The sequence below is a fragment of the Myotis nattereri genome (assembly GCF_964212035.1).
Source record: "Myotis nattereri genome assembly, chromosome: 3".
Lineage (NCBI taxonomy): Eukaryota > Metazoa > Chordata > Mammalia > Chiroptera > Vespertilionidae > Myotis > Myotis nattereri.
In genome coordinates, this window is record NC_138077.1 from 21,552,008 (window position 1) to 21,840,365 (window position 288,358).

The 288,358-nt window shown below is 42.8% G+C and overlaps 1 protein-coding gene across 1 annotated transcript; it reads left to right on the forward strand.

Moving 5' to 3' along the window:
• Positions 1-78,336: 78,336 nt before the first annotated feature.
• Positions 78,337-194,440, forward strand: LEKR1 (leucine, glutamate and lysine rich 1). Its single transcript, XM_081086396.1, has 13 exons — positions 78,337-78,389; positions 81,903-81,991; positions 95,872-96,086; positions 123,951-124,070; positions 131,371-131,546; positions 136,371-136,556; positions 151,493-151,574; positions 160,923-161,000; positions 161,339-161,542; positions 171,308-171,401; positions 176,200-176,364; positions 179,888-180,187; positions 192,777-194,440. Exons 2-13 carry the CDS (start codon positions 81,944-81,946, stop codon positions 193,179-193,181), a joined length of 2,073 nt encoding a protein of 690 aa, XP_080942522.1. The 5' UTR covers positions 78,337-78,389; positions 81,903-81,943; the 3' UTR covers positions 193,182-194,440.
• Positions 194,441-288,358: the final 93,918 nt, after the last annotated feature.

The window sequence follows — 288,358 nt, forward strand, 5'->3', positions numbered from 1 at the left end:
CCAGCAGTCTTCTATTAAGCCAGATGTTAAAATGATTTGCAAAAATGTAAAACAATGTCACTCTTCTCACTATTTTGTTTTGCTTTGGAAAATATAGTAATTTTTCATGCAAATATGTTACTTTCATTAGCATTGTATGGGTTAATGCTATTTTTTAAAATAAATTAAATTTCTTAGTTTTAATGTGTTAAACATCAGTAGATAAAACCTAAATAAATGAAAACACGTTTCTCTTTCTTTAGAATGCAAAATACATTTCTTTTTCATTTTATTTTTTTCACTTATAGTTTACTAGAGGCCCGGTGCACGACATTCGTGCACTGAGGGGCTAGGGGGGTTCCCTCAGCCCGAACATCCCCTGAGGGATCCTTAGTGCTGCCATAGAGGCAGGAGAGGCTCCCACCACCGCCGCTGTGATCGCCAGCTGTGAGCCAGGCTTCTGGCTGAGCGGTGTTCCCCCTGTGGGAGCACACTCCTGCATTGGGCATCTGCCCCCTGGTGGTCAGTGCACATCATAGTGATTGGTTGTTCCACTGGTCGATTTGCATATTAGCCTTTTATTATATTGGATAGTCAATGTTATAAATAAAAGCCCCTCAATCCTAAATAAGTCTTAAGAATGTAGAGGAGTCCTGAGTCTATAAAGTTGAGAGCTCGATCTATTGAAGTCTCGTGTAATAACACTATCCAAACTAGGAAGCAAAGTAGAGTGGAAAAAACATGTGCGTTGGAGTCACACAGGCCTGGTTCAAATTCTGGCTTTACCATGTACCAACTCTTTTACTAAATAATTCACTTAGTTGCTCTAAGTTTTTGTTTATTTATAAATGAGAATAATAATACTGAACTTATAGATTGCTTGAGGGTTTGAAATAATATGTATAAGGACCTTAGCATAGTGCCTCATAAAAGGTACTAAATATTTATTAACTTAACAAACAGTAAGACTAGAGGCCCATTGCATGAAGAGAGCCCTGGCTGCCGGCACCGGTTTTCCTCCGGCACCTGGGACCCAGGCCTTCGCTCTGACCGCAGCAGAGAAGCCAAGCCTCTTCAGTCTTCAGTTGTCTTCAGTCTTCAGTCATCTTCAGTCTTCAGTCGTCTTCAGTCTTCACTCCATGCCTACATATGCAAATTAACCGCCATATTTGTTGGGTTAATTTGCATACCATCCTGATTGGCTGGTGGATGTAGTGGAGTGACACCAATTTGCATGTTTCTCTTTTATTAGTGTAGACTAGAGGCCCAGTGCACCAAAATTTGTGCACTGGTGGGGGGGTTATCCCTCAGTCCCACTTGTGCCCTCTCACAGTCTGGGACCCCTTGGGAGATAACGACCTGCTGGCTTAGGCCCACCGTGTGGCAGAGGGCAGGCCCAATCCCTAGGTGCCTGCCCCGCAGTCCCTGGTCGGGCTCAGAGCAGGGCCGATTGGGGAGTTGGGGCACCACCCCTGTCATGCACAGAGCAGGGCGGATCAGGAGGTTGCGATTCCACCATCAGTCACACACAGAGCAGGGTCGATCAAGGGGTTGGGGAGCTCCCCCCTGTCACCCACAGAGCAGGGCCGATCAGAGGGTTGGGGAGATCCCCCCTGCCATGCACAGAGCAGGGCGGATCAGGAAGTTGTGATGCCACCCTAAGTCACGCTCAGGGTAGGGCCGATTCGGGGGTTGGGGCGCCACCCCCTGTCACACTCAAGGCAGGGCTGATGGGGAGGTTGCGGATCCACCCCGTCACACACAGAGCAGGGCCCATGGGGGGGTTGGGGAGCTCCCCCCTATCAGGCACAGAGCAGGGCCCACCAGGGGGTTGGGGTGCCTTCCCCTGTCACGAACAGAGCAGGGCGGATAGGGAGGTTTTGACCCTGCTCTCTGTCACACAGAGAGCCGCAGGGCAATCAGGGGGTTTGGACGCTGCCCCCTGTTACGCTACTCCAGGGGCCAGGAGGCCTTGTGGCTCCGCTGATCCCAGTGCTGGGAGGCCTTGCAGCTCCACTGATCCCGGTGCCGGGAGGCCTCGCGGCTCCGCTGATCCCGGGTTCGGGAGGCCTTGCGGCTCTGCTGATCCCAGTGCTGAGAGGCATATTACCCTTTTACTATATAGGATAGAGGCCTGGTGCACAGGTGGGGGCCAGCTGGTTTACCCTGTAGGGTGTCCTGGATCATGGTGGGGGTCCCGCTTGGGTGCCTGGCCAGCCTAAATGAGGGGATGATGGCTGTTTGCATCTGGTCACACCCCCTTCAGGGTGGGGGTCCCCACTGGGGTGCCTGGCCAGTCTGGGTGAGGGGCTGAGGGCCATTTTCAGGCTGGTGGGTGACTGAAGCTCCCAACCTCTCTTTTATTTCTTTTTTCTTTTTTTTCTGGGATTTATTTACCTTCTATGGCTGTCACTGGAGCTGAGAGGCGTCTTTAGCTCTGAGGCTCGGCTCCACCTCTGAGACCTGGGCTACTGAAAGCAGGTTTCTGGGCTTTATTTACCTTCTGTATTTGAAACTTTGTTGCAACTCCAGCTCTGATATCCCGGCTGACTGAAAGCAGGTTTCTGGGGATTGTTTAGCTTCTATATTTGCAACATTGTTTCTTAGAGAGCAGCTGAGAGGCCAGCAGCGGCAGGCGGGGAACCTGGCTTCCTCCGTCACTGGAGCAAGCAAGCCTCCCTGTTCGCTTCAGCTGCCTGGCAGTTAATTTGCATATCTCGCTGATTAGCCAATGGGCAGGGTAGCAAAGTTATGGTTAATTACCATGTTTCTCTTTTATTAGATAGGATGTTCAATATATCAATAAGTGCTTTTGGTTGAAAGGATCAGAAATGGCTTAAATGGTTTAAAAAAAAAAAGAAAAAGAAAAACTTACCTTCCATAACAAGAATTCCCGAGACAGAAGAGCCTGGGATCGTGTTAAAATGCAAATTCTACATTTGCAACTTGCTTTCAGATAATGTAGCCACTGCTGGTCTATGACCCCCACTTAGAGAAGCAAAGATATAGATCTCCCACCCCCAAATTACTGATTCAGAGACTGCAAAGCAGACCCTGGTCTGAGAACTGGGTTCAATGTGGTGGAACATCAAAAATGTACAATAATTGTACATCATTCCTTCCTTCATTCATTCACTCATTCAATAAAGCATTCATAGAAACCTATACCCTGCTTATTGCCGAGACTACAGTACACATTCTGTTGGGGAGGGGGTGCAGGTATACCTATACACAGATATCTTTCATATAATGAGAGGAATACATGGGGGAGTGTTCTCCCATATACAAAAAGTGTTCTGTGATCACAGGGCAAGGAAGGACTCACTGGTGAAGATGGGTTGACAGAGAAGGTTGCACAGAAGTCATTTAATCTGGGCCTTTTCTGGTGCCCAGAGTGAGACAATGTGTGTGCATGAAGAAAACCCAGAAATACGAATGAGCAAAGTACATTCAGGGCACAGTGAGAAAGTCTGTGTGACTTATATTCATGCTGAGATGGAGGTGGAGTAAGAGAAGGTCAAAAAAGTTTTCTGAGTCTGGATTATGTGAGGCCTTGAGTGCTGCATTAAACCACTCTACAGTTATTCTCACGTCTGCACATTAGAATCACTTGGAGAGCTTTCTAAAATCCTGAGGCCCAGGCCAATGAAGGGCACCAAACTTTTGCCACTACAAACTGTGTCTTTTAAGACAAAAGACTCAGAAAGAACCTTTGACACACCCTCCCCCACCTTTTCTGCCTAAGAGAATTCAGATAGAAAAACCTGCTCCAGGAGGGAATCTTCGCATATTCACTTTACCATATTGGCCTTGGCATAGTCACCCCAACCACCTGTGTGAATTAAGCATGGCAGACAGGGAGGATACAAGGGAAAATCTGCTAGTTTCCCCTCTGTGTCCCACTGTTTTGGGGTTGCCCGGAAAGGATTTGATTATTACATGTTGTCCTTCTGTGAATTACCCACTTTCCCTTTGAAATCTAAAATCCCTGCCCCACTTCTCCTCTGTCCAAAATGGCAGATATACCTCAACTGCCCAATGTGTCTTTGGGTCTCATATCTGATGGCACCCCCACATGTACATCCGCAATACATTTTGGACATGTTAAAAAACAAAATTCGCCGAAACCGGTTTGGCTCAGTGGATAGAGCGTCGGCTTGCGGACTGAAAGGTCCCAGGTTCGATTCCGGTCAAGGGCATGTACCTGGGTTGCGGGCACATCCCCAGTAGGAGATGTGCAGGAGGCAGCTGATCGATGTCTCTCTCATCGATGTTTCTAGCTCTCTATCTCTCTCCCTTCCTCTCTGTAAAAAATCAATAAAATATATTTTAAAAAAATTTAAGGAAATGTGAAGATTTACTTGGCTTTATTAAGCGATTCATGAATTGGGCAGCATCCACCCAGCAATTAGAAGGGGAGCCAAAGGGTGGTACAAAATGGAAGGTTTGCATAGTAGCAGGGTGGGGCAAGTGAGCTATTAGTGAAAGAAAAGAAAGGATTATTATTAGGCCCGGACATCTTTTCTTTGTGGGAAAAGAAGAGAAAGGTGTTTCTTCATTTTTGTGTGTGTGTTTTTGGTGTTTTGTTTTGATCATGTAGATTGCCTTCTCTTTCTATGGGGGGAGGAGGGAATGGAGAGGGCTTATGTGACAGATTACCTTACTGCTGCTTGAGCAGAAATTCCAGACTAGTTAATTAAGACTGTGTTTCTGAGAGAGGTTGAAACTGCAATTAGACCAGGTATTAAATCTAGGTATGGTAATGTACACCCCGAGAAGAAAAATTCATTTAATGTGTACCCCGAGAAGTAATTTATCTACTGGGGTGAACTCCCCAGGGTCAACCAAGGGTCTGAGTTTTATGAATAATAGGAGTCTAGCAGCTATTCGCTGACAGGGGTTCCTCACACACTCTGTATACCGGGAGGAACCTCAGACTGAACTCTTGGCTTCCTGCACTATGCCCTGCTTGTTTAAACCATCTGAGTCAACTACTGTAAGAAAGCCGTGGCTTTGTCTTTCTACCAAAGAAATGAAAGAGAATTGCCCCGTCCAATCAGAACTGCATAATTGGATGCCTCATTTACATAAAATGGACCTCATTGAGAACCTGGGTGGGAACTTTCACTATTAAAAAGTGGTCTCCCCTTTGCCTCTGTGAAGTGTAATGTACCTGAATCTGTGTCTCCTGAGCTGCAGTTCCTTTGGCTCAAATAAATGCGTATTATTTTTTAAAATAGTCTACAATTAATTTTGGTTTACAGTAGTATCATGGGCTTTTAGCATGAGTGACACCATTTTGGGCTTGCAACTTTTTCGTTAACAATTCCTCCCTTTTGATCATACTCTTACTTTAACTGAGAAAAGTGCTGAAAATTAAAGCATTCGTGTCACTCTCAGGTACCATTCTGTAGCTCTGTGGATCCCTGGTATGGCATGATGTGTCTGCTTAACCTCTGTGACATCCACAGGTTACAGTTCCAGATTCCAGGTTTATAATTCATAAATCGTTCATTCTCTTTGTTCCGCGTTGACATTCCTGTTTCAGAGAGATCATTTCCTTGGCAGTTAGCAGCTGCGAACATGCATTTAAAGCTTTTGAGAGAATACAGTGTCGGGGAGATTATTATGATAACTACAAACAGGATAATTCCCAATGTTTGGAGCACCCTTCTAGCTGCCAGATGGGATGCTGCTCGATTCATGGATTGCTTAATAAAGCCAATTAGATCTTCAAATTTACTCAGCTGAATTTTGTTTTTTAACAGACACTTTTCTCCTGTTAATCTGTCTTGTGATAATTTGATTATTAGCCCAGTGAGAAAAACTTCGAAGGTGGGAGGAAAGTTATTTTTTGTACCCCCACACCACACCCTAGGTCAATTAAAACACTGCTCTTTTGAGAGGAGTGGGGGGCGGGGGGATGGTAGGAATGGGTGGGGCGGGGGGGGGGGGCGGTAGAGACTGAAGTGCAATGTGCAGCCAAGTTGAGAACCACAGGTCTACAGGAGTCAGGGCCTGCCCAACCTGTTTGCATAGAACACGTTCTTCAGTGTGGATGGAGCCCAACCTTCTGAAATGCACTTTTCATTTCAATTTGATATTCAAAATCAGAATTATTAAAAGGCTTTTATGCCGCAGAGACCATGTGATGGGCATTGGAATGGAGCTCGCCCAGCACCGGGGCCTGTGGGGTACAGGCTGATAAAGCCTGCCCTTTGTTCTCCTGCCTGCATCTGTGAAAGCTGATCCCTGCAAAGCTGAGCTGGGGAGAGAGCACCCTTTTCTCTCACTAGGCCCTGACCCCGGGGACCTTTGACTAGATGAGTCTGCGGAGTGTTCGCCGAAAGAGAACACATCTCCCCACCCTGACCCCCTTTTACTCACTGAATACCTATTCGGGAATTTGGGCATATTTTTACTTGATCAGATGAAAAGATGAACTCCTCATCTGAAAGCTGACAGAAGAATATTTTTGTAGGCGTTTCACAATATGAATTTAAAAGGCCTGCTCTTGGTTTTGATCTCTGTATCCAGCTGCTAAAATGTTGTCGTTAATAAAAGTTGTCTCTTCTCATGTATCAGCATTCAAGTGCCTGAAATTATCTGTCAAGTGTCCAAATGTTGCTATGAAACTTTTGTAGTTGTCCCCTCAAGTTGCAGAATTGCTGAGTGCTTTGAATTTTTAAAAAAATGAAAACTATTCTATGTACGAAACATAAACAGAACTAAAATACAGCACTCTGAACTTATTTACTATTTGGCTCAATCCCCACCCCACCGGCAACTCCGTTTCTTTAGTCAATAAAATAGTCAGCCATCTTTCCTGGGATGGAACCAGGTGTTGCTGTGGGAGAGAGTGGAGGCTGATATGCAAATGTCACAGCCCAGCAGGACCCTGGGAATGCACACTGGGCTTTGGGCTGACTTCTGTTTGGCCTTACAGACTATTTTTACGATTCCCCGTTTTACAATTTCTGTGTTATTCCACCCAACACACTGAGGTAAAGTGCTGCTTTCTTTTCAGAATTAAACTGTCTTCCCCGAAGCCACCTTTGCTGTTTTGCTCCTTGGAGAGGTCCCCATGAGAAAGGCATGCTGTCACTCCTCCACAGGGACCTGCAGGTCTTTGCTGCATAATTTTCAATCATACACCCGGCCTCTTCCCTCCTTGATCGCTCAGGCTTTTCCCACCACCAAATCATGTGTAATCACCTTGAAAAGAAAAATAAAACGAACGTTCGTGTGCAGCTCTAACTCAAAGAGCTGGATTCTATGGAAATTACAGGCTTTCATTCTGGCTGTGCAGATGTGACTAGGAATCCACGCCTTAGCTAATGCCGAGAGGGAACTGGCCTCCATGTGTGCAGACCTGCTGGTGTGTGGGTGGCCTGGGCGCAGCCAGCCCTCCTGGGCACGCCTCAGCTGGGTTTGAATCCCTGAGCGGGAGGCCCCGCTGATGCCTGACCACTTACAGGGAGAATATGTAATTAGTAAACAAAACCCCAGCAGCCCCCACCACTGACCCTGCATTCCCACAGCCTCCCGTTCCTGGGCGGTGGCCACTCCCACCGACCGAATGCCTGGCTCTCCCAAGGCCCCACTTGGATACAAACAAGCTGGCCTTTGATGGCAAGAAGGGAGTGGAGTCTTAATCTTGGTTTCGGGGGTACATTACCTCCCTCTTTGTGGATCAGCAATTGCTTTCAAAATACCAGGAATGATGATTTTTACCGTTCGAGGTTGTTGTGTGCCAGGATTAATTTAGCTCAGGCTCTTGGAAAACAGTAAATGCTGAGTGGCCTTATTAGTCCCCATTTTAAAAAGCACTTTAACATCTCCAGGCAGGAGTTCGGATGAGAAGGGCTACTTACTGCGACCCTCACGCACACACGTGGTCCATCTGAACGGATTCTCGCAGGGCCTCTCAGGGATGGAAATGCACTGGTTCCAAATGAACCAAATGCACATTGAACAGGGATGTAAATGCTATCTGTAAATCAATCAATTCCGGTTTCCAATGAAGTAAAAAAGAAGAAATCATTTCATGCTCACTAGAAAGGAGACATGTGTCCAGTATTTTGGAGAGAGAGGACAAAGGTTTGGGTTCAAAGTTTAATGAGCAAATCTCTGCCTAAAAGGATTACCCCATTCCATTTGAAGCTTGCTCACAGCCTGGGGCTCCTGGTTCAAGCTGTTCTTATCTCTTCTCTTCCATTTCCCCTTATTCCCTCATTCATTCTCTCTCTCTCTCTCTCTCTCTCTCTCTCTCTCTCTCTCTCTCTCTCTCTCTCTCTCTCTCTCTTATGAGGAATAGCACAGGTGAAGGATGAGTCTTTACACGACCCATTAGTACATCTTGGGTGGTGCAAAAAGGCAGGGATTACAAATGGGTTGGCTGTGAGGTGTGCCTTGCCCAGTTCTGGATTTCACAGAACTTTTCGCCCCACCCGCTCCCACCCCGGGAGTTTGGGCTGCCTGCAGAGTTGGGAGTCAGCAAGTGCCCTGGGAGCTGAAGGGCTTTCTGGAAGCCTGTCCAAGCTGTACCCGTCACCAAGAATGTTCCAGGATTTGCCAACCTCTTACTCCTTCGACAACTTTAACTTTTATTGAATAAAGGAATAAATGCTTTGTAATGAAAGACTCGTTGGTAATTAAACTAAGCTTATTGATGGCTAACAAATGCAAGTAAAGGCTGATATAAATCTTTATGAGCTCGGAGAGGCCCACAGCTGCTTGTCAGCAATCCCTCTTTTTCCCAAACATGTTTCCCTGAAACAGAATGTCTCTCACTTTCCCCCCCACTTGGTTTTGGCCTAGTAATTCCATCCTGCTGCCACAACTGCTCATCCTTGACCCTCCTGTTTTGGATTACTAACTGGTGTTTATTTTAAATGTAGTTACTAGCCAATTAAATAGAAATTAACTACATTTAGAGACAGGGCTGCCGATGATTGGATTCCGGCTTCTCCCTCTGGCGAACAGTGATTCTCTCTTCGGCTGTTCTAGAGCAGAAATCCCAAAGGCAAAGTCCAGCACCCTTTGCCAAGGGCCCCTCAGGGCAACTAGCTGCGACGCCCAGCATTGCAGGAAGTAGGCACAGCGTGCTCTGTTCACGCATTAGGACATGGACCAAACTGGGCTGTAACAGGAGCTGCTTCCTGTTGTGATCCGGTTAAACCATTTCTGATTCAAGACAGACTCTCCTACCAGAAGGTCAGGTTGATTTCACTGAAGAAGGGTACAATCCCATCTCCTGCTTCCCCCTGTGCTTTGGGACAGCTGGCATGCATCCTCCCTTCCACCCAAATACTGAGCACTGCTTGGGGGTCGTCAGGAGCCGAGTTTCTCTGGGGTGTGCCACCCTGGCATGCAGCTAGATTATGTTTAGCTGACAGCAATGAAAATCCAACAAACTCAGGAAGAGTTGTGTGTTTTTCTTACCTCCTCCTTTCCTGCCTAAAGAGATTCAGACATACAAGCCTGCTTTAGAAAAAGAACCTTAGCAGAATCACCGTAGCATAGTCACGTTAGCATGCCTGCATCGAGTATGGTAGACAAGAAGGACCCACGCAAAAATCTGCTCTCTAGATGCTCCTTTGTCCCATTGTTTCGGAACTGTGAATTGATTAATTTCCTCTTTGAAATCCCAGTCCCCATCCCCCGCTTGTCTCCTTTGTCCAAAATAACATATATGCCTCATTTTAAGTCACGGTCTCTGGAATTTTTGTGCGTATATGAATTCCCCGTAGGCATGTATTAAAATTTTATTTTCTCCTGCTCATTTGCTGTACAGTGTTTGAAACGTTCAACCAGCCAGAAGAACTACAGGGGTAAGGAGATTGTCTCCCTGGCCCTGACACCTGATCGGTTGGGTGAAGGAGAGGCTGGTTCCCTTCCAGGGCTGGGTGGAGTGCCTGGGCTCAATCAGTGAGCGTCAGGGAAGAGCCAAACTGCAGGTTTCCTACTTTCAAATCAAACCCTTTGTGCTAATCCCTAGGTAATCCGATATGGCTGTCATTTCTTCTAAACAAGAACAAGAAACACATCTATGATGAAATTCATTGGTTCAAGCCCTTTTCGGTCTCAAGCGGTGCTTCTATAGATTGCATGGATATACACTGAGTGGCCAGATTATTATGACCACCTGACGTTTGTAGGCAAATTAGTCGTACACTGCATCGTATGGGATATAGAAGCCGAAGGCCTGTTAGAACACCTTTGCTGTCTGCAGTTACCAAGAAAAAAACGTCTCCAATTCGCACAGGAACACAAGGATTGGACAGTCAAGCATTGGAAAAAAGTCATGTGGTCCGATGAATCACGTTTCCAGTTGCATCATGCTGATGGCAGAGTGAGAATTTGGCGGAAACAGCATGAAAGCATGCACCCCACATGTATGAGTACAACCCTTCAAGCTGGTGAGGGCAGTGTTATGGTTTGGGGCATGTTTTACTGGCATGGTTTGGGACCTTTAATTCATGTGGAACAACGTCTGAATAGCACAACATACCTAAGTATCGTTGCTGATCAACTTCATCCTATCATGTTGATGGCGTATCCCAATGGAGATGGCTTCTTCCAACAAGACCATGCGCCATGCCACGGTGCTCGTATTGTGCAGGAGTAGTTTCAAGAACATGAGGGAGACTTTACCTTGCTTAGGTGGCCCCCACAATCACCAGATCTCAATCCAATTGAGCATTTTGGGATGAAGTTAAAAGAGCCATCAGGCAGCTGGTTCCACAACCATCAAATCTCACAGAACTGGACAGTGCTATTCATCAGGCATGGTGTCAGGTTCCTCGCATCACCTTTCAACATCTCATGGAGTCAATGCCAAGAAGAATCGCCGCAGTATTGAAGGCAAAAGGTGGCCCAACTAAGTACTGATGGGGTGATGATAATAATCTGGCCACTCAGTGTTTATGTATTCTATGTGGGTGTCTCAGTGTACATCACCTCCTCATCAGGAAATGTCTTCTCCTGTTTTTGCCTCACATAAAGCTACTCATCCTTCAGGTCAGGTCCATCCTCCTTTATGAAAACCTTCCCTAACACAGCAATTCAAGTCCTAGCTCTATCACTTAGTAGCTCTTCAGCCCTTGGTTAACCCTTTGAAGTCCTCTAGGGAGACAATGTTCTCATATTCTTAATAGGGTCAATGGGAAATTATTAGGATCAAAAGGTTTAATAAGCATGAAAAATATTGTTAACTTCTATACAAATGTGAGCCTTCATTGTAATTCCATTATGACTCCTTGTCATTATTGCATCCTAGAATGATATTTTGCATATTCATTTTATGCTACCTTACATTTTTAACGTTCCTGATATGCCAGCTTGTTCCTGCTCACTAGGTTGTAAATGACTAGAAAGTAAATAATGAAAGATAGGTTTACCTATGAAGGTCATTCAATCTTGTTTATCATAGCAAAAATAATTCCCTCAAAGTATAACAATAAGGGATTGAGATTGGTTTTAAAAAATAGATTACATAGTCATTTAACAGAATACAGGTGTTTATTGTTGTTGTTTTTCATTAAAATGAAAGGAAGGATGTAGAAAGGAAGAGCTAGAAGGAACATCACTCTCACCCTTACAATGAAAGAAACTAGATTAACTTCAAATTCACAAGGTTTTCTTTACACCAATTGGAGAACTGAAGTTGCATAACAAAAACAGGCCCCGAACCTAAGGAGGGATAATGTCTGCAGAGAGAAAGGGAATGCAAAGTGCTCGCTTGGGATAGATGCCACCAGACACCAAACATGGGTGCATTTTGTGAAGTGAAAGAATCCAGATCCAGAATTGTTTGATTCGATTCGCATGACACTCCGGAAAGGGAAAGTCATAGGGAAGAGGACAGATGAGTAGCTGAGGGATCAGGGGTTGGGGGTGGGTTGTCTATTAAGGAGCAGCAGGGATGATGGAGTTATTGTGTATAGAACCATGGTTCATAGTAATGCCGTGTGCACTGGCTGAAATTGATAGAACTGTACACCACAAAAAGCGAATTTTACTACATGTGAAAAAATCTACAGGATGTGAAAGAAAAGATGGAATGCAGATTGTGACAAATGCATTGAACTTATTATGAATTAGTCACATAAGCACACTGAAGGGGATGGAGAAGAGAAGAGCTGACCTCAGTGACTTTGGAAGACAGTGTTTTTATTTGATATAAGGCTAACGTACTGAACACAAACACTGTGCTTCAGTTGTTTCTCATAGGGACAAGGGTTAGGAATTCTGACACTTCTTATTTTGTATACTTGGGTTAAACAAAAAATCTCAATATATTGTAGAAAATGAGAGCCAGGTTTTTCACTGTTGGAGAAAGAAGTGACATCCTATCTAATAAAAGAGAAACATGGTAATTAGCGTACGACCGCTACCCTTCCCATTGGCTAATCAGCGAGATATGCAAATTAACTGCCAGCCAAGATGGCGGCTGGCAGCCAGGCAGCTTGAAACTAACATGAGGCTTGCTTGCTTCAGTGACGGAGGAAACCAACATTCCCTGCCTGCCTTGCCGGCCTCTGAGCCTGCAGTTTGGAACATTGTAACAAATATAGAAGCTAAACAAAACCCCAGAAACCTGCTTTCAGCCAGCCAGGATCTCAGAGCTGGAGTTATACATTGTTTCAATTATAGAACCGAAACAAACCAGATACCTGCTTTCAGCAGCAGGAGGCCTAAGAGCTGGAGCCTCAGAGCTAAAGCTGGCCCAGAATTTTAAAAAAAAGAAAAAAAGGAGCAGTTGGGAGCTTCAGCCCTCAGCCCCTCACCCAGACTGGCCAGGCACCCCAGTGGGGACCCCCACCCTGAAGGGTGTGTGACCAGCTGCAAACAGCATTCATCCCCTCACCCAGGCTGGCCAGGCACCCCAGTGGGGACCCCCACCCTGATCCAGGACACCCTTCAGGGAAAACCAGCCAGCCCCACCCATGCACCAGGCCTCTATCCTATATAGTAAAAGGGTAATATGCCTCCCAGCACTAGGATCAGCGTAGCCACAAGGCCTCCCAGCACCGGGATAAGTGGAGCCGAGGGGCCTCCCGGCACCGGGATCAGCGTGACAGGGGGCAGCGCCCAAACCCCCTGATCGCCCTGTGGCTCTGTGTGTGACAGGGGGCGGGGCCACAACCTCCCTATCCACCCTATTCTGTTCGTGATGGGGAAGGTGCCCCAACCTCCTGATCAGCCCTGCTCTGTGCCTGATACGGGGGAGCTCCCCACCCCCCTGATCGCCCTGTGGCTCTGTGTGTGACAGGGTGCGGCGCCCCAACCCCCTGATCCGTCCTGCTCTGTGGGTGATAGAGGGCAGCGCCCCAACCCCCTGATCCGCCCTGCTCTGTGTGTGACAGGGGGCGGTGCCCCAACTCCCCTATCCGCCCTACTCTGTGAGTGACAGGGGGGAGCTCCTCAACCCCCTCATGGGCCCTGCTCTGTGCATGACAGGGGGGAGCTCCCCAACCCCCTGATGGGCTCTGCTCTGTGCGTGACAGGTGGTGGTGCCGCAACCTTCCCATCGACCCTGCCTTGAGTGTGACAGGGGGTGGTGCCCCAACCCCCCAATTGGCCCTACGCTGAGCGTGACTGAGGGTGGCATCGCAACCTCCCAATCTGCCCTGCTCTGTGCATGACAGGGGGCGGCGCCCCAACTCCCCAATCGGCCCTGCTCTGAGCCCGACCAGGGACTGCACCTAGGGATTGGGCCTGCCCTCTGCCACCCGGGAGCAGGCCTAAGCCAGCAGGGCATTATCTCCAGAGGGGTCCCAGACTGCGAGAGGGCACAGGCCAGGCTGAGAGACCCCCCTCCCCACCGAGTGCACAAATTTTTGTGCACCGGGCCTCTAGTATAAAATAACAGGGAAGGCTAGAATGGCTTATCTGGTGCTTATCTGTGTTCAGAGGTGCCAATGTGGACTCAGTTTTAAATATTAAATTTAAAAACTTTAAATATATACAGAAAAATGGTACAGAAATATAGATGTGTTTATATGCCTGAGTTAGCACACACACACACACACACACACACACACACCCCTTAGCTCTATCCACTGAGAGGCGTTAGAAATGGTGACAAGAAGAACTCCTTACTCCCAATGGTATTGGTTTCTAAATACCATCCTCCAATACAAAGAATTAGGGATTTTTGGAGAACTGTTTTATTCCAGGAACAGAAAAGTGAATTATTGAATTGAAGCATGGCCATACTACTCACTTTTGCAAAATAGATAACCATCCACTCTAGTTTATATTTGTATACAGCACCTTAGTGCTTTGCACAAAATACTCAGTAATGGTGAAATTATAAATATAGGTTCTGCTGAACTTAAATTCGTATAAAGTGAAATACACCTGAAAAAAATAGACAGCATATGTATCTGATCAGATAAATAGAAATAGCAGAAAACATTTAGAGCCGAGTATGTAGTAGCAGACTGTATGCCAGGCACCATTCCAAGCACTTTCCATGCATTAGCTTATGCAATCCTCACCACAACTCAAAGTGAGAGATAGTACTATTCTCCCCCTTTGACAGATAAAGAAACAGAGCTCAAGTAATTTCCACAAAGTCCACAGCTAGCAAGTAGCAGGGCAGTAATATAAAGCACTTCTAGATTCATTGCCATTTTACTTCTCACAGCAACTCATTGAGTTAGGTATCATTACTCCAATAAACAGATGTAGAACCTGGAGCTCAGGGAAGTAAGGGACTAGCTTAGCTGGAAGTGACAGGACTGGGACACTTGACCTCGAAACCATGCTTTTACAGCTGTAGCATGCTGCCTCATGCATTAACATGAAGTGGGCAAACCCCAGCAGGAAATTACCAGAGAATTGTCAAAACACATCTCCAGTGGAGAATTCCAAACGATTAGTTCTTTCCCAAGTCTGCTTAAATTTCACCCCATCCACCTGCGTGTTTTTTCTTCCTTACCAGCTGAGAATGGTGACATTTCTTGTTCTCTGGTTTAAATCAGAGAAGCTTACAGTGCTATAATCACCAATGAAGCTATATATTAGCTTACAGAGATTTTTTTTTTTCCTCGTTGAAATTAAAGAGGCAGCAAAAGGTACAATCTTGCTTCTATTCCTTATTTCTTTCCTGAGAAAGTCATTGTGGGCATTCTCAGGCAGAAAGAAAGTGACTTCATTTATAGAGGGTAATACCCTATTGACAAGTTGGCAAGCCTGCCTTGCTGAAAAAAGAATGTGCAGAAAACCTGAAAGATAATTAGTGTGTGGTAACCTAACAGGCAGCAGGCTTGCGGCGTGCTCGACAGAGGCAGATGTGGCCACACAGTTCATTAACACTGCACAGTGTGTTGAATTCCAGTCGGGGCAATTAGAGGAGGCTCTAGAACTTGGATAGAACTCCAAAATAGATTTTCTGACCTCAGCAGCAGTAGGGTGGATCTAAGCCACCACCTAGGGTTCTTTGGAGATTAGACTAGAATTCCTCACAAACCTACTTGCTTTTCTTTGGCAATCATCCCTACATTGCTCACCATGATGGCGGAGAGCAATAGCCTAGATAAGTAGAGGAGCATTTTAAAACTGATTTTACATTGCACTACACAATCATCCTACTCTTAAGCTTACCTTTTTTTTTTTTTTTTTTTTACTTATATTTTGCTTAAGTGTCAATTAAAATCACAGGTGCTTCCAATTTTACAGCGTGAATACATTTTAGTCAAATTGTTTACAAAGTGATCTTCTATTAATGTAATTCTGTTCTGCTAATGATTTATTTTAAGAAAGGTAAAGATAGGTTTCATTGGAGGAAAAAAGTAGCTATGGAGTATTGGTAGCTTTGTGTTTTGAAATGTTTTCTAGCACTTTGAGAATGTTCATTCCTCTGCTGATCTGAGATTTCTCCCACCCCTACTTTCTTTTCTCTCTCTTACCTTCTAAGACCATGGAATCCCCACCAGTGCCCGAAGATCTTCTGCCTTCACATTTGCAACTCTTTTCTGTTTGTTTGTTTTCTTCATCCTCACCCAAGGATATTTTTCCCATTGATTTTTAGAGAGAGTGGAAGAAAGAGGGAAAGACAGAGAGAAACATCGATGTGAGAGAAACACATCAATTGGCTGCTGTAGGCCGGCAGTCTATCCACTGAGCCAAACTGGCTAGGACACATTTGCAACTCCTGGAATCCACCTCTGGTACATCTTTTTCTGCCTTGTGTGTTTACAGTGTCTAACAGAGCTAGAATGCACTATCACATACAGCCAATAGGTGTTGCTGCAAGATATGAGCGGCCCCAACCTCCTGTATTCACTTACTAATTCTCTCATGCACACTGGGGCTGCACTCAACAAGTTCATTAATCTTAAAAACTTCATCAGGTGAATTTTAATATATTTTATTTTTTACAGAGAGGCAGGGAGAGGGATAGGGAGTTAGAAACATCGATGATAGAGAAACATCGATCAGCTGCCTCCTGCACACCCACTACTGGGGATGTCCCTGCCACCCAGGTACATGCCCTTGACCGGAATCGAACCTGGGAGCCTTCAGTCCGCAGGCCGACGCTCTATCCACTGAATTTTACTTGTAATGTTACCTGTGTAGTGTGTATTCTCTGGTCCTAGCAGCCGATGGCGAGGTAAGCCATCCAGCATTATGCTGAGCAAACAGGGCCAGCCAAGCTCCCGCTAAACATTTTCCAAAAGTCTTCCTCTGTGTGGAAGATAAACAAGTGGCTCTGAGTCTTTTAAAAAAAATTAAATAAGAACAGAATTGTTTCTAGGCCACATGTATAGCCTGTCAGAGCAACACAGAACTACTTGCTTGCCCGAAGATCTTCTGCCTTCACAGAAGGCAGGAGGAGTACTCCCGTGTGTAGCAGGAGGAGAACACGTGTGGCTGTTGTTTACAGCGGTGGGTCAGTGTCGGGTGTTGTTGATCTGATCAATGCCACCAGGTGCTCTGGGCACAACTCCAGCATCCCAGTAAATGATTGTTGTGTCTTGCCAGGATTTTGTGTTGAGCTGTTATGTCTGTCTTCTTTTTCCCTTTCTACCTGCCTTCTGATTGCCAGGAGGGAGTAAGCTGGCTTCAGCAACTCCTTTACGTTCCCACAGCTATGTTTCTATGGAATAAGGCAAATAACACGGCAAGACCTCTCTCCAAACCTCCAACACAAAGCTTATTGCTAGTCCTATGCCCAACTTGGCTTCTCGTCCCTACTGAACCTGAGCGGCCTTTTGAGAATGAGACATTACACAAAGCCAACGGCGTAGGCTTCCTGGCTTCATTTCCTCAGCTCTGCAGCGCGTCACGCCATAAACACGGGGACTTTGTAGGCATGTCATTGTATTAGCACCATATGGAGAATACTTTTGGAACTCACATGCAGAAAGTGTGATGTCAGACCGGTTTACATGAGTCCGAATTTTGTGCAGCTGTTAGACTCTGTTAGACTCAGATGTTTCGTTTCATTTTTATGTCAGCACCATCCCACTCAATCCACTGATCCTGAGACGGAAAAGTAAGGAGAGTTCCGTGTGACCACACGTGTTTCACAGCCGGGAAACTGTACCGCATCTGTGAGGACCTGCTCTCACTACCAGGAGTCCCAGCAGAACCTGGGCCCCGGGACTCTTCACAGAAGGGCGAGCATGACCGTAGAAATAAACAGAAAGGCAGTTTACAAAAGGACAGCAGCCCTCCCACAAATGAGAGCACATCATCTAGGATCAGATGTGCTCTTAGAAGTCGATTTTTGCAAAGAAACGTTTTAGGAAAGACATTGCAGTTTCTTTAGAGGGCGTTTGATTAAAAACCATGCATCAAACAAATGAGTCTCTGACAAGGAGCAGTGCTTGCTAACAAGCGCCCCTGACTCTTCCTCTGAGAGAATCAGCAAGTCTGCCCTGGGTCTGCCTGAGCCAGGGCAAGATGAATCACTGCCTCCCCTGTAAAGGAAAGCCTTCCACAGTTGCCACCCAAATAATGCTGATCTTCAAAAATAAATAGCCCTCAACATTTCCTTGGAATTAAAGATAGAAGATGACATATTTTTTTTAAAAAAACCTGAATTTTTAGATTTATATATGCTATTTATGACTCTCTATAATATGACTTACATGTGCTGAGAACTGTGGCTTTCCTATGATTCATTTTGGATAGGTTGTGGCTTTACATGGTTTGGTAAAACAAACAAACAAACAAACAAAAACAGAACTTAAGAGGTTTTTTGTTGTTGTTTTTTTTTTGTTCTATTTTTTAAAGGAGGACACGAATTCTCTGCTCTTCTGGTCTGAGAACAGTGCAGGCACAGTTCCTGGGACTAAGTTAAGACTTAAAATAAGATGTATTTCTCCCCTTTGCCCACGTCATCACTCCACCTGGGGAATCTTCACAGGCTCCATGCCTTGTGCTGTGACAGAGGAAAGCTTTGCAAACACAGTGTGGTCTATTGGAGAGAGGCTCCTGCGTTAGAATCATTGTGGAATTGCTTGCTCGCCTTGTCTCCCCATCTCCATCACGTTTTATTGTCTGGAATTTTGAAATTCAGAGAAAACAGATCAAAATTACTCTATTTTATCTTCTGAAGAAGAGAGAAAACATTGAGCTGTGAATGTTTTAGGGCCCGCTTCCTATTCCAGCTGCATGGCGTTCCCTAGCTAGGCACATGGAGCAGATTTCATGAAATCGTGGATGTAGTGTAGACGCCTGTTCTTAATGCGCCGTCAGTAAAATTGCCATCGGAGATGTAACTCTATGGAAACTCCCACTGAGTGGCATCTTCTCAAGTAAGGTGGGGAGAAGGAATGGATCTCAACTTAGCAACAAGGAAAAGGTGTGCTTGGAATGAGGCTCAGTCAGTTTGTTTTGAAAGATGCTGCTCTTTGACCAGAAAGCTTTGCTCCATGACACCATCAACTTCAAAGATTCCCGAAACTCTCTAGACCTAGGGAGAGAAGACACTAAAGGGCTCACATCTTTCAGGTTAGATAAGTCATGTAGCAGCACATGGCTGACAAGAAACTGATGGTGATTCTCATCTAGGAAAATCAGAGGATTTTCATGAAGCCCTGGTGGTAATCACAGCAAATATACAAACTGCTCAAGTGTGAAAGTTAAACCTTATAAAAGGTTCAGCTCTTGGTAAATGAGGCCCTTCTGAATTTTTTTCACTCTATTTTTTTTTCCATGAGTCATCCCACTTAAGACTTAACTCTCATCATTCTCTTAACAGTCACATTATTTTTTTCCCTGTGACAAATATAAGCCCACTTAATGAGGACATGCAGGAATTTGCATCATAAAATTAATCTTATAGTAAAAATATTCTATACTGTATGCCTGATTTCCAGAGGTGGATATTTTTCTTATATTATTGCTGTTTCCTGTATTTCTTATTCTCAACCTCTCATGCCCTTAAATTATTATTCAACATTGAGTTTAATTAATCCCTTAACTCTTGCACTGCAGAGTATCTTCCAGGCTATTCCTACTAAGGGAGCGAGAAACTTAATGACCAGATATTCAAATACATGTGAAGAGAACACATATAACGTATAGGTGGACTAAACAAACCCCTTTTTAAAGCCACTATTGACTATATGTACAGCTTATATGTCTGGTAATGTAATTTACCACAGCAATATTAATTTCAAATATTTGATATATTTTTCTTTAAAACTACACTCAATTGTCAGTTTTCAAGCACCAATTTGGAGTTTGGGAAATATAGTCACTGAAGACATTGGATCTTTATATTTTGTTTATGTTGGCTAAAAATTCACTGTGGGTCCGGCTGGCCTGGCTCAGTGGTTGAGTGTCGATCTATGAATCAGAAGGTCACAGTTTATTTCCTGGTCAGGGCACATGCCCGGGTTTTGGGCTCAATCCCTTGTGTGGGGTGTGCAGGAGGCAGCTGATCAATGATTCTCTCTCATCATTAATGTTTCTATCTCTCTCTCCCTCTCCCTTCCTCTCTGAAATCAATAAAAATATATTTAAAAATAAAAAAATGATGGGAAGACTTTCAACATGGCTGACTAAATACTCTACCCAAAACCTCATGGAAATGACACAAGAAATATGAAAAAGGAAGAATAATCCACAACAGAGCTCAGAAACTAGAAAGGGTACCATTAGCAGACTCAGAACAGTGAGAAATTCTTTAAAAGTATACAAGATGAAATTGGCAGCTAACACCCAAAACAAAGAAAACTGAAATGAAAGCCCATGGAGATGAAAAGAAGACATGTTTTTAAAGTTGAGGTGTTTTTGTTTTTTTAGCAGAATTTTAGTAAAAGCACAAGATCAGATGTAGTCGATGCTCAGGAAAAGAGTGGGCCTTGAGCAGGGACAGGTAACTATCTAAATAATAAAGAGAAAATATGCAAATGGTTGTGACACCCTCACACATAATGACCAATCAGCAGGAGGCTGTATATGCAGCAGGCGCAAATGGGCAGGGACTTGCAGTGTCAGGGACTTGCGTGAGGCTCGCGTCTCTGCCCCTGGTGATGAGCCCAGGGACATGAGGCTCGCGGAGGCCTACCTCTTTGGGGTGATGGATCGCCAGGCTCCCTCTCTCTCTCTCTCTCTCTTTCTTCTTCTTCTTCTCCTTCTTCTTCTTCTTCTCCTTCTTCTTCTTCTTCTTCTTCTTCTTCTTCTTCTTCTTCTTCTTCTTCTTCTTCTCTCTCTCTCTCTCTCTCTCTCTCCTCTCTCTCACTAAAAAAATCAATGGAAAAAATATCCTTGGGTAAGGATAAAACAACAACAACTAGAAATCAATAAAGGAAAAGGATAAAATTGGTCACAAACATTTTTAATATTTTAGTATGGCTAAAGATACCATAGATAAAATTACGGAAGAAAATACCTGTCGTATGCATAATAAAGAATTATTATATATAATACATGAAGAATTCCTGTAAATCATGAAATATAAACAAATAATTTAGATAAAAAAACACAAATTGCCTGGATTCCAAGCTGCACTGTAAATGAAACACATGCAAAGTAAAATGCCTACATATGTTTTTGAGTTTGGCCACCCCAACCCACTCCCCTGCCCCAACACACACACACACACACACACACACACACACACACACACACACACTTTGGTATTTATCTTGTTTGATGTTCTCTGAGTCCTGTAGATTTGTGGGGAGTTGCTGTTTGTAATTAATTTGGGGAAATTCTCAGACATTGTTATTTCAAATATTTTTTCTGCCTTCTTCTCTTCTACTTCTGGTATTCCAATAACACCATAGCCTTTTTATATTGTCCCACAGTTCTTGAATGCACTGTTTTGTTTTTCACTTTTTTCCTCTTTGAATTTTAATTCTAGGTGTTTCTATCGAACTACCTTTAAATTCATTAATTCCTTCCTCAGTGTCCAGGAGATGATCCCATTGAAGACATTCTTTATTTCCATTACTGTTTTTCATTTGATTCTTACAGTTTCCCACTCTCTGCTGGCATTTCCCATGTGGCCTTGCAGGCTATTTTTCTAGGAGAGCTTTTAATATATTCACTAGAGTTACTTTAAATTCCTTGCCTGGTGATTCCAACATCTGTGTCATATCTGAATCTGGTTCTGAAGCTTGCTTTGTCCCTTCAGGTTGTGTTTTGTCTTGTCTTTTAGTATGCCTTGTAATTTTCGGTTGAAAGCCAGATGTGTTATATCAGTAATTAGTACTGAAGTGAACAAACCCTTAGTGTGAGGATTTATATTAATCTGGCTTGGAGTTGGGCTAGGTTTAGTGTTTGTTGTAGTCATAAGGGTCTCTGTCTCTCCTGCCAGAGTATTAGGATCCTCCATCCCCAAACTCCATTCCGAGTGCTCTATTAACTCGCTTTTTGGGTTTGTTTTAGGAATAGAGGAAGGCTAGGCCTGGAATGGGGTGAAATCCCCTCCTCCAAGTGGGATAGGGTTTCAGTATGGCCCCTGGAGAAGAGGCCTTTGTTATGGAGAAGAATCCAGGGAGTTATATACCAGCTACTCTTCCCATCCCCCTGCCAGGGCCAAGAGGAGCTTTCTTTCTTAGATCTTCACCAAGAGAACCTGGTGGGATTCCCTGGGGGGAAGGGCCTAAAAATTGTGGGGTCCCCCTATGATGGAGGCCCAGGTGTTTCTCACTCTCACACTAGTCCACACCCAGCCTCCAGCAAACTGTTACAATTACTAGTGAATTTAAGTGGTTCCACCCTATGGCTCAGTGGCTTCTGTGTATCTCTCTGGACACACCTGTCTCTAGATTTCAGGGTGTGGTTTGCCTTGAAACTTCAATTCTCTGATCGAGTCAAGAAAAGCCACTGATCTCCAGCTTTTCCAGCTTTTTCTTGTAAGGATGAGAATGGTGACTCAAGCTTTTCACACATCAGAGTGGAAACCAGAATTGGCAAACTAAAAGAAAATCTCATTTTTTTGCCTGTCAGATTGGCAAACTTAAGAATAACAATAGTCAGTATTAGGGAAAGAGGGAGGAAGTGAGCATTCTCATATGGGGTGACAGGAACCTAATTTGTGTGTCATCTTTCTTGAAGGCAGTTTTATGTCATGGAAGTTTAAAATGAACTTCCACAAATAAGCTCACATAAATGTGAAAATATATGTGTAAGAAAATTTGCTAAATAATGATCTTTAATAGCAATAAATTGGAAATGACCTAGAGTTCTATCAATAGAAGAATGGTTAAAAAAAATGTACTATGATTTACTTATCCTGTTGCTTTTGTGTAGCCTACTAAAACATAGATAGATTTGTGAGAAAATGCTCACCTGTCCAAATTCAAAGGATGGAATCCGAGACAGGAAATATGGCGAAAACGAAACTTTAAATAATACAGTCTCAAAAACAGATGTCTTTGGTCACAGGCACACCAGAATTAGCTAGCAAGGCGACATTTATCCTATTGCAAGAGAGTCCCTCCTCCTATTCCTCATTGGCTGAGTACTATCCCAAGCATCGCCTAGGTTTTATTATCTCCTATTGGGTTATTTAAAAAAAAAATGGGCTGAGGCTTTTTCTAGTTGTGTCCACCTCCCTCTGTCTAGAGGAATCTTACTGGAAAATGTGCTATCCTCCGCGTGCACAGCTCTCATACCCTCTCCCCACCCCCACATCCGGTTTGCTCTGGGGAAATTCAGTAACCGTCTGGCCACATGCTGTTTCTTTTCTTTTTAAAAAAATATGTTTTATTGATTTTTTACAGAGAGGCAGGGAGAGGGATAGAGAGTTAGAAGCATCGATGAGAGAAACATCGATCAGCTGCCTCCTGCATATCCCCTACTGGGGATGTGCCCGCAACCAAGGTACATGCCCTTGACCGGAATCAAACCTGGGAACTTTGAGTCCGCAGGTCGACGCTCCATCCACTGAGCCAAACCTGTTAGGGCTGCTGTTCCTTTTCTATGAAAATGAACCAGAGGCACGTCTCACACAGATTAATATATGAAAATGATAATACATCCATGACTTATTGCTATGTGAAAAATCACATTACAGGACAGTATGTAAATATATTATCTTTGTAAAAACAAAAGAAGCAAAACACTGTGTGGGTGGGTATGCACAGATTGGTATTTCTATATACTCAGAAAAATAGTCTGGAAGTGTAGACACCAAATTCTCGTGGTTAATAGCTTTTCCTCTAGCAAGGAGGAGAAGCTTCCCATCGTAGGGGAGGTGAACACATCTTCAGGCAAGCATGTATTATTTTTATAATTAAAAACACACATGCAAAGAAAGCAGATCCTATTTCTTCATCAAAGAGATAGCTGTCTGGGAAAAGAGGGTAATAACCTTTAGTTCATATTTCTAAGCAATTCCGGGAATTTTCAACAAGTTGCAGCCTCTGTCTAAGTAAAAGACCCCCTTGGGACTGCCGCCGGGAAGGAAAGCCACTTCTGAGCCCGGGGAACAGTTTGTTACCCTTGGCCTGTGCAGGAGCAAGTGCAGGACCTGTGTCCATCTCACTCCTCACGGTCATCCCAGTGTCTAGGCCATGTCCGGCGCGCAGCAGGGTCTCAGGACCTATCAGTGGAATTAATAACTTAAGTGTAAAAAAAAAAATGGCAATGATTGTGACAAATAACTGGATCATGTACAATACAGAAATCTAGCAAGCGGTTGATCAGAAGTTTCTCTGTTGTTACTGAATGTGGATACGGGGCTCAAATTCTAGCATTGAAACAGGAAGTTGCACGCAGCATAGCAATGTTGAGAAAACGAACCAGACTGAGACAGGGTTCCGCTCATTGACGGAGACTCGTTCTCACATTGGAATAGCAGGAGGCGTTGCCTAGGCAATTCTCTCTCTTCCAGCTCCCCAAAAGGATCTCTGACTCAGAGATGACCTGAAAACATAACATGTTTGTTTAACATTTTACATTCAAAAAAGTAATGTAGCAAGTGGGGCCAGGATCAAGATTACCTGGGGTTTTTGTGGGTTACAGTGTGTTACCACAATCTGCCAGGATGAAAAGAAAAAGGGGAGCCCAAGGTTTATTGAGCACCTCCTGAGTACTCACTGAGGCCGCGGACTAGTCACTTAGCAGCTGGTGCCTCATGAAATCTCACAACAAGCATGTGTAGGATTGTCCCTGTATGGATGGGAAACTGGGACTTGAAGTGAGCATTCTCATATGGTGCTGGCAGGGACCTAATTTGGGAGTCATCTTGGGTAACTTGTCTCGGGACATAAAGCCAGGAAGTGGCAGAGCTGGGGTTTGAACACAGATAGGCCTGGCTCCAAAGCCCCTGGTCACCTCCTGGGCCAGTGGACTCTGTCCTGGTGGCTGCTGGCCTGCCTCACTTATCATATTGACGTGAGCACAGTCCCTGCAGAAGACACCTATGGGCTTGGTTACTAAGAACTGACTAGATTGAACCATCACATCTGTAGAACCCACCCAGAGATTTTACACACATACGTAGGATCCCCACCCCTCTCTGACTTCTAGAAGCTCTGGGGAAACCATTCAGTATTACTGAACAGGACTGTCCAAGTCTTGAATAAATGCAGGTGTGCTGTATAGTCTCCCAAAGTCCTCCCGGGACACGGGGCACCCTCATGCTGAGACAACTCAGTGTCCAAAGAACTGCTTACCGGGTGTCAGTGATGTGGAGACAGTCGCTTATTGTAAATACCCCCATGGAATAAAGATCTTCATTTGTTTTTCCATTACCTTTGCTAACTCAGACAGTTTTCATCTTTATTTCCACCACAGCAGAACATGGACATACAGCAGTGCTGCAGCCTTCAGCATTGGTATAGCACCTTTCATCCCTTTTCTAATGTGTGTTATGCCCAGTGTGTGGCCTCCATTTACCCACGGTACCTCCAGTACTGTACCTACTTCCTTGGCCACTGTCCTGGACCTCGACTGTTAGAGTGTGTCATGACCTGCTCCGAAGCTTCCTATGTCTCTGTCCTCCCATAGCTTTACATACTTTTTTTTTTTGTAACAATTTTTTCCCCACCATGTTCCCCAGGACCTGAACCCGACTGCTCATAGGTTGCCTGGACTCGGGGTTGGATCACTGGAGCATTTACTTGAGATTTCATATGTATTAACATAGGAGGGCTATTAGCAGGTTCATCTGGTATAATAAGCACAACGTTCAGTTGGGATGATGGCAGAGGTGCCTCCCTGTATCTGGATGCCACAGCAACAGTGGACGTCTGAGGTCAGAAAGACAAATATTTATAGGGACTTGAACTGGGAGATCATAGCCTGATCTTTGGATTGGAATGTAGCCGCAGCCTTGGGAATCTGGCCAGGCTGTGCAAACCATATGTGTTTCCGGGAAAGGTGATGCTTTCTGTCTCGAGGAGATAAATAGGAGGGGGGAGATGCCTAACCAGGACCCCCACCTCCTCCCCTCTTTCAATGGTGCATGTACCAGTCCACATATAATGTGTCTCCATGGGTCCTGACTGCATTAGGATGACAGGGTCCTACTGGAGACTGAGCAGTTCCTCCCCACCCAGGGCATGAAGTAACTGCCTCAACTGGCAGAACTTCCCATTGCAGATTCCAGTAAATGGTCCCGGTTCCAGGGCCCAGAGGGCTTGGTGCCCTTATTATCACGGCCCAGCCGCAGAGTCAATCCTTTCAGAACGACCCAGCTGTCAGTACACAGGGTCAGGCCAAGGTTCATGTGTGATTACCAACCAGACCGCTACTAACTCGGCCCACTGGCTGCTGTGATGTGTTCCTGTGTCCACCCAGAGAGTACCAGTGGCCGGCTGAGTGCCAATGCCACCCAGGTGGGCAGGTTACCACAGTGAGAGCCATCAGGGTACCGGGCTCCAATCGAACTTCCTGCTACTATTTTGCAGGTTGCAGGGCCCAATACAGGGACAGGAACAGGAGCGCTCGGAGGTTGCTTGTACTTAGAGGGCCTCATAGTGGCTTCTCCTGCTCCTACAGTGTCTGCTGGGTTAGCTGAGGGTATAGGACAAAATTGCTATTTGGGCCTTAAAGCCTTCCATAATCTTTTCATGTTTTCCATTTGTACTTTACAATGGTCTATAGCAGTGGTTGGCAAACTGCAGCTCTCGAGCCACATGCGGCTCTTTGGCCCCTTGAGTGTGGCTCTTCTTAAGCCTTAGGAGTACCCTAATTAAGTTAATAACAATGTACCTACCTATATAGTTTAAGTTTAAAAAATTTGGCTCTCAAAAGAAATTTCAATCGTTGTACTGTTGATATTTGGCTCTGTTGACTAATGAGTTTGCCGACCACTGGTCTATAGGATTTACAATATTCAGCCCCTACCTATCTCTATGACCTCGTCTACATCTTGTTTAACTCCCAGCCCTACAGTCACATTGTCCTTCTTCCTATTCCTTGAATGCATCAAGGTATAGGTTTATCTTTTGGGTTTCTCTGCATGTTCTTCATCTTGCCCCACATTTTCCATGGCTGGGGACTTTCTCATTATTCAGGTCTAAGCTCACATGTTCCCTTTGGAATGGTTCTTCCATGATCACCTTAAAGTAGTTATCCCTTATTTTTTCAGTCTCTATCACAGCATCCTGTTTTCATGTTTTTTTTATAGCACTTACAATTATGCAAAATTATTTTTTGATTATTTAATTACCTGTTTATATTCTGCTTTCCCCGGTAGAATGGCATGAACAGGGATCTTTTCTCATTCAGGGCTGAATTTGCAGAGCTAAGACTCTCACTAAAATAGTAGCAGAAATTGCCTGGGCAATTTTCTCTCTGCCAGCTTACAAAATAATAGATCACTGACTCGGGAAATGACCTAAAAGTATAACATGTTAGTTTTAATTTTTGCATTTTAAAAAATGTAGTGAATGGGGCCTGAATTGGGATTCTAAATCACTATCAGCCTAGCACATAGTAGGTGTTCAATAAAAGTTTGTTGAATATTGAATGCACAGCTGCTTGATATCATGATTACAAAGGAGTGAAATGCTACTCTTTACTAACCTGAGGCTATAATTATGATAAAAGAACATTGCACTCATTTTAAGCAGCATTCTCATAAAATGACAAATTCTGACTTGTATTTAAAATATACATTGCATTGTGTTATGACTTTCTGGTCGTTTATCAGATTAGTTGGACATAGTGAAACATTCACCACTTCAATTCACCCAAAGAAGAATAGTGTGGTGAAATCTGCTTTTCTAACAGTGACCAGCTGCCCTTGCTGAACATTCCTGTTTGATTTTCAACACTTTGGAGGTCTAACATCACTTCAAAATGCTGAGATAGCCATATAAGGGCTTCCCTGATTAGTGACCTCCATCTCCCCTTGAAAACAGTCCCTCCCAGTTACACTGGACCGGAGTCAGTCCTGGCTCCCAGCCAATGAGCTGGCAGGAAAGAGGGCTGGTTGCCTTGGAACACCACCTTTCCTAAGCAGCAGTCCCTGGGGAGGCCTCTGATCCCTCCTGGCAGGGGCAGTGGCATTGGTTTTACTCTTTCTTTTTCCCTTTACAAACAGTTATATACCATTTATTCTCATCACCACTCACGAAGCATTATCTGGAAGCAAAGATGCAGAATGCCGAAACTCACGAGAAGCCTGAAGCTTCCTTTTGCCTCCTAAATAGGACTTCTAAATAGAGGCATTCTATAAACAGCTGCATGTTCTTTTGGAGAGGAAATAGGAGGAACTGGCTGGCTGGGGAAAAAAAAAAAGAAAGAAAGAAACGTGTAGCTTTATGAATGCCTTTTCTTCTGATAAATTGTGGGTAAATCTGAAGGAGCAGAGGAAACTGCGATCCTTTTATTATCTACAAACTAAGCCCAGGGCATGTAGTATACTAGTAGCCCAGAGCAACTTCCCCAAATTGAAGCGGATATTCTTTAGATCAGTGGTTCTCAACCTTCCTAATGCCGCGACCCTTTAATACAGTTCCTAATGTTGTGGTGACCCCCAACCAAAAAATTATTTTCGTTGCTACTTCATAACTGTAATTTTGCTACTGTTATGAATTAGTGTAAATATCTGATATGCAGGATGTATTTTCATTGTTACAAATTGAACATGATTAAAGCATAGTGATTAATCACAAAAACAATATGTGATTATATATGTGTTTTCCGATGGTCTTAGGTGGCCCCTGTGAAAGGGTGGTTTGACCCCCAAAGGGGTCGCGACCCACAGGTTGAGAACTGCTGCTCTAAATGAAACAACAATGACAACATAGAAATAAAAACAGTCTTGCTGAGTTGGAAGGGGGAGCCATTTATTTCCATTAGATATCTCCTGGTTAGATTCTGTGGATCAGCTAAGTTGAGTAAAGCTGTCTTTTGCAGGTTGTAAGAGATTTATTTCAGCATTCTGTGTCAACGAAGAGTGCAAAGTGAGTTCAAGTCAGATCTGCATAGATTTGAAGGAGGGAGAACATACAAATCATAATGAATGTAGTAGAGAAAGATTTCCTGAGGAGTCACAGCAGTTAAATTCTTTGGGCTTTTTTTTTTTAATCTGAAAAGGGAAGCAAGATGACTTACACCTGCAAGGGAGTTCGACTACTCTGTTTGTTCTTATGACTCAAGGAAGCCAAAAGTTAATTGGAGTTTAGTTGTGGTTTCTGCACACATTGAAACAGCACACAAATCACATTGATCAGCTTAAAACTGCTCCCTGAAAGCAGATTGGTGATTAATGCAATTTTTGAGTTATTTTACAGTGACAGCACTGCACATGTGCCACCCCTGTCCTCAAGATGACCCCAGAACCAAGAATCTTCAGGCTACGAAACTCAAGCAATGAAAATGTGGCCACCTGGAGCCTTTTAGGAAGAGAGAGGTCCTTTAATAAGGAAGATCCAGTGCCTAGACCAAATATGGACAAATTTAGAACTGACCCATCACACCCTGACAGATTGGAATTCCTCTGTGCTTCCTCTTGCCCCTTGGCCCTATATCATAATTGTCCAAGTTTTAAAACCCTCCAATCAAACTCGCCTTGCCAGCATTACCTCATGCCGCTCTGCTCTCCCCAACCCTTAACATTTGTCCAGACCCCAAATTAGGGAGACAGATTTGAGCGGTGCATCCTGTCTCCTGCTAGTCGACTCAGCATTAAGTACATCGCTCTTTCTTTTCTCAAAAACCAGTGTCATAGACTTCTATGTGCATCAGGCAGCAGACCCTCGTTTGGTAATAATATCAGGACTATAGGTCGTGGAAGTTCATTTAGAGGGCACTTTGGGAATCTTCAGACATGAACAAGCATTTCAGGAAGAAAGCATGGTGAGGACATAGGCCTTGAGGTGTGTGCTGGGAGTTGTAAGCCATTCAGTATGGCTGGGAAAACAGGGGTAGGAGAGAGATGGAGCTGGAGAGGCAGGCAGAGGCCAGATTGAGAGGACCTTGGGATTTGTTCTGTAGATAAAGAGGTGTCATTTTAAGGTTTAACACATTAAAATACATGACTATTATAGTTATGTTTTCATTCATTCATCCATTAATTCAAGGATCACTTACAGAGTGTGTATTCATTGTGATAGACACAGGTACTATAAAGATGAATAAAAGATGATACCTGCTTCTTAGAGGTTAACAACATCATTGTTGGGATACTGTCATGTAAGAAAATAATTGTAACACTGTGATAAGCACTTCAAAGGAGCCCTCTATAAGGTGCTATAGAAACACAAAAACAAATAGGGGAGGAAGTAGATGAAATAGTTCAGATAGTCCTCGGTAGGGGAGAAAAACGGCTTTCTCTCTACCTATCTTAGGTTTATTGGCTGGGGCTCGGCAAATTAGACTGACAAAATGCAGATTAACAAGAGAAAAACAAGCAGAAGTTTATGAATGCACGTATAGTACATGGGAATAGGGAATACTCAGTGATGAGTAACTCAAAGAGGTGATTAGAACTTGGGCTTCATAGATTCTTAAAAGCACAATAAGTGTTTTAAGGAGGTGACAAGCAAAGAAAAGGGACTTTGAGTTTCTAAGGGCAGCAAAGTGTGGGAAGTTAAATATATGGGGGAACTAATGGGAGATAAGGGCTAGTTAGTAAAGTTTATTATGTACTAGTAGATAACTTCTGTCCTTCCTGGTAGAGAGGGGAGAAGGGACACCTTAACAAATTTATGTTCTGCTTTTAGGCAAATAGGGGGAGGGCAGAGAGCTTTTCTTGTATCTGTTTCCTCTCAATTGCCTTCAGCTCAAAATAATCCTTGTATCAAAGTGGCATACTTCGGGGTGACATATTCTGCTACCCTTCACTTAACAGAGGACAACTATCAGTCTGGGAAACAAACACATTAAGAATTTCAGCAGAGAAAATGTAAAGTAGGGAATTCATTAACCAGGTTTGGAGAACTGAAAATGTGAACAGGGAACACAGAGATAGTAACTTTAGGAGCAACTCACACCTCCTAGGTCTGAGCCAAGAGGTTGGGGTTATCAGGATTTAGGAGCCAGGAAAGATGCCTCACAGAGAAGTGACTCAGACCTGTTGGCCGGCTGGTGTTTTTGAGGACGGTGGGATGAAACTAGTCATAGGAATGTCAAAAGAAACTGGAGACTAGAAACAACTGCGTTGTCAGGATGAACAGTCATTGCCAGATGACATGGCAGGAAAAGTGAGCAAATAAAAAAAACACAGGTCCCTTCCACTTCCTCATGCCTCCTGGTTTCCCTTTAGCGCCTCCTATGGACAGAAACCGAAAGGAATTCTGCCGACAAACGAGAAAAAATGGTTTCCCTGGTTCCAATCCCAGGGTCACAAAAGAGGGAAGAAAGGTGGGTTTGGAGTTGACAGAAAATAGCTTCATTTTCTGCTTAATAGTTTAAATCTTATGAAGTGAAGAGGCTGACTTACAGGGAGCCTCTTTCAGGCAGAAGGAAACGGCGCATGCAAAGGCATGATGCCATTACAAGCTTGGCTTTCTTGGGAATTACAAGCACTGATACCAGTTATAGCAGGAATGCAAATGTGCAAAATGCATTGGGCAAGTATTGAGCAGTGCACTTGTTGGGGAGCAGGGGGCCACGTGGCATACAAGGCAGGGAAGCCCAGGCTAATGAGCAGGGTAATACTTTTAAATATCTCTAGTTGTGTTTTTCTCTTTCTGTATTTCAGGTTTTTGTTTTCTTTTTCTTCATCCTCACACTCATTCAGAATAGACCTTGAGCCCGAGGCTTATTGTCCTAGGAAGGGGAAGATTTCATACAGCATGGAACAAAGAGGTTATTGCCTTGATTTTTGAATTTCAAAATTGTTTTTTAACTCCCTAGGGAAACAAAATAGCCCGAGGCCAAGCCCTTTAGATTTGCACAAGCCTGGCATTTTGAGGCAGAAAAAGATTGACTCAAAACTCCAAAACTTTCTCAAGAGCCAAGAAACTATAGTTTATTCTAATGAGCCATAAAGTAGTAATACACAGGCTAGGATATAAGGCAAGTTCCAGTTCCACAGGACAAAAGAAAAGCCTTCAGCAGCTGAGAAGGAATGTCAGACTCAAGTGTTCTCGCTGTGACCATTCCTCACCTCCCACCTCTGGGTCAGACCTGGGCAAGGTGGGAAGTGTGTGTGTGTGTGTGTGTGTGTGTGTGTCTATGAATTTCCTGAGACCGTGAGCCAGAAGTTCCAGAACAAAAAGTTTATCCCTCAGTTCCCTAGGTGCAGCCTGTTTAAACTGCTGGCCTCTCAGAGAAGCCCGGTGTTGGCATGGGGTCACAATGGTAATATCCCCAAACAATGTAAATGTATGGTTTTTTTGTTTCTGAGCTTTACAAAAATAACATGCTGTATGTATAGAATATGATTTTTTCATATTATTTCATGTAGCTGTAGTTCATCCATTTACAGTTAAATGTACTACATTGTAAGACTATTCTATAATTTATTAATGTTTTCTGCTCGTTGGATATTTGTGTTGTTTCTCATTTTTACTTTTATGAACAGGGAGGCTATGATCACAGCATCTATTTCATTAGGATGGAATTGCTAGGCTATAGGCTATATGATTGTTCAACTTTGTAAGATAATGCTGCTTTCCAAGTTGATAATACCAATTTGAATTCTCAACAGTATTCTTCAGAGTTTCTGTTGACTGTATTCTTTCCACCACCTGGTATTGTCTGACTTCTTAATTTTGTCAGTCTAGTGAGTGTAAAATGTTATCCCATTATCATCTTAATTTTAATTTTCTTAGTTAGTAAAAAGGTTAGACATCTTTTCCCATGTCTACTTGCCATTAGGGACTCCTCTTCCATATAATTCTTTTGTATGTTCGTTGTCTTTTCTATCAAGTCACTTGTCTTTTGATATTGATTGGTAGGAAATCTCTAGATATTCTGGACTCTAATCCTTTGCTAGTTATAGTTTTTGCAAACATCTCCTCCTATCATAGCTTGTGGTTTGAGTTTTTGCTTTCTTAATGATGTCTTTTGAGAAACAGATGTTCTTAATTTTAATGTAGTAAAATTTATTAGTCTTTAATAGTTAGAATTTTGTGTGTCTTATATTAGAAATTCTTCTCTATTCTGGGGTCATAAAATTTTCTTATAAAAGTTTTAAAAATTTCCCCTTTATTTTATATTCTCAATCCATCTATAATTGATATTTTAGAATGGTGTGAGGTAGGGATTTAATTTTACTCTTCCTGTATGGATAGCCAACCATTTCATTTATTGAATAATCTGCCATGCACTTTCCATATATCAATGTTCATAACTACTTTAGACTTTTAGCAAGTCTTGCTATCTGATATTAAAAAATCCTCCATTGGTTTTTAAGAGTGATTTGGCTATTCTTGGTCCTTTGCTTTTTTATATGCATTTTAGAATCAGTTTGTCAATTTTTAAGAATTATCCTGTTTGTATTTCTACTGAAATTTCCTTGAATTCATTCAATTTCAATCCATTCCATTCTGGTTTCAATCCCTAGAGCTTCTCTAGAATGATCTTGTCAAAATCACTCAAAATCTTCACATTGCTCAAACCAATGGATTTTTCTTCATTCTCTTTACTTGACCTGTTAACAGCATTCAACATGGATAAGAACTCTACTTTTTGACTCAATTTATGCTTTGGGCTTTAGAAACATCGCACGGTCCTGATTTTCTTACCAAATCACAGAACTCTTCTAAATTTTCATTGGCTCTTTCACCTTTGTCTGACATCTGAAAGTTGGAGGGGCCTGGTTTTCAATTCTTTCTCCTTACTTCTCTTCTGGCCCCATGGCTTTAAATGTTACTATGTGGTGCTGATGACTCCCAGATACATAACTGACCTAACTTTAGACTCATGTATCCTGTCACATAACTTACATTTCCAGTTAAGCACCAAATTGGTATTGCAAACTAAATGCACATTAAAAAAACTCCTGGGTACTGTCCTCAATATGACCCTTCCCAAGTCTAAGTAAACACCTCTATCTGCACCCAGTTGCTTAACCCAAAAATGAGGATACCAATCAGTCTAGATGCATCCCTTTCTCTTATCCTCTGCATGTAATTCATAAGCGAGTTTGTAGTTGCTACCTAAAGTAAAGGGTGTCCCAAAATTCACACAAGATTTGAATTTTGCGTGAGCATTAACAACAACAACAAAAATAAAAGCCTAATTTTAGTTGTTTTATTGAATCAGATTCTAATATCTGTTGCCCTTTGATTTCAATCTCTTCAATTTGATAAGCATTACCAAGTACTAATTATGGCCCAGGAGCAGGGACAATGAAGACCAATGAAGACCACGGATTTGTGTAAGTGCCAGCAAAGCCATGGAGGCCATTTACCCAACGTGCTATTCCATACATAACCTTATACTGTATACTTTATGAATCAATACAAAATTTACAATTTTTCATTATAAAGCTGTGTTTTCTATCAAAATTACTTCTTGCATGAATTTTGGGACACCCTTTATATCTGGAGTCCCTCTACTTTATTCCATCCTCCCTTCATTTGACTACTGCAGTTGCCTATTAATGAGTCTCTCTCCTTCTATTCTTGTCTCACCATAAGTCACTTTTCAGTAAGCAAAGTAACCTAAGAATTAGGACAAAACATATACTACTTCTGCTTAAACTCTTCCAAAGGCTTGTTGGTGCACTTAGAATAAAATCTTAACCACTTCCCAGGGCCTACAAAGACTTATGCCTACCTCTTGCATCCCTGCTTACTAATTCCATTTCCCTTGGCCTCCTTTTGCTTTCATAAATATGCTAAGCTGTTTCCTAAGTTGGGGCTTTTGCATAATTGTTCTTGGTGCCTTCAGCTCTTTGCATGACTTTTTACAACCTCTTCATTCTTCTATCAGCTCAAATATCCTCAGAGGGCCCTTCCCTGACCCCCCAAAGATTGAAATTACTTTGTTTCTTTATTGGTTTACATATTTATTTCAGACTATGATTAAGTTCTTTGAGGACTAGGACTGTCTTGTTCATCAATACATCCCCAGCACCTGTGCTTGGCGCATAGGGGTGTTCAATAAATATTTGCTGAATGAAAATAAGCTTCTCCCAGAGGAATATGTGGTGTGATAAGGAAAGAAAACAGATGACTGAGACTTATAGAGCATCTTGCTTTTTCTCCAGCCACCTACAAAAATGGGCAGGTATAAAAAGGAGCAAAGTAAAATGGAAAGAGTGATGTAGTAGTACTTGAGTGTTAATGGCATTTCCTTCCTTCTATTATTGTTGTTATGCTATTTGTGTAATAAATTCAAATTAGTAGAGAAATTTAACTTCTTTGAGTTTATATATGCTCATAATGAAATGAACCATAGTGAGGTTATGAGACGTTTATCCTTATGATTTTGGAAGAAGCAATGAAACCTATAAGAAAATATTAATCTGGGTATTCTTTTCCCCTTGACTGGCAAATCTAATTTATGCCCCAAATACTGAACTTACCTCTTTGTTTTAAGATTAAACAATACTTTATTGTTAAGAATGCAGTTCTTTAACTCATATTTCTCATGTCTAATCTATTTTGGAGAAGAAGTTTAAAAAATTCTCGATATATTATTTTTCTCTCAGCTTTAGTTATTGCCTTAGTAATATTTTAGTTAGGTATATAACTGAAAATGTACTATGACTAATACAACAATCTGTTTAACAAATAGCATATGCTAGAATAGTTAGTATAGGATAATATAGATGTACTTAATGTATTTTACTTATTTATTTGACAAATCCATACATAGTACTACAAGGTGTCAGGCACTAAGTACTTTAAAATATGAACATATTTAATTCAATTTTTATAAAACCCTATGATGTAGATGTTCTTATTATCTCCATTTTATATATGAGGAAACTGATACACAGCAAGGTTACATAGCATTCCCAAACTCACACACCTAGTAATAGATGCCAAAGCTAAGATTAAAATCCAGGCAGTTCTTACTACTGAATGTTTACTGTAATTGGATGTGCTAGTGATCAAAAGTTGGTTAAATAAATGAAAATATGTTCTTTGCCCAATTGAGAATTCTACCACTGAACCACCAATGCGCGCATGTTCTTTGCCCAATTGAAATAATTTTTCCATATGCTTATTATTTTGAATAGTTACTTTTTCTGAAATATCATGAGAAGAGCTAGTAACACAGGCAGCTGAAGAAGTATTTAGCTCACATAGTATTCTGAAAGATATCACTAATATTCACACAGTTGGGGTCTCAACGGGCCATTTTGCAACTTGTGCAGCGTATAAGTCCAAAGGGTACCACCCATATCGACTCAATGTGAGCCACACCTCCTGGAGTTATTTAGGTGATAATCATCTATCGTGGTCCCGCCGGGGGCCTACTGATTTATCCTATTTTCCAAGTGGGAGACTCTTCTCTCTACACAGTCCATTTTTAGTTTTACATCCATCAGCTTCATTACCAAGAAAGTGTAGCAAATGCCACCGTGTGTATTGGATAACTGTCATGTCTCTTCCATTTTCATTTCACCAGGAAGAAAAAAATGCTTAAATGTCTCCCTATATGCTGTACTATAGAGATACTTTTTCTTCTATGTGAAATGTTATGATTTTAAATGCCTTTCTGGGTACTTTTGGAGATAACAACAAATCTAAGCCAAGATTCCGTGAAAGGCCAAATCCATTTTTTAGTTCACTCACCTTTAGACAGTTTTGAGAACATTCTATCTAATAAATTCTCAATTTAGTTGACTGTCAGTCAGTTGGTTTGGTACTCCCGGTCCCACTAGGCTTAACTCTAAAAAGTAGGTGCTGTCATTCAGAGCTAGAGGAGTCATGGGTGTATGGGACCTGAGTGATCCTTTGGCCTAATTTTTCCTTAGACAGATGATGAGCCTGGGGCCCAGAGAGGTGGTAGTAATCCAAGTACATACAGCTGGTTGGTGGCAGAAATGAGACTTAAATCTTAAACACTTACTGTTTTGTTTTTTCCTTCTCTATCTCACTACATCCTGTATCCCTGTAGAAAACACAGAATTTATTTTTTCAATCGCTATGTTCCAACTTTGTTATTTGTTCTTGTCCACATTCACTGGGACAATCAGTAGCATCCTTTGAGCATTCAGTGTGATCTATTTCATCTTTAGATGGTGTTGGGTCATGGAGGAGGGATACTTTCAGAGCACGCAGCACTGCTGAAGGAAATTATGCTGACCATGTGGGCAACATCAACCATGGTTATTCTTTGTGAAGGGGAGAATGAAGGAAATAAAAGGGATGAGGCCAGAAGACAGGGCTCCACCAAGCATGATGTGAATTAAATAATTGGCCAACCGAACCTCTATGGGCTTTCTTTAATTATGAAATGAAAGTGTTGGACAAGTGGTTTACTAGGTACTTACAAGCTCTTATATTTCACGTTTCTATGAACTATCATTGTGCTTCCCAATCATCTTGTGTTTATGGTGCATTTGGAACATAGAGCTCTCCCTTTGGGGCTTGATTAAATGAGATCATGCTTTTTAGTAGCCGAGGCAATGTTGTTACTCATTTTTCACATGCTGCTTTCAGTATTTAGTACCCTGACCCTCTAATGGCCTGCCTGTTCTTTTCTTCCAAATTTTTCACTAACTATACAGTGACCTGTCATACTGTTCTAGCTAGTCTGGTTTTACTTTTTGTTTTTGTTTGGGTAAGAATTGTTGTTAAAATGAGCAGAGAAAGAAATCTCCCAGGTGACTCTTCAGAGTCCCAGGGATCTGCTGAGGGTTGCATGCCAGGCCCACAGGAAACTTGTGTGTGAGGGTAGGGGGTGAGTATTTAATTCACATAATGATTGGTGGAGCTCTCTCTCTTCACTAGAGACAGATATGCTAGTTCTGAAGCTTTGGTTGCAAATTACAGAAAACCTGCATCAAGTTAGTTTAAGCAGTGTAGGTGATTTCATGGTTTCTATTAGAAGTGGCAAAGCTTGATCTAGCAATAAAATGTTGATATCTGGGACCTGGCTCATTTCACTTCCTCTCTTCTGTTCTCCACAGTGTTTGCTAGTCCCCATCCTCATCCCAAGATGACTGCCAATTGCTTCAGTGCTCTTGTCCATCAGGAAAAAGAGAATGAATTATTTTTCCCCAGCAAAAACCTCAAGATTCACTTTGATTGGATGTGTTCAGGTCACATGCTCCTTTGAACAAATCTCTATGGCCAGGGGAGAGAATGAATGGAATAGTTGGGCTGTGTTCCCAGTTCTGTAGTAGATTCAGCTGTTCCAGAACCTCATAGGTCCCCAAACAGGTTCTGGGTTGATAAGGAGGTGAATAGGGAAAAAAGGAAGCTGAGGAGGCCACTAAGCAAAGACCACGATAACAGGTGAGAAAGAGAGGCTATCCTTCTATGAAAGGCTGCAGGGGCCAAATGCTCAAAGGCCTTTCCATCGGAGAACTAGAGCACATGCTGTGTAAACCGAATTTGGTGCGTCTAATGAGCTACAAATTGACTTTCATCAATAAGCATGAAAAACAATCACTACCCTTGGAATTTTGTGATTTTATAAAGCATTTAATGCTATACTTCAGTGCTCTCAGGAGGGAAACTTTTTTGTTTATGCATTTCAGCCATTTTCAACATGCTCTAAATTGAAACAGAGAACGTATCTTTTTTTCCTTCTAGTGTGAAATCGAATAAGCAACAGCACACTGCAGGAAGCCAGTCTCGCCACAGCAAATCTGTACTTGTTTTTGTGAGAGAGGATGGGAAGGACGAATATTTGCCCCGTGGCATCAATTTCCTGTTTAATGTTCTTCAAGAGGCATTTGGAAAATGCCCAGCAACACTGATGCACGAAAATACCATGGGTAACTTGTTTTCGTGTGTGGAAAGAAGACTCTGAAAAATTATGACAAGGCTGGTTTCTCCTCACCGCCCGGTAGTTTGTGAGTCACTCTACCTTTAACTTAATGTTTTGGATGATGGGTCATTCCTGAGCGAGCGTGGCCTTGGAAGAACAAGCCGTGTAGGAATAGCAGGGCATTTGGCTTCTTAGCCCAAGTCCTTACTCATTGAAGGCTGCTTTCATTTCAAAGCCGGCTTGTTGTCAGCTGGAGGTTGCCTGCTGTTGCCTGTAAGAAGTATATACACATACAAGGACAGTTTTCTAAAACAAGCAAAAAGAACCCACACAAAAAAGCAACCAAAACAAAACAAAAAACACTTCCTTCCCAAACAGAAACCCATCTGTAAATTTGCAGGCACAAATTTGTTTGCCAACCACAGGAGAACGTTATGTACACCACACAGCATCCGCCAAGGTGTCGGCAGATGTGTCCTCAGTTCCGTAGTCACATTACTCCAGACGACTCACTCGCCACTTTGGGCGTCTTGTTTGGCAGGTCATGGCTTGACCGGAGAACCAAACTCAAATATTTGTTTCAGCAACTAACCTCTAGGGCTACTATGTAATTTAGGACTTTGACAGAGAAAGAAAGACTCAGACACAAAGGATCCATCTTTGAGCTTACCTCTTTGAGCCACTCTCTCATATAAGGCAAGATGAGAAATCAAAATTATAACCTATTAAGCATCTGCTTAGGTGCTTAGGAAGGAATGTGCAAAAAAGACCTTTATATGTCCCAAGGCTAATCCTCATTCTACTCCGCTATTTGTTCCATGTCTTATAGAAAATAGGACTTAAGAGAATTTAAACTACAACCCCAGGTCACCTCAGCATTCAAACCCAGATCTGTCTGGCCCTAGAGCCATGCTCTTTTCTTAGGTTTAGAACTTGGACATGGATGGATTTCAGAAGATCCTCAAAAGCCTAAAATTGAATGCAAACCTGTATATGCATTTTTTTTTTCCGTAGGGAGAGTGTCTAAAATGTCATCAGATTTATCAGCTGTATTTCTAGAGCCTGGCACAGTCTTGAATACAGTAGCATATGATAAATACTTGTTTAAGGAACAACGATGGGTCTATGATACAAAAAAGGATTAGTGCCACTTCTTTTATTACATGCCCCTGCAATGCTATAGCTGTCCAATGATCTGTCCTATGGTTTAATAGCTTTGAATTTCCAGTACAACTGACTTTGTTTTGCATACATAAATTCATTCTTTTAAAAAAGTTAAAAATGCAGGATTTAGTTGATGATCCATTTGAAACTATTTGATATGTATATAAAAAGATTAAACATTTTTAGATGCTATTGTCTAAAGAGATTTTTTTAAATATATATACACACATATATATATATATACAGAGCATATTAATGCAAAGACTAGACCAGACCACCACAAAATTAGAAATATCATGGGAGTTACAAATGCAAGCCACATTTGTAATATGAAACTTTCTAGCAGCCGCATTAAAAAATGGTAAAAAGAATCAGGTAAAACCAATTCAAAACCTATATTTTATTTAACTCGATATATCCAAAATATTATCATTTCGACCTGCAGGCAATATTAAAAATTATTAATGAGCTACTTTACATTCTTCTTTTCATACTACAGAAGACACTCCAGTGTGCATTGTATACTCATTTTAGACTGGCTTCGTTTCTCATGCTCAGTGGCCGTGCTGGCTCCTGGCTGCTGGGTTGGGCAGTGCTCATGGAGACTCAGATGGCTGAATGAAGTGTGGAGGGAAGGAGGAAGAGAATGCGGCAGGTTGGGGCACTTGGGGAGGCACTCGGATAATCCAAGATACAGTAACGTTAGTTTAGGCTGCCAGTTCATAGTGCCAAAATTGTAGCTTTGCAGGTGACTATGAAGACAGGCTGTAGGAAACTGTAAAATTCAGCATTTCAGCTGAAGTTTTTTTTTTTCCTATTCCCTCTGTCACCTTCTTCTCTTGGCAATAGACGTGCAGATCCAGGGCTCATAGTTAGGGGAAGGTGTGATGCAGAGTGACTAAAGTTACGCCCAATAATGATAATAATTTCGTTCTTTTAACCACACCTAAAGCAAAGGATCTGTGCGTTTTATAATGTGTAGTCTCCGGGCCCTTGGGGGAAAAGGCAGAGCAGAGTTCCTGGAGTGGCATTCCTCCATTTTACAGATGCAGGAAGGAGGCCGCACAGAGCCTGAGGTCAGAGACTGCAAGACCAGACAAAGCCGTAAGAACCCAGCAAATTTGGTTCTGCTCCCTGCTCGAACTTTACTCACAGTCCTTTAAGTGCTTTTGGAGACAGTTCTAAGGCTTTTCCACAGGGTGTGGCCCTCCTCACCTCCTGACCTGCCTCTCTTTAAGACCTAAAATTGAGCATGCTCAAAACATCTACATCCCCCGGCCTGTGTGGCTCAGTTGGTTGAGTGTTTTCCTATGCACTGAAATGTCATTGGGGTTCAATTCCGGTCAGGGCACATACCCAGGTTGCAGGTTCAATCGTGAGTTGGGTGTGTACATGAGGCAACGGATCTATGTTTCTCTCTCACATGGGTGTTTCTCTCTCCTTCCCCTTCCTCTCTCCCTAAAATAAATTTTTAAAAAATTAATTTTAAAAAACCCCACTCACATCAAATTAAAAAGTCTTTCCACAGCAAAGGAAAACATCAACAAAACCAAAAGAACACCTACTAAAAATAGTCACCAATGATACATCTGATAAGGGGTTAATATCCAAAATATATAAGGAACTCATACAACTCAACACCAAAAGGGCAAACAATAAAATAAAAATATGGGTGGAGGACCTGAATAGACATTTCTCCAAAGACAACATACAGATGGCCAATAGATATATGAAAAAATGCTCATTACTACTTATCAGAGAAATGCAAATTAAAATCAGGAGATATCACCTCACACCTGTCAGAATGGCTATCATCAATAAATCAACAAACAACAAGTATTGGTGGGGATGTGAAGAAAAGGGAACCCCCATACATTGTTGATTGGTATAGCCACTGTGGAAAATAGTATGGAGGTTCCTCAAAAAATTAAAAATAGAACTACCTTATGATGCAGCAATTCCACTTCTAGGTATTTACCTAAAGAAATCCAAAATACTAATTAGAAAATATATATGCATCCCTATGTTCATTGCAGCATTATTTACAATAGCCAAGATATGAAAGCATCTATCAACTGTCTGTTGATAGATGATTGGATAAAAAAAGATGTGGCACATATATACAATGGACTACTACTCAACCATAAAAAGAATGAAATATTACCATTTTTTACAATATGGATGGACCTAGAGGGTATTGTGCTAAGTGAAATAAGCCAGGCAGAGAAAGATAATGCCATATGATTTCATTTATATGTGGAATTTTAAAAGCAAAATAAATGAACAATAAGACAGAAACAAACTCATAGATATAGAGAAAAAAAATGATGATTGCTAGTCAGAGGGCAATTGGTGGGCTGGGTGCAAAAGGTGAAGGAATTAAGAAGTAGTTGGCAGTTACAAAATAGTTATGGGGATGTAAAACACAGCATCGGAAATCCTAATATATAAAAACCCAGAGCCCATAACATCTAAACGACCCAAGGCTCGACCGACCGAAGTCAGTCCTGCAGTCAGTGCTGGGTCGCCGTGGTGACCCAGCACTGACTGCCACCACTGCAGGCACCGCAACCCAGCACTGACTGCTGAGGAGGCTGTGGATCAGGCCAGAAGAGAGGCCTGGAGAGAGAAGCAGGGTCTGATCCCTAGCCTCCATGGCAGCTATTGCCTTTCTCTTTCCTCAGGGCCTGACCACCAGCCATGCCTCTCTTTCTCTTGGGCCTCTGCTGGGGCTGCTGATCAGTCCTGCCTTTCTGATCAGGCCCGTTGATAGGCCCAGAGATGGCCTAGAAACCAACCAATCAGAATCTAATCTGGGTGAACTGTGAAGGCAGAACCTAAGGTGGGGGCTGAAAAGGGATTTTAAGAGCAACAGCTGTTTGGTGTAAGGTGTAAGAAAGCAGTTCAATTTTTTAATGACCGGTTTGGCAGTATAGTGCATATGGCTGGCTATCAGTCCAGATACAGGGATTATGTATTTTTTGTCTGCCAAGAGCATCTCCTCCAGATGAAAAAGGCTTCTTGCCCCTCCCCCCCCCCCCATTTAAGCAATCCTATCCTATATAATCTATCTATACTACTAAAAGGGTAATATGCTAATTAGACCAGCTCGACCGGCCATCTTCCGGATATCTGACTTCCTTCCAGACAAAGCCATGGTGGTGGGGGCCAAGGCAGAGGCCGTTAGGGGCGATCAGGCTGGCAGGGGAGGGCAGTTAGGGGCAATCAGGCTGGCAGGGAAGAGCAGTTAGGGGTGAGATCAGGCTGGTAGGGGAGGGCCATTGGGGGCAACCAGGCTGGCAGGGAAGGGCAGTTAGGGGCAATCAGGCAGGCAGGCAGAGGCAGTTAGATGTGATCAGGCAGGCAAGCAGGTGAGTGGTTAGGAGCCAGCGGTCCCTGATTGAAGAGGGTGCAGGCTGGGCTGAGGGAACCCCCTACCCCCGTGCATGAATTTCGTGCACCGGGCCACTAGTATAGTTAATAATATTGCAATAACTATGTATGGTGTCAGGAGGGTACTAGACTTATATGGGGATCATTTTGTAAGTTATATAAATGTCTAACCACTATGCTATATACCTGAAACTAATATAATATTAAATGTCAACTGTAATTTAAAAATTAAAAAAAAAAATTTAAGTGGTGGGGAGAAAATAGAATACCTCGACAGGGCAGCTTTGAAAATTTTGATGTAAACTCTCTTTCAGAATTACATTTTTTTCTTCTAAATATTTTAGTTATTCAACATGACATACATAATATAGTCTTCTCCATAAAATATTTATAATCCACTTGAGGGTTTACAGTTTGGTTAGCACATGTACCACCCTAGAATTCTGAATGACATGGTTTCATTTTATCTCTGGCCTGAAATTAAAAGCACTTGTTTTAAGCAAATAGTAGAAGATGTTGTAAATTTTAAAGAAAACAAAAAAACAACCTTACAAAACAGCAACACATATAAAGATATATATATATATATATATATATATATATATATATATATATATCACAGTAGTGAGGAAAATAGAGATATTATTTGGAGATTCTCAATTTTAACCTCATAAGCTCCTGACAAATTATGAAACATTGACAAGACAAGTTCAAATTATTAGTGTAGAATGAAATCCTACATTCATACAAATATTTACTGGATGAGGTGACAACATGATTGAACAAAATCCACCATCATTGTTGTCACCACTGCTATGACCACCATCACTATCACCACCACACCACCTCCATAACAGTATCACTGTTGTTACCACCACCACCAGTATGCCTTTCCTCCCGTTAACTTTCAGGCAGTTGGGCAAAGGACCTAAGGACATAATGTTTTATGGGGAGTTTCCTCTGCTCTCATGTCTTCCCACAGGTAACTGGGTCATGGAGCGATATAAACTGGAAAGTGCAGCATTTGTAAACCAATCCACAATCCAAGCAATTTCTTGCTCCTTGATAATGATTCGAAGTTATTTGCTGAGGTAGGCATCAGCTAGCCTAACAGAAGGATCTAAGAAAGCAATTAACCAGGAGAGTGAAAATATAAGTCAGAAATGATTGTGGTTGAAGATCCTTGGGGAGTAATGAGACAGAAATTCTTAGGACTTCATTCATAACAGAGAGCGTCAGAGTGTGGAGGAGTGGATACGCAGGCGATGACTAATGTTCCCTGCACAGGGTACAGTCTCAAAATAGGGAGGCTGATCCTGCAAAGGGTATATGAGAACCAGTCTCACAACCAGTTACTACTCATGGATGATTTTGACTCTCTCTATGTCAGTTAATTTCTAAGATTGCTTCTGTAGCCGAGGAGTGCCCTGCTCACAGCCAGGTTACAAGCAGAAGCAGTTAGGATCATGGTTCTTCAACACATGAGCTCTCCAGCAAGTTTCTTAATTCCTTGAGCCTCAGTGGCTTCGTCTGCAACATGGGGATAATGCGGTATAAATTAAAAGTGCATAATATATTACATAGGATCTTCAACACATGTTAGAAATGACGACAATGTGGGCCTTGTTTACTAAGAGAGTGTTTGCCTTATCTCTGTTAATCCCTTTTATGTTCCTGGCAGATAGGTACTATGATGATCTCCATTTTACAAATGAGGACACTAAAGCCCTGCAAAGTTAACATCTCACAATTTGCAAAAAGATTTCTTCCGCTGTCCTTTTCACTGTTGGGTGCAACTAGATTTCTTTAATATGTAAACTGTAATTTACAATGGTTTAGACATCAATGGAAGATGAAAATTATCCAAACACAACATATAAATACGTACAGAAAAACTCACTAATCTGAACCAACGGGGCCATCTGAAAGGAAATGCAGTTTTATCATTTTCAAGTACACACAGTAACCAGAAAAAATGACTGACAAGTGCTGGCAGTTCAGGCTCAGATTTGGTAAAGAGATAAAAATGATTCGCATATTTAAGAAGTTCTGGTCTTTCCCACACTTTGAATAGAGTGTTTTATAAATAAAAGAAACCTCAAGTGTTGGAAAACAAATTATTTTCTTTGGTAAGTAAAGGCTTCCTTTCAAATATTATTTATACTATTCATCTACTTACTGAGCCTTTTTTTTTTTCATAGTACAAAAGTACACTTCAGGTCAGTCTCTGCGCACATGATAAAAAAATTAGGGATTAAAAATGTCCAAATTAAATGTTACAGGTTGTTTTTTTTTTTTAAATATATTTTATTGATTTTCCACAGAGAGGAAGGGAGAGAGATAGAGAGTTAGAAACACCGATGAGAGAGAAACATCGATCAGCTGCCTCCTGCACATCCCCCACTGGGGACATGCCCGCAACCCAGGTACATGCCCTTGACCGGAATCGAACCTGCGACCCTTCAGTCCGCAGGCAGACGCTCTATCCACTGAGCCAAACCAGTCTCGGCGGAATGTTAGTTTTTAATCAGCTTAACTTATTTGTCTTTTAATTCTCTCGAATACATAATTTTCTGAATAAATGTAAATTTCTAAAATGTTTTCAAGTGTTACAGTTATCCAGACTTCATTTAAAAAGATACACTCTGGTATTCATAAGAATGGCATAGTATCAGCTATGTCGTTTGTTACTATAGACAGTTTTAAGGAATGCAATCTTTTCTCAATATTTATGTCATTTATGAGTACTCTTTATAGTTTAAAATGAAAAAAAAATGGAGAAGAAAGTGTTCGGAATACAGTGTTTGACAACACTGGTACAAAATCTGCCCTCCGTTACAGAACTGGGACTTCCATTCACTTTAGTGTACCATGCATGACCAAACCTGGGTGTGGAATTTTTGAGCTATTGCTGTTAATCCATGGAAAATATTTTAGTGCGATGCGTTCCCCTTAAAAGTTAATAAATTGCTGCAAAAAGAATAATGAGATATACTAAATACAGTGGTCCCAAACCATGCCAAATATTTTGTGGTTTTGTGGGACCATAGCAAAGGTAATTTTATTGGTATTGTAATAAGTGAGGGTCTCAGCAAGGCCCAGCTGTTGAACACATGATCAGTACTTGGGAGGACAAATAGCAATATTTTTCCATCTCTAGAGTACATTCTGCTCTTGACGCATCTGCATAACTAAAATGAGCCATTAGCGGGAATTGCACACAGAGAAAGGAGACGGAGGAACTATATTTCTTTTCTGCTGCCTAAGTGAAACTTCATTTGGTTGATATCTGTTCAGAGTTAAATTTTCCATATCACATAAACTCTGTATCAGTCTTTTAATTCCATTTTGATAGGGTGTATTGCTTTATAAAAGCCAACCAAACATTTGTAATAAATTTTTTATTAGGTGGTATCTGGTTTTTACTGCATACTTGTGTATATAACTAAACTTAATGTACAACAAACAACTTTCAAGCATCCGCTTTATGCCTGGCACTACCTTCACAAGCAAAGGAAAAGCACTAGACACTGTTCTTCCAGAAGTTTTAAGGCTGGATAGAGAGACAAGATGTACTTATCCAGAATCATAGATATGTAGAGCCAGAGGGGACTTCAGAGATAATACAGTCTTGGGGCTGCATATTCAAGCTCCAACAGGGTTAACGTAAACAAGTGAAGTGCCCAGACCATTTGGGCACCATGTCAGGTCAGAGAGTCCCTACTCCTTCTCAGTGGAGTTGCCATCATGCGGAATGTAGTTCTCTTGTTGTCTGATCTGTTGATTACTTTTTTCCCCCCAGAGAGGGTAGAATTCCAAGTTCTCTAAAAATTTCCCAATTTTTAAACATTGCCAACTAATTTGAGTTTTACTAAAGCCAAATGAAACACATCTGTGGGGCTTATTCAACCTGTGGGCTGCCATTTTGCAATCTCTGGTCTAGACTAACTCTTTCATGTCACAGATGTGGGAAATGGCCTGTCCCAAGTCTGGAATTGTTCTGTAGGATTCTCAGTCCAAAGGTTTCATCTCTCAGCGACACCTTTTTTTCAACAAGACAACAATTAGATGACTCAAAAAGAAAAAAATATATATATATATAGTTATAAAGCAACACATTAAAAACATTTTTAAGCACAAGATCATGAAAATTATGGGGGTAACTCTGTGGGAAGGAGAAATAATAGACTGCTCATGGTTGGAAGAATTCAAGAAGGCTTTTACAAGTGGCATTTGAGCTGGATCTTAAAGAAAGTGAATGATGCAAATTGGTAAAAAGTAAAAGCAAAGGAATTTAGTAGAAGGGAACAGAATGTAGAAAACAAGTGACTAAGAATATGCAAATGGACATGTAAGACACCATAGACAATGGCTTGGCAGGGGGTAAAAATTATGTCAACATAATTCATTTAACAATATCCCTTGAACTCTGTTGGCCAGGCACTGTTCTAGACCCTAGGGATACAGTTGTGAACAAGAAAGCCAAGCGCTGTGTTCTTGTGGACTATTATTTCCCCTTAGTGGCACGAACAGATAATAAACAAGTGAAAAATAATACAAAGTAGTAGGTATATAATAAAGCTAGGAGAGGTGACAGTAGCCGCTGTGAGTATACATTAGACAGGACGGTGAGGGAAGGCCTTTCTGAGGAGACAGCCTGTGCACTGAGTTTCAAATGATGAGAAGCCCATCATGCAACAATCTTGGCGAAAGCTTTCAAGGCAGAAGAAAACCTCCTGTAAAGGGCCTTGGGTGGAAGGAACAGAGAGAAACGAGTGAGCCATCGCAGCGCGAGCTGTGGCAAGGGTGGGAGGAGGCGAGGTCTGAAAGATAGGCAGACACTCATTAGGCCGTGCTAAGGAGTCTGAAGTGAAATGTGGTTTGCCACGAAGAAGTGCATGATTTGATTATAAAGGAACAGTTTCCAACAAGAAAGTAGCACATTTGATAAGAGGTAGATAGGGAAGTTCTTGACTGGAAGCTGATGAAATACAGTCAGTTTCGGGGAGGTGCTGTAGATGCCAGAGAGCAGAAAAACAAGGAGGCAAATGGTGGGTGGGAGTCTGTCTGTCTGCTGAGTCTGTCTGTCTTCAGAGCTCTGGGTGAAGGCTGCTGGACAAACCCAGGTATAAGAAAGGATGCGGGCTCAGTCAGGAGTGGTGGAAATGAAGAGGGGAGAGCAAGTACCACGAACACTAACAGGATGAGCTGATGCAAGTCAGGACATCCAGAGGAGAAACACCCAAGCAACTGTCCAGTTTCAAAGTCGGAGGCTGTTTCGGGAGTGGCCTAGCTGACTATCAAAATATTAACTTTTGGGGATCATGAGACATATTTACAAGACATTAGAAATACAAAATGAGAGAGGCCTTGTCGGGTGACAGGTCAGGGCAGGAGAGAAGCTTGTAACTCCTCTCTGAAATACAAAGGCTAAGAGAGAAGCAAAACTTTCAGAAGGTAATGTAAAGAGAAACCAGTCAAAAAACTAAGCCCTGAGTGTGTCTACATGAAGTTTAAGAGTACAGTGTAAGTGGGTGTTTGTTTTGTTTTGTTTTTGAAATTGATCTGTTCAATCAAGGAAAAACCCACAAAGCTCATTTGTCAAGTCGGGTTTGGAAATAAGTAGCTTGCTTGAAGCAGGCAGACATTCTATTTCAATGTAATATACACTAATATGTTTTGCTAGAAGAAAGTGTCATTTGAAGCCAAATGTAAACAAACATGAAACTTCGACTCAGTTGGATGGCTTCTCTCTAATTTTCACTTCCTGTTGATGATCACTTCATGTTTGAACGTAAATCTGAGTATTTTCCTAGAATCTTTATCCTCGCTCTACAGGCTAGGAAGGAAGGTTGAGAGTCCTGAACTTGAAAGTTCTGAGTTTGAAAACAAAAATACAAGCAGACTTTTAAAGCAGCTCTTTACTAATTTAGCACAGCATTAATTTTATCTTTCAACAAAAATTAAAAAACCTCTTTTTCATACCTGCAAGTAATTACTGAGTGCCTGCATGCAAAAATGAAGAGACATGGTCCCTGGCTGCCATAGAGCTTACAATCCATCAACAAAAACGCAATTTGATAAAATCTTCAACAGCAGAGGAATCACTGCTTTAGCAAAACACAGAATAGGGATTATTTAAAGAAGAAGCAGTTGATTGTTCAGTAGTACCATCCTTGGCCATTGTCAATTCCTCTTAAAAAGAAAATCAAGCTCATAAAATGAATGTAGAAAAAAGCTCAAGGACCAATTTTACCATTCAAAATGTCAAATTGTGCCTTTCTTAAGGAAATTCTGAGAAAATTAGGTCGTTCAGGAAAATTCTACAGGATTTCTTTCAATTTTTTAAAAAATGCCTCCTTTTTCTTGTTTTGATTTTGAATAACATCATTGCTTTTGTAAATATGAAATATGTGCATGAATGCACATTATGAAGAATTCAAACAATGCACACAGTAAAAATATGAACATGAAAAATATCATCTTGCTTTCTACCACTTAATAATGATATGATGATTAGATAATAATGATATTCTCATTATTAAAATTAGAAAACCATTACCTAGATGCTTTCTCTGCATATATACAGATGGAAGGATTGGTAGAAGGGTAGAAAAGGAGTAGGAAGATAATCCTATATAATAAAAGCATAGTATGCAAAGTGTCCCTTTGACCAGGATTTCATCCGGGAGTTTGACCAGGGGGCAGGGCTGGCGGGGGGAAGGGAGGGAGGCTCCATCAGTGGCAGGTGGCCAGGGGAAAGGAGAGAGTATACGGCTGGCAGCCAGTAGCCACTAGGAACCCTACCAGTGCATGCATTTCATGCACGGGGCCTCTAGTACTTTTATAAAAGTCAGGCTCTGTGGTGCTACTTTTAATAAAACATATTCCATTTATATATATCTGAATTTCAGTAGAAGATAAGATAAAAATAGAAGGGAAAACAAGGTGGAATAAAGTGTCAGAAAACATCAGAAGCCACTGGACTTTGTCCTCTAGTGCCATGCTATTGTATATTGGGTGTTCCGGTCTTTGTGACTTAGTAGATGTTTATTAAATGTTTTTATATGTGATCTTAAGGTGCATGTTTAACACTTCATTTTGATGTATTACTCTTATTAACCTTTCAGATTGAATCCAATTCAGTTATAACATATGAGATTGCTTTCTCTCCTGAGGACATATTTTCCATCGATAATATGCTAAACACCAACAAAAATAATGTAGAAGAAGCAGTCTTCTGCATGGTTCTGAAGTGCATCAATGTCAGTTAGCACCTTTTAATTACATCACACCAGTCCCCCAATAACACACACAGTTCAAACTTTAGTTACTATACTAATGGTATCTTATATAATAAAAGGTTAATATGCAAATTGACCAAACAGCAGAACAACCGGTCACTATGACACACACTGACCACCAGGGGGCATATGCTCAATGCAGGAGCTATCCCCTGGTGGTCAGTGTGTTCTCACATGGGGACCGCCGCTCAGCCACAAGCCAGGCTGATGGCTGGCGAGGCAATGGTGGTGGTGGGAGCTTATCCTGCCTCTGCAGCAGCACTAAAGATGTCTGACTGCGGCTTAGGCCTTTTCCCCATAGGGAGCAGACCTATGCCACCAGCCAGACATCCCCCGAGGGCTCCTGGACTGCTAAAGGGCGCAGGCCAGGCTGAGGGTCCCCTCCCTCCCTAGTGCATGAATGTCATACACCAGGCCTCTAGTATCCTAATATATAAAAGCCCAGGATTGTAACGACTGATCACAACCAAAGGCTGACCAACCCGGAAGTCCTTCAGTCAGAGCTGGGTTGCCATGGCAACCCAGCACTAACTGCCCAGAAGGCTGAGACCCAGAGAGAGAGGCAGGGTCTGATCTGCAGCCTCAGTGGCAGCTGTTGATCAGTACTTGCCTTTCTCTTTCTCTCCTTTCTTTCAGGGCTTTGCCAGCAGCTGGGCCTTTCTTTCTTGCCCGGCCTCCTTGGGGCTGCTGTTCAGCCCCGCCTCTCTGATCAGGCCCAGAGATAGGCCCAGAGATGCTGACTGGCATAGGAACTGACCAATCAGAACCAAATGTGGATGCTGTGAAGAACCAATGGCTATCTAGGAGGAGGAGCTTTTGACACTGACTGGCATTGAAACCGACCAATCAGAACCAAATCTGGGTGCTGTGGGGAGCCAATGGCTGCCTAGGAGGTGGGGCTTTTGAAGCTGAGTGACATAGAAACTGACCAATCAGAACCAAATTGGATAGCAGAGGAGGGCAGTTGAGGGTGAGATCAAGCCTGCAGGGGAGGGCCATTGGGGGTGAGATCAGGCTGGCAGGGGAGGGCAGTTGGGGGCAACCAGGCCAACAGGAGAGGGCAGTTAGGGGTGATCAGGCAGACAGGCAGAGGCAGTTAGGGGCAACCAGGCCAGCAGGGGAGGGCAGTTAGGGGTGATCAGGCAGGCAGGCAGGTGAGCAGTTAAGAGCCAGCGGGCCTAAACCAGCAGTCAGACATCCCCCAAGGGGTCCCCAGTTGGAGAGGGTGCAGGCTGGACTGAGGGAACCCCTCCCTCCATGCACAAATTTTGTGCATTAGGCCTCTAGTTAAACTATAATTTCATAAAGTACAAATGTGCTCCTAGCACTTCAGTACACTAATCACTAAGTAAATAGCAGATGTGCATTAGGATCCATGACCAACCACGTCACTTCCTCCCAAGCCCGTATGGTCACCTCGCACCTGTGATTGAGCTCACCCACAGATAGCAAAGCGTGCACTTGCCTTGCCTCCCTGTGTCCCAGCAATAAACCTCTGTGACCTTTCACAGAAATGGTTCATCAAAAGAGTGAACTGACCAACAAAGATGAAAGTGCACCAAAGTAACAAAAAGAGATAATGCTGGAAGTGAAACTTGACCACCGGTGTGAGTGGAGATAAAGAAGAAACAGCTGACCAAGGACTGTTGACACGGCTGCAGTGTGAACCCTTCTAGACAGGCAGCCAAGGCCACTTAGAGAAGGTGAACTCAGCAGCATTAATGAGCAAAGTCGCAGTGATGAGAAGGAGGGTGGTGTCCCAGAGGAGGTGACTCCAGAAAACTACTTCACATTAAAGAAACTCTTGGAGAGATTTCATGACATTGAACGTGCAAAGGATAAAACGTTGGGAGCTGATCCAGACTTAGAAAGGAATATAACAGTCTTGCCAAGGTGTAGAAAAGATGTATAGTAAGTTATAGAGTGAGAAGAGAGAAGGAGGTGAGTACTGTTGAAACTACCCTTGAGACATTTTTACAAGGCACTAAAATACTCTAATCTTCAACATTGCTAGTGTTTTAAATTATAGTTTACTCAAGGTTAGTTGTTTTTTACTATTTTTTCATCTCCCTATACATTTAAACTGGCCTTACAGAGTTTTTAATGTTTTCACAAAATTTTCTAAAGGTCATGAAATAATCATAATTTTTTCTATTGAGTAATAAGATCACTTTGCAAAGCTTCAGCTTGCATAGTCATTTTTACTGTCCCAGACTACCATGCAAAGTGAGGTCTGCCTGTATGTAATTATAGCGTGTAAATTAGCACTTAAATATATTTTGTTCCCCTTGATTCCTCAACTGAATTTTAAACTGCTTAATCGAAAAAATAAAACAAACCCTCTACTCCTTCTACATCATCTATTCCACTTAGCTTAGCATTGAGTATTTGGTAAATGCTTAAATAGTATGTATTGGTTACTAATTAGTTATTCTAAAGTTGAATGATAAGGCTTTTGTAAAGTTTGAAGTCAATAATAAATATTATTCCTTTCTTTAGACTGTAAGCTTTACCCATTTTATTTTCCACTGTTAGAGCAACAAAGCATGGCTCCCAGGTTGTATCCTACCAGCTCCAGGGTACACTGGTCCTTTAGATGATGATGTAAATGGTGGCCTGTGGATTTGCTTTGTGTATAATGTGTATAATCCCCAGCCCTGATGCCTACCCCTAGCATCTAGAACAATGTCTGTCATGCCAAAGCACATGATAAATATTTATTAAATGAATTTAATTAATAATAATTACTAGGACTACCCTGGCCGGGTGGCTCATTTAGTTAGAGCATCATCTCGTACACCTAGGTTGTGGGTTCAATCCCTGCTTGGGATATGTATAGGAGGCAATGGATAAATATTTCTCACATCAATGTTTTCCTCTCTCTTTCTCTTATTCTCTCTCTTTCTAACATCAATGGGAACGTAACCTCAGGTGAAGATTTAAAAAATAAGTTACTAGGACAGTACAGTGCACATTACTTTGTGCCAGATGTCTTACACACATTGTCCTATTGTGTCCTTAGAGCAATCCTATGGCCCCTGTCTTACAGAGGAGAAAAGCTTGGCTCAGAGAGATTAAGTGACTCATCCAGCAAGGGCATGCCAGAGCTAGAATGTGAATACAGCGCTATTTGATTCTAATGTGTCTCAGCCACTACACTGATAATAAACTGACATCAGTGACATCAAATCATGTGTAAGTGGATTAGAGAGAAAGAGATGATGCAATTTAAAATCTCTTTAAATTCATTTCCTCTCTATCACAGGCCTAGTTTGACAAGGAGAGTACTTCTTATTAAATTTATTGTTTCATAACCTTCTCTTTATAATTTCCCTTATTATTTTTTAAAAACTTATTTTTAAACAAGAATCACCAAAAAATGTATTTCTTATAATATTAATTCAAAGCAGAAATGGCCAAAAATGATATTCTGATTATTTAGAATAGTCTCTATATAAGCCATGTTATGAAGCTCTCTTGGTATATAAAAGAATATGTGTATGCATGTATGTAACACCTCTTATATTTAAACTAGAGGCCTGATGCACAAAATTCTTTCAAGGGGCTCAGCCCTTGTAGCCCTGGCTTCATTCAGAAGGTCGTCCGGCAGGCTGCCTGATCTAATTAGCATATTACGCTTTTATTATTATAAATAAGTTTATGTTTTAAAAAATCACTTGGTTTTCTGCTTTGGCATTTCCCTACACAAACACTTTATAGGTATGTCTTGTTTAACAAACTATTGATTGCAGGGGAAGAGGTATCACTGTATTCTGGGCACGTCAGATCAACCACAGCAGGCTTTTCATGGGAAGAGCTGGGTTAGCACGTGAAACCTGAAGAGGCCATCATGAGCATTGGGGGTGACGTAACTGTGCAAACCCTCTAATGTTGGAGGGAGAATGTAATAAAATATTCCTTTGACTACTCTTTTCCCCACTGAATATCCTATACAATAAAGAGGTAATATGCAAATTGACCATCACACCCTCACACAAGATGGCCGCCCCCATGTGGTCAAAGATGGCCACCCGCATTTGGTCACAAGATGGCCGGCAGGGGAGGGCAGTTGGGGTCAATAGGCTGGCAGGGGAGCAGTTAGGCGTCGATCAGGCTGGCAGTGGAGTGGTTAGGGGCAATCAGGCAGGCAGGCAGGCAGGCAGGCGAGCGGTAGGGAGCCAGTAGTCCCGGCATGTGAGAGGGATGTTCAACTGCCGGTTTAGGACCCATCCTTGTGGGATCGGTCCTAAACCGGCAGTTGGACATCCCTCGAGGGGTCCCATATTGGAGAGGGTGCAGGCTGGGCTGAGGGACACCCCCCCCCCCTCCAGTGCACAAATTTCGTGCACCGGACCTCTAGTATCTATATATGCTATGTGCCAGAAAGAGTTAGTTTGAGTTCACTGTTGAAGAGAACATGGTTTACTACCTAAGTCCTCTGTCTCCTTTCTCTGTCTCTTCTTTCTGTCTATCTCTGTTGCTCTCTGTTCACTCTTGGTATCTTACTCTCACTCACTGGCCCCACCTCCATCCCTTTTCTCTCCCTAGATTTCTGTGCTAAAATTACTTCTTAAAATCAGGCTTTTACTCTTTGCTATTTGTTTTACTTTTAAACTTCTTGCTGTGTGCTTTTCACAGTGCCTTCTTCTGATAGTTCATTTTGTCATCCTTCAATCTTCACAGTTATTTATCTTCCTTTCTCTTTAAACTAGAAGAACTATTATCTTCAATTGCATTTAGTAAATGCTCATTTAAGGTGGTACCTTGGCCTGTGTTCACGACCTGGTCAGTTAGCAGGGCTCTTCGTTGGCATTCTCTCTCTCTCTCTCTCTCTCTCTCTCTCTCTCTCAGAAATTTCAATCTCCTTGAGGCTTAAACTACATTATCTCTGTCCATATTCAGCTGTTCAACAATATTTATTGAGTGCCAAGTATGTGCCAGGCCTATAGATAAGGTGGTGACCAGGACAATTAATCCCCTTACTTCATTAAGCTTATATTTTAGTGGGGAGGACATGAAATAAAATAGTAAATAAAGAAAAAACCAATATAAATTTTGACAGATACATGCTATTATGGAGGAGAAAAAACTTTCCTCTCTTATGTCGTGTAGCTGGGACTGGGGCCTGCAAATTAAGCTACCAAACAACAAATAAACAGGAGGAAAAGCATACACATTTTATTTGATGTTGATATTTTTACATGGTATGGGGGGTGCTTCATAGGAAAGAAGTTAAAATCCCAAAGAAGCAGTTAGGGTTGAGGGCTTGAATAGTATCTCAGTAAGAGGGGATACGCTGTAGAGAAGGAACTAGAAAAAGGAAAGGGGTTTGAGCTTCTGGGAGTGGTACATGAGGAAAAGTGACTAGGAAACCAGTGGAAGATAACAGTTATTTTAATAAGATTTGTTTGTGCAGACTCATTTTGTTATCAACTCCCCATCTCTTGTATTAAGAACATTTTCCTCTTCATGGTACCAGGAGGACATCCTTCTCTCTGGAGATTTCTGCCCTGCTTTTAGGCTGAAAGGGGGAAGGGCAGAGAGCCCTTCTTGCATCGGTGATTTTTCAGTTGCCTTCAGCTCAAAATCAATATGCCAGAGCAGCATATTTGGGGGTACATGTTCTGTTCCCCTCACTCTGCAAGCAATAAATGGGTACTATGATGGGGTATGGAGGCCCTACTCTAAAGAGGGTGATGAGAGAAAGTTTTCCTTAGGAAATGGTATCTGCTCTGGGAACTGAACAGTGATATCTTGGGAAGTCAAGTCAAGATCCCAAGGAAGAATTTTTGCAGGCAGAAAAGACAGCCTTGCTACCCTGTGGCAGCAGTGAGCCTGTCCTGCTGAAGAACAGAAAGGAGGCAAGGGGCATAGAGGAGGGGTGGTCAAAGGTGAGCCAGGGGGAGTGGAGGTCAGGGAATAGTCAGGGGCTGGACCCTGCAAAGCCTTCTTGAGCAAGGGAAGGAATTTGAGTTTTATTCCAAATGTAATGGGCACCCACAGGAGGACTTAAACAGAAGAGTGACATAAGCCAGTGTATTTTTAAAACTTCACTCAGAAAATGTGTGGAAAACAGATTTTAGGAGGTGGGAGGGTAGATACAGGATATTTAGTTAGGAGGTGGAGGGAGTAGTTAGTACAGGAGAGAGATGATGATGAGAGATGATGACTAGGTGGTAGCAGAGGAAATGGAAACAAGTATATAGATTTAGAATATATTTTGGAAGTAGAACCATCAGAACTTGCTGATGAAGTAGATGGATACAGAGAAAGGAACAGGAAATGGCTCTACAGATTTTGGCTTGCCCTGCGATGTGTTTACTGAGACAGGGAAGAGCAGAGGAGAGCAGGTGGGGGATGAGGAATAAAGAGTTCTGTTTGCACGTGCTCAGTGTGACATGCCCGTTAGATATTCCAGGGGGAGGTGTAGAGTTTGGAGTTCAGGGGAAGTTGGCATCTTTTGCCTCTTGGTTTGGAGAAAAACTTAAAGAGCAAACAGTTGAAGAGAAATAACAAGACATCTGTCTTGAAATTAGAAATAGATCTTCATTTATTCATGTTGGGATCAACTGCTTCATTTTGAAAACCAAGTGACTGGTGACAGCAGGTTGATCTGAGAGGGCACACTGGACATTTGCTGTCAAATTGGCATAGATGGTATGTTTCAGAGCAGGCTTCTCGAAGTGCACATCCAAGAATGTTCGAAACAATTTCCCAGTGGATTCTGAAGTTAGACTGACTGGATTTTGATCCCAATTCCATCACTTGTTAACTTTGCAATAGTGGCAAGTTATGTAAATATCCACATCTTGTGTGTAAAATGGAGATAATAGGGACCTCACAAGGTCGATTTTATCAGCAGCCTCTTTTGGCTTATGTGGACATAAGACATGAGTGCAGTTAAGGCTATATTTGCCTGTGGCTCCCAGAGCTGGCCTAGACCTGAGCTGGGTTGACTAAGAGGTGCTGGCTAAGGTGCTTAACACGGCACAGGAAGGTTCAGGTCCCATTGCCTCCTCCTCTCTGAGATGTGCTATGAAGATAGTGAGGCCCAGCTGGTAACCAAGAGTGGATGATCATATCATAAGCTCCGAGAAGGGTGTGCAGTTGATCCGAGTCTTAGCCTGGGGCTAGTAAGACTTGCCTTGAGAAAGACGTGTCCCTAATGCCGTGGTTCTCAAATGTAAGTGTGCACCAGAATCCCCTGGAGGGCTTTCGAAAGTACAGATTGCTGGGCCCCACTCCCAGAATTCTAAATTCAGTAGGTGTTTGATGAGGCCCAGGAATTTGCATTCTAACAAGTTTCCAGATGCTACTGATGCTCTGAGAACCACCCTTAAGGGAACCCTGCCCTCCCGCATCCCAGAGACTTAGGCAATACGTGTGTCTGGGATGTCATGTTCTGTACCTGGTACAGGTAGGGGTTATCTTTATCTGCAACAATGTTAACAATGAATACAACATCCTCAACCTGTGGGGAAAATGGCCTTTAAGAGTACACTTCTCTCAGCTGCAGAGAGACACAAACAACCCTGGCTTTCAACATCAATTGAAATTCGAATCACAGAAGAAATGAAGAATACAGAAAAGTGGGAAAGTACCTTAAAAGCACCTTCCCCTGAGCCATAGACCAACTGAGGGCCTGGGCTTCCCAACCAAGCTCTGCAAGCTCATTAGAGTGCATGTAACCATGGAAATTGGGCCCAGGCAGCAGGGGAACCCGAACTACCACAACTTCCATGCTTTCTCTAAAATGGTACTCTTCCTCGTGAGATTTGTGTAGAATAACAGAAGAATTCCATCTGGGGTTTTCAATCACACCACAGGCAGTCAAAGTTGGCCCAGAGGGAAGAAAAGGCTTGAAGTTTCTCTTAGTCCGTGCCCTAAAAGACTATTTCATTTCTACTCTATAGACAACAGGAATAAGGTACTTTTGGTCTTTAATGCATTCTGAATTGTGTCTTTCTTCTCTCTGTTTCCTGAACAAAAGTCGTTGTGCAGGTTTGTTTTCTTTGCTTCCTTGATCCTGTATCTTCCTGTCAGAGCCTATATTGCTCTCCTTGGAGGTTTTCTTGATGTCTGACTGGCACCTAACCCTCCTTTCTCATTGTGCCACAATCTCCTTGACTTTTCCCCCTCCCAAACATCCCTACTGCTGCTGCTCTCTCTCTCTCTGCTTTCTGGAATTCACAGCTTTATCAGTCAGATCAAATTATGCTGCAATAACAAACCACCTGATGTTTTTGTGGTTTACATCAAAAGTTGTTTTCTGATTTATTTCAGTTTCTCCTTCATGTTATCAGCAGGTCAGCTTCAGTTCTGTTCCACATCATCTTCATTTTGGGACTTAGACTGAAGAAGCAAGATCGACCGATGACACATTGGTCACCTTTTAGCAGAGAGAAAAGCAATGGCAAAACCATGCAATGGCTTTTAAGGCTTTCTCTAGAAATGCCACATGTCCCTTCACCTCACATTCATTAGTCAAAGCAAGCCAGAAAGCCAAACCTAATAATATTGATGTGCGGGAAGAATAATCTCCTCTTATTATAATCCCTCCTATAATATAGTCCTCCCCATTGGGAGAGGCTGGTAGGGAGGAGCTGGGTTTGTATTTGTTTTTTCAAAGTGATACAAATTGAATTCTAACGTTAGGCATCTAGAAAATCCAAGTTAGTAGTGGACTGCTCCTTTTGCAGCCTATGTGTTCACTGCCCATCATACTGACTTTCTTTCTGCCATTTAAGCCCTCATCAGCTTCTTTGGACTCTACAGATGATCTTCAACCATCTTTGGTTGAGGGATTGAGTAAAGGAAGAAAAAATGAAACACGGAGAAAGAGGAAAAGAAGCTGCTCTTTTAAACCAACGTATTTCCGTAGATGAGAACAAAAGTAAGCTCCCGAGGAAAAGAGCATCTGCCCTGCGTGGCATTGGCTAATGACGTTACCCGTTGTCAGTGCCGTTTCTCATCACTGGCCATGTTTGTCGTGATGGTGCACAGATTTGGGACACTTTATGAACATTCTTGACTCTTTTGTGTCCAGAAAGTACAAAGGCTGTGAGACAGTTGGATGAGCTAGTAAGAAGACATATGGCTACGATGGAAACAAAAGTGGAGAGAATAAACATTTTAAATGAGGAGAAAATGATGAGAGTTGCATGTGTGTAAGGGATGAATTGTTGCACAGAAGGAATAGTTCTGCAGGACAAGAATCAGGCAGCAATTGAAGAGCCGGGCTTTTGCAATCAAGAGTAATCAGCAAGAGATGAGACAAAGTGATTAACAAAATGGAAAACCTGGCGCATGAGTTAGACGATCAGAATCAACACAGATGTCCTTTAGCCTGTGTTAATTCAGGAGCAGGCCCAGAGTTTGTCTGAGAACTTAAAGGCTAAATATGTTTGTGGTAGACCAAGGCCGGGCCTGCCTGCAAAATAAGTGAAAAACTCCTCCACCCTGCCGCCCAGGTGTAGATAAGGAGAGGTTGCCCCAGGCTGGGCACAGCAAGCATTTCAAGGTCTAGTGTTTGGATATTCGCCTGAATGAAACAGCTTGCTAAGTTAACTACATTTTGGCCTTATATGGTAGCATAAAGTGTTTCCGGTTGCTAATGTGGTTGGAGGTCTGAAAGATAGTGAGACCACACTTTGGGTCTCCCCTGACCTCTTAGAGGTCTCACTCTCTTCGGGCGGCCAAGACCATCAAATTTATGGTGTCTCTGGGAAAAACCCAAGGGGCAGTGGCAAGCTGCGTCTGACTTCCTTCATGTCTATTCTTTGCTTTGAAGTGTGCCGCTTTGGAAATGAATCAAAGAGCAGCATCTCTGAACTGTACTCGCAATGTCGCTCTTGCCCATCCTCTCACCTAGACCAGACTCTGTGTTCTGACTGTCTGGGGTGAAAGTGCTGCCAGGGAAGTTCGTGTTAAAAGCCATGCGTGGTCCATTAGTTCAAGGCCTGCCACATCTGCACTGTCAAATAAGTAGTAAGTGCAGATGTTTTATCTCCTGAGGTCCAGGGATTACTGCCTCAAGAGATTGTGGATGATCTGTTTTGGTGGAGAAAATGCCCAATAGTACATATGTGTCAGTAGATAGAGGACAAGTGCATCTGATTTAAAAGTTTTGAGAGCCACGTAACTACTATTAGTTAGAAATGTGTTCATTATTATAAGCTTAAACCCCTATTAGTCACAGTAGTCAGTGGCAATAGGACCTGAATCCCACCTGCTTGGCCTCTCCCTTTCCCTCTGAACATCTCCCCACAGGCTTTACAAACCCCACAGTATGAACAGCATTGTCTTATGCAATTTTAGTCAATTATAATCTGACTGGGATGCTTTTAAGCATGAAAGGGGGCATGATGGATAATTATGTTGGATGACAGACACAACCTGGGACCTTCCTGGGCAAATAGGGATTATCTTCCCTTTATAGATATCCTAATCCCAGTGTTGCCTGCCTGAGGCTCCTTCCAAAGGGATACTGTTCTGTCCCCAGCCCCTGCTGGAGAGGCAGCCCCAGCTCATCAGGCTGACCCTGAGCCCCTAGACTGCAGTGCAGCTGAGCACATGATCCATGCTAAGTAACCGATGGCTGGCGACTCTGGGAGACCTTGATGAGACTTGGCTGGACATGACAAATCTGGCCAAGCAGATTCTCTCTTTCATGAATCAGAAATAGTGACCAAAAGAAGCCAGGGTGGGTAGTGATTCTATTTTCTCTTCACACTGTTAACATGTGGAACACACACTGCCATTGTCAGTAACATCTGTCGTTACAGTGCAGTAATTCTCAACTGCTAGGGGGTGGGGAGGGGAAGCAGCAACATAAAAATCTCCAGCAACGTCTGCTAAAACCACGAACGTACACACCCTTGACCCAATAATTTCGAGCCTAGAAATTTATCCAACAGACATACTTGCACACTGGCAAAATGATATATGTCGGCTACTCACTGTAGTAACGTTCTATTAGCAAAAGATTGGCCAAAAAAGCCCACCTGAATGTTGACTGGTAGGGAAATTAAGTTATGTGATTAATGAGTATGTATCCATAAAGTGTAAAAAAAAAAATGTACTAAGTGGAATGACCTTCAAATATGTTAACTGAAAAAACAAAGAGTGTAATGTAGACAGTACGCTGCAATTTGTATAAAATGTGGGGCAGAGCAAATGTGTTTTTGCTTGTATATGCCTAAAATGATAAGGATAATAAAGATTGTCTCCAGGCAAGGATGGCTGGGGGTGTGAATTGGAGAATTTTCACTGTACACTCTTTTATACTTACTGAATTTTGAACCATATGAATTTATGACCTATTTTGAAAATTAGTAAATAAATTAAAGATCTAGGATACATGACAGCTCTTAGGTTGGGAATATTTTTTTAAAATTTGCCTTAGAAATGTTGACTCTGTCCTTGCCAACAGCGTCACCTAGGATCCCTTAGGGCACGATGGACTCGGGAACATTGAAATTTGAGGACTGGCAGTTTTGTGATTGGGCGGCAAAGTCCTGACTCATTCAGCAAACATGTGCTAGGCACTATGTAAATTACCAACATTCATAAAAATAATTTATAATTGCACAAAAATGTGAATATACTTAATAGTATTAAACTACACCTAAAATGATTAAGATGATAAATGTTATAGCTTATCTTACCACAATTTAAAAAGTAATAATAAAAAGAACCAGCTAAAATTATATATATTTACAGTTTACTTAGTGCTTGGATATAATCCAGTATTTTTCTAGATGATGTTTGACAAACATTTGATAAATGGTATAGAACTGGCAGAAGCGATAATAAAAGTGGTAAGTTAAAATCCAAATGGAGTGAACTAATCATTAGGATAGAGGGATTAGCCACGTGCAGAACAAGAGTGGAGAAAAGGCCTATTAATTCTGATGGAGAAGGTCAGGGACATGTGCATTGTGATGGAGAAGAACAAAATGAAGACTTTCGGATCTTACAGTCCTAGACCCATTCCTGGCTTGACTCGTCTGGCTAAGTGTCGAAATTCCTCATTGCCTCTTTGTATCAAGGGTTGATATTATCCACTATTCAGAGCTACTGTCCATTGTAAATGAGGTAACTCAAATAAAGCCCCTACCAAGATGCTGGGCCTATAGGGTGTCCCCTGGTAAGATCCTGTGAGAACCTGGAAGGATGATTAGGAATGTGATAGTCTGGAAAAAGGCATTTCAACTCAACAGATAATTACATCTGGGTGAGTCAAGCAAGAAAAGCCTTGAGGTCTTCATAAAAGCCATCAGGGGACTTCAGTAACCCTTTAATGTGGCTACATGCCAGTGCATTCTTTTATTTTTCTTCTTTCCTTTTGTTTCTACTCATTTCCTTCTTTTGACTTCTTATTTTTCCTTTAGTCCTTTCCTTCCTCCTCTTTTTCTTTTTAAATATCAGAAGATAGATTCTATTTGAGAGACCATCACTATTTTCCCAGGTAATCTTAAGAATATTATATAATTTTCCTAAAATAGCATAGTTTTATAGTCATTAAGACCTGGAAGGAGTGTGATTTCAAATGTAAAACAAGGAGGACAGAGTTATTGGCCCCACTGAGACAAAGAAATAATGATCACATCCACTGTGTAATGAGAGCCTGTTAGGTGCTTCACATGGAGTATGATTTCTCACAACTGCAAGGTACACATTAATCCTGTTTTACAGATAAGAAAAATCACACCCAGAGAGCTTAAGGGCCTAGACTTAGTGGAACCAGGATTTGAGTCCAAGTCTCAGCTGAAAGACCATGGTCGTTCCTGGGTACTCTCTTCCATCCCCAAATCTACTCATTTTCTCTGGTCTCCCATATCCAGCCACATAGCCATTGCTTGTAGTCTTTAGTTCTGGAAGCACTAGTCGTGTTTAATAGAAAGGAGTGATTGGGATAGGTTATCTGTATAAACAAGAAGAATGACAATAGTATTACTATCTATTGGTTCTGAGAGTGGAATTTTATTTAATACATGCCAACGTTATTAACAGCTTATTAAAGTACATGAAAGACACAGGAATGCCTTTGATTCCACCAGATTCTCATAAGGATGAATATCGAGCCAGTGAATCCTCCTCCCCAAATTGTTTTGTTTTGAATGCCCAAGGTCGTATAGCTGACCTCTTTCTGTTATTCCAGTTGCTTAAGCCTACTTCTGCAGCGAACAGACTTATCTTCATGCAGAAAAACATGAAGGTGCCTCCTCCACACACAGGAGAAAAATGTATTGTTTTGAGGATTTAACAACTATGGTACATATTTTACCCATTAGTTCTCTTAGTGACTTGAAGCAATTGTCAAGAAGCCTGTCTGCTTTTGGAATGGAGGCCTGCTTTAAATGCTGGTATGCATTCTTCAGTATTTCCAGTATGATTTGTAGAGCGCGACAGTGTTTAAACTGAATGGTGAGCATGTCTGGCTACAAATATAATTGGAACAACTTATTGGGGAGTTTCTTTGTTCATAAGAGAAATGGTTCGAATATGGTAGTGTGCAATAGCTGGATGACTCTTCATTTTTAATTTTTATGAAACGCTTCTCTCTGGCCCAAGATGTCCTGACATAACTTTGGCGTCTAAACACGTACACCTCTATTTCTTAGTCCATTTCTAAGATAATTTTTTCCCTGGGGGAAGATAAGATTGAAATATTGAAAGAGGAGGGAAATCAAGGGATTTTGCTATCGTTGTAGAATATTCCTCATGTGGCTTTAGAGAATAGTTGTCCAAAGCTTTCATTTTATAGATAAGGAACTCAAGTCCCATGGAGGCAAAGCTACATACTCAAGGTCACACAGCTGGATGGTCGCAGATCAGGGCTGGAATCCATTTCTTCTGACTTTCAGGTTGAGGTAGGGCAGATTGATCAGAGGGAACAAGCCCTAAAACAATCTAAGGAAAACATGCCATTTTGAAACAATGTTCCCTTGCTCCTGGCCCCTTCTGCTCCCTCCTCAGTTCCCTTATCAAGTTCTTTTGGTTGAAACTTACAGCTGGTTGAAGCTTACTACTATTCTTTGCCGTTTATCTGCCCTCATCCTTTCTTTTATCCTTCCCCAGCTCTACTCCAATTCCTGTATGTACTGCTGCTGCTTCCGAATGGGAAAGCATTTTACAAACCTGTTCCAATTCAAAGGAGGTCATTGAGTGAGGCAGTGCCAAATGCAAAGGCTAACAGTACAAATGCAGACAATGCAAGAGAGGATTTTAGTTTTAATTACATTAAGTAAGTAAATGATACTGGTTGGGAGAGGGGAGAGCTTAGTTGGTAGGGTGGTTCTCAGCCTTCAAATAACCATTGAGACCACTGTCAACCACCTAACCATACAACCAGACCACTTGTATATGAAGCCAAGCTGAAAATCCATAGTAAAAATGAGCACTGCTAAAGAATTGCCCTTTAAGCCTATAAAACAACTTTTTGTTGATGTTGTTCTTTACAGTTTACAAAGTACTTGTATATCCATTTCCTCTGTGGGCCTCAAACAACCATGTGAGCTCGGTAAGGTAATCTGGGTTGTTATTTAGAGGAAAAACAGAGGTTCATAGTTAGAGCAGACACAAATCTAAGTCTTCTAATTCTATAAATCCCATGTTCTTTTCATTTCACCACTTTGTCTCCCAAAAAAGGCCCGATAGCAAACTTTCACAGTTTTAGAAATTGGGGAAATTGAGCCAAATCTGTTTAGAAGGTGTGCTGGTTAATGTTATGTGCCATCTGCAACAGGTCCAGGCTGCTGTGCAAGCTGTTTTGCTTCGTGGACACGTGATTCCAGAAGGTTATGTTGATATTATTTCAAGACACTATTTCCTGGATGCTGTGGCAGGTGGGTCAGAAGGTGAGACACAGACATGCACACTGGATAAAACTGGGCTGTTTTCTGCATGGTAATTTACTCTTTTTGTACATACACACAGAGATTTTATTGACGAAAGAGCTGAGACCTGGGGGAAAGTGGGCTTCCTAATTTAAAACCCCAGTCTGAGACCTGTCTCCCTACTCACAGGACCTGAAGAGCCCCCTTCCGCTCGGTTCATCTTGGGCCTGGAAAAGCAAAGAAGAACAAGCATTCCCTTCAGGCAGCTCGGTCTAAAGGAAAGAGAAGGGGAGGGGTTGGGCTACTCAGGCACTGTTACTCTTTCCAAACTCAGCAGTCACTTTATCTCCTCTTGAGCAGAGTAAATAAGGCAGCCAGAGGAGCCAGAATTATCACATTAGTGGAATTCCCTCCACGTGGAAGGAGACACCAGGAGTGGAAAGACAGGCCCCATATATAAGGAAATTCAGGTTAGGAAAGATTACATAACTTAACATAGGTAAAACCCTTGGGGCCTGGTCTAGAGCCAGTACTTGATTAATGGAAGCTCTTTTAATTAGCAATCCACAGACTGATTTCTGGTCTCAGCTCCTCCATTAACTGTGTGATTCAGGACAAAAGATCACATCTGTCTTCTCAACCGCTGAATCCCCAGAACCAAGACTGGTGCCTTGCATAGCACCTGTAATGATAATATCAACAACAACAACATTTTCTAATAGATTAATTATCATCTGAATTTGTTGCCATCCATAAAATCAGGAATTCGATGTTGATGACATTTAAGTTTCTTTATCACTCTAATGAGCTAATTCTACAATAGGGAGACTCAGCAAGTCTGATACACCTCTGTTTTTCTTTTGTTTTTTAAAAAGACACTAGGATTTGCTGCCAACATTGGTATTTAGTCTTGGTATAATGAAATCCAATGTTGAGCAAGGGGAATTCATTAGAATAGTAACATGGTATAATTCTCTAATAATGTTACGGTTAATTAATTTTTCTCTTCTCCCCAAATATCCTGGTCAATTTTAGTAATAGTGCCAGCATTTTCTTCCACTCCTTATAATTTTTTTAAAAAAACTTTCATTTGCGTGTGATATATAGATTATCTCTGGCAGACAAGTGTCCATAGCTATGCTACTATAAGATCTTCTCACTTTAAAAGTTTAGAATTTTTTTAAAATATGTTTTTTATTGATTTCAGAAAGGAAAGGATAGGGAGAGAGAGAGAGAGAGAGATACGAATATCAATAATGAGAATCACTGACCGGCTGCCTTCTGCATACCCCACACTGGGGATGCAGCCCACAACCCAGGCATGTGCTCTGATGGGGAATAGAACCATGACCTCCTGGTTCATAGGTTGATGCTCAACCACTGAGCCATGCCAGCTAAAAGTTTATAATTTTCTGGAACAAATCTAATGTCACCAAGCAGACAGATTATTGTCTTAGAAAATAATCTCTCCCTTGCCCACTAAGACAAAAACAAAACCACTCTTCAATTGTTACCATATTAGAATGAGAAAGTAGGCTCAGGCACTAATATGACCAGGAGACAGAGCTAGTAAATTGCTAAGCTTAGTTCTGAGCACTTTTTAAAGGTGCCTTTGTATCTTATTATTATCTTATTAAGTGATTGGTATTTCTAACCAGGTGCAACAACATCTGCTATGAAGCTAGAAAATTGTCATGCTCCAGATGAGGGCATGCACAAAATATAGAATTCAGAACTTTTTCATTAGAAAAGATAACATTTCTCATTTACATTTGAACAGATTTGCCAACAAAGACAAATATGCTAAATCTAAACTGAACAGTCTCAAAGGGCACAGTGAAAACTACTGCATTAGCTGAATGATTTCAGCAACTCTAAAAACAAAGACTCAGATCTCCTTTACGGCCTGCTGTTTCAGCCTGGAGTCTAAAAGACTATCTGTCTACTTTGTGTCTGACTTATTTTCCTGTCAGACAGGAACTGGAATTTGAACTTTGCTCTCCAAAAGCCAAAGGCCAACTAATTTAGAAGGAGACTCTCAAAATCAATGATGGTTTCTTCTAGTTTCATTAGTTCTGCCTAAGGTGATTAAAGGATTTGATTCTCAGATAACCATGATCCTTATTGCTATTTTTCACAAATCACATTAATTTCTATACTTAGTTCTGATCAGTTGTGGCATTCCTGGGGCAAGTCTGGATTCATGCAGCATTCCAACCCTGGATGCCTTTTCAAGTTTCCAACAGAATACTGTGCTGGTGAGTGATGATACCTTTATTATAGTAGCCCCAAGGTGTGGAAGTTGTTTCCTGTAGTATAGACTCAGCCCGACCCTTCCACTTGTTGAAACATCTGCAAATACTTTTTTCATTTCAGAGGCATCTGACCACAGCTAGCCTCCCATCTGGATTGCTTCCTTTTTCCTGATTGCTCATGCAAGACATCAATAATCTAGGAAGGCATTTAGCAAGAGAGAAACTGGGAGGGCCTGTGGATTAGAGGGGAGCACCTGGAGGTTAGTTCTTAAGGGTTTTCTCTCATACTCATTCATTAATTGATTCATTCAACCATCATCATGGATTGGGTGGCACTAGCAATGCAAATAACAACAAGCAGCAGTTTCTGTCCTCCAACAGGAAACCATCTATTGTATGCTGCATTTATCGTCTTGAGGTAGGAAATTGTATTCATCCGTTTACAGTAATAAACTACATTTACCAAGTGTCTTCTATGTCTAAAGTTCCACAATTGCTTTAATTCTTATCTTTGGTAGGTATAGGGTTTACGGAATATTTTACTTAATCTCTTTGTTTCCCCACCTTGAAGCCGCATAAAATTCAAAGCAATACTCTCTAAAGGCTTTTGTAAGTAATAATAAATAATTAAGAAATACCACAGGAATCTTTACTTGTTAAGTGAAAGGATCAGTTGTATAGTGCAAAGTACTCATATCCCTTCATTTGTTTCATTTGCTTTAGACTATATATTAAGCTACAAAACAAACTGCTTAACTATTGTTAGAAAGAAACCATATTTAAAAGGTGTTAATGCAGTTGGGTCATTTTTATGCTCTTATATGATATCAATTCCAAGTTTTAAAATATACTTATATTATGCACACATGGGCACATTTCAGCATTGCATTTAAACTCTCATTTTATTATAATCAAATCATACAAAGATCTAATTAACTCTGTCTTAGGAGTTGTTGAGCAATAATTATACCTTCAAAGCACCAAGAGTGTTAAGGTGTATATAGGGTGTGGCTCATGCACCCAGGATTTCAAAACCACATGGTTCTTCAGGTCCTGTTGGGGCTCATCTATTTGCACATTTCCCCTGCAGGAGTTTGGACTAATCAGGTCACTACATCCTGACATTGCAGTCCCTATCACTTATTGTTTGTAACATGACATAGTGTCAACAGACCATGGGGAAGTTAGCAACAGGAAAAGGAAAAGGCCATCCCCAGGATTCAGCAGGACATATATCCTATATCAAATCATCTGATACCAAATTCTACAAATGAGCCCGGCCAAAGGGTTGAGTCATACTGTCTGACTTATCATGTTCTCTAGTTGCAATGCAATATGGAGACAACCTGTTGTGAGTTGACAGTTCTTCCAAGTTTGCTAAAACTGAAAAGGCAAGTTGTTGCTCTATCAGTGCTGCTTTTTGCTGCAGAACATTTCACATGGCATCATGCATTGGCTAGTCTTCATTTATCTAGATATTCATTGGACATCTTAGAAGCTGATAGGGGTTGGTTCACTTATTCCCCATCCCCCAATGTTCCCTGCCTTACTACTCATAACACAGCAATGCTATTAAATACAACAGGAAAATACATCTCAAGGGGCAGTGGGAGCTAGTTGCCTGAGAACTTGGAAGAACAAAGAGAGCCACTGAAACCTTGTGGTATTTTGTTCAATTAGAAAAAGACACCCCTTCCTCAGCCCTATGTGAAACACATGACTTAGCAGGTGAAGCTAGAGGCTAGAGTTCAATGCCTACCCAACTCCTCTGCCAGGTGCTATCATACATACAGTCAACGAACTGTGCAAGTGTATGGAACCCTGGTTAAAACAAACAAATGGGGGCATTTATAGCTTTAAAATAATTGCAGAAGGCATTAAGAAAGATGAGGGCAACTTTAATATGGAGAATGATGAAAACAGACAGTATTGCATGGTTTTCTTATGATTTTTGAAATAGAAGAGGACTGATTAAGGATGGTAACTGCCTTTTGATTCAAGTTAATATTAATACCACGTATCGCTCTGTGGCGACTTTTTCTTTCCCTCTCAAGGGGTCTCTTGGAAAGACCAGGAACCAAAGATGTATGTAAGGTATTGCTATTCCTAAGATGATCTGTATTTAACTAGAGACCAAAAACCTTGAAACATTAAGCCAGTTTTGTCTATTTACTGCTCTATCCCAAACACAGAACAATGCCTGACACACAGTAGGTCCCTTAAAATGTTGATTAAATCGCTAATCCTAAACTTTCAGTCATCGAGCAACAGGAAATTACAGCAAGAAGGTCTCTCACCACAAATCAAATTAGGAGTCTATCATAAATTAGTTTTCTCTTTGGTACTTCAATAGGCCAGAGGTTTCAATCCTCTTATAAAATACCATCACCACAAACACTACTCGAATAAGGATTATTTTTACAAACTTTCATTGCACATCATGAACTGCTTGTCCACCGACCATTGAAATAATGTCTATAAGCCAAATATCAAATATTTTATGAAAGGATACAGCCTCCCACACTGTATTTCAGTACCTGATAGTCTACACATGAAAAAACGTGGTGGCACAGTTGTATTTAAACATTATTTTACACTTTCGCTATTTTATATATAGTTGCCATAACAGTGATGTATTATTGATAGTGAATGAATAGATTATCTCCCTCCAAAGATCTCCAAGTACCTGGTGAGTAAGGAAAGATCCTCCCCACCCCTCTGGTGAAGTAGGTATGCTGTCAGCATTATTCCCATTGCACTGGTCACACATGAGTCAGTGGCAGAGCTGGCATTACTCTTGCATGACACTTTCATTCACAGCTCTAATCCATCAAAGAATAATGGCTACACATTCATTCTTTCCCTCATTCCTCCTTTCATTCAACATTTGACATAGTTCGTTAGGCAGGTAGGCTCAATCTCTAGTTCCTTACTGAACTCACATCATATAAACATTACAATCTGTAAAAAAAAAAAAAAAATTGATCATAACAATTATTTAAAATTTAGAGCAGAGGTTTTTCTGCACATAATGATTAATCCTAATTGTTTCATACTTTCATACCTACCAGTGAGTCACATGTATGCTAAGGAAATGACTGAAATACAAAAAAAATTAAAGATATACTTCTCTCGCCCAACTGGCATGGTTCAGTGGTTGAGCATCAACCTATGAACCAGGAGGTCACCATTCAATTCCCGGTCAGGGCACACACCCAGGTTGCAGGTTTGATCTCCAGTGGGGGGCATGCAGGAGGCAGCCGATCAATGATTCTTTATCATTGATGTTTCTATCTTTCTCTCCCCCTTCCTTCCTCTCTGAAATCAATAAAAATATATTTAAAAATAAAGAGAACTTAAAAAAAAGATATAATTCTCTCTTATGTTATGGATCTTAATCATGTGTCCATAAAGCTTATGTTTTCAATGCTTGCCTGGCACAGCTAAATACTTGCGTTTTCTGTGTCTAATTAGAGGTTTCCGCTGCGTATTATAGCTGAGTTCGTACAAGATGTTCAAGACCATGAAAAGATGAATGTAATGGCTTCCTCGTGTCATGGTCTGAATTTTTTTCAGTTCATTTGTCCTTTTCAGTAACCTTACTGTTTGTACTCTCCCTTACTGAATTCACAATTATCCCCCTTGCCAGAGCCTGCCTCCAGACTTCACTGTATAAATTCAATTTCATGCACGTATATGCAAGCCGGGTGCAGCGCCTCTTACACGAGGTAATAGCAACAAGCTCAAGGCACATTTCAGGACCTCTGAGTTCCATGTTGCAGTGCTTTTTAGACAGTTACCTACTCCTGGGCGCAGTGCAAGACACTGATTCACAGGGGTCATTTTCCGTGTGCGCCTCGCAAACCGGTTTGCTCATAGCATCCACTCCCCTAACTGTGCAAGTCGAATTTTGTACGTATCTTCTCTGGCTCCCCAGCCCTCGCGCCCCCCGCCCCCCCCCCTCCGCCCCCCGCTCCCCTGCCCTCGCCGCCCCTGGGAAGAGTTCTGACGCTCCCCACGGCCACTGCCTGGAAGGGCTGGTGCGCCCGCTGCCTCCACCCGGGCAGAGCCGGCACCGGCCCAGGCGGCGGCTGCGTGACAGGAGGCCCTTCCCGGCCCGACGCGGCGGTAACTCAGACTGATCTCATCGCCGGGCGTCACGACACGCGCTTCCTCTGCTGCACGCGGCGTAGCGTGAGAGGCGCCGGCGGCCCGGCCCACCCGGGAGCTGCGTGCAGCCAGCCCGCCCTCCGGCCCGCAGAGCAGAAGCCCGTTCCACCGCGGGCAGCGCCGGTTCTCAGCCGTCAGAGAGCTGACCCCGGACGTCAAACACGAATCTCATCCCCCGCCCCCCTGCAAGCGGCGGCCTTCGCGCCATTCAGCCCCCGCGGGCCCTGCCCCTCGCCGCCCCCGAGGCACAGCTGCCACCCCACCCCGAGGTCAGGAGGCGCCGGGTCGCCGGGGTCAGTCGCCTGGCAACGCAGCGCAGCTCGGCTGCTGCGCACCCGGTTCCCGGCAGCAGCCCCACCCCCACCCCCGGCGGGGCGCTGTGGGGGGTCTCTTCCCGGGTGTCCCTACCGGGGGCTGGCGGACCGCCCGCGCCCCCTCCTGCGCAAAAGGGCGGGGCGCAAGGCTGCCACGCTACTGCGGCCGCCCGGCCCGGGACCCCCCGACGGAGCGATCGGGCACGGCGGACGCCGGAGCCGCCAAGGGAGCTGAGTAGGGACCCCCGGGGCGAGACCGATTCCTCGCCCGCGTCTCCCCGCCCCCAGCCCCCGCTTCCCCGGAGGTGTCTGCTTTGCAGCAGCGGAGGTGGAAACTTTCCGGCATTAAGTTGGGGGCATCGCCCGCTCGGGCTGAAGTTGGCTGGGGACGCGGCGCGCCGGGGGGCGGAGCGGAGTCTGGGATCCTGGCAGGACTAGGCGGCCGGGTCGGCACGCGAGGCGGTTCCGGCCCCCGGGGAGCCCGGGCGCGCACGGAAGCGGGGAGAGCAGGCGGCGGGGGCGGGGCCTCGGGGTTGCGTGACCTGCCTGCCTGGCGGCCGCACGCACTTCGTGCCCGGGACGGCCCTGGCTGCGGCGGGGCGGGCGGCGCAGGTGCTGGAGGGCGGCGCCGGTTTCCACTTTTACCGGCCGGCGGGGCGGGGAGTCACGCTATATTTCTGGGACGGGGAGTGAGTTCCCGGGGAGGACACAGCGTCTCCTTGTTATCGGAGCGTGGGTAACGCTCGGTCATAAAACCCGCTCGGCCAGGATGTGTGAAACGCACGGGGAGCAGAGCTGCTCGGTCCATGAGCAGCCAGGCCAGGGAGGCGTTCCAAGGCCAGCTTGTCGCGCGCACGGCGCGCAGGTGCGGCTGGCGTGGCAAGCTCGCACGGAAAGGAACCGGAGCGCAGGCTGCCGGCTTCGGGGCACGCAAGTTTTGTCTCCTCTGCACGAAGCTTATTAATAACAGGCATGGCTCCGTGCATGCTGTCATGCCTCCTAGAAGCGTACTTCCCAGTGTGTTTTGTTTTAAAATCAGAGATGCCTCAGTTCTCTGGCACAGGAACTGGTGAAGACCTCCCTTAAACGGTGACTCCAGAGTCCCACGGGCATTAAAAAAAAATGAAAGAAAAAGTTACAGATGTTATGTATAAAGTGTCAGAATCTAAGTCCCTTCACAAGATCCCATAAACAAAATGTGTACTTTGCTCAGACATATTATTTATATAATTCCAGTGTTTGGAGATTTGTTGATAAATTAAGGTTGGAGGGCAAGACAAAAATACGAACACCAAGACAGATTCATCATACAAACCACTCCAGGCAACCGAAAGCTCGCAAAATTCCACATTAGCTTATTTTCTATTTAAACTTTGATTTGGTGGATCTATGCTCTTATTTCCCTATTTACCCGTAAGCCTATAATGCCTAGCTATACACACACACACACACAGGCACAATTTATTACGCAAGTAACACACCATTATTGAAGAGGGGGATTCTCTGGGGTTAGGATACCTAGTGTCCACTGTAAAATACACACGTTTGCCTCCCAGTTTGTGTGGCAAGAGAGAGCCAGATTCACTGTGTAATTAACATGTTTTCCCCGCTAATTCCGACACTCACTTAAGTTTATGCAGGAATGTTTGTCGGTCTAGCACTCTTTCCTTCTGGAACAGAACTGTCCCTCTTCTTCAGACTCTGCCCCTATTTTTCTAGACATGTAATTAGGAAGGGAGGCGTCCTCATGTGTGGCCTGGCCTCCCTGGTTCCCACAATTGGCCAGGAGGCATGTACCTGACTCCTTCTGGCTTCGGGGATTTGGAAAAGGAGCTGATGTGTTACCCAAGAGGTGCCAGCCCTTTCCCGACATTCTTCTAACTGTAGGTTGGGAGTGAACAGAGGCCTCCTCTCTTTCTCTAGGTGGCGAAACTGGACTGTCGGCTACCACTGACCTGCCATGTGCAGAGCCTGTAAAGGAGACCAACTTTCATAGAGTGATAGACTCAAAGGGCTGAGAGTCTCTGTGGCTTTTAGAGTTCCAGAGTTCTTATGTGGCGTTCTCAAGGCAGTCCCGTTTCCTGCTTTCTGGAAGCTGGGTTATTCAGCATTTCTGTTGATTCTGTGAGGTACTCTGGTATCCTAATAAAATATCCATTGATAAAAATAATTAACAAAATGTATAGAATGCTATTTGGAATGCACTTTACAATTACGTTATTTTTAACTTGCTTTTTTACACAGAAAAATCGACTTGGGACATTCACCATCATTTTTAATAGCTGCACGTCTTGTTGTTTGAGAAACCAATTTGTTTTACATTTTGGTATTTCCAGTTTTTAAACATTATAAATAAGGCTGTGATGAACATTAAGAAGAAAGAACTTTTCCAGAAGCTTCCAGCAACCGTCTCTTGGAGCTGGTTTGGTCAGAATCGGGTCAGAAGCCCATTCCATTTAAACCACCAGGAAAGGGCCAGGGCAGGGGGTTTGACTAATCTGAGTTCATTTCTAGAGTTGGGCTAATTTACATGTGCTTATCGGGTAGAGAGTGGGAATTTTGTTCAATAATCATATTCTTAGGTCCCAAAATAATTCAGTACACAAGTCATTCCTGCACAGATGACAATACATATGAACTCTTAGAGAGAAATGCTATTTAAACATTTTGACCTTCATTTTAGTAGGTACTCAAGCTTACACTGCACACAGAATGGATTCAAGAATATAGAGTATAAACCAAAAAATAGTATTTTGTAGTCAGAGCCCATCCAGACCAGTTACTTGGATTTCAAAATACACAAAAGTAGCTTTATACAGAGATCCAAAACTTTAAATGTCGATGAACAGTTACAAAAACACACCAGTACTAGGAAAGAAAACCCAATCTACATGTTGGTGGGAAACGTGTGTTGGGGTAAGTACAACACAGCAAGTGGTTGCTTGTAGTTGACCCCTTTTTTTGAAAACTGGAAGCTGTGTTTGAAAAGACACCAACAAAGTAAGTCTAAGACAACATTAAGTTTCCAGAATTAAACACATTTTGGGTATTTACATATGTTGCCAATCCACAGTAGGCTGATGCCCTGTGGGTACTGGCTGGCTGGCAGAGTTCACTAATACAAATACAGGAGGCCCATGTGCTTCTGCTTAATCTCACATTCAGTCCAAGTCCACTTCAGTGTTCATGGGTTGGGCCATGCATTTGGCCACTTCTAGCTTTTGGGCGAAAATAAGCAGTAAGTAGGATCTGACTGAGTTATGTTTTGGAGTATTCTCAATAAATAAGACATGTATGAAGTACGTGGCAGAGAGAATGAGCCCAATAAATGTTAGCTTTTTAAAAATTCTGTACTTGCATTGGATAGAACCCAGAAGTAGCAATGGAAGCTGTGATTGCCACCCTGGAAGGCCTGCTTACAACCATTTTATTCAAACTTTTGAGGGGATAGCACTCTGTTCTGGCTCACGGGATAAAAATAAGGTGAGCTAATTGTAGTTTTGCTATGCTCCCTTTGTACAATTCTGGGCTCATTTTGAAATTAGCAATCTTGGGTAGATTTCCTAGTATTTTTATCAGACTTGCAGATAAAGTACCTTTTCTCTCACATGCTTTTCATCAGGGAAGGGGGAAAGGAGAGGAGGAAGTATACTATGAATTAAAATGAATGGGATGAATGACAATGCCCTGTGGGATAAATATCTTAGGTAAATTCATAACAGAAACAAAAGTATAGACACTGTATAACATTTTAATATTAAAACACAAAGGTCTGTAGACCACGTGGAAAGCCCTAGTTTAGTCATTTTATAGACTTTGTTCCCCAAACTAGGGGACATTTTTTTCAGGGGTCATTGACCCACACGGGAAAATAAAGAGTCACAGAAGAGGTTAAATGTAACTTGGTTCTCACTGGATTATTTTTAAAGATATGGTTAAAAGTGAAACTGCTGCCCTAACCGGTTTGGGTCAGTGGGTAGAGCGTCAGCCTGTGGACTGAAGGGTCCCAGGTTCGATTCTGGTCAAGGGCATGTACCTTGATTGCGGGCACATCCCCAGTAGGGGGTGTGCAGGAGGCAACTGATAGATGATTCATCGATGATGTTTCTAACTCTCTATCCTTCTCCCTTCCTCTCTGTAAAAAAAAAATCAATAAAATATATTTTAAGAAAAAAAGTGAAACTGCTGATTTAAAATTTAAGAACAGGATAATAAAAAAATTAAAGACTAGGATAAAACAAAACTTTATTCAATAATATCCAATGATGGGAATATTTTAAATTCTACTTCAGTCAATATGGCCAATAATGTGGTGAGAGAAAGAAGTGTAAAGAGAAAAAGGATAGGGAAAGAAACCTTGACAGACAGAGGAAGAAACCGACACCAACCGAGAGCCAAGAAAAACAAACACACACCAACACTGGGGAGAAGCTTATTGGATTACTTTTTTAATAAGCCTATTTTGTAACACTCTGTCACACTCTTCATCATGTTGTGATCTTTTAACTGCTATTCTTTAACAAAAGCTATTCACAATTTATCAACTTTATCCTTGAAATTCTTATAGTACTTACCACTGTTCAACAGAACTTTCTTTGATGATGAAAAGTTCTAAATGTATGTGCTGTCTTTCGCAGTAGCAACTTATAATTACTGAAGATTGAAATATGGCTACTGCAAAAAGGAATGTAAGTTTTTATTGTACTTCATTTAAATTAGATAATCCCATGTGGCTCTCTTACTGGACAGTGCCGGTCTAAGGGACATTTACAAGGGAAGGAAAATTGGTCTCAAGGCCAATAAGCAGGCTGTACTTGACCACTTCACTGGCTGTCCTCTGCCTTCCTAATCCTTTGTTCAGTCCTCTGTGCTTCTCTCCCCCAGATGAAGAAAGATGCTTTGAGTATAAAGGTGTTCTCTTTCTGTATAAACAGAAAGTTGCTGGTAGGCATTGGGGCAAAAATAACAGCCAGGTTAAAGTGTACAGGGCACATACATCTATTTCCAAGAGTTTAATTTTTTTCCTTTTCATATCTTTATTGTTGATAGTATTACACGTTATTTCCAAGACTTTTAGTGCTTTGAGGAACAAGGCTTTTAGAAGTGTTCAGGACGTCATGCTGTCATTTTCATTAAAAATGGCTATCAATCAGCAGTCTGACTCCTGTTCCAGCAATGTTCTGCAACATTTGATCATTTTTCTCAATCTACTTTCTAATGAATTTTCTTTGTATTCATTCAACCTTACTTCATTCAGTAGTGACAAGCCACCCTCCCTGCGAGCGAGTAGTGGATATTTTGTTTCTTGGAAGAGCTGCATTTTGGACCTCATATAATCTTCAAAACGGGAGCGATCTGGACATGAATGAGTCACTGCAAATCATACCAATGTCTGCCCCTGTCTGGGTTAGTCAGTCCCCGAGCTTCACCCCATCCTGGTGGGCAGTGCTCGTCGCATAGTGGGCTGTCAACAAATACCTGCTTTATGAATGAAGGAAAGAAAGGCAGACATGTGTGTGGGTGGGCAGTCTTTTAAAAAGAAATAAGTTGTGGACCAGGGGGTCTCAAGATACCTTTAAAAGCACGTCTTTATTGTTGAAAGTATTACAGGTGTTCCTCCCTCTGTTTCCCCATGGACCCCCCCCATCCTGCCCTCACCCCCAAACCCCCACCCCCGGGCCTTCACCAAATTATTGTCTGTTTCCATGGGCTTTGCATATATGCCTCTAAGTTCCCCCAAGATAGCCTTAGTACGGAACCTCCCATTTCGACTGCTCCTGGACTAGGACGAAAATGTTACCAACGTCTTCTCAGTTAACTCGCCTCCGCTGCACTGAGACCAGCGAGTCCCCTTGACCTCTACAGGCATCGCTCCCCTTTCCGCCCAAGAGCAGGGACTGCCGCGTCCTCCACGCGGGCCCAGGACCAGGGCGAGAGGTCGACGCACCGAGGCTCCTTGGAGGAGCAGGAGGCAGGAGGCAGGGCTGGGCGGGCTCCCCGCACCCCCGGTCGCCGCCCCGACCCCAGCCGCCCGCTCCGCCCCGCCCCTCCCCGCCGTCCGGCCTCTCGCGCACTCAGCGTCAGACGAGCCCTTCGCCCGGACCCCAACGCGAGCTTCCCGCTTCCGCCCCGAGCCCGGGGCCTCGCGTGGGCCGTGACGCCACCGCGCCCTGACGTCACGCCGACGTGCAGCGCGGTCTCCCAGGAGACTAGGGAAGCCGTTTCGCACCCAGCGGCGTCCAGGTCTAGGTGAGAGACGGCGAGTGGCTTCCTGAACTGCGGGGGGACCCGGTTCCCCGGGACGCAGTTCCGGCGCGGAGGCGTGCCGGCACCCGGAGAGGGCCGGAAAGCGGGGCGCGGCGCCCCCTCCTGTGCCCCCTGGCTGGTCCCCGCGAGCCCGCCCGCCTGGCCCGGCATCCACTCCCCCCCCACTCCCGCAGTGCGTGGCGGGGGGGGCGGGGAGGGGGGTTGGGGGGGCTCCGCGCCGCGCCCTCCGCCTCCTCTTCCTGCCGGGGGGTCCCGCGGGAACGGGGTTAGACAGGGACACATTTCACAGGCCTTCCAGCAGTTTGGCTGGCCTCGCAGTTGGTCTTTGTTTGGAAAAGTCTGTCGCTCAAGAAAGTCTTAGGACAACTCCCGCTTCGCCTGACCCTGACCTGCTCCTTTTGGGTGACTCACGCCAGGGGGATAGTTCTTTACGAACCGGCCTGAAAACGGGACGGGAGCTAACGGCCCATCGTGACCCTGGCGTGCGGAAGAGAATCGGAAGTGAACAGTCAAGAACATTGCTGTGTTTTTGACATTTTCCTCGTGACCCTGTCTGTTAGAGAGAGAGAGAGCAGGTTCAGAAACACCTTACATAGCTGCTGCCAGTCATCACCGCACCTCTTGCCAACGGACAGCCGACACGAGTTTAAAGTGAAAGAATAAAAGGGGCTCATTTGATAAAACATGCAAAGTAATGTAGGAAAATTAAAATGAACAAATTTCCCTGCGGCCAAAAGGGAAAGAGGCCTTTCCCCTCCCGATGTGGAGAAACTTCTTATTTGTGAATGCTCCCTCTATTCCTTTAATATGCATGCAAAGCTTTTAAAGACCCATCATGTTTTTCTTGAGGACCGGGGAGCCATTTCTTTAAAATGTAAATATCAAGGAAATTAACTCCCCTATTTCCATATCTCCTAGACTAGAGTTTTACTTTCGGTGCCTTCTAGCAACCACCTCCTTTGTCATAGAGATTTGCATTCCTTAGAACAGATGCAATTAGCTAGAATAGATGGCTACTTGAGTTACCAGGTGATTTAAAATGAACTATTAGAGAGTGTATAGCAAGCTGTACTGAGGACAAGTTACCATTTATCTTCAGAACAAGCGTGTGAGCAGTGGTTCTCAACCTGCTGGCCCTTTAAATACAGTTCCTCATGTTGTGACCCCCCAACCATAAAATTATTTTCGTTGCTACTTTGTAACTAATTTTGCTACTGTTATGAATCGTAATATCTGATATGCAGGATGGTCTTAGGCGACCCCTGTGGAAGGGTCGTTTGACCCCCAAAGGGGTCGCGACCCACAGGTTGAGAACCCCTGGCACTGTAATGGATTGTATCTGCTTGGTTGTATAAAAAGTGGGATTTCTTTCTGTCTCTGTAATCTCGTTAGCAGATTGATTGTGATGTGCCTCACAGTGTGGTTAAATGCATATTCAATAATGAAATTGCTATCTGCTACAGAGAGGTTTTCTGGGTTAGCAGAATATTTTATTTTTAATTTTCCCTCAATAATCAGAACCTGCCAATTCTTCTCCTTTGGTAGAATAAGACCACAAAGTTGGGATAGATTTACAAACAATCAAGGTTCTAAATCAAAACTGCCTTGTTTACATTGTCACCAGATCCATGCTCTCAAATAATTTTGTGGGTGGAATTTTGTGGGTGGTAATTTAGGAGAAATTCTCCCAATAGAGTTTAATTAAGCTGATGCCATCTTATTTTACTATTGGTGAGTCCATTGTAAAATGGCAGAAATGAGAATAATGAGCCTTTTGTGAATAATGAGCTCTTGCCACATCACGGTGACAGTCTGCCAAACATCACATTATTATGTACTTGGTCATGTGGGCCAATGTTAACTATGTCAGTTAACTTTACCCCACAGCCAGCTGCAGTTAACTTTACCAGACACACACACACAACACACACACACACACACACACACACTATATTTATATGGGAAGACAGATCATTAATTATTTGCTGTAAACAGCAGCTCATTAAAACAAGGGATTTTATGCTAATGGGATAGGGAGGGAATCCTCTTTTCTACCAATAGTTGCATAATTAAAACAAAAAATACTGCTACTATAAGAATTTTTGTCACATACAATTTACCTGCTACCTTGGAAAGGCTGGAGTTGCTACCTCAGACTTCTTGGCCTCTCCTGTCAAAATCTTTCCCTGATCAAAAGCAAACCACCTCAGGAGCCTTCAGTAATACTCCTCTCCTAGATTGTTCTTTGTCTACAACTGTTGGCCCTTAGGCCTTTGCTCCCTGCTGTGGAATTAGGCCTATATCATACTCTGCTGCCCCCTTCACTCCTTGGGTATATATAAACATCTCTCACTCATGAAATTGGACTGTCTATTCTTCCTCCATATTTGAGAGAGATTAAAAACACACACACAAAACCCAAATGCTCCTCCATTCTGTGTGGTTTTATGAAAGTAGTGATAGAGTGTTATATAGAACTAGAGGCCTAGTGCACAAAATTCGTGCACAGGTGGGGTCCCTAGGCCTGGCCAGCGATCAGGGCCTATCGGGACCATCTCGCCCAGTCCCAGTCAGGGCCAGGCCAGGTGGAGTCTGCCAGCTGCCAGACAGGGCCTGGGGGCCTACTGGCTGCCAGGCGGGGCCTGCTAGCTGCTGGCCGGGGGGACCACGGGAGGTTTGCCGGCTGCGGGGAGGGACCAGGGGAGGTTGACTGGCTGTGGGAGTGCACTGACCACCAGGGGGCAGCTCCTGCGTTGAGCAGCTCCTCTGTTGCTCAGTCTTAACAGTCGCTTAGGCTTTTATATATATAGATTATTTTATTATAAAATGAAAATCTATTAAAAGTAAAATACCTACACAAAAATAATAAAAATGTTAATTTTTAGTTAAAATTGACACTTGGCTTCTCATACTTTGATGTTTCTTTTGTTCAGGGCCTGCATATCATATTTAAGCTGATCATATATTTTTTTAAACTACATTCATGTCACAGTTGCTTTTCTTGTCTGCCAAACTAAAATACCATATTTACACATTTTTCTCGTAGCTTTTCAGAAAAAAACACTTAAAAAAAACAATCTTGAAATAAATGGTTCCATTTAAGATTTTATGATCCTTATTTTGTATTTGCAAAGCAAATAATTAGTATTAAACCGCCACAGAAATTACAATGGGACCATTAATTTCTCTTTTTTTTTGTTAAGTGTGTATACATTTTAAAAAATCTTTAAATTCTTTATTGTGGAAAGTATTGCATATGTCTCTAAAGAAAGAAGATATTTGCAGCTAGTATCAGCAGTCTCTGTAGGTCTTTTCTGTTCTATTGGCCTAATAACTAACTGAGAAAACCCCACTTGTACTGTTTAACACTGATGGAATAAACATCTGTTTAAACAGTTATCACCATTCTTCTTCCAATACTACCAAGAATTTATATCTCGTAATTTGAATTTTTTTACATTATCCAATTCTGACTATTGCCATCAATATTTTTAGATTATTTTACTTCAGAGCTCCTTCCGTGTATTTTGGGAATTATGGATCGTCACGTTCCCATGCATGCGTTACCTGAAGAAATCCAAAAGGTATGATATTATATTGTGTTATTACAAAATAACATTGGAAACCTGTTAGCAGGTAGATAATTCTAAAATCTGGGGAAGTGAATTCAGAGGTTCTGTATTTATTTTGGTCAGGGCATCTGTAATGAATTGATGGAGTGGGGAAGGGAATAATTCTAATGGTCAGAATTGTGGAATTCAATTCAGTGCAGAGTATTTGACCTGTGAACAAAGGCAGATATACAATTTCAGCACAGTATTTGACCAGGTGTTTGCGGAGCCTGATAGTAATATTTAGGTACTTTCTAGCAGCTTGTAGAAAGAAGTTTTTTTAAAAAAAACAAACTGAAATCAATGAGTCTGTTTAAAATTTTAAATGATCATTAGTCTGTATTTGCAAAACAAATAATTAGTAGTAAACCACCACAGAAATTATAGTTAGCTTGTAGTTTTTTATGATGCTAAGTTTTGAAGTCTCTCTATATAAGTGTCTATTTCAATTTCACCTTAATTCTTGCACGAGGTACTATTTTAAGCCTTTTCATATATGTATCAGTTCATTTAATCTAGTTAACAATTCTTCAGATTTTCTTGTTCTTCTCCCTGTTAGTTCATATCTGTCCTCAGGCAAACTTATTACTCCTATATTTAGTTTGGCATTGCATATATTATTAACAGTACAATTTTAAAAATGTCTTTTTGAAACTGATTGACAAATTGTGAATTCAATCTCAGACCTTAGCTATCATTAAGCATTCAGGTTTTTCAGTAAATCTACAGTCAACTCTTAACAGTCTGTTATTTTTTAATTGAAAAATTGCAGTCAGCTCTCAGATATGCTTTTATTCTTTGTTCATGTTGCTCTGGGCTTCCTGTTACCATTGATTTAACTTGATGCTTACTGTTACTGTATGTTCTTCAGATAAACTGCAGCCTTGCAGGAACTGGAAGTGAAGTCCAATTACCAGAAAAGACCTTTTCAACCTCTGCATTTAATTTGCTTTACCTTTTAAGTTAGATGTAAGAGATGGAAAGCACAAAGAGAGCTCAGCTATGCTATGCTTACCCGAGAAATGCTGCTTTTATGTGTTTGTAGACATGGAATGTCCCTCCTCTCTCCCTCAACTGAATTCCTTCCATATACTACCCTGTGTGGTAGAGATGAAAAGAAAACAAAACCATCTGCAAGAAACAGTTCCCATACTTCAGATTCCAGTCATCTGTCAGGAAGAGGATCTATAATGAGGTGGAAAAAAAAACAACTCTAAAAGACAGTGTATAATTTAAATGTCATATAAGATAGTAGCTTATAAGAAAGGAGGAGGTAGGGACAGGAATCCCCAAGTATTGGGATAGTCAAGGGAGGAGCTTTATGCAGGAAGTAGAACTGGGATTGGTCCTTGAAGGCAATAGGCAGATAGGCAATAGAGCAGGCTAGGCTAAGGGAACAGCTTACTGGTGAGAAAATGCTGGCCAAGTTAGAGAATGTTTAACAATGTAAATATTTTGAATATATGAGAAAGTATGTATTTATTTTGGCAAGGTTTTCATGAGAGTTGTAGAATGGTTTTTTTTTCCATGTTTAAGGTACTTTATAAATAAATTGTTTAAGATGCTGAAACCAAGCATTTCATAAATCTGCAGTTATATTCTCAAAGCAGGAATGGCAAGTAGCTGTCCATGCAGTGCAGAGAAGCAGTGAGTCTAGGAGAAGTGCAGCTGCCTAAGGCCCTGGACAAGTGTTCTGATGGTACCTTTGTCCTGCTGAATGTTTAGAATATAAAGTACAGCTTTGCACTTTTTCAAATCTAAGTTAAATGCAGGTATACAACAAATATTCACCCAGTGCCTATATGTGCCAGGCATTGTTCTGGGTACTTGATTATTAAGCAACCAAAATGTGTACATGTACCCCATAGCCCCTTAAAGCACCGTCTAAGAATAAGTCAGTTATTTGTTTTCCACAACTTCTTAACTATGTTTGATTTATCTAGATTGCCCATAACGTACTTATTAAATTGTCTAGTGATCAGGCAGTATGTAGTCAGCTTGCATACTTCATTCTATACAGAATCATGTTAAATAGATACAGGGTGGAGCAAAAGTAGGTTTACAGTTGTTCATATGGAAAATAATACAATAATCTATACTAATAAAAGGGTAACATCTTCCAGACATCTGACTTCCTTCTGGACATTTAGGGGGCGACCAGGCTGGCAGGAGGACAGTTAGGAGGTGACCTGGCCGGCAGGGAGGCAGATAAGGAGTGAATAGGCCGGCAAGCAGAGGCTGTTAGGGGTGATCAGGCAGGCAGGTAGAGTGGTTAGGGATGATCAGGCAGGCACATAGAGTGGTTAGGGGCAATCAGGCAGGCAGGCAGGCAGGCAAGTGGTCAGGAGCCAGCAGTCCCAGATTGCGAAACTGGTGTCTGACTGCCGGTTTAGGCCCCATCCCTGCGGCAGTTGGACTTCCCCCGAGGGATCCTGGATTGGAGAGGGTGCAGGCCGGGCTGAGGGATGCCCTCCCCCCCATGCACGAATTTCATGCACTGGGCCTCTAGTTAATAAATAATACAAGAATGAACTCTGTTTTGAGTACTAACAGCTCTAAACCTACTTTTGCCCCCCTGCATATAGTGTATAGTGGTAATAGGATTACCTATTAGTGGATTAGAATTATTTACTAACTAGAGGCACGGTGCATGAAATTCGTTCATGGGGGAGTCCCTCAGCCCACCTGTACCCTCTCGCAATCCGGGACTGCTGGCTCCTAACTGCTCACCTGCCTGCCTGCCTGATCGCCCCTAACTGCTCTCCCCTGCCTGCCTGATCGCCCCTAACTGCTCTCCCCTGCTGGCCTGATCGCCCCTAACCACTCTCCCCTGCCAGCCTGATCGCCCCTAACCACTCTCCCCTGCCAGCATGATCGCCCCTAACTGCTCTCCCCTGCTGGCCTGATCACCCCTAACCACTCTCCCCTGTTGGCCTGATCGCCCCTAACTGCCTCTACCTCGGGCCCCGCCACCGTGGCTTTGTCCAGAAGGATGTCCACAAAGACGTCTAGAAGACATCCGGTCTATCTGGTCTGATTAGCATATTACCCTTTTATTAGTATAGATACTTCATTATTAAAATGAAGAAAACAAATCTTTTTTTTTTTCATTGTGGCTTGGAAATTGTGCTCCATTTCTTTATTGGGTAAAAAAAGAACATGAGGTGGGTGGATCAGTGCCCCTACCTTGTTCTTCTGTTAACTTTTTTGGTGTTCGTTTTTATGCTGGTTCTTCTTTCTAGAGAAACCCTTGCTGTGTGTTTCCTTTTTTTCTTCTTTTCTTTCTCTGTGCATGCAAGGAAGGTTAATGTAGAAATCAGGGAAGAGAAGGTGAGGGGAGCCCTTCCTCTTTATTTCTTTCTATACTTTTGCTCTGTGATATGGAAATAGGGTGACTGATAACTTACATGAAAGGTACTTAATAAAGAACATGAAAATGACTGCACTACACTGTGCTATTACTAGTAAATTGGTAGTAGTAGAAAAGTTGCAAGAAAAATTAGAGGTAGTGGAGCAGATGGCCACCGAAGGGAAAGTATAGAGAAGAATGCTGCTGCTGCTGATAAGCTATAATCAGAGAAGTCATTACCCGACTAGAAGACTAAAATTGTTAAAATCAGCTACCTCTTGATCTCATCTTTTTAGGGAATCATAGGGAAGCAAGAATAAGGTAATCTTTTGACTTTCATTCCTAGGTCTTTTTGCTTTTTATCACAATTTCTGACTGAGCATAAAATACATCTCAGACTTCTATCTCCCCAGGTGGCACAAAATGTAAAGCAGGCCCAAGGGCTGGATAGCAAGACCACATTCACCCCCTTTGCTGCCAGACTCTACAGTTTATTTCTGTATGTACTTAGATCAGATCTTTAAATCTGTTCTCCCTCTAGATTGAGCTGACTCTTAACCTGTCTCTGACCTCTGGAAGCTAGCAGCTTTGCTAGAATGTTCATCCAGCTTTCTGAGAGCAGAATGCACTTGTACTGAGAGTACAGTTCTATGTTTAGGATTTTATTGCCACAATTAAAACACAGATCAGCAAAGTAATAATTCTATATTTCCTCTTCTCTCAAATGTCTACCTATTTTAGAGACATAGGGGGATTCCCTTTTTTTTTAGAAAAAAAGCAGTGAACAACTTTCCTTTTGTCGCTTTTGCCTGGGGACATACTCAGAAATCAAAACAACTGCAACAAATGAGTGGAAAAATCAGTTATTTTGCAAAGTAAAGCTGATCTCTCTCTCTCTCTCTCTCTCTCTCTCTCTCTCTCTCTCTCTCTCTCTCAATGGTGAAAAAATGGACATTTGTAATGGGAATTTAGCTTCAGGGAAGATATTTATTACTGGAGGACACAAAGTAAAATAAAGAGACCAGAGTTGTTTATTTTATAAAACAGAAGTGGTTGGAGAGCACACTGCTCTTTCTGGGATAACAGTCCGTTTCTCTAGCAGTAACAGCTCATTTTGTCCTGTTTCAGTATAGTAATTTTAGTACTTTGAAACTTTGAAATTTATTCAGAATAACAGTTTTATATTTCCAAGCACAGATTGTCATTGCCAGGAAAAATAAACTTAATTTTCCAGGTCATTTTGGGCCACTGTGGCTAGAGCCAGATTTTGTATTGAGTTAAAATAGAGGGGGGGAAAATGAGAAAATGGTCATAGAATTGTTAACATTATTGTTCTGGAAAAGTAATGATATGTGTATATGTGTGTGGAGGTATGTATGCTGTGTTTTTAAGCAACTGTGGTTTTAAAACCTAACGAGAGAAGAAGTAGGAAGCTGTGTAATTCTTGGAGAAACTATTCACTTGGATATTGTTATCCAAGATAGGTTATTAGGAAAAACGGTTTTTAAAAAAATGTTACTATGACTCTTGAAACAAATTTGCATTTGTGAACTTATAGTCCAAAATACTTTTTTTGGCTAGCTATGGAAGGTTACAGAGTTTACTAAGGTGGGGTTTCCCAGTGGAAAAGTAGGTATTGGAGGAAATATACTTTGGAAGTATATGTAGATAAACACAGGTGTGTTTATGTATGAAGCCAACATTTCTTAAAATTGCTCAATAAAATTTGTTTATGGAATAATCTTTGGTATTTTAGTCCCAGATTGATTTTTAAAACTTTGCTTATTTTTTTTAATTAAACTTCTTATTTTGAGATCATTGTAGATTCACATGCGTTTGTTAAGAAATGATACCAAGAGATCCTATGTACTCTCCCCCCAACTTCCCCCAATGGTGAGTAACATTTGGCAAACAATACTTCAGTATCACAACCAGCTATCAACATTGATACAATTAAGATATAAAACAGTTCTGTACAACAAGGATTCCTTCTGTTGACCTTCTATAGCCACATTCACCTCAACCTCCCCCTTCATACACCTATACCACTCTATCCCCCAGGCCTAATCCATGACCCCTGGCAACCACTGATTTGATTTTTAATAATTTTGTCATTTCAAGAATGTTACATAAATGGAATCATGCAAGATATAACCTTGTGGGACTAGTTTTTTCACTCTGTAATTCTCTGGAGCTTTATTCAGGTTATTGCATGTATCAATAGTTTATTTCTTTTTATTGCTGAGTAGTATTACATGGTATGAATGTACTACAGTTTATTTAACCTGTTCAACATCTGGGTTTTGTCCAGTTTTTGGCAATTACTTGTAAAGCTGCTATAAATGTTTGCGTATAGGTTTTTATGAGAACATATGTTTTCATTTTCCTGGGATAAATGCCCAAGAGTGCAATTGCTAGCTTGTACAGTAGTTGCATGTTTAGTTTTTTTAAAATACTGCCAAACTTTTCCAGAAGCTGTACCATTTCACATTCTCACCCGCAATGTATGAATGATCCAGTTTCTCTGCACTTTACCAGCATTTGGCATTGCCATTAGTTTCTGGTTTAGCTTTTCTGATAGTTGTGTAGTGATACCTCACTGTGGTTTTAATTTGCGTTTTTCTAATGATTAATGATGTTGAGTATCTTTCCATGTGCTCATTTGGCATCTGTATAGTCTTTTAGGTGAAATATTTCTTCATGTCTTTTGACTATTTTTAAATTTGATTTTTTTTTTTTACTGTTGAGTTTTATGAGTTCTTTATATAATCTAGATACTAGTCCTTTGTCAGATATGTGATTTGCAAATATTTCCCCCCAGTTTATGGCTTATCCTTTCATTTCCTTCACAGGGTTTTTGTAGAAAAAAGTTTTAAATTTTGACGAAATTTAGGTTATCAGTTTTTCCATCTGTGGATTATGCTTTTGGTATCTATACTAATAACAGGGTAATATGCAAATTGGTCAGGATGCCCTTATAGTAACAACCGAACAGCAGGCTGCATGGGGCGACCAGGCCAGCAGGGGGGTTAGTGAGGGATGACCAAATGACTGAACAACAGGCTGTGTGGGGCGACAAGGATGGCAGGGGGGTTAGTGAGGGACAACAAGGCCTGCAGGTGGGGAGGTAGTTGGGGGAACCAGGCCGGCGGGTGGGGGGGGGTGAGCAATTAGGGGCAACCAGCCCGGCAGGCAGGTGAGCAGTTAGAAGCCAGCTGTCCTGGATTGTGAGAGGGATGTCCAACTGCTGGTTTAGGCCCGATACCCAGGATCAGGCCTAAACCGGCAGTCAGACATCCCCCGAGGGGTCCCGGATTGGAGAGGGTGCAGGCTGGGCCGAGGGGATCGCTCCCACCCCCCCCCCCCCGCACGAATTTCATGCACCAGGCCTCTAGTCAAGTATAAGAACTCTGCCTCATATGGATCCTGAAGATTTTACCCTAGATTTTTTTTTTTTCTAAAGTCATGTTTTTATGTTTTACACTTAAGTCCATGATTCATTTTGAGTTAATTTTTGTATAGGGTGTCAGGTTTAGGTTGAGGTTCTTTTCTTTAAACTTATGGGTATCCAATTATTCCAGCACTGTTTGTTGAAAGGCTATCTTTTCTTTATTAAATTGCTTTTTCACCTTTTCTAAAGAAATCAATTTAGTATACTTATATAGATTTATTTATGGATTCTCTAGTGTATTCCATTGATCTTTTTGTCTATCCTTCTGCCAATACCACACAATATTTATTACTCTAGCATTATATGTCTTGAAATCAGATAAAATGATTCCTCCCACTTTATTCTTATTTTTCAAGATTGTTTTAGCTCTTGTAGTTTCTTTGCCTTTCCATATAATTTGAGCACAATCCTGTCTCTCTATAAAAAAAATCTGGCTGGAATTTTGATAACACATTAAATGTATATATAAATTTGGGGAGAATTGATATCTTCAATATTTTGTGTCTTCCAACCCATAAACACAGTATGAATATGTCTCTCCATTTGTTTAGATCTTTGATTTCTTACCATCTGTTTTCAGCATACAAGTCCTGTACATGTTTTGTTGGATTTATACCTAAGCACTTCATTTTTTGAGCAATTGTAATTTTAATTTCATCATGCACATGTTCATCGTTAGTATATAGAACTACAATTGTTTTTTGTATGTTTATCTTGAATCATCGACCTTGCTGAACTTATTAGTTCCTGGAGTTTTATTGTGAACTAGAGGCCCGATGCACGAAATTCGTGCATGGGTAGGGTCCCTAGGCCTGGCCAGTGATCAGGGCCCATCTATGGGGCGACCGGCAGGGCAATGGGGGGGGGGGCCCACTGCACCTGCCTTGGTTGGCCTGGGTCTTGCCGGTTGGGAGCAGCTCCTGTGTTGAGCATCTGCCCCCTGGTGGTCAGTGCGTGTCATAACAGTCGTTCCACCGGTGGTTCTGCTGTTCGGTCGATTTGCATATTAGGCTGTTATTATATAGGCCTGGTGCACGAAATTTGTCCACGGGGAGGGGGGTTCCCTCAGCCCGGCCTGCACCCTCTCCAATCTGGGACCCCTTGGGGGATGTTTAACGGCAGTCGGACATTTGTCTCACAATCCGGTACTGTTGGCTTCTAACTGCTCACCTGCCTGCCTGCATGATTGCCCCCTAAGCGCTCTCCTGCCAGCCTGATTGACACCTAACTGCTCCCCTGCCAGCCTGATTGCCCACAATTGCCCCCGCCCCCCTGCTGGCCTGGTCACCCACAACTGCCCATCCCTGCTGGCCTGATCGCCCACAACTGCCCTCCCTTGCGGGCCATCTTGTGGCAGCCATCTTGTGGCAACGTCATGTGAGGGCGTGACACTACCTAGGCTTTTATTATATAGGATAGGATTCCTTGGGATTTTCAGGGTTAACAATCATGTCATCTCAAAGAGGGAAAGTTTTGTTTCTTCCCTTCTGATATGTCTGCCCTTTATTTCCTCTTCTTGCCTTATTACTCTGGCTAGAACTTCCAGCATTATGTTGCGTAAGAGCAGAGGGAGTGAATATCCTTGCTTCGTTCCTTATCTTAGGGGAAAAATCACTCCCTCTTTCACCATTAAGTGTAATGCAGGTGTGGGGGTTTTTATAGATGCTTTTTTTACTGAATTGATTTTTAAATTGTGGTACAGCAAGTTGACTTATTGATGACAAAGGATCCTGATGGGCTTATGAAATGGTCAGGTGCTCTGTGTGGCTCAAAAATTTGGTCCACTGTTCTGTCTCAAAATGGTTCTCCCAATCTGAGTGAAATTCTCTAGCTAGACATTCACTGTTTTTGAGTAAAGGCATCTTTGTAATGCAGATCCTCTTGGAAGGGGAAACAGTTTATATTGCTGTTACTGTTTCTTTTCTCCTTAACCAAGCATTGTAAGCATTGGACATGTGGGACAAAAGAGGGAGGAACAATTTTTGGAGCAGAGAATGCCTCAATTGGGCAGCAGGGGGTTACAGGGTGTCTTTTCTAGTTGAAGCACAGACAGGAGTTTTGAAAAGGATTCAAAGCATAATTTAACCTTTTAAAAAATGTGCATTTTTGTATTAAATAACTATAATTTAAGAAGTACAAATACTGCACTTGAGAAGTTTATTTTAAAATTTATTTTTTAAATGGCTCTGCATTTTCTTAATATACTGCATTTGTTAATGCTCTTCCAAAGTACAGCTTCTAGAAAGCAAAGATATCCTGCTAATAACAGCCATTTTGTCAAGAATGACAGCATGTCATTATTTTACTTACAAAACAAGATGATATAACACCAAGTTATAAGGATGAAGCACAAATTATATTTCACAAAAAAAATATAACTTTTATTTCATTTGGGAACATAATTATAGTATATCATATCTTCTCAAATTTCACAGAAATGCCCTAAGTAATTAGGCTGTATAGACACCAAGAATTTGAAAGTGTTATTACTTTTTTTTTTCCTATTGCAGTTTTACATACAGAAAATTATTTACAATTTAATAGCACTGAAAACTTTTGTTTAATATACTTATTTAACGTAGGTCACTTAGTGATTCAGGTTATACTGGATGAAGTCTGGAAGCTACTTGTATGGGCCTAGTATTTTAGAATTTGATTGTCTTGTTTCCTAGATCATAATGATACCATCTTTTGGCTTTCTTTACTGAACTTTCAGAAGACCTGTTCTATAAAATATCTTCCTTCACTTATTTTAGCTTCCCTCCAGAATTGCTAGGGTGGAATAACATTCTAATGGCGTTCACAGCTGTGAAGTTTATGCTATTTCTGTTTTGTACATCAGGCTGCAAAGAAGCTCCACCCAGCAAGAGTTTTCTTTAGACTAAGGATAGGGTGCTTTGCCAGGAGTAAGGCAAGAACTGTGATTAATAGGCAAAAGGTTAAGGATGAAGGTGCCTTGGAGTAAGCAATATAATTTTCAAATTGATGAGAAGGAATCAAAACTCACAATGGGCAAAGGGATTGCAAAAAAAATATCCATCTGCTCTGAATTAGTTTAGGTCTCTTGGTGTGGATGAGTTCTGTTCCTTTGAATGGGATTGCAGAACCACTCTAGGTGATCTTTGAGGACACACACAGAGTACGAGGATGACATACAAATGCTGTTCAATGTATAAAACAACCGTAAGCTGCAACCAGTGAACTCCATTTCAATTTCAGGCAGGATTCCAAATATACTATCAAAGGGTGATTTGTGAGGATGTATTAGAGAACTAATAAAATTGGGCCAGTTTTATGTTCATTAAGAGAACCAGAAGGTAGACCTTGCTCTATTCCATTTTGTGTAGAGTTACTAGATCCAGGGACAGTAGTAGGCATTAAATATATGGACCTTTTGAAGGCATTTGACAAATTTTGTCAATATTCCTGAAGATAATAAGAATACATATAGGCTGCTTACAAAGATAATTGGGTAATTAAATAACAAGTTGAAGAATTATACTCAAAATATGCTGAGTAATGGGTCAGCATCAACCATGGAGATAGATACGATGTGGACTTCTATCCTCAACTTGGTCATAGTCAACATTTTTTATCCATGAATTCTAGAGTTACTAGGTCCAGGAACTGGAGTATCCACAGAATATATGGACTTTATGAAGGCATATAACAAATTTTGTCATAATATTCCTGAAGACAATATGAATAAATGTAGGCTGGTTGCAAAGATAATTGGGTAGTTAGCCCTAAAGGTTTCCTAAATGTATGTGCCTTCAACACTTACAGGCCTATTTGGATCATTCCCAGCTTAGGGCTTAGTTCTTCTGGGTGTGATGTCCAATCCTCTTCCACCTGCCAGACATGGGTAGGGTGGGTGAGCAGAGGGCGTTTAGTCACATTACCACATAGAACAGCCAGGACTGTGGAAGGTAGATCTGTAAGAAAGCTGGAAAGGAGTGGATTGGTGTATTCAGGATAAGACGTGGTTTTGCACTGCAGTATTTTTAAATAAGGGCTTTATTAAACATAAAAGACAGATATAGTATATAATCTATACTAATAAAAGGATAATATGCTAATTAGACTGGACTTCCTTCCGGACAAAGCCATGGTGGTGGGGCCAAGGCAGAGGCAGTTAGGGGTGATCAGGCCAGCAGGGGAGAGCAGTTAGAGGGATCAGGCTGGCAGTGGAGAGCAGTTAGGGGGATCAGGCTGGCAGGGGAGAGCACTTAGGGGGATCAGGCTGATGGGGGAGAGCAGTTAGGGTGATCAGGCTGGCAGGGGAGAGCAGTTAGGGGGATCAGGCTGATGGGGGAGAGCAGTTAGGGGGATCAGGTTGGCAGGGGAAACCAGTTAGGGGGATCAGGCTGGCAGGGGAGGGCAGTTAGGGGAATCAGACTGGCAGGGGAGAGCAGTTAGGGGGATCAGGCTGGCAGGCAGGCCTGATCCCACAGGAATCAGGCCTAAACCGGCAGTCGGACATCCCCCGAGGGGTCCCGTATTAGAGAGGGTGCAGGCCGGGCTGAGGGACACCTTCCCTCCTGTGCATGAATTTTGTGCACCGGGCCTCTAGTAGTAACATAGTTGCTAAAAATATGAGATCACTATAATCTAAGGTTGCATTAGAAGATATTAATAATACTACTAATGAGATATTGGAAAGAGGGAAGTTTGAGTACTCTCTTATTCTGCTTCAGTAAGACAAGCCACTCTGAAGTAGGCAGTTCTGGGTACCATACTTGAAACAGATGTAGAACCCAGGAACAAGTTCAGAGAAAAATATCTAGAATGTGAAAGAAATTAAAAACGATGTCATAATGGAAACAGCTGTAGGAATTGGAAGTTGACCTGGGAAAACAAGATATAGAATGTTTCTTATAGCTGTCTTCTAATGTAAGAAAGAGGCCTGTGGTTGTTCCACATGGTTACTAGCAGGTTTAGGGCCAGTGGACACTCTAGGCAGGCAGATTTGGGGTCAGCATGAGAAAATTTCCTGACAGACAAACCGTCAGAAGATGCAACAAGCTGCTTTACAATGTAGTTTTCCATCATCTGGGGTATTGAAAACTTATCTAGGTAGGAGTAGACTCAGTGAATGCATCCAGGGCTTGAACCAGTTATCTTTATGATTTTTTTCAAACCTGTTCTTTTCTAAATCTACACTTTTGATATCAGTGGCAGTTAGATGATTGATGAAGTCATTCATTGGTTTTCTACAGTATTATATTTTGGGGTGGCATTGATTAATAAGCTTATATAGGTTTCAAATGTACAATTCTATGATATATCATCTGTGTATTACACTGTGTGCCCACCACCCAAAGTCAAATAATCTTCCATCACCATATATTTTACCCCCTTGAACCTTGAATAGTCCCCCAGCCCCCTTCCTTCTGGTAACCACCATACTGTTATCTGTGTCTATGAGTTTTTGTTTGTTTGTTTTTCTTGTTTGTTCATTTGTTGCTTTCAGTTTTATATCCCACACATGAGTGAAATTATATGGTTCTTAACTTTTTCTGACTTATGTCACTTAGCACGATATTCTCAAGATCCATCCATGTTATTGCAAATGGTAACATTTCATCTTTTCTTAAGGCTGAATAGTATTCCATTGTGTATCGGAGGATACTTCAGTTGTTTCCATGTCATGGCTACTAATGCTGCAATAAACATAGGAGCTCATCTATCTTTATGAATAAGTGTTTCCAATTTTTTTTGGGTAGATAGCTATACTCTTAATTTTTTGAGGAACCTCCATAATGTTTTCCATATCTGTCCCAATTTACATTCCCACCAGCAGTGAATGAGAGTTCTTTTTACTCCACAATCTCTCTAACACTTGTTATTTCTTGCTCTTGTTGGTAATAACCATTCTAACATTTGACATTATTATTATTGAAGTTTAAATGTGCAAAATTTTACTGTATAAGATTTATTATTAGTTTGTTTTAACCTAGTCTTGTGCAATAGCATTGATAAGCAGATAAGGAGGCCTCACTCTTGGTTACAGGCGTCATTTCTACCGTCTTGAGGGAGGTTAATTAGGAGTAAGTACTTTTCTTATAACCCAAGTGTTGTTTTCTTTTTAGTGCCCTGGAGCAAATATTTAATGAAGCTGTCTCTTTTCCTGTGTGAATAGCAAGACAAGTAAAGGCTCCTTGAAAAATATTTATGTACTTGAGACAGAAAAAATAATTACCTCTCTTTTGACTTTACTAAAATTCTAGTTTTCACCTCCCCAATGTTGTCCAGAGATATGTGGACATTATATCTGAAGAGAGTAAGAGGATTTAGCTGACATCCACTTTGTAGATAAATACGATACAAATGGTTACAGACGTGGGTATTGGTTTTAAATAGACCTGAGTTTAATCCTCCCGTCTCCACCTACCAGCTGGTTATAAACTTCAATAGTCTCCCTTTCCTTATCTATAAAATGAGCACAACCATAACTCCCTGCGGGGAAAGAACTAATTTAGGGAGAAGAGATTAGGTCCAAAGTATTTTTTCTTCTTTGTGGTTTTATGATAGAATGTAAAACTCTGCAAAAATCATAAAATGTTAACACTGAACAGGAACTGAGAGATCATTTGGTTCAATGGCCTAATTTTATAAATGAGGAAAGTAAGATCGGAAAAAGCCAAGAGGCATCTCCAGAACCCTGGTGCAGGTGGCAGTGAAAGGCCAGTGCTTTCTTCCCACTCCATGGAAAACTCACCTTAAAACAAGAATTGTAACGATGTTTTCATCATTTTTGTTTTATTTTATGGAAAATATTTCCAAGAGCAAGTCTTTCTTAGAGATACCATGGAAAAATAATTACTCTGAAGGATTCTTTTCTAATTCCAAGATTCTGTGTCAGAATCAATATCATGGCAATTTAAAAAATTTTATTCAAATATAAGCAATGTCATAATTATCACTCCATGTCACAGTACAGTATACATTTACTTCATTTGACAAGCGTAGTTGCAATAACATCTTCTGTTGGACTTCATTTCTTCAGAATTTAAAAATACCATTTTAATAAATGTATATCCTATTTTCTAGATGCCCTCTGAAGAAAAAGTTTGTAAGTACTGTGGAGTGAGCTATCTCATTCTTCATGAGTTTAAAGCTATGGAAGAAAAAGTGAAAGCGATGGAAAAAGAGATGAAATTTTATCAAGGAAGTGTAGAACGTGAAAAGAAACTTCAAGAAAAGCTACATTCTCTTAGCCAAGATTTTGAACAATACAAAGTTGACAATGACTCCAAAACAGAAAGGTTGGAATATGTTATTCTTTTCTATTATTTATTTAGTTTGAAGAAAAGTACAAACAATAGATAGACTTTCAATGTTCTTCTAGAATTTCTCTGTATCAGGTATCATTTATACTTGAATACATGTTAGTTTTTATTAATTATTAATAATTAATAAATGTAATTACTAATTATAGTTTGAGCATTCTTTTAGACATGTATTTATTCTCAGAATGATTAGAAACCAATTAATTTAGTAGCCATAAGTTGAGATAAGTTAAGTTTTATTTTTCCCCAGATATATCTTAATTTTATCATTAGGAAGATTTGTCTGTCAAAAACTAGGTGAGTTTTGGCAGTTTCTGATGCCTAATCTTTGTTTTAAATGGCCTTGAATATTTAGATTTACAGGATAAGGTTTTTATGACTTGAAAAGAATGCCAGGACTTTCAAATTGGCATGTGATTCTAAGTCACGGAAATTGGAAAAAAAATTAAATAATAGGTTCCTAACACTATCAAATCTAATCCATTTAGTCTGCCTCAAGACACTTCAATGAACTTGTACAGACACTTCTAAGAGAAAGTTTTTTTGCTGGAGTTTTATGGCTTTACCTTTTCCCCATGAATGAATATTTCTCCATTTAAAATATCAATAGTTGGTGTTAGTAAACCTTGAATTAATGAATTTAATGAATATCACCATGTCTTTACAAAAATAGGAACTTTCTTAAATCTTTTAGGATTAAGTACTTCTATTACATTTTATTACAAATTTTAATAATTACATTAAATGTCAATTGAGTCCAGTATTTTGTAGTTCTTTACCAAGAAAATTTTGTTATAGTTTTTTAAATTTCAAATCTGAATAACAAAGTGTTTCATACTGTTTGAGTGGGGAAAAAAACTTGAAGTATTCAATTTAAAATTTGGTGGTTTTCTTGCCTGTCAGAGATTCTTTTGTTTGGGGTTTATTTACACTTTACTTTCTTTATGTGTTTAAGTACATAAACAAAGTAAAAGATGTATATGGGAGAAAAGGCAAGAAAGTCCCTTTTTATCCTGCTAATTGCTTTTTGCTGGAGATAAAACCACTTTTAATGATTTGGTGCATATTCTTAATTGTGCCTTTACCTTTATTATAGATACATTTATTTAATGTATGTAATATATACTGAGTGGCCAGATTATTATGACCACCCCATCAGTACTTAGTTGGGCCACCTTTTGCCTTCAATACTGCTGTGATTCTTCTTGGCATTGACTCCACGAGATGTTGAAAGGTGATGCGAGGACTCTGACACCATGCCTGATGAATAGCACTGTCCAGTTCTGTGAGATTTGATGGTTGTGGAACCAGCTGCCTGATGGCTCTTTTAACTTCGTCCTACAAATGCTCAATTGGATTGAGATCTGGTGATTGTGGGGCCACCTAAGCAAGGTAAAGTCTCCCTCATGTTCTTGAAACCACTCCTGCACAATACGAGCACCGCGGCATGGCACATTGTCTTGTTGGAAGAAGCCATCTCCATTGGGATACGCCATCAACATGATGGATGAACTTGATCAGCAACGATAGTTAGGTATGTTGTGCTATTCAGACGTTTATAATGGTCTGGCCCTCTAGCAACTTCAGAGGTAAATTAGAGCTAATTTGCCTACAAACATCAGGTGGTCATAATAATCTGGCCACTCAGTGTATATAAGCCATGTAGTTTTTAAAATGGTTATCATTAATAAATCGACAAACAACAAATTTGGCAGTATGCAGAGAAAAGGGAACCCTCGTGCACTGTTTGTTGATGGGAATGCAAATTGGTGCAGCCTCTGAGGAAAGCAGTATGGAGTTACCTCAAAAAATTAAAAATAGAACTGCCTTATGGTCCAGTGATTTCACTTCTAGGAATTTATCTGAAGAAATCCGAAACACTAATTTGAAAGAATGTATGCACTCCTATGTTCATTGCAGTGTTATTTACAATAGCCAAGATTTGGAAACAACCCAAGTGCCCATCAGTAGGTGAGTGGGTAAAAAAGCTGTGGTACATTTACCTAATTGAATTCTACTCGACCAGAAAAATAAGGCAGTCTTACCCTTTGTGACAGCATGCCTGGATCTGGAGAGCCTTATGCTAAATGAAATAAGCCAGTTAGAGAAAGACAAGTACCATATGACTTCACTCATATGTGGACTCTAATGACAAAATAAGCTAACAAGCAAAATAGATACAGACTCATAGAGGGCAGGCTGACAGCTATTAGGGACGTGGGGGCTGGGTGAGGACGGTAGAGGGATCGAACGAAAAAGGAAAAAAAATTGCCCTAGTCCAGTGGTCGGCAAACTCATTAGTCAACAGAGCCAAATATCAACAGTACGACGATTGAAATTTCTTTTGAGAGCCAAATTTTTTAAACTTAAACTATATAGGTAGGTACATTGTTATTAACTTAATTAGGGTACTCCTAAGGCTTAGGAAGAGCCACACTCAAGGGGCCAAAGAGCCGCATGTGGCTCGCGAGCCGCAGTTTGCCGACCACGGCCCTAGTCGGTTTGGCTCAGTGGATATAGCGTAGGCCTTTGGACTGAAAGGTCCCGGGTTCAATTCCTGTCAAAGGCACATACCTCAGTTGCAGGCTCCTCCCTGGCCCGAGCCCTGGTCAGGGCACGTGCAGGAGGCAACCAATCAATGTTTCTCTCACGTCGTTATTTCTCTCTGTCTTCCCCTCTCGCTTTGACCCTATCTAAAAATCAATGGGAAAATATCCTCAGGTGAGGATTAAAAAAATAAATAAATTCATTGACACAGACAACAGTATGGTGATTACCAGTGGGAAAGGACGATGGTAGAAAAAGGCATAGGGGGATAAACAGTGATGGAAGGAGACTTGCTTTGGGGTAGTGAACACACAGTACAGTGCACAGATGATGTGTTGTGGAATTGTGCACCTGAAACCTGTATAATTTTGTTAACCAGTGTGAACCAATAAATTCAGTAAAACACACACAAATGTGTATTGTTTAATCTCCAAGTATTTTGGGATTTCCCAGCGTTCTGTTTGATTTCTAGATTAATTCCATTGTGGTCTGAGTACAGACATTATATGTTTTTAATTTTTAAAAATTTGTTAAAATGTGTTTTATGGCCCAGAATGTGGCCTGCCTTGGTGAATGTTCCATGTGAGTATGAGAAGAATGTTTGTTCTGCTGCTGTTGGATGAAGTAGTCCATAGATGTCAATTAGATCAGTTGCTTGCTGCTGCTGTTGTGTTCAAATATGTCCTTACTGATTTTCTGTCTAACGATTTTATCAGTTGCTAGGAGTACCGTATTGGAAGTCCTCCACTCTAACTGTGGGCTTGTCTATTTCTCTTTGAGTTCTTTAATTTTTGCTTCACAATGTTGTAGCTCAGTTGTTTGGTGTGAACACATTTAGGATTGTTATGCCTTCCTGGTGGATGGATCCTTTGTTAGTCATATAATGCACTTGGTCTTCTCTGGTATTTTTCTTTGTTCTGAAGTCTACTTTATCTGATAATAATATAGCCACTCCTGCATATTTAATCAACTGTTTACATTGTATTTTTTCCATTTTTTCACTCTCAACTTACCTCTGTCATTGAATTTGAAGTGAGTCTTGTAGATAGCATATGGTTGAATCATGGGTTTTTAAATCTACTCTGCCTGTCTCTTTTAATTGGTGTATTTAGACCATTCACATTTAAAGTAATTATTGTTATTTTAACATATATTTTTATTGATTTCAGAGAGGAACAGAGAGGGAGAGATAGAAACATCAATGATGAGAGAGAATCATTGATCAGCTGCTTCCTGCATGCCCCTACTTGAGATCAAGCCCACAACCTGGGCATGTACCCTTGACCAGAATCAAACCCGGGACCCTTGGGTTTGCAGGCCATTGCTCTATCCACTGAGCCAAACTGGCTAGGGCTAGGTAATTATTGATATGCTTAGGTTTAAGTATGCCATTTTATTATTTGTGTGTAGTTCTCTCTGGTTCTCTTCTTCTGTTTATCTTTTCTTACCTTTATTTTGGTTTCTTGAACATTTTTAAGGTTAGAGCTTGATTTATTTATAGTGATTTTTAGTATATTGCTTTGTATAGGTTTCTTAGTGGTTTCAATACAGGTGCATAACATCATAGTCTGTGGTTTAATTATGATGTGTCTTGGCATGGATTTCTTTGGGTTTATCTTTTTGGATAGAATGGGGTCTTTCCCAAAGATTGTTGAAACTATGTTTATAACTCTTGTCATATTTAGGGAGTTTTCAGCTATTAATTCTTTAAATATTATTTAGAGTCACTTCCTCTCTCTTTTTCTCAGATTCCTAACTTATGAATATTTGCTCTTTTGTTATTATCCCACAGGTCCATGAAACTCTGTTATTATTTTTCTGTCTATTTTCTCTCTGTTGTTCAGACTGGGTGCATTCTGCTGATCTATCCTAAAGGTTGGTGATTCTCTCCTCTGTCATTATACTCTGCCATTGACCCATCCAGTGAGGTTTTTTCCCCTCAGTTACTGTGTTTTTCAGTTATATAATTTCTTCTTTTTTTAAAAAAATGTAACTTCTTTTTCTTGTTGAGGTTTTCTTTCAAGAAAAATTTAATTACTTTTAAAAATAACTTTTGTGATGGCTGCCTTATAATCTTTGTTTGATAATTCCAACATCTGATTCATCTCAGTGTAGGGTCTGTTGATTGTCTTCTCTCATTAGTGTTATGATTTTCTTGGTTCTGGCATGATGATTGATTTTCCATTGAATCCTGTTTATTTTGGAGGTTATCCTATGAGACTTTGGATCCTATTGAATACATACATGTTTAGCAGGTACTCCCTCTGTTGAGGTATAGCATGATAGCTAGGTGGGTATGTTTTTTTCAGCTTCCTACTGTCCTGCCAACACTGCCTTGTATCAGACTGGTGGAGTGAAGGTCACCTATTCCCCTTGGCCCCATTCACATCCTTCCAGCCAAAATAGATCAGCAGCTTGCACTGCCTGTGTCTCTGCAGGGGTATATAAGATCAGCTCCCTGCTGTTGGGCTTACTGTCACCAGGGAGGCAGGGAATCCGAAGGCTGACTCATAACGTTTTGTTGCAGCAGGGTAGGGGCAGACGCGTGGCTCCTCTCTGTGCCCTGCTGACACCAAGGGATAGGAAAATGCCAACCAGCACTGCCTGCCCCCACTGGATTCTGCCTTGTTGATGCCAGGTGCAAGTGGAGGCTCAGCTCTCTGCTGGTCTCACTGGCACCAGTGATAGGGAAGCAGAGTGTTGACTCCTCTGTCTCTCAGCACCTTATTCTACCTCATTGGTGCAGGCTGGGCTGGAGGCTCTCTGCTGATGCCCTCTGACGGGAGATGGGTGGGGAGCAGCATTAGTGCTGTAGTCCTGGTTTTCACTGCTTCATTTGGCCTCTTTGCTGCCAGTTGGGTATGGAGGCGTAGTTCCCCACTGGACCTCACTGACACAAGGAATAGAAGGAAAGTGGAGTACTTACTTCTACCAACGTGTACTGCTTTGTTTAGACTCATTGGCGCAGGGTTGGATGGAGGCTCAACTCCCCACTGGCCTCGCTGACACTATTCTGTTTGGGGAGTTGAAACATAGCTTACTTCTGCAATAGGAGAATGAAAAGTCAGCTTCCAACTCACCCCACTGACACACCAGCCAGGTGGATTGGGGTGCACTACCTGTTTCTGTGGGGCAGAGGTGGTATGGTGTGGAAGATTAACTCCTTGCTCAGCTGCAGCCCTGATGAAGCTATGGATGAAGCTATGAAGTGGAGAGGTACAGTTTACAGTTGATGTTTGGCTGGAGAAGATATTGCAAAGAATGCTTTTGCTGTTGAGCCACTCTTCTCCTGAGAAGCTAAGTAGATCAGACATTTTTGGGAGAATGTTTTTTTTGTGTGTGTGTTTTTTTAGTGTGGCTTGTAGGTAGTTCTGGGTTGGAGATTTTTGAAGGACCCTGCCTGGGACATATGAGAGACAATAAGGAAACTCAGGGATCTCCTTGCTTCGGTATTTGTCAAGTCCCAAGGCCACCTGCCTTCTTTCCATCTTTCAGAGTCTTCCTTTGCTTGTGTGTTATGATCAGGATTTTGTAGTTTTAAGAGGGAGGACATAGGAGTAATTGGGGCTATTTCATCTTGGTTGTGACCTTGGGTTGATTTTTGGCAAATTAAATATTGCTTTGAATAAGAACTTTTTAAAAAAAAATACTTGACTAAATTCTCACATATGTCAGTAGGTAGCTCACAAAAGTCAGTAGTTACATAAATGCATCTCTCTATGCTTGCTAAACATGTCCTCTTTGACCTCTCCTGTGCTCATGCCAAATTGAGACTGTGCATGGAGATTTGAGCAGCAGAAAAACCAGACTTAAGAGTTCTGCTGGACATAGTTAGTTGTTGTCACAAATCGGGTGAGCCACATAAGTCAGGTGGGGAGCACAGCCCATGGAAGGGGCAAAGGTAGGTAGTAAGGGTTCAGAGAACCAGATTGAGTCCACAGTTTGGGATAAAATTAACACAGAGAGTGTCTCTGAGTTTATAGACAAGAGTTGGAGGAAATAGGTGTAGCTGGCTAGGGTAGAGGGTGATGGGGAAAACAAGGGAGATTTTGTTAATTATTATCTTCCCCTGCCAGACATATTTCCCACATAGACCAGTTATATCAGTTAGGAATGTAATCTGCAGGAAGAGGCTTAAATTGACAAGGGTTTATTTGCTTCTTAAATCAAGAAGAAGGGGTACAGCCATGTCACCAGGAACCCAGCCCCTTCCCATCTCTCACTGCATTTCTCAGTGAGTAGGCCTTCTGCTTTGCGCTGGTTCTCATGATTTCACAATGGCTCCTGCACTGCCAGAAGTCAGGAATACGCAGCGGGGAGTCGGAGGAAAGGCCAGTATTAGGAAATCCAAGGCTCTCCCACAACTGCAGGGCAGCGTGGCGAACAGACTGCAGGGAGTTGGCTCATTGCTTCCTGAAATAGTCTCAGGTTCTGTTGTCAGGAAGAAGACGCTTCCAGGGCCTGCCTCACCTGACCATTACATTTTCCTCTGGAAAGTCACATGTACATGCTGACTGTAGTTCCTTGAGAGGAAGAAGAACGGTATCTCAAAAAATAAATATATATCTTTTGTACTTGTCTTTGTCCAGGCCGTGCTTTGTCTACTTTCGCAGTATTCTGCTGCGTTTGGAAGTAATGTAAGGCAGACATGTCAAAAATGTTTGGGACAACTGAATTTTGAATAACCAAGATTTTACAGAACAAAGAACTAGTGTAGAAGTAGAGTTCTTATCACGTGGGGAATACTTCTCAGGGAATCATTTCAAATCTCTGGGAGCCTTTCCAAACCCTCACCTCTCTTCTGAAATTCTGATTGTCCCTTTTGGGGAAGAGTGAGAATCTCTGCAGTGAAACGAGAGCTGCTGCTGATGGGAGTGTGATTGGGCCCGTGGGGGAGGCAGGGAAAAGGTCGAGGACCATTTGGAAAAGCACTCTTTTTCAGGCCTCTGAAAAATGCCTCCAGTGGACACAGGGTTGTTAACAATTAAATTAAACCTAGAAGTTTGTATCATGTTTTTCTTAGTCTGGAAGTATAAGTATGCACTTATTATATTGATATTTGTACTATGCGCTACTTAAAGTTTGAGAAACCTAAGCAAGTTTTATTCACACCATGTAAGACCAGCTAATCCTGTTATCCATCATCTTTTCATTATTCTCCCACACCAGCTAGATAACATTTCAGACCAAAGTTCTTAGGTATAGAGGATACTGTTTTCCTTTATTCCTTCTCTCTGTGGACACATACAAACCATAAACAGAAGTTGACAGGTGTTTTTCCTATTGGTATAAATAATGTTTACATGGGTTTCCTTGTTACTAGATACGGAGATTGATATTTAGTCAACAACACTGATAGACCTATGTGTACACATGTATATCTTTTATTACCAGTATAACTTTGAAAGCCCTTCTGTGTATCATTATGTTATTGCTATAGCAACATGGTTACCAAAACAAGGTACATATTTTTCTGCTTTGTCTTTTTAAAGGAGGACTTCCCCCCCCCTAAGCTTTTAAATGGGCATTGTAGAGTTTTAGTCCCAGACATTCGGTAGTCTTTCTATTTATCTTTTACCCTTGAGTTTTCCGTAGTTATGATTCGTTATTTATCACTGTAACATAAAGTACAATTTGTATTGGAGTAAATCCTAGTGGGAATTATGAGAATGAATGAAGGGAAGCAGTATTTGATATGGTTAAACAGTGGAGGCCCTGCTATTACCTAGCCCCATGATGTTGTCTTGAAATCTTTTTGTACTTTTGTTACTTGTCTATAAAATGGTCAGAGAAGGAGCTACAGGAAGGATATTCACATTACTCTGTGCCTGGCAGGAATCCAGTTATGTTTCACCCCCACCCCCCTCCGTGTGTGTTAACTAAGGTTAATAGCATACAGTTCCCCCCCCCCCCCGATAGATAGCATCACATTCCCACCTACTTTGGATCTCTAAATATTGCCTAATATCACAAGGGAAATTATTGGGTCTAAGAAATATCCCAATTTCAGTGCTACCACAGTAATTAATTCCAGTTTAATTGGGGCTTTAAAATGCCAAGCCCAACTTTGATTAGGTCCACACCCTGTGTTTCTGCTCAGGAGAGTAGAGATGTTATAGAAAGCTTAACTTTAAAACTTAATTGTTACTTTTTATTTATTACTAGAGGCCCTGTGCATGAAATTTGTGCATGGGTAGGGTCCTAGGCCTGGCCAGCGATCAGGGCCAATCGGGGCCTTTCGGCTACTGGCCAGGGCCTCCCTTCCCCGCTGCCGGCTACCAGCCGGGGCCTTCCTTTGTTCCACCCTGCCCCCTGGTGGTCAGTGCACATCATAGCGAGTGATCGAACTCCTGGTCTTCCGGTTGAACTCCTGAGAGGACACTTTGCATATTAGCCTTTTATATATATAGAAGATTCCCATTTCTTTCCAAAAAGGACATGAGGCATTTTAAAAGGCCTTAATAAAGTTAACAACATAGACGGGAAAGGGGAGAGTGGTGTTGGGATGAAAATCAAGAAACCAAATGTGTCAATCCTACAATTCCTTTTACCTGCGCTCCAGGCACTTCTGTACTCACAGCCTTTTTGTAGGAGTGGGAAAGGAGCAGGGGTTGGGAAGTGTGTTTTATTTATTTAATTTGTTTATGTGTTTATGTAAGCAAGGCTGACTTAGCTCTGGAAGGAATCTGCAAGAGGTCTCCAGGAGATAATTTGGAGGGCAGTCAGGCATTAGTGAGAACCTGCATGATCTGTGTATCTGAAGCAAATCTTAATAGGCAATAGATGGCTGCCTCTCTAATGCTGGGCTCCATGCTGCTGCTCATTGAGGAGGCAGTAAGATGGTTCCAAAGCACACAGCCCCAGCTTGCCTTTCTGTTAGCATTCTCTCCATCCTCTTCTCTCCACCCACCTCTTTACTGCTTCACTTACCACCAGGCTTGAACAAAGAAGTCAGATCATGTTATTTTAATTTGCTGCAGGTTTGAATTCATACGTCTTCAAAAAGTGTACAGTTTATTTTTTCTCAAATTCTTTATTATTTATGTATTTCTAAATGGGAACAATTTCAAATTGGGGGAAATGAATGAACTCATTGAGTGAGGTATGATCAGCAATTCCTGTTATATCTATTTTATAGATGGCTAAACCAACAAAAAGATTAAACAATAGTGCTCACACAGCTTATTGAATTCTCTATTTTTGTCTTTTCTGTAATGTCACTATGAACTAGTTGAAGATGCCAAACAAATGTGGCTGTGGCAAGCGATGGCATGAAGACTCTCACGCCATCCAGCGGAGACCTGTTTTGCAGGGACAGGGCACACCAGATCTTGACCCTTGCTTGTTCAAGTGAGGAAACCCAAATGTACAAAAAGCCACCCAGTATTAACAAGAGACAGGTTGGTTGAGTTCACAGAACTGTTAGGGAAGCTATCCCTGGAAACAATGTGAAGAACTCAACCAGAAATCGTCTTCATGTGTGACTGGCCTGCTTTTAAAGTAAACTAAAGACGTGGTGAGAATGGAAAATTCTTTCCACTAGCCAAAGTGGCTCCGTATCTGAAATTACTAATTTGGGAACCCATTCTTTGTTCATACACTCTTCACCTTCCAACTTGATCAGTTTCATTGCAGCCTGAAATCTATTGATGCCTCTACCATCTCTCTGTCTCTTTCTGTTATCACTTTCTTTTGAAGTCCAGCTTAGTTTCCATGGTCTATGATGTCAACCATTCCCTTGACAATATCTTAAAATCCCTTGTCCCATTATCCTTCCATCATATCAGCCTGGAAAACCCCTAATGTGGATAACTCCAACTAACCACACTCTTTGTACTTGAGCTTCCAGGTCTTCAGGAGATAATTCCTTGAGCTTCCAAGAACCTGATACTATTATTCCTCTTTCTAGAATATTTTTACCTTCTCTTTCTTTGGATAGTCCTTCCTTTCCAACAACATTTGCTCAAGACTCTCCAAACAAACAAACTTAATCTGAAGTTTATGCTAGCTATTTCTTTAGCTCTTTTTTCTTCATTTTCATGCCACTCTTACGTTCTTAACTTCAGGAAATGTTTTCCCCGTCACCACTATGCAGCATTAGGTAGTGTTGAAAGTCTGGGTTCTGCCAACACACGGCCTGAATTTGAATCTTGGCTCCCTAAGTGGTGTGGACTTGGGCAAATTTCTAAATACTCTTTGTTTCAGTTTCCTACACTATAAAATGGGAATAATAATACTATCTATGTCACTTGGTTATTCTGAGTATTAAATAGGGTTGTTCTGAGGGGTGTGTGTGTATACACACACACACACACACACACTCTAGAGACCCTGCGGGATTGGGCCTAAACCAGCAGTTGGACATTCCTCTCGCAATCTGGGACCGCTGGCTCCTAACTGCTCACCGGCCTGCCTGCCTGCCTGCCCGATCACCCCTAACTGCCTCTGCCTGCCTGCCTGATCGCCCCTAACCACTCATCTGCCTGACTGATCACCCCTAACCACTGTGGCTGCCTGCCTGATCACCCCTAACCGCCTTTGCCTGCCTGCCTGATCACCCCTAACCACTTGCCTAGCTGCCTGATCACCCCTAACCATTCTACCTGCCTGACTGATTGCCCCTAACCACTCTGCATGCCTGCCTGATCACCCCTAAGCACTCTCCTGCCTGCCTGATCACCCCTAATCACTTGCCTGCCTGCCTGATCACCCCTAACCATGCTGCATGCCTGCCTAATCGCCCCTAACCACTTGCCTGATTGCCCCTAACCATTTGCCTGCCTGCCTAATCGCTCTTAACCCCTCTGCCTGCCTGCCTAATCACCCCTAACTGCTCACCTGCCTGATTGCCCTTAACCACTCTGCCTGCCTGATCACCCCTAGCCACTCATCTTCCTGCCTGCCCAATCACCCCTAACCACTCGCCTGCCTGCCTGATCACCCCTAACCACACTGCATGCCTGCCTGGTCGCCCCTAACCACTTGCCTGCTTGCCTGATTGCCCCTGCCTGTCTGATTGCCTTTAACCCCTCTGCCTGCCTGCCTGATCACCCCTAACCACTCGCCTGCCTGACTGATCGCCCCTAATCACTCTGCCTGCCTGATTGCCCCTAACCACTCACCTTCCTGCCTGCCCGATCACCCCTAACAACTCTGCCTGCCTGCCTGATCACCCCTAACTACTCATCTGCCTGCCTGATCTCCCCTAACCACATCTGCCTTGGCCCCCCACCGTTGCAGTTTCGTCTGGAAGGTTGTTCAGCTGTCTGGTCTAATTAGCCTATTATGCTTTTATTATTATAGATATATTAAAAGCTCAATAGGCTAATTAGACCGGACATCCTTACTGACGACGCCATGGCAGCAGGGGCCGGGCCCCTTGCATGAATTTCGTGCATCGGGCCTCTCTATATATATATGTGTGTGTGTATGTATATGTGTGTGTGTGTGTGTATATATATATATATATATATATATATATGTAAATTTAATACAATATTTTAATTCCTTATATAACAAACTGTAATTATGATGATATCATCAATCCTGGGCACCATGCTTGATTTTTCCTATTTTGTCACCTTTTTTTTTTTAATATATTTTATTGATTTTTTACAGAGAGGAAGGGAGAAGGATAGAGAGTTAGAAACATCGATGATGAGAGAAACATCGATCAGCTGCCTCCTGCACACCTTCTACTGGGGATGTGCCCGCAACCCAGGTACATGCCCTTGACTGGAATCGAACCTGGGACCCTTCAGTCCGCAGGCCGACGCTCTATCCACTGAGCCAAACCGGTTTCGGCTGTCACCTTCTTCTTGGATATTTTTGAGTCTATCCATATGTCTCTCAATCCATACAGACATCATCCTGGTTCATTCTCTGTTTGAACATCTACCTACCCTACATGACCTGTTGCCTATTTCTAATCTATTCTTTACTCTGCAACCCAGGTGATTTTGTCAAAATACATATCTGCTCATTACACTCCACACTTTACCTGCAACAGTTTGCATTGTTCTTAGAAGAATAAAGTCCCAAATCCTCTTTATGGTTTGAGATTCTGTATGATCTCTGGCCCTTGGCTATCCTCACTCTTTTTGTTTTAGTCACCTTAGACTTTTTTTTTCAGTTCCTAAAAGGCACTATTGTATCTTCTACTGGGGACTCTTCACCCTTCCACCATCTTTTCCCTACTGCCCTTTTTAGGTCTTAGCTTACATGTTATATCCTCTGAAAGGTATTTTCTGACCCTGCAGGGGTTCCATGACATTATTGCCCACTTCTTAGTGTTCTTTATACTTAGAATTATTTGTTTAATGTTTGCCAAAACTTGGAAGCAAGTTCACTCTGGCTGTCTCCTTAGAGTCGGAGCTACAGCCGGAGTTGTGGCCAGGCCTGAGAGTATTCTTTCTCTATTCCATGCCAACAGAGACAAATTACATTTACAGTTTTTCAAATTATTGTAGTCTTTCTTTTTAGCAATACATTACAAAATTGTTTAATGGTTAAACAATTTGTTGGTCATATCTCATTTTTTTCCTGTTGCTGTAATTGTGTGACCTTCCTGCTTATATTATCTTAGTTATTCCTCCCAGCAACATTTTTTTCTTTGACTTCATTTTTATTTATTTAATTTTACCTTTTATTGAATTTATTGGAATGACATAGTTTAATAAAATTATACAGGTTTGAGGTGTACAATTGTGTAATACATTACCTGTATATTGCTTGTGTGTCCACCACCCCATATAATTTTTATATAGATTTGAGTTAGTATAAAACTCCCTGAGGCCATTCTCATTTCACTGTGTTTGTATGTGGTTTTCCCCTCCATTATCCCATTCTGTTTCTTCCTTTGTGGTTAGATTATTTTGATTCTTTAAGATCCTTTTTTAAATGATGTTATCTCCAGTTACTCTAATCCATAACGATCTTTTTGATATTATATAGCACTTATATTTTTCAATAAACCATTTAGCAGTTAAGTATGTACTGTCTTATTTTGTGTTTTCGTTGGTGTTTGTTCTTAAGTCTTGCCTTATTTGTTGTTGTTATTCTCACCTGAGGATATTTTTTCCATTGCTTTCAGCAAGAGTGGAAGGCAAGGAGGGAAGGAGGGAGGGAGGGAAGGGGTAGCAAGGGAGGGAGGGTAAGACAAAGAGAGAGAAACATCAACTGGTTGTCTCCTGCACACAACCAGGGGTATGTGCCCTAGACCAGGAATGAAACCCATGACCCTTCGGTGTGTGGGTAGACGCTCTAACCACTGAGTAACACTGTCCAGGGCAAGTCTTGTTTTTTTTTTTAATGCGTCAAAATCCTTGAGAACAATAACTGCCTTTATCTTCCCTTGTATTACTCATGGGACCTCACACCATCATGGGTACATGGTAGGTGTTTGCTAATATACTGAGTGATTGAAACATGAAATGAATCTTGAAGTCAAGGTTTTCATATGACATTTCATTTTGATTTTACCACTGTATTAACATAAGAATGTTTACACATCTCCTGGAAGGTATCACGCTTCTGTGTTGTTCTGTATTATCAATGATATGTATGTCAAGAATGGAGAAGTGGAATAGTGTATCTCTTGCTGCCACCTCTGTTTTCTATTAACAATAAATGCATGTAGACCTAGAGAGGGCTGTCTGCCATGAATTGCATCATTTACACTGGTTTTTAATATGCCTCCTGGCATTTCAGTTTCTGTTCTCAGCAGGCAACCTCCCTCGTGCTAAATCCTCTAATATTTGTACGCAGATAAGTGCTTAGAGAGCTGTGAAAGATATTCTGGCTTTGCTTCTACGTGATTTTAGATGAATGTCAAAGACACATTGGAAAGTGTATCATTCAAATATAATTTAAAGTACTGAATCATAATAATTTCCTGGAGTTTATATTCCATTTTTCCATTAATGGACATGAGTCTTTGTATTGAATTTTGTCACTGTGTGATTACTCCTGGGCTTTGTAATCATCTGCTCTCAGAAGGGGAGGGTGTAGCTCGCCTGCTGCCAGCCAGCAGGCACTATGCCTAGGGACCCTGTGCCTGAGGGAAGCAAAAACAGAGAGAGAGAGGAGAAATGGGAAATGGTGTATAACCTTTTCCTTGCCCTAGCTGGAGGGGCATTGTGGCAATGAAGCTGGGAAGAAGGGAGATGCATATTAAATGTGGTATTAGCTTTTACATAATCAAGGCTCAGAAGAGGAGGAAAAAAAATTCACATTGCAATAATTATACATTTTTGTTGTGCCAATGATTATGTAGATGAGTTTAACAAACATTTTTTAAAGCTTATTTTCCCTTCAGGACCCTTTGTGTTCAAAAGACTTATACTATACAGAGAACATTTTTTTTTCGCAAATTTTATATTATTAAATAACAGGTTGATTTTTAAAAAAAAACAAACAGGGAGCAAGAGTTCATATTTAGTAACATCTATTCATTAATATTGTGGATTTGTTTTTTAGATATTTTGTGTGGGCATCAGAATGTAGCTGTGAATTATGAATTATCTTTTGAAAAATATTTGAATGATTAATTTATACATTTTGCATTAGTGGTATTTTGATGACTGTCCCCTGGTAATTGCTCAGGGGAAAACAAACTAACTCATGTAATCATATGAGTTTTAATTCTGTTTTTGATCTAATTTAGAGTCATTTGTATCTATGAGAAAGTTTTAAAATAAAAAATGGGGCATAAATTTGTATTAAGTTGCTGGGATAAGAGTTTTGCTTCTGATCCTCCCCCACTCTAGACCCTCCCCATCATTTAAAAAAATTCTGTAGATAAACATTTAAGTTAATTCATTCATTCATTCATGAATGATATTATTTCTTAACTTTGTATATCTTGAGAAAGACATTTGAATATTTATTTATATATTTTTTTATCATTCATGTTATTATTTTAACAAACTCAAGAGAGTTCTTCAGCCCATATTTTGTCATTCAACATGCAAATACAATAATGATAACAGTGAACATAATGATATAATCAGGGGAGGGAATGAATGTTTACGTTTTCAACATGTAATTTTGTCTGACGTGTGGTCTCAGTTCACGTACCTTTTCGCTGTGTCTGATGAAACTATCCAGTTGACTGTGATTGCGTAAGAGATGGTCAAAGAAGTTAGGAGTGGAAAGAGGATTGAGATAAGGAAAATGAAAATAAAGTAAGACAAAACAGTTGATCAACACTTCTGTTAAAATGCAAATGTACGGGTGGGAGAGATGATAGTGTTTATGACCAGTTCTAATAGCAGAAAATATTTAAGACTCAAGCCTGGAAGCGGAACTAATGCCAAATCCACAGCACTCGCTTACAGAGCCATACATAGGTTGGAGACTTATCCTTTTGTTAGTAATTTCATTTTTGCAAAATTAATTTTGTAAAATTAAGCTAGTGGCTTTCTCTGGTATTAAGCCAGCAGATTTTGGAGAAGCACAGAAAGAAACAAAAATAAAAGGATTGAAATGCTTACTAAGAGTGTCCAGCATAATTGGGGGCTGCTAATCTGGGGAAAGAGATAACTAATTAAATGTGCTGTCTGCTGCCCCTTTTCTTTTGCTTACGTTTATTTCTGGTCCAACCTTTTGCTTTTAGCCTGTCTTTATTTTGTGTTGTGTCTGTTAAAAGCAACGTTTTTGGGAATATGTGTCACCATGGTTCTTCTGTGTCAGACGATAAAGTCTGGATAAACAGTGTTCTAGGTCTTTCTCACCAGTGTCACATCATCACATTCCAAACACAAGCCTGTTTTCCTTTCCTTTTCTTTTTTTTAATTTAATGAAAAGTACTCAGAATATGAGTTGAAATACATAGCATGTTACATTTATGCCTTTGATAAATTGTTTGCATAACCTTATAGCTCTTATTTTCTGAAAAAGAAAGTTTATTTTCTTGTAAATGCAAAGTCATAGACTTCTTTATTAATGTTTTCTTTGGCCAGATATTTTACTCACTCATATCTTTATATCTAGAAGATTAAATTATAATTTTCTCCATTTTCTATCCTCTTTTAAAGGAAAAATAAAAGTTGGCTAATGAAATAAAACTCAAAATTGCCCATGAGTTAAAGCCAATCATTTAGTACCTCATTTACACCATAATACCGGCCTGGTATTCAATGCTAAGGTGGAAGGGAAGACAACCAGAGAGCTTTCTAGGGTTGACAGCAAGAATTATACTATAAAAATTATGTGTCACATAATTATAAGCATGTTTTGTTTATCTCAGTGGAAAAAAAAATAGCAACGACATTCACCCCTGTGCTTCTTTCTGTTCTTCAGTGCCTTTCTCTGTTTTGCCTGAATCTGAAGTCAGTTTGGAGGCAGTTAGAAGGAGATGAAAGCGATTTGCTGTGGAAGCTAGAATATTAAGTGCTCTGGCAAGCATTCGGGTTGCTCTCTCTGGAGGAAAGGAGCAGCATGCCAAATTCTTACCGTGCTGAAAGACAGAGACTAACTGGGGCTGACTGTGAAAACATTTTAAGCCCATGAAAACAACGGTTCGTGAGAATTACCACCGAACTCTTTCCCTCTGTGAACCTCTGAGGTTTGCGAGGGGATGCTAAAAAGCACACACAGATATTTGGAAATAGGCATAAAGTTAATCTGCTTACCTTTTCTTCAGTGCATACATTTGTGGTTTTTAACTGCTGCTCCATTCCCTTTCTTTGTAACACCATTCCACACTCCTCAATTCCTGTCAATCCCTGTTAAGTATCAATTTAATCAAAGCAGAATTCAAAGTACAAAATGCAAATAAAAATTCATCTTCTGAAATTATGTGCAAAGAAAGAATCAAAAGTACAAAGGCAGAGCAAAGTACAGTCAACTGCACATTAGTAGCAGGACAATAGCCAGGCTGCCTGGGTTCAAATCCCAGCTCTGTCACTTGCTGTTTGCATGGCCTCAATCAGCTTGCTTAGCTCTCTGCTTCTCCATCCCCTCATCTGTCAAATGGGGCTGACAATTGATCTACATCATAGGGATTTTGTGATGTTTAAATATGACAGCTCATCTAAATTATTAAACACAGTGTCTGTCACATGGTAAATGCTCAGCAGAGTTCATTATTATTTTTGTTGTTATCATTATCATTGTTATAAAAGTTTTCTTAACTGTGGGAAAATATGATCTTGAAAAATAACATTGTAATATCAATGAAATGCTAACATATAAAATTGCCTGCTGACCCAATTTATTTAGTTAAATGCCAAAATAAAGATAAGTAAAATCTGAGACGTTAAAACATAATTGACCCAATATATGCAGTATGACCTCACAATTCAGCATTATTTGCCAAGAGCAATCTAAATGAGTAAATATCTAAGTGATAGAATATTTTATAAATGCTGTTTTAATTCATTTAAGTACATATAATTAATAAAAAAGGACAACAGAGCACTGTGTGGTTTAATACGTAATGAATTTGCTTTAATAAGCTCCTAAAGCTAATATTATAATTTTTAATTATTTTTAAATACAAATAATTCATACTTAAGTATTTTTTTCTGATGCTTGTAAACAGATATTAATATTTTCATCAGACATAATGTAGACAAAATTTAGTTCCACCTTTTTCTATCAGAAATTCTCTGTTGTATATTTGGAATCAACAGGACTATAGTATAGCCTTCCTTTTCCCAGACAGCTCTGAGGCTTCTCTCTGTTAATTGAGTTCAGCATGATCAGCATGACTTTGACAGATGGGTAGTTGAGAAAAGAGGCAGCAACCCTAGGTATGGGTAGTTATTTTCTAAAAGCAATGCTTCTTTTTAACAAAGAGGACTGAAGTATTTATGGGACGCTAGATAAGCAACTTTGTGTTTGCTTACACTACTACACTCCAGGAAAATTTTCGTTTTGGGAGTACAACCCAAGATTACTTAAGGGTAAGCAAAAAGTATATGCATTTATCTTTGGGGGTTACACAATTCTATACTTAATAAATTATAAATACTACAAGACAGTCCCAAAACTGTTTAGTTTCTAAAAATAGAAAAATTGAAAGATTTATGTATCTTTTTAATCTAGATAAAGGAAGGAAAGTCTTAAAGGATTATTAAGACAGAAGCAAAAGGTGATTGCTTTATGGCATGCAATATAAGATTAGATGTCAGTGATGATCAATTTGAGGAACCAGATTATCATCAGAGAATTGTTAGAATAAATTTACTCACCACCTCCTTGAACTCAACTGAACATGGCTTGATTTCTTATGACAAGTACATTGCTTACTGGAAGGGGCTGGAACCTAGAATTATACCCATCTATTGGCTAGGACAGATGCTAAAGAAAACAGCCTCAGCCTTATGTTCTGTATGAGTATAGTCTTTTACTACCACCCCCACCCATACACACACCTTTTGAAATTTCAAGAGGGTTGATATGTCTGGGAAAGTCTTTAACAAGAAAAGTTAAGGCAAAGCATTAATCATTTACCTCAACGGATAGCAGAGCTCATGTTGGAGAATACAAAAGTCTAATCACTCAGTGACAGAGAAGCTGAATTGCAAGGCTGTGGTCCTAGCCTAGAAAGAGAATATTAAGGATCTAATCTCAGGTGGGGTTACCACTAGAATACAAGATTTTTTTTTTAAAAAAAGACATAAGCCTATTTATTAAAGGAGAGTAAAAAAATCAACAAGAATGAATTGGTGCAGAGAGTTGGTCAGGGGCTTATTGAACTTGGGCCTGAAGTCAGAATTGGTCCTAACAAGCAGGGGGGAAGACAGAAGAAGAGAGGCAAGAGGTTGAGTCACCAAGCGGGGAAGTCATGGCCATAGCTGTGAGATAGAATAAGCACTGCAATGCGGAGGGGAGATAATTGATGTTCTCAATCAATGAAAGCATCCATAAATGGAGCATTCTGAAGGAGGGGACTCAGTGGGAGAACAGACTGATGGGAGAGGGAGGTCTCAGGGACACAAATGTTCCTGGGCCTAAGTCTTGGTGGAAGTTTCTTAGGTAATTTCTGGCGGAGCAATCTTCCTAAAATGCAAATCTGGTTCCTACTTCAAATCCTCCAGGGCTCCATAGCACTGAGGGAAAAGGTGCAAATACTTAACATGGCTCAACACAATCCCATTTGCCTTCATTTCTTGTCACTTTGCATGACCCATTGAAAATTAAACAGAAAAATGCCATCTTCTCTCAAGCTTCTGTGCTTTGGCTAATGCTCTTCTAGAATCCTTTGCTTGTTATGCCCTCCTCTGCTTCCCACTGACCCTAACTCATCCTTTACCATTCATCTTCTTTGACTGAGACCTCTGTACTCAAATTCTGTGCATGCCTGCAGTACTTACCTTTAGTGTTGGTTAACCCACCAACCAGCTTTTGGTAGTAACTGAAGTTCTTTGATGAATGAATCAATGCATGACTCAGATGAGACTCTGAGTGGAGAGAATTATTGCTAAGATTTAGCCTGGTTTGACGGTCAGCTTGTTTGAAGTGCCTCGGGCCTACTAATGATTGCTTCCCGTTTGCAGTGGAGGAGCCATCCAGAAACTTTGAAGACATCTTCCTTAGCTGGCATCTGTTTCTCAATAGAGCCCTTTGTGGGAAACTGGAGCCTTATAAGATCAGAATATATAGGGGAGTCTCTGTCTTCAGAGGCTCTGGCTTCCCAGTTATGCCTTTGCTGTCAGGGGAGATTTCAGGTTCTATATTTTGGAGAGGGGAGAAATCTGAAAGAAATAATGTAGTTTCTGTCTTCCAGACCCCGGTGGAGGAATGGCATGAGGAAGAACTTCCCAAGCTGTAATTTTTGTCCATGGCTCTTGAAGGCCATGATGGACAACTGAAGATGAGATACACCAGACTGTCGATTTGACAATGTGCCAGGTTATTGTTATGAGCAAACACTGTTTAGCAGCTCCCTTCACAGATCTTTTGGTTTGGCCTTGCTGATCTTTAACAAGAAAAATATTAACATTACATTTCCTAATGGCAGTGCAGGATTTTAATAGAAATCCTAGAAAATACTAATAGCAGAAATAATTGGCCCAAAGTAATGTAGGGTTCTTAACTGTAAGAATATTTTGATGGTTATATTTTTATATGATTTAATAATTGGTAGTTGAAAAATATTTGATAATTTTCTTGGAGTATGGCAGGCAATAAGTTGAATTTTGAATAAATACCAGTACATTACTTTTCCTTATTCTCTTTGAATGATTAAATGAAGAGCATGTGATATCTTGTCAAAAAGATTCTTTGGGAATTTTTATTTATTTATTTATTTTTTGGTGGGGGGAGAGATTTTATTCAGCTGAACAGTTTGCAAACCCAGGAAGCACAGCCTCAGGTGGAAACTGAAAGTGCACTCCACCAAGACAGAGGGAAGGCTGCCTTTTATGGGGAATTTCCCTGCCCAGATCCCCAAGTGGAAATGAAGCATCTACATTTGTACAGTTCTGATTGGTCCAAGTTGTGCAGTTCTGAATTGTCCTTATGGAGCAGTTCTGTGTAGCTGGTAGAGATGCAAATAAGGCTATAGTTGCGCAGTTCTGATTGGATGGCAAGTCTCAGTAGAAAGCGGAAACTGGGAACTCCCTGATAAGGGTTGACTCAGGAGGCAGGAGGCTGAAAGCTCAGGGTATGGCTTTTCCCTGCAGTGCAGACCTCTGTCAGCAATGGCTGTTAGACTCTGGTTACAAACTTGAGCCCAGTTAACCATGGGGAGTCCTTCTTGGTAGATATATTCCTTCTCAAGGTTCACAGGTGCAAGGGGTGGAGCTGCTTGGGCTGTTCAGGACCCCTCACCTGGGAAATGGGAAGGAAGCCCCTTCCCTCTCCTCTGGTAGCAGGAATAGGCAAGGGGGGGCCTGACTCAGGTGGAGTTTGTGGGTGGGTGCTGGTGGCAGTGAAGGGTGAGACATCCTCCCAGAGAGCTGCTCTGGGGGCCGCCAGCCGTCCGGGGGCTTAGAAAGCTCCCCGCTGGCTCCTTTGACCCTCTGTGTCCCTGCTTCCTTCTCCCTCACAGGCTGCCGGCCTAAACCCAGTCCAGGTGAGACCCAGAGAGGCCGCCGAGCCTTGAGGCCAGGTTATTTCTTCTTGAGCTTTGGGACCCCGCACAATGAGATCCCACCAGCAGGTGGGCAGAGGCACAGGCCCTGCAGGGCTGCTCACAGGAGCACATTCCCCTGCACTTCGGGAAGGAACTCTTACCTCCAAGGAGGGAATTAGGAGTTGGGAAGCCTCCCACTCAGGGATCTTTGGAATTTTTAAATGTCACTGCAGTATTAATGAAGGTTGTTTCCTTTTATTTTTGCTATTAAAATATTGCATAGCTTCCAAATTTAAAAATATACCGACCTTTTTTACACCACGATTTATACTACAGATACATTTTACATGTGCATATCACTTATTTAATATGTACAAGTGGTTTTTTTAACTTTTTATTTTAAAACTAGAGGCCTGGTGCACAAAATTCATGCACTGGGCTGCGGGGGGGGGGGGGGGGGAGGGTTCCACTCAGCCTGGCCTGTGCCCTCTCGCAGTGCGGAACCCCTCATTCTTTACCGCCCGCCTGCTTGCTGCTTCCTACTGCTCGGCTAGCTGCTCCTTAGTGCTGCCGTGGAGGCTCCCGCCACCACCGCCGCTGCACTTCCCGGCCGTGAGCCCAGCTTCTGGCTGAGTGGCGCTCCCCCTGTGGGAGCACACTGACCACCAGGGGGCAGATCCTATGTTGAGCGTCTGCCCCCTGGTGGTCAGTTCATAGCAGCCAGTCATTCCAACATTCAACAATTTGCATATTAGGGTTTTATTATATAAGATAATTTTAGACTTATAGAAAGTTACAAAAATAGCACAGAGAGTTCCCATAGTCTCAGCTTCCCCTAATGTTAACACCTTACATAATTATGGTGCAATTGTAAATACTAAAATATTAAAACTAGTAGAATACTATCAACTAAACTACATACTTCCTTTGATTTTGCCATTAACATTTCTTTTTACAGTCTGGGATTCAACCTGGTGTCATACATTGCTTTTAGAGCTCCTATCTTCTTAGTCATCTTTGATCTGTGACAGTTCCTCACTTTTCTTTGTTTTCAGGACCTGAGGCTTTTGAGAAGTACTGGTCAGTTATTCTGTGGAATACCCCTTAATTCAGGTTTGCCTGTTGTTTACTCATAGTGAGATTATTCATTTTTGGTGAGAACGCCAGAGAAGTGATGTGCCCTTCTCAGTGTAGCATATCAGAATGTATGTGATGGTGATGCCAGTATGTGTTATTACAGGTGATTTTAACCTGGATCACTTGTCTAAGGTGGTGTTTGCCAGGTTCTTCCACTGTTATTATTTTTCTCCTTTCAATTAATAAATATCTTGAGGTAGATACTTTGAGAATATTCAAATATTCTGTTTCTCCTCAAACTTTCATCCACTTTTTAAGCAAATATCAGTAGATTTTGCCTGCATTAGTTATTACTTGCTCTTCTAATGATGGTTTTCTTTTTCATTTCTTCTACATTTATTAATTGGAATTTCTCTGTGAGAAAGAGCAGTTCCTTCTCTTTCATTTATTTGTCTATTTAGTTATTTATTACTACCCATATAAACTCATTCACTTTTATTTTGTGGGTTATAATCCAATGCTATAGTTATTTATTTTGTTGTGCAATTGTTCCAGTTTGGGCCATTAGTAGCCCTCTCAGGTGACACTTATATCCTTTCAGCATGTCCCTGTGTTCCCTTGGGCTCTTCCTTACTTCCTGGCACCATAACATGTTCTAGGTTCATCTTAAATTTTTCCCATGCCAACCCTATAATGACACTAATTATGGCTTGGGTTCTCTGATTGGAGAATGGTATTTAGAAACTAAGATGTGGACAGTGGATATGCTCATTGCTACTGGGTGGCCTTGCTTCTGAACATGCATTGTTTTTGCCATTTGTACCTTTCTCCTGGATCATGACATTCAGAATATCCATTCATTTTTAAAAAATAAATGCATTTAAAGGTATGTTTTCCTCTGAATACTTTAATATATAGTGTTTTCATTATCATTTGTTGCTTAATAGTTTATGATCTCCATTTTTATTTCCTCTTTGGCCCAAAGTTTATTAGATATATGTTTCAGTTTCCATGTATATAGATTTTTACTACCTTTTTGTTTTAAAATGTTCATGTAATTTTGTTGTGGGCAATGAATGTGGACATGTATATTTTTTCTTTTTGAGAACATATTAAAATTTCAATTGTGGCTGATTACATGATCAATTTTTATGATTATCTGTTTAGAAAAAAAATGATGATTAGATATATGTTCCAGTTATATCCGTACATCAAGCTTGTTAATTAGGTTATTCAAATCCTCAATATCTTTAACTATTTGTCATGTCATTGTCCATTTCTGTGAGAAATGTGTTAATATATCATTATTAATTTGTTTTTATTGGAGTTTTCTTTACATGTTTTGAAGTATGTTTTGGTATACAAAAGTTCATGATTATTATTTTTCTTGGTAGATTGGAAATTTTATGAAAGTGAAAGGGTTGACCCATTTAATGTTTTGCTATTTATTAATATTAATATATATTTCATTATTTTAAAGCACCTGTCTTATATATATTTTCCTAAACTTTGATTTTATACATTCCTTATAGAAACTGGATAAATTGTCCTTTAAATGCTTCATTCATAAATATGAATAGACAACAAAAGATCTTCAGACTTTTTTCTACAGCTATAATTTTTTTTTGATTCTTTAAAATTTCATTTTCATTTACAGTTGACATTAAATATTATTTTATATTAGTTTCAGCTCTACAGCATAGTGGTTGGACAACCATATAATTTGCAAAGTGATCCTCTGATAGTTCAAGTACCCACCTGGCTATTACATAGCTATTACAATACTATTGACTATATTTTCTATGCTGTGCTTCACATCCCTGTGACTATTTTGTAACTACCAATTTGTGCTTCTTAATGTCTTTACTTTTTTTCACCTGGCCCTCTCCCCTCTGGCAACTGTCAATCTGTTTTCTATGTCTATGAGTCTGTTTTAATTTGTTTGTTCATTAACTTTGTTCATATGGTATTTGTCTTTCTATCTCTGACTTATTTCACTTAGCATAATATCTTCTAGGCTCATCCATGTTGTTGCAAATGGTAAAATTTCTTTTTTTGTGTGACCAAGTAATAATTCCATTTTATGTATGTACCACCACTTTTTCAAATCCACTTGTCTATTGGTAGGTACTTGGGTTACTCCCATATATTGGCTATTGTAAATAATGCTGCAGTGAACATAGGGGTGCATATATTTTTTCAAATTAATGTGTTTGGTTTCTTTGAATATATACCCTGAAGTGGAATTGCTGGGTTGTAAGGCAGTTCCATTTTAAACTTTTTAAGGAACCTCCATTCTGTTTTGCACAGTGGCTGCACAAATCTGCATTCCCACCAACAGTGTACAGGGTTTCTTTTTTTCCTCCACATCCTCATCAACACTTGTTTGTTGATTTATTAATGATAGCCATTCTAACAGGTGTGAGGTGATATCTTGTGGTTTTAGTTTTCATTTCTCTGATGATTAGTGATATTGAGCATATATTCATATGTCTATTGGCCATTGTATGTCCTCCTTGGAGAAGTGTCTGTTCAGGTCCTCTGCCCATTTCTAAATTGGATTGTTTGTTTTTTGGATGTTGAATGGTATTAATTCTTTATAAATTTTGAATATTAACCCCTTATCACTGGCAAATATCTTCTCCCATTTACTAGGTCATCTTTTCATTTTGTTGATGATTTCCTTTACTGTGCAAGACTTTTTAGTTTGACATAGTTCCATTTGTTTAGTTCTTCTTTTGTTTGTGATATATCAGAAAAAAATATTGCTAAGAGAAATGTCAGAGTTTACTGTCTATTTTTTCTTCTAGGAGTTTTATGGGTTTCAGTCTTTCATTTAAGTAAGGATCTTCATGTTTTTAAGGGAAGCCTTAGATATGAAAGACAAAAGCAAAACAAAGGAAAAAATCAATGTGGTGAGCTGCAGAAAACTTTAAAAATACACTCTACTTGATATACTGTATATTCAGAAAGGCAAGAAATTGTACTCACAAAGTAAGAACAAGGGGTAGTAAAATGGCAACCTTACCTTACTAAGAATTGTAATTAAAATATGATAGCTGAAATTGAAATTTTTAGGCAGGATGGAAAATAATGAAAGTGGAACAAAATGTCAAAATTGGTAAGATGATAAAGAAAGGTTAAGAAAATCTGAAGATATTTCCAAGAGATCTCACATCCAAAACAAAAGAAAAATGTTCCAAAAAGAAAACAGAGAAAATGGAGGAGGGAATTATACATCCTAGCAGGAAATTCTTGGAACTAAAGAACATCAGTTTTCAAAGCAAATACCATGTGCCCAGCACGGTGAGGATGGCAAAAGACTAACATGAGGATATATTGTGATCAAATTTACAATACAAAGTAAAAGAGAAAGATTTCAAAGCTTCTGAATCGAGGTAGATGTGGAATATGGAGGGCCCTCCATGTATCATTCAGAGCAGCAAGAATTAAAACGTCATTGGACTTCTCAGAAGCAGCAGTGGAAGTTAGGAAACAGTAGAACTGTACCCTAATTTTATATTGAAGAATATTTTTCTCATTTGTAATTCTAAATCCAGCCAAAGTGTCCAGTCTAAGATAAAAGAAAGACAATTTCAGCTATTCAAGTTCTCAAATGTATCTCCCAATGCACAAAACGATCCTGGAGGGCTTATTCCACTTGAAAGGAGTAAACCAAGAAGGAAGACTTTCGAACCAGAATGCAGATCTCACATGAAAGAATCCCTGAAATGATACGGGAATGGAGTCCTCTGATGACAGTTGCATAGTCAAACCAGAGCATAACCCAGACTAGAGCAGGGGAATGGAGACCTCTAGGAAGGCTGTCTTCTGGAAAAGAAATGATATGGAAGGATTATCTAGTGGCTGTCAGGGTACTGAGAGAAGAGAATCAGACCCGTCAGATTCACAAGAAGTATCAGTGGTAGGTGCACAGAGAACTGAGAAAGAAGAAAAGGAGATGGTCTTTAATCCAGGGGGCAACAAAACATGTACAAGAAAAGAAATGTGATCATGGCATAACATGTGGCTCATTAGTGAAGAATAATGTAATTACTGAATAAAAGATTGATCTGTATTGGGAGGATGAGGAGAGGAATGCTGCATGTGTATGTACAGGAGTGTAGGTGTGTAGATATGTGTAGGAAGGTCAACTTTCATTAGGATTGTGGTAGCGACTGCTGGCTGCCTACCCTAATATTCATTCTCCCTTGCTCCTTAGTAATAGAACTGTGGATATATATTTGGGGACTAATCTTCCCAGTTAAAACTACATTTCCCAGCTTCATTTGCAGTTAGGTATTGCCATGTGTCTAAGTTTAGCAGAAGTATTTAATGGTGCTTCCAGAAATCTTAAAAGACATGGAGTGAGCCATTATTCTCTTCCAGTGGTCTGGGATGGGAAAGTAATTGATGGAATTTCTGCCATTATCATGGTCTATAAAAATAAAATACATGCACCAAAGATGTAGAACAGAGAGTTGGAAGGATCCTGAGGCCTTGATGGCACTATAAAGCTACCATATTAACATTAGACTGGCTACCAGTACATTGGTTTTATGCAAGATAATACACTCTTGTATCTTAAGCCATCATATTCAGGTCTCAGTTATATGTAGCAGAACCATATCTTAACTAAATTGCAATTTACTAGATAATACCTAAAGTGAAATATTAATAACAGTACAAGCATAGTATTTAATTATAGAAGTAAATATAAATAGGAAGTTGAAAGTAGTTGGTTTGGGCAGTGGGAATTGGGATAAAGGTCAAGGATCACTTTTTTCTTATAACTTTTAATCTAATAATTGACATTTTAAGTTATCTATATCTTACTTGAATAAAAATAGGTTTATATTTCTTTGGTTACATTTAACTTCCTATTTCAAGTAAAAATACGTGTTCATTGTAAAAATTCAAACAGTACAAAAGATAGAGAGGAAAAGTTATAACTCCCTTGAGTGTTCTTTGCCTGTCCACTGCCCATCAGTTTTACTGTCCTCCTCAGGGGTAATGGCTATTTGATATGTGTGTCTCCATACTTTTTCTATGCACTCATTAAGTATATATAGAGATGCACAGTTTTCTTCTTTTATTTATTTTTATTTAAAGTGTATTTAAATATTAATTTAAGAAAGTATGCATGAGGAAATACTTAGGCTTGTAATAGATGTTGTTTGTCTATATTTTAGAATCCAAGCTGGAAGCATGCAGTTAAAAAATCAGCAAAATGAAATTCAAAGACTACAGAAAGAGCTGAATCATTTACAACATGAGTTAAATATTAAACAGAGACAATCACAGGTCTTCAGGTAAGATTATCTTTACTTAATTGAAAATTATAAAGGTTGAAAAGATACATTTAATACTAACTTTATAAACATTCAAACACAATGTGGTAGTTTAGTTTCTATATTCGGTGTGGTTGAAAAAAATTGAAATAACTTCACTTGGTTTTTGGTGGTTTTTGTTTTTGTGTTTTTTTTTTTACCATGATCACAACTGAATAGTTTTACCAATAAAATTTAAGTCAGGCAAACACGTTGTTCTTATTTTGCCTTGACTTTCAGATTGAAAACACAGTAAATAATACATTTTCCCTTTGGCCAGTATTTCTTGGTGTGTTTTATTTCCGGGCATAAAAAAAAAATAATAGAATAGTGAAACTTTCTAAATTTAGCAATGAAAATGCTAAATTTAGAAATCTTCAGCATAAGTGGTATTAATTCTGCTTGTATATAGCCTTTGGAGGTTTATGATACCTAAAGTTAAAATCCAATGTTCTAAAGTACATTTTCTTTTCTAACTCTAAAAGGGAATTTAATATAGAGAGAATATTAGAAAGAATGAATTTTTAAATCGAGTAACTTTTTAGCTCTTAGAAAAGGAAAGTAAGTTAAGTGAACATTACAAATGGACACAGGGTCAGGATGACTAAAAATATGCTGGATGAATGTTTTAAACATTAGGTTCTTTTTCTTTTTTTCTCATCTACTACTTATTGCCAGAAACATTGTTCTATTTTCAAAAATTTGGGGGGCTAATAATTTTTTTTTACTTTTTATTTTTATTTATTTATTTTTAATTGAATTTATTGGAGTGACATTGGTTAATAAAATTACATAGGTTTCAGGTGTTCAATTCTATAATACAACATCTATGTTTTTTAAATTTTTTATTGCTTAAAGTGGGGGGCTAATAATTTTTTAAAAAATTGATTTTAGAGAGAGTAAGGGGGAGAGACAGAGAGAAACATCCATGTGAGAGAGAAATATTGATTGGTTGCCTCCTGCATGTGCCCCGATTGAACCTGCAACCTGGGTATGTGCCCTGATTGGGAATCAAACCCACCACCTTTTTGTGTAAGGGATGACACTCCAACCAACTAAGCCACACCAGCCAGGGCTGGGCTAATAATTTTTTATACACCACCTGGTGATAACCTGCTGGCTATATTTACCTTTCATAAATGCCTTGCACATGCATGATGCTCAATAAATAATCTTTGAGTAAATAAATGAGTCTACTCACAAAACAGGTGACCATTTTTGTCTTCTCTGCTGTTTCCTAGAAATCTGGTATTGAGCCAGCAGTTGTACCCAACTCGCCATTTTCATCAGGATGATCAGTATTCAAGCTTGGCTTCTGCAATAGCTTTGGCACAAGTCTTCTAAGTTACCTATATTTACTTTTAAAAGATTCATATTATTAATCTTTCAAAAATTGTTTGAAATATAAAGTACTTATCATTTTTCTTATTTGCAAATCTATTTAGACTCTGTCATCTTTGAAATTTTTCATGCCAATTCCCAAAAATCTCTCCTCATAGCTCTCTTACTTTCAAGTCAAGTCTTCAGCCTCATTAAGGTTTCCAGTATTTTTCTCTGATTTTTCCCAACCATTTTTTGGCTTTTTTTTTTTCTTGTCTTAATCCCATAGTTAAATCACTTGACTTTTTAAAAAGCAGCTTTATTGAGACCTAATTGCATACTATAAAATACACACATTTTAAGTGGCAATGCAATGATTTTTAGTAAACTTACTGAGTTGTGCAACCCACAAAGATCTTCATGCCATTTGCATTTAATCTCTGGTCTTACCACCAGGCTTGGCAACCTTCTTCCTGTTTCTATAAATTCGCACTTTTCGGGACACGTCAGATATGTGGAATCATATCATATGGGTCTTCTACATCAGGCTTCTATCACCATGTTTTTGTGAGTTATTCATGTTGTATCATGCATCAGCACTTTGTTTCTGTTTTTATTGGTTTAATAGTTTCCATTGTGTGGATATACCACATTTTACTCACCCATTTACCGGTTGGCGGACTTTTGGGTTCTTCCCACTTGACACTTATGAATAACGCTACCGTACAAGTCTTTGGATGTATGTTTTATTTCTTTTGGGTCAATCCCTAAGTGTGGCATTACTGAATTATACGTTAAATTTAAATTTAGCTTTCTAAGAAACTGCCAAGCTATTTTCCATGTGGCTGCACCAGTTTATAGTCCCACAAGGAACGAGGAATTATAGTTCCTCTGAATTCTTGCCAACACGTCTATTGTCTGTCTTTTTTATTATAGCCATCCTAGTGGGTGTGACATGATATTTCATTGTGGCTTTGGTTTGTGTTTCCCAAATGACCAGTGATGGTGAACACCTTTTCTTGTGCTTATTAACCATTTGCGTATTGATTTGGTGAAATATCCATTAAAATAATTTGCCTAGTTTGTCAATGGTCTGTTTTCTTATTATAGGATTGTAAGAGTTCTTTATGTTTTGGGTGAAGTCCTTTATTTGAAGTATGGTTTACAAATATTTTCTCCCAGCCTATTCATGTTTTCATTTTTGTAACAGTCTATTTTGATGAGCAAAAGTTGTTATTTTTAATAAAATAAAATGTATCAATATTTTCTTTAATGGGTTATGCTCTTGATAATGTATCTAAGAACTCTGACTAACCAAAGGTCACAAAGATTTTCTCCTGTAGTTTCTTCTGACACTTCTATAGTTTAGCTCTTAAGTTTTATGACTAATGAATGGCAAGGATCTAAATTCATCTTTTTTTATGTGGGTGTTCAATTGTCCCAGCATCATTTGTTTAAAAGTCTGTTCTTTCCCTATTGAATTGTCTTGGTGCCTTTACCTAAAATAAATGCACTATAAATGTAGGGAATTATTTCTGGGCTCTATTCTATTCCATTAATCTATATGTCTGTTCTTATGTCAGTACCATACTCTCTTGAATACTGTAGTTTTTAGTAAATTTTGAAATCAAGAAATATAAGTCCTCCAAATTTCTTTGTTTTTAAGATTGTTTTGGCTATTATGGGTCCCTTGCACTTCCATGTACATTTTAGGATCAGCTTATTCATTCTAGCAAAGTAGCATGCTAAGATTTTGATAGGTATAGCATTGATTCTGATGATCAATTTAATTTTCATCTTAAAAATATTGAATCTTAATTCATGAACATGGTATGTCTTTCTGTTGAGATCTTTAGTTCTCTGAGAAATGTTTTACTTTTAATATACAAGCCTGCACTCCTTTTACTAAATTTATTCTAAGTGTTTTGTTCTCTTTCATCTGGTTATGAAAGGTGTTGTTTTCTTAAATTTTGGGGGGGATTGATTGCTGTTATGCAGCCATAAAAATGATTTTTGCATGTGGATCATGTATGTGTGTGCATGTGTGTGTGTGCGCGTGTGTGTGTGCATGTGTGTGTGTGTGTAGGTTATAGAAGATGCTTCTCCATAGAGAATGTTTCTACATAGAGGATGTTTCTGCCTAGAGGAGTTTACTATACTTCAACTCCTTTGACCTCTGTTCATTTAGTTATCCTTAAAGCCCCCAGTCTTCATTCTAATGCACAGATTGTTAAACACCAGGCCCTCCAACACTATTCTAAATCCTCACTGTTCCGTTTAGACTTCCCGGTGCTACGCATCGCTCAGTAGCTCTGTGTCTTGCCTCATATTTCACAGAGAAAATTAAGGATATCACAACGTGCAGATTTACTGTGAATGAAATAATGTTTAAGTTTCAGAACCCCTTACTCAGGACCCCCTTTCAAGGTTCTTGGAGGGCCCCCAGCAAAGTAAGATAGTTTGATAGTAATCGGTTAAAAATTATGTCTTTTTCTACTCTGATTTCTCCTCCTTTACACTTCTAATATCAATATGCCATTGGAATAGTCATAAGCATTTGGGGGCTGTAAGGGAAAGATGAGTTGGGAATACTCTGTTATAACTGCCATTTAGAAAGACATTTTAGAATGCTTCAATAGCACAATTAAGGAATTACAGACTAAAATTTTGGATGTTCATGGATTTTTAAAAATTAATGGAATAAAAGCAATAAAAATAAGCAATTTCTGCAATAGAAATTATTCTGGCATAAACAAATGGTAATTATGCTTTTTCATGTTACATCACAAGCAAATGAATTAAGAGAGATACTTTTTTCAATAAGAGCGCTTAGAGTATTTCATAATCCATTTAATGAAGAAGAGTTAATTATTTAAATACTTTGGAGAAATATTTAAGTTTCTTGCTGATTTGACAAAAACTACTAACATCACTGAATATAACATAAAAATCATATTATACCACATCAAGGACATCTAAGATAAACTGGTTCATGAGTTTCATTCTTTTTCTTTTTAAGCCAATATTTTTAAATATGTATATATATTTCAGAGAGAAAGGGAAAGGGAGGGAGTGATAGAAACAACAGTGATGAGAGAGAATCATTGATTGGCTGCCTCCTGCACGCCCACTACTGGGGATTGAGGCTGCAACCTGGGCATGTGCCCTTGACTGGAATCGAACCCAGGACCCTTCAGTCCACAGGCCGATGCTCTATCCACTGAGCCAAACTGGCTAGGGTGCATTTCATTCTTTCAAAGATAATTTAAGACTAGTTATTTTCCAAAAAAACTTGAAATGCCAAAAATCTTATAATCATCTATGAAAATTTTTTGATAAGGATTTTTCCAAATATGACAGCAATTAGTATTTAAATGACATTATCAATAGTGAGCTATGAAGCTGAAAAAATTTTTCTAAACTATCAATAATAAAAAGCATGCCGAAACCGGTTTGGCTCAGTGGATAGAGCGTCAGCCTGCGGACTGAGAGGTCCCGGGTTCGGTTCCGGTCAAGGGCATGTATCTGGGTTGCAGGCACATCCCCAGTGGGGGATGTGCAAGAGGCAGCTGATCGATGTTTCTCTCTCATCGATGTTTCTAACTCTCTCTATTTCTCTCCCTTCCTCTCTGTGAAAAATCAATAAAATATATTTAAAAAAAAAAAAGCTAATAGCCATGCTAGAGGAAAGGCTGTATAATCTTTATATTTTCTCCATATAAAATATTATAAAATGGTTCTCATATGAAGAGGTACTTATAGAGCATGTAGCAAAAAATTATAGGCAAAAGTATTGTGGAACTGTTACTTACTAAAAAATTACATTGTTTTTTTCCTTTATTTTGTGATATTAATGGAATTTATCAACTTTAAAATTCTTACTTTTAAATTTAATGATTTTTCTTATTCTATAACTAATTACACACTTTTAAACCTAATTTTGTACGTCATCGTTTTTTGTATTCTTTTTTTTTTTTGAGAAAGCCCTCCCCCCACACACCACCAATCATATAAGATTTAGGCCTCACAGAAATGAATCTGCTCTTAACTAAGAAGTTTGAATTTTCTGTTTCCTGCCTTTCTCCCGACAGAGGCACCTGCGTCCTCATCCAGTCTGTTCTGTATCACTCGAGAGCCTGTACATGGCCTGCTTCCAGCAGCTGCCTTACACCAGGCCCATTAGCCCCTTAACCTTGATGTGGTTCATAGCTCTTGTCTGCCTCTGCCCATTTCTGGCTCCACATTCAGGTTTCCCTTCCTCACTTTTGGCTTTCTTCAATTAGTGATCTATTTGGACTCTTTCTGTGCTTTTTTGAAATCAACTTCTCTCTCGGCTCCCAGCTCTGCCTGCTGATTGAGGCATCCCCTGTGGCTTCTGATCACTAGGTGCGCCTTAATTAACACCCAGAATCACACCACCCCTGTTCTTCCTGGCAAAAGCTAATCTTTTAGTCTCTGCTTTACATCCATCCTTTCTAGGACTTTGCACAAGAAATGAGTGCATCTCCTGTCTGTGTTTAGCCTATGTGACTGCACTCATACTGTGTCCAGCTGTGTACACACGTGCAGGTGTCCCCCATCCTAACACACCATTCTGATTCTGCTCTGTATCGTCCTCTTTCTCTTCTTGCTGCCTCAGTCAGTGTTCTCAATTGTAGCTACTGCATAGCCCCCTGTTTACTCACTTCTGCTTTACTGTTCAGTTCTTTCCTACCTAATGCCTCTCTCTGAGATCACCTAATGCCCCCTTAATACCAGATACAATAGAGTCTCTTCAGCCTTTATCTGGGGCCTCAAACACTGGCCACTACTTTCTTCTTTAAATTGTCTTATCCCCCGTCTTTCCTGATAGTATTATTTTGGTTTTCTTCTAACTCACTGGTTGTGCCTCCCGAGTCTCCTTTGAGGGATTCTTTTCTGCTTAAGTCCCATAAATGTTAGTGTTGTCCATTGTTTTATCCTCAGCACTTCTTGCTTCTTCATTCTTCCATTGAGTCATCTATTTTTTCATTCATTTATTTATTTGTCAATATGTGTTAAGCATGTACTGTGCTAGGTGCTAGGGAGATTGTGACGAACAAGACAGACATATATAGTGTTTGCATCATAGATCTTAGTCTACTCAGGGGATAAATAATAACCAAATAATTACAGCCCCATGGCTTCACTCATCCTCTTTTTGGTGATAACTCCCAGGTCTGTGTCTGCATCTTCCTTGATTTTAGGTAAATTATAGCCAGGACATCTGAAGTTTTAAAAAAAACCGCTGTGATTACGTTGAGCTATGGCATTTTGTGAAGCAGCACTGGATTAGTCATTTTTAAAGGTTTTGTTATAATTACCCCAGATTTTAAACTGCCTGTGGAACCATGGTTTGCTGGAAGAATGCTATCTAGGAATCCAACATTCTCATATAGACTCTATGACTAAGTCACTTTTGACCTAATTTTCTTCACTTAATATTTGCTGTTAAATTAATTTTAAAATATTAATAGAATCATCCTATATAATAATCCTATCTAATAAAAGGCTAATATGCAAATTGTCCCCTCAACTGAGAGTTCAGCTCGGAGTTTGACCTGGGGCTGGCCAACCTCCCTAGTCTTCTCCCGCCGGCCGGACCCAATCGGCCCTGATCAGGCCGGGCCAGCTGGACCCCACCCATGCACAAATTCGTGCACTGGGCCTCGAGTTGCATATAAAAATAGCTGTCTTTATAGTTAAAATGATAAAAAAAAAATGGAAATGAGTTAGGAAAACCATATACCTTAGGATTTCTGGGATGTTTCCAGTTTATATCTGTCATCTCAGCAAAATACAAACAGCACATCACTTTCAAAATTGTCCCTATTTAGACAGTATAGTCACTCTAAACCCACTTTTTAAAGAAAACTATTTTTCAAAGAAATATTTGTTACTGTGCTTGCAATTTTTAAAATCCTTTGTTTTTACTACCTTACAGTCAAAGATTGAAGGAATACAAATATTTCTGGAATAAGACTCTTTCATTACTTACTTTTACTAAAAGGGAAATAACCAGCATTAAAAATGAAATATATGACCATTTTCAAAACTGGACTTCACTGAAAGGAGAAGTTTTTCTTCAAATTAAATACATAAGTAAAACAGCCTTGACAGGTTTGTTACATACATAATGTAATTGTCTTTTTTCTATGTAAGTAGTACATAGTGAGTAATGAAATACTGATACTGCATTTTATGTGATGGGACTTATGATGAACTTTTAAACTTGTTATTGGCTGACAGACTAGATGGTCATTATGATCTATTGAAACCCTGAAATTCAGTAAATATAGGCTGGTCTAAGATAAGCTGTGATACATCTATTCTTGAGCTGTGGTCAGAAGTCTGTTTATTTCTGTTAAATGTACTGATTTGCATTTTAAAACTTTTTCTTCTGTTAATAGCTGAGTATCTTATATTAGGTCAGCCTTCCCACAGATAACAATGATAAATTTGGGACAAAATAACTATCCCAAAATACTGTAGAATGACCCAAACGAGGCACATATGGTGAAAATGTCAAAAATTGAGAGAAGGCATATTCCTAAGTGAAAGAAGCCAGTCTGAAAGTCTGTACCGTAAGATTCCAACTAAATGACATTCTGGAAAAGGCAAAACTATGGAAATGGAAAAGGGATCAGTAATTTCCAGGGTTTGAGGGGAGGTTGAATAGTTAGATTGTAATGAAGTACATAAAACTTTAGAAAGAAAGAATGCTATAATTTTCCCTCAGACCTAAAAAGGATTTTTAGGGCAATGAATCACAAAGGATTTTTAGGACAGTGAATATTTTGTATGATACTGTAATGGTAGATACATGTCATTAATGTACAACAGCAAGAGTGAATATCAATGTAAACTGTGGATTTTGGGTGATCATAATGTGTCAGTGCAGATTCATGGGCTATGAGAAATTTACCACTCTGATATAGGATGCTGATGGCAGATTATGGCCCCTATTTATATGATTACTTCACTTTTAACAAAGGCACCAAACAATCCAATGGGAAAAAGAAAGTCTATCACTAAATTGTGCTGTAACAATTGAACACCCTTATGGGAGAATATACCTTAATCCCTACATCACATAGTAGGTAAAAATTAATTCAACATAAATCATATAATTAAGTACAAAAGCTAAAATTATAAGAAATAGGAAAATGTCTTCATAAATTGATAGTCAATAGAAGTTATTTGGATAGGACATAGAATGAAGAGCTACAGAAGAATAAAAATTGATGTTAAACTTCATCAAAATTTAAAACTTCTGCTCATCAAACATGCCATTATGAAAATGAATGGTAAGTCACAGACAGATAAAATATTCAAAAAACTGGAGAGCATTATGCTAAGCGAAATAAGCCAGTCAGAGAAAGATGAATATCACATGATCTCACTCATTTGTAGAATATAATGAACAATATAAACTGATGAACAAAAACAGATCCAGAGAGAGAGAAGCATCGATCAGACAGTCAAGCCTCAGAGGGAAAGTAGGGGAGGGTGGAGGTAAGGTGGAGCAATCAATCAAAGGACTTGTATGCATGCATATAACCATAACCAATGGACACAGACTCCAGGGGGGGATGAGAGCATGAGCTGGGGGTGGGGTGGGGAGATAAGGACACATATATAATACCTTAATCAATAAAGAAAATTTAAAAGATGAACTATAGAATGAATTGCTGATTAAATAGAGTTAACTTCGATAAATCTAAAAAATATTGTACTTCCTGAAAATTAGCCTTACACAAATAATACATATTGTATGATTCCATTTATAGGCTGTTCTAGACTAGGCAAAACCACTCTATAGAGGAAGATAAATCAGAACATTAATTATCTTAGAGTGGAGGGTTGACTGGAAAAGGGGCACCAGGGCAATTTCTGCTATGATGGTGTTGCTCTCTATTTGATAGGGGTTTGGGTTACACAGTGGGTGCATTTGTTAAAAAACTTTACATTTGAGATTTGTGTATTTCTTTGTAGGTAAATTATACTCAAAAATAAGGAATTTATATATTGAGTGATAATTATTGATATGCATGCTGAATGAAGTATTTAGGAGTGAAGTATACTGAGGTCTCAATTTATATTGAAATACATAAAATATGATAGATGGATAGATGGGTAGCTATGTGAGAAAGCAAACATTGTAAAATGTTAATTGAAGAATCTACATGGTGTGTATATTCGTGTTCATGTATAATTCTTCCCACTTTTCTGTATGTTTTAAAATTTTTATATAGTGCAATGTTAGAAAAAAGAAATTTTAACCATAGAACTTCAGTTTCCTAATTTTGTTACATGATATATGCCTTCAAGAAATGAGTTTGTATATGACCAATATCTTTTTAAATTTTAATAATTAAATTCAGACAGATACAGAGGGTAGTCCTAAAACAAGGAAAGCACAAGGTGGGAACAATGACTGGAATAGGTTGGTCAGGTGGAGATCATAATTTCTGAACCCCAAATTGGGACACATGACTGACAAGCATGAAATTGTATTAATGACAAAGGTAGGATGGACTGTTTGACACCAGATTGCCACAGGGATATGTGGTTCGCCGTGGGTGAGTTAATGCACCTCCCTTGAGTTTACTCTCTTAATTCCATGTTAGAAACATGGAAGCTCTTGTTAGTTTTAAAATCTTGCTGTACTTCCCCATGTGTTGGAATACATTTGACACATGAATCTGCATTGCAGATTCTTTTTCTTTTAATGTCAGACAGAAAGCCATGTTGACACGAGTAGTTAGTTTAGAGCCAAACGGCCGTGCCCACTAACAGCCTGCTAGCCTGAGCAGCATCGTTCTGGCAGCGTGTGGCTCTCTGCAGTGTCACGCTGACTCAAGCATAGATGGTTAGAGTACAGTACAGACAAGTTAGTCACAAGACGCCACCTTTATGGCGATAAAAATACGCAGAAAGACTTTTCAGATCTGAAGAAAAATTACAACATTCTTTCTTTCTAAAGCTCTATGTACTAGTATGTTAGTTTTTCTCACACAAATGTGTGTGCATCTGTAAGTTTTTAGAAGCATACAACTGTTCGTAGGAAAAATATTTTATGTAATTACTGGAATATGGTAGACCCCAATGGCTCCTGCCAATTTATTTCTCCAGTTTTCCATTATGAGCAAGAATGAAAAGTGCAGAAGGTGCCAGACCCTTTGTGCTCATGGCCTAGTCCGGTGACGGCGAACCTTTTGAGCTCGGCGTGTCAGCATCTTGAAAAACCCTAACTTAACTCTGGTGCCGTGTCACATACAGAAATATTTTGATATTTGCAACCATAGTAAAACAAAGATTTATATTTTTGATATGTATTTTATATATTTCAATGCCATTTAACAAAGAAAAATCAACCAAAAAAATGAGTTTGCGTGTCACCTCTGACACGCGTGTCATCGGTTCGCCGTCACTGACCTAGTCTGTCTTACATGCCACTGTGTCTTCCGGACGAACGTTTTCCACGCAGAAAGACACTTTGCTTCTCTCTCCTTGGACCATGTTCCTGACTGTACTCATCCCCCTCCTTTCATCTACAGAGTGCCCTGGCCTCTGCTCCCTGTTCCAGCATACTGCGTTACTTCTCCTGTCAGCATTTCCTGGCCATGTTACCTGCTGTGGGTCTGTCCCATTGATCTCTGCTCCTGGTCCCCACTGGCCCGTGGGGCTGCTATCTTTGCTGTAATGGCTCTACAACCAAATAAACCAAGCCAACCTCCTTGGACATCTTATCACACGTTACACCCATCATGTGGCCCAGAATGACCTAAGCAAGGAAAGGAATGCCAAATGAACTCTTTGGAAAAGCAGGCTGTCCAGATTTTCACATATTCATCATTTCAATTAATTGTGGTTGTACAAATTTTGTAGTACTTTATCATTATTGTGTGTGTTTGTATATCTTAATACTGTGATTTAAGTCAGCATTGCTAAATAGGCTGATGAAAAGATAGCTTGATAATAAATTATCATTCTGAAGGATAACATGCTCCATGCATTTCTCATGAAATTATATGAAATTAGTACATTTAAATCTACATAATGCTGTGACGGCCTATTTTTATTGATCTAAGTAGATAGGAGAATGACAAATGATTGCTATGATGAAATTCTGGTCTCATTTTGAGGGGATAGAGTATTGTGAAAATCTTTACAATATATTAACTAATTCTTTATGTCCATAAATTCATTAGTTTTGGACATTGCATCCTTTTATTCCTTTCCACCCTTGCTACCTTTTTTCAAAATTTGCTTTTAAAAAAAAATTCTTTATTGTTGAAAGTATTACATATGTCTCCGACCCCACCCCTCACCCCAGACTTTCACCACCTAATTGTCTGTGTCCATGGGTTATGCATATATACATGCAAGGTCTTTGGTTGATTAACTCCCACCCAGCCACCCTCCCCCACCTTCCCTCTGAGATTCTGCACTCTGTTCCATGCTTCCATGTCTCTGGATCCTCTCTGTTCACCAGTTTACGCAACTTGTATAGATGTATCCTAGTTACTCTCCTAGAAATGCCATCCAGCCAACTCATGCTAGCACATTTAAATTTACCTTTCTGAATCATGTTGCCAAGAAAACAATTTAATTTCAGTAAAATCCAGAACATTACACAGATATGTTACTCATTTATGTGAGTATTTAAAAAGCAGGCTAAATTGCCATTTAGTACAATTTAAAGACAAAAAAAAAAAAAAATCCTGAACAACCTAAAAGGTATAATGCATAGTTTAGCTACACAATTCTTTTTCTTTTTCAGAATAACCACAAAAGCTTTGGATTTGGTGTCATTATGCTCTCAGAAAAAAGTCATCTTGGCTTTCAAATATTAATTTTAACTTTCTAAAAGAAAATAGTCACTTTTTGAACATTATAATTCAGTGTTGTCTGTTTGTAAACTCTGAATTTTCTTTACAGAAATAGAGGTACTAAATAAAAGTCTGGCGGTGTCCCACAGAAATAAGGTATGCTTAGAAGAGGAAATGAAAAACCTGAAGTTGTTGTCAGATGCAGCCATTCTGAGGTCTCAGCAGATTGAGGCGTCTAAACAACAGGAAGTGAACCTGCAAACCAGATGCCATGACTTACAAAAAGATGTTCTAGGTAAAAGATTTTTTTTTGTGTGTGTGTGTATGTTAGCAACTGTCCATAATAAATGTCTAAATTTTTATTTCTCTTAAAATCACAATAAAATTATCTTTTTATTATCTTGTGTTGCAAATATGCCTAATTATTAGTAACTATGCCAATGGCTGTCTGTGATCAATGTCCACTGTCATTCCTTCCTTCCTAGTCTATTTAGAGTGGTAAGGCAAGTGGGGATATTAAAGATGTTTTAGGACTTCAGGAAAACAAAGTGAATTTACTTTAGTGTGTCATTATCCCAGTGGATCAGTGGCTTAGCGCACTGAAGGAAAATACAACATATGCTGTTTACAAAGTGAATCCAAGTTTTCAGGCACTCCATTTTCCCAAAGAAAAAGATTAAAATTGTGTTTTGGGCACCTTGTTTCTCTCTACCTCAGAGGAATGGATGTCTTGGCAGTAAGGCTATGGAGCATGCATCTTTTCCTGAAGGCAGTGTAGAATCACTGAGAATGGATAATCTTGACCATGATATGATAAAAGCAGTGGTTTAGCAAAACTAAACTATTAGCAATGAATGGAGGTGTTCCAAATATCAAGTGATTGGAGCCAGATAATTAAAAAATGTCTTTTTGGTTAGCCTCTAGACCAGTGATGGCAAACCTTTTGAGCTCGGCGTGTCAGCATTTTGTAAAACCCTAACTTAACTCTGGTGCCATGTCACATATAGAAATTTTTTGATATTTGCAACCATAGTAAAACAAAGACTTATATTTTTGATATTTATTTTATATATTTAAATGCCATTTCACAAAGAAAAATCAACCAAAAACATGAGTTCGCATTTCACCTCTGACACGCATGTCATAGGTTTGCCATCACAGCTCTAGACTAACCATAAGAACATTTTTAAGGACCTAACGTGTACTAGTCACCATGCTAGCACTTATATAGCACTGTATATAAGATAATTCTGTCAATTCTCACAGTGACCATGGAAAGCCATTATAAGTATCATGTCTTACAGAAGAGAAAATTTAGGCCCAGAAAGGTAACATGCCTGTCTGCACCGCCCCCCCCCCGCCGCCCCCCCCCCCCGCCCCCGCTTGTAAATGGCAGGGAGTAAAAGCAAACCAACACCTATGCTCATCTCCTTGGCCCTTGTTATGTTGAGGTACATTCTCTCAACAACAACTTTGATGAGAATTTTTTATCATAAATGAATTTGCATTGTGTCAAGCGCTTGTTTTTTGCATTTATGAAGATGATCATATAATTTTTATTTTTCATTTTATTAATGTGGTAGAGCACATTGGTTGATTTAGGGATGTTGAACCATCCTTGCACCCTGGAACAAATATCCCTGTTTGCTAGTATTTTATTGAGGATTTTTCTATCTGTGTTCATCAGTGATATTGGCCCATTTTTTTCTTGTAGTATCCTTCTCTGGTTGGTATCAGAGTAATGGTGGCCTAGTAAAATGAGTTTGGAGAAATATAATCTTTATACCCTGAAACTTTAAACTTATGCTGAATACTATATTATCATTGTGTTTTCTTATAAATACATTTTTAAAGTTCTAATATTTTATATACTATTTTATATTTATATTTTATTCCCATACCTGTTATTTTTAGAATTCACTTTTAGAATAAATATCTTTCTCTATTTTAAGCTATATAAGTGTACCTCTTTTGTGTCTTCCAGCCTCTGCCCCCAATAATGTGGTACTAATTGAAAGCTTTCTAGGCCAAGAATTAGAAGGTGATGACCCTACATACATTAGCCAGATGATTCTGACATGCTACTTAGCCCTGATGGGTAATGTGTTCACACCTAGGCAACTGATTTGTTGGACTATAATACACTGTATTTACAGTCTTTGGAGACCCCTTTAGGCTTTAATACACTGTAATTCTGATTCTAATTCTGATATAATTGTCTCATTTCCGAAGTTAAATAAATGTTCTTTTTTTTTTCATTTTAAATCAACCTTGAACAATTTCAACTTTGATTCAGGTATATAGTCTTTATGATCATTAATTTTCTATATAAAATACTTTTAATTTGGTTTTCCCCACACTTTCTCTTTATTTATCCTTTGAAATATAGACACTTAAAAACTTAAGTACAAGTGATAACTCTGGTGCATATGGTTTAATACTAGTTTAGGAGTAAATAATAGACTGTCGATATCAGTTAAACTCTTAATGCCAAAATGTAATCCTTTTTCATAGGAAAATAAACATGAAATAAAATTTAAAGACTAAATTTACTTTTAAAGGTTTATTTACATAAGTTTTGTAATTTTATGTTCAGGTCACACTAATATAACCTCCAAATTGCACAATTTATCTCAGTTGACAATATTCCACTCAGAGGTCACTGTGACCCACAAATCAGTCCACTTAAATGGTTTCCTTCCACCTCATAGAATAAAGTGTCCTTTACTTTTGTCAGCAGTCACAAATATTGGAAGACAGAATTCAGATAAATTACTTCAGCATTAATATTTGTCCAGAAACTTATTTGACCAACTTTCAAATTTATTCCAAGTGAAAAAAACTTCAATGTTTTCCCCCCCAGTATGCTCTTTGGTATAATAAGTAATATGCAGATATTTTAATGACATTATTTTGCCTATAATATTTTTTCATCTTTATTGAATTTTAAAAAATAGCTTTAATGAGAAATAATTTAAATATCATACAATTCACCCATTTTAAGTATATAATTCAGTGATTTTAGTATATTTATAGTTATATAACCATCACCATGATGTAATTTTAGAGCATTTCTGTCACCTAAGAACAGAACTCACTGTCATTAACAGTGTCTCTGTTATTTATCTGCCCCCTGCCACCCAACCATTAATCTACTTTCTGTCTCTATAGATTTACCGTCTGGACATTTCATATAATAAGAACCATGTAATATGTGTTCTTCCGTGCCTGGCTTCTTTAACTTAGTATCAAGTTTCTGAGAGTCATCCATATTTTGCATGTATGAGTACTGTATTCCTTGGTTAATAGCTTCTTTATTTAAATGAAAAATATCAGAATGAGTAATGTTCAGTAGGAAAAAATACTGATCTAGGAGTCAAAGACTTCTGCTTTCTAGCCCTGTTTATACCTTTTACAGCCCATTTGGACAAGTTATTAATTTCTTTGACCCAGTTACATCATTGGTAATGGAAATATGGTAGCTTTCCCTACCTACCTTAGAGCAATAGGAGAATTAACAAGACAAAATATAGGAACCACTAAATAAGTATACAAATATCATACTGCATATTCCTGGTGTAATAGCAAACCAAATTATTATAATTAGGATCAAAGTTTTAGAATTTCCTTAAATGCTCCTGTAATAACAAAGGAAAACCATACATTTTATTATTTTTTTAATGTTATTGATTTCAGAAAGGAAGGGAGAGGGAGAGAGAGAGAGAGAGAGAGAGAGAGAGAGAGAGAGAGAGAGAGAAAGAGAGAGAGAGAGAGAGAAACATCAATGATGAGAGAGAATCATTGATTGGCTGCCTTCTGCACTTTCCCGACTGGGGATCCAGCCTGCAACCTGGGCATGTGATCTGACCTAGAATGTAATTGTGACCTCCTGGTTCATAGGTCTACACTTAACCATGGAGCCACGCCAGCCAGGCAAAAACCATACATTTTAATTCCTGTTTACCCAAAGGTTCAATTGTTTCTCCTAATGTATCTTTCGGTCAGCCTTGGTTAGCTGTAACAGTCAGTAGCCTGTCTGCTCTTAGAACAGGTTGTTGGAAAGGAGTGGCTATGATTAATTGGCATCACCTATGGAGTGGTGGATAAAGGCATCTATGAACAGGATTCCACTGTGACCTTTCCTGGCAGGCGTGAAGTTTCAGAGGAAGCTCACTGTGGTGAATTGGCCGGTTTTTATGATTCCTTTCAACCCTTGGGCTCCAGTAGGAAGAGTGTAACTTGGGCTTCCAATAAAAGGGGAGAAGTGCTGATGTTACAAACAGAAAACCAAGGCGGTTTGTACTGATCCTTAGTTACACGAAATCAGCAACCCTTAAAAGAGACCAGCTTGATATGGGGACACTGTGGGCTGCTTCTGTCCCCCAAAGCAAGGGGACACAAAATAAATGCACGGTTCTCCTAAGGTTAGTAGACAAGTGGCAAGACAGATAGTCCTGACTGGAACCCAGAGAGTTCATTATAGGACCAGGCCACCATTGGATATGGGATCTCCTGCAGGGGTCTCTGGTAGGAAGCCGCTTAGGAGATTATCTTCTTTTTCTTTTTTATTTGCTCCCAACTTTAAGTTTTCATGTAAAGTTACTTCTGTTTTCGTATTACCTTCACTGTACAAATGTTTGAATCTTAGAGGAATTTTCTACAGTGATCTTGAGTGCACACAACCGGGATGGATGTCTCACCTGTGAGCCTCCTCCCCCTCCTTTGGGACGGCTGTACTTCGGGTGTATACTCCTTTCTCACCCATGCCATTGCCGCCTCTCCTCCCCTTGTTCTTCCCCTCCAGCATGGTTTTCCTCTTTCAAGGCTAGATCGAAGCCTTGCCGCTCTCTCTGCCGTTTCTTTGACTGCACCATCCTCTTCAGGATCTTGGGGTAAGTGTTAGACTTCACCTTTTCTTTTCTTTTTCTTGAAAAGCCCTGTGGACTTATTTCCTCTTTTATTCTTGCTCCCATTCTGTACGTGTGGCGGGATATAACCTCACTCCCCTTCCCAACCTCCTTAACATAAGTTTTCTTCTGCCCATTTAATCACCAATCACCAATTGTGTTCATTCAGCAATATTAATTAAGCACCTATCATATGATGAAGTGTAAGCTTGAGCAGGAACAAGCCATCAATAGGTTGTGAAGTGGGATATAAGATGGGTATATAGGTGTGTTAACATGGTTCAGTGTTAAGCTACTTTATATGATTCATTTGTTTTCTGTTACAAAAAGAAAAAGCCATGCTTACAATTGGTTAGGGAATTCCAACATTCACATAGTTATAGACATTTGCTGTTATCCTCCAAGACTTTCAGTTTTGAATATATATATATATATATATATATATATATATATATATATATATATACTAGAGGCCTGGTGCACAAAAATTTGTGCACTCGGGGGGGAAAGGGGGGTCCCTCAGCCCGGCCTGTGCCCTCTCGCAGTCAGGGACCCCTTGGGAGATAACGACCTGCTGGCTTAGGCCTGCTCCCGGGTGGCAGAGGGCAGGCCCAATCCCTAAGTGCAGCCCCTGGTCGGGCTCAGAGCAGGGCCGATTGGGGAGTTGGGCGCCGCCCCCTGTCATGCACAGAGCAGGGCAGATTGGGAGGTTGCGATGCCACCCGCAGTCATGCTCAGGGTAGGGCCGATTGGGGGGTTGGGGCACCACCCCCTGTCACACTCAAGGCAGGGTCGATAGGGAGGTTGTGGTGCCACACCCTGTCACGCACAGAGCAGGGCCAATCAGGGTTGGGGCACTGCCCCCTGTCACGCACAGAGCAGGGCGGATCAGGGGGTTGGGGCGCCGCCCTCTATTATCCACAGAGCAGGGCCGATCAGGGGTTTGGGGTGCTGCCACTGTCACACTCAGGGCAGGGCCGATGGGGAGGTTATGGCTCTACCCCATCACACACAGAGTAGGGCCCGTGGGGGGGGGGGCGGGTTGGGGCGCAGCCCTCTATCATGCACAGAGCAAGGCTGATCAGGAGGTTGGGGCGCCTTCCCCTGTCACGAACAGAGAAGGGCCGATAGGGAGGTTGTGGCCCCACCCCCTGTCACACACAGAGCTGCAGGGCGAACAGGGGGTTTGGGCGCTGCCCCCTGTCACGCTGATTCCGGTGCCAGGATGCCTCGTGGCTCCGCTGATCCCGGTGCTGGGAGGCATATTACCTTTTTACTATATAGCATAGAGGCCTGGTGCACGTGTGGGAGCCGGCTGGTTTGCCCTGAAGGGTGTCCTGAATCAGGGTGGGGGTCCCCACTGGGATGCCTGGCCAGCCTGGGTGAGGGGATGATTGCTGTTTGCAGCTGGTCACACCCCCTTCAGGGTGGGGGTCCCCACTGGGGTGCCTGGCCAGTATGGGTGAGGGGCTGAGGGCTGTTTTCAGGCTGGCGGGTGACTGAAGCTCCCAACCGCTCCTTTTTTTCTTTTTATTTTTTAAATTCTGGGCCAGCTTTAGCTCTGAGGCTCCAGCTCTTAGGCCTCCACTCCTGAAAGCAGGTATCTGGTTTGTTTCGGTTCTATAATCGAAACTCTGTATCAACTCTAGCTCTGAGATCCCAGCTGGCTGAAAGCAGGTTTCTGGGGTTTTGTTTAGCTTCTATATTTGTTACAATGTTTCTTAAACTGCAGGCTCAGAGGCCGGCAAGGCAGACGGGGAACGTTGGAGTCCTCCGTCACTGAAGCAAGCAAGCCTCATGTTAGTTTCAAGCTGCCTGGCTGGCAGTTAATTTGCATATCACCCTGATTAGCCAATGGGAAGGGTAGCGGACCTACGGCTAATTACCATGTTTCTCTTTTATTAGAAGCTGGCAGTTGGACATCCTTAGCGTTGCCGTGGAGGTGGGAGAGGCTCCTGCCACCACTGCTGCACTCGCCAGCCGTGAGCCCTGCTCTGGCTGAACTGCGCTCCCCCTGTGGGAGTGCACTGACCACCAGGGGGCAGGGCAGGTCCTGCATTGAGCATCTGCCCCCTGGTGGTCAGTGCACATCATAGCAACCGGTCGTTCCACTGTTTGGTCAATTTGCATATTACCCTTTTATTATATAGGATGTGACTATTTGAAAATGTAAATAATTTTAGATCTAAACTTCTCTATCTTCCATTTATTTATTTACTTTATTATTAACCCTAAGTCTTTTTCTTTTTTATCACATAAATATTTTCAGCTAATATTCAGTTCATTATAAATCACTGTCTCTTCCTACTTAACTAACTCCAGGTTCTCCATATCCATTACTAGTACTTTTTTGTCTCAAATAATAGAGTTTTATCATCTCTACCGCCATTTTCTCTATCATGAAATCTATTATGAAATATATATATTTATGTGAATTTATTTGTACAAATTTGTCAGAAAGCAAAGTACTGTTCTGAAGTATTCAGAAATTTCTAAATCCATGAGGATTGTTTCTATGAGATAGAAAAAGTATTATCTTAATTTTGTTACTTGAGAAGAGTGGTTAAATGATGTAACAAGGGTAAAAATAATGGAATTTTAGATTCCTATCTTATTCATCCATAATTTGCAATATTTTATAAGCCCCTATAAATTACAGTTATCTTCATGTTATAGTGGGTTGGTTTAATGTTCAGAATAAAAAAATACAGTGAAGGTTTAGAAGCCTTCTATTTGCATGTGAAGTAAATTCTTGATCTTTAATATTAGAGTATAATTTATTTCCAAATTTTAAGTATCTGATTATCTCCTTAGATTGATTTAATTCACTTCCCTACTCTCTTCTTTTCACACAAACCAAGCTAATAATTTTCTGGTTTTCATATAACTACATCTGGATTAAATTGCAACTTTGTAGCAGCAAATATATTCACACCTGTTCTAGCATCTGATTTATAAAAATCGCCAAATGATATTTCAGTCTCTTCTGGCATTATGCAGAAAATGTTAATGTACTTCAAGTATACTTGTTTCAAAATAGATGTGAATTAAACCTCTGAAATATAAACTCTAAAATGAATGAATTTTCCAAATGGTTATATCACCATCTGAGCTTTGTAAAATGTCGGCTGAAATTTCAGTGTGTTAATTTGCAATTGATATAGTTGAATACTCATTAAAGAACTTTCTTCTATTATTGGTATATATTCTTACATCTGCAAAGGTTTCCTCTGCTCATTTAAAAATATAACTTTTGTAAAGGGCTAACCTCTTCAATTTGTGGTACAATAATACATATACCAGTATATATAAATGTAATCTAAATGCAGCATATTATGTTCATTCACATCAATTATATCTGATCAGAAACCCCACCATTTCAGCCACATAATTAACTAACCAACTGACTAAATAAAATCATTTAGCATAGTGGAAAATAAAACAGGTTTAAGTTTAAAATAGGTATTGGATTGTTATCTAAGACATAATTTATCATTATTGAAGGCAAAGTGAGGCATTTGATTATAATTTCCCTAAGGAAAAGGAATCTATCTTATTGATATTTATACACTGAATCTAATTAGTATGGACCCTACCTATAACAGAATAGGTATGTACTCCATAAGTGTCTTACTGGAATAAAATAACATGTTTATAATATAGTTGAAGTGTAATGCCAAAATACATATTAGTATTATCAATGAAAACTGCACAACTCTTTATGTTCCATGAAATTTAATCTTAGGTTAAATGTTTAGTTTAACCACAATTTTAAATATTTATTTGCTTGGATTTTTCATTTAATAGCTACAAAATTGCATTCATTCTTTCAAAAATTATTTTTTAGCACCTTCCATGTCTCAAACTCTATGAATATAACAGACAAAGTTCCTGCTCTAAGGGAATCTACATTCTAATTAGTTTACACTGTGAAAACTAAATGAGTATAATGCACTTAGAATATAGTATCTGGCACATAGTAAGTACCCAACACTTATTAGCTATGATGATGATGATGATGGGAGACACCTGTATATAAATGCTATTCAAAGCCATGAGACTAGATGATATCAGCTAAGGAGAAAATGCAAGTAGGAAAGGTGCTTAGGGCTGACCTATTGATGCTTCCCAACATTTAGAATGAGAATCATCCATTTACACTGAAAAACAATAGCCAAGGAGGGAACAAGAGCATGTAGTGTAATGTATCAAAGAGGAAGTATACTGTGTGCCAAATTAAACGTTGGAATTGCCAATAGAGAAAGAAGGTCATTCGTAACCTTAAGAAGACTGATTTCTGTGGAGGAGTGAAGAATAAAGCTCCATTGGAGTGGATAGAAAAGAGACTGCGGAAAAAGCAAATACAAAAAAGGGTAACATGAATCACTAAGAAATATAAAATGAGACGATCAGCTTCAATAGTAAGCAGAAAAACTGCAAATTAAGCCAACAATGAGACACTACTTTGTACCCTATCAGTTGGTAAAAAGAAAAAAAAATTAAATAGCTCTTTCTAGTAAGTGTTAGGGAAACAGGCACCTCCATTCATTGAGGTGGGGGGATAGTGGTGTCTCTGTCCTGGGATCAGTTAGTGTTATTTAATTATGTGTATGCCTGTGACCTCATGAGTTCGCTCTGAGGTCATACTGCAGAAAAACTCCCCTGTAAGTACACAAGAAGAGTAAAAGGCTTTACAGCAGGATCATTTGTGGTGACACAAAGTTGCAAGCAACCTAGGTTCGTGACTGTAGGTGTAGATCAGTAAAGTGTGGTATGTGCACATGATTAAAAGTATATGCACATGATTAAATGTCAGAAAGGAATGAATCATATCTAATGTATGGCTATATGGATGAGTCTCAAAAAACATAACACGCAGTAAAAAAAGTAAGAATTAAAGTGAGATTTATTTGTGCAGTTTTCTTTGAACACCTGTAAAAAGTACTATTTATTCACGCATAAGAAACATCTTAGAAGGCATCCATGAAACCCACCCACATAAAGGTGGGTGCCCTCTAGAATGGATTCCCAAATGCAAATGAACATGTCCCAGTACTTTAAAGCAAAATTAACCCTCTTTCCACCATATCCCTCTCCAGCTACAATTGATTCTCGCTGCACCCTCTTCACAGAATCAAATGGGCTGCCTTTCATTACCGTTTCAAGCTCACTCCTCACCCTCCGCCCAGGTTCTGCCCCTTGTTTTCTTTTGTATCTTGGACACACAGAACTGAGTTTATTAGACTCAGTGCAGAACATCCTGTCATCCTTGTCCAGCGCAAGCAAGACCCCACTTTCAATAATTTATCTGTAAAATACATCAAATACAGAGAAAACTATAACAAATGTGTGATATCATCTATATTTAACTAGTTTTAACATTTTGCCATAACTGCTCTGTAGATTGTTAAAGAAAAATGCACAGTGAAAACCTTCATTTTTCCTCTTTCCCATACAAAGATGACCATTGGTGACACTGGCCCCAACAAGTTCCTCAAGGTGACAAGTGATGAAATTCAGAGTAGACATCAGGGGTAGGTGGTTACTGCTACCACCAGTTATAAGAGCTCACAGTGACTAGTTCTCATTATGTGCCTGCTACTGCTCACGTCTTTACATATATTAGGTCACTCAATTCTCAGATTAATCTTTTGCCATAACAACAGTTGTATAGGTCCGTGGTCAGCAAACTGTGGTTCGTGAGCCAAGTGTAGCTCTTTGGCCCCTTGAGTGTGGCTCTTCCTAAGCCTTAGGAGTACCCTAATTAAGTTAATAACAATGTACCTACCTATATAGTGTAAGTTTAAAAAATTTGGCTCTCAAAAGAAATTTCAGTCGTTGTACTGTTGATATTTGGCTTTGTTGAATAATGAGTTTGCCGACCACTGGCTAGGAAACTCAAGTGCCTAAATTCACATCGCCAGTAGGAAGCAGAGCCAGAATTTGAAATAAGGCATTTTGGCTTTAAAGTTTATGCACAACAGCTTGATGTTATCTGGTCTTAGGAGTGTATTAAAAGAAGAGTGGGCTTTTGTTTTTCCTTTACTTCAGTTATTCCCTCTGAAGAATAATATATATATTATTATGGTGCCTTCAATTACTCATTGAAAAAAATTCCCCTGGATCTCTGGGTGCCAGTCCTCTGCCTGCTTGCTCTTCCATTCAGCTACGTGAACCTGAAATCCATTTCCTCCAGATAGCACTTTGAACCAGGTTTTTAATTTTTAATATCCAGAAAGTTTTAAGCTGAAAGTATCTTCCCACTGTAAAGGTTTTCTTTATTGTGTTTTTTTTTTTTTAAAAAATTACACTAACTTAATATACCCTCCAAATGACTGTAAAGTTTTATATTCTTCTGTAAAAGAACTAAGAATACCTTTTGTATTTTTGTAGGTTCTAGAAACCTTTCAGAATAACAGGATTCTCTTAAATGACTAATTACCCCAAATCTGATGCCTGCGTAATGCTATCCAGCAAGCAGCTGGCTTTGTATGAAGAGAGGCTAAGAGCTCTTTTTGTCTTGTTCATTGAAAATCATTTGCTTTTTATTTAATATCTGCAAAGAGCGCCGTCCCATCTTAGTAGAGTTTGATGTTGTGAATTTTGGATTGTTTCCATGGGTTCCGCCTTACATCTGCATGGTGGTTAAAGCCAATGCTTCTTTTCTTCTTGTAGGCATTCAGGGCCTTTTGCCTCATAATCCAATGTCATGGTGAATGACAGAAAATTGAAGTTGAATTTATTTAACTACAGAGGAGGACTGCACAGAACAATACACTTATTTAAGAACTCCTTGCCTCGGGAACTGAAGGCGCTGTCTAGTGCAGGTGGCTTAATCTCTCTGCTGCTTATCCTAACTGTGTTCCTTTATTTATTAAGGACAGGAACTGGGCACTCCGCTTGCAAAAACAAAAGGACCCTACTAGTCTACCAGAACCAATTATAAACCAATAGGATGCTTACCGCCTCTTTCAGAACAGTAAACATATGGCCTGTGGCATTTTTAAAACAATCCTTAGCCCTCCTTTACTAGAGAAAATGTAACCAAAAGTAAAAAGAAAGAAAGAAAGAAAGAAAGAAAGAAAGAAAGAAAGAAAGAAAGAAAGAAAGAAGCTATGAAAAGATATTCATCCACATCATGAATAATTTTTTCAATTATCTGTGATATCTTCTCTGCTTATATGGCTTATTTGTTGACATTACTTATATTTCCTGTTTCTATTTACTTCACATGGCAGTCTCTTCAGAGGTTTCTGTGTTTTGAAGTAAAACGTATATTTGCTTTCCTTATTTTTACTCAGAGATGCTATAAAAACATAGTGAATAATCTGCAGGAAGCGGCTTCTCCAATCATTGGGTATTGTGAATTAAAGACTAAGCGGTCTATGTTTATCTTGAAATAGGGAGAAAGGGAAATATTGGTGGGCATAGAGAGAGATGAATAGTGGAGAGTATAATAGGTTAGTTTTTTTTTTCCTGGAGTTGGATATGATTGTGTAGTTTATTTCCCTTTAAACCCAGTAAATTCTGGAACTATGATGACCAAGTATATTCAAATGTGAGCCTAAGGATACTTCCAATGTTATAGAAATGGTTTTGAATTAGCTGCCAGTTTTACTGTCTGTTCTAATTATCAGGTAATTGAGAATTAATTGTGTAAGATTCACATATCAAGTATCAATTCTTTGGGATTTTTAAGGTAATCAGTTCTCCCCCTTAACAATAGCATTTAGAAGTAATAACAAAATTTGTCATTTGGCCTCAGACCCATGCTTCATCTAGAGTTTAAGATTATATCCTGCCAAACCACCAACGGACATTTAACGGGAAGTTGTAAATGTTAGTCTCAGAAAGTTGGTCATAATGACACCACTTTGTCTTAATATCTTCCTTAATTATAATACATTAATTTTTAAACTTTCAAAAATTAAAATATAAATCACCTGTTGGAATTAGAAATTTCACTGATTTACTACATATTTTATATAAAACAATACTTTTCATTTGCTTTAAAATATATCTCTTTAGAGATTCTGGGATATGCTAAGCAAGTCTAAACCTACTCTGCCCACACTTTCATGGAGAAATACAGTGGGGCCTTGACTTACGAATGTCCCGACTAACGAGTTTTTTGAGATGCCAGCTGTCTCTCGGCCAATTTTTTGCATTGAGTTGATAGAGTAATTTGAGTTAACGAGCTCCTTAATGAGCTCCTTAATGAGCTCGGTCTCGGAACCAATTAAACTCGTAAGTCAAGGCCCCACTGTATTATATTCCCTTCTAGCTTTTGTATTTTGAGTCAGTATAAGAGAGCTGGAAAAATAAGGGCTGTGGAATGAGGCCAAGCTGAGTCTGAATCACAAGATCACTTCTAACAAGCTGTCTGACCTCTGATAAGCTAGCTAATTACTCTGATCCTCAGAGTCTTCACTGGTAAAAATAAAACGCGTAGCTGTCTGTCACGGTAGTTGCGACTGTGAATGAAATGATACAGGAGAAAGCACTCTACACTGTGCTGGGATATGGAACACCACCAGCAGTCACCAACTTCCTCTCTGCGTATTCTTCAGAGGGTGGGTCCAAATCTCTGAGCTGTGCCCATGTGACTAGAACCCCTCTGCAAGCACACATGAGCTTAATAACAAGGAAACACATCACACAACATTTCTGAGATTGCTATGTTTCTAAATTGGGGTTATACTGAAAAATAAATTCTCCATTTATTTTATCTTTTCTCTCATATAATGTTATTACTTGATAAATGGAAAGTTGTACCCCACAAATATTATCTACCTAGTAAGTCCTGTTGAATCTTATTTTTTCTCAAATTTATTGCCTCAGCAGAGTTTAAAATCTTTACTGAGTTTCTCTGTAGGCTAATGCAGTTACTCATTGTAAGATACCAGGCAAGAGAATCAGAGAGAATCTCATGTTTTCCTCGTCAGAAAATGGGGCTATTAGCAACTTCAAGGCAGTTTCAGGGATAAAATGTAATACTCTCTGTGAAAGTACTGGGTACACAAAATTTATGCCAATATGCCAATATCTGATAAATTCTAATTAAAACATTTGTTTAGAGTGAATTTATTTTCTGATTTAAGAAAATGGCTCTCCTTTCTAAAACAAAGTTAAGGCAGATTGAATATATATATATATATATATATATATATTTGTATGCATGCATAAAGACTTTAAAGTTTATTATTAAAAATATGTTATTAAAACACCCAAGAAGATATAACATAGGGATTTTATCATTCCAGTGTTTTAAATATTTTTTTCATAGAAACCAATTACTCCATATTGTTTTTCACCTTATCTCCAAAAAGAGTGCCAACAAGCCCTGGCTGGTTTGGTTTAGTGGTTAGAGCGTCAGCCCGCAGACTGAAGGGTTGAGGGTTCGATTCCTGGTCAAGGGCATGTACCTCTATTGTGGGTTCAATCCCAGGCCCTAGTTGGGGTGCTGTGGGAGGTAACCAATTAATGTGTCTCTCTGGTGTTGATGTTTCTCTTTCTCTATCCCCTTCCCCCCCTCTCCTCCCTCCCTCCCTTCCACACTGTCTGAAAATCAATGGAAAAATATCCTCGGGTGAAGATTAAAAAAAAAAAAGTGCTGACAAGGGCTGTCGCTGAGGCTGGGATTCAGATCACAGTTCCCTGACACAGCCTAATGGCAGGACTCAGAGAATTCAAGCATTTGTTCCTGTGCTTTAGTTTCAGTTCTGCATCCACAGACATGTTAGACGTGGCTGTTTGAATAATCTTCCTTAAACTCTGTTTTAATTCTGCAGTTCAAGACTGTGGAAGCCAATTTCTTGCTTGCATTTCCTTGGCTTTGAAAGTCATTAAAATGCCTATTAGATGCTACCCAGAGTTAACAAATTCTTTACCTGGAGCCTCGCACGTGGTTTGTCTAGTTCAGTTCTACCGGGAGGCCTCAGCAATACTCTTTAGTTCCAGGCCACAGGAGGAGCTTAGGCAGTCTCACAAGTGAGCCATGTGATCAGGAATTCATATGTGTATTGGCTACATAAATGTCCTTGGGAAACATGAGTAAAATTCAGCCTATTAGCTGTTTGGAAATAAGCATGATGTTGTGGCAAACGGAGGCCAACAAACTGGGTCTGCCAAAACCCATGAACTCCATGGGGTCTTAGAGTAGGACAAGCTGCATGTGGTCATCCAGGCAAAGTGGAATCAACAGTTAACTGCCCGATTCTTTGGGAGCTGCTGAGTGGCAACTCCAAAGGAGTGTGGTTTACCCTATGAAGCTATCTGGACACTTAAAATGTCCTAATTGGATGAATATATTGTGTCATTTCAGATTTGCAAAGTCAAGTAGAGGGACTCGGGCTAAAACTTCAGAAGGCAGTGACCGAGCTGGACAGCTATAAAGAAAAGTTCATGTAAGATGGTGAACGTTAAGCCACCTGTACAAGCCCCCCGGGGGTCCCCTGTGACTCCTCTGCAGGGGTTCGGCTGTGTGGGTATGATCACCTGCTGCTCTTCCCGGCTATTTTTCTGGCCTAGATTGTATATCGAAGGACCTGGAAATATTTTTAAGTACATGAGATGTTTCTTTCCCTCAGTAAGAAATTTACTTATCCATCCATGTATGAAAGCTTTCCCTGGTCGTTCAAATTAGTAACTTCATGTGAAAGAGTCTCTGAGGTTTTTCTCATATTGTTGTCTCTATATTATCTGCCCAGAAGAAACAATATTGAAGTTGTTTCTTAAAATTACAAATTTTAGCCCTAGCTGGTTTGGCTCAGTGGATAGAGCATCAGCCTGTGGACTGATGGGTCCCAGGTTCGATTCCGGTCAAGGGCACATGCCCGGGTTGTGAGCTAGTTCCTGAGTGGGGGGTGTGCAGGAGGCAGCCAGTCAATGATTCTCTGTCATCATTGATGTTTCTATCTCTCTCTCTCCCTCTCCCTTCCTCTCTGAAATCAATAAAAATATGTTTAAAACAAACAAAACAAAAAAATTGCCAATTTTAGGTTCCAAAAGATAGTTGAAAATTTTTGAAATGTTGGAGTACTTACATTTTATATAAGTAATAAAATGATTGGCAAACAAATGATAAGAAAGTGCCCTTGTAAAATATTCAGAGCACTATTTTGTTTAAAAATGAAGAAATATATGCACCCCTATGATCATGGCAGCGTTATTTACAATAGCCAAGATTTGGAAGCAGCGCAAGTGCCCATCAATAGACAAGTGGATAAAAAAGGTGTGGTACATTTACATAGTGGAATACTACTCAGACGTTAAGAGGAAGGACATCTTACCTTTTACAACAGCATAGATAGACCTGGAGAGCATTATGCTAAATGAAATAAGCCAGTCAGAGAAAGACAGTATCATATGATTTCACTTATATGTGGAATCTAATGAACAAAATAAACTAACAAAATAGAAACAGACTAATAGATACAGAGAACAGACTGGCAGCTGCCAGAGGGGAGGGTGGTTGGAGAGCTAGGTGAAAAGGGTGAAGGGATTAAGAGAAGGGGAAAAACAAAAAACACTCATAGACATGGACAACAGTATGGTGATTACCAAAGGGAAACGGAGGTGGAGGGAGGTAGAGGAAAGTAAAAAGGGGATAAACAGTGACTTGGGGTGGTGAACACACAATATAGTATACAGACAATGTATTATAGAATGGTATACCTGAAACCTGTATAATTTTGCCCGGCCAGCATGGCTCAGTGGTTGAGCATCAAGTTATGAACCAAGAGGTCATGGTTCAATTCCTGGTTGGGGCACATATCCAGGTTGCGGGCTCAATCCCTAGTGAGGGACATGTAGGAGGCAGCCGATCAATGATTCTCTTTCATCATTGATGTTTCTCTCTCTTCCTCTCCCTTCCTCTCTGAAATCAATAAAAATATTTGTGGGGGGAAAAACCTGTATAATTTTGTTAATCAATGTCACCCCAATAAATTCAATAGATAAAAGATTTAAAAATTGAATTTCAGAAATTTCAAAAATTACTTTGCAGTATAAATATAGCATACCAATAATTATAACACTAAAATAGAATTCATATAATCTTTTAGAGTAAGTAAATATTTTTAGTTTGTGGTATATAACCTGATAGCTCTGGTTTTCAGTTCTGATGTTTTAGAGATGAACCTCATCAGAAATATAAATATTTAGATTGCTTAGCAACCAAATGTTTTGTATTGACCATGGACTACTCCTAAGAACAATATGTTAAAATACTCAAATAAAATGAGTATAGAAGGAAAGTACCTCAACATAATAAAGGCAATTTTTGACAAACCCACAGCTAATATACTCAGTGGTGAAAAACGAAGCTTTTCCTCTAAGATCAGGAACAAGACAAGGATGTCCACGCTTACCATTCCTATTCAACATAGAACTAGAATTCCTAACTATCAGACAAGAGAAAGAAATAAAAGATATCTAAGCTGAGAATGAAGAAGGAAAAGTGTCACTTTTTGCATATGACATGTTTCTTTATATAGAAAACCCTAAAGACTCAAAAAAAAAAAAACCCTATTAGAAACAATAAAAAAGTATAGTAAAGTTGCAGGACATAATAAATCAATGCACAACAATTCATTGTATTCTATATACTAAGAATGAAATTTGAGAAAAAGAAAGGAAAAAATCAATTCCTTTTGCAATTGTAACAAAACAAGAATGAAATACCTAGGAATAAAGTTAACAAAGGATGTGTAGGACCTTCTGGAAATTACAAAGCATTATTAAAAGAGATTGAAAATGACACAATGAAATAGAAAGACATTCCATGTTCGTGGATTGGAAGAATCAGCCTAGTTAAAATGTCCATATCATCCAAAGCAATATACAGATTTAATGCAATCCCCATTAATAAAATTCTTAACAACATAAGGAGAAACAAATTCCAAAAATGTGCTATAAAATGAATGTATATTTGGATTATTTATAGCAAAATAATTTATTTTTGTAAAATAAGAAAAAAATATTCATGCTTTATAACATTGTGATTAATAGCACAGTAAATACAATAGTTCGCTTTCTGTGTATGGTAGCTAAGATTAAAAAAATGAGTGGAGGGGAGTCCTTGGTTCACTAGATCCAGGAAGTAATTTTCTAGGTGAGAAGAAACACAAAAAAGAGACACAGGTAGTGATTGCCAGAAAGAAAAATCATTATTCCCCACCCTCTAGTAACATCAGGGAGGACTTTGGCCATATAGATGCCTCCTATGGAGAGAAGGTTTCTTGGAGCTCATGAAGTGAAGAGGGAACAGTGCAGGAATAGAGAGGTAGAGCTGGCATCTACGGGCTAAAGTGGAGTGGAGTCCTGGGAAGTTAGTAGAGAAGATAAACACAGAAATAAACATACCAAGGAAAAGGAATAAAGCTAATTGGTTGTGACATGCATTATTTTTACCGAATAAGTGTGCACAGAATTCGCTATATATTCAAGGAGCCTTCCCACTTAATATGAACACATGCTGTGGTGGTATTTTTTGTTCATTGTGTTTCTAACATAATTTATAATGTGAGTGCTGAGAAATAGTAAGAGTCAGAGGAGATCAGAGTTGGAGGGAGAAATATATAACCTCACCAAAGTCCATCAAATGAATTACCTGGAGAAAATCACTCTACAATTGCACAAATGCTGATGCTGTTGTCTCAGTTTATAAAATGGGTGCTTCCTGCCTGCATAAGAACTTCTTAAAATGAGAGAATTAGAGGAGTATCCATTTTTAGAAAATTTGAGTTATCAAAGATAGAGCCACTTAAATGGTCCCAACTTTTGGAAACCTTTCTCCGTGCTGGCTGTTCCCAACATTTCCATTTCTATGCCGCTACCTTCCTTTACCCCTGGGACGAAGTGCAGTAGGGTGGGCATTTAGGATCAGGGCCTGGGACTGCTCAGGGTGCTCAGAGCTCAGGAGGTCCCCAGGCACATATAAGTACTATTTTATTTGTAGAGTAAAGCCAGATTTGTGACTTGGCCATTGTTTTATGATAAATTAGTCGGGAGTCCAAAGAATTCACTCAAAAATTTTGACGCACAATTTGTAAATGAACTGGAGGTTTATTTTTTTTTTAATATATTTTATTGATGTTTTACAGAGAGGAAGGGAGAGAGATAGAGAGTTAGAAACATCGATGAGAGAGAAACATCGATCAGCTGCCTCCTGTACATCTCCTATTGGGGATGTGCCCGCAACCCAGGTACATGCCCTTGACCGGGATTGAACCTGGGACCTTTCAGTCCGCAGGCCGAAGCTCTATCCACTGAGCCAAACCGGTTTCGGCTGGAGGTTTAATATATATGCATCTCCAAACCTTCTGAACGTCCAGAAATTGGAAGGTACTGTGAAATCAGGTTCATTTAAAATTTCAGTCCTCACCCTTTGTGAGGGATAGGGGTGGGAATGGGTTTCACATATCCAACTTAAGATGGTTCTTTTGTCATTTAAAGATTTTTAAATGTTTTTATATGTTTTGAGTATTTTTACTTAAGGGGGAGAGGCAGTTTTTAAACAGATGAACTTGAGGTTCTCTTTTACATAAGGTTTATAAGAAATTATATCCCAAGGTTTATAAGAACTTGTTATGTATTGGAAAACAAATTTTATCAGTTAAGTTGCTTTAGGCTACAAGGGACAGAGGTAGTGGTTTCAAGCTTAGTTGGTCCAGCAGCTCAGCAGTATCTCCAAGATCTTGCTGTTCCTTCTGTCTTCATCCTGCTGCCCTCAGCCTGGCTTCACCCCAAGTCTGGGTCCCTTGTGACCACGAAGTATCTGCAGTTCCAGGTGCCACATCCATATGTAACCAACCCAGAGGCAGGAAGAGCTTGTTTTCCTGGTGTCTCCTTGGAAGTGAGAAAAACTTTTCCTAGATTTTCCTCTTACCTCTCTGGTCATTCCTGAAAACTTTTTGCCTCCCAAATAGGTGGCCTGGTGGCATCCAGTGTCTGTCAGAGTATAGATCTTCTTTTCGCCTGGTCCTAAATTGAACAGGCTAACTTCACTTCATTCATTCAATGCAAGATGCTTACTGAGTGGTGATTATGTGGCATGACCGTTGTGTGCAGGCACTAGATATTGGAGTAACAAGATTGACAAGCTCCAGTGGAGCTATTTAGGTAATTTCAGGTAATGTTAAGGACTACAAAATATACAACAGGCATACTGAAATGTGAGTAATGGGGACGGTGGTATACTTTGGATGGAGTGGCATCCCTAAGCAGATGGCCTGTGAGTTGAGATCTGAGTAACAGGAAAGAGCTGGCAATACTAAAATGCTAACATCTGAAAACAGAGAGATCAAAGGCCCTAAAATCTTGGAGTGAGTTTTACAAACTCAAGAAACATGAAGAAGACCAGTTGTGGTGGACACGCTGTGGTTTCCAAAGATAAACTAATGTCCTACTCCCTGGAATCTATGAGCATGTTACCTCACATGTCAAAGAGGACTTTGCACGTGTGATTAAATTATGAAGTTTGCAATTGGGAGATGATCCTGGATTATTTGGGCTGGCCCAGTGTAATAGGAAAGGTCCTTATAAGAGGAAAGCAAGAGGGTCAAAGTCACAAACGTAGATGTGAGGATGGAAGCAGAGGTTGGAGTGATGTAATTTGATGGAGCCACAAGCCAAGGAATGCAGGTGGTCTCCAGAAGCTGGAAAGGGGAGGAAACAGATTCTCCCCTGGGAACCGCCAGAAAGAACATAGCCTAGTGACATCTTGATTTGAGGACTTCTGTCCTCTGAACTGTAAGATAATACATTCGGGTGGTTTTAAATCACTAAGGTGTGGTAATTTGTTACAGCAGCAGTAAGAAGTTAATACACAAGTGCCTAGTGAGGAATTTGGATTTATTCAGAGGGCAATGAAAAACTGTTGGAGAATTTTGGACGAGCGAATAAATTGATCAGATTTATTTTAAGCAGTCAATATGGCTGCTACATGGAGAATGGGCTGGAATGGGAATACAAGAGCAGTCAGGGAGATTAGGTGGGAAGCTGTGCGTTCATACAGGTGAATGTGACTGGTGTAGTTAGTGTAAGGCTATAGTGTGGAGACAGAGAAATTTATGTTAGAGGTCAGTCTGACAGGATTTACTGATGGAGTAGACATGGCTGTGGAAGAAGGGGACTAGAATGGGAAGGTGAAAATAAAGGATGGTGTTTGGGGTTTTTCAGCATCAGGTCAGACAGCTGAGAGGCAATAGAGTATAGTGACCAAGAGCCTAGACTCCAGGCCAGACTGCTAGGGTACAAATCCCAGCACTGCTAGCTGGGCACATTACTATCTCTCTCTGGTCTCAGTTTTCTCAACTCTAAGAAGGGAAAATGGGCCACTTTGAGGGTTACGTTAGACATATAAGGTGTTACCTTTCAGTATCATTATTGTGTTGGTGCCACTTATTGAAGTGAGAAAATCTCTAAGAGATATGGATATGGGAAGTTTGAGATGTCTTTGGATAGCAAAGTAGAAATATCAAGGAGGCAGTTTGAGAATGGCTATTTCATATAAAGGAGTGGAGTGGTATTGACCCTTGCCTTTCAGATTAGGGGAAAATATCCAATTATTTCATCTGATTCCCTTTGCTTTGATTGGCAGGAGCACCAGGGGCCTTTCTGAAGGCTCATTCAAAGCACTTGAAGAGAAAGGATTAACACTATTTGCTGAGAGTAAAAGAAGGAATGCAGTGTTTAAAGAGATGTAGGCATTCTTTCTAGCCCTTCCAATTTCTCCCATCCTAATGAAGGTGAAGATAACAATTGGGTCATGAAGGGTAGACCATAGAAAGAATGGCTTAACTGGAGAGGCAGTGGGAGCGGACCATGGTGAGGGGACTTCTTGGGATGATAGGCTTTCTAAAGAGCAGGCATTAAAAAAATGCAGCCCAGATCAATTGTCCACATAGTTAATAAAGTAACCACTAAAAGGAATTGCACTGTCCCTGCCTCTGGATTTGGAAAACTGCGTACAAGAGTCTGAACCCAGAATGAAAGTCATGGTGGGCTGATGAGTCTCAAAGCATTTTTTGAAGTAACATTTTTGTTTGATTTCAAATCAAATGTGTAAAACTTGGAAAATACAGGGCTATATAAAAAAGAACATTGTAGTTATATTATGAGATAGCCTTATAGTTCATTTTTCTAAATAATGTAATTTTAAACATATTTTTACTTAGTGATCTATGATCTTATGATTGTTACTTAGTGATCTATGATCTTGCTCACATCATTACCTGATACATTTATTGATTAGTATTTCAATCTACATATGAACCATAACTTATTTACTAATCCTTTGTTTTTTAGAATTTCCAAATTTTTCACTTTTATAAGTAAATTTTTTAGAAATTCATATGGATAAATCTTTCTATTCACAATTACTTCCTTAGGATTTTTGCTAGAACCAGATGTCATATTTTTATGGTTTTTAATGCATAATGACTTATTGCCCTCCAAAAAGATTATACAAACTTTCAGCAGTATTTGTAAATACCCATCTCTCCTAACCAACACTGGGTATTATAACTTAAAAAGAAAAAAAGTTGCTAGTTTAACTGATAAAAAATTGTATCCTTGCATATGTGGCTTTTGGTATTCTTTCCTTTGTGACTTGCCTGAGCAGAGCCTTTGCCCACTTTACTAATGGCATGTTAATCTTTTCCTGATTCCTTCTTTCCTAACATTTTATTTGGAAAGTAGAGGCCTGCTGCACGAAATTTGTGCATGGGTAGGGTCCCTAGGCCTCCCCGCCTCCCCGCCTCCTCCTTCCCTCAGTGCCTGGCTGCAGCTGCTGGTTGCCCATCATAGCGAGTGATCAAATTCCCACTCTCCCGGTCAAACTCCTGAGGGGACAATTTGCATATTAGTGTTCAGGAATAAAATTTGGGTAATAACACCCCAAAGAAAATCAAAGTGATAACCATAAAATTCACAAGGATATTTTTTTTAAGGGTGAAGGGACTTTGCTGGGACCAGGAATATGAAGCTTCTAGGGTAGCTGATAAAGTTTTATTTTTTTGGCCTGGATGGTAGTTACAAGAATGTTCTCTTAATAATAATTTGTTATATTATGTATTTTTAAATGTAATTTTATATATCTTACAATTTTATCATATTTTACTATAAAAAAGGTTTAAAATAAATGAATGTTATTCATGTGCATGATGTTTTAAAATCATTTTTTTTGAAACTAAGTCATTCTGCAAGTAGAGCAAACCCATTGATAATCTAAGTAACATTTCATTGTTCAGTATAAGCTATTTTAAGGTACATTCGGATAATGACTTGATGAACAGTTTATATAAATTTAAATTGGAATATTAATCATTCTTCATATATTAACTTTTTTAGTATTGTTACAAAACCAATTATATAAGATCAAGACAAATATTTATTTCAGTTTTAGAATTTCCATTTGACTCTTTTCAATAGTTTCTATTTCTCTGCTAAGATTTTTCTTATCTTTTCATTAATTAGAGTCGATTCTGTGAGCAGAATTATAATTGCTCCTTTAACAATCTTTGTGAATTTCAATATTTGGTTCAATTCAGAGTCATTCCCTATTAACTATCTTTTCTATTGAGAATAGGCTATGCTTTTCTGTTTCTCCTATACGAGTAATTTTTATTCTGGACATTGTGAATGTTATGTTATGGAGATTCTAGATTCTGTTATATTTCTCCAAATAATGGCAGGATGCTGTTGCTTTACCAGACAATTACTTTGGCCTCATAGTTCCGTTCTTTTATCCTTATCTAGGCTGGCAGGAATATGCCCTGTGCACATGTAGTTCTGAGCTCAGCCAGACATGTGGGCAGAGTTTCTATGCAGCATTTGGGATCCTTCTCTCTGGCTCTCTCCTATTCAGGGTTTATCCTTCACAGCAGCTGTGGTTTCCCCAAACACTATGCTCTAGTTCTTCAGGCCAGAATGACTGTGAGTTTGCTACCAGTTTTCTATCAGAATTTTAGTTTCCCCCACATGGTGCATGTAGACTGGGCCTGTCCTTAAGTGTAAAATCATTAAGCCAACAAGTAAAAACCATGCTGTCACCTCACTCCAAGTGTTAATATCCCTCCAGAATCTGCCTGCTTGGTTACTTTCCAATACCTTCATATAGGGGTTTTTCATTTTTTTTCAAAAATGGTATCCAAAGTTTAGACTTTTACTTAAATGGAGATCAGTCTGATAGGAGCTTACTTGGCCATAAAAGTAGAAATAATATGAAGATACTAAGAATGTTTTTCTAAATAAAATAATGATAAAGAAAAACCCTATAGTCAGACTAACAGATTGGATTTATTTTGGCAAGGAAAAATCCTTAGACTATATATTTCTAATTTCAAGGAAATCTGCATATATAACCACAAATAGAATATAAAGATAAGAAAAATAATAAATGAAAAACACCTTTACAATAAGGAAAACAGCCCAATCGGAGTGGCTCAATTGGTTGAATGTTGTTCCATGTACCAAAGGATTACTAGTTGAATTCCAAGTCAAGGCACCTACCTGGGTTGTGGGTTTGATCCCCAGTCAGAAAGCAGAGGGAAGGCAACCAATCCGTGTTTCTCTCTCACATCAGTGTTCCTCTCTCCTTTCCTCCTTCCCTTGCTCACACTCTCTCTTTCTCTCCTTTCCTCTCTCTAAGCATGTCCTTGGTTAAGGATTTTTTTTTAAAAAAAAGGGAAAACAGTTATACTTTAAATATTTTGAAATAAAATATTTGAACCACTTTTGTATTATTTTAGGAAAAAGTCTAATGAAGCTGATGACTGTCAAAGAGAACTTAGAAAACTGAAGTTTGAATCCGTTATTTTTGAATCAAGGTATACATTGCAAATATTTTAATTAATATTTTTTAGTAATTGAGTTTGAAACCACATTTAAAATAACATTTTATTTAATATGTACTTTGGCTTTCTTATTGTATTGTTTACATATATATTACCTAATTCAAGTTTATAATATCTTGAATCTGTTTATTGACTTTTGCTTCTATCTAGATGGGAAAATTTTAATGACAGATCTATTTCCTTAGCATCCTTAATTTCTATATGTTAAAGTTATAATCTATAATTTCAAATGAAGATTTCCATACTTTTGATAAACATGAAAAATGTATTATCTAATGCACATTGATGGATTTTTTTCGATTTCTTTTTAGGCATACTAGGTTGCTTAAAGAAAAAGAAGACTCTTTAATAGCTTGTCAGCAACTACATAAAACTTTACAGGAAGAACTGACTGCAAAAGAAAGGCAAGAAGAAGATATAAAAAGGAGAATTAACCTTGCAGAAAATGAACTAGAGACAACCAAAACTCTTCTGAACCAGACAAAGGAAGAGGTCATAACACTGAAAAATGAAAGGTGCAGTGAAGAATAATTTCTTCCAAAAGTAGTTAATGTTTATGTCACTATTCCATATATATTTGAAACATCAAGGTTCTGAAATCCCAGGATTAAAGATGTATTTCACCTGAAAGGTTATTATACCCCATGACCTCACTTTACAGGGGTCAAACTAAAGCTTAAATTGGTTAAATTTCTTGCTTAAAGTCAAACAGTTAGTTAATGAAAGTAGAGTTGGAACCCACATTGGTGTTAGATTTTTATTGAAAAGATTTAAAAAAGAACACGTGTGATACTCTACTGAATTTTACTTGGACCGATCACTGGTGGAGTCTGGCATTTTCCAGTAGAGAAAACTCTTCTTATATCACCTTTTCTTTTATTGCTTTCTACTTTTCTTCTCTTTGTTATTTGTCAACACCTCTTATTGAGGACTTGCCATAAGCACAGTTACCTCTGGTGTTGAGGTAGTATCAAGGATGCTAAGAAACATATTCATCCAACCTTCCTATATATTTTTGCCAATAGACCATAGAGCCTACACCTTTATGGTCAATTAATATTTGGCAAAGGAGACAAGAACATAAAATGGGGTAAAGATAGTTTATTCAATAAACAGTGTTTGGAAAATTGGTCAGATACATGCAAAAAAAAAAAAGAAACTAGATCTTATACCGTCTTACACCATACACAAGAATTAAACTCAAAATGGATTAAAGAATTAAATGTTAGACTCAAAACCATAAAAATACTAGAAGAAAACATAACAGTAAAATCTAGGACATTTCTCATAGCAATATTTTTTTCTGACATATCTCCTTGAGCAAGGGAAACACAAGAAAAAATAAACAAATGGGATTACATCAAACTTAAAAGTAACACTTTTCCTGATTCACCAACCCAGAGGGGAAGTCAGTTTTAAATTTGCACTGGCTCACAGAGCTGTGGCCCTCACCTGTGAAGCAGGTGTGAGTTTGCACATTTTCCACATAAGGAAATAGGTTAAGCAAGGTAAATTTCTTGCTCAGGGTCCTTGTGTCTAACCTTTATAACCCATGTTGCCTCTCCTACAGTTTGCACAATTCCCTCAGCATCTGCCTTAAAAGGTCCGATTTTGTCAGCTTTTGTCCATGTGACCGCTGTTTCTCAACCATGCTGTAACATGGTCTTCAGGGGCCTCCCAGCCCTGCAGAAAGCAGAAAAAACCAGGGTACCTCCTTGGTGTCCCCTCTCCCCCCACCCCTTGCTTTCTTCCCCCACCCTTGCACTCTTTCAGGATTCTCCCACCCACTATAAATAAATATAGCATGGTGAGTTTTGTCTTCTACTCTCAGGTAAAATCAGAAGTGGAGCTTACAAACATTCCACAGCACATTCTAGAGGAAGAGGAGATTTGTGTTCATTGAGGCTTGTCCTATTTTCATGGAGGCTAGAAGCAATAAGAAGCATAGAATATAGAAAGGGAGCTGGAAGCAATGTTTTAAGGTTTGTGAGCTTTTGGTAGTGTGGCTTAGTATTTTTAAAAATGGACTTTAGAGTTAAGCAAACATAGGTGTGTATTTCACCTTGACCAGTCTCAAGTTTAGACAACTTAACCACTTAAAGGTTCATTTTCCTTATCTGTAAAATGGGCATATTAGTAACAGCTGTCTTCTTGTGAAGATTAACATATCTAGTATCATGCCTGGTAGATTGTCGGTGCTCAAAATGTATTAGTTCTCTCCCTATCATCGTTCCTTACATTGCTAACCCCTCAAAGATCATATCTTATTAATTTTTCTACCCTGCACTTGTGATGTAGATATTCAGTAAGTGTCTGTTGAATTCAAGATTATCTGCCTTACTCTTAGAGTTATAGAGATTATTTAGTCCATGGAGTGATTCCATTTGGATGCTATCCTATTAGTAAAGGATTATGAAATGAAGTGTCCTTGGGAATATCATTCCAAAATAACCAACCTCATTGGGGTTTCCCCCCCAAAGACTCACTTCTTTCTCTGATTTCCTCTCCATCAATAGCTCTCAGAGCAAGAGGCTGACTTCTTATATCACAGACTTACTGCTTTTAACGGAGGCAGGAGTTGTGACAAAATCAAAATTATCTCTTTGATTGAAAATGTGAAGACATCTCCTTTAGAACAACTTGTGAAACAGAACTGAAAGCTGTCATTTGGCATTATGGTTTGACATTTGTTTGCAGTTACGTTTTTAACTACAATTAAGGGAATCTCGATGTTTGCGTGTATGCAAGAAATTAGGTTCTCATTTTCTTTTTGGTCTAAGAACTTAAAAGTTAAAGTTTTAAAAATAAATAATCTTAATTGTGAGTAGATCCTAGTTTGCCTATTGTGCCAACTCCTAAAACATTATTTTAAAAAATATATCTGGTGAAATTGCGGGGTAGAATGCTACAGATGGCCAGCCCTTCTCCCAAATATGAAAAGTGAAGGCAGCATTACATACTGCAGACAGTCCTAGGCTGGTACGAGCTGGAGCCAGCTCTGCCTCCTGTGAATAACACCACTTCAGAAAGACACCGACCACTCAGGATCTTCATTTCTCCTAAAAATTGGGAGTTGCATTCATGTATTTCCAAAGACTGGCTAGAAAAAACTACTGTATCCCTAGAGGCTAAAACTGCCTGACACCTGGTAGACACTCAATAAATATTGGATGTGTGGATGGGAATGAATTTAATCCCAATCAAACCACTGATCACAGGATTTAAAACTCCGAAGCCCCCAGTGTTTCGGGCTCAGAGAGTTTCTGACTTGCCAAAAATCAGAGCTGCGAGTTCAATTCTGTATTCTACTGAAAATCTTCTTGATTGGATTCTTAGTCAATCCAAATTTAGGACCCAATTTTGTGTTGTTTCCTATAAACCTAAAGTAGCAATATCTGTAGAATTGGTTCTAAAGAGGAAATTGGATAGCTGCATGACATCCAAAAATAGCTGCACATTTTCAGCTTTTTATAACATGGAAAAGATGGAATATGTCTCTAACAATTGTGTTTCATTTCTTATCTTTCCTCTACACTTCTAGCAGAAAGGCCCACTAGAGTCCAAGCTGATTCTTTATAGGTTCTTTCAGCTCAATATTGTTTTTCTTTATCAGTTTCTTTCTTTTTTAAAATTTATCTTTATTGTTGAAAGTATTACAGATGCCCCCTTTGGATTTATTTCCCCATTGACCCCTCTCCACCCAGCACCCACCCTTGATTAGCTTGGAACAGGCACTGACTAGTGCATATAGAGATGATTATATGCATGAAAAAGGTACTCCTGATCCCAAAAAATAAAAACCACACTTACATAGCACACTATGGAAGAGCTTGCACCTTGTCCAGGGGATGGGGAGGTGGGTAGGGAGAGGTTAACCAGGAAATTTATATGCATGCAAATCAAGGACAGTTAACTGTTTGTAATACCACATAGAATTATTCTTTCTGCCTTGTTCCATGAAAGACTCACACTGAAGAGCTCTTGGAGTTATGAGGAATCAAAGACATCTTTATTTCTGTAGTCAGATCAAGCAAACTTACCATCACAAGTGCAAGCTTATAATTTTTATAACAGTTCACTCAAAACACCTTATATTTTGCACAAGTTCATAAGGAACTTAATAATTCTTTGAAACTTCAGTGAATAGTTATACTTCATTAACATCATTCCAACCTTGGCCTACTGTATTTTAGCTTCCCTAATATACTAGACTTTCCCAGTTTTGTTCTAAAAGGATACACTTAACAGTGGGGTGTTTTGTACTGGGTTCATCAGAGGAAAGTATATGAAATGCACTCTACTTTTTGGTGGTATCAAAATTATAGCTATCTCACCTATCTATAGCTATCAAACCTGTCTCAGTTTGGCTCAGTGGATAGAGTGTTGGCCCACGGACTGAAGGGAAGGGTTGCAGGTTTGATTTCGGTCAAGGAAACATACCTCTGTTGCAGGCTTAATCCCCGACCCCTGTCGGTGTGTGTGCAGGAGGCAATCAATCGATGTCTTCTCTCACATTAATGTTTCTCTCTCTGTCTCTCCCCTTCCTTCCACTCTCTCTGAAAATCAGTGGAAAAAATATCCTCAGGTGAGGATTAACCAAAAAAATTATAACTATCTCCAGGGAGACTGATCTTCAGCATCTTAAATATTCAGTACCATCCATTTTAATAGTAAATATAACTTATAAAGTACTCGCAGGCACCCATCTGAAAATGCTTCTTGGAATTTTCTAATCAGTAAGACCTCTTTTCAAATAGGAAACCTGGCTTAGGAAATAAAAGTGAATGAAATGGCCAGAACTCTGCTGTCAGGCCACTTCTAACAAGCATACGGCCAGCCACATCCATTCTGTGATACTGACATTCTGTGAAACCAGGTGAAGTGCTGCTTTATTTCCATTGACTGCTGCTCCTTTTTTGACCAAGTTTACTATTATAGATACTAATCTTATACCTGAAGTTTCATAATATCACTTGAAGACAGACCATTGTATTAGTTTCCTATTGCTGCTATAACAAATTAACACAGACTTAGTGGCTTAAAACAACAACAATTTGTTATAGTTCTAGAGGTTGAAAAACCAAATTAGTGTTCAGGGTCTAAAATCCAGATGTCAGGAAAGCTGGTTCTTTCTGGAGGATCCAGGGTAGAACCCATTCCTTGCCTTTTCTAGGTTAGAGGCTGCTGGCATTCCTTGGGTCCTGGACCCATGAATCCAGTCTCTGCTTCTGTCTTCACATCATCACCTTCCCCCACATTAACGTTCTCCTCTCATATAAAGAACCTTGGTGATTACACTTAGGACTCATCCAGATAATCCAGGATAGTCTCCACACCCCAAGATCCTTAATCACATCTGCAAAGTCCCTTTTGCCATATAAGGCAAATAGTCTATGGAGAGGATGAAAGTTGAGAAAGCTGTTTCCCAACAGGGAGAATCTCTAATGTCCTCTTCTAATGTGGTCAACATAGACCAGTACATAGCAGAGAGGAAAGCCAGGAGCCGTGGAGAAAACTGGACTGAGAAATCACTTCCACATGAAAGAACCATAGACTAAGCAAAGAATGTTTCCCACCTCCAGGGCGGGAATCCTCATAGTGGCTTCCAGTAGGATCTCGGAGTTGCGATGGACTCCACTTAGTGCCAGGTGGCTTACTGTGCACTTCCCAGTGAGAGGACTATGCTATCCACATTTGTTTGACATCACACATGGCTGTTGACATGTTCTTGACACTGAAATATAAGAGAAGTGATGTGTATCATTCTAAGCAGAAGCTTTAACAGGTCTTAAGGTTTGGTAACATTTCTTTTCTATAAACCATAAAATCAGCATTTCCAGGTAAGAGCTGCTCCTTGGCCTGCATCCTGGGACAAAAAGTAGAGCAGAGCGCAGATGACACCTAACAAGCAAAAAGTAAACGAGTACTGTAAGCCTCTGAGATTACTAACAAGTTACGTTTTGGATGTCTCCTAAATACAAAATTAGAGCAGTCAGGTGAAAAGTTGGATACATGAGTCAGATGCATCGAAACAGATATGAGTTAGAGATAAAATTTGGGAGCTGTCAGCATCTCCATTGCATTTTAATTATAAGAGTAGATAAGATCACCTAGAGAAAGAAAGTAAAAAGGGCCAGGACAAAGTGCTGAGAACACAAGTATTAATTGACACGTAGAGGAAGATGAGTCTGCAGAGGAGACAGGAATGGCCGTGTCCTCCTCCTTTGTTCCTTTTGTGTCACTTGCCGTTCTCCAGCCTACAGACTGCTGAGCAAGCATCAGAACCTGGTGGTCTGCTTCACACTTTCAAAGATAAAGCTTCCTTTAGCATTGATGGATTTTGAGCACCCTTTGGACAGGGACCCTGCCTTCCTAAGTCACCTCTGTCCCTCCAAGGCCTGATGACACCGCCTTGCTCCTAGTGTGCAGAGTGGTCAGTAAACCCCACCGTACGACTAACCTGCCCATTCTCTTACCTTGGTCTCTCCCTTTAATTCTCTTTCCTCCACATACACATTCTACTCCATATTCAGGTTTTATCATTCGTTTTTATAAAGATTGAGTAGATACATAGAAGGTTTATATAGGTGTAAAGTATGAAGAAGTACAGCACAATGAACATTTATGTATCAATCACTCAGTTTAGGAAAAAGGACTTTGCCATTAACTTTGAAGTCCCTCGTGCTTCTCCCCAATTCCACTGCATTGCATTCTCCCACAGAGGAAACCACCAACCTGCATTTTGTGGTTCTCAGCGAACTAGGAATAAAAAAGCATCTACAGTTAACACCTGTGTGCTTGTCAGTTCCTTTGCTCACTATTTCTTTTGGCATGTCTGACCTTGCTTCTGAATATATTCCTTTCTGCAAAGCATATTATTTCATGCTCCTTTAGTAAAGGTCCTTTAGTTAGTGCTAAACACTCAAGTTTTATTTATCTGAGCATATTTTATTTCAGTCTCATTCTTAAAGATAGTTTTGCTGGGTACCCAACTTTAGGTTGCTGGTTATTTTCTCATAGGATTTTGAACATATTACTTTACTGTTCTTGGTTTCTTTTGTTTCTGTTGGAAAATAAGCTTTTATTTTATTTGGGTTCCTTGGAAGATAATGTAGTTTTGTTTTTTTTCTCTTTGGCTTTTAAGATCTCTTTAACTTTGATGTTCTTAATTTTCCACTACCAGGTGCTCAGATGTAAGATTTATTTTTATTTATCTTACTAGAATCCATTGAGCTTCTAGATTTGTGGGTTGTTGTTTTTCATCAATATGGAGCATTTTCCTCAGATATTTCTTCCTTTCCCTTTCTCCTTTGCTTCTGAAATAATGAATATATATATATATATATATATATATATATATATATATATGATATTTTCAATTTGTCTTCCATATAGCCACTTCTCTTATATTTTTGACTCCCTGTACCACACTCTATATACTTTCTTTGAATATCCCTTTCAGCTTATCACTTCATTTTTCAGCTATGAATAATCTGCTACATGGCCATTCACAGAGTATTCAATTTCAGCTACCATATTTTTCATTTCTACAAGTTCAATTTGGTTCTTTTTCAAACTTAGTCATTTAAATCACTCTTATTTCTTTATTTTACTATATTGAACATCCTTATTTTATATTCTGTATATGAAAATTTAATACTTTAGAATTCATGAGTTTGATTATGCTACCTTTGTGTTTATTCATTCTTCCTGTTAGTGGCTTTTAAAAAATATTTTGTGATTTTTTTTAACACTATGATCTCATAGGTCTTATATCTTTATCAGTAGGAATTCTTTGAGCCCCAGTTTTAAGATAGATTTTTCCCAAAATATTGGTGTTTTTCCTACCAGGCATCTGGAGGCAAGGTTAACTAGCACCACTTTAAGTTTTCTTTTCAACATGAAGTGTTTGGGACCACTCAGGTAATACGAATTCAGGATACAAATTTGCATTAGGGCTGGTTTGTGTCTACAAATTCTTATGAGATATTTGTATTTCCCCCTCTACTTAGCACCCAAATTCAAAGCCAGTAGTTTCCTTTTTGTACCTTGAGAGGAGATATTATTTTTATTTTACACATACTGAGCATGAATTTCACACATATACTGTAAGTAGCTCTTTGAGATGCAACTTCATGCAGGTGAGTGTCCTCTTAGACTCTTCCTTTGTCTCCTGTTCCTGTGCCCTTCATGGCTGTAAATTTTAAAGCTCAAGTTCATCATATTTGGAAAGTACTTTCAAGATGAGAGTTAGCTTCAGTGCTCTACTTATTGCTGGGGTTCTTCCAATTCGTTTCATTATTTTTTAACCTTTCGTTTGGAATAATTTTATATTTATATAAAAGTCACAAAGACAGTACAGAGTTGATGTTTTCCATTTAGCCTATCTTTCTTAACCATGGCATAACCACTTTTCTGCAAAAAACTAAGAAATTAGCATTGGTATAATGTAATTAACTGAAAGACTTTATTCAGATTTCAGTAGTTTTCCACTGATACTGTGTCCATTCTTTCACTTGAGTTTTGTCCTCTTTATCTTTCTCACTTTTTGTCCAGTTAATTGATGAATTTTTATATTTTCTATAATAAAAAATAATTTTATTTATTTTTAGTAGAAGAGTGTAAAGACACCTTGTCCAACACATTTTCTGGAAAGAGAAGCCTGGAAAGTTTTGCTTTCTCAGTTTCCCTCAAGTGATATTTATACTTCTGGTTACCAAGTTAAATATGTTTTCTTATGTTTGTGTTCTTAAAATTTTCTAGACTAGAAATGTAGGCACTATTTTCATTATAGTAAAAAAAAAAATTTTAATACTGTGAGTGAGACTAGAATAGAGCTTAAGAGATAGATTGAGGGTATGTTATGATACTCTAGGCAGAAGATAAAGTCAAGAAGCTTAATGAAGTTGGTAGTGGGAAAAGAAGGGAAGAAACAGTTTGACAAGGAGGAAGTGGAATATATAGAACTTGTTATTGAATGGATGTGGTAGAACAAGGAGAAGGTAGAGTCGGAGATGACTCAGGGATTTCAAACAAAGATTTTGATTGTTAAAGAAAGGTTTTCAGAAGTCAAAAGGAAAGGCAAGATTGCAGGAGATGATGGTGAATTTTCGTTTTAATGTGTGAAATCTTTGGTGTTGATGCATCACTGGGATACAGATGTCCAGCAGCAGTTATAAATGAAAGTCATGAGTTTGAGAAAAGGGATCAGAGTGAACGGAAGAGGTTGGTGATGGAAAACAAAGGGCTTAGGAAGAGGAATAAGGAACGGAGAATAGTCTCCTACATAGAAAGTAAGAAGAGTCATGATTATACAAACAGGAAGGAACCCTAAGCAACAAGCATCCAGGGGTCCTCAAACTTTTTAAACAGTCACTGTCCCTCAGACTGTTGGAGGGCCGGACTATAGTTTAAAAGAAAACTATGAACAAATTCCTGTGCACACTGCACATATCTTATTTTGAAATAAAAAAAACAAAACGGGAACAAATACAATATTTGTATTTGCATGTGGCCCTCGGGCCGTAGTTTGAGGACCCCTGAAGCATGCTTTTGCCCTACCTGTGATAGTCAAATGCTAATTTGGGTGCCTCTGGGAAAGGTTCACACAAATCCCCCACATTACCTCCACCCAGAGGATCACAAACTAAGCTTTGGGATCCATTTATGTGGATTAAAATGTTAAATGTTCTTTGTGTTTTCAATTTTCTAATGTTTTGTACTATTCCATATCACACCTCAGAATTTACCCTCCACTTGATTTGGTGTGTTCCAATCAGCATTTGAAATAAGTAAAAGAAAAATAAATCTAACAGAGACCACAAACGTGCTGATTTTATGGCACATCCCAACATATTTTCCTTTAAAAAACAAAGCAAAGCAAAATATTGTCTAGTGTTAGAATTTAGTCATAAACTTTAGAACCACAATGTATAGCATTTTACTATAGTTGTGAATCCATATATGTTTTTACTATTTCATGCAAAAATAGCATTACTTATTACAAAAAATTAAGCCTGAGAAAATACCTTACTATGCAGTGTTTGTGAATTATTGTTAACAGTTAAAATCATATCTAGTAGAATCTATCTCTCTATCTATCTATCTATCTATCTATCTATCTATCTATCTATCTACCTACCTACCTATCTATCTATCTATCTATCTTGCTAAAGAGAATAAACAGACTAAATTGTGAAATTATATTCTCTGAACCAAGATGTGCAACTTAGAGTATTAGGGATGAGACTTGACTCATTTGTCAGGTTTATGGTTTTCAGGGAACTGATGCTGATTTCACATCAGAAGAGCATTGAGCAGCTGCAGGAAGCCCTTCGACAGAAGCGGCTGGATGATGCCAACTGGAGGGAGAAGGTAATGATAATGTAGCTTTCATCAGCATGTGTCTTATTTGCTTCTTTAAAGTTCTGTTTGTTTGCCAGAAGATTATTACAAATAGATTTCTTTGCTTCTATGCACACATTTGTTTTCTTCTGGAATTTCCTAGACCAATGCACAATGCACAGTGCACTGAAGCCTTCCCAGCTCTTTTTCTTCCCCAGCTGGTACCTATTGCTAGCATTAACTGCTGCCTTGGTTTTCTGGTTATGATTTAAATTGATTCATATGGGCAACAATTGAATTTGAGAATATGAACTAAAGTTGCTCTAAGTGTCTCATTCTTATTTTGTTTCATTTTGTAGCATGGTCTTTTTCTTTTCTTCTCTAAAGTTCATATTTCTTTAATTAGTTCTAATTTTTATTAGTCTCAGTGTCCTCAGTTGGTGAATCTATTCTTATTCACATTCCCCCATCTTTACTGATCCATGTTTAAAAAAAACAAAAAGATGATCAACCTAACTAACAATAAAAAAAAACCATATTAAAACGATGAGAGATTATTTTTCACACATCCACTTGATAGAGTGGTTTTTGCACTGCACTGAAGGACTAGTGAGATCATGTTTCATATTCTTTATGGGACTGAAAATTACAGCAACGTTTCCGACAGCAGTTTGGCAGTATGTATGAAGACATATTGTAAATCCCATATTTGACTCAAAAATTTCATTCATGAAAGTATTATAGAGACTTACAGATCCTTCTCTCCCCTTAGCTCCTTAGCTCCTCTGAGACCAGTGATGGCGAACCTTTTGAGCTCGGCGTGTCAGCATTTTGAAAACCCTAATTTAACTCTGGTGCCGTGTCACATATAGAAATTTTTTGATATTTGCAACCATAGTAAAACAAAGACTTCTATTTTTGATATTTATTTTATATATTTAAATGCCATTTAACAAAGAAAAGTCAACCAAAAAATATGAGTTCGCGTGTCACCTCTGACACGCATGTCATAGGTTCTCCATCACTGTCTTAGACTGATAGAGTGAACTTTCCTGCCTTTGCTTGTGTATAAGTTTCTCATCTCCTCAGCCACACCCCAGGAAGGACTTTCAGATACAGTCTCCTGTGAACTCTTTGCTTTCATGATCCACTCTAGTATTACTGAACACTGTGTTCTGTCCCTGAGGTGCTAATGCAGCCAGTAGACCAAGTTAGTGTTGGCATCTGACCATATAAGAGTATTATGTTCTTGCTTTATGCTGTTAATTTGATGATGAAAATAAACCTGTATAGGATTCTGTAAGTTCTTACTAAGACCATGATATCTTTCTAATAAGTTAATTACATCATAGGTGTATTTTGGCAGGTATAATTTTCTATAACATTTCATTTTGTTGAGAGGGCATGACTTCTTATTAATAAATCTCATAATTCAGCTTAGCAGTAAATCAAGATCCAGATCAGTAAAGCCAAGATATGATAATTATGTCCTGGTTGTGTTAGCTATTGAGGCTATGAATAAAAAGTTCCCTGAAAGTCCTCTCATGAGAAAGAAGAATCACTAATATGACATTGTCATCTCTTTCTTGGGTCACTGTGCCTTTGTGTAGGAATGTAGTGTTCCCTTTATAAATCTATAATACACATATTAGAATAAACTTCGTAACTTAAGTGCTTTTATCATTAAAAAATGTAGACAGCCATTTGTGCCTGTGCTTAATTACTTTAGAGTACGTAAAAAGCACATAACAAAATCAACTGTTGCTATGCAACAAGGATGGCACATTTGAAAATAACTATATGTTTACTAATTGCCATGGATTTTTGTTTACTTGAAGTGTTGTTTCGATGTGAAGAATGAAAATTAATGTGCATGCTGAACATTTAAAATTGGTTCCAAGTGCACAATGGTGTTACTATTCAGTGAAAATTCTGCAATTAATAAATCTCCTATAGCTGGAATGCTAATTTGACTTAGTTTTAAATAGTACATAGATCTTTTAAAAACAAATAGTTCAACATTGTTCTCGAGCTTCTAGAAAATGTTACTTAGTTGGGTTTTTTTAAATATTGTCAAGGTATCTGGTGGGCTGTTAACTCTTACAGTCATACCTTGCGATCTTTCCAAATGTTTTGCATTTCATTTGTTCATGTGTTCTTTCATGTGTTCTTGACTTATCTATCCCAGTGTGGCTGGAGCACAGTGATCACGTGCGGAAAGTTAGGTTGGAGAAGTCCAGGGCTGCCAGAGACGGAGTTTGGGTTGTGCCCTGCACAATCACACAGGCCACGGGAGAGAAGGGGGCTGCAATCCAGCCTGTGCTCTGCTCACCGAGTACTGTGCCTGGCATGAGGCTGAATTCATCTAAGGAAGGGGTGCTTTGTTGATTCACATGATGGTGTCATATAGGCTGGTAGTGGCCCTATAGAAAATCACGTAGAGGCCTTTTGATTTTATACTAATGCACTGAGAAATCACTGAGAGGGAATAAGAGAGTCCAGTTTTTATTTTGTAAAGGCAAAATGAACAGGATTTAATGCTGGACTGGGTGTGGAGAGTAAGGGAGAGAGGGGAATGATTTGAATAACTAGATGGATGGTCGTTCTGAGTCCTGAGATGGGGAGGGCTGGGGGCAGAACAGGTGGAGACAGGTTTTTGTATCAAGATTTCTGGTTCAGACACTTTATTTGAGACACCTGTGAAGTTCCTAAATGGCTACCAGGAGGCAGGTGGATGTAAGTACCTGGAATTCACAAGAACATATGTTCTTTTTTTCTGAGTGCCCCTAAGGCAGTGGTTCTCAACCTTGGCTGCACATTAGAATCACCTGGGAATTTTTTTAAATCCTGATTTCTGGGCCTCATCTTCCAAAATTCTGTTTCTTTGTTATGGGGTGAGGCCACAGCATTTGTAACAAAGAAACAGAATTTCTGGAGGATGAGGCCCAGAAATCAGGATTTTAAAAAGATTCCCAAGTGATTCTAATGTGCAGCCAAGGTTGAGAACCACTGCCCTAAGGTGTTCCTTGTCTTTAGTAGTCCAAAAGCAACACATTTGAACAACCCTATATGTTTCTAAATGATCACCAGCATCCTTTTCCCTAAACAGTCCAGAAATTGATTTTGAGAGAGCCAAAAGAATTTATTGCAGTGAATGTAAATATAATTGCTTTGCCTTGGGGCAAATGCTCAGACCTGTACTCAGTGCAATAAACCCAATGACCCCACACTGGAGCTAGGCTTCTGTCTGCATTTTATTTCATTTAAAGGGCTTCCCACAAACCTTCTTAGCAATCTCTCTGTTTCCTGGTAATCTGGTTTCAGTGTTCCCTTGAGAAATGCAGATTGACAGCTCTCCTCTTCTTACGGTGACCTCAACCACAGAGTCTCACTAAATCAGGTTTGACAGTTTTTCTCCCAAGTTGTCTGGCATTAACTCCCCCTGAGAATTTAGAATCATGGCACAGTGTAAATCCAGAGCCAGCCTGTCACTGGGATCCCTTCTCTAATCTCACTAGATGAACTCTCAGGCCTGAAGGAATCCAGGACTCTCTCTTGCTCCAGTAGCAGAGCCAAAAACAGTGGTTAAAAACCACAGGGAGAGAGATGTTGGCTCAGCTAAAGGAAGCAGTGCCGAATGCTTAGTGCCGTCTGAAAATGGAAACGCCTGCTGGGAAAGGCGTGAGTTACAGTTTCTGTGGTCGAGAGGCACAGAGCAGACAATCATTTGGTGTGGATTCCATGGTAGAGACTGAGGGATCAGGGCATAGACGTAATCTCCATGGACTATTATAACCCTGCTCATGCTACAGCTTCACTTAGATGTTTCATCCCATTTCATCCTCATAAGGACTCCCAAGGGAACTTTAGTCATAACCCCACCAGGAAAAATTATAGTCACAATTAACAGCATTCAACTGGAAAGTGTCAGAACCAGGATTTAAACTCAGCTCTATCTAAATCCAAAATCCTTGTTTATTCTTTCCACTAGTCATAAAAGCTTGAGAAATTGAGCTAAGGGATTTCTATGGTTCCTTCCAGCACTGTGATTCTATCTGAGTCAAAATATGGATACAGGCATTACAGACCCATGTTTTCCTTAAACAACCTTCTGGCCACAATCACATTAAAATGATCATCTATGGTCTCCATCAAGAAAAGACCATTAAAAACTCAACATTTGTACTTTATATCCCCTCTGACTTTCAACAGAAGTTAGTCTAAGGGCCTCAAAATCTTTTAAAAATAGGATTGCTGGCAAGGACTGTGTTCACAGTATAAATGTACGGAAGATAAAGCTATTAGTATTTCTCAAAACTGTAATCATATATTGTTCTAACTTTTCTACTTATTTTCAGGTCTTAGAAGATCTTGAAATATTTGGCCCAAGGTCAATTTTTCAGGCCTAAGTTCTGAGTCAACTTTTTAAAAAATACTAGAATTTAAAAATTAGGTTAATCTTTTGAATTAGAATTAGAATTTTAAAAAATATCAGAGTCTGGCCCAGCCATGGTGGCTCAGAGAATAGAGAATCAACCTGCAGACCCAAGGGTCCCGGATTCAATTCCCGTCAAGTGCACATGCTTGGTTGCAGGCTCCTCCCCGGCCCAGGCCCTGGTCAGGGCTCATGCAGGAGGCATCCAATTGATGTGTTTCTCTCACATCGAGATTTCTCTCTGTCTTTCCCTCTTTCTTCCACTGCTTCTAAAAAGCAATAGAAAAATATCCTCAGGTGAGGATTTTAAAAAAATTGGAGCCTGAAAATAAGATTAATTTACTTATTTTATGGTAAAATGACTTTATATGAGTGTTAAATGCTATTTTTTAGATTGAAGCTAAACTCGCCAAGGAAAGAGCCCAACATTTAGTTGAATTTGAGGAGCAAGCTCTTCTCTTTAAGGAAGAAGCTAAACTGGAACTTGATATTGAAAAGGAAAAACACCAAGAAATAATCCAAAAGTATAAGAAAGAACAAGAGGAGCTACAAATGAAGGTCTGTCATTCTGATGCTCACCATTACTTAATGGGTTTAACACTCTGGATGTTGGTTATTTCCTCCTGAGAGCACTACAGTATTTATAACTCCAGCAGTTTTCCTCATAGTCACTGTGCCTTGTTTTAGCCACATAGATAGAATGGTTTGGATATTCTCCAGATGAATAGCTGATATGAATTATACAAGCATGCAATCCAGCTATGTAGGGAATTTTTTATAAAAATAAACTTATTTTTTAAAACAGCATAAATTATGTAACTAATAATTAGCATCATTAGCTATTCCAACTCATCAAATATCAAACATCAAAAGATAATGAGGTGTTTGGCATAATTAAACATTTTCTAACAACTAAAGCCTATCTTCTTTAATTGTAAATATTTTCAATTCCAACTATTTTTGAAGGGAAATATTTTTAAAATGTAACCACCTCCATAATTTCTGAAAGAATATATCCTAAATATACTTTAAAGTTTTGTTAAGGTTTCCCTGTTTTTGTAAGGCCTGAGTGTAGTAGTATGCATGTGTGTGTGTTTGTGTGTGTGTATTAACCAAGATGCAGTGGGAAAAGCAATATTTTGAATAAAATCATTAACAGTCTGTGTAAAGTAAGCATCCAATGGGATTGAATGGCCTCTGCTTTGGTGTACAGGGGATATGGTACAACCTTCTCAAAGGCAGGCCCGGCTACAAGATTGTATGATAAATGCAGTATCACAGGGCTCCATACTCAGGAAGGCCTCATGCTTTGGGTGTAATGCTCTGCAGATGCTGTTTTGAAATTCTTAATAATGTTTCCCTTTATTGTTGAAAGCGTTACAGATATCCCTTTTCCCCCAATTGACCCCCTCCACCTGGCTCCCACCCCTCCCTAGGCCTTCACGGCACTATTGTCTATTGATGGGTTATGCATATCCTATAAATAATAAAAGGCTAATATGCAAACCAACCAAACGGTGAACCACTGGGACTGGTCGCTATGACGCACAGACGCTCAACTCAGGAACTGCCCCCTGGTGGTCAGTGAGCTCCCACAGTGGTAGCACAGTTCAGCCAGAAGCTGGGCTCATGGCTGGTGAGCACAGCGGTGGTGGCGGCGGCGGGAGCCTCTCCTGCCTCCGTGGCAGCGCTAAGGATATCCAGCTGCTGTGTTAGGCCCGCTCTAAGCCGTCAGTTGGACATCGCCCAAGGGCTCCTGGACTGTGGGAGGGTGCAGGCGGGCTGAGACCCCCCCCTCTCCCAGTGCACGATTTTCAAATGCAAATAAGTTCTTTGGTTAAAGTCTACCTGCCCCTCTGTTTCCTCTGAAATTCATCAGTCTGTTGCATGCTTCAATGTCTCTGGATCTATTTTGTTCGTCAGTTTATTTAGTTCATTAGATTCCACATATAAGTGAGATCATGTGATACTTGTCTTTTTCTGACTGGCTTATTTCCCTTAGCATAATACTCTCCAATATTACCTTTCAATTTGTGTTTTATCATATAAGTGAAGTCCTATTGGAACAATGGGCACATGCGGGGAACTTGGAGCCTTGGCTTACCAAAGATTCCGCCTCCCTGAGGCAGGTTCTCTCCCAGATAGGCCTCTTGCTTCCCAGCCCCTGCCCCCCGCCCCCCCCCCCCAGGTCACCGCTGGCTCCCCTTGGCATGCCCTCCCACCCCCCGCCTCACCTCAGGACTGCTGTCTCAGGGTCCCATTTGCAGGGGAATGTCCAAAGGCAGGCCCCAACTTGCCAGGGGTTTCAGTTTTTCAAGAGAAATTATAAGTCCAGATTTTTTTTTTTTTGCTTTTTTACTTTTTATTTTTATAAAAATATTTTTTTATTGATATACTCAAATTGGAATGATACAGAGAAGATTAGCATGGCCCCTGTGCAAGGATGACACGCAAATTCGTAAATCCAGATTTTTAAAGTAAAGGCTTTGAATTTTAAATGTTGACTCCCTTTTTAAAAAATCAGAACACACTTGTGGCCATGTGAGCCTACCTCCCAGGGACAACCTGCTCTGTGTTGGTGTCATGTCTCCTCCGGGTGATGGGAACTACTGTCCAGGACTAGCCGTGGCCCTCTTCCTTCCTGGATTAATTGGAGATCATGGAATATTAATTTAATTTATAAAATTACTAAGTGTGGTGAGTAGATTTCTTGCAGAAGTTATTCTTAATGTAAATTTAACATTTGGGACAAATTTTGGAGACTTAATTCTTAAGGAATAGTTCACAAAATCCTTGGAACTTTAGTCTCTGAGTGTTTTCCAGATTCTCCATGGATTGGTTTCTTGTTGTCCTAATATGTATTACTTGACAATATCCGTGGCATAAACAATAAGGATATGTTTCATCAAAAGCAGCTTTGCTCTTCCTGCTTTGTTTTCTGTTCCTTGTTTTGTTTTTCAAGGTGAGAGAAAACAAGCAGTCTTTTCCCTTCTAAAGACCGTCATTCTCTTTCTCTTTACCTAGAGGCACCACCTTGAAAAGCAGTATATTTTACAGTATTCTGGCATCCTCCAAAACTGCACTGTATACTGTGGTAGCCACATGTGACTACTTAAATTTCAAATAATTAAATAGAAGTCAAATGAAAAATTCAGTCCCTCAGTCACATTGGCCACATTTCCAATGCTTACTGGGTGGTACTGGCAAGTGAGAGCCTATGGTGTGCATCTCTTCCCGGCTCAGCCATCAGTGCTGCCACCTTGGTAGCTTGGACCAGGTCATGGTGAGAGTATTTATGCTGTGGAGACGACATAAGACCTGGCTTGTGTGTGCTTGTGAGCCGGTTGTTAAACATTTACCAGCACACCACTGTCAATAGCCACCTGTGGCTAGTGGGTACCCTATTGGACATCCCAGAATATTTCTATCATCACTGAGAGTTATAGTGGGCAGTAATGCTCTAGAACAGCGAGCGCCAACCGGTGGTCCAAGGACCACTGGTGGTCCATGAGGTCCGAAAGGTTGGCAACCGCTAGTTTAAGGAAACCTTTGGAGCAGCACTCGCCAACCGGTGGACCGCAGACTACTGGTGGTCAGTGAGGTCCGAAAGGCTAGCGACCGCTGCTCTGGAAGGTGTAGTTTCTGAGCTCCCTCCAGTCAGTATAGACAAGACAGAAAACAATCTCAAAGGAAAACTTATTGGCCTGATACGAATAAAATATAATGGCTGTGTTCCCCTTCATGGGTCCCCAAGCATTGGGCATTTTTCATCACAAAGTCACTCTACAGTGAATCCAGATAAAAACTTAAGCTATTCTTGGCAGCTTAATCCAGTTACAGAGATTTATATATTTCCAAGGATGCCCAAATGATTAATGCTATCCATTCAAGGTGGTAAAAATAAAAGTTTTAGTCTTAACTTTTAAAAAGAAAATCTCAGAAGCCTACATATGTCATAGGGTTTGTTTTCCTCTGATCAGCAGAGTACACTGATTATTTAGAATAAGCCTCTTAAAGCCATAAGAACTCTGTGTCTACCTAGAGAGACGGCCTAAAAACTAATACAAGATTTATCTTACAGATATCAGACTTAATCGCAGGCGCCACTAGAGATCTAAGGCTGCAAGTGGCCACTCTTGAAAAACAGCTCCATGAATCCCGTGTCCAATATACTGAAGAATCTGAGTCGAAGGAGAAGGAAATTGAAAACCTTAAAAATCTGGTTGCAGAATTTGAGTCTCGCTTGAAAAAGGAAATTGACAATAGTGACTGCGCTTCAGCGGACTTGAGGAAGGAAATGAAACAGAAGTCCGATGAACTGGAAAGAGTGCTGCTGGAGCAGACACAGCTGACACAGCAGTTTCAGCAGTCCCAGCAAGAGGTAGGACAGACCACGGCACCACTGCTATTAGAGAGAGAGCACATGTTCCTTCAAAAAACAAACAAGCAAACAAACAAACACAAGCATAAAAGACAGCTTGGTGTCAGGCAAAAAGTTCTGGACTGTTAGTCAGCGGCCTGGGATCACATCCTGGTTTTGTCCTTAACTAGACAGTCACTTAACCTTTCGGAACTGGCTTCCTTTTCTGTAAAATGAATATATCGAACTACATAATCGCTAAGGTTTTCTCACCACCCAGTTCTACTGTGTTGCAAACGACCTTTTAAAACATCTGAGACTAGTCATTTTTACATGTCTTGCTGGTTTTGACATTAAATTTTTGCCAAAAAAAAACTTTTAGAGCACTTGCTGCTTTTAGTTCAGATCATGTTTGGATAATATATCTTACATGTGCTTTTTCTTTAAGGATTTATCTTTCTGTCAATCTAAATTTATAAGGTAATTTACATGTGTTGGTCTTCTTTCTTACGTATGCATAATTATTTTAGCAGTGTTTTTATTTAAACTGGAGTAGACATATGTTGATTAATTTTTTTCTAACAAAAGTCTGATTTCTGAACTGCTAGGCAGAAACAAACATAGATTGAATGTTTATGTCCCTTAAAAAGTCATGAAACCTAAGTTCCAATGTGATGATTATTGAGAGGCGGGGACTTTGGGAGGTATTTAAGTCACGAAGGTAGAGCCTTCATGAACAGATTAGTGACCTTATAAAAAGAGAACCAGAGAGCTCCTTTATTCCTCCCACCCTGTGAGGACTTGGGAGTGAACGCCTATGAACCAGAAAGCAAGTCCTCACCAGACACCAAGTCTGCTTGTGACTTGATCATGAATTTCCCAGCCGCTGGAGCTATGAGAACTAAATTCTATTTGTTGTTTGAGCCACTCCATCTATGGTACTTTGTTATAGCAACCTGAACTGACTAAGACAGTTGAGCAATTAATCTACTCTCCAATCACCAAAGTTATGTCACATCAGAATATGTGATCCCATATATGACAATATAGCAAATAAAGGCAAATGGAGGAAGGTTCTGAATGTTAATGACAAGTAATATTTTTGTTGGTTTTTATGGGCATCTTACTAAAGGAATAAAAAGAAAGTGCTAGTAATAACATTGATTATTAACAACTAAATATACCATGTTCTTGCTGTATTTAAATTATCAAGCAAAGTAAAAAGTATATGCCATCATTATACTCGTAAATTTTTTGCAAAGTAGTTATTAAAGTAAGTTAAAATGGAAATGGACAGAATGCTGGGTCAAGAGCAATGCCTAAAGAGCCCTATGAAGTAGAAATTATTTCCGTGTTATAAATGAGGAACTGACTCAAGAAAATTGAATAACTTCTAGAAGGTCACACAGCATGGTGGAGCCAACATTCATTGATAATAGTGTTTCCTCTTTCAGGAAGCCTGAGTTACAGCGATTCTGCTTCTAAGTTTTGTGACCCCTGGTCTTAGCACTCATCTCCAAGCCTCATTTATTTCATTTTTTTTTTTTTACTTTAAAATGACAGTAAACACACTACTTATTCTGCGAGATACTTAGTGGATCAGATGAGTGAGTGTCTCCTGTTGGAACAGGGCAGCACAGTGTCCCTAGTAAAGGAGCTGCCTCACCAGTGCAGGCAGGGGTGAGGGGAGGCACACAGGACTCAGCTCCGCTGGAGAAACCCTGAGAGGGAGAGAGGTGATGCAATTTTGCTAAAAATGAGACAGGAGTGTTGAAGTTCTAGTGGAAGGACAGCAGGTTAAAGGAGAGAAAGGTCAAGGCATCTAGACCAGGTTTGCTAATTTCCCAGGCTCTAAAATTGTAAGAATCCCCAAAGAAATGACAATGTGGAAAGTGAGGAACAATTTATAAACTAGGACAAGTAGAAAAAGACAGGTCAAATTCACAAAATATATATTGAGCATCTATCCAGGTACCAGACCCTGTGCTGGGTATTAGATCCGCCATTATGAACAAGACTGACACAGTCATTCTCTGCTCTCAAAGAGGACTTTAAAGAAAGTTTTGAGTAATTAAATTGACATCAAGAGGAAAGAATGGCCTAAACAGAAACTTACCATATAAAAAGGATAGACTAAAGTTAAAAAATTGTCCTTAAAGGCCTATATTAGTTTTCCATTGTTGCACAATAACTAGCCTTAAATTCAGTGATTTCAAACAAGAAACATTTATTATCTCACTAGAGGCCCGATGCACAAAATTTGTGCACGGGGGAAGGGGAGTCCCCTCAGCCCAGCCTGCACCCTCTCCAATCTGGGACCTCTTGGGAAACCGGGATTGGGCCTAAACCGGCAGTCAGACATCCCTCTCACTATCTGGGACTGCTGGCTAACCTACCTGCCTGCCTGACCACCCCTAGCTGGCCCCTTTGCCAGCCTTGATCACCCCTAACCACCTCTGTCTGCCAGCCTGGTCGCCCTAACTGCCCCCCCCCCCGCCGGCCTGGTCATCCCTAACTGCCCCCCCTGCTGGCCTGGTTGTCCCCAACTGCCCCCCCTGATGGCCTGGTTGCCCCCAAATGCCTCCCCCTGCCAGCCTGTTTGCCCCACACAGCCTGCTTTTCAGTCATTTGGTCATCCCTCACTAACCCCCTTGCCGGCCTGGTCACTCCACGCAGCCTGCTGTTCCGTCATTTAGTCGTCCCTCACTAACCCCCCTGCCAGCCTGGTTGCCCCATGCAGCCTGATATTTGGTCATTACTGTTACTGTGATGGTGTCCCAGACAATTTTCATATCCCTATATTACTAGTATAGATAATTTCTGTAGGTCAAGTATCTGAATGTGGCTTAGCTGGGTGCCCCTGGCTCAAGGCCTCTCATGAAGTTGGTATCAGGTTGTCAGGGGCTGCCATTTCATACAAAGGCTCAATTTGGGGAGGACTGACTTCCAGGCTTACTTTGTGGTTGTGAGCAGGATTTATTTCCTCATGGCTCTTGGGCTCAGAGTCTCAGCACCTTGCCGGAGGCCAGAGGCCTCCCTCGGTTCCTTACAGCATAGACCTCTCCATAGAGCAGCTCACCACAGGGCAGCTGGCTTTCCTCAGAGCAAGCAAGTGAACAAGAATGAGAGAGTGCAAAAGAGGGTGCCCAAGAGAGAAGCCACAGTCTTCTCGTAATCTAATCTCAGCAGTGACATCCCATTGCTTATGCTGTATTCTTTCTACTCATCATAAACGAGTCAATAAGCCCAGCCCACAGTCAGAGCAAAGGGATTGCACATGAGTGAGAATAGCAGGAGGGCAGGCACAGAGGGCTATTTTAGGGCGACCAATCTCAGGGCCCCTCGAGGTAATTTTGGCAAGAGAAATGACTAAAAGTGAACAGTGAATGTCGCTTTCAGACAAAAGGAGCTACATTTGGAGCTCTTCCTGCTCATTAGTTGTAGAAGGAAGCCACTCAGGCGGAGGGTGGGAAGGGCTAGAAAGGGGTCAAGGGGGAAAAGGAGACATATGTAATACTTTCAACAATAAAGATTTAAAAATATATAAAGCAGACTTTTGAAAGATACAGGAGGCCAAGATGGTATACAAATGATTATAGATTATTACTGGGGAGTAGAGAGGGATCATCCCACAGGGAAAGTTAGCTAAGGACATGCCAGGGGGGCAAATTTCCTTTTGCTGGGATGAAGAGAGGGGAGGGGAGGCTAGATTTTCCAGCAGAAGGTAAATAATTATAACCGAACAGTAAGAGTAAATAATTGAGACTGCTTCTCTGATTAAGCATGCCACCATCCAGAATTTCTTATAAAAGTGGGAAATTAGCAAATAAAAGTGATTGGCGTTCCTGGCCAGAAAGAACAGAGGTTGCAGCATATAAAGTGAAAAGCACCACTATTTTGGCCGTGCATTCCAGACACTTGAAATTTCTTAGGTCCTAGAGAAGAAAAGCCACATTTAAGTGGAGAACAAATTCCCCTTAGAATGAAGATAAATTAGTGCTCTAATAAGAAAGCTAATTAAGGAGAGGAAAGTCCTGCTCTCGCTCAAGGGGCCAGAGAATGGGTGGACTTTGCTTTTCATTGTATGAAGAAAGTTCTCAAGGATAGGAGGAAAGCCGTAGCTTCTAAAGGGCAAAATGGGCATTCCTGTGTGGAGCAGGGATTATGGGAGAGCAGCCACAGAAACAAGGGTCAGGAAGGTGAAGCCACAAAGCTACAGGTCAATAAGAAGAGAGAAAATGGAAAATAAAACTGTATGGGAAATGCAAATGTGAAAGGGGGCCCTGAAAATTCCTCCGAGGGTGTGGACTCACAATAAAAAAATCACAATGTTAAAAAGAAAGGGAAGTCGGAAAACAACAACAACACATAAAGTGTTGGAGACTAGGACATTACCGTTTAAAAGCAGGTTAAAATAGAGCGCATGCTTTTGGCTGCCAGTTTTCCTTCCTACTAGCTCCATGTGAGCCCTGTCAGGGCAGTGTGGCCCCACTGTTACGGGCCTTGTTGTGATCCAGAAAAAGAATGTAGTGAATTTCAAAAAGCAAAGCAAAAAAAACCCAGTTCACGTATAACCACCAAAGGAAAACCAGCACAGAGAATTCAGTATATTTTGTTGTCTTAAGGCTATAGATCAAGAAAACAAAGGGGCAGAACTTTTACATTCTGCCAGCTCCTGTGCCATCTGATGCCGATGAAAGGTATTCAGAAGTAGAAAGGGATGCTTTTGTTAAACATGGAGAATTGAATACATATGTTCATCGCTGCTTCATCCCCAAACACCACCAAAATGACAGTACATTAATAAAAAGTGAATAAATTCATAAGGAAAAGAAAACAAGAGAGGAGTTGACTCCAGGTGAAAAAGATGTCCACTACATTTTGGAAAATGGAAAGCAGAGTACGGGTGAAAGGAAATTAGCAGACTATAGGACAGGGGTCCTCAAACTTTTTAAACAGGGGGCCAGTTCACTGTCCCTCAGACCGTTGGAGGGCCGGACTATAGTTTAAAAGAAAACTATGAACAAATTCCTATGCACACGGCACATATCTTATTTTGAAGTAAAAAAAACAAAACGGGAACAAATACAATATTTGTATTTGCATGTGGCCCGCGGGCCGTAGTTTGAGGACCCCTGCTATAGGACATTGAAACCTAATGCCTCAGGAGAATGTGGGAATGGGGTAAAATCCTAAAAGGACCAAACCCAATTATGTGCCACAGCAGTGGAATGGCCCCGGAGTTAGAGACACCAGATACCTCTGAAAGAGGGAGAGAAGAGTGAATTTGAAAATAGGACTGTTTGATTATAAAAGGAGCAGAGAGATGCTCAGATGCCCTCCCTAAACCCAAGTTGCCCCTACCCACTATCCTGGCTGGTACCAAAGGCTTACACTCTAGAAAAACAATGTGAGGGGCTTTGGACCTAAGGATACAGCAGAGTATAGGATAAGGCTAGAGTGAAAGTATGTATATTAAAGGGTGAGACCTTCTAGTCTACTTCACCCCCTCACTTCCCAGAATACAGACAACCAGGCTTATATATCTACTAGAGGCTTGGTGCATGAATTCATACACGGGTGGAGGCCCCTCTGAGTGGCCTGCAGGGATCGGGCCGAAACCTGCAGTCTGATGCCTCCTGCAGCTCCTACCTGCTCCTCCCGCTCATCCGGGCCCCACTGTACCTGCTGTGGGCTCGTGCCCAATCAGTCCCAAACAGGAGAGGCTTGCGCTGCTGCAGCAGCACTTGCTAGCCATAGACCCTGTGTCTTGCGCCTTCCCAAGGGGTGTGGCCTATAGGATCAGGCTGAAACTGGCTCTCTGACATCCCCTGAGGGGTCCCGGATTGCGAGAGGTCACTAGCCAGGCTGAGGGACTCCACCAGTGCACGACTGAGCTGGGGAGGGACCAAGGGAGGGCTTCAGGGTGTGTCCGGCCCATCTCAATCAGTCCCAATCAGCCGGACCCCAGCAGCAAGCTAACCTACCAGTTGGAGCATCTGCCCCCTGGTGGTCAGTGCACATCATAGCACTGTGTTGAGCAGCCTCAGCATATCATTAGCATATTATGCTTTGATTGGTTGTTCGGTTGTTCTGCCATTCGGTCTATTTGCATATTACCCCTTTATTATATAGGATAGCCAGGAAAATGGAAGCGCCTTCTCTGGAGAAATGAGCTATATCAAAAGAAAAGAATTATAGATACTAACAAGTGGGGTCTCCCAGTAAAATGGCTATATCTCTGTCCACTCTGCTCACTGAGAAGTATACTAGTCAGTAAGGCCTTCCCTATGTACACAGAACTTCCAGTAACATTTTGGAGACTCAAAAAGGCAAGAATCACCAAACATTTGAGGAACATCTCTAATATGAAAGACCGAAGCCGGGATCAAATAAATAAGTAAAAAAAAGAACTTAGGTGAAGCACATACAAAACAACATGAGAAGCAAAACTGAATTTCAAAAAAGAGCATAATTAATATCCTTAGAGAGAAAAGAGAAGATATTGCATACATGAAGCAAGAATAGGAGGCTATGAAAAAGAGCAATCATGATTACTGAGCTGAAGCAGTAAATTCAACATTTGGGTTAGATGATAAAGATGAAGCAATCTCCAAGAAAGAATAAGAAAAAGCAAAGAAAATGAAGAAAAGAAAATTAGAGGATCAAGCGAGGATATCTAATACCCCACTAATAGGAATTCCAGGCAGAGAAAATGGAAGGGAGGAAACTATCGATGAACTAATTCAAGAATATTTCCAAGTACAGAAGGGACATTTAGTTCTATATTGAAAGGGCCCACCCAGCATAATGGATAGCAAAGCAAACACACCAAAGCACTTCATTATGAAATGTCAGTACCTTCAGGATAATAAACATAATTATTTAAAAGCTTCCAGAAACAAAAAAAAAAACAGTCACTTAGAAAGGATCAATAATAAAAATGGCATCAGGATTATTAACAGCAACAACAGAAACTAGAAGACAATGGCTTCCAAATTCTGCAGGAAAATTATCTGCAACCTAGAATTCTATATACTGCCAAAGGATCAACCAAGTACAAGGGTCAAGTAAGGATATTTTCAGACATAGATTCCTCAAAAATGATACTTTCCTTGCAGCCTTACTTGGGAAGCTGTTTAAAGGATATATGACACTGCACTGAGGGAGTAAACAAAGAAAGAACAAGAGGTAGAAATCAGAAAATGAGTTCCATCCAACACAGGAAAGAGGTGGAGGGAATCCCCAGGCCCATGGTAGGAAGTCCAAGGATTACAGCAGACAGTGTGACAGATTTAGAGAGCCAGGATGGGTTCAGCAAAAGAATGCAGGGTTTTTACAAGTATGTCTCTAAGACCAAAGAAAAACTGATAGATTAGATGGAGTACTGAGACATGTTGAGAGGACATGCACACTTAAGTGGTTTGGTAAAAAGTTAGTAATCAACACCTAGAAAACTAAACAGTGAGAGCAGTCCAAGGATTATTGCCATTTCTGGTATGTCTGCCATAGTTATTTCACAGTGTTCGTTACGTTTGCAAGCACACAAATACAATTTTAAGAATAACTTTCTTGACGTCCATCCTCCTCCTCTCCTGGAAATCTATTCAGATTCTCATTCCTGCCTTACCAAAGGGCAATTTTCACTGTTTTTCTGCAGTATTTTGGGCTGATCATATTAGTTGAGCAGAAGCCTTAAATGGAAATTTGGGCATATCTTTTGCTAACTCCTACTCATCTTCCAGATTTCCACACCTTTTCCACAGAGCTTCCTCTCACCTGAACTCCCCACCCAGCTGGCTGGCCATCCACTTGCCCTGGGCTATATCTAGTTTGGGTTGTTGGAAACTGTAATCTCACTGGTTCAGACCTCACTGGGTATCTATATATATAAAAGGCTAATATGCAAAGTGTCCCCTCCGGAGTTTGACCAGGAGACCGGGAGTTCGATCGCTCGCTATGATGTGTGCTGATCACCAGGGTGTGGCGCGGAACAAAGGAAGGCCCTGGCCGGCAGCCGGAAGGCCCTGATCAGCCCTGATCACTGGCCAGGCCTAGGGACCCTTCCCGTGCACGAATTTCATGTACGGGGCCTCTAGTAAAGCATAAACAAAGATGCCAATCTGTGCTTATTCTTCAATGAGGACTTGCTTTCCTAAGCATATTTCCCCCAAGTTATACCAGATGTAGCCAATTTCTATCACAAACAGGATTCTCACCTTCAGAATGATCAAGTTACCCAGCAAAGCCTTCTCTTGCTTCTTCCACTGTTGAAAGCAATCCAGCTGTCTCTACGGATAAAAATGAAAACAAACATAAAAATAAACCACCCTTACATTGCAAAGAGTGGAGAAAATTGGCCATATTAAAACTTTCCAACAGATGGTGAGCCAATTTATATTTTTATTTTGACATTTACTTGCCCAGTAGGAGTACAATTGAGTCATATTTTTAAGCTCATTGAAAGTGGCCTTTATCTGAAAATGTTGTACACATATGTATAGATAATGCTCTCCACCAATCCACACGGCTTAATGACACAGGAATGCTAGTTCTCCCTCCCCTAACCAAGAGCCACTCAGGGTAGGAACCTTCTCCCTGAAAACTTTGGCCTCCTGCTGTCCCCCCTTCCTCCCATCATGCCCCACTCGAGGCCATTTTCCACAGAGCTGGCAAAGGGATCTTCCTTTAATCTAAATTTGACCATCCAGCTCCATGCTTAAAATCAACCTTTCAATCACTCCAAATAGCCCCCAGAATTAAGTTAAAACTCTAGTATTAGCCCTGAAAGGTATGGCTCGGTTGGGCATCTTCTTGTGCACCAAAAGGTCACAGGTTCAATTCTGGACAAGGGACATGTCCAAGTTTCCAGCTCCATCCCCAGTAGGGGGTGTGCAGGAGGCAGCTGATCCATGAATCTCTCTCACATCAAGATGTTTCTTTCCCTCTCCCTTCCACTCTCTAAAATAAATTTTTTTTAAAAAAAAAATTAAGTGTCAGTATATTGGAATCATCTAGGGCAGGGGTCCTCAAACTACGGCCCACAGGCCACATGCAAATACAAATATTGTATTTGTTCCCGTTTTGGTTTTCTACTTCAAAATAAGATATGTGCAGTGTGCATAGGAATTTGTTCATAGTTTTTTTTAAAACTATAGTCCGGCCCTCCAACGGTTTGAGGGACAGTGAACTGGCCCCCTGTTTAAGAAGTTTGAGGACCCCTGATCTAGGGAATTAGGAAAAAAGTACTGATGGCTGGGCCTACCCCAAAGATCCTTACTTAATTGGCATTGGGTATAGGGATTTGTAGAAGCTACTAGGTGATTCTATTTAAAACAAACAAAATTCTAGTATTAGCACACTACCAAAACTGTGCTTGATTTGACCTGCTCACTCCTCCCTGCCTCAGTCCTGGTCTCTCCTCCCCTGCACACTCTGCAATTGAGTCATTCTAAGCCATGTGTCATCCCAAAACGTGCCTCTCCCACTCCCACTGCCAGGTGTTTGTACTCACGCCCACTCGGCCTGGAAAACCCCACCGTCCCTTCTTCACCTCTCTCATGCCTCCCTTTTCATCTTGACTCCGTTTAGTTGCAATCCAGTTACGCTATTTTATCACACTAAAATATGGCCAATGACAACTCTGCCTGAAACATTGAGAATGCTATTGCTTCACTGATTATTCTCATGCTTGCCCATGATTTTCAAGCTTACTGAAGATACTCCATCTCACACATTTTCCCATGTTGTTCAATAAAAGCACATATTAAAATTCTGCTACAACACAACCTTCCAAAAAGACAACTAAAAAAGAGACAAACATTTTGCCTCGATTGCTGAAAGCAATCCAACCACGAGTGAATGATTCTTTTCCACATATGATGGAATTTTCCATTAATGTGTCTTACTTATTCTGGCCATATCCACGTGTGCTCTGGTCATGCCCTGTCACACACACTCCACCCCTGCAATAGCAATCCCCTAACCTTGATGTGCTCTGTTTCCATTTTTTTACTCCCTGAGTGAGTAAATGATAACATCTGAGCTGCTTGTCACACAACACAGAATTATAATCTCAGTTTTAAAGGAGGAGGTAATGGTGGCAGAGGATATGCAGCTATTGTGGAATTCACCTGAGATTTCATGGTGTTTGCAGAACAGACAAAAATAAAAGTCCTAACTTTGGATCCTGTTTTGCATTCAGAGGTCCTCCCAGTGTGGGAAATAAGAGAGTTCATCTTTTTTCTGGAAGCTGATAGCCTTGAAGAAGGATGAGTTCCACAGCAGTGGGCCCCCAACTGGGATGGCCAGCAGCCCTTCCAAGTTCAGCCTGGAGCTGACGGGCACTTTGCTTCCATTATACTTGCTATGGGGACATCTTGGGGTTCATTTCGCCTTTCTACTTCCTCCTCTAGTGGAATGTCACTTGCCTGGGATAGCTTTTAAGTGATTTACTTTATGGATGTTTTCTGTAGAGCACTGTGTCTTTCCTTTGAGATCTGAATTTAATTTTAGTAACTGGATCGAATTTGATGTTACTTTCAAATGAGAACTCTCGTCATCATATCAGCCATCACTTTGTCTTTCCATATTAGTGCACCTATTATTCATCGCACCAATTTATTGACCTCATGGCTAACTGCTATCCATTTTTTGGTCTTTTTACTGTCAAATAAAATAAATCTTTCTCATAGTTTTCTTAATCCAGGAAATTTTTATACTAATTTACCCAGTATTGAATGACTTGTAAATCTAATCATTTTACATGAAGTTTAGAAAACTTGGGCAACACCAAATTAAATGTCTTACTGTTTTTTTATTGCTTCAGTGTCCTGGAACACAATGGCCCCTGCATGGTTGATATAATTAATTTGACAATTAACTTAGGCATAGGCCGCTGGGAGCTGGGTTACTCTCAGCAAGTTACATAACCAGTGTGAGCTTCAGTGTCTTTCTTTGTCAAACGTAGTCCTTGGGAGCAGGAAATGAGGTGATACCCGACGTAGCACCGTATTAATCTTCTCCAGCCCTCCTTCCCTTGCTTTTTCAACAAGTGTTTCAGGTAGAGTTCATGAAACCCAGATGATAATGCCACAGACACAATCCTTAGTCTCCTGTTTCTCAAAGAAAAATAAATAGAATAGAAATTAACTAGAATCAAGTGATGAACCCTCATGGTTTTAAAAATACTATGTGCATATATGAATCCTGTACATGTGTTAATAATATATGTACATGTGAGGCTTCGTGTGACCCAGGCATGACGCTGGTTTCATAGAAGATGACAGGGCAACTGTTAATCTGGAATTGCTCCACATTCCTCACTATTGATTACCAAATTTGGAATTGTATGGAGTTCTAACCATAATCATAAGAAACTCAAATACAGGAAGGTTCACTTTCCTTGATGGTCTGTAATTCAGTTCCACTGACAGCAGATTAGTCATGAAACCCCTAGGAGGATGCTTTCCACTGAGAGTCAGACGCGGGAATGTCTCGGCTGTTTTTACAAACAAGCTAACCTGACGGAAGTTCATTTTCAGTCGAAGAATCTCATGCCACAATCATTGTAATTGTGTTTTACTTATTCAGATACCACTTTGAATTTTTACTTTTTAGACTCTTTTTTGACAAGGTACAGACATAAATGATCCACGACCCAATTCTTACCATGGGCCTTGAAGTAATTTTGGTGAATTCCTCAGATGAAAGATGGGCAACTCTTCAGCTAGAAATGTAGAGCCTCAGAATGTGTAAGGACCTTAATGATCTCTAGTCCAGTCACACATGTGAAACTTAAATTTGCTCTGATATATCCCAGTCAAATGAGATTTGACCCTTCAGAGTGAGCATATCAAACTCAAAGACTAACATGGGCCAAATAAATGAGGCATGTGGCCCATGGCCCCGAGTTTGACATGCTTGCTTCAGAGTATCCTCTGGAGAGTTCTAGCTATTCAAATTCTTGCTTGATATAAATCCCATGGCTTCCACCCTTGGCTCCAGATTCTCTTAAGGACATAAAAAGCAACTCTGCTCAAACTTACAAGGCTGCAAACTTTTAAAAAAATATATAATTATTGATTTCAAAGAGGAAGGGAGAGGGAGAGAGAGATAGAAACATCAGTAATGAGAAAGAATCATTGATCATTGATCAGCTGCCTCCTTCATGCCCCACACTGGGGATTGAGCCCGTAACCCCGGGCATGTGCCCTACCCAGGAATTGAACCGTGACCTCCTGGTTCATAGTTCAATGCTCAATCACTTAATGGCACTACAGATATTAACTGTTAGGCATCACATAGGTAGGACAGAGTGGAACCCAGAACCAGCCCCAGCCCCAGCCCCACCTCTATCATCTGAGTGACCCTGGCTCTTTGTTCCTCATCTGCAAACTGCAAGGGTTAAATGAATGTTCTCTTCAAGTGTTCCAGCTTCACAAATCATTTGCATTTTTTACTTTTCTGTCCCATGTGGCAGAGTATCCACAAAGATAGTCAAAGAACCCAGACCCCTGATTTCCAGTCCAGTTCTGTTTATATTGCCAAGAACTATCCATAGGTACACTGATTAAAGCCAGGGATGCTTCCCCCCTTTTTCTCATTTCAGAACACTTTCCTTCAGGAAACAGTGCGGAGAGAGTGCGAAGAACGCTTTGAACTGACGGAGGCTTTGAGTCAGGCCAGAGAACAGCTCCTGGAGCTCAGGAGGCTCAGTGGAAGTTTACCGGTGACCCCGCGGTTCCTCAGCCCCGGCAGCCTCGCCGCCCCTGCAGCCGGTCATCAGGGAGAGAGAAGCCTTGCAAAACTGAACTCTGAAAGGGGCACCAAAATCCCAGGCCTCAACATCGTGCCGAAACCCCCTTCTTCTCCAACCTCAGCTCAGCCCAAGAGGGCCAACAGCTCAGGTCTGCCCAGCCTCCAACCGCACCCGCCCAGGGGCCGGGCATCTTCAATAAATGAGAACAGACAGAGACTGGCCGCCCTTCTGCGGAGGAGACTGAATCAGCCGTGACCGACCTGGAGTCAGGAGCAGATAGATCCACACAGCGTGCGTGTAGCTGAGGATGACAAAGATCACGTGGCTATCCCAGATTGAGAGTGCATGTCGACAGACATTCTTAACAAGAGAATTGAAAAAAACAACAAACAAAAAGACAAACAAACAAAAAGAAAACCTAGAGAGGTGGGAAGCCACATTTTCCAAGAGGCCTTTGAAATTGCAGCAAATAATGAAATTGTTGTGATTCCAGAGGCCAGTTTCTATATTTATGGAAAGTATGTTCAGATGTGCTCTACAAATACACCCTCTCAGAGATCAATGGCAAAATTTTCACCCAGAACATTTTTTCTTTTTTTGCACCATTACAGGCAGAGGTATCTCCACACACACAAAAATAATAGGTTTTAGTGGTTTCATTGCTGTTCTTTCATTTGTTTGCTAAGCTGAATAGGTTAAATAGATGTAATTAGTATTCCAAATAGAAAATAAAAGTACTTTAGTCCTTAATTAGATAAATTCCAAAGTGCTTAGTTCAAATATTCACAGAGTTCTTCATCATCACCATTATCATCATCATCATCATCTTTTCTTTTCAGTCTAATTGTAATCTAATTTCTTTCAAGAAATGACAGGTAACCTTTAAGAAGACATTCTTCCCTGTGAATCTGGGGATCTTAAAAAAAGGGGGGCAAGCCACTCCAATTCAGGGAAAAACTAGTTTACTTTTCAAGCTATAGAGATTATTTTAGAAAATAGTAATCCTGGCCACGAAACAATTGCTCCACAGAGATTTTCTACGTTGAATGCTTTTTGGCATCAGAGCTAGGCTTTGATTTGAACTTGTACTCTCAAGACATTGAGAAGAGAACTAATTCAAGACAGTTTAATCGAGGTTCCAATTTTATTACCCCTGAAAATGGGTAATTGGTTAATATGTTTTCTATTTCCAGAGTGGAAATTTAAACCAGAAACAAGACAAGCTATTTTAAGTTACCATGAACCTTCAGGCTCTGCCTGTTTCTAAAAACATAACTCTATCTTAAGCTAGTGTTCATCTATCTATTTCTCCATCTAACAGAAGTGTATTTTTCTTCCAAGACTGGTTTTACTTAAATCATCCATTAGACTGCATCATGGATATTCAGGCTTCTTACTCCCAGGTTAGAATGATATATGACATGTGAATATGGCCGACAAAACCCTCTGGTATTTGGCTATCATGTTGATAGGATTTCATGTTGACAAGGGTACTTGAAATCCCTTCCCTGGGCAAAAAAAAAACTAAAATTACTAAGCAAAATCAAGTTTATCTCCAACCATACAAAGATTGGTCTAATCTACCAGTAGTAGATTTTGTCTGTTTGTTTTCACCTCAAAGAAAGCTCCACATTAGGTCCTCTAATTTCCCTGACTAGTTGAAATGAGCACATTTTGTGTTAAAGCTTAGAATGCTTGTTTTTGTTGTACAGAGATTGGTATTCACTATAATGGCATTTGACAAGAGAATGTAGCGTCGTAGAATAGTGTCGCTGGGGTGGGCCTTAGATGCCCAAAGAGGTCTCACTTGTCAGCTAGTTAGTTACAGAGCTAGAAGCAGAACCACTGATACCTGACCCCAACCTTCCCACCTCACTTTTCCACTCTCCAGAGATTCCCTGGCCTCCATCATGACTTTTGTCAGAAACACCTACACTGAATTTACCTAATGTTTTCTTTAAATGCATTCACATTTTAAACTTTACATGTATGTAAAAAAGAAACACGACCCAAGGAAGAATAACTTTAAAGTAGTGAGATTGAGGCTTGGCTCAGTGGATAAAGTAATGAGATTGATTTGCTAGTTTTTTTCTAATATGCTTAAAATAAATGTGTGTCTATTAAAATACTAAATATTCATTGGCATACTTTTAAAATCACCTTGTATAATGTCAGTAGTCATGCCAATTCTGGAGACCACTGCGCTAGATTTCAGCGTTTCTGATCTGGTGTCTGTCTGTTTATATTGAAAATACTCATCATTAAGGGAAATGGCAAGAGCTAGTGAAAGCTTTAGCAAAAGCATAAGAGAATATTTGGGGCAACAATCTTTGTTATTCAATTATATGTGCTCTTTCAATTGTGCAATTGCAGCTCTCTCTTCAGGAACCATGGGGATACACTTTGCTAAATTATGAATGTATTTAAATTTGTAAATAAAGACACACATAAGCTTTTCTAAAGCGATGTAAAGACTGTCTGTGTGAAACTTGGTTTCTTGGTTTGTTGTTATGCTCTTGCTTTTACAATGAGTAATTCTGAAAATAAGAGTTGAGAATAGTCATGATCTGTAGTAAGTAAGGCTGTGTTATATTCCACAAGTATATCAGAGTGGTAATTCCATAATAAACAGGGAGACAAGATTTACATTTATTTCAGCCTAGATGATTTGAATGGTACAGTCTAAACTGTGTTTATACCTTTTAAAGAAAGACACTTAAAGAAACAAGAAAAACATTAGAGTATGTCAACTGGGGGTTAGGAACACATTCAAATTTTCCTTAATTTTCTCATCATGATAAACAAAATCTAAGCATAAAACAGTATCAGCAACGCTAAGAAAGTAGTGATTATGGCAAAATAAGGCTCTCAAACGCATATAATGGATAGTAAGTCTAAAAGTGTTAATTTCTCTATAGACATGCATTTTCCACGACCTCAATGGAAGGATTTATAGGTGTCAAAAAAAATGAATATTATAGAAAATATTTATTAGAGAAATGTAACCCTATTTGTTTATCTTCTTAAACTAATATAGTTGGGCAAAGATGGGAGAGTTCTGTAGTTATCAGATTTTTCAAGCAATTTTTAAAAGTCTTGAATTAAATTATTATATTTATAGTTAGTCGGAACTGCTTTAGTTATATTTTCAGGCAATGGAATTGACTGGAAGACACATTGATATTAAAAATTATGTTAGACTAAGATTTTTTAGTATTTTTCAATAATTTCAAATGTACTTTTTATTAATTCCTTTTTTTTACACAGCTCAACTTAAAGTAATTTAGTAAGACAGACTTGTGAATTACATATTTCCTGCAATTCTATTTTCAGTCATTACTGAGGACTAGTGCCACTCTAACAAGAAGTCAGTGAAAGAAATCAAAAGTCTTTTAGCAGCAAATAAAACTATACTCCAAGATTAAAGAGAAAATACTGTAGTTTACATCTTTGGGAGCAAAGCTGGTAAATGATTAGCTTTTTGCTCAGATGTGAAACAATGTTCAGATTCATAGGTTTCCACACCCACCATTATCTACTCTTGTTTTTTTCACTTTGTAAGTAGCTTTGAATTACTTAAACTTTATTTTTCAGTTATGGTTTACATTCAGTATTGTTTTGTATTAGTTTCAGGTCTACAGCATGATGGTTAGACAGTCACATACTTTACTAAATGGTCCCCCCAAATTTCTGGTATACACCAGGCACTATACATAGTTATTACAGTATTATTGATTATACTACCTATGCTGTACATTACATACCCATGACTCTTTTGTAACTACAAATTTTTTTGCAGTTTGTACTTCTTTAATCCCTCCCCCTTTTTCACCCATCACAAACTAAGGTTTTTAATGTTCTATTAGTCTAAAAAGTTTTTGTAACATAACAGATAAATTATAGCTAATTTCTTTGATTATGGAACGTTCGTCTTCTGAAGCTTTAGTTTTACAGTTCTTAAGATTATTGCAGCATTGCACTGGTAGAACAGCCTCGTATCCTAAAGGATTAATACACTGCAGCTGAAAATTCCCAGTCATCATGTTGTATCTTATGGGGCACTGGGAATCGATTTGGGTATGTGCCCAAGATTCACAAATCCTACAATAATTGTGGATTTTTAAAAACTTTTTTACTTTTGTGTTTTAAGAAAATAATTAATGTACACCTTTAATGGTCCCCGAACCATGAGAGACAGTAATGGGATCATTCCTAAGGCAGTGCCCATGTTGCCTTAAGGAAGAAGTTCTACTTTTCCTTTTGAAATACTAACACTGTGTAGTCATAAATTATAAAGCCAGTGGAACTGTGTTAAATCTTTAGAATCTTAAATATGAGTATATCATGTTTGTATATTCTGAATTCACATATAAAATGGTCTCAACAACACAGTAGTTGAATCTGAAATACACATATCCTATGACAATATTTACCATGATCCAGAAAGTCAAAAGATTTCTCCCTTCTCCAGCATTTATATAGCGTACTGCTTTATTCAATGAGTACAAAAAAAATTACTAAATATCCCCCCCAAATATATATAGAGAGAATACTGGGCCACAGGAATTAATTTGCCCAAAATAAATTCTAGATAAGACTGATGAATAATTTTTAAACTTCTTCAGTTTCTGAACATTAATACTGAAGCTCATTATACATTCATTTCTTCGACAGATATAAAAAAAAATTTAAAAAGCACTGTGAAACCTACAGAGATCATTAAAACACACTACCGATGCCTAAGAATTGTGCAGTAGACGGCAGTGAGGAAGGATACGAAGAAATTACAATATAGGGCAGCAGGTGTTGAGTAGAGAAGAAAATCAAAAGCAAGGTGTTTACGAGTTCATCTTCTTGCTGGAAGGATCAGGGAACACTTAAAGCAAGAACTGCAGTTTATAACAGCTCTCGAAGAGTGGAGTGGGTTTTCACAGAGGAAGGTATACCAGGCAGAGGAGATGTATAAATAGTCATGGATATGGGAAATGTAGAAAATACCTGGCTATGGGAAGCAGTGGGAACCTGAAATGGTAGGTTGGCCCCATAGCATGAAGGTGTTGAATAAGGGCCCGTAGAGGATTTTGGCCAGAATTGGCATGCACTTTATGGACATTTGGAAACATCAGTCTGGCAGGAATGTATTGAAATAATTATAGAGTTGAAAGGCTGGAAGTGGAACACCAGTTGGTAGATTAGTACAGTAGTCCAGACAAGAATTAATCAAGTTCTGAATAAAGTGTTGGTAATGGGAATACACAGGAAGCAGCTGACTCAAATTCTATTCAGAGAAAGGGAAGAATGTGTTCCCTGCTAAATGCTTTAAAATCATTACCAGCCCTAGCCCTTAGCAGGGGTGCAATGCAGGAGATTGGCTCCAATTAAGGATCACCCTCTATTTAAAAATATTACAGCTTCTCTGAAAAATGTGAAGTAACAAGAACTCCATTCCCATTTGGGCAACAGAGAACTAACCTCACAGACTCAGTATTCATTAAAAATCTCCTTAAAGTTAAATGAAAAAGCAAATCTGAATAGTGTTCTAAAAATTATGGGGAAAGAATGTGGAAAGTGACATAAAAAACAGCTATCATCTTGGGTCAAAAAACACAAAACACAACTGTGACTTTGGGGAATAATACAATGCAATAAAATGTTCTGATGTTTGTTAACCACTTATGAGGGGACATATAGAAGATAACAGCTAAGACAAAAATAAGGAATCCTATATAGTTCTGAAGGTACCAGACACACCACCTGGTGCAGATCTGTAATTTTACAGGAGGTAATAGGTCTCTTAGAGGTTAAATAATTTCACAGTCTTACAGCTGCTTAATAGGGGACTAGATGAGAGAGCCTGGGCCCCCAACTCTGGGTCACACATCGCATTACTAGACTGGAAGAACAGTATCAGTGTTCAGAGTTTCTGCTACCCCTGGTGGTCCAGCAGGACCAGTGTCTCCTGGGAGCTTGTTAGAAATGCAGAACATCAGGCCTCATGCCCAAACCTACTGGATGAAATCTGATTTTAATGAGATCCTCAGGGGATTTGTGTATGCATTAAAGTATGAGAATCACTGCTCACAGTGGTGCCATTGGCCCTGCCATTGGCCCGATAAGAGCTATGCATTAGCGTTGAACAGAAGTAGCCTTGCTTGATGCCTAACTGAAACAGTGCTGCTCTGAGACCCTTTCCCACCCCCACATGTAGGCCCGTTCAATGCCTCAGCTCCCCAAGCACTCAAATTCCATCTCTTCACCTATTGACTGTGAATCTGCAGCTCTCCAGGAAACTAGTGAATTCAAGGAAATCTACATTTAATTAATATTCATGATACCTTATATCATCACCCAAGGTTCTGAGCCTGCAAAGAATTGGAGATTTATTTATTTTTAATGCATTTTGTGCCCTAACTGGTTTTTCTCAGTGGTTAGAGTGTCAGCCCACAGACCAAAGGGTTGCGGGTTCAATTCCGGGGTCAAGGGAACATACCTTGGCTGCAGGCTCAATCCCCAGCCCAGGTCAGGGTGCATGTGGTCGATGTGTCTCTCTCACATTGATGTTTCTCTCTCATCCTCTCTCTCTCTCCCCTCCTCCCTTCCTTCTATGCCCTCTAAAAATCAATGGAAAAATGTCCTTAGGTGAGGATTTTTTAAAAAAATTCATTTTGTTCATTGGCAACTCATTGAATAATTGCAATTTTTAATCTCATAAAGGTACATAATTGGATATCCAATTCCCAAAAGAAAATTTGATAATACTAATTATTTTTTGAGGCCTGTGAAACTTAGAACATTAGATAACTTTTTAGGATTATGAAGTTAATATCAGAGTACCATTATTCCCCCTAAAAATAGTTCTTAATTACTTAAATAGAAAACTGTAACTTACAGTATTACACCTAGAGCAATTTATTTTTTTTAAGGTAGAACTAAGAGCAATTGAGTGAGAACTTGTTTCAGATATTTCAAAGTCTGTACTTAACACAGTAAGACATTATGCTCACTCGCCTATGAGCATTAAGTCAGTTCATCTCATACCACAGGGCACCCACGTTCTTTAAAATTTTTGAATTCAGAAAATTATAAAAGGGATCGATTCGTTTGCCATTAAAAATTTTCTAAAATATGTATTTAAATATATTTTTATTGAATTCAGAGAGGAAGAGAGAGAGAGAAACATCAATGTGAGAGAAGCATTGATAGGCTGCCTCCTGCATGCTTCCACACTGGGGATCGAGCAGGGAACCCAGGCATGTGTCCTGACTAGGAACTGAACCATACATGACCTCCAGATTTATAGGGTGACACTCAACTACTGAGCCCTGCCGCTGGACTAAAACGTTTTTGAATACCTTTTATTACCATACGTACTGCTGATATTTAGCTTGTATGGTTGTTTGTTACCACTATTAATTATTCTCATAAATAATAATCCAAACCCAAGAATTAAAGAGACATATAATTTAGAATATTGAAATATTCTTAAATAGAGGCTTTCATAAGATTTAACACTGGGAATAGATGTTTTCTGAAAAATACGAACATCTGGCTTTGCATTATGTACCATTGTCAAATACACCCACCTTTCTCCCAATGAGTTTGATATGGTCTAACACATTAATCTAAAGAGATACCTTCTGCCCTGTCTTCTTAAAGTGAATACATTCTAAGGTTGTAAAGTTTTATCTGTAACCTAAAACTTCTAAGGAATTAAAGTCACTGCCAAGATTCAAGTGACTTCCTTTCATGGATTTAAAGCAGAATTTCTTAATAACCAGGGCAGCCAAGTTTCTATTCTCTATTACTAGACTTTTAAGATGCTTGAGGTTGGACCTAGCAGGTTTGGCTCAGTGGATAGAGCCTTGGCCTGTGGACTGAAGGGTCCCAGGTTTGATTCAGGTCAAGGGCACATATCCAGGTGTGGGCTCAATCTCCAGTAGGGGGTGTGCAGGAAGCAGCCAATCATTGATTCTCTCTTATCATTGACTAGAGGCCTGGTGCATGAAATTTGTGCACTGGGGGGGGGGGGGGGCTGGTGTCTCCTCAGCTCAGCCTGCACTCTCTCCAGTCCAGGACCTTTGGGGAATGTCTGACTGCCGGTTTAGGCCTGATCCCGGGGATAGGGCCTAAACCGGCAGTTGGACATCCCTCTCACAATCTGGGATTGCTGGCTCCTAACTGCTCACCTGCCTGCCTGCCTAATCACCCCTAACTAACCCCTCCTGCCAGCCTGGTCGCCCCCAACTACCCCCCCTGCCAGCCTGGTCGCCCCACACAGCTTGCTGTTCAGTCATTTGGTCATCCCTCACTAACTCCCCTGCCAGTCTGGTCACCCCACGCAGCCTAGTGTTCAGTCATTTGGTCCCCCCTCACGAACCCCTCTGCTGGCCTGATTTCCCCACACGGCCTGTTGTTCAGTCGTCCCTCACTAAGCCCCCTGCTGGCCTTGTTGCGCCACACAGCCTGCTGTTGTCATTACTGTGATGGAGTCCCAGACAATTTGCATATTCCTCTATTATTAGTATAGATGTTTCTATCTCTCTCTCTCCCTCTCCCTTCCTCTCTGAAATCAATAAAGATATATTTTTTAAAAAAGAATTCTATAAAAAAAATGTTTGAGGTTGAAGCTGGGCTCTCATAGGATCTCAAAACTAGAATCCTGAGAGGAAACTAAGATGGCGGCATAGATAAACACCGGGAAATTGTTGCCTCCCACAACAATTGAAAAATACCGCAAAGGACAGACCAGACATCATCCAGAACAACAGGAAGGCTGGCTGAGTGTAAATTCTACAACTAGAAGAAAAGAGGGGCACGCTGAGAGCCAGAGGAGCTGCGGAGGTGAAGTGCAGAGGTACGGAGGCTCGCGCGCGTGCGGAAAGGGGGTGGCACCTGAGGACGCGGCTGTCTTTTTGAATCACAAGCTCCCGACTGCTCTGAACTCCGGTTCCGGCAAGTCTCTGGGGACCCAGGACTCATACAGGCGGCTTTCCCTCAGAGGTGCTTGCAGCCGTTACCGGGACACTGAGACGCGCGACTCCGGGCGGAGAATCAGCCATAGCTTCTTTCTCCGCCCTTTGATTCCCTGAGACCCCGCCCCACCCAGGCTGCGGCAGAGGCTTTTGCATGTGAATGTACCTAACTGCAGCTGAGCCAGGCAGACCCTGAACTTCCAAGAGAAGGCCCAAGGCCCCGCAGCGGCTTGCATTGCTTCACAGCTGAGCCTCTTTGTGGCTCCTGCTGTGTGGCCTCAGGCAGAGGCTGAATTAGCACCTCCTTAGATCCAGGAGCCACTGTACCCAGTGGTCAGAGGGGGACCATCCAGATTGCAACTCCTCAGATTCATAAGGGACACACTCAGGGGGAAGACTCAGTGAGCACCAAAGCCCCACTGAAGCAAGTCTTGCCCCAGAAGGGTGTCTTCAGCACAGAAGTTCTCCCACTTCAGACACAGCTGATTCTCACAGCCAATTGGCCTGGAGGTCAATTCCTCCCAGTGATCCTACAACAACCAAGGCACCAAGAGTGCACCAAGAGTGTCCACCCCAGGTAACTGGGGAGGCTGAGCCACTGGGCCCTACAGGACACCTGGCGCACAGGGCCACTCTATCAACACAGGGAAGCAGCCAAAATGCGGAGACAAAGAAACAGGTCACAAATGGCAGAAATGGAGGAAAGCAAACGACTGGATATAGAGTTCAAGGCCACGTTTATAAGGTTTTTCAAGAATTTTATGGAAACCGCCGATAAATTTAATGAATCCCTCAATGAGTATAGTGAGACCATGGAGGACATGAAAAAGGACCAACTAGAAATTAAGCATACACTGACTGAAATAAAGAATAATTTACAGAGATCCAACAGCAGACAAGAGGATCACAAGAATCAAGTCAAAGATTTGAAATACAAAGAAACAAAAAATACCCAACCAAAAAAGAAAAAAGAAAAGAGATTCCAAAAATATGAAGATAGTGTAAGGAACCTCTGGGACAACTTCAAGTGTACCAACATCAGAATTATAGGGGTACCAGAAGGAGAGAGAGGGCAAGATATTGAAAACCTTTTTGAAGAAATAATGACAGAAAACTTCCCCTACCTGGTGAAAGAAATGGACTTACAAGTCCAGGAAGCGCAGAGAACCCCAAACAAAAGGAATCCAAAGAGGACCACACCAAGACACATCATAATTAAAATGCCAAGAGCAAAAGATAAAGAGAGAATCTTAAAAGCAGCAAGAGAAAGACAGTCAGTTACCTACAAGGGAGTACCCATTCGACTGTCAGCTGATTTCTCAACAGAAACCATGCAGGCCAGAAGAGAGTGGCAAGAAATATTCAAAGAGATGAATAGCAAGAACCTGCAACCAAGATTACTTTATCCAGCAAAGCTATCATTCAGAATAGAAGGTCAGATAAAGAGCTTCACGGATAAGAAAAAGCTAAAGGAATTCATCACCACCAAACCAGCATTATATGAAATGCTGAAAGGTATTCTTTAAGAAGAGGAAGAAGAAAAAGGAACTCTTACCATTTGCCACAGCATGGATGGAACTGGAGAGCGGATAAATACCACAGGATCTCACTCATTTGTGGACTATAATGAGCAACATAAACTGATGAACAAGGACTGATCCAGAGACGGAGAGGCATTGATTGGACTGTCGGGCCTTGGAGGGAAGGTAGGGGAGGGTGGGGGTAAGGGGGAAAGATCAACCAAAGGACTTACATGCAAGCATATAGGCCTAACCAATGGACACAGACAACGGGGGGGGTGAGGGCATGAGCGGGGGGGGGGGGGGGGGGGGTTTAGAGGGTACACATATGTAATATATTAATCAATAAAAAATATATTAAAAACAAACAAACAAACAAACTAGAATCCTTTTTCTTTTTCCTGGGGACGCACAGTACTCAGTATAAAACTGAGGTTAGTGGGAGCAGTGGGTCGGGGGAAAGGACCCACTACCTCATTTAATAAGTTGTTAGGTAAGGGCTTCATCCACATTTTCCCGCCAGAATTGTCAGTATTTTTGCTAATGTGCCCTGAAAACATTTTTTAACCATGTACTTCTTCCACATTTTTAGGTTGACATCTAAAACATTTCATTGTCAATTTAAATGGTTGCAAAGGATGTTGTGAAGATAACCAGTATATTATGAATATGGGTATTTGAAAATAAAACTGTTAATTTAAGATATTTTTATGATTGTAAACCTTTTATTGATCTCTTATTTTAAATTACTACAAAACACCTGAATAACTTTATAAAGTTCTTCTAGATTGAGTTATTATTAATATACTACTATTTAAAACATAACTATATTACAAAATTTGACTATTATTAAGCATAAAAGTTAAATTGTATTGACACTGCATTTCTTGATGAGATGAATGAATATTTAATGTTTCCTTTTACAGTTCACCAAAAAGAAGTAGATGAAGTAAAAAATAATTGCTCTTATCTACTTTTTATTAATAGGAGATAGAAAACATTAAACATTTTTAAATGAAGTAAGATGATGATTTTTACTGACTATATCTGAGTCATCCTAACTAATAAAGATGGAATATGCAAATCGACCATCACACTATCACAAAGATGGTGGCGCCCATAGCCACAAGATGGCGGTGCCCAGTCCCTCAGCCCTCTGGAGTCCCCCAGTCCTTTCAGCCTGCCGAGGAGGAGGGGGTGGCAGGCGTGCAGTGCGGCTGGACCTGCCCTCAGCTCCCCAGCTGCTCAGGGCCGGCCTGAGGTGCAGGCAAGCCTCAGATGTCGGCTTCCCAGCAGCCCAGGGCCGCCCAAGGCTCAGGTAACAAGGGCTGGCTGAGGCTTGTGCTGCTGGCAGTGGCAGCAACAGAAGTGTGATAGGGTGTCGCCTTCCCCTGATGGCCGGGTTGCCTCCTGCCCCTGAGGGCTCCCAGACTATGAGAGGGGGAAGGCCAGGCTGAGGGACCGCCCCCTCCAGTGCATGAATTTTCATGCACTGGGCCTCTAGTGAATAATAACAGTAAAACATGGAAAAATATAACCTTCCAATATGTAAGGCCATCTCTCCATCCCATTGTACTGGTCATACAACCAGTATTAGAGTTTGGATTAAAGGCTCTTGAAAATGTTTGTCAAACCATTTTTAATTTGATACTTTAAATTGGTCATGTTGCATTTCAGTAGTATATATATATATATATATATATATATATATATATATATATATTCTATATTACCATTCTTAGTTACTGAAGTCCTAATGTTCCTGATGCTAACTTCATAGGTGCACTCTTAGTTATGAATGGCCCAGGGATGCCCATAGTTCTTGCAACCATCCCCACGCCTAGAGGAACGCAGGACAGATGTTGGAAAGGTGCAGGGAAGGGTGTGTGTCCAAATGGGTCTGAAGGCACGTGCCTGACTATATCCTGACTATATCTCACCCACAAAATCTTTATGAACTATTCATTTACTTATTTTTACTATGTATGCCTCTTTTGGCCTTCCTTCGTGTAAAAGCTGCTAATGGAGAAACCATGTATCCATATGCTATTGAAACTCAGTTATTAAAGGATTAATACAAACCTTAGTCCAAATGTAATTCCATGGGTTTCTGTATACAGCTCTTTTCATAAAGGTTTTGAATTTTCCAGGAAACATGATAAGGGTATTGTCTCAGCATTTTTCTTTACCATTTTCGGATTGATCTCAACCCTCCTGAGGGGGTAATTTCACCTCAGATCTTCTAACTTATCTAAATATGGTAAAAATGGGGCTATATACTCCCTTAGCCCACTCAGGTTAGGGTCAGGGTCTCGCTGCAGGTCAGACGGGGTGAGTTTCCTTCATTGCCAAGGGGCATGAATGAAAAGGTGTGGAGCCCTCTTTGCCTGGTGAAAGGGCGTCTTCACAGGCATCAGGCTTATGCCCTCACTTCGTGTTCCCGGTTTAAAAGCAGGGACTAGATTTCTGGTGCAAAATGGTGCGGCATCTCACTAACAGGCCTCGGTGCAGGCCCTTCCAATATCCCTTCAGAAACCCTGTGAAGGAAAAGAAAAGTCACATACATAGCACACGGGGAACAAAGTCACAACAATAATCTGGACCCTCATTGCTGTGTAGCGTGGATGCTACCTCTCAAGGCCAATTTGCTGGGAACATTCTGAAATGATAGGTCCTAAAACAAGGCTAAAGAAGGGGCTTGTATGAGTGAGTGGTGGGGGCGGGAGAGAGGGCAGTGGGGGGTATATGCTGGGAAGAGAAATCCTCTCCAGGGCAGCAGTGGCTCCGGGGATCAGTGCCCGGCAGCACCGGCAGAGTGTGGCCTGTGGGAAGGGTGCATTTCACTGCAGTACTGGTAGTGGCAGCAGCAACAGCAATCATGTAGCAGTAGCGACAATGATAATAGTTGATATTTATTTTGTCTGATGGGCAATGCACAGTGCCAAGGGCTTTAAAATCATTTCATTTAATCCTCCCAAGACCCTTTGAGGTTGGTATATTTATTAGACACCGCTAGCTGTGAACTGGACTGGGGACCAGGCCCATCACCTTGTCCTCCAGTTACCTCTCTGAGAAGGGATGTGACCCTCAACCAATAGCAAACTTGAGAGGTGTCCCTGTACCCTGTTGACCTTAAGAACTGGCCTCATTTAAAGATGAGCAATCAAGGGGAAATGAAGAGGGGGAACCCCAGCTTAGACCCTCTGGATAAAGCATTATAGAATGAAGGAAAGAAAGTATCATGTAGGAAAACAAAACAGACCTGCATGAAGGATGGATGCAGACTCTGAAAAGGATGCTTTGGGAAGCTATGTAACATCCTGCAGGAGCAGAATATTATAACCCTTTTCCAAAATGTGTCATTTTCTGTATTAAGTCTTTAGGTCCTGTGCTTTCTGATTTATTTCTAGAATATGGTGTCCTAGCTGTAGCCTTTAAAAAGCAGGTCCTTCTAAATACAAAGGAGAAAAAGTATGAAGACCGGTACAAAAGGAAAGAGAAAGAACAGATGATGCAGCCGTTCACTAGGAAAAAACTCTCCAGATAAAGTCCAAGGCCAAAATCTACAAGAATAAAAATATGTTCTAAATTTAGTAATCACCAGAGTACTCCTAGAAATTGCCTTATAAAAGTCCCTTTTTGAGGTGTAGGTCTTCAAAACATAAAGTTGCTTTGTGGGATAAAGCCTTTTATTCTCAAAGGTCACTCATGCTCACTTGTCATTGTTAATATCAGGATGAAATTAACACCCATCATTTTAGAGAGTACAAACTCCCATTGTTTTGTTTGAGAGAAGAGGATCTTAATACCATCTTTGCTCTTCCATCGTATTACGTGCTCTCCATTTCTCTACCCTCCCCCCACACTTTCTTGCCATCTTGTGAATAGATGTTATTTTTTCTTTTCTTCTTTTGCCTATTATTCCTTCTCTCTCCCCTATTTGTGCTCTTTTGGAAACAGTGATCTCTATGTCTATTTTTAAGAGTTACCCTAGACATTTCCATGTGCTGACTTCACTTCTGATGCTCCATCCAAACAATGCAAGAAGCTCAGAACATTTCAACGACAGTTTTCACCCCGTTCCAATTTCTATTGTATTTTTGACCATTACTAATATTTGAATTGCATCTTGCTTGTGTACCCTTACAAATTAGACACTGTTATTATTAGTTATATGTAGTAAACACTGCTTTAGATTTACCCAACATATTTATCAGTTTCTTTGCTCAGCATTTATTCTTGCGTCTCAGATCTTCCTCCACTTGGCCTCATAATCTTTCTGCATTTTTCATTTCTATCATTTCCGAGGCCTCTTTCCTTGGCTTATAATCTTATTGCATTAGGTCTTACCCTGATGAACTTATTTAAATTTACCTCTTAAAAGGTAAATAGAAGAAGTTGAAAATGTTATTCAACTTGTGTTCAATCTGCTTGATTTTTAAAAATTTCTCTCTTATTCCTTGTTCCCAAACTTTTATTTCTTTACCATATCAAACATGCTTATTTTGTGTTCTGTGTCTGATCACCTTTACAGATCTGATTTTGCTGCCTACTGTTTCTGCCAGCGCGCACGGTGCTTTATTTTCGTGTGTGTGTGTGTGTGTGTGTGTGTGTGTGTGTGTGTGTGTGTGTTGGGAGTGAGGGGGGAGCAGAGTGTGCCTATGTGTGTTTTTTTGCTCCCAGAATGTTTGTATGATCAACTGGGAGGAGCAAATGCAAATCTTTTCTGGAAGAATGCAATCTTAGCCCAGATCTCAAAGAGTTCCTATAGCCCTAATCCTAACCGGTTTGGCTCAGTCGATAGAGCGTCGGCCTGCGGACCGAAGGGTCCCAGGTTCAATTCTGGCCAAGGGCATGTACCTTGGCTGCAGGCACATCCCCAGTAGGGGGTGTGCAGGAGGCAGCTGATCGATGTTTCTCGCTCATCGATGTTTCTAACTCTCTATCCCTCTCCCTTCCTCTCTGTAAAAAAATCAATGAAATATATTTAAAAAAAAAGAGTTCCTATAAAGATGTAAGCATAAAATTCCATGCACTGAAAGGTGGTTCAATTCCTGATTAGGGCACGTGCCCAAGTTACAGGTTTAATCAATCTCTCTCTCTCTCTCTCTCTCTCTCTCTCTCTCTCTCTCTCTCTTCCTCTTTCCCTCCCTCCCTCCCTCCTTCCTTCTCTCCCTCTCTGTAAAATCAATTTTCTAAAAAAGATTGAAAACAATTAGGAAAAAACTTCACTCAAAAAATCCCAAACTAAAAGGACAAAACTTGTATCACTATCCTTAATTTTCTAGGCATTTCAAACTCTGTTTCCCTTATACTACCACCACTGGCCCAGGGCGAGTACCACCTCTCTACTGTTTGCTTTCCCCTGTTGGTGTGCATGGGAGACCTGGAAATGTTACCTGTAAGCGGGGCTGGGGTGAGTGTTAGCAGAGCTCTCCCTGCAGTACCCCAGCAATCTGTGACTGTGCAACATGTCTTTCTAATGCAAACTGCATTTCAAGTTAGTCTTAAACAGAAACACCCTTTGAAGTCATAGGGAAAGTGTGGCTGGGTTGAGAGAGTTGACACTGTAAAGCTGTCTTTTGTTTGGAGTCAGGATCAAACACTACATCTGTCATCGGCAGCACAATAGTATTTTGACCTCTATCTCTTTATACAGCATTTAGACAAGAAATTACTGGGTAATTTTTTTTATCACACCCTGCCCCTTCCTGAGCTGGATAGTTTTTAAGTCATGATGTCAGTTTCACTTACAGTTATTCTTTAATCTTTATGTCAATAACAGACTCAAACATATTGGATCTCCTTCCTTAGTTAGCATGGACTGAATTCCATGCCTAATGCCTCAGGAACTACCTGAGGTCTGTTTCAAGAGAGCAATTCTGAACTACCTACATCTTCTGCTTTGTCGTGCTTGGGAGAAACAGACTCTCTTTTATTAATCTATGAACAATTGAAAAAATAAAAAGCGGAGTTGACCAAGTTCAAGTTACTATCTTTATGTATTGGCATTTGGAAATGTCTCTATCATTGTTTTTCATTATCACTATGGCTTTTAAAGCCTCCACTACAGTCATTTTGTCGCAGGAGTGAACACCCGCAACTGCAAGAAAACAATGGGCCTCCCTTTGTAATGTGATGTGGGGGAAGTGTTTTTTAATTTCCTAACAGGTGCAGGGCTGTGAGTCTGACTCATAAAGATAGTAATTATACCTCTTTTCTGAAGTGAAGCCGCAGAGAGAGAGAACACACTGAAATGAATGAAGAAAGTTCACTTTATCTGGAGAATTCATGATCCTGACAGGTTTTGTTTTTTTTTTTAACATGAATCATTGCTTGGTGAAGTACAGTGCAGGAGTGGGTATTTGTCTTTGTGTCAAAGACAAGGACTTTTAGCAAATTGGATCTCTTCCTACCTTTAGACGACTCAAGGAAGATAAAATCTTAAGGGCTTTAGAGTGTTGAGCAGGGATAGAGACTTCTCACAGATTGGAACAGAAGTCTTTCCAGTTTCAACTGGCAGATAAAATGTATTTCCGAACTGATTTTCACCTAAAGAACTTTTCAATGTTCGAACACTCCACACCGGCCGGTGGTAATTGTGCCAGTGTGCTACATTATGTGAAAATGAGAGCTGATGGATCCATGTGGAGCGTGTGCATTAGTGATCTCATGAATCTGAACAAGAAATGTTTTCTCATTCCTTAAGTAGTCACATGAGGTGGGGGGAGGGGTGGGAGAGGGCTGGTTTGACAATAAGGTAGTGTGACAAAGACCAGCTGAAAACAAGGGGCAAAAAATGCAAGATGGGTGCACTTGAATTTGAATTGCAAAGGGTAAGTGTGTGACCTTGAATATTTGCTCCATGCTGTATTCAGCACATGTAGCTCACAGATATGGGCATAAAATAGTCCCCAATCCAATTAGACTCAGTAGGAGATTGTGTTTCTCTCTCTCTCTCTCTCTCGTCCTCTTTCTTTCTCTCTCTCTCTCGTTTTGAGAATATGATATAAAATGATAAAAATAGACATTGACGGAAAAGGAAGTTGCTAGGAATTAATTTGATAAGAAAATTATAAAGAGCAGCTACTAGTCACCCTAGCTCTTGGCACTCCTGCCTGTCCTTAAATCATCCTCCCACTGCTTACAGCAATTTCTCTCCCAGGCTCCTTCCCCGAAGCACTTCATTCAGCTTCAGCAAACCAGCAGAGCTGTGATGGATGGATGCCTCCTGCACACAGCGACATGTCCTGCGTCACTTGGCCATCATTGCTGTGTTGTGGCCGACAGTGGTACTGAAGAAGATTTGTTTGAGGTTTCCTTGAACACCAAACAAAAAGCAAGCTAACAAACAAAACCCACCTGAAATTAGATCTTGTCATGGACTGTCGAGAAGGGCAAGTTGTCACAGACTTCTATTACCGAAGCAGATGGTTATTTAAAGGGGCACGGGAGCAAGAATAGCATAAGCCTGGAATTTGCAACCAGGAACGTGTCTGTGGATAGAATTTGGATCGCTGTGCTCATTCATTTCTTTCACTGACATCTACAACGACAGGGACGGTAAACATCACCAAGAATTCACTGTGTCCCTTGTGCTATGGACTGATTGTGCCCCCTGCCCACCACCCCAAATTCAGATGTAGAAGTCCTAATCCCTAATGGACAGCATTTGGAGATCTGGCCTTTCAAGAGGTAAATTTAAATAAGGTCATCAGGGTAAGACCTAATGCAATAAGATTACTGTCCTCAAAAGGAGAGGCAGAGACACAAGGATGTGCATGTGCAGAGGAAAGACCCTGGGAGGACACAGTGAGGAGACGTGCCAACTACAAGCCAAGGAAAGAGGCCTCGGAAGAAATCAACCCTGCCAACACCCTGATCTTGGACTTGCAGCCTCCAGACGGTGAGAAAATAAACTTCTGATGTTGAAGCCACTCAATCTGTGGTAGTTTGTTATGGCAGCCCAAATGGACTGAGGTATCAGGAGGGTTTGCAGGCATAATCCAGTTGTAGCCCAGAAACATGGAGATAGCCAGGATTCCATGAACACCTGACGTACACACCAGTTTGGCTTTTCTGTCAATTTCCATCTCTCTCGTGCGTTATGCTAGTAGCATAAAGAGAACAGAAGGACCCTCAATTAGATTCACTGTTCTGGGTATTGTGCTGGGTGCTTTAAGGACACAAAAATGTCTCAAGGAGTTGCTTCCTTTAAGGAGCGCATCGCCTAAAGGAAGACAAGATGAGTCAGGACACTGGCATAGGTGTAAAAAATGGCTTTTGCAGACAAGAATGACTAATTCTAATTTTGGGCTTAGGATTGTGGGAAGATAGGAAGGATCGGGGCCGGTTTCAGAGAGGGAGAAATTTGAGTAAGACCGTTTCGGTATCTACCGCTAACAAACCACTCCCATCCTGGTGGTGTGAAACCACTCCGTATTACAATGCTCAGGCTGTCTGTGTGTCAGGAATTTGGGTGGACACAATGTGAACAGCTTGCCTCCGCTCCATGCTGTCTGAACCCCAGTTGGCGGGGAGTGACACAAAGGACAGGGGGCTAAAGGCATCCACTTTCCAGATGGCTTCTTTTTTTAAAAAAAAAATTTAACATATATTTTTATTGATTTCAGAGAGGAAGGGAGAGGGAAAAAGAGATTCAATGATGAGAAAGAATCATTGAACAGCTGCCTCCTGCACGCCCCCTACTGGGGATGGAGCCTGCAACCTGGGCATGTGCCCTGACCAGGAATCAAACCATGACTTCCTGGTTCATAAGACGACGCTCAACCACTGGGCCACCGTGGCTGGGCCCAGATGGCTTCTTCATTCATGTGCCAGGTGCTAGGGATGAAGGACATACGCAACTGGAATGTTGACCAGAGCGCCCCCAGATGGCCTTTGCAGCACAGCAGCCTCAGGTGGTCAACCTCTTACTTGGAGGTCACGGCTTTCACACCCATGTTCTTAGCAAAAGCAGTGAAAACTGCATAGACTTACTTGACCTAGCCTCAGAAGTCACAGAGCACCATTTCCACTATGCTCATTGCTGGAAGCAGCTCCATATAAAGGGAAGGGCCCAGACCTCACCTCTCTTTGAAAGGAGTAATCAAATATTTGTTGCCACCTTTTAAAACTGCCAAACATCCTAGCTGGCTTGGCTCAGTGGATAGAGTGTCAGCCTGCGGACTCAAGGGTCCCAGGTTCGATTCTGGTCAAGGGCATGTACCTTGGTTGCGAGCACATCCCCAGTAGGGAGTGTGCAGGAGGCAGCTGATTGATGTTTCTCTCTCATCGATGTTTCTAACTCTCTATCCCTCTCCCTTCCTCCCTGTAAAAAATCAATAAAATATATATTTTTTAAAAACTGTCACAGGACCTTGAAGCATGAATAGGATTTCAATAAGCCTCATGCACTAAAGCTTTATTACCTCAAGTGTTGTGTTTTTTTCTGATTTTACGTGGAATGTACATTATTTAAAACAATACTATGGAAAAACATAAAGAAACTCATTCATTATTTTAGGAGAAAGCTATGTGCCTGGACCTGAGCTAGGAATTAAAGCTATAATCTTAAGACACAGTTCCTACCCTCAAGTTGCTTACAACCTACTAAACGACCCATAACACCCCATCAAGAGGTTCCACCGTCGTTCTGGTGCATCCTGTGCAGTTTGACTAAAACAAACTGACAGTACCCTGTACAGAGTGTGCGGCTTGTTTCCCCCGGGTGCACAAGAGAGTGTAAGGATTTTCTTCACGGTATTAAATCTTCTACAAAACTGTGGGGATTTTTTTAATGGATCATATGAATGGACCATTGTTTATTTAACCGTTTCCCAGTTGCTGGACAGTTTTTGCTACGACAAAATAATACTGTAGTAAATATGCTTACACATTTTTAAACTTGTCTAACTCTTTAGGATAAATTTCTGAATTTATTGAATTACCAATTCAGGGGGAAAGATGTTAGAAGCTCTTGATTATAGTTTTCCAATTTGGTTTGCAAAACTGCTGTCCCAGTTTGCATTTCCACAGCGTGTGTGTGAGGAGCATCAAGCAGCGGGGCCCCTGGGAAGCCAGGCTGTTCCCCGGGACAGGGTGGAGAGAATTGGCTCAGTCTGAATTGAACTAAAAAAAATCCGGAAAGAAAAAAAAAAGCCAAAAGCCATGTTATAAACCACAATCAACTAATGACCACATAGGCTTGGCAACCAAAAGGGCGGGTTCTAGGAAATAATTACTGCAGAATCAGGGTAGATGAAAGACTTCAGTGGCTTCTAGCACAGCTTTGGGGCAACATTCTGAAACAAAGTGTGACTTGAGGGACACTCAGAAGCACAGGTTCAGTGTGGCGTCAGTGAGGGCTCCTTGGGTGATAAGCAATAGGAACCAACCCCGCTAATGTCGACCAAAAAGAAATGCACTGACTTCTCAGTGGCGTGGGATCAAGGCTCAGCAACCAGGACAGAACAGGCAGGAAATGGGAGCTCCATGGGCAGGAAGCAGCACAGAATCAAGGGCCTGAGACACAGAACGCCTCCCCAGGGTCACCTGGCAGGGCTGTGAATAATGAATGAGCTCAATGGGCTTCTTGTGATGACTTTGCTTAAACTTCAGATGACAGGGAAGGTGGGCCTGATGGACCTCAAAAGTTTCTCATGCCTCCCCTCGGGCCAGGGACAGGCAGGCACTGTAACAGCTTCCCATAGGTGGGAGAAGTAATTCTCAGAGGTAAGTCAGGGCACAGCCAGCCCAAATAGAAAACTATCTGCCATGTGACCTGGCTGGGGAGGTGCACAAATACTTAACTATTGTTAATCCCTGAGCCCACATTCATTTACCTTACTGAACCCCTGCCTCCCCACCCCACCCCACCCCACCGCACCCCACCGAAGTAGGGTGCTGTGGGAATAAATAGAGAACCAGGGACTGTTAGGCTTTGACGAGAAATGAATGAGAAACTAAACATGAGCCACAATGTGTACGGTGCTACGCTGGAAGTAGGTATGAATAACTCATTAAAATAGATAATCCTGCTTTAACTTGCACTGACTCTCTGGCTCTTCACTTCTCCCCTCCTTTTTCATCTGGAACTCTGGGCTTTAACTCATTAAAAACAACCAGGGAGCAAGTGGGCTGGAAGTAGTATTTTTTTAAAATATACTAGAGGCCCAGTGCACAAAATCATGTGCAGGTAGGGTCCCTAGGCCTAGCCTGCGATCAGGCCCATCTTCCACCCACTCGCCAGTCCCCAGTCCTGCCCCACCACCGCCACCCACTCTGGTTCCCTGTTCACTGGGCAATCCATCAGAGCCTGTGGGCCGGGGGGAGGGACCAAGAGGCCATTCTGCCTGCTCACCATCCCCAGTCCCACCCCCTGCCACCCACCCCAGTTCCCCATGGTTCCCCATTTGTTCACCATCCAGCGATGGTAGCCTGTGGGCTGGGGGGTGGGGGAGGGGAAGGACTGAGAGGTGGTCAATGCACCTCATAGCGACTAGTTGAGTGGTCGTTCTGGTCATTATGCCATTATGGTCACTGGCTGTTATTATATGGAATTTTTATTGATTTCAGAGAGGAAGGGAGAGGGAGAGAGAGAGATAGACATATTAGTGATGAGAGAGAATCATCAATCGGCTGACTCCTTCATGCCTCACACTGGGGATTAAGCCCACAATCCGAGCATATGCCCTGACCAGGAATCAAACCATGACCTCCTGGTTCATAGGTTGATGCTCAGCCACTGAGCCACACTACCTGGGCTGGAAGGAGTCTTAATGAGAACCAGATCCAGGGCCCACCAGCTGCCTTCTGAGCTCACCTCCTCCACCTGCTGAGCATGATGTAGGAGAGAGAAGCCAAAAAATATCATCACCTGTTTTCATTAGAGAGGAATACTGAACGTAGGTCAGGACATGGGATAAGTTCAGGAGGCTGGCTTTCCTTGGTGATCTCCCAGCGGAGATCCCTGTCTCTCCCTGCCAGCGGATAGGAGTCACTCTTCATACCAGTGAATCAAAATAAGGCCATTGGCTCTGAACTTCTCTCTGAGACCTCCATCATTCAGCCAGGCAGTGATGGGATGGAAAATGGGGCAGGTAAATCTCAGGGACTGAAGCCAGGTAACAGCCTCATTGCACTTGGGGGACATGAAAAGCCACAGGGAGAGGGAGGCGTTCCTTGGGTGGGAGAGTATCATCCAGGGGAAGAGGTGCCATGAGGACAAGAGGGAGGCCAGGGAATGGCAGGGTCTGCTCTTTCTGGAAAGGCCAGCAGCCCTGGCCTCAGGTCCCCTTGCTTCCCCTACTGGAATCATCTTGGGGTGTGGCAGATGGGACTGATCAAAAAATTCCAGAGAGAGATCGGAAGGTAGGCTTGCTCCCCTGGGAAATGGGGGAAGTGGGTGTTGGGCACCAGGTGGGGAGAGTGGTCCTGCACTAGTCACCTTCTGCCATCGAGATCACATTCTGGAAAGAACTATGGGGTCTTTACATCTGCAGGGCCACGGCAAGACCCCACAAGCTCCTGAGAAAGGCCTTCCAGCACCTGGAAGGCCATGGGGAGGCCCACTTGTTTGAGGACCCTGGCCTTGTCATCAGTGAGGCCAAGGTCATAGCAGGACCCAAGGGAGCTCCACACATTAAGGGGTACAGTGGCCCCACCCCTTGCAGAATTTAGAGACTGCAGCCATAGGATAAGTGCAGAGATGTATTCTGATTTTTCCCATGCTGGACACTTCAATCATTTGTTCTGAAACATCAAATTAGTTCCAGTGTCCCAGTACTTTGTCTGCTCAGTGTGCTTTGGGGTAACTAAGGGGGGGTAACCATGAGACCCCACCAGAGGGGCTTGGCTAATGTGCGGAGGCAGCCTCGCCACACCACAAGAGCATTAAGTCCAGAGGCACAGGCTTCCTGCCTTGAATTTGTGAGTCACAGGCCTGTCTTCCAGAGACACGAGTGTGTCTGTCCCGGCAGGCTCCCTTCTCCCCACCGGAACCTCGACCCCATGTGGGGGGAGAAGGCTGAAGGACCAAGGACTGGCCACGTGTCCAAGGGGGCACCCGGGATGGATCGTCACCTCGGGAACCTTCTTCTCCTCCAGGACCCTCAGTGCTGCTCAGGAGTCCCCACATCCCAGGGTGTCTATGCGCATCTGCAGGCTCTGCCCACAGCCAGCCCTTGTCCCTAGGGAGCCGCCCTCCCTCCAGCCCAGCCCTAAATCCTACCACCTGAACCGCTGGAAGTCCATTTCCCACTTCCGAATTTAAGGGGGACGGGGGTCACTTAAATCCTTCTGACTCTCAGCCCATGTTGTCTATGTGCTCCAGGAGGCCAAGTTCCTGTCTGCCTACTTCCCTGTGAGTCCTGCCCCGTGCAGTCGGGAACACACAGTAGGTGCTCCTCTGTGCCCCTTTCTCCCTCCAAATCTTTGCTGATAATAGCTTAATTTGGGCATGTTTGCAGTTACATATCAGGTTCACACATTATCTAAAGCTGGGTGGGGAACGTCCGGCCGGCGGGCCATATTAAGCCCTCGAAATCATTTGGTCTGGCCCTGCCAAGGCATGAAGGGTAAGTTAATTAAACGTTTGACCAAATAGAGCAGGCTAATTTTTAAGTTAATAATTTTGTGTGGCCCAAGAATGATGATATAAATATCTAAGTGGCCCTTGGCAGAGGAAAGGTTCCCCACCCCTGCTCTAAAGCAAAGGTTCTCAGTCTGTTAAGAGTAACTGTAAGTTTGGAGAATAGAGTGAGAGTACCACCCTCTCCCAGGAAAGATGCACATAAAAGCGCGCAGACTAGCTCATGCTAATGTCAGGGCCTCGCAGCGAAGAGCCGCTGTTAAAAGTGGTTCTTCAACCATGTGGCCAGGCAGCGGCCGAAGCTGTGCTGATGTGACCTCGGCTGGGAGCGACTCCTCCGGGCTGCTCTGAGCGGCAAATTGCTGCGGCTTCTTGCGCAGGTTGCACGTCTCTTTTGATACCTACGTTGCAGATTTGTCCTTAGAAGAACAAACTCCATGTGGGAAATGCCTCCTCTGTCAACACCTGTGTGTCAGAGCAGACTCTGTCATTCCTGTCATTCTTGCCCTTGCTTCAGCGTTTGGCTTCTGATGAAACAGTGCTTTGCAAAGCTCAGCTGATCTCCTGCAGGGATTTAAGAGAGCTTCTCTCCTGGGGTCAGAGAGGAGAATGGGGTACCCACCACCTGCTTCTTGCCTCACATCTTTGGTTTTTCTCATCAGAGGCCCCCATTTGGTTCCCCAATGCAGCCAACACAAAGTTAAAGGTGAGAGCAGGCAGACGGCTATTACCATGGCAGGCAGATGGCTATTACATGGCAGGCAGACCTCCTCACCACGGCAGCTGCCTCAGTCCTTTTCATATCTCGGCCCGAGATGCTCTGCACCAAACCGCGGGCCCTTACTCAACCATTCCCAGGACTCTGCAGGCCTCGGCCTCGGGCAGGTAAGTGACGAGATGAGGAAGGAGTCATGCATGGAAGGGCATCGAGCCAACGCCTTACATAACAGACCCAGTTTCCACTGTCAGAGTGCAATATGTGAAACGCAAGTCCCTGTGTAGTCATTAATGCGTAATGCCTCAGTCACTGCCGGAAAAATCAATCTTTACTGCCTCGGTGAGGGAAAAAGCAATCCCACCGCTCCCCCAGGCCCTGGACCAGGAGTCTATTTTGGCCACTTGGGCATCACACCGACTCAGCTCACAGACATGACAGAGTGTAATAGCTTCACAGAAAAGCAGGGGGGTCGTTTGCTCGAACACCACTTGCCATATTTAAGCAAATGACCTTCTTCACAGCTCCGCCTGCCTGTGGGATGCTCTGTAGCTGATGGATGGCCCCAACCCCAGGAGGCTGGTGACAATACGTGGAGGTTACCTCCGTGCACGCCAAAATAGTCAAACCATCTACTCCCACAGCTCCAGGGCTTGTGCCAAAATGAGTGTGCACCTTTCTTGGGTTTGTACGTGTTCATTTATTAAGCAGTGATGATCCCCCACAACCTGCTAAGAAAAAATATGCTTTTTTATTTCAGCTTTTGTTGTTATTTTCTGCCTTTGTGGTCTTCCTGCCATGAGCTCAGGCACCTCCTAGTAGCCATTGTGCTGTCTCCAAGACTACGACCTTTCCCAAAAAGGTATTTGTGTTTCCCAAGGGATGAGCCTTACCCAATTCTCTTTCCTCACCCCATTTAAGAAAATTCAATGTTTGACAAGCACTGTAACAAGCTGTCAGGGTAAAATATCTGACCACATGGTATACGTAGCTGCTTTATGCTGATGCGTTCACACGTGAATACTGGAGTAAGGAGCATATGTGTGTGGGATCCTCTTTGGGCAAGGTGTCTGATACCTCCTCTCAGCCTCCTTCGGGGCCACCTTCATCAGGTTCTCAGCTGGGGCCAGTTCTGCCCTCGGGGGACACAGGCAATGTCATGTGACATTTTAGGGCATCACAACTAGGGAGGTGGGGGAGTGCTACCGGCATCTGCTGTAGGCTGCTATTCAACATTTTCCAATACACAGGACGGACCCATGATGGTCCAGCCCAAATGTCAACAGCGTCAAGGTTGAGAAACCCTGATGACATCAAATAAGGCACTCCCACCATCACACGACATACCAAGTCATCTATGGTATACACACAAACACATCTGGACTGGGGGAATTGTCACCCTTCCTCACTTAAACTTTGCAAAAATGTATGGAATGTGTCTAACCCATGCAAGTGCCCATGGGGGAACAATGACAGATAAGATAGCATCTCTGCCTTCCAGCAGCTTAAGTCCAGTGGTGGAGTCAGACGCATGTACAAACTACACAATGTAATGAACATAAGCCAGAGAGCTGTCTCAGCTAAGAAGGGCTGAGGACCTGAGAGGAAGAGATAAAGGAGTTTCCCAGCAGCAAAGAGTTTTTCTGAAGGAGGATTTGCACTGTAGGGACTTTATGAACAAGGAAACCTCAGCTGACCAAGGCGGGAGTGGAAGGGGGGTGGTACTGAAGGCTTGCGGAAGACTGAGCAATGACACACAGAGGCTACAGGGTGTGAGAGGGCCGAAAGGGCTGTGCTGGTGGCTGGCCCTAAGCTGAATGGTGCATCGGAATGGTGGACGAGGCCGACTTCTTCTTTTTGTTGCATTGACTTTCTTTACATAACACACCACATATTTCCATTTCAGATTTTCATAACCTCCTCCTTCCTTCGCTGTGGTAACATTAACATTCAGTAGAGAATCTTGCCATTTTGATGCAGTGTTTAAAGGGGAAAAAAGTTTTCACCCAAAAAGTAAATTATAAAGTTCCTCCTGGGGCCGGAACTAAATAAGATCCTGCACTTGGTTCAGTCACTAGTAATTTCATGTGAGACAAGCTTCATATATTTGGAAGAACCTCAAAATCATGGATTCTAGGGATGGGAATGACCTCAAGAAAAGCTAAGGTTTGGTTTTGTCCAGTCTAGGCTAGATAAGCTCTGGTTACCACCATGTTGCACATGAGACAGTCACATGTCTGCACATTTCAGACAGAGAAGAAGCCTATATTAAATGGCAGGATGTCTTTTATCAGTGCATTGGTTAAGGGGTACAGTTCTCCAGATTTTGGGGTGTGCCAGTAACCATTGTCCAAATGGTTCTTCCCAGAGATGATTGCCCAGAGAACAAGGGGGTAATCTTGGCAGTGTGTGTGTGTGTGTGTGTGTGTGTGTGTGTGTGTGTAAGCAAGCCTAAAAGGCAATAGGAAGCCATTCAAGCTTAGGATTTATGGGGGCGAGGTGTCCTCATTTATGTACCAATTGAGGGATCCAAGCCAGTGAGATTTCCTAGAAGCAAATGTGGACAAGAGTCAAGATTGTTAATAGTCAGAAGTCAAAGTCCATCTGGATGGAGTGTCTGCCCAGGGACTCTAGAGACAGGAGCCATTTTAGGAAATCTGGGCCTTTTGGCAGAGCAGACAGCTTCCCTTCGGTGGGAGTGGTGGGGATCTCCCCCAGAGACCCTCCCTGCTTGTGGCCACCAAGTCTTCCAAGTGCTCCAGCCCAGACTTCTCTAAATCCAGGCTCCCTGGGGACCCTCCCACCCGATTCAGAATCTCTGCCTTTGGCTACAGTTTGAATGGAGATGACCTTGAGTTTCCTTGGCAAAAATGCACCTCTTTTCATTTCAACATCTCCAATGTGGGGTCCGCACTCCATCATTTGCCCTACTCTGGGGCAGGGCCCTCGCCAGAGAGAGCCCTGGTTTTCATTCTAAAGGACCCTCCTAGGTTATCATAGCAACTGGATTATTTCCCCAATACAAGTCCACTTGACGTGTGACGCAGAGAGTTTCTTTTGTCGGGTCAGGAGATGAAGGAGGAAACTATGGGGAAATCCCAAACTCTTAGCTAGCCCAGTTCCTAAAGCAAGCCTTACCCCAGAGTCATGACATGACTTTGGCAACCTTTTACATACAACCAATGAACTAAAGACAGATGTGTAAAAGTCAGATGCTTTTTGTGGTGCCACACAAATGCTTTATGAGATCCTTTTATGGCAGCCAGTAATCATTTACTTATCTTTTGCTGGACCTAGGGATGGTTCCCCTTCTGCTCAGAAGAAAGAAGGCAATTTCCTACGAAACAGGCTAGGGTGGCAGCCTTGGCAGGGAGAAGAAAGCGGTGAGCTCCTTCCTGGGCTTGGCTTCTAGGTATTGGTGATATCTTTAGAGATAACGCCAATCAGGGTGAGAGCAATGCCCCGCAGCTGCCTCCCTCTCACTCCACAGAAGCCAAGGCCACCCTACAAGTCTGCAGGCTCCTGGCCACTGGCTGTCTGCAGGAAGTCAGTTGTGTATTTGCACAGGAAGTGGGTGCTCAGAACAAATGCACCAAGCTGCCGCTGGTTAATGTTTCATTGGAACAGATGTAGGGACTTATCAAATCTGCTACATGTGACCTTGTTAAAACAAAGAGACATCTCTTGGCCTGTGACACTTTGCCAGCTTTTCTAGCACTCCCAGTGATTCAGTGAAGGCACAGGGCATCTGTGTTACTCTAAGGGTCTGTTCCACCTTGGGTTCCAGGTCTTCTTGTGGGAGTCTGGAAGGGGAGGGGTGCTCCAAACTTGTTCTCAGAAGTCATGGTCTCAATGTGATCAGTGGAAGTGGAGTTTTTGGGGTTCCTCAAGGCAAAGAATTTCCTGAGGCCCCCATGGGAGGGTGGAGTTTCATGGAAAGCTTTATCGATGATGTAAAATTGAGGAGATTCCCCTCCCCGGTCCCATCTCCATCCATCCCACCATGGGAAAAGTCCCATCTTGTCTTCAGCAGGCCCAGAATAAGGCCACTTCCCAGAATTTCTGCTCCATATTAAAGTCCAGTCCAGTCCAGTCCAACATCCTGCATGTGGAGTCTGCATGGTCATGAGCCATGAGGCTGCTTAAGGCCACATGGCTGTGGAGGCAAGCGCATAGGCGAATGTGGGTCACGGAGCAAGAAAGAGCAAGTGAGCGCCCAAGCAAGAGAGAGGGAACTCCTTGGGGATTGTAACTTTCCAAGATGTTGCCCTCTTTCCGTGACACCACCCTCCTTGCCAATGATCTTTTTTCGAGGCTAGACTGACAGATAAGCATCTTCCCTACGTCACCTCGACTTCACTGCACATGTACCTATCTCCCCTTTTGTTGGTTCCCTTCCCCCACTGATCTGCAGGGAATGGACCAGTGGTTCCCCGGGGAGCATGAAGCTATAGCTTCCTGGTGAAGATGCCCAGATGACCATGCTTATAATGTCTGGCTTCCCCTTTGCTCTTTTCCTATTGTTAAAATTAACCATCTAATTATGACAATAACATCAGGAAGAGCTTTCTTCCTCAGCCTGACCCTCTAAGGAGCTCAGCTGCTACAGTGACCTCAAGCCTGACTGTGACTACCACTCTCGGAATTTGAAGTGTGGATTATTCATCAGAATCTCTGTGATGCCCTAAGTGGTCTGGAATGCTCCTGCTCAGAGCTAACATGTGCTGACAACCAAGGGTTGATTCTTGCAAGGTGCTTACTTGTGTCATCTAATTGAATCCACACAAGAATCCTGTGCTCATTTTACAAGAAAGAAATTCAAGTTCACCACCCCTGGGCGAGGTAGACTCATCTACAGGTAGGAGACCTGATACCCCGGGTTGAGCACCCATCAGGAAGTTGCTATTTGAAATTCTAGGCCTCCCAGTGGGAAAATGACACCTTGGGGTGCCTTGGGTGTGACTGCTGTTGGGGAGCAATCTGCCCAGGAATGGGGAGCAGTGAGGAAACCCCAACCAGCCCTGCCAGCAGAAGCAGCTCTGTGTCTACTTTCCCAAGAGAAGCTGAAATCTAGGTTTTATTGTTTATGGGAAATCTTCTAGTTTTAAATGTTGGTAATTGATTTTTAAAAAGAAACAAAACAAAACTTGTTTAACATCCTGCAGACAAAACAACACATGTTTGTGGGCTGGTTGGCAACTTCTAGGTTAGGCTTTCCACTAGATATAAAAATTCAAACATAGGATAGAACAGGACCCCACCCCCCACCCCCCGCCCCCCGGGAAATATACTTTCTATTAGACTGTGTTAAAATTCTCCAAATTCAGAATGAAGTTCTAAAAGTATTTACGCTTAGGTATTTTTGTCACTACGTCTATTTTTTTAATATTAATACCACCTTCTATTCATAGTCAGTTTACACAGGGATTTGCGATCCAGGATTTATCCTGTTGGCTGCTCCCAAGGGAGCTGTGAGGGGAGCACTGTCCTCTCCCCAGGTGCTCACAGGACACTGAGCCTGAGCGAGGCTTGGCAACTGACGCAGAGCCACGTGACTGCATTGGCCCAACCAGGTTTCCTGACTCTGCCTGTTCTTTTCATTCAGTAAACTTTGATTTTTAGTCTCTCCCACCAATACCAGTATACTGATAACTAGTCTTTACTCCAGGCCGGACAGCTTTCTTCAAGGTGACCTCTAGTCATTAAATAGAAAAGAAGTTATGAGTGCCCCTTAGCTTGTTCAAGGGCCCACTAAGGTAGAAGGTAATGGCTCTTAACCTGGGGTTGTGGACCTCAGAGTGAAAGGAAGAAGGGAAACCCTTGTGATTGTTGGCAACGCTCTGAGCAGAGGTGCACTGGGCACGTTATGGGGAGACGGCCTGTCGCTTTCTCCGGAGGGGGCCTGAGTTCCTGGGGGAGGGGGGGGGGTCTGTGATCTTCAGCGCCTGACCTTCACTAGTCTCAAGTCAAAGCTTAGGCAGCCTTCCTCAATCTGCAAGCCCATCTCTCCCCCATGCCTTCGTTCTGTGGGGAAGAACTTGGGCCATCTTGTGCCAGGAATTAGTCATCACCATCCAATGTGCTCATCGTCTTGCCTGTCAATTCCTTATGATCACGGAGCAGGCTGTGTTCCTGCAAGACAGGCCTCCGCAGTGGTAACAACCTCCATCGGCCTTCAGACTCTAATTAGTTCCTTCTTAAAAGGCCCAAGCCTTTATTTCCTGTAATGAACATTGCAAAACACTTTTGAATAAAATATTCCCTTTTAAATGTGGCAATAATTACATCATGCTAACAATTTCATGTTAAGAATATGTCAAGAGCAGAATAAAGTGAACAATACAGTAGCAGGCATTTCTTCTGTTCAGAAGGCTTTCTGGGTAGTGCAAGAACCTTTCCGTAGCAGGTCTTCTCACCAGGTGGGGCCTAGAGGCTCGGCTATGGCATCACCTTTACAACTGTTTGTGAGAGACAGTGGGTGGAGGATTTTTCTAATGGGGAGAGCCCCAAAAGACAACATCATGGGGAACCACGTACAGGTGTGAGCTGGAGGCCTGGATTTGCTACCCAGCCTTGGACCAGCTTGTGGTGGGACTGAGGACATGTCATCTTACCTCTCCAGGTTCTGAGCTCCTCATCTCTCAGACAAAATGACCTCTGGGGACAGGAAGGTCAGAAGGGAAAGGGAAGACAAGAACAACATCTTATTGAGAACCCACCGGGCTGCCGGTCCCACCCTCTATTTAATCTTCACATGGGGACATTTGGATCCATGCCCAAAGCTACACAACTTGTAGGTGGCAAGCCCAGAGTCCACAGCTGGGTCTGTCAGACCCTAACACTGAGCTCTTGCCACCACGCAGTTCTCTAACTCTGCCAGTGAAAACCCCCAGCAAGAAAAAAGACTGGTGCCCTGGAGGAGTTTGCTCAGAGCTCCCCTAGCACAGTCTACTCGCTGGGTCGCTTACACAATGGTTTGCCAATCAGTTCTGGAGGCCAGAAGTCAAGAAGGTCAAGGCATCAGCAGGGTTGGTGCCTTTGGAGGCTGTGAGGAAGGATCTGTTCCAGGCCTCTCCCCAGGCTCCAGGTGGTTTGCTGGCAAATTTCAGCATTCCTTGGCCCGTAGACACATCACGCCTATCTCTGCCTCCATGTTCACACGGCCTTCTCTCACTGAAGAATTTTCCTCTTTTTACAAGTCCCACTCTACTCCAGCATAACCTCACCCCAACTAATTCCATCTGCAAAGACCCTATTTCCAAATAAGTTCACGTCTGAGGTTCAAGGGCTAAGGCTAGGTCTTCCATTTACTTGACAGGGACACAACTCAACCCATAATGCCACCCACTCAGGAGTCTGAGGGAGTGGCTATGGCACCTGCTAGAAGCATAAAATGTGTTCTGAAGCCTTGTGCATTATCTTTCAAAGTCACACCAATTGAGCACTCGACTCCATTGTTACGTCGCTATGTAACATATAAACACTTCCCAGAAGTCTGTGAGCAAAATGAGAGATCCCCAAAGCAGCTCCAGAGGATGCTGAGGATCCAGGACCCCGTGTCCAGGCCCCTTTTCACGTCCTTACGGGCTGTTCGTACCAAGTGTGAAAGCCCTCAGATGAGACACCTGCAAGAGGAAAAGGCAGGTGTAGCCTCAGCAAGTGTGAAGAGCATTGACTTAGATTGGGCTGAACAAGAAGCCACACAGATGAAATACACAGACAAGACACAGACCATGTCTGACCAAATCAGCAACAAACCAGACCAGTGGGGATATACTTGCCGGGAGCCCTGTAGGAACTGTGTGGCGCTTTTTTTTTTTTTTCATTCTCCTCTCTCTCCTTTTTAAAAGAAACCAGCATCATACAGGCACCATTCATCCCATTTCTCCCACACAATGGCTTTTGAAGAACATGCTTTTGAAGTGCAGGTACCGTGGTGGTTGGGGACAAAGGCGATGGTTGTGGTAGTGATAGGCTTTGTAACACACTCATCAGATTCGTATTTTCCTATTACAGTGAGTGTGCCTCAAGTAACAGAACTCACCAGCGACACTCACCATGGCCATACGGTTCTTTTATTTCCTAGAAATAACATGCTCAAAGGTGACAAAGGACTCTCTGACAAAGGCCCAGCAATGGGAGTGAGAATGACTCAAGTGGCAAAAAGGACTTCTCAGTGTGGTGAGCGGATTACACCCACAATTCGTGACCAGCAAGCAGGTGGAGCCCTTGCATTTCTCACCCAGAGGGATGTGCTGCCAGCCCAGCGGAGCTGCACGCCCGGCCAGGACCCGAGCCAGAAGCCTCTGATGAACGGGGCTCAGAAGACAGCGCCAAGGCATGGACAGAGAGATGGCATTCTGCTCCCATTGGCTGAAATATGGAGACCGCAATGTCTCTCTACCTTTCCCTGACCCTCTATTAGGAGAAATATGAACTTGACAATGGCATTCACTGTCCACTCAGCAGAAAGTGTTGATCAAAGTTAGACTATGGTCAAGAAGACATCTAAGAAGGGGTGTCCCACATGGTCTGGCCTGGGGTTATGGCCTAGGACAGCCATGGGGCTGCAGCTCCATTCAGGAGAAATTCCTACCAACTCCTTGGTTCTAGAAGCTGTGCACAGAATGTCAAGACTACGTGTTAGCCAATGTGGTGGCCAGACCCTGAGTACAGCATGTGGTGACAGGGGAGGAGGGTTCACATGGGAGGAGGGCAAAGAGATGGAGAACTGCCCTGGCCAGTGTAGCTCAGTGGTAGAGCATCAGCCCTCTGACCCAGGGCTGCAGGTATGATTCCCGGTCAAGGGCATGTACCTGGGTTGCAGGTTCCAGGGCATAGGCAGGAGGCAACCACTCTATGTGTCTCTTCTCTCTCTCTCTCTCTCTCTCTCTCTCTCTCTCTCTCTCTCTCCCCGTTCCACTTCCTCTCCCCAGTCTCTCTCAATGAAAAAAATATCCAAATATCCTCAGGTGAGGATTAACCAAAAAAATAGAGATGGGGAACCACCACTGCTAGGATGCCTGGCCTCCTGCCAGGGCAGCTCCCCTGGGGCGGCGGGGTGGCTCCCATCCCTGAGGAGACGAGCTTTCCTCAGAAGCAGGGCTGTTTCATCAGGCTCTTCCACAGCCCAGACAGAATGTCCCGCGAGCCCCCCGACTCCCTGTGACCCGATTCTACTTCTGCCTCAGCCATTGCAGCCTCCCGGCATCCTGATGACAGGAGCCCATGCTGGAGAGGGGTCTACTCGGCCTCAGGACACTGATATTTAAATGAAGCAGAAACTGTGAATGATTCCTGAAGACTGTGCACATCTTTCCGCTCTCCCTGTCCTCTCAGATCGCAGCCTCCGCTCTCTCTCCCCCGTCAGCTCCCTTGGCAGCTGGGACAGACAGAAGGAGCCAGACACGCGGCGAGGGCTGGAGCCCGCTGGCCTGGGGCCCACGTGCCCTCTGGACCACATTTCCTGCTGCCCGCCCCGCCTTCCAAGCCCCAGCTAAAGCTCCGGGGAGTTGTGCATGGTAAAGCTAGGCTGTCACAGTCTGCTTTGTAGCCTAGTTTCTGGAGAGTTCTGTTTGTGTGAATTATTGCTCACAGTGGCTTATTAATGCCCAGAAAAGAGAGAAATATCTAGTTCCTGGATGGGCAAAGTGGAGAAGCAGATAGATCCCCACCGTGTCCTTGCAGCGCAGTGTCCAGGCCTGGGGACAACAGGCAGCTCTGCGGGGTCCCTCCAGCCAGCTGCCTCTCCTATCGGTTCATCGTGTGCCCCTCAGAAGCCAGTGGGATTCTTCAAACAAGATGGACTCAATCCACAGAAAGTGAAGTCCAGTCCATTGGTAATGGTGGGGACGGTGGGGGTGGTGAGGCGGAGGGAAGGGGGAGATATGGCCCCTGAGGTGGAAAAAGGCCAAGTGGTGAAGTACTATGTAATTTAAGTGCATCTTGAGACTCTCCCCAAACCGAATAGGGCAGAACACCATGCTGGTTACACTAAAACACACACACACACACACACACACACACACGAACAAACAAACAAACAAAAACAACTGGCAAAGAGAGGAAGAAACCTGGTTATGACACTCACCCCTTCCCCGCAGTGGCTGGGGCCTCCAGCCCTCAGGGCAGTGCCTCCCAGCCAGTGTGTTTGTCCCTCCCAGTGGAGGCCTGTTTAGTTGCTGTGACTGGGGGATGCTCCTGGCATCTGGTGGGGTAGACATGAGGGATGCTGCTAAACACCCTATGACACACAGGACAGCCCCCACGACAGAATTCGATGTCCAAGTGCCACTGTTGAAAGCACTGCCTTCGGACCAAGATCCTCCTCCTCTCTCACCAACTCACTTGCAGCTATGCCAAACAACAGGTTTGGGGGGGACCCATCACCGGAGACAATCACAATAGAGACGGAGCACATACACCGAGTCCCGGAGCAGTAAAGGTTGGCTGCAAGAGGACCAGTGATCGGCTCCAGTGATTCTCTGATTAGGGCACCGTATTCTGATGTCCCTTGAGCGTCAAGCCACTGACTGTGTTATCCAGTGACAAGCAAAGGAGGTTCAACAGAGCCCCCAGCCCCTTGAGGGTTTACAATATGAGATTGCTAGTAAAGATGAGGCAGGGATAGAAGGGTGAGATGGGCAAACAGGAAAACTGAAAAAGAAGGCCAGTCCAAGTGTGCAAGTAGGAGCAGTAGGGATTCTGAGAAATAGCGAGGGAGGATCGAGTTATCACAGGTGAGTGAGGTGGCGTTAAAGGAATGTGAGAGAAGGCCTGGAGAGAGCGTCCATCTGCACCTCATTCATCCCTACTTTCACTGAAATATGCACCGCGTGCTCCCAGGCATGCACAGGTTCAGAGGCACGGTCCCCACGTCCAAGCACTCACAGTCAAGTCAGACTGATAAGATTCCTGCACAAATAAGCAAACTAGAAGAATGTGATTTTGAGAGGCACAGCTAGTTACATGTTACAGTGAAAGGAACCATTGCCTGCACACGGTAGGACTTGCATTTGACCCAGGCCCTGGAGTGTGGTGCTGCAGGGGGGGGGGGGGGGGGGGTGCGGGGAGGGGGGAAGGGAGCATGCAAAGCTGAGCTTGCCTGGGAGCCCCAGACCAGGCTTATGGGTGAGGGATTGGTTGTCATGCTGACAAAAATCTCTGTCAAAGAGATTCTGGCTTAAGGCATTTGTCCTGGCTTGTCTTTTGGTCACTCAGTAAAACTCTCTGTGCTTCATTCTCTCTCTCTCTTTCCCCTTTCCAAGCAGTAAGACCAGACCTGCTCTTATTAAGAACCACGGACAGCCTCTATGGAAAACAATTTGGAGGTTCCTCAAAAATGTAAAAATAGAACTACTTTATGACTCAGCAATTCCACTTCTGGGTATTTATTTGAAGAAATCCAAAAACACTAATTCCAAAAGATATGTGCACCCTTATGTTCATTACAGCGCTATTTACAATAGCCAAAATAGGGAAACAACCCAAGTGCCCATCATTAGCCAAGTGGATAAAGATGTGATACGTATATACAATGGGTTATTACTGGGCCATAAAAAAAAATGAAATCTGCCCAGCCAGTGTGGTTCAGAGGTTGAGCGCCAACCTATGAACCAGGAGGTCATGGTTCAATTCCTGGTCAGGGCACATACCCAGGTTGTGGGCTCAATCCCAGGGTGGAGTATGCAGGAAACAGCTGATCAATGATTCTCTCTCATCATTGATGTTTCTATCTCTCTCTCTCTCCCTCTCTCTACCTCTCTGTAATCAGTAAAAATATGTACTTAAAGAAAAGAATGAAATCTAAACATTTGCAACAGCATGGATGGGCATAGAAATTATTATGTTAAGTGAAATAAGTCAAACAGGTAAATACTAGGACCACATGATTTCACTTATGTATGGAATCTAAAAAACAAAATAAATGAACAAACAACACAGAAACAGACCCATAGATACAGAGAACAAACTGATGGTGGCCAGATGGGAGGAGGGTTGGAAGGCTGGGTATGAAAGGTGAAGGGATGAAGAAGTACAAATTGGTGGTTACAAAATAGTTGCAAGGCTATAAAGTGCAGCATAGGGAATATAGCCAATAATATTGTAATCACTATGTCTGGTGCCAGGTGGGTACTAGACTTATTGGGGGACGATCACTTTGTAAGTCGTATAAATGTCTAACCACTATGCTGTGCACCTGAAACTAATCCTATCTAATAAAGAGGGAATATGCTAAATGACCCTCACGCCGCCACAAAGATGGCAGCGCCCACAACCAAAAAGGAGGGAATATGCTAATTGACTGTCACACCGTCAAAGATAGTGGCGCCCACAGCCACAAGATGGCCAGCAGGGGAGGGCAATTGTAGGCGATCAGGACAGCAGGGGAGTGCAATTGTGGGTGATCAGGCCAGCAGGGAGGGCAGTTAGGGGTGACCAGGCCTGCAGGGGAGGGCAATTAGGGGTGATCAAGCCAGCAGGGGAGGGCAGTCGGGGGCAATCAGGCCGGCAGGGGAGCACTTAGGTGTCTATCAGGCTGGCAGGGGAGTGGTTGGGGGGTGATCAGGCTGGCAGGCAGAAGTGGTTAGGGGAATCAGGCAGGCAGGCAGGCGAGCAGTTGGGAGCCAGCAGTCCAAGATTGTGAGAGGGAGGTCCGACTGCCGGTTTAGGCCAGATCCCTGAGGGGTCCCAAACTGGAGAGGGTGAAGGCTGGGCTGAGGGACTTACCACCCCACCAGTGCGCGAATTTTGTGCACCAGGCCTCTAATCTATATAATAATGAGCCAGGGTCATAATACTAGACCATACCGGAAGACTGGATTTGCTGCGGGCACCCCAACCCAGAACTGACTGCCTAGGGAGCTGCAGATTAGGCCCAGAGAGAGGCCTGCAGAGAGAGAGGCAGGGTCTGATCCATAGCCCCTATGGCAGCCATTGATCAGAACTTGCCTCTCTTTCTCTCCCGGCCTGGCCAACAGGTGCACCTCCATTTCTCTCCAAGCCTCCACCGGGGCTGTTGATCAGCCCCACCTTTCTAATCAGGCCCCATTGATATGCTCAGAGATGCTGACTGGCATACAAACTGACCAACCAGAACCAAATTGGCCAGCAGAGGAGGGCAGTTGGTGGCAAGATCAGGCTTGCAGGGGAGGGCAGTTAGGGGCAACCAGGCTGGCAGGAGAGGGCAGTTGGGGGCAATCAGGCAGGCAGGCAGAGGCAGTTGGGGGCAATCAGGCAGGCAGGCAGAGGCAGTTGGGGGCAATCAGGCAGGCAGGCAGAGGCAGTTGGGGGTGATCAGACAGGCAGGCAGAGAGGTTTCGAAGGGTCCCCAATTAAAGTGAATGTAGGCTGAGCTGAGGGAACTCCCTCTCCATGCATGAATTTCATGCACCGGGCCTCGAGTATAAAATAACATTGAATGTCAACTGTAATTGAAAAAGAAAAAAAAGGAGCCACAGACCATTTGAAGCCCTGTAGCTTAATGGGGAGATGATCGACATTGGTGAGTTCAAGGGAGATGCTGGTGGTTATAACTCACAGGCCACCTCGTGCTGCTGTCTTTCACATGCCTCTCGCCTCGCCCTGTCACAGTACTCAGAAAACTAACTGGGCAAAAAGTCATATGCTTTAAAGATGTACCAATATTTCAACCACCTAAACATTCACCAGCATCCAATCTTCACCAGAGCCGCCAGCAAGCAGTCAGATGGACGGCCCTGTGAGCTTTCTCCTCCACAATGAACTCACAGAGAGGTCAGCAGCCGGACACCGAATGCGGAGCAAGGTCCTGAATAAACACAGACAGTTTAATCAGCCATGAAGAAACCCAAGAGTTGACTGAAAGTGCTTTATCAGGAGGCGAAGTGAGGCCCCTGCCCTCAGAAAGGCGAGCAAGGTTGGAGGTCACGTTAGCAGCCGAGAAGGGCGCAGACCACAGGGGCCCATTGCGGAGACTCAAAACAGAAGAAGGGGTCCATGGGAGAAAAAAGGGGACATATGCAATACTTTCAACAATAACGATTTTTTAAAATTAAAATTAAAACACACACACACACCAAAAAACAAAACAGAATTGGACCTGGAAAATAGTATGCTAAGTGAAATAAGCCAAACTGAGAAAGACAAATATCACATGATCTCACTTATTTGTGGAATCTAATGAACAAAATGAACTGACCAGCAAAACAAGAGCCAAAGCAGAGAAGCATGGAACAGACTGACATACCTCAATGTGGGGTTGGGGGGACAAGAAGAGAAGAACTTATATACTTATATGCATAGCCCATGAACACAGGCAATAGGGTAGTGAAGACCTGGGGTGGGGGTGTGAGGGCTGGGAGGAGGGGGGTAACGGGGACATGAGAGATATCTGTAATACTATCGACAACAAAAAATATATTTAAAAATGAAAAAAACAAACAAACAAAAACAGAAGGGTAGAGGGGGAGGGGGAAACTGGCAGCTGGGCATATTCCAAAGGACCTGGCAAACAAACATTCCCTAGAAAGAAGACAAAAATGTCGCTTGATAAGAAAGGAAGACACTGTTTTTAAAACCACTGTAATTCCTAAGAGTTGGTTATTTCTCCAAACTTCTGTCAATCTGTCATCTCTGATTTCAGGTTCTTGGTGTGCTTGAAAGACAGCTTTATTCAAATTACATTCATGTCATTTACTTGCATCTCAAAAAAATCAAGGTCAAGCTATGTTGATACGTGAAAGGGAATTTAGATGAATGAGGGCTGACTCCCAGTCTCCGGCCCTGTAATTACTTTCTTTGTAAGCCTGAATACCCAATCAGATGGACGCCTTCGCCACACTTTGTGTTATATTTATGGCATACCTTTAAACAATGAATCTGGAGACTCCAGCAACATCTGTGTCCAAATATATCCAAGCCTGTTTATGTTTTTAATTGAAAATCAAACCATTTCAGACGAACTCATCTAGGGCATCACTGAAAATGCACATTTTTAGGTAACTCTTGAGAGCATTTTGCAAACCATTAAAGTAACCTGACATCATATTGTAGCTTTAAAGGGTGTTTCTCAGCCATGATTACTATTGGGAAGAAATCAGGGATAGCATTCAAACAAGTCTGCAGCATGAAAAGGTTTGCATAAATATTCCGATTCCACTAGAAATCCATTTCTTTTAGGATGGTTTTGCCATTCCCCATTGGCTGATGTAATATGGTTGGTTTGTTCTCATTCCAATTAAAGATGCAATTTATTGAAGAGTCTTTAACTTCATTCAGGCACAGCTTTCTATTAATGTTATCAAGCATTGATGGGTTTCTAATTGGACATTCTCAGCAGGCAGGAGAACTCTACTTTCAAATTCTCTGGTTCTGTGTGAAGCAACTCTCATTTCTACACAGAGACTTTGATTTCTGTGGTCTGGCCTGGTACCATGTTTATTCCCTTATGCTCAGTCTAATTTACTTTAGGCCCAGATCTATGGGCCTCAGTCTATGGGGTTGATGATGTGTATAAAGGGGGTGATTTGTATTGGAGGACAGTGTGCTATTTTTAGTGAATCCTTGAGGATTACAAAAACTTAAACCAACTGAGGGGTCCCATCTGCTGGAGTTTCTTAGGAGGATATGACTTTGTAAGGGGTGTGGAAATTATCAAGAAAGTAATGTTCCCTTGAAGTGATCTGTAGATACACACGAGGAGTGTTAGCGGGATAGCAAGAGGAAGTGGTGCCTAAAACATGAGGACATGGATTGCTGTTTTCAAGGCCAGATGAACAGGAGACCAATGCACACGTTCCCCATCGACTTTTCATTTAAAAAAACAAAAATGGTGGCACTCAGGTACACCCTGAGTGTTCAGGATAATGAAGGGTACGTGAGGCATGAGTAGAAAAACCACAGTACTGGTATGGTGCCAAGTGGGTGGGTATTGGAAATATGGGGCTGGAGGGGGAGGGGGAGGGGGAGAAGACACTTTGTAAAGTATGATTATCTAACCACTATGCTGTACACCTGAAACTAATCCAAAATAATAGTGAATGGAAACTGTAGTTGAAAAATACAATTTTTAAAATTTTAAATAAAACACACACACACACAAATGGTGAGTAAAATAAGAAAAACAAGGATCCTTCCCTCCCCCCCCCCCCACTGTTTATTAATATTCACACTGAGCTGTGTAGTTTGGTTACCATGGGCGTGTGGCATCTGATGTCACAGGCCACACCATATAAAATCACAGCGGCCAAGACAGGCAGGAAGAGAGTCCGGGCCTTGTTGGAGTCATACAAACAGCCCAGTGTGCTGGCTGCAGGCCTGGGTGTGCTGGGCCTGGTGAGCCCAGCCCAGGGCCCACTGGCCGCTGCCTCACCTCTTCTCCGGCCTCCGCCTGCCCCCTAGTGGCCAGCTATGGGAAAGCATGGGCGTGCACCTGAGAGTCTTGGAAGGGATTGAGATACCAGTCCCTCTGAGCTGGCCTCCCCGAGCCCTGTTCCCCCAGGCACTGTCTGTGGAGTTCCTGGAGAATCGGGGCTTTGCCTGTGATGTGCTGGAGTCTAGCTAGGATGAACACCTCCATTTCCTGTGTCATTTTCCTGGGGCCTTCTTCTACCTCTGCTGGTCCTGTTTCCCAATATTCAAGCACCTTCCCTTATGCAGTTCCTGCAGGAGACATACCTTCTCTGGAAAGGACACATGATTCCTGCTTTGGATCCTGCAAACTGTAGAGAACCAACATGTTGCACAACTGAGCACATTTCCATACGGGAGTCCTTTGACCTCCTATATGTCCCTATGCGTTCACTTACTTGTAGAAACCTACTAGATGCCCCACCCTGGAGAAGCAGCAGACACTGGGCCCAGGTTCCTGCCTGAAGGAGCTCACAGCCCAGAGAGGGGACAGATCCTCCATCAGTTGCCGTGTGATAAGGTCCAGGGTGCTAACAAGACATCAGCCGTTGCTGCGCTGCGGGAGAGAGGGCCGTGGGAGAAGAGGTATTTGGATCTGCTATGGATTCTTGACACCACACGGTTAGCCCAGCAACTGTGACTCAGGAAACTAAACGAGGCTGGCACAGGCCGCCCTGACAGTGGTCGCCTCCAGAACACCCTGGTTGTGCGGGTGTTTCCATCCCTGCCCAAGGCACAGTGATCTGACTGGCCCAGCGGGTGCGCCAGCTGCTCCGAGGAGCAGGCATCCCCAGCGCTCCCCGGATGAGGCGCTGCATGACGTCCCGCCCTGGCAGCCCCAGCGCCTGCCAGTACCTGGCCTGCTCTGCTCACTTCAAGCCTCCCTTAAATTTCCTGAAGGCCCCCGTTTTCCACATCGCTGATTCACAGAGATGGAAGGCTTAGACAGAAAGGTGGTGAGGGAAGAGCATTATCTCCAATGACTCAGGAGCCCTCCCGGCCTCTGTGCTCTGTGTACAGACTTGCGCATTGAAAGCTGAGGGTAATCATGTTGTCATCTGTGCAGGAAAGGCTGGAAGAAAACCAGATTCATGCTCTTCTAAACCCCTGGGTCTTGGCAAAAATCACTGCGGGGAAAACGCATTCTGGATCCTGGTCTGACAGCCGAACACCTCCTCCGGACTGAAAGTCCCTGCAAAGAAGAGCCCCAGCAGGTGTCATGTTCCTGGGGTGAGGCCCCACCCTGCTCATCTCTCTCCCGGAGGCAGGTGATGTTTGTGGGATGAGTGGTTGCCACCTCCAGTCCTGTCAGGCCCCCTCTGCTGTGGAAGAAACAGGGATTGGGGCCTGAAACCAACCCGCAGGCCCTAGGCCCCTAGACTTCAGAAGCTGGAACAAATAAGGGGAAATGACTTGCTGGCTACAAAACTGCTGCAAGAGATGCTGGTTAAGGAAGGGAGGGAATCACCTAAGGGAGAGAAGAGGCGAATGGTTTATCACTCCAAACCCATGGGGGGCAGAGGTACCAGCAGGGGCAGCCACAGTAGTGTGGCCATCACACCCCCTGCAGAGAAGATGGGGGCCGTGGGTAGGTAGCAAAAAGTGCCTGGATAAAGGCCACAGGGCCCTGATGGGGTGGCAGCAATGCAGAAACGCAGAGCCCTTAAGAAGGACCCAGGAGGGCTCTGCCCCAACTGGACCCTTCCCCCACCGCCGAGGAGAGCTGCCCTGAGCCCCCAGGGAGGATGGGGCGGGAGGGTGTGGGAAGGCAGAGACAAAGGCTTCTGGGAATTGACCCAAAATCCTTGGATTTCCCTGGGGCTGTTGTGGCCTAGGGGAAGGGGAGTTATATATCTCTATAAATGGTGTCCACTCTGCAAATTCTGTAATTAGTCTAAGGAAACTCCAAGATCCTATTTTAGGAGAGTGTACATTCAAATGATCTCCCTGTGCCCCAGCTTTGGGTTCCATTAAATTCTCAGTCCTCCTGCATTTCTGCTTTTCTACCATGTTCCCCCAGGGGCACCCATAATTCATTCATTCACTCTACAAATATTGACTGAAAGCCCACTCTTTGCCAGGTCATACTAAGTAGCAAGAACACCATGTCAGCAAAAACAGACATGGTCTCTGGCTTTGCGGAACTTACACAGCACAGAAGGAGATGAGCTGGATAAAATACCCACACAGATTAACATAACATTGCAATGTGTGGTGCCCTGAGTACACAATAAGCGGTTTGACTTAATAATGGATGTCAAGGAAATCTCTGAGGAAATGATGAGTGAAATGGAATCTGGAGGACCAGGAGGATTAAATAGGCCAGGCCAGCCCTTGCATCAGCGTGGTGGGACAGCACCTGTGTCTTCAAGGCTGTGGAAGACACAAGTGTAACCAAAGCTCAGGCAGCAAGGGGGGCAGGATGCTCAGCAAGGCTGGCCTCGGACAGACCAGGCACAGTCACTGGGTGTTTAAGTGGGTGGGTGGTGTGATCCAATGTGCATTTCAGAAAGATTGCTCCAGACTCCCTGTGGACAGGAGCTTGGAAAGGGTCATAGTGGATGCCATGAGACGAGATAGGAAGCTGTTACAGGCAGGTTCGAGACTAGGAGAAGAGTGCCCTGGCCGGTGTTGGTTAGGTTGGTTAGGCGTTGTCCCGTGCCCCAAAGGGTTCAGGTTTCATTTCTGGTCAGGGCACATGTTCAAGTTGCAGGATCGATCCTGGTAGGGGGTGGTGTGCAGGGGCAGCTGATTCATGTTTCTTTCTTTCTCTCTCTCTCTCTCTCTCTCTCTCTCTCTCTCTCTCTCTCTCTCGCTCTCCTTCCCTTTCTCTCTAACAGTATCTATAGTAATAATAGAGGAATATGCAAATTGTCCAGGACGCCATCACAGTAACAGTAATGACCAAACAGCAGGCTGAGTGGGGTGACAAGGCTGGCGGGGGGTTAGTGAGGGACGACCAAATGACTGAACAGCAGGCTGTGTGGGGTAACCAGGCCAGCGGGGGGGGGGGGGGGGGGGCAGGGGGCGTGGTTGGGGGGCCATCAGGCTGGGGGGGAGGGAAATTAGGGGGATCAGGCCTGTAGGCAGAGGTGGTTAGGGGTGATCAAGCTAGCAAGGTGGGCCGTTAGGGGCGATCAGGCAGGCAGGCAGGTAAGCAGTTAGGAGCCAATGGTCCCAGATTGTGAGAGGGATGTCCAAGGGGTCCCGGATTGGAGAGGGTGCAGGTTAGGCTGAGGGGAACCCCGTCCCACCCCCCTGTGCATGAATTTCATGCACCAGGCCTCTAGTTTAAAAATAAAAAGACTTGGAGAAAAGCAACAGAGGAGAGAAAGGGGAAGGTTCTATCGAGGAGGTACAATTACCAGGACATGGTGATGAGTACATAGGCTTCCAATGTATTCCACACCTGTACCATCTTCCAACAACCTCCCCTACCATGAGCTCCTCCCTTCATGGCTAGACTCCCATCTGAGGCACAAGGACAACTTTCCCCTCTTTCAGGTTGTCCCTGAGGACGTCTTCATGGTTTCTTTCCAGCTTTCTCTAAAATTAAAAGGAAGGGATGTCTGTGATGCCTGGCACTCAAAGGTCATGGGTTGTAATGATGATAACAACTCGAATGACAAGACTGTCAACTTCCAAGCTCCGGTGACCTTAGCGGAAAAGCTGAGGAGTGGGGACCAGTGCTTCGTGACCATTAAGGCTGCTACAGCATCAGATCTGCAGATTGAGTGAGGGCTCAAAATTCATGCATTGCCCCTACCACACGCTGAGAGGATGCCGTGGCAGGATTCCTGTCCTGCATCCGCTGGGAGTGAAACCAGCTTCCACATGCTGTGTTCTGCCTAAGGCCCTTACTTCTGCAAACAGTCGTTGATCCGTCCCAGGAACAGTATTTCCCTGCTGTGCTGGGCAGGCACCAGGGGTTGGAAGATGGAGAAGAGTTTCCTGCCCTCCAGAAGTTGCACCTCACAGGCCTACCAGCAGGCAGAGTGCTGAGGGGACCCAGGGCAGGGAGAGCTCTGCCTGGCTGGTCAGGAGGGCTTTCCAAAGAACACGTCTGAGCAGGTGCCAAGGGGTAAGCAGGGATGTATCGGAGAAGAGGAGCCTGGTTGTTCCAGGCAGAAGGCACAGAGTGGCCCCAGGGTGATGGGGCGGGGCTGGAGCTGGAGGTGAGACTGGAGACAGAGCTCTGGTGGGGTCACTGGAGATTCTTAACTTCCTGCTTTAGGGGATACTCATATTTGTTAGTATTTCTACTGCAGTATAGACATTCACCTAAAACTGAGGTGCTTAAAACAATCAACTTGTTACCTCACAGTTTCTGTGATCGGGAACCCCGACACAGAGTAGTGGGCCTCTGGCTCAGGGTCTCCCAGGCTGTAGGCCAGGGCCAGCCAGGGCCACAGTCATCTCCAGGTCTGCCCGTGGGAGGATCACCTTCTAGACCAGCAGTTCTCAACCTGTGGGTCGTGACCCCTTTGGAGGTCGAGCAACCCTTTCACAGGGGTCGCCTAAATACATCCTGCATATCAGATATTTACATTACGATTCATAACAGTAGCAACATTACAGTTATGAAGTAGCAACGAAAATAATTTTATGGTTGGGGGTCACCACAACATGAGGAACTGTCTTAAAGGGTCTCGGCATCAGGAAGGTTGAGAACCACTGTTAGACTCATGCACGTGGCTGCTGGCCGTGCTCAGAAGCCGGTTCCTTGCCACTCGGGGGCTCTGTCTGGGGCAGCTCACAAAATGGCAGTTGGCACAAAGACGGAGAGAGAATGAGAGAGAAATACGAATGATAAAGGCATATTCTTCGGTAACCTAATATCAGACGTGACAGCCCATCACTTCCGTTATATTCCATTTGATTAGAGAGTCACTAGGTTCAGCCCACATGCAAAGGGGGAGGGGGGGCCTGCACAGGGTGTGATATGAGCAGATGGCGACCCTTGGGGTCATTTTAAAGGTGGCTCACTTACCCCCTGTACCGGAGCTCTTGGAGTCACGACTTTGGCACTACCCCATCTGCATAAATTACAGAGAGAGAGTGTGATTCCACTGCAGTTTAGTTTGTTTTTTGTGGACGGGTACACGCTGGTCCCTAGGAGCCCTTAAGAACAGCGTGCTTCATTTCACATCTCTCCCCAAGGATTTCATACAAGCCACTTGGCACGCGCGCTATTACGATCAGATGGGTTCAGCTGAAAGCTGCCTGGGTGGGTAGAGATAGGTAGGAAGGCAGGGGGGCAGAGAAAGGAAGTGATCGGGACCCCAGATTGAATAAATAAAAAGGTCACAGGCCAACTGAAAACGGAGCCTGAGCAGAGCTCAGCATCACGCTGACAGCTCATGCCCGCGGTGCCAACTTGCCACAGCGAGGCAGTGCCTTCCTTGGCTTTCCCACACGCAGCGAAGAGCAGCTGGCATTCATCCGGAGGGAGGCTGCTAAAATAAGTAACTCCTGGGAGCCACACCACGCTGCTCATTCAAGCTGGAAGCAGGCTGCAATTATTTTGCCAAAATTAGATACCAATGAAGTTGCCACTTCCGGGAAACTTTCCTCCTGTACTATAGTACAGAAAAGAAAGCCGTTGTGAACTCTTTCATTTAGACTTCTTTTTGCACAAATAAGTATGATCTCTGATGGATCCACAAAGGCAGACTGTGGATACTATTGTTACTATCTTGCGGGAATTCATGTCCTCAGGAGCCTGTCTTTTTGCTGTTCAGACTTGGGTTAGTTGCTATGGCTGTAGAGTGACAGGCTGGTGAAGGTGACCGGGGGTGGGGGTGGAGGTGGGAGTGAAGGGCAGCTTGCCCACATTTGAAGGATACCGTGTGGCTGGCACCATCATCTACTAGTAACCTGTCGGGGGTGGAGGAGGGGGGGCTGGCTTGGAACTGTCCCCTGGGGTGTCTGTGGACGGCTCTGCTCCCACTTTTGGGGGGTGGTCTGAAAGCTCTGGGAGTCCGCATCCATTTGGACAGAGAAGTCCTGCTATACCTTTAAAAGCAAAACAAACACACATGAAAACCAAAAAAAATAATGCTCATTTGGGGGTCTCCCCTTACACTTGGCTAGGAAGGAACTGGCTCACAGGTGATGAGGATGGTTGGGGTTTTCTGCTCTGGAAGAGCCTCCGAGTTGCGTTATCTCCCTACTAAAACGCCCCTTTTTCTGACAGCCTTTGGAAGAAGTGGGTGGACGTGTAAGCGCCCAGCTGTGCTGAAACCCTAGGAGGCTGTGGTGGCTTCTGGGTGAGGAGGTTTCCCCCCCAGCTTCGAATCCCAACTGCCCTTCGCAGGAGGCACACATGACTTGTTTCTCGTTGTTGGAGACATGGGTCACAGAAGAAGTACATGGAAGCCCACCCACCCCACACATTCCCACCCCGTATGCTCATTCTGATCTGGCAAACCTTAGAAGTGACAAGTCACGGACTTTACCGGGGCCTCTCCTCCTCCGTGAAGGTTGCCTTTGGTTTTTGTGGGGTTTTGCCTCCATAATTCTCAAAAGGGAAACTGCTAAATGGTCACCTAAGCAAACCCTTAAGATGGTGAATCTCTACAAATTCACTTTAATTCCAAGGGTTATTTCACGCCTTCTTTAATTTTTAACATTATTTTCAGGCGTTTGGGGGCATGGGGAGAACATGAAATTCAGTGAAGTGAAATCAGAGTAACCCGAATGATCTGAAACAAGTTGCTGTCGGCAATGGTTCCCCAAGCAGCTCTCTCCCCATCGCCTCTCCTGGAGTGGTGAGCTCAGCACCATTTATTCTGACAGAGGAAAACATAGGCCCAGATCAGCTGAAACTCAAACCAACCACCCTTTCTGGACAACTTTCTGCCTTCTCACCGCTTACAGGGACCAAAAAAATCCCTGTTTTGCAGAACAAAGACACCAAACAGGATGAAATCCCACAACTAAAAGCGGAACCGAATGGCATGTTGGTGGGAGGGCTCTCCTTCCGTCTCCTCCGGCCCACGGATCCAGACTTCCCGGAGGACTGTGTTCCCTCCCTGAGCAGGGAACATAGAACTCAGGTCAGTCACCCCTGACCTGGGTATTCAAAAGGTGGCAAACAAGGGGGCGGGGGCGGGGGAGGGGGAGGGGGAGGGGGGCGGGCAAGGCTGAGGAGATCCACCTGCAAACTCAGTATGCTGGCCTCCCATTTCTATTTCTATGCACCCTGTAGGGAACTTTTGGATTAGCATCCTTTTTCTCCCCCGAGTAAAAACACACACACACACACAAAAAAATTTATTTTTTCAATCATGAGTTCTGGGGAGGAACTCTGCAGCTGGAAGATGAATAAGATCCTGGGGTGAGCAGGGAAAGGCTGCAGAGCTGTCTCCCCACGTCACAACCTCCCCACCACTCTGCTCCCCCGCCCCCCGCCAGCGCCCGCGCGCGCGCGCGCACACACACACACACACACACACACACACACACTCGCACATGCACACTCCGTGTTCCACGGTGTAAAAGCAGCCGCCCAGGTTTTGTGTCCCTGAGCAGCGGAGATGGCGGGCCTCCCTGCAGTGTTCATGCCTTTTAGCTGCTCACACTATCGAGTGACGCCTCAGACCTCGCCTTCCCACCACCAGTGGGACGAGTGTCCTCAGTGACCTCAGAAGTTTTTACTTTAATCAGCAGTATCGTTTGCAGAGGAAAAGCCTCCCCGGTTGGCTTCCCGAGCCAGGGCTGCGGGGCCTCCCCTCCTGCACCCCGCAGGCCGTTGCAGGGGTGCGCCATCCTGCGCTGGGAAAGGACCGCGGCCGCTCCGTGCTGCCCCGCACGTCCCCGCGCGGACACCCGGACGCGCTCTCCTGCACGGAACAGCTTTCCCAGGGGCCTTGGGACAGGCCCTGGCTGTTCCCAACGAGGCCCAGGCACCTCCTTTGCGGGGTCCGTTTCGTTCCTGGCAGGATCACCCCATCCCTACCCGGGAACCGATTTCCCCGGGGCGGGGGAGGAGGCACGGGGACCCAGCTCCTGCCTGGCGGCCGGGCGTGCGCATGCGCGGAGAGGGGCCGCCTCTGCTCTGGGTCTGAGCGCTGGAGGCGGAGGGGCCCCCGCTGAGAACCCAGCTATCTTAATTCGGCTGCTCCCGGTCCAGTTTCCTAGCAGCTCCTTGGGGACACTGCACTGCTGGAAGAGAGCCACCGAATGCTAAAGGCACAGGCTCCTTCGAGGACACCTGCTCTATCCCCCCGTTTTACAGATGCAGAAACTGAGGTCCGAAGAATCAAGAGGAAAGACCCAATGCTGCATTTCTGGATTCTGGCGGCGGGGATCAGATCCAGCTCTTATTGGCATGGTTCAGGCGCTCCTTCAGCGCACACGCATCAGGCCCCTGGGTGCGGCGCACTAAATGTGTGTGTGGCACCAGCGATAACCATGGTACATCAGAAGTAGTGTAACCATGGCCGCCCAGCGCACCTGGGTTTGATCTGATGATTGGCAGGACTTCACTACTAGCTGGATGGCCTCAGCGAAGCAATTAACCTCTCTATTCCCTCGTTTCCTGGTCTGTGAGTGGGAGATAAAAATAGGACCTACCTGCTAGGGTCTCCGGGCTTACATGAGGTCAAATGCACACTGCTTAGCACAATGCCTGCGCGTGGAAGTCACTCAAATATTTGTGCAATGCTTTGAGAAGTAGAAAGTGCTAAGCACATAGGCGTTCATGAGAGGATCACGGTATACTCATTACCAGGCTGAAGTCACGCGGGAGGGGGAAGGTACTTTCCCGTGTGCAGCCCTTGGGCCGACTCACATGGGTTGCATGACCTGGCAAGACAGGGGAAGGAGGAAATGGCCTCCGTTTATCTTTCCTTCAGCTGCTCCCACCCTTTCCCCTCCCTCTCCCCTCACTCCCCTCCCTCCCCTCCCAGCTCACTGTGACTCATGGTGGCTGCAAAGATACATGGGGAGCTCTTATCAGGGTGAAAAGTGCTCTGCAAGGTGGTGTCATTAATGTTTCACGTCCTCCTTTATCACTGGGGCCTCTCCTTTCTTCCAGGCAGAACAGGCACACACAAAAAGGGAGCAATGGGGTTAAGTAGATAAGAAGGAAGGGTGGTTAAACGCCTAAGGTGTCAGGCGGGAGTAGTCTGGAATGGCAGTCCGTCAGAGTTGAAGATCACCTGGGACAATGATGTCCCTCGTGTTAATGACGACGTGCAAAACTGTGAAAGGTAAAACGTTGTCCAGTTTCAGCCTCAAGTAGAAGCCCTGGTGTCGTGTGTTCTCCTAGTTCACCCGTCCGTCTGCCCGCACACATATGATGCTTTGGGTGATACATCATGTACTGCCAGGTACAAGGCTCTGGGCCTGTGAGCAGGGAGTGGGGAAAGGAAAGCAGGAATCCAGGAGGACTGCCAGGTTCTCTGGGCAGGTTCACGGATGATGATAACATTTACTACTGTGAGAGCAAGTTGAGGAATAAATGATCTGAGAGGAAGACCGTGTGTTTAAACATCCTCGCTAGGTGCCTGTGGGGCTTCCAGAAAAGACCTCTTGGTGGCAGTTAGGAACATGGGTGCCAAGGGTGAGAGAGAGACCTGAGCTAGGGAACGGTCAACATAGAGGTGGTCACTGGAGCTGGGGTGGGGCTGAGGTGGCCCAGAGAGAGCAGGCAGAGTGAGAAGGTCGTGGGGTGGGTGAGAACTTAACCCCGACAGACACCAGCTTCTAAGGATAAAATAGGGATCTTGAGGGGCAGGCAAAGAAATGGAGGGGGAGCGAACACAGAAAAAATGGTGGCATGAAGCAGTCCAAGTGAAGAGATTCTCTGGGGTAAGAAAGTGGTCGGCAGTGAAAAATGTCGCTAGAATGTGCCCACTGGCTTTGACAATGAAGAAGCCACGAGTGACTCCTGTGACCCAGTTTCGATGGGGACATGAGAGCAGAAACCAAGTCACACTGGGTTAGAGGTAAGAGTCAGGACAGATGAGCCGCAGGGGTAGGGGGCACAGCCCGCTGCTTCAGAGGAGTTGGCTGGGCAGGGAAGGGGAAGTTATAGCTGGGAGGCTGGTTGAGTTCTTCGTCAGCCTTTTTATTATGAGAAACTGAAACACGCTTATGGAGAAGCAGGAAGCGTTAGCAGAGAGAAATAAGACGGGGTCTCAGTACAACCTCCACCGGGGTGAAAGGGAAGAGCGGGCATTCTGACGCCAGGGAACCTGGAGGAAGGATCCTTCTTCCTTTGTTCTTTTCCTTCTATCCGGTGGGAGGAGGCAATGCACTTGGCAGGCTTAGGGATGGGCTTCGGGGAGCTCTTCAAAACACGTGTCAGGATCTTGCCGTGGCAGCAACCTGACCATCAAATGGGTCTGACGAGCCCCATCTGCCCGTGGAGCTGTGCCCAATGCCACACAAATCATGTAAAATAGATGCTGCCATTACCACGTCAGCCAGGACTCCACGCAGCAAGTGACTAAAACCCAGCTCTAACCAGCTAAACCCAAAATGGAATCCACTGGTTTGCTAAACTGGGCACACTGGCTTTAGGCTTGGTTAGATTTCAAATGCTTAAAAGATGCTGTCGGGAATAATAAGGATGATGTTTTGAAATTTTCAATGTGTTTTTCCCTTTTGAAGCACATGAAGTTAGGCTACTCAAGGCGTTCATCTGCCTGGAGAGAACTGGCACCGGGGCGTTTACCCATGAGTTGGTCAGTGTAGATAAATAATGTCGAAAGTCATAAATCAAAGCAGAATTTTTCTCCTCTTAAATTTTTTTTATCACATTGATTCAATTAGTTCAAATGATTTAATTTGAGGAATATAATCAACTCCATGTCCAGCCTGGTTTAAAGCTTAGTGCAATCCATGAGCAGTTTTATTTAGGAAATGCTCAGTCTCTCCTCTTGGGAATATGAAGACAACTGTCTTACTTTTTCTCTGTATTATTTCCTCTGTTTAAATAGAGCCCCCTCTCCTACATCCAAGAGAAACTAGATAGGTTGTTTTTGCCTGTTTAAAAAAAAAAAGCTTTTTGTAATAAACAAAGTTTATTCCAGGAGAGATGATAAAGGCAGCATCAGCTCTTCTCCATCAACTTTTGTTTTCAATATCATAAAACACTCCAAATAATAATAATAATAATAATAATAATAATAATAATAATAAGTCAGCCCTAAGTAAAAACAGATATTGAAGGTCTGGGGAAAGGAAACATAATCAGTTTCACTCTAAGCATTTTTGCTGTGTCTTTTTGTAAATAGCATTCTTCCATAAGAGATACCTTAAAATTGACAATATGTCAAACGTAACTCTCCGACTTGAAGATTTTTTGGAACAAAGAAGTCATTAATCACAATAAGAAGAAATAAACTCATCATGCCCTGGTGTGTGAGTCACACAGTTAATTCAGAGAGGGCTGGTTTTGTCTGTCTGTGGGATCCAGGCATTCATTTAATCACCAACTATTTATCGCACCCATATAGCTTCTCTGCACTGTGCTGGGCACCAGGGATGTGGAGATGAGTAAGGCGGACTCATGTCTGGGAAGGAAGGAGACAGTGTGCAGGCACACTGAGGGCTCACAGCGAGGAGCCGCCGGTGGTTCAGGGGGTGGATGGCTCAGAGGCGGCCGGGATAATGAGCCGCCCGAAGGCTTGGCATTTCTCGCAGTGCCCAGAGCTGTGCTGGGGAAGCACTTGTAGACATTTTATTGCCCTGCTAAGACGAGGAAGTTTGGAAATCCTCTTTGGCAGCCCTGAGGCAGCTGGGCTCCGTGACAGTGGAGAAATGAGAACTCCTGGTTTTCCCCACCCCTCGGTGTGTGTGCTCTGGCACCGCCTGCCAAGGCCCTGGGCCTTCCAGTCATTCATCGAACACATAGTTATTGAGCTCCAGCCACGGGCCAGGCGCTGTGCAAGCAAAGCAGACTAAACTCCAGGGAGTGTGTCAGTATATCAAAGTGGCCATAAGTGCTATGGAGAAAAAGAAAGCAAAAATGGGAGGACAGGGAATGTGGGGTGGGGTTATATGGTATAAAATAGGGCCTTTGAGAAACCCAGCTTGAGACTCCCTTCCCCCAGTTCCTTGAGCCCCCGAGAATCTCAGCTGGTGGTGTCTGAGGGGCCTGCCAAAGAAAATGCAAGGCAATGACCCCAGAGTTCCTGGGAAGTGGTCAGCTCAGGCCACGCCAGGCTGGTGAGCCTGCCCTGCCCCAGAGGGTTTTCTCATCTGCTGAGTGGAGCTAGTACCGCCAGAGTCTGGAGCTTGTGCCTGGAGAGGAAATGGGGTCATTTGTTCTAGAGGGGAGAGAGGGGTTTGTTTAGGTAGAGTTAGGTCTCCTGGTAGCATCTGGGGGAGAAGGCTATTCAGCTCCCCATGGAGAACTTGGGCAAGGCCATGGTAGAAGGTGGAGCCAGGACTGGGTTCAGGCACTCTCTGAAACTAGAGTGTCAATCAGGAAGGGGGCAGACACCAGGTCACTGGACATGGGGGCACAGACCCCAAACCACTGCTGGGGACAGAATAAAGAACTCGGGGTCAGGACCTTTAGGCAGGAGCAGAGGGTTGGCGTAGGGTGGTCAGGTTGTAGGGGCTTTGGGAACTGAGTCAAGGGATTTGTGTCTTTCTCAGATCTACTAACACTGGCTAAGGTGGCTTTTGGCTTTTGGCTGCAGCCAAGACTTGCTTGTTGTGTCATCTGTGTAAGCACCAGGGTGCTTTTAGCCATGAGCCAAACAACGCTGAAATAAGTTGTAGGTCTATTGGGAGGGCAGCTAGGGATGGGGAGGAAGGTGAAATGGCAGGGGATCCCAGCTTCTTATGACTACAGGGCAATTCCCAATGGAATCCGGGCAGCCAGTAACTTAAGCTGCTGGGGAGGCGAAAAGTACGTACGGTAAACAGTGACCGGCACAGCGCGCCCTTCTGTATGGACGCCAGGGTCAGAACAACATGTCACGTTGCCACTTTGATCATGGGATTTGGACCAGAAAGAACCTGGGCTCTGGACTTCGCTCTGGGCTCGGCTCCTGTCTCTGCCACCTGTTGGCCGTGTGACATTGAGTACTCGTAAGTTACCTGGCCCGCCAAGCCTGCGCGTCTTCATCTGTACAGTGGGAGGGTACACGCTGGAGTCTGCGCTGGGAGGCAGTCATGTCTGGTGAGCTCGTGGGGAACCCCCGGGGCGAGGCCTGCCTTTCTGGAGGAGCCAGGCACAGTGAGCTCAGGAAGTGGCAAAGTGTCCGTGTCAGAGAAGGGAGTCGTCGGAGTACACTGTGGCCAGCCTGTCCTTGGCCCTCCCTCGTGTTGGATCTGTGCCTGGCAGCGCTGTCACTGAGAGCTAACAGGATCGCTTGCCAAATGCTCTGTACGACACTTTGTGACAGGGCCACTGTACAGGAGCCTAAGAGGAGAGCAAGGCATCTTCCCCACGGGGCAGCTTTGCCAGAGCAAGAGGGCCGAGCAGGGAGAGGGGCAGTGCCTGGCGCCCGGGCAGTGGTTGGGGTGAATACACATGAGACACCCTACCCCAGGGGCTCCCCAAAAGTGCAAGGGGAAAGGTGCTCTGCTGGGATTAAGTTCTACTGAGAGATGATGCTTACAAATTATTATTTGGATGAATAGTTTTGACCTGGCTTCATTTGCCGCACACAAGTCAGGGAATTTTGGTTAATGCCAGTTCAGTGGGGATCAAATGAGGGTCCCAGGCATGAACCTAAATGAAGTGGGTACATGGTGAATGTCAGATTCTCCTCAGAAGCCAACTAGGGGACCCACTGGCGCCCCTGGAGGACTGCTCAGGACACCCCCTAGTGGGTTTGGGGATTGAACAGCATTGTCACAGCAAAGATCAGAAAGTAGCCTGACACATATCTTTGCACACTTACTATGTGTCAGTAAGGTATACGTGCTAAGAGGGACATGATTTTTTTTCTCAGTATTTTACAGTTTACAAAATACTTTAATATGCATTTTATTCACATTAGTCTTCACAACAACCTAACAATGTGGGAGCCCCATGCATAGATGGAAAGATTGAGTGTCAAAGAGGTTAAGCAATTTACCCATAATCTCCCAACCCATGAGGGTGAAGCTGGACTCAAACCCGTTCTCTTTCTTTGATGGGAAGCTGAGACCAAACAAATGCAAGAGTGAGGGGGGGGGGGGGGGCCCAGCGAATACTAAAGCGTGAAGTTCTGACGGGAAGAGCCAAAGAAGAAGACAGGCCTTTGTGGCTGGACATCCGGCCGCGGCCAGCTGGGCCCAGGGCTGACCCTAACCAGAGGGCGAAGGCTGGAGACAGCGCAGGAGAGAGGCAGCCCTGGGGGCGGGGGCGGGGGGCTCCCAGGGCCTCTCACCTGTGCCCCTGGAGCTGCCCCTGCTGTCATATTTCAGAGAATATTTGTGGGCCTTTCGAAAGGAAAGCGCAACTCACTTCCCCACGTCTCCAGAAGTCCACAGAGACTTTGCTCCTATCGCTTTCCGGGCCATGACCATCCCCTCTGGTGACTTTGGCGACTGCCGGTCTCAGGGTCTGCAACCCCATCATTTCTGATTCTTCTTGGAGAATTATCTGCGACATCCTAAGAGCAGGCACAGCCACATGCAGAATGTGCCAGCCTCGGTCAGCCAGGAATGGTGCCCATTTCAAATTGCAGGGGCCAAAAACAACAAAAGAGACAGGAAAAGAAATGAGATTTTATGGGCCAGACTCTGTACTGGCACCTAGCACATCCGTGGCCTCTTTTAACATTCACGGCTGTGTAATGTGGAAGAGGACATCATTTCCACGCTGGCAGTGGAGGAAAGAGACATTCAGAGAGGTGAAGTAACTTGGCCAAAGTCACACAGCATAATAGGAGGCAATCCAGGCCTGACTTCAGAGCTTTCAATATTCTACAATGTATAGTGGAGCTCGGATAAAACTGAGAGGACCAATACACATAGCTTCATTGACTGTAAAATGATTGGCCCCAGTTTTTATTAATTCAAGTTTGCAAACCATGCAGTCTCCAAATTACCCACATCAGAAGAGTTCTGAGATCATTGCCATGCCATCGTCGGTATTCATAGAATCCCCAGCCATTGCAACCAGACGCCGGCTGGGATGCCGCCAGCGGACCGGCTAGAGCTGAGTGGTTCTACGGGTGGACCTTCACCTTCGACAGTGGCCTCTCAGAAATGGGGCCCATCTTCGCTGGGAAGGGGATGTGGAGGAGATTCTCACGCACCTGCCTGATTTCCTCCACTCTGTTCAATACAAGCCCCAAGTCTGACACATCCTAACTGCTTTACTTTCTCTGGCAACTCCAATTTTGACAAGAGAGCAAGAAATGCGTCTCCCTCTTGACAGGAACAATGTGTGACACGAACAGGTTCTGTGCTGGGTTTTGACAGTTCTTCCGAAGAAAGCGCCTCCTGCCTGCTCTGCTCAATGCCAGGCCAGGTGAGTCACCGCGCTTGCAGCCAGGCAAGTATCTTAAGACATGAGAAATCTAAGCCAGAACAGGCAGAGAAAGGTGAAGGATGGATTATCGACATTCGATTTGATGACGCCTTGTTGCCAAGGTGCTGGGAGAATCGTTCCAGTGCGTCTCGCTCGGCGCTGTTTTGCTGGGGTTGTTGACTTGGGCGGCCAGTGACCACCCCATGACCACCCCGATGCAGGCGTGGCGCACGCAGACACCCACTCCACAGGCTCCTGTTGGCCGTTTGGGATGTGGTTAAAAGGCCACAACTAAATTGGATGGCAAATCTGCTCCCTCTCGATCAGCTTGCAGGGAGCCAGCATGGCCCGGCCAGTCCCCCACCTCCCATGGCCTCACATGGAAGTTTGGGAGCAGAGTCAGTGAGGCCTGAACCGCCTCAGCCTCTGCTCCCGGCCCAGCATCTGGCCCTGGAAAAGGCTCTTTAGCATGATTCCAGGCGTTGGTCTTACACCATTCTGAGAGGCAGAGGGACTTCAACGTCTGCCGGGAGCTGGGGAGGGCAGTGGGTATGCTGCCCAGGGGAAGTGACTGGAGCCCATTGTTCGGGCTGCATTCCACAGCCTGGCATCGCCTGGGAGGGCTGGCGGCCTCCTCTGCGGGCATCGACACTGCAAGCCCTGCAGATCTGCACTGAAGGGGGTGCTCATCAGCACGAGAAGCTAGCTTTGAGCAAGAAAGTACCTTCTATTGTCACCTCCAGAGTGAACCACCCCAGGAAGCCAAGGGATGAACTCTGCTTCCCAGTCAGACTTCCCAAAGGCCCCTCCCTCTCTCCTGCTCCTCTTCCACAGGCCCTTACCTGGGGCCTGCAGGGAGGTGTATGTGGGGGTGAAGGTTTAGGGGGTCACCTTGCTATCTCTCTTTTCCTGATTCCCCTTAATTAAACTAAACCTTTAAATAAATGTAAAAAAAACCCAAGCAAGCTCCATACCTGACCCCGGCAGTCTCCTCCCCCAGATTCTGATGCAGGGGCTTGGGCAGGCTTATTTTTATTAAGGTCCCAGGAGAATGGATTGCAGGGGCAGCTGGGCCAGACTTTGAAAAATACTGGGGCAGAAAAAAAAGCCAGCAAATGTATGGGATGCCTTTGGTATCAGTGGCGATTCACTTCTTTTCTTGAAGCAGTGTTATGAGCTGAATTGTGTCCCATCCCTCCCCCCCAATTCATATGTGGATGCACCCAGAATTTCAGAATATAACTTTATACAGAAATAGGGTCATTGCAGATACAATTAGTTAAATTACGATGAGTTCATTAGGATGGGCCCTCATCCAATGATTACTATTGTCTTCATTTTAAAAAGCAGCTTGGACACAGAAATGAACATGTAGCCAGGGAGAGGGCCGTGTGAAGATGAAGGCAGAGACCAGGGTGAAGAAGGAACCAGATTGCTGGCAAAGCACAGATGTTAGGAGAGAGGCGGGGACCAGTTCCTCTCGCCCAGCCCTCAGAAGGAACTAACCCTGACAACACTTTGATCTTGAACTTCTGGCCCCAGAACTGGGAGACAAATGTCTGTGTTCAAGCCCTCAAGTGTGGTGCTTTGTTACTGCCACCCTCGATTCCACGTGGGACACTCGGAACAACAGTTATCTTATTATCTTTATAACGGAGATTTCAGATTCTTCTCGGAAAAATATACTCGGTGGATTCGATGATTTCTAAGGCCTCTCCCCGTCTCCAGGTCTAACATTCCGTTGACCGTGAGGATCATTCGACTCCACTGTCACGTGCACCCCTGGTCTAGCCTTCAAGCATTTCTTCCCTGTTTTAAAGATGAGCGCATGTAAAGGTGGTCTGCATCAGCTAAACAAAATAAAGCAAGGAACTTCCTTTCCTGTGTTGTGGGCCGTGTCCCTGTGCATTAGAACTGAAACCATGTGGGCCTTAATTTGCCTTCTGATGTTCCTGTTTGTGTCATGACCTCACTCGCCCTGGGTCTTTCTGAACCCCTTTCGCTTGAGTCTTCAGGTCTGCTGCGCTTAACCCACCGCTAGTGTTTGGGCTACAGATTCTGCAGGGAAAAGCAGGAATGGAAGGCAGAGGTAGTTTGCCGGGAGGTCAGAGTGTGCTACTGGCACCTGATTGAGGCCTAGAACGTTTGGGTTCTTCAAGGGGAAATGTGTTCCCTTCCTGTCATTTCACTGAGCAGACGAAAGCTGCTGTGAGAGGGTCTGAAAGGCTGCCGGCACCTTTTCTGTTTCTCGAACAAGGCGTGTTGGGCCAGTGCAGGGAACGCGGTAACGTGCTAAGCCCCTGTCCTCAGGCTGTAGTCGCGGATTCTCCATTGTCGAGCTGGCTTGGACCTTGAGGTCCCCGGCTTTCGGATTCTGCACGTCAATTCGGAAAATGACTTGCTATCGATGGGGTGTGGCCCCTACCCCTCATCTGTGGAAATAGGAACTTCCTGTTTGTGTGTGTGTTCAAAGAAAGGGCTTCAGGTTGCCTCTCGCCCATTTGCAGCTGCTGTTGTCAAGGCTGCCTCTCGGCTCCTGTCAGCCCCAGCCTTTGGCCAGGAGGCTGCCTCCAGCTGCTTTCCTGGAAGCACTTTTTCCTCAAGCCAACGGGCCTCTCTCGTCTCCCCACAGCCCAGGCCCTGCCCCAGAGCAGGGTGGCTTTAGCATTTGCTTAAGACTTTTCACCTTTGCTCCCTGTTTCTAGTTATCCCCACCCCCACGCCCCACCCCCATCAATTTTAGAAGTATGCCTTTTCCCAGCGTGGACGCAGCCTGATGGAATTCTGTTGGGATATGAAAAAGGGTTGCAGGGTGGAAGGTGTCCCTTTGGGGACCTCATGGTTGGTGATTCTATCCAGTGTCAACATGGGAGCTTTAGTTAAGCAAGAGTGTCTAATGAATGGGGCTACTCAGGAGTAGAGACCACATCTCTCACTTTTGAATCCTCAGAGCCTAGTCCAAAGCTTGGCACATAGTAGGTGCTCAATAAAATTATTTGGTGAATGAATGGATCTTGGTTTTCTTTTTTCTTCAGAAAAGTGTCTGACATGTGTTAAGTCCAAGAATCATGGCCCCAAACAAGGTTGGTAAATTCTTTGGCTTCATAAAAGCTCTCATCTCTCACGTCCAACAAAACGGTCCAAGACCAGGAGGCAGAGGACAGAAGTCCAGGTCCAGCTGGGCCACTGTCCAAGACACCCCAGGGTCTTCAGCCTCTGCACCCCAGTCTCCTCCATGGTGACATAGGGGTCATGATGCCTGCTCTGCCTGCCTCACAAGAGAACAGATGTGAAAGCTCTCTGAAATTTTTAAAAGCCATGCTGCATGCATTATTTTTATTATTACAAGTATTTGTAGGGTTGAGCAGCTCATAATTATGTTTGACTTGCTCAATCTCTTTTCTTCTGCACACTCTTGCACCAGGTGTACCTCCTACTCCAGCTGAAGAAATATCTATCCGGGTACATCTGCCAAGTGCCAGCTGGCCTCCTTGGGCTCAATCGTCTGCTTGGTCCACAAACATTTCTGCATCGCAAGAGGTGAATGACAAGCTAAGTCACAGGAGACTGGCTGGCAAATAGTTGCTCCGATACAGCTCCTGTGCCTGAAGCCACCGCAAGCAGAACCAATAGGTCTTCTCCCCGGAGGGCTGTGCTCTTCTACTCCATCCTTGAACCATCCAGAGAGCCCCAGCCCTCATTCTGTCTAGAGCAGGCCCAAGGAGGAGGTGGCTTGTTGGGGGGCAGCTGGCCAGTGGCCAGCAGAGCCCAGGCAGGATCCTGGCCTCCTGACTTCCAGGCCAGTGCTTCCTCCACACTCCATACCTCTCCATGTATCAAGGTGTGGTAGGTGGTGCTTTGCCTCCTCTTGGTTTCTGTTGCTAAGGTAACTGGATGAGCATAAAACAGAAACAACCCACGTGATCTGCCTCCACCCATGTGGCCAGACAACCCCCTGAGAGCCATAGTCAGGCTGATCAATTCCTGCTGAGCCTGTGTTTGCGGTAGGCGCTCCCCCGCCCCCCACCACCAGGAGAAACATCTGAACCTTGTGGCAGTCAATATTCTCTGAACACCCTCCCTGGGCAGACAAGATGTTGAAAGTGGGGTGGAATGGGAGGCAGAGGATGAGGGATGGAAATTACCTGAGTGTGCAGGTTGTCAGTACGTGACAAGGTTGAAATTGTTGGAGACCTGAGTTCCAGCTGCCAGTCCTTGTATTACTTGGGGCATCTATAGAATGAGAGGGCAGGATGGGGGGAGGAGGGCTCTCATATCTAGCTTTCCTGTTTCCTTCCAAGAACTGTGCCTCTAGCTTTCCTGCTTCCTTCCAAGATGAGCCCTTCCAAGCCCTGAGACAAGGACCTTTCTTTTTAAAAAAAAATATATTTTATTGATTTTTTACAGAGAGGAAGGGAGAGAGAGAGAGAGAGAGAGAGAGAGAGAGAGAGAGAGAGAGAGAAACATCGATGAGAGAGAAACATCGATCAGCTGCCTCACCTCCTACTAGGGATGTGCCCACAACCAAGGTACATGCCCTTGACTGGAATCGAACCTGGGACCTTTCAGTCTGCAGGCTGACGCTCTATCCACTGAGCCAAACCGGTTAGGGCAGACAAGGACCTTTCTTACAGAGCAATGCGATACCCTGAGAATGAGGGCAGGGTCATCTGATAACCAGGCAGCTCCCTGTGGGCCGAAGACAGGGGAGACGGTCAGAAGAGAGGAGAGGAGTGCTGGGCAAACCATCTCACAACGCCCATTGCAAGATCTTCCTCAACTTCAAGGCCCAACTCAACAATGACCTTCTCCAGTGATTGCAGAAAGTAACACTTCCCTCCTCTCTACTCTCCAAACACTTTCTTTTTTTAATCTTCACCCAAGGATATTTTTCCATTGAGTTTTAGAGAGTGGAAGGGAGAGGGAAAGACAGAGGGAAATATCAATGTGAGAGAAACACATTGATTGGTTGCCTCCTGCATGAGCCCTGACCAGGGCTCGGCCCAGGGAGGAGTCTGTAACCTAGGTACCTGCCCTTGACCAGAATTGAACTCGGGACCCTTTGGTCCACAGACCAACACTCTATGCTCTGAGCCAAACTGGCGAGGGTCTCTCCAGGTATTTCCATATGCACCTCCCTTGTGCACTGAGCACCTGTTTACCATGTATTCACCCTTTGAATAACTTTTATTACACAAAAACTCATATATGCTCATTGAAGAAAAAATTATAAACAAACAGCCACAAAGAAGAAAATAATCACTCAATTCTGCCACCTGGAGACAGTCACTGTTGGCATTTGGGGGCCCTTTTCTCTGCCTGCATCCGGCTCTTCAAAAGCCAAGTCCAGCCCAGCCGGTGTGGCTCAGTGGTTGAGGGTAAACCCATGAAACAAGAGGTCACCGGTTCATCAGGGCACATGCCTGCGTTATGGGCTCAATCCCCTGTAGGGGGCAGGCAGGAGGCAGCTGATCCATCGTGTTTCTCTCATCATTGATGTTTCTATCTCTCTTCCTTCTTCTCTCTCTAAAAAAATCAATGAAAACATATTTTTTAAAGCCAAGTCCAAATCTCACCTCCTCCCTGTGTACCCCCTCAGCCACACAATGCTTCCCATTCTCAGGGATTCCGTCCCTGCATGTTCAGTAAGTGGACAAATAAAGGAACGAACAAATGGGTGAGTGCACAGAGGTGGAGAAAAGTTCTTCTCTGTCCCACGCTTGTCCCAAGTAGAGAGACGAAAGCATCAGCCCTCACAGGGCACGTGCAGCCTCCCTCCTCCTCCCCTGCCCAGTCCTCTCGGCTCCCATCAGAGCAGAATCAACGCCAGGAAGTGAGTGGGGCACAGAGAATGGGCCAGACCTAGACCACGGTCATTGGTGGAAAGACAGAGACTGAAGCCGGATGCCTGCTGTGTGACGTGGACATGTCTGCAGTGGCTTAAGGGAAAAGGGAGTTCATGGAAGCCGCCAAGTCAAGGTCACCACATGTGTGCAGTATTTTAGGCTCAGCGAGCAATCTGGCGAAATCATAGCCTCTTGTAAATGGGCTCCAAGAACCCAGACTTCAGCAGCCCATTGGCACCTGAGTCCATCCCTGAGACTTGCCCCTCACTGGGTTGCAGATTATCATTGATTTATCTGGAGCAGAAATGGCAGGACACCACATCACATCTTAGAAAGCAGCCTGGACAAAGGCAGAGAATCAACAGATCTTTATTATTAATTCCAACACCACAATTTCCTGTGGGAGCAAATCATGGGCTCTCTTCAGAGGAGTTTAAGTGAAGCTAATGCTTTTAAGAAAGTGGGGGGGGGGGTGTCCTCACTCTTAACTACAAAGACTACCAAGCCTGGCGGGAGGTGGCGGGGCAGGGCGGCGGGAGGTGTGGGGGGGGGGGGGGAGCTGTTATATGCAAAGCCACCTGTCAGCTGGCCTTGCTCTGCACTTACTGCCAGCGGCTTCTCGATGCCTGGAGATGGCCCTAGTGCAGGCGCCTGTCACAGGCCCACAACCAAGAGAGGAGAGGATGTTTGGCCCCTGGCAGTGTTTTGCTTCTGACTGTGTCCCCGCCCCCCTCCTCCCCCCGAACCTCAGAGCAGCACGGGGGTGCTAAGGGAAAGGAGCCTGAATCTTGGAGGCCTACAGACGGGGCTCAGACTCCTGCCAGACCCCTTCCCAGGTGGGTGAGTTTGGGCAAGCCTCTCTGAGGCTTCGTTCTCTCCCCAACGAACTGGAAGTTAGGCCAACCCCACAGAAAGGTCTGGTTGCATAACGAGTACAATGCTGTTCAGTCAATAGTAGCCATTTATTATTGTCCAAACTAAACTCCACCCAAGAAGTGGAGTCGTGATTTTTTTTAAGCCATGAATTCACACGTATTTATTAACGGTCTATTTTTAAGCAGGAAGATGGAGAGAAAGCTTTCCCACCCCTTCCAGGAATGACGACTTAGGCAGGGAGGAGAGTCCATGGCACCGTGCAACCCTCCAGCAGCGCCAGCATCCGAGATACGGGGAGTGAGAGATAAAATGCTCCGGGGTGTCTGCAACTTGGGAGATAAAGGCCGTGAGTGTGGGCAGATGGAGGCCCCGCGGAGACCCCCTGGCCAAGACCCCCAGGCCACAGCTCGGGTCCCCTTCGCAGGCTTCGTTTCCACGCCCCGTTCTGGTCTCTCCCTTCCCATGAGTTTGCTTTTTGGCTCCTGCAGGTACTTGCCCTCCTGAGAGCCACCGAGCACCCAGAGCATCACCGGTTATCTGTCCCTGGGCCTGGCCGCCTCCTCACCAGACTCTGACCTCACCTCGGCGTCAGCCTTATCAGGTGAGGACAGAATCATCTCCCTGCCCTGCGAGCTCCAAGCCCAGGATCCCTCCCATTCCCGGGCGGAGGAGGGCCAGGCACCTCTGGGACTGAGCATGGCGGTCCCCTGCCAAAGCTGGAGTGACCACAGGCCCAGGGGTCTGCAAGCGCAGCCATGGGGCCCGGAATCCGGCAGGAAGCTAGAGGTTTACGTAAGTGTGAACGAGGAGCAGAGCAGGGGCTGCACTGGGCCAGGCAGGAGAGAGGGAGGACAGTGCCAGAGAAACACAGCAGCTCCCCAGCATGGGTCCCCAGGGGGGCACAGCCAAGGACAGTGGGTCACCGTGGGGGTTCCATCTCCTCGGGGAGCTGGTTCTCCTATGGAGCCGGGAGAGCTAGCTGAGCACGGTCTCTGTAAAGTGGGTCTTGCAGTGACTAAAGCAGGCCGTGAGGGAGCTGGCTCGCTCACCACTCATGATGGCCACATGTATGCACAGACTGTGTGCCCTGGGGGCCTTGAGTCACTCACATGTCCTGGGCCTGGCTCTGAGGGGTCCCACCTTGGAATGCTAAGCATCCGGGCCAGCCCTTCTGTGGTAGATGGAAATCCTCCACCAATTTTATCCGACACGTAGGGTCCCCAGCTGGCCCTAAGAACTTCCCCTATTCCAAATGTCTCAGAGCTTCACCACAGGCTGCACGCCCTGAGGCCACCCGCACTCCCTTCCGTGTGTGCGCACCTGTAGATGCTCCTCCTGTGCGTAGATAAGGAATTTCTTAAGAGGAAAAGCACCTGTACTGCCAGCCTGCAGGTCAAGGAACAGACCACTGCAGGCATTTCTTTTTAATATAATAAAAGGAACCGCTGTTTTTTAATAATACATTCTTAACTATCTACAGATGTAGTGATAACCTTGGGTTCACTTCAAAATAACCTGAAGTTGAGGAAAGGTGCAGATTTTTTATTTTTGATTTTTTTCAATTACACTTTACATTCAATATTATGGTGGTTAGACAATCATATACTTTACAAAGTATATTTACTAATATTTTCAGTACCGAACTGGTACCATATATAGTTATTACAATATTGTAGACTATATTTCCTATGCTGTAGTTCTTCTTTTTTTAAAAATATATTTTATTGATTTTTCACAGAGCAGAAGGGAGAGGGATAGAGAGTTAGAAACATCAATGAGAGAGGAACATCGATCAGCTGCCTCCTGTACACTCTCCCACTGGGGATGTGCCTGCAACCAAGGTACATGCCCTTGGCCGGAATCGAACCTGGGACCTTTCAATCCGTAGGCTGACGCTCTACCCACCGAGCCAAACCAGTTAGGGCGTATACTATAGTTCTTAATCCCTTCACCTTTTTCACCCAATCCCTTTCCCCTCTGACTATGATCAAATCAGTCTGTTCTCTGTATGTATGAGTCTGTTTCTTTGTTGTTGTTGTTGTTGTTGTTGTTGTTGTTGTTCCACCCACACCCCCCTGCCTTCCCTCTGAGGTTCCCCACTCTGTTCCATGCTTCCATGTCTCTGGATCCACTCTATGTTTCTGTTTTGTTTGTGTATATTGTTTTTTAGATTCCACGTATAAGTGAAATCATATGGTATTTGTCTTTCTCTGACTGACTTAGCATAATCCCCTCTAGGTCCATCCATGCTGTTACAAATGGTAAGATTTCACTCTTTTTTATGACCGAGTAATATTCCATTGTATATTTATGTACCACGGCTTTTTCATACACTTATCTATTGATGGGCACTTGGATTGCTTCTGTATCTTGGCTATTGTAAATAATAATAACGTGGCAATGAACACAGGGGTGCATATGTTCTTTCCAATTAGTGTTTTGAGTTTCTTCAGAAAGATACCCAGAAGTGGAGTCTTGGGTCATAAGGCAGTTCCATTTTAATTTTTTGAGAAACTTCCATACTGCTTTCTACAGTGGCTGCACCAATATGCATTCCCACCAACAGTGCATGAGGGCTGAGGGAAGGTGCAGATTAAACAAGTTTGGCCACAAAGCTGAGGGAGGCTGAGGGGTGGGGTGAAACTGTCTCTTTGGTATATAATTTTGTAATTGAGAATATGAGATTGGACAAAGGACCTGCATAGACACTTCACCAAAGAGAACATGCAGATGGCAAGTAGACATATGAAAAAATGCTCAACGTCACTAACCATCAGAAAGATGCATATTAAAACCATAATGGGTATCACCTCACACCTGTCAGAATGACTATCATCAATAAATTAACAAACAACAAGTGTTGGCGAGGATGTGGAGAAGAGGAAACCCCTGTGCATTGCTGATGTGAATGCAGACTGGTGCAGCCACTGTGGGAAGCAGCATGGAGTTACCTCAAAAAATGAAAAAATGGAATTGCCTTTTGACCCACTGAGTCCTCTTCTGGGAATTTATCCCAAGAAACCTAAAACACTAATTTGAAAGAATATATGCACCCCTATGTTCATTGCAGTGTTATTTATAATAGTCAAGATTTGGAAGCAGCCCAAGTGTCCATCAGTTGATGAATGGATAAAAAGCTGTGGTGCATTTACCCAATGAGATATTACTTGGCTGTAAAAAGGAAGAAAATTTTACCCTGTGGAACATTATGCTAAGTGAAAGAGAAGTACCATATGATTCCACTCATATGTGAAATTTAATGAACAAACTGAACTACCAGGTCAAATAGAGACAGACTCATAGTTAGAGAGCAGGTAGACAACACTGGGGGGCAAGGTAGGATGCTGGGGAGATGGAGGGATTGAGCTAAAAGAGAGAGAGAGAGAGAGAGAGAGAGAGAGAGAGAGAGAGAGAGAACTCATGAACATGGACAACAATGTGGTGATTTGGGGGGTGGAAGGGAATGGATGGAGGTGGTAGAGGGCATAGAGGGAATAAAAGGTGATGAAAAAATTAAATTTAATTTAAACAGAAAAATATAGATGAGAAAATAATTTTTTTAAAGCCATGGTTTATTTATACAACGGAATACTATTTGGCCATAAAAAAGAAGGAAATCTTACCTTTGTGACAGCATGGATGGACCTGGAGAGCATTATGCTAAGTAAAATAAGACAGTCAGAGAAAGACGAGTACCATATGATTTCACTCATATGTGGAATCTAATGAACAAAATGAACTAACAAACAAAATAGAGACAGACTAGTATGTAGAGAGCAGGCTGGCAACTGTCTAAGGAGGGGGCGAGGTAAGGGGGAGAGAGGGATTGAGCAAAAAGAAACAAAAGAGAAAAAACTCATTGACACAGAGAACAGTATGGTGATTACCTGAAGGAAAGGGGTGGAGGGAAGTAGGAGAGGGTAAAGGGGGGATAAATGGTGATGGAAAGAGACTTGGTGTGGTCTCTCTATACAGATGATGTATTATAGAATTGTACACCTAGAACTTACCTTATTTTACTAACCAATGCTACCCTAATAAATTCAATAAAAAATTTTTAAAAAAGAAAGAATCTGAGAGGTTTAATAGATTAAATATATAAATAACTTATGTATTTTTGTAGTTGTTAAACTTCACCCAAGGATACTTTCTCGATTGATCTTTTTTTTTTTTTTTTTTTTTTGAGAGAGAGAGAGAGAGAGAGAGAGAGAGAGAGAGAGAGAGAAAGGGAGGGGGAAAGACAGAGAGAGAGAAACATGGATGTGAGAGAGACACTTTGATTGGTTGCCTCCCACATGGGCCGGGGATTGAGCCTCTAACCGAGGTATGTGCCCTTGACAGGAATCAAACTCGAGACCTGTTAGTCCGCAAGCCAATGCTCTAATCACTGAGCCAAACTGGCCAGGGCAATAGTTTATGTTTCTTAAAATGAGTTTTCATGTGCCTACTTCCTCTGTGCAACTGAGAGCTCCCTACCGCTGCTAGGTTTTGAACACACTTCTCATGTTATAGATGAGGAAACCAAGGTACGGAAAAGAAAGCGACCTTTCCAAGGTGTCTGTCCCTTTGCCCTGTCTGTCTGTTGTTAAGGACAGAACCCAAGAGGGAACTCGGGCTCTGGAGCCCAGACTGGCCTCTTTTTATTTCACCATCCACTCGGTATCTGTGAATTCAGCACGCACCCGCAATCCAGTTTTCACGGGTAAAGAAAGAACTTCAAAGAGGTGACTGTAACTTTCCCATGACCTTGGGTCATGGTGACTCCATTGCTCTCTCCAGACAGCGTTTTCCACATTGGGTTATCTCCCTTATGCCAAGAAAACATAAAATTCAAAAAGCTTGATTTTTAAAACAAACAGAAAAGTGGTTCTTCTCACTAGAAAGGGCTTTGGTGCACATTTTTTTAGAAGAGGTGAACTCTCTCAAGTGTCTTTGAAATATGAGTCAGTTTTTAGCAATTCCATCTGCATCCAGCTTGTTGGGGACCAAGCGACTGAATAAAGCCCGAGCCAGGGCCCCACAGTCCCGTCATGTCACGTGTCACAAGAGTGCTTTCAACATTCCCAAGCCAGAGAATAAACAAATCGATGAGAGATAGCACACCAAGAGTGGAAATAAATGGGGAGAAAATATCTCAAGCATGTGTAACATTAAATACATATGTTGATTTTAAAAAAAACTTTTAAAGGTAAAATGTTAGGATAAGTGTGCCTTATGGTTAATTTTGTTGGCACTCAAGGCAGCAGAACTCTAGTGGTCTTTTGTGTTCCGAGCTTTTCCATGCAAATGGCTTTTGCAACTCGGGTCTAGTGCCTCTTTCAAGAATCTTGTGACTCTCCCATCCCCCAGCCTAACCGGGGGTGGCCGGATTTCTGTGCTGTTAAGAGGATTACTGAGACATTCCCTTTATATAACCCAGAAGACTCTGGGAATAACAGGAAAGAGCAAACAAGAGATGTCAAGGAGAGAGGTTACAAGCAAGGGCTGCACTTCAGAAAAGCTCTCTAAGCAAGTTGAGGTCAAAGAATGTTCTTTACGGACACTGATAAAGCCGGGGCTCTGCCGCGTGTTCTGGGAGCCGTTTACACAGGGCAAGCCGAGGGGTGAGCTTACAGCCATCCATCAAGGGTTAAGCTTTAAACCCAAGAGCTCCGGGTGAGTCAGGGCCAGAGCCCTGTGAAGAAAGGAGACACCTTATCTCTAATCAGCCCTGCCTCAAAATAGCTCTCTCTTCCCAGGGGCGCAGCGTGCACGGCAGCACAGAGGTGCCCCAGCCCACTTAGTCAGAGTCCGTGAATATGCTCCAGTCATCTCTTGCACCAAGTTAGCTCTCCCTGGGCGAAGCAATGAATCACTTCGCAACCCCCAAATGGTTTGCATAGAAGCAGGATGTTCTTGTCAGGAAGGGCCTTCCGATTTCACCTGGATCGACCCGTCGTTTTACAGATGGGTAAACTGAGACCCAGGGAGGTGACATGGTTTGCAGGAACACGCCCAGAGTCCTTGGTTGAGCTGAGACCACAGTCCTGGGCTACAGCAAGCATTCTCTTGCCCCTGGCAAGGCTGCCACGCTTACGTGAAAAATGAGCCGCTCATGCCCCTGGTCAGTGCTCCCTCAGGGTTGACGGAAATCATTTCCAAGGCTGGGAGAGTTCCCGAATCCACGGTCACAGCCAGCTCTTGTTGAATCTGTCCACTGCGTGTCTCTCAAACTTCCTCCTCCATCTTCATAATCCAGACAGCTTCGCTTTGAGGTTCGATCTATAGGCCGCCCCTGTCGTTGCTTCCCTGGCTGCTGGGAGCGACTGGTACAAACGGGTAATTGAAGTGCTTGGGGAGTTGCTCAGAATGGGGTCAGACAAAAATGCCCGCCAGGGCCATCAGCTGCGCCGCCCTGCCAAGGGCGGTGACTCACAGCTCAGGACTTGCCCTCCCAGTGGCCATCTGCGAGATGGCACCGCTCAAACATTCCTGCTGCCACACTTCCTACACGGCCATTTGCATACTGTGCCCCCTTTGTGTGTCCTCGACACAGTACGGGCTCTGTCCAGAGCTGTCTGAGGCACACAGGTCTGCGAAGGGGCAAAGGGGCGGGGGTAGGCCTGGGGCTGGCAAAGGCTGCTGGAAACCGGGCAAAGCAATAGGGACATAGAATGTGGACAAAGGGTTAGAATGCGCTGTTAGGCAACGCCTGGCTCCAACTCGCCTAAAATAGCTTTGTTTCAGGTTATTACTCTACGGGACATTGTGTCAGAGACTGAAGAAAAATAAAGTGCCAAGAGGCAGGAAATTGGATTTCAACCGCTTTTCCATTTCTCGGTGATTGTCATCTGTTAAATGTTCCCGTTTATTTCTTGCATGAGTCACTTGCGCTGGACTTATCACCGTTCTCAGGTGGAAATGGGTCCCTCGTTGTTCCTCATATGCAGGGTGTTTCTCTCCTAGCTAGACTCCAAGCTAATCCCATCAAGGCCTAGGGCTTTGCAATTCCCATAGGACTTCCTGCCCTAGTGATGGGCACACGGCAGGCGCTCGATACATATTTAGCAACGGTCTCCTACTGATCAGCACCACAATTCTAGACTTCCTTTGTGCTAAAGCCCCATCAGGGCACGAATGCCCTCATTTTACTCCTGAGAAGGCAAAAGAGCAAAGAAAAAGTGACTCCCAAGGTTTATACACCATGAATGACAGAGCCAGGGCTCAATCTTTTAAAACAAAATCCCACCTATCTATCTGTCCTCTATCTATCTGTCCTCTATCTATCTGACTATCTATCTGTCCATCCAGCCATCCAGAATGGAGACAGAAAATATTATGCTAACAACCTATAGGCTACAGTTAGTGAAATGTGAAGTAGTATTAGCCCATTGCTGGAGGGGGTCTTACTTACAATTTTCATGTCAATTTTTTTAAAGGACATTTTAACTGGTATATCCTTAACTTATTACACAAGTTACAGAAACATTTTCATACATTTATGTAATTATAAAAGTATGACTTTTTTTCTAGCAGGAGTTTAGTCATAATGAATTGTTTTATCAGAGTAAAAGTGGGTGCCTTTGTAGCTGAAGAACTAAAAGTAAGATGCAAATTAATGCCTAGCAAGTGAGATAAATCTCTCTCTTACTATTCTAATATCGACTCAAAGTGGAGTTTGAACTGCTCAGTTACATGCATATTCATGTTCAAAGATCAACCTATAAAAAGAACTCCAACAAGCATTCATTGAGTGCATAGCATGCTTCTGACTGGCCCTCTAATTCTGCTATGAACTAGCTATGGGGCCTGGGGTATCTACTAAAGAACCCCACACTTTTGAATGCCAACCTTGTGCCAGGAACCTCAAAATACACTGTGCATAGGTAATTTCATTTCATCCTCATGACAACCTTAGGATGTACAAATGAGGACTCTGAGAGGAAGTCATTAACTTGCTCAAAATCATGGAGCCAGTAAATGGCAAAGCTGGGGTTGGACCCAGATATTAGTGATTCTAAAGCCCATACTTTACCAGAACTTCTTGAACCTAGGTCATGTTAGTACCATCTATGGCGCTTTTGTATCACACTGATACCTGGGCGCCCCTCAGACCAAGGAATTCAGAGTATCTGGGAGGAGAACCTGGATTGTTAAAAATCTCCCAAGGTCATTCTAATACACATCAGGGTTAAGCTGGATGTGTCCTAAGGGTTAAGCAGGGTTAACATCAGGGTTAAGCAGGATTAGCTGTCCTAAGAGAGCTAAGCTTCAGTTTCTTCAACTGCAAGATGAGGAACGGATGGACATCTCTAAGAACCTTTCTACTTCTATAGTCACTAGAACCATGATGACAGCAGTATAGGGCCAATTGCTACTTTCATCTGGAGTAAGCGGTTGTCACCCCCACTGCCAAATGCTCTCCCAGCTTTCTATGTAAGTGTAGGCTATCAGTGACGCTAGTGAAATGTTTAGGGGTAAGGCTCTAAAGCATACAATTATTTCATATATTTATGAAAATTTATATTTATATTCAGGACAAGGCCTTAAGGCTCTAGAACAGCGGTTTATTAACCTGTGGGTCGCGAGCGAGCCCCTTGGGGGTTGAACGACCCTTTCACAGGGGTCGCCTAAGACCATCGGAAAACACATATATAATTACATACTGTTTTTGTGATTAATCACTGCTTTAATTATGTTCAATTTGTAACAATGAAATTAGGGGTCACCACAACATGAGGAACTGTATTAAAGGGTTGCGGCATTCGGAAGGTGAGAACCACTGCTCTATATTTCCCAGGCATCCTGCTCTCTTTCTGTCATCTTTTCAGGTCCATCATAGTTATTTGATGACATCCTATTGCTCCAGACTATTTTAGTGCTACCCTCTACATCAGCGGTCACCAACCTTTCGGACCTCACGGACCACCAGTGGTCCTCGGATCACTGGTTGGTGACCGCTGCCCTTCATCATCACATCAAAAAGTCTTTAGAAAATGTTTATAACCTTTGACCCAGAATTCCTCTTATAGAAATTTATTCTAAGGAAGCAACGAGAAAGCAGAAAAAGCTTTATGAAAAGAGAAGTTCATTGCAGTATTATATATTACAGTGGGAAATTGGAAACCACTCATATGTCCAACAGTAGGGGAATGATTTAGTAAACTATGTTACAGCCTACTAAATGGAGAAATGGCTATTACAAATTATATTTACATACACTTTTAAATACTGTGGGAAAATAGTAACATGTGTGATAATGCTGGAAAAAAATGTAGGGTACAAAATTACATAGAGTTAGCCTATGACTTAAATTACATAGAGTTGAATAATCTTAACTATGTACTTATTTTAATACATAGAAAAAATACTATTATGCAAAAGTTAAAATATCTAAAATTATTTTTACCATCAACCCAATTCTAAATGTTCGAAGAACAGAATATAAAAGTGGTTGTGAAATAGGCCCCATCCAGAGAAATTTCATATCTGGCCTGGGCCTCCAAACCTGAATAGACAAGGAGTTATAAACAGCAGAGTAGAAACATGAAACCACAGGTCAAGTGGTTCTTTTAGGTGTGGGAAGCAAAGATAAATTTAAAATTAGAGTCACTATAAGGAAAGACAAACTAAGAAAACCCAAAGGCCCAAATCAACTCTAATCTAGGAGGAAAGGGGATTGACAAGTGAGTTAATTTATGACAAGCAAGGTTGCCATTTTCAAACTGTTTTCATAGTTGTTGCCTCATAGGATCCTCGGAAGCCTGGGAGGTGGGTAGGAAGCTTAGTGTCGGCATTGGTCCCATTTCACAGGAGAGGAATGAGCCTGGAAGGCGAGTGTCTGACTTGGTGTGACGAGTGTGGCCAAGGCCCAAGCCCCCTTCGCTCCTGCCACTGTCCCACCAAGACTGAGGCTGGCAGCTTTGGGGATGAGGTGGTACCTCTGCTGGCCGGGTATGCTCAGGGTTACAGACCGTCCATGCAAGTGACAGACCACGTCACTTGGACAGACACGTCCAAGGAGCTCGCAACCCGGGAACCAGCTCATGCATGTGTTCAGCAGCCTGAAGCCACAGCACCTATGGCAGGGTCTCTCAGGGACACATGCCCTTGTCCAGGGTCTGCTGAATGCTGGTCAGGGCTCTGAGCCTGCGGCCAAGGCCCTCCCTGCACCCCGGGTCCCAGAGGGCCTCCCCACCCTGGTGCAGCCTTGGGCATTGGAGAGGCAGGGAGAGCTTAAGCGCCTTGGAGCCCACGCAGCTGGCCTGCAGGCCTCGGCCTTGCCTAGGGCCTGTGCCCTGTGCTTGGGTGTTTGGTGTTCCCTGTCTTTCTTACAAATTGAACCTGTTCTTTTGCAAACAACAGTTTGCTCAGTGATCTGAGCAGCATCCAGGAGATTGCAGGTGGGCCCTGGGCTGTGGGGTGGGTAAGAGGCCACGTGTTCAGGAAGACAGGAGGTTCTGGAGTCGCTCTGGTGACTTGGGCTGAGCCCCAGGTTCTGCCCTTGACCTGAAGGTTCCTGAAGCTTCTTTAGGCAGAGTTTAATAATGAAGGGTGTGCTGGGCCGCAGTTCAGTCACCATCTGAATTTTAACCATCTGAAAGCTGCCTTACCCTTAAGAAGCTCATGCATTTAGTGATGAGAGTGCATTTAGGAAGACTATGGCGATTCTTCGGTTAACTCCTGTCTCACCCTGCTTCTTTGAAATTCAAAACAGACCCCCTTTTTGCTATTGTTAACTTCAGAAACCCAAGCAAGCTATTCCAGTTTTTGTTTGAAATATAAGTGAATCAAATGTTGAGGTTTTGTTTTACAAGATTTGAAAATCTCCTTGGAATTTGCACGAATGCCTTTCACCTCAACACCTTTTTTGTTCAAATAGAAGCACAAAATTTCAATTCCCTTTCCTTCCATGGGCTGCACTTCAGATGTCCGGCCTACACAGCAAATTGTTCACCGTTAAACATACTCCTATTAGAGAGCTAGTAAATGGTGCTCTCCAGCAATGTTTCTCTCTGCATTTAAGGGGTAGGGCCGTTAGCTGTTGCCCAATCAGCAATGGTAATATACAAGGTACTAAAGTTTTCCTTCTCAGGACGTAACATTCTCTTCTGGACTGGGTTACTCTGGTGCTCAGTAGAGCTGTTTTCTCAGATCACGTATCCCGTGTCATTTGAAGAAACGGTCAAACGAAGAACAACCTTACATTCTCTGTAAAACTGCCATAGACATTCGTTACATTGCTTAATATTCAAAACAAAACAACAGCAAAAAAACCTTGCAGATAATTTCCACCTGGACTTCAGTGCTAGGATAAAGTCTGGCTGTGCTTATTTTATTTTATTTTTTTTACTTTTCAATCCATGAAAACAAAAATGCATTGTGTGGTTCTTTTGCCTCCGCTGCCAGGAGCCTCCGAGCTCTATTTTCTGCTCAGTGTCTAGGATCCCTCCTAGCCTAGGTGTAGGTCGGTTCGCATTCTCTACCTCTTGTTTCCCCCAACGACCCCCAGAGTTTTCTTTCTCTGATTTACTTACCCCATCTTCGCTTAAAGTGCCTCTATCTCCTTTAATGACCCCCCTCAAAACTCCCCAGAAGTGAGTGCATATAAAAATTAGCTATTCTGGATTCTCTAAAAACGTCTTAAACAGCATGTGCAATCACTTTTAGCTTTGGGTGCGTTTTACTTGCAAGACTCCCAAAAGCCTACCCGGGAATTGTGCACAAGCACGGCGAGCTGGGCTCTGCCCGTCTCCCTCCCCTCAAGAAAGCCCATCTAGTCTAATGTATGACTGTGGTGAGTGAGTCATCAGGAGCTTCAGGACTTTTTCATTAGTAACAACTGACTCGCAGCACGCCCCACGGCTGTGGGCGCCCCACCCAGCACCCGGACCCTTGGTGCGGGCAGCTGCTCTGGGATATGCTGGGACACCACAGCCGGTGAATCAGGCCGTCTGTTCCCTCCAGGAGCAGCACACATTTCCTTCATTTCAAGTGTCCGGAGTGTCCCACTCATTGTTCAACAGAGCCTAACAGCTGCGCTTCCTTCCATACAGCAGGAAGGCTTTCTCATTTCCCCAGAACGTATGTGTTCAGTCAAACGTGTCTGCCAGTGGTGAGGAAAATGGTGTTTGCAGCCGCTCGAGAAGCAACCGGGAAAAACTCTTTGGGGTTCTGAGGACTGTGAGAGGAAAGGCTGAGGGAGAAGAGGAAGACAGTGAACATTTCTTGCACCCCAGCCTTGTGTCAGGCACTGGGCCGAGGACCTGCCTCATTTATTGTCAGCCTTCCCAGCAGGCATCTGAGGTAGGCGCAGTTACACCCACCTTCCAGATGAGAAGACAGGCTCCGGAGGCCTAAAGGACTTGCTCACGTTACATCACTATGAAATGGTGGATCCTGGATTCCAACCCAGTTTCATAGATGGTGGGACTCAGTCCATGTCCACCCGAAGTACTGCTCACAGAGTGCAAAGCCGTTAATAGACTCCCAGGAACTGAGCACACAGGGCCCTCTAGGGTAGTCCTCATACAGGGACTCTGAAAACAGTGTGCCTGGGTTCAAATCCCAGCCCTGTCACGAGGGACATGACCTTGGACAAGTTACTTAACTTCACTGGGCACCTGTTTCGTACCTTTATAAAGTGGGGAAAGTTGTAAGGAACAAGTTAGTTAATCCTGGGACAGCATCAGTATTCAACAAGTGGGAACTCTCATTCTCCAGTTATACCCCGGTGTCGTGTTATTACAGGACAGGAAATGCTGCTTTCTTGCCCAAATGATCGTTTTTTAATGTCTATCACTTAGAAATCATTCACGTAAAATAGTAGACCTGATGCTGGGCTCATCTTTGGGACCTCCCAGGGAGTTTAAAAAAATATTGATGCTGTGCCTCCCTCTAGAGATTGTAATTCAATGGTTTGGGGAGTAGTCTAGGCATGGGGGGGGGGAGTGCAGGGAAGAGACTCCTTTTTAAAAATATATATTTTATTAATTTTTTTACAGAGAGGAAGGGAGAGGGATAGAGAGTTAGAAACATCAATGAGAGAGAAACATCGATTAGCTGCCTCCTGCACACTCCTCACTGGGTATGTGCCCGCAACCAAGGTACATGCCCTTGACCAGAATCGAACCTGGGACCCTTGAGTCTGTAGGCCGACGCTCTATCCACTGAGCCAAACCAGTTAGGGCAGGAAGAGACTCTTAGTGGTTCTCAAAGTGTGGTCCCTGGACCACAGCCCAGTGTAACCACAGGGCTTGCCCCACCCAGGCCTACTGAATCAGATAGTTGGGGAGCACAGCTCAGCAATGTAAGTCCTCTGAGTGACCTGATGTCCACGAAAGTCTAACAAGAACCATTGCTCTGAGGGAAGGCGAGGCCCTGCGAGCTCTCTTCATCCTAAAAACAAGGCCCAAGGACTGAGGCGGACCTGGAGCGCTCATCTATTCGCTTACACTGAACAGTGACCCGCAAGCTTGCTGGTCTCCCCAGAGCCACAGTGTGCTGTGACTCCATCAGCCCGTCCTCTCCAGCCCCAGCAGAGGCAGGTCCTCATCAGAAGTCTCTTCACCAAATGGTGAAGCACATCAAGCTTAGATAGCCCAAGTTGTATATTTCCCGATGAGGATCAGGAAACCATCAACCAAAATATTGAATTCCTCGAGCCCATGTTATCCAGACTCAGAACGGCCCCGCCGCAGACCGGCGGACACTGAAACCGCCTCTCCTCTCTCTGTTCCCACAGGGTGGGCACAGCTCTCCCTTGCCTTAGGGCAGTGATGGCCAACCTCTGACACCTCTGACACGCGAACTCATTTTTTTGGTTGATTTTCTTTGTTAAATGGCATTTAAATATATAAAATAAACATCAAAAATATAAATCTTTGTTTTGCTATGGTTGCAAATATCAACAAATTTCTATATGTGACACGGCACCAAAGTTAACTTAGGGTTTTTCAAAATGCTGACACGCCGAGCTCAAAAGGTTCGCCATCACTGCCTTAGCGCCTCTCCTCTTTCTCTGCTCCCACCATTTGGCTCCCTCTCCCATAATCATCAGCCTTTCTCTTGTCCTGATATGACTTAGGAAGCCTTAGTTGGGTCATCCAGGCCATAGGGCCACTCCATCCCTTGTGGCCACCACCTGACTGTGCTCTGAGCCCTGAGGTGGCACTCTGACCCTCTCACACGTGGCTGTCTAGTTCCCTCTTTTCCTGATGCAGCAACTCTCCCAAGCGCTGCAATTCCTCAGCGCTTGTGTCTCATGCCTGCTCCCTTGGCCACCATCAGTCTCTTTTGAAAATAAGACCTTCTTGCTTTAGACATTTGCCTTCAGTGTTTCTCCAACTTCTGTGGCACGTGTGGCCAGTTGTTTCTGCAATGTCATGTCATGTATCTTTCACCATCTGATTCAAGAGAAATACCACGGCAACTTCTAGTGAAACTAATGCCAGCTGTGTGTTTTGGGTGTGGTGACTTTGCACAGGAAAAAGCACCCATGGTCTCCTCATGCCCCATGTGACCATCCCCTGGGAAATGTACAGCAAAACTTTGCCATTTAAAAAAACAAAAACAAAACAAAACAGCTCATTTGCTTCTAGATGACTCCGCCTCAGCTTTAAGCAAGTGGACAGAATCATCAAAGCAAGAGAAAAGAACAACGGGACAGCGGCAAATGCCCAGGGAAGAAAGCAGAAGAGAGAAGGAGAGAGTGAGCTACGGGGAGGGAGCGAGGAGGGGGCAGAAGGGTAGACAGAGCCAAAGATTCAAAACTCTAGGCTGGGGGGAAGCCTCTCAGACAGGTATTAAACTTGGCCTTGGCAATGAAGGCAAAAAGGGAAACATGACACATTCCATTGCTCTGGAGCAGGATGATAAGGGGGCCTTTCCTGTTGCTACGGAATGTCAGCTGCGGACTAGGGGTATTATGTGGCCCCTGCACATCCACACAGAGCTTGCTAAGCAGTGATCAATAAAACCCAGCCCGGCGGCCTTGTGCCCATCACCTGCCACAGGGTGTGGAGAGGAGGGGCGGAGACTGAGGAGGAGGAGGAGGAGAGCGGGGGACTTCTTTGAGGAGAGCTGTCAATGCGCTGAGAATGTGAATCTTCACTCAGGCCAAGTGGAGGGCGCTTCCAGCAAACCACTGGGACCAGGCGGGATATCTCCCAGGAGGAGAGGGACATCTCACCTCCCAGCTGGGCAGAGCTGTGGAACTGGCCCCACGCCATCCATCGCAGGACTGAGGCAGGATGTGGGGAGAGGCTTCTTAGGAGGGCTTGACCTGTGTCCCCGGGAACTTAGGGAAACAGAGGCCGGAGCCCGACTGCAATGAGGTCTGCAATGTGACCTGAAATGCTCCAACATAGCCAGGGTGATGCCATGAGTGTCTGTTCGGCTCTACCCTTCCCCATGCTCCAGAGGCAGCGGCCTCCCACTGACCATCCAATGGCAGAAGAGGACTAGGATGGTTCAGAACACTGACACTTACCTGGAAAAATCCAAAGGTGGGACTCGGGCTGGAGCTGCCTGGGACAGGAGAGTGAAGAGGCTGGGTGAGCAGGGCGGGCACCTGCAGTGCTTTGCAGAGCAAAGAGGTGCCTCCATCGGGGTTCAGACGGAGGCTGTGGGAGGTGTCACCATGAAAGAGACTCCACCCAAGAAGATGGAGTGAGGTGCTCCTAACAGAAAGTTGGCTTTTTTTGCGGGGTGCGCTGTGGTGGAGGAGCTGAAGGAAAAGCTCTTAGGAAGCAGCCAGTAGTTGGGACACCTTGGTGGACAATTGTGTGGTTGGAGATCTCCCAAATCCTCCATGAGTAAGGAGCTATCCCTAGGGCATCTACCCCACTTGGAGTCGGTCCAATATGCCCCTTCCCACCCCACCTTGGAAGGAGCCAGAGCCTGCAGAGTGAGTGCAGAGGAGTGGGAGAATCAGGTAGGAAACTGGTCAAGAAGCTGACCGCCTTTCTCCCCAGCACACCCTCTGCTCTTCTTCATGGTTCAGAGTCTTATTCAGGCCCAAACTAGGGTGGAGAAGCTTTATATTCAACTAGGCCCAGTGAACGAAATTCGTGCACAGGGTTCCCTCCGCCAGGCTGGCGATCAGGGCTGATCAGGGCCATTTCACTCAGTCCCAATCAGGGTCGATTGGGGCCAGTAACTGGGGAGGGACCACAGGAGGGACCACAGTAGGGCTCCAGGGTGTGTCTGGCCCCGTCTCACCCAGTCCTGATCAGCAGACCCCAGCAGCAAGCTAACCTACCAGTTGGAGCATCTACCCCCTGGTGGTCAGTGCACGTCCTAGTGACCGGTCAGTCAACTGGTCGGTTGGACACTTAGCATATTAGGCTTTTATATATATAGATGAGAGATTAAAGCTTTGCTGTGAGACTAGACTGGACTTTCCATACCTAAAAGTGAGATGTTTATTAATACCTGAAAGTGACCAGAAAAACTTTGGGATAGCCTAGCATTTCACCTCCGAACGTGGAAGCATAATCCATCAGAGGGAGCTTAAGAGGTTGGTGATGAGAGAAAAATTCAGTGGTTTAGTTTTTATATCCAACTGAGTCCAAATTGTTCAGCCTCTATAGCTTTTGTTACTGAATGAAGGGACTTGGTATTTTTACCGTGATTTTCAGAATTATTTATCGTTGTATCTCATTAATTAGAAATCAAGGGGTAGCAATTTCATTTTCAAGCATATTCTTGAAGACCACAAACTAAACAGCAGTGGGATGGACAGGTAAGGTGACATGAATTAGTTACCTGGTGCTACCGTAATAATACATTACCACAAACTTATTAGACTACAGCTTTGGGGGTCAGAAGTCCAGCACAATCTCAGTGGGCTAAAATGAAGGTGTCAGCAGGGCTTCATTCCTTCTGGAGGCCCTGGGGAGAACGCTGTTTCCTTACTGTCCCAGCTTCAGGAGCCCTCCTGCATGCCTTGAATCGAGGCCCCCGCCCCATGTTCAAAGCCAGCAGCAAGCATCTTCAATCTCTCTCTCTGCCCCTCCTGCCTCCATCTTTCACTCATAAGGACCCTTGTGACTGAATAAGACTCCCCCAGATAACCCAGAGCAATCCCGTTAACCTCAAGCTCCCTCACTTACTTTATCTGCAGAGTCCTTTTTGCCGTGCATAGTGATATATTCACAGGTTCTGGAGACAGGGGTGGGTATCTGGAGGGGGTGTGTGTGTGGCATCATTCTGCCTGCCACAGACAGGCCCAAGCACAGGGCTGGGCCTGTGGCTCACCTCTCAGAGAAGCCCAGAGCCCTTGCTGACTGGAGCCAGGTGTCACAGTGGCCTCGAGGAGAGAGGTTCTGCCTAATCTTGGGGAAAGCACATCATCTATTCATACCTGTTTCTTCATCTGTGGAATTACAGAATTGGCAGTGTCTTCCAAATCTAAACCCTCGGCGCCCTTTCTCTTTAGCAAAATAAACATTGGAAGAAATCCGGCTGCTGAGCTCAAGAAACCAAACTGGCTTCGGGTCACTCGGGGCTCTGACAGCCGCAGGGAGGAAGGCAGGCAGCCCTCTGCTTTCCCAAAGGCGGGGGCGTCCACAGAAGGCACAGGTGTGTGGTTCCCCGGTTCCCCGGTTCCCCAGTTCCCCAGTGGGAGGCCTCTCCACGCAATGCTCTGCTCTATTCCTTTCTGCTAAATCACCCTTGAAGGCCTTGGGCGATGGTGCACTCAGCACTGCCTGAGTGGTCCAGGGAAGGCCCGGTGGAATGAGTAACTGTACGACACCCACCCCCCGCCCCCCCGCCCCCCCGCCCCGGGGCCTCCTCCTTCAGGTCGGCACACAGACTCCCTCTGAGCTCCTTGGAGCCTCTCAGAACAGGTCACAGAACATGAAATGGAAGGAGCCTCAGACACCATGTCACAGCCGTCCTTCCCATCATGTGGTCTCGAGCTGGTAGTGAGTTTTGTTGGTCCAGCTGTTCTGATAAATCGCACTGTTTTCGTGGCCTAGTTCCTTCTCTGGTCTGGCCTTAAAATTAAGATACACTTTCCACCTCAGCCCAATGACCTCAGAGAGACACCCAGCTCCTCAGGAGCCACCTTTCCCTTCCATTTTCCAGGTCATCTACCAGCAAGAGCTCTGGGCCATAAACCAGGACTTCCTGTTCCTGTCCTCTGCGCAGCCAGGGGCCTTCAGCCAGTCACACCATCCTGTGGAGCAGCATTGAACTCTATTTCCGCCAAAGTCCCTCCAGTGCCAAGATGAGGGGATGGGAGGAGGTCGCCCTAAAAGTCCTCCTCGGTTCTGAAAGCCCCTCTTCCTCTGGCCCAGAGCTCCTGACGCAGGGTCTGGCTGAGCCTGGGGAAAGCCCTCCTTGGGTCAGCTTTGACCTGTGGTTGCGACTGCCGTGTCTGATCACTTCCCAGGGAGGCACCGGACGCCCAGCCTCGGGGGAACCAGGCACTCTGCCCAGGCTCCTCTCCTTTCCTCAACAGGCTTCCCATCCCTCCTCCCAACCTAGACTAGACCGCCACCTCCACTCACCCGTCTCCTGGGGTTCAGGGGTGGGGCTGTGGAGATGCAGAGACAGAATGGTGACTCTGATTCTTCACCCATGTGACGGGCCTGTCATCCCTCCTCTGTGGGGCCTGCCTAACCAGACCAGCACTGGGTCACTGTGTGACTGGGGAGAGATTCCTGCCTGTTGGTGACCCCAGGGACAGGCCCTGCTCAGTGGGTGGATGTCACCTCTGTCCCCAGAGCGCCTGGCACGCCCAGGGGCTCCACCCACGGGGCCCCACCCACCCATCCCCCTGTCCAGGCCTCTGTGTAATGCCATGACTTGGCCTCAGGCCTGGCCACACTTGGCCAACGGCTACTTGTTCCCAGAACCCTCTTGGCTCCTTTGAACCACAAGGCTGCTCTCAGAAAGTACCAACCACCAGGGTGGCTTTCTGCCACATCCATGTCAGAGTCAACTGGCATCTCACGATTCCCCTTGAAAAATGCACAATCTTTTTCTGCTCATCCAGCAAGGGACAACCCGCCTTTTATTTCCCGATGTTCCTGTGTGCACTGCAGGCCACCAGGCAGCGTGCGGGGTGTCCCCTTGGGAGGCAGGAAAGCCGCCTCCGAGATGGATCCTGTGGTGCTGTGCTGTTTTCTTCTGGTCTTTCCTACCCCGCTGCTCCCCTTGCCCAGGCACTGCACGCAGACGGAGCGCCTGCCTCCTTACCCTCCGCACGGGGAATGCCTCCCGTGCGCCTCTGACATTGCTCAGTTCTCCAGGGAGGGAGGGGATGAATGTGTCTCCCACCTACAGGCTCAGCCTGCGGTGGGCCACGCAGACGGAGTGAACAAAGGCATGCCCGGCCCCAGGGAGGCTGGGGGTGGGCCGGCCTGGAATGCGGGGTGGCCTCTGCCAGGATGTGGAAGGGCTGCGCGGCATTGCCCACATGGTCAAGGGTAGGTCGGGCCGCCCGGTCCTGCCCTGGTCTGCTCGGAGGATCCAGTTCGGCTGCGGCTCTGAGGGAGAAGCACCGCAGGAAGAGCCAGGACAGTCTGGTCGGCCCGCCTCTGCCTGGGTGACCCCGACCCACCGGACCCTGTACCTCCCGGCGTGAGCCTGTCCTCTCGTCGGCTGCCCCGCCCGCCTGATGGGGGCGGGGTGGGGCTGATGCGAGGCGCAAACACAGCCCTCTCCGAGGGAGGAAACGCCGGGAGAAGCACAAGCCTTTTGTGAGTCAGCGGTAGGAGTCCTGGCTCAGTCTTTCCCCACCATCTACCTACCGCCCAGATTTCCCGAGAGCATCTAGTGAGCTGGTGCTGCCCCCCAGCGGCCAAATCGCTCCCCGTAATTCATTTCTCTCACATTTCATTTCAATTACCACCACAAGGAAAATCACATGAATATGTAATAATGAACTTAGCCTGGATTATACCTATTTTTATACCAATGCAGTCATAAAATATAATTTTATTTTTAAATATGATTTTAAATTTATATATTTTAACGGAGGAAGTGGCCCACAAAAGGAGAAGCGTATAATGCAGCCTGGGCCCAGGTGGGAAGTGCGTCCCAGCCGCCCTCCGCCGCCCCGGGCTGCTCCTCTGAGCCTGCAGGGAGCCTGGCTGAGGCCTGATGGTGTCACTTGCTAAGGCTTCCCCCAAAGGGCCCCGTCTTTCCCCCAAGAGGATGGGGACAGGATGGAGGAACAGGTGAGAAACCAAAAGCACTGAACTGCTCTTCAGCCTTTAAGACCTTTACAAATCCCCCAAGGTTTTGGCCTGGAGAGAAATTAGAGTTCCTGCTTATTTAAGTTCATGACAAGTGACCAGTCACTGCTGTGTTGTTGACGCTTTAGGAGAGGCCTCCTGTTTCTGAGGCACACGCTCTCACCGACTGCTACCACAGCAGCTGTCCCTCTTTCCAGATGAGCAGCTTTCAGTTCCAGAGGTCACATGCTGGAGAGAGGGGAACAGCCTGCACCCGGGTAATCTGGCTTCACACCGCGCCCCTTGTCCCAGGACATTCTTGGCGTTGGACGACCCTGGGCCTGCTGGTTGAGAAGGAAGAAGGAGGTGCCACTGTGTAACGGTTAGCACTCTGGACTCTGAAAATGCAGAATGAGGACAGTCTGCCTGGTGGTGGGGAGAAACACTGCAAAAAAAAAAAATAAAAAATTAACAAGCCTTTCCCTTCATACCTGTGCAATAAACAATCCAGTCAACAGTCATCCTCTAGGCACGGTGAGTAATCCGCTGAGACTCTTGCTCTTTGATCTGGGCAGCTACTTTCTGTTTCCTTTCTCATTGGACAGAGATTCCTACCGAGCCTTCGGCATTCCAGATATCCCTTTACCGCCCTGACGGCCTTTCCCCTGGCCCCCGAGGGGCTCCCTTGGAGACTCAGCTTCCTGGCGTTGGGACTGGGATGAACGGTTCCCAGACTGCTGAAGGTTCCCCTGCGTGCCCGCCTCCAGGGCCCTTACTCTCCCCATCCTAAGTGGGCAGGATGACGGGCATCCAGACACTCACTGCAGAACTGAGGAAAACTGGGTCCACCTGTGGCAAGTATCACCTTGCTTTAAGGAAACCAGTGAGCACAACACGGAAAAGCCTGGAGGGTCTGAAAGTGAAGGGGCAACCTGGCCGGTGTGGCTCAGTGGTTGGGCATTGACCTAGGAACCAAGAGGTCACGGTTAGATTCCTGGTCAGGTTGTGGGCTCAATCCCCAGTAGGGGGCATGCAGGAGGCAGCCGGTCGATGCTCTCTCTTATCATTGATGTTTCTATCTCTCTCTTCCTCTCTGAAATCAATAAAATTTATCAAAAGTGGAGGGGCATGTGAGCAACTGTGTCACAGAGGCCTGTAGAGACACAGAAAGACAGTTGATGACCCATCACAGACACCACTGGATCCAGGTGGGGATTTCCTGAGAAGGGCCCCTGTCACCCACAGGGCAATGAAGTGACACGCAGGCTTGCTTCTTTATCCATGTGAGGCTGCGCCCAGATCTTTGTCTCTGGGGTGGAACTAAGTCCTTGGGTTCTTACACAGTCTAGGAAGACTCCCATTTCGTCAACACCTCCTGTGTGCAAACCCCTGCCTGGCATGCCTGCGTATGGCCTCCCATTTCACCATTAGGAACACCTGTGAGGTGGGGCTCCTTTGTCCTGCTTTACATATTAGTAAATTGAGGTTAAGTGAGGCGGAGAGATCTGGCCAAGGGCACAAAGCTCCTTAGGAGAGTATGATGTCAGCTCCAAAGAGCACTGCGCGTAGCTTACCTGACCCAAGACACGTCTGGGTCCTTTTCTGCTTTGGGCCTGAAGGGAGTCCCTCGGCATGTGAGGTGGGTGCATCTGATCTTCCTGTTGGTTGGATTTACAGATGGAGTGATCACATCCCTCAGCTATGCATATGTGTGTGCCTGCACTCATCATTGGCCTTTGTCCCAGTTTCCTGTCCTCTTCCTCCACCGCACAGGAAGGCCAAGTCATGACTGTGCCAGGCCCTGTGGCCTCATTTGTCTGTCTGCCACAGAGGTCTGGGCAGCTGTGGGGCAACGGACTAAGATAAGAAGGGAGAAAACATGGGCAAGTCAGGCAGAAAACCCAAGTCAGGCAGGCTTGGGTCTAAACTCCAGCTCTGCCATAGTTTCAGGAAAAACCACCCAGGTTCTAGGATGGGGATGGGGACAAGGAGGTTCAAGTCAGAATGGTGTGGCCTCAGCCAGCATCTGAGTAGAGGGCAGATGCCAGTGCTAGCTCTCTCTTGAACAGTGGTTCTCAACCTTGGCTGCACATTAGAGTCACCTGGGAATCTTTAAAATCCTGATTTCTGGGCCTCATCCTCCGGAAATTCTGTTTCTTTGTTACTAATGTTGTGGCCCCCACCCCATAACAAAGAAACAGAATTTCCGGAGGATGAGGCCCAGAAATCAGAATTTTAAAAAGATTCCCAGGTGATTCTAATGTGCAGCCAAGGCTGAGAACCACTGCTCTAGAACATCCAGAGATGAGAAACGGGCCGCTGCTGGTTGCTGGCAACCCTCAGCTCATGGGACACAATGTTGGGGGTCCCAAACAAGACCCAGGTGGCTCCTGTTCCCCCAGTTCTCTCTCACACGCTGTTCTAAAATGCACTGAAGGCTCTGGTCATGAGCTAAACGTAACCACCCCTGGGACAGCACTTTGCAGTGCTAAAGAGCAGCAAAATGGAACAGGGAAGAACATGTGCGGAGCCCATTAGAATCAGGCTTTGCACTCGGTCTCATGGCTTCTGTTCTCTCATCTTCAACATATAATTGATAACAACGTAGAGGGACCACTGACAGTGTCGGGCTGCTCTATGCAGTTTTTACATAAATTAGCTAATTCACTAGTCAATGCCCACGGTAGCCTGATTCCCATTTTCCCAGGGAGGCGGGCATGTAGGTCCATCACGTGCCCAAGGTCGCATGGAGTGTGAGGAGCAAAGCTGCACTTTGAACTCAGCAGTCAAGTGGCAGCGTCCCTGCTCTTGACCTCTACACCCACCGTTCTTGTTCTTCGGGGGCTGCGGAGGCCTCCCTCTTAGGTATGAGGGCAGGATTGAGAGAGATCACCTAAAGCTCCTGACACCAAGCAAGGACTCAATGAATGCTCTTTCCCTTCCTGGCCTTTTAGACGTGAGAGGAGAGAGCCACAGCCTACCTGTCTCAGCCAAGGTCTGCCTTGCACATATAGGCACTCGGCCAGAATCTGAGGCATGAACGAAAGGGCAGATTGTGCTAAGGTGGGCGGCAGGAGGAAGGGGAGCACTGGAAATAGACATGTGTATGTGAGGCCGAGGCCTGAAGCTGTGGCTAGTGCCCAGGTTTTCTGGGGCCAGGCCTGCATGCTCAGGTGTCACTTCACTGGCTGGGGCTGGTTCTAGGATGTTGGCTTCAGCTTCCACCTCCCCTATATCAGTGTTAGCCTCGGAGCTCACTAAAGGCCTGGGAGCCCCGGATGACTGGAAAGCCACTGGAGAGGAGGAGGCACCTGCCCTCTCCCAACACTCCCGAACTCCCCCCTTCCCGCTCCCCCCCCCCCCCACACACACACACACTGCTCTAGTGCTGAGAAAGGACCAGGGCTGCTCATTAGGGGTGGCAGTGTAGGGTGGGGTGTAGAGGGTGGGGGGCTGGTATATGGAAATAGGACTGTTCTGTTCCAGGCTTATGATAGCCCAGGCCCATACCCAAGCTGTGGCCACCGCACCCATGCTCTGGCCCAAGCCAACCACTGGCAAATGAAATGTTCCTGAGAACCTGGAACGAGGTGTCTGTAGGGGCAGACAGAGACCAGCTCTCCTGATGGTCTCCAAGCCATCTTGGCACATTTCAGCCAGAATCTGGCTGCAACAACACAGGCTGGCTGTCTGGGCAGTGGTTATTGAGGTGCATTCACTTCTATTTATCAAGATTACACGGGTCAAGGTCAGGTGTGCTTGGGCCAAAACGAGCCAGACCTTGACCGGGCAACATACCAAAGTATTGGTTTCACCGTGTTCTTTCTGAATGTCCCTCCGCTCAATTGATACATGGTGATCAGGATGGATTAAGATGACTAAAATGGCCCGCCACTCCCTCCTTTGACTTTATGTCTGTTTATAGGCACCGCCTCATATCCCAGGGAAGGCGAAACCAGGGCGTTTTTCTCAACAAAGTGGAGTCACTGAATCCCAACTGCTTGGATGTTTTGGGAGTGGTGGTTTAAAAATCCTACCCAGAATAATAACAAAAAAAGAGGAAGGAAAAACAGAGAACCCTAGCCAGGTGGCTCAGTTTGTTGGAGTGTTGTCCCAACCAAAATGGTTGCGGGGTCTATCCTCAGTCAGAATGTGTATGGGAGGTAACCAGTCAATGTTTCTGTCTCACATCAATGTTTCTCTCTCGCGCTTCCTTTCTCTAAAATCAATTAAAAAAAACAACAACAACACATATCCTTGGGTGAGGATTAAAGAAACAAACAAAAATGAAAATAATAAAAACAAAAATCCTACCCACTACTTTAGTCTGCTCTGCTCCCTGTAAGTACAGTCATCACCCAAGACTCCAGGACAGACTAATCCACTGCTCTTGTTCTGTTTCTTTCCATGTGACCAGCCAAACTGGGCTTTTTCTTGTGCAAGATCTGCAAAGTATAGTGGAGATCCTGCTTCAATCGCAGGCACTTCAGAAGGATTCTGGAAATGGCAAAATGGTCTCTTTGCATCTTTGCATTTGCATTATTCATGAATATTTATGAAGTGCCCACGCCAAGGTTGCTTGCCAGTTCTGAACCCAGATAAGAGGAAAGGTTCTTTATTCTGTTTCAGAGAGGGCTGAGTTGGTAAACTCTGTTTCTCTTAAATTCTGAAAGCCTTCCTTTTCCTGGAAAAAAAAAAAAAAAAGTCATGCTGTTTCTGCAAATGAAAGAGTAAAACTTTTGCTAATGTAGAGAATTTCTTCAGTTATCATTTGGGTTTGCAGGCAGTGCTTGCTTTCTGAAACCCTCAAATTACCTTATTTTTCTGCTCTAAAAATACTTAGTCATTTGAACATTGGTTGAACTCATGACTTGTGGCAACTTGTGAATTCAACAGATGGTTTCATTTTTTCCGACCCATCCTCCCCCTTTCATCCACTCCACCCAAGAACAAATCATTCAGATACTGCGCTGCTGGAATGAGTCACGAGGGACCTGTCCCTGACCGAGTTCTCTGCTACCCGCAGTCCTGCGCTGTCCCCTCGTGGTGAGGACAGCATGGGCCAGCTCCTGCACTCACCGTCTCTTTCCCTGTGAGAGCAGGGGCTGCTGGGCTGGTCTCAAGGAGCAAGTGGTAGAAATAGCTTGTGAGGGCCTGGATGACCTCCCGGCCCTTAGGCACTGAATGCCAGTTGTGTCCTCTCCAGGGCGACATGGCTCTGGGCTGTGGACTTGGCCTTTGCCTGGAGACCCAGGGAAGCAGACAGTCTCAACAAAGGAAGCCAGCCCCTGGGAGCTAGATGCCTGGAAAGGAGCATGAACTGCTCCAGGCCTTTGCAGAAACTTGTAGCCAGAGTAGGAGCTCCTGTAGTGGGGGCTGGGTTTTAATCACCTCACTGTTCCCAGAGGCCGGCGCATTGCCAACACTGGGTGAATAGTTTCCATAAATACTTGTGAAATGGCTCCAATTAGTTCTGTTAACAGTCATTTGCCGAGCAGTGACTCTTGGGGGTCCCTGGTTAAGATAGGTTAAGATAGGTTACAGAGAGTTTGTATAAAGGCCAGTCTCAGCTCTGATGGGAGTCTAGTTAGAGAAAGGCAGGGATAAGAGATGACACTTGTCAGCCTATGAGTTGTCATTGCTCAAGGAATGACACAGGAACGGGCATTTAACTTTGAAGTGTCCTCTGCCTCTGTCTCTGGACTTGACCATGTGCCTGGCTTTGGGTGATAGAATGAAGCAGAAGTGCGAGTATGGTGCTTCTACGTCTACACCTCGAGAGGCCTTGCTTTCTTGTGCTTCTGTCATCTCCATGAGGACATTCCTGAGGCAGCTACTGGCATGGAACAGATACGTGGCAGAGACTTGAAGTGCCCAGGCAGCCCAGTTGACACTCGTCTAGAATCTAGTGGTCGGCAAACTCATTAGTCAACAGAGCCAAATAGCAACAGTACAACGATTGAAATTTCTTTTGAGAGCCAAATTTTTTAAACTTAAACTATATAGGTAGGTACATTGTTATTAACTTAATTAGGGTACTCTTAAGGCTTAGGAAGAGAGGGGAAACAAAAGAAAACAAAACAAAACAAAAAAAATAAGAGGACAGGGATCCCAGGCTTGGATGTGGGAGGATTGGGTTACCATGGGACTCCAGCAAAGCCGTGCTGGTGCATACACAAGGTAGTGGGTAAGTGGATGGGCTCTGGGTTTCAATCCTGGCTCATCTACGTACTAGGTATGTGAAATCAACTCCTCACGGACTTCCCCCCTACCATAGCATTTTAAACAGATGTTAAATGTTACATATATATGAAACAGAATGGCACCTGGAACATAATGCTTATCTTATGTGAAGTAGGGGTTGCTGTCTGTATGTTTCTGTCAGCAGAACTTCAGCAAAGACATGCACCTTTAGAGTTATCAAAGGTTCAAGCCTGGGTTAAGACCTAAATGAGGCCTAAGTGGGAGTGTCTACAGACACTCATGGTCCTTTGGAAACAGACAAATCTTTATTGTATTCAGAATAAGGCTTGCCAGTCAGCTGATGAGAGAGTTAGTGAAAGATCTTCTGTTACATGTAGCTGAACAGTGACCTCTAGTGGCACAAGTACTTGTTATATCTATCTTGTACTGCAAACTACTGGTAAAAGGCTCTTGTCGGGAGAGAGCAGATTATAGGAGTACTAGAGGCCCAATGCACGAAGATTTGTGCAAGAATAGGCCTTCCTTCCCCTGGCTGCCAGCACCGGTTTCCCTCTGGCACCCAGGACCTGGGCCTTTGCTCTGGCCACCGCCTCCCCCCTTTACTCCAGGGCCAGGAGCCACCTCCCGCCTTCATCCTGGGCCGGCTGCCACCATCTTTGTCACATTAATTTGCATATTCCCTTCTTACTGGCTGTGGGCGCTGCCATCTTTGTCGCAAAGTGATGGTCAATTTGCATATTCCATCTTTATTAGATAGGATGGGAACCGATCATGCATTGTCCTACACCAAAAGGAAATTACAGCCATGAGGAGCCCTGTACATTGGCAGTGTCATTGCATCCCTCTAAAGACAGTCCTGATGAGAAAGCCCATGTGCTTCTCATTAGACACTTCTGGAAAACACACAAATGGTGTGAATCTTTTGGAAAGCACCACAAGTGAAGAAGGGCATCTCAAAGGATATAGGATGAATGTTCATCTCAAAGGACATAAGACATAGCTTCAAGGGATCCCTTCCCATTGGCCCCACCAACAAAATAAATGCTGAAATATTTAGGGGTAATGTTAACTCAAATGGTTAAAAAAACATTATATATATATATATATATATATATATATATATATATATATATATCCATCCTATATAATAAAGAGCTAATATGCTAATGGTTGTGACACCCTCATGCTGTAATGACCATTCACCAGGAGGCTGCATGCATGGCGGGGTGGAGCCACCATGTTGCTTCCGAGATGGGGTGGAAGCGGGGAGGCGCCCAGAGGTGGCGGGACCAGCCTGAGGCGACTTGAGGTACTGAGGGCGGGGCTTGAAGCAGCCAGAGAAGGCCGAAGGGGCCGGGGGCAGGGCCAGGTGTGCTGGAGTTCTGGGTGGAGAGGTTAGGGTGTCAAGGCAGGGCAGCGCGTGGGTGGGTGGGCGGGCGATTTCACACGCTGGATCAATTAGATAGATAGATTAGATAGATAGATAGATAGATAGATAGATAGATAGATAGATAGATGATAGATAGATAGATATAGATATGAAGCAAGTGTAGCAAAATATTAACTGCTATTGAATCTTAGGTAATGAATATAAGGGTATTGGTTGTGCTACTCTTGCAGGTTCCTCAGAGATTTGACATTTATTAAACTATTAATATTGGGGAAAATAAACTTCCCACAAACAAAAAACAAACAAAAATGTTAAGGTCATGAAAGACAAAGTGAGGAACTATTTCAGATTAAAGGAGACTGACTAAAGGCAACATGTGATTCTAGATTGAAGCCTGGACCAGAAAAGGGCATTAATAAGAAAATTGGCAGTATATGGAAAAAGCCAATAGATTATAGTTTTGGTCAATATGTTTATTTCTTGACTTGGATAATTACATTGTGGAAATGCAATGTCTTTGTTTTTAGGGAGCGTACCCTGACATACTTAGAGGTAATGGGACATCTTGACCACCTATTACTCTCAAAGGTATCAGAAAACTCATGACGTATACGCACACAGATATTTGGAGAGGCAGTGATGAAGCAAGTGTGGTTAAATGATAGCATTTGGGGAATCTGGGTGAAGAATATATAGGTTCCTTGTACTATTTTTGCAACTATTTCATGTCTGAAATTATCTCAAAATAAAAGTTCTTTTTAAATGTTCACTTCCTATTCTCATTCTGTCTCTCAAACCTACCACTTTCCCCACCCCCTTCATTCCCCACCCCCTTCATTCCCCACCCCCTTCATTCCCCAGGGCACACACTCTCTCTCTGGCACCCCCTAGCCTTTCCCTCTCTCCTCCCCACCTGCATTCTCTCTGCCTTTCTTTTTCCTAAGCTCCTAAGGCCCTTCTTTGGCCTCTGTAACTTGTTTCCTGAGCCCTAACAGCTCAGTTGGCTCACTTCTTCCACAACTCACTTATTCTAGGTAGATCGCTTCCATGACAGCCCACATCAGGTTACACGCAATTATAGTAGACACTTAACATTTGCAATTTGACTCTTTTCGAGTAAGTCAAGTTAATTTGCTGATTCTTACTATTAACTGTGAATAAAATGTGGTCAGCTAGGAACTGAGAGCCTGGCTCATAAATTTCAGCATGGCTCTGTTCACTGTTACTCTATGTTGCAGTAATTATCAAGTGAATAAACTTGGTCTGTTTGATAAGATCCGAGAAAATAATAAATACTGAACAGAAAATTAGTTTTATAATTTAGTGTGAAATATTAAACCTCCTGGTGGCTTAGATTTATGATGTGTCTTGTTTTCTGCACAAAGATCTGATGTGTCATATCCTATATAATAAAAGGCTAATATGCAAAGTGTCCCCTCCACCAGGAGTTCGAACTGGAGTTTGACCAGGGGGAGGGGCTGGTCGGCCAACCAACTGCCCGTGGCTCCTCCCCCTGGCCAGGATCATGCACCGAGCCTCTAGTGGTCTCTATAAAAACAGGAGAAGTCCATTTGTGGAGTTTTTCTGCAAGTGCTCCAGCAATGCAAGAGCTGCTCGAGGGAGAAATGCCAGTTTTGTCAGCAGTGGTTGGGGTGGTCTCTGGCCAAAGATACCCCAGGCCAGAGACAGTACTCTTTGCCCCCAGTTCTTGTCCTACTTATAGGAAAAAATTCAAACAAGAAACAGCAAATAACAGCAAACGCAGGCAAGAATTGATTTGTAGGGAAGAAATATACTCAGAACCTGAGGAGGCAACTCAGCTGGCCAAAACCAAATGAAGTGCCACGCTATTTGGAAGTCCAGAGGATGTATTCCCCTAGGCTGGAACGCCCCTCAGTAAGTCTCCCGTCTCCTTCTTCCACCACACACACACCCCCCACCCGCCAAAAATAAAAGGCTCCGTCACCTAGATGCTATGCCGCCAGGTAGACCACGTCCTGGAGGAGCTCTGAATCATCTTTCCTTCTCACACAGGGGCCTGATGCCTCCACTGTCTATTTTTGGTTTGTCTCATCTCACATGTATCCCCACCAAGCCCTACCTACCACCTCTCCCAGCTCCTATCTACCTTGCTGCCTACTCTAACAGTTTGAAAACGTTAACTGTATTATACTGTGGTTAACTAGGAGATATAGGGCAAAGAACCAATTTGATTTTTAACTGACCCAGGAGCTATACACGCAATACCACATTCACAGATGAGGAGTTCATTAAGTCTTGTCTTTTGAGATGTCAGGGGTCTACTGCAAGGGCCAGGCAGGTAACATCACTAAACAAAAGGAGCATCACTCAAGAAAAATACCCTTATCAGCACACTGGTAATGCAAATGAACACTTGCCTTCAGTGTTTTGATTATGAGGGAGTGGAAGGAACAGTAATGCACTGGAGTGCACACCCCCCAACCTGGGGTTATTGGGGCCAGTCAATCGTTGCCTTGAGGGGCTGACTGTAGATCTCATGTCTTCTCATTTTTAAAAAGCTGGAAGCCTAGGTCTTTGTATTACGATTTCCAATTTTAAAATGTTAGCAGCTAGTTCATTTAACACAGACATTGCACAGCCCAAAGGCACGTACAAGCTAGGATTTGGCTCATGGTTCGCCAGTTTGTTACTCCTGGGCTGTTGTGTACATGTCTGTCTACCCCAAGAATGTCAAACTTGCGGCCCAGCCAATATAATGGTATGTAAAAAACATTTTAATAAAAATTTCATAACTTAATTTTTACAATATCCTGTTATACATAATTATTAATAATGAACTACAACGTTTGCTAATGACTGATTACTGTAATCGTGTTGCATCATTTCCCTTACGCGCCTTATGCGCAGGCGCAACATTTCTCTCCACTAATACTAGCAGTGACTATTTTAGCAGCCGATTGCCACGTCATTAGTCTTGTACTGACTTGTTTGGTGTGTGCAACAGGAAATATTTCACTTTTGGAGAACAAGGAAAATAGGTTTGTGTTACGCTTATTAATTTATGCAGTTATTCAGTGTCTGGTAAGTTAATGTTCAAGAAAAAATATTAATTTTTATTAAAATGTTCTATTATTTTATGTTAACGATTACTCATTTATTTCAGTCCTTTGTATTCAGCATGTCTCTATCAAAATAAATCTACATTTCTATGAAAATTGAAGATTCTGGTTTTTTTGTGTTTTTTTTTGTGGCCCATATAAACTTAAACCTTGTTTATTTGGCCCATGTTAGCCCTTGAGTTTGACTTGCTTGGTCTACCCACTTTAGACTGTGAACTCCAGGTACCTAGAATGGCAGTTGTTCACACTTGAAAGAGTGAGGAGGGCTTAAAAGTGTCAAGAAATTAGTGGTATGTGAAATTCATTACTCAATGTTGATTGCATACCCTAATACCAGCAAAGCACTGTTGTAGGATTAGGTGAAGGGGCATGCAATAGTGAATAAACTGCATTCCTGCTGTTCTTTTAAAGCTTACATTCTAATGAATAAGAAAGTCAATTATTAAAATAATTTCAGATAATGATAAGAATTATGAAAAAATTAATGCTAAGGAATAGAGTGGTATGGGGTGTCTAAAAGGGCTTATTTTAGTTAAGAGTGGAAAAGATCTCTTTGTTTTATATTTTTACTAGAGGCCTGGTGCACGAAATTTGTGCACTGGGGGGGGGGGGCAAGGGGGATTCTCAGCCTGGCCTGCGCCCTCTTGCAGTTCAGGAGCCCTCAGGGGATGTCCGACTGACGGCTTAGGCCTGCTCTCCATGGGCAGGCCTAAGCCATCTGTTGGACATCCTTAGCACTGCCGTGGAGGTGGGAGAGGCTCCCGCCACTGCCGCTGCACTCACCAGCTGTGAGCCTGGCTCCTGCGTTGAGCGTCTGCCCCCTGGTGGTCATGATAGCAACCGGTGAGCATCATAGCAACCAGTCATTCCACAGTTTGGTTGATTTGCATATTAGTCTTTTATTATATAGGAATGATTTCTAAGAGGGAGAGGGAGAGAGACAGAAACATCAAAGATAAAAGAGAATCATCAATTAGTTACCTTCTGCACGCCCTACATTGGGGATCCAGCCCGCAACCTGGCCGGGAACTGAACTACAATCTCCTGGTTCATAGGTCAAAGCTCAAGCACTGAGCCATACTGGCCAACTGTAAAAGACCTCTTTGGAGACTGACTTTACAGTGGGGACTAGAATGATGATGCCATCACCTAAGATTTGGGGGAAGAGCATCCCTACCAGGGAGAACAGCAACTGCTTAGGAAGAGAGCTGGGAATTTAAGGGAGAGGTT

Excerpts from the sequence above, each read along its gene's own strand:
- LEKR1 (XM_081086396.1), top strand. The coding sequence starts at position 81,944 with ATGGATCGTCACGTTCCCATGCATGCGTTACCTGAAGAAATCCAAAAG. Across the intron at positions 81,992-95,871 it reads TACCTGAAGAAATCCAAAAG|ATGCCCTCTGAAGAAAAAGT; the intron begins GTATGATATTAT and ends CCTATTTTCTAG. Across the intron at positions 161,543-171,307 it reads ATAACACTGAAAAATGAAAG|GGAACTGATGCTGATTTCAC; the intron begins GTGCAGTGAAGA and ends TATGGTTTTCAG.